Source organism: Sceloporus occidentalis, unplaced genomic scaffold (genome assembly GCF_023333645.1).
Source record: "Sceloporus occidentalis isolate IW3139 unplaced genomic scaffold, rSceOcc1.0.p SCAF_4, whole genome shotgun sequence".
Taxonomy (NCBI): Eukaryota; Metazoa; Chordata; class Lepidosauria; order Squamata; family Phrynosomatidae; genus Sceloporus; species Sceloporus occidentalis.
Window position 1 is genome coordinate 147,867,874 of NW_028316984.1, and position 288,358 is coordinate 148,156,231.

Below are 288,358 nucleotides of genomic sequence, written 5' to 3' on the forward strand. Positions count from 1 at the left end.
TTCATTCGAAATTAAGAGAAATTCCTCCCGTGTGATAAATTCCTTAGAGTTGTTTGAGAAGTCACTAGGGCTTTTGGAATTGCTAATGATTAAGAGAGAGAGAAAGAGACCACTATGGATATAATGTTGTTGTTTTTAATGCCGGGTTTCCCTATAATTTTTATACAGAGGTTTCCTGGCACCTATAATTTTTATGCAGGGGGTCCCTGAGGTTTGACAATTATTTCAAGGGTTCCTTCAGGATAAATAAAAGCGAGAAAGACTGTTCTAGATATTCTGATAAATTGACCAATGCCATTTTTTTTGTCCAGATGTAGCAACGTGAAGATCCAGAAAAAAATCTGGGAACATTTGGGGGAAACATTTCCCCCCTGTATCCCCAAAAAGTTTCTTTTCCTGAAAACATTAGAAAACTGGGGGCAAGAAGGGGGGATAAAATTTATTTGGGTGGGTTTTTTTAGAATTATAAATAAAGTGTGTAACACAAGGTATACATATATTTACTTTCCCCAAACTATTCTGCTCTCTCTGTCCCTCTTATCTCCTTCTCTCAAAGACTTTTATGTAAGATAACATTCAGTATCTGAGTATTGCAACTGTAGCTCTATTTGGAACAAAATTAACATTTTGTAACTATTGTCTGACAGAATTGAACAGTACATATAATATAGCAAAAATGACATATTTTTGGAAAATAAAAATGTACTACTGTATCATATTATGTATATAATACATATGTTTTGTAAAGTAACAATCATTTTCAACATGCAAAGAATGCTGATATCACTTCTCTGCCCCAAATTTTCAGAAAATTATAGTTTTAAAATTTATGAACAATTTACATCTCTATTCAAGGACAGTCACCCATTGCCTCTCCAGATACAGTTTGTGGCAAAAAGGGGTAATTCTCTGATCCTGCAACCCTCCAGCCATTAATGATTTGCAAGAAAACCATGTGACGCTCTAATAAATCAGAAATTCACTGCTGGCCATTTCAGATTTTAGTCTTTTAATCATTTCTGCATATTTCCAGGACTTGTGTGTCCTGCAGTGGATTTGTCTTAAGGTGCCATCCTGACCCTTTGCAGTTGTCCATACCTATGATAGACAATATACTTTCAAATGACTTTTGATAACACTCCTCACTAAAGAATCCTAAGGGGAGTTCTCCTTATGAATTGGTAACAGGAGGAAGACCATAGAAATAAGTGCCTACAATGAAACATGAAGGTTTATCAGACTGAGGTTTTTGGGGATTTTTGCAGCTCAGATCCGGGGTGAGTGCGGGTCCACAATGCGAATTCACGTCATAATGTGAATGTGTTATCAGACGAGATTCCCTTCTATGGGCGCCCCTTCTGTGGTGCTTCTGCAGTGATTCCAAAGTGACCCCTCATTTTGGTAAAATTGGAAAAAAAGGGAATTCACGGAATTCGCTTTCAATCTCACTTCGATTTCACTCCAAATTAGTCTGGTGTGGAAGATCACTCCAATGTCACCCCCCCCTTGGCCCCCTGCGTCCTGCTCCTCCATCCCCCTCCTCCTCCATGCCATCTCGTTCTCTCTGCCACCCATTCCATCATCCCCCCGAGTGCTCCTGCATCTCAATCCTGGCCCCAGTGACTCCCTGCCACAAATCCAATCATCCCTCGAGTGCTCCTGCATCCCGATCCTAGCCCTGGTGATCCCCTGCAACCTATCCCATCATCCCCTGAGTGCTCCTTCATCCCAATGAAGGGTGACAGCTAAGGAGGGAGCAGGGAAAGAGGACAGCATCCAGGGCCCCACTGAGCATGTGCAAGGGTGCCAATTCGAATCGTTGAACCCTCCGATGTGCTAATACAATGTGCACTCACCCTGCTTTGCTTGAATCTGCATCACGTGACTTGCTTGGAACCAAACTGACTCCGCTTCCCCCTCGATTCGGAAGGGCAGTGGAAAGGCAACCAGGTGTGGTAAAACATCACATTTTAATGTGAATTCACATTGCTAGACAGGAGTGACTCCGGATCTGGTGTGGAAAAACATCATGCTTCGCATTGCTAGAACAGGAGTGACTGCAGATCTGAGCTGCAAACCCCCCACATGTGATAAGGGCCATGATGTAATGCATCTGGGATGGTGTTTTTAAAATGAACCTGAGTTGGAGTGATCAGTAAAGTTTTCAGTTTTCCTGACAGTTTCCCAGACCTGTGTGATGAAAGGGTGCAAGCAACTGTAAATTGATGCACACTGTAAAATCTTCACATATACTTTGATGGGGCCTGAAATGGCAGAAACTGACCAAATTCTAGGGGTTGTGGAGATAAACAGTAGGATTTGAGAATTTTCACACTGATATTGGCTGAAAATGTGGGGAGAGGTACAATCTACAAGTGTTCCAGTTTGGCAAGGACAGTCTTGATTAATCTTGTCCTCCCACTTTTTCAGCTGATTTTTAAATGGTCCCATTTCTCTTCCGCCTCCTCCCATTTTCCACTTTTTCCTTCAGTTTGCTGCCATTGCTGCAAACTGAATTTAAAGTGCGAAAGCAGTTTGCATTGTATTAATTCAGCAGTATGGAGAAGAAAGGGGGTGGAAGTGGAATAACATTCTTCCTAGTAGGCTCAAACAAAAGCAAACTGCTGCAGCTACTCCTAACTTGTATGCTCCTCTTCATTAATAACTTAAGGATCCAGTGCTCTTACACACAGGAAGCCACCACATTTTCTCTAGCCTCTCTTCATGTGGAGGAGAAAGGAGCGGTTAAAAACTACAACTGAAAATGCCATATAGGCCAATTTTCTTGCTGTGTGTTGATCTCGTTGTTCCCTGGGTTGCTAACAGTCATTTGCAAAAATAAGGCTGTGGAGAGTTGCATCATAACAACTGCTATAGCTGCCAATTTTAAACACACACATTTTCAGAGGTGTGATTTGTGCTGGTGATGGTTGTGTGTGTGTGTGCCTTCAAATTGCCTATCAATTTATGGTGATCCCATGAATTTTATATGATTTTCTTAAGCAAGAAATACTCAGCCTCTAAGATATAGTCTACAGAACCTGATATTTGTTGGTGCTTTCCCATACAAGTACTAAGTGGAGTTAACCTGGCTCAGATTCCAAGGTCAGACAGGATCTGGTACCTTTTGAGTATTTAGGCAGAATTGGTGATGTTGGTAGGCTAGTCCCAAAAGCTGTAACTATTGTAAGTTAAGTTGTATTATTATTATTATTATTATTATTATTATTATTATTTATATAGTGCTGTAGATTTGCACAGCGCTGTACATAAAACAATAAGTATATAAGTATAAAACAGTAAGTATATAAGAGAAAGAAAGAAGTTGGTAGCATGAGCTTTTGTAGACTTGAGCTGACTTCCTTGGATGCATCAGATGAAGTAGACTTAAGTCTCATGCTGCCAACTTCTTTCTTTCAGTTAGTCTCAAAGGTGCTACAAGATCTACTTCCATACTGATTTTACAGACTAAGGGGATAAACAGACCAACACTAAATGCTGGCATCGGGCTGGAATGAGGGCATGGTGACCACATGCCAGCTGCCCCAACTCCTCCCCAATGCCAGTGTCAGGCTAGATGCCCTACTGCATGCTGGACAGCATCACACTGTTTCTTTGGCAGAGCATTTAGACATTCTGCACCAAAGAATCGGCAAAAAGCTGCCGCCACCATGGCAAGGGTGCCTTTTTGCCACTTTAAAAAGGAGTGGCATTTTGCTGTTTCTTTTTAGAGCAGCAAAGTGTCAGATCAGGCCCATGGCGTGCAGTTGCTGTGGGCCTGATCCTGTGCTGAAAGGGGTGGTGGGACATGGCTCCTTTGGGGCCATCTGTGGAGCCCCCAAGACATTGTACTGTAAGTTAATGGCATTGTATTTAAAGTTAAAAATAATAAAATAAAAGAAGAAACATCATCAGAATAAACTTTCCCATGTATAATTTAACAAGTATAATTTAACATTGCAAAATCAAAAATTCAAAAAAAAACCAAAAACCCTGAGACATTTCATAAATCTTTCAGTAAGACCCGTTTCCCTTTCCTGACCCTGTGAACAACATCACCAGTTGTCCGAACCCAGCAGCTCATCACTTGGGTTTCTGGAAGGAGGTTTCATAAAGCGATCATATTCTGAGACAGTAACCGAACATCTTTCTTTTCTCCTTTTCTCACTTTTCTGTTGGCCTTGGGAACACCTCTTCTACAGTTTGTTCTGCTGGACTGTTGTTTATTGGTGGGGTTGCCAAATTGGCTCTCAGTGAATTCATGCATTTTGTCTTGATTGATCTTCCATAATAAAATTACTTTAAAAAACCCCTAAGTATACACCAGCAGAAGAACAAGCGACTCCAACTTTCTGGATCCTGAAGAACCCCCCCCCCCCCCTTCCAGGGGTGTTTTTGATACAGACATTGAACTGACAGCTCCAAAGGGCAAGATGGCTGCTACCAAAAAATCAAAGCCCACCGCTTGAGGGCCATGTGATCTCTCTCTCTCGCTCTCTCTCTCTCTCTGTCTGACAGCTAGCACCCAGAGTAAAGAAGCAGCTGCCAGTGCAGATGCTGAATATTTAGTTGCGCGTCGGATCCTGTGGTCCCTGGAGTGGAGGCACAGAAGGAGGTGCCAAAGAGCTCAGGCTCTCCTCCTGCCAAAACCATCAGGGCTTGAAGGGGTTGGCTGAGACCCGAAAGGGCGCCTGCCTCGAGCTCTCTAGCAGGGCGAGGGCTGAGAAGAGGAGCGGGAGGGCTCCTCTCTTCCGATGGCCAGCAGCTCCTGCTCTCCGGTGGTTGACTGCTTCCTGCCGTCTGTTTGTAGCAGCACGAGCTTTGCAAGCGCAGCGGCCGAGAGAGATGGGGCCCCCGAGAGCGAGGGGCAGCAGCAGTAGCCCCGGTTCCTCCTGGCCCAGATGGGGAGGAAAAGTCAAGGCGGGCATTGCTTGGGTTCCTTGAGTCGCAGCGCGATGGAGGCTTTTGCTGCTGCTGCTGCTGCTGCTGCTGCTGCTGGATCCAGCCCAGTTCTTGGTTGGTTGAAGAGCCTTGGAGGATCCGTCCGGGGTCCCTGTTAGAAGAGAGCGAGAGAGCGAGGGCGAGAGAGAGGAGGCCATGGGCGACCCCACTGGGAGCTGGGGGGCTCCAGTCAACCTCAGCCAGGGCGGCGCCCACCGGGCTCTGAACGCCTCTTGGGGAGAGCAGCAGCAGCAGCAGCAGCAGCAGCAGCAGCAGGGCTCCCGGGAAGAGCAGAGCTACCGGCATTTCGCCACCGGCGCCCAAGTGGTCATCTTCCTGGGCTCCCTGATAGGTAAGGAGGGGCACCGGCAGCAGGGGGGCAGTCTGTCTCACCCTCTGGGTCTGTGGGGATGCCTTCCACAAAACCAACCCTCTTGTTGTTCTTTGGGCCAGATTTATCCAAAGGAGGCTTGCCATGGCCTCCCTCTGCGGCTGAGAGAGTGTGACTCGACCAAGGTCGCCCAGTGGGTTTTCATGGCCAAGCTGGGAACCCAACCCTTGGTCTCCCAAGTCTCAATCCAATGCTCACACCACTAGGCATCACGATGGCTGAGATTTCTATCTGAATACCATTGTAGTTGCTGCTTGGCACTGGGGCATCTTTCAAACCCCAGAGACAGCTATGTTCAGCCTTATGTGAAGCCATGCTTTCTCCCCCAGCTGGCTTGGCTTTGAGTACCACAAGATAAATTATACGATGGGAATTGTATATAATATAATACAATTGCAATAAAACATTTGGCCATTTAACAAACGCAAACAAAAATCCATCAGTGATACCTTTATTGGCCAACCAAAATGCACAATATACTTGCAACAGGATGACAGGATGACTTCAGCAACAATGGAAGGTAGAGAGCATTATAAGTTAAGAGTCAGAAGAAAATACTGGGGTTTTTATTAAGGGCAAAGAAGATTGGTACTTATGTAAAGTTACAATCATGCAACAAAACAATTAACATGTATATAATGCTATTATGTGTTTTAGTTTATGTGTTTTATATGTTACAAATACATTTTTTTTAAAAAAGTAAATGTGTGCCAGCTTTCCTTGACTCCTGAAATAGGTAGTTTCGTTGTTTGTAAAACTAACACTGAAGGGTAAATTAGTTTCCGTGTACTTATTTTTCAATGGACTCAGGGCCATGGCTTCTTTGATTGAGTCCATTCATCTGTATTGTGGCCTTCCTCTTTTCCTCTTGCCTTATGTCTTGCCAAGCATTATTGGCTTTTGTAGTGAATCATTTCTTCTCTGGATATGTACAAAGAACAACAGTTTAGTCATCTTGGCTTCTAGAGAGAGTTCAGCTTTGATTTGTTCTTGGACCCATAGATTTGTCTTTTTAGCAGTCCACAATATCCATAGAGCTCTCCTCCAGCACCACATTTTAAATGAACTGGTTTTCTTCCTGTCAACTTTCTGCTCTGTCCAGCTTTCACAATCATACATAGAACCTGGAAATGCAATAATTTGGACCATCCTAACATTAGTATTCAATTATCTATCTTTACACTTACGGATGTTGTCTACTTCCTTCATATCAGCCTGTATAAACTGCAATCTGATTTCTTTCCATTCTGTTTAATGCCTGAACCAAGGTATAGAAAATCTTTATGTCATTGTCTGCATTTTCTCTTTTAAAGTTATGTCATTCATTTGTGGTCATCACTTTGGTTTTCTTAATGTTCAGTTGTAAACCTGCCTTTGCACTTTGTTCCTTGACTTCTTCAGTAATCCTTTTAAGTCTTTGCTGTTTTCTCCTAGTGGTATGGTATCATCTGCATAGCAATTGCTGATGTTCATTCCTCCAATTTTCATGCCTCCTTCCTCCCAGTTTAATTCTGCTTCACATATGATATGTTCAGCATACCAGTTAAACAAGATGATAAACTGAAACCTTGCCTAACCCCCTTGCCTACTGGAAACTACTGAGTTCTTGTGACTGTCTCTCGCAACACTGTTGATGGAAGAATCTGAGTGCCAACATTATTGTTTAGCATTGTTCCCACATACTGTAGCTGTGCTCTAGAGAACTTTATGCCCATGAATGCTGCCTGCATGAAGATTTCACCCATTTAAAATGGCACTGACCAATTCTTATGGAGTCAGCCTCTTCCAAATAGTTGATCAAATAATGATCATAGGTGCATGCTATGCAGAAACATGCCACATCCTCACTTGTAGGGCCTAAATTGACTTGCATGTCCTAACTAGAGCAGACCCATAAAATCAAAATAATTTATCTTACTGATTCAGTGGATTTACTCTAGCAAATGTATTTAGGTCCAGGTCTTGGCAGAGTTTGGAATGTTACATTTTGGATTACAGCTCCCAGAGTCCCCCAGCTAGATGTCAACTGACCCAGTCAATACAACACGATTTTTTAGTTTTAAATGAATAATTGGCAAGTACAAGGCACTTGGCAAAGGATTTGTGTATACAGGCTTCCCTATCTGGATCCCCCCCATACATTTCCTCAGTGGAAAGAACTGAAAGATAGGTATATGTGTATATATATGTGTGTGTGTGTGTGTGTGTGTGTAGATATATAGATATGTGTATGTATTTAGATATATGGAACTGACTGCTGAAGAACTCCATAGCTGTACAGTATAAGGTGCTAATTTGTCTTTATCATTGTTTTTACTTATTGCAGAAGAAAAGTTGATGCAAATGTTTGAAACAGTTTCTAGAGTCGTATTGACTGAATGTCAATGAAAATACTACTATCTGGAGTTTCCCCAGAGTTTCTAATTAAAATAAACAGTTTAAATTATGGCAATGTTATCCCAGGTTGTGCTAATTGGTAGTGGTTAAGTTGGATTTTTTTTTAATAATCAGTTTTTCAGATGTGGTTATTTGAATGCCAGACAACTTTGTGATGAGTTTAGCACCTGCTGCTCGTTGATATCTTTTGCTGAAGCCTTTATTCTAACAATAATATCGATAATTAGACAATGACTGGGCTGTCTATGTAAATTGGTATTATTAAAGTTATTTTAATCTTAGCTGAGAAAGTGCTTTTCATATTATTCAGGTTAATTAGCCATAGCAGCCAGCCATAATTTACAAACGCTGAAGTACAGCATCAGAGAGGCTGGATGTTTCCTTTGATATTGCACTGAGTTTCAGATACAGTGGGAAGCAATGAGAAGTAAAGTCTAAGTTGTTGCTGAGGGAAGCCCCTGCATATCTCTTGTAAGGTGCTCACTTGATCCAAAGATGTTGGGAACTGCCCGTTTGACCCAGTAAGTTACATTTGTGCGCCCCAAGTCCAAGTTCTTATTAATAAGTATTTACCTATTTAGAAGGCTAGATTAAGAGGCTGGGGTCCTGGAGCAGTTCCCAAAACACCCCCCCCCCATATACATATGTTTACTATTCTAGGAGTGGTGGCATAGATATTAGATAAATGAATAAACAATACTGAAATGCATACTGCAACAAAAGATCAGCACAAAAATCCTTATATATCTAGGAAAATATCTTGGACATTTTTTTTAAAAAAAGGGCCAGTGGATGTGGATTCTTCACAGCCTCTTGACTGGTTATTTATGCATGTCTTTTGAGGAGTAAGAATGGCTCAAGAGAAAGCAGGTTCAGAGACCATTCAAAACACACATTTTTGCATGTACTAATGTTAATAAATAACCCCCAAGCACTCCTTTGAGGCCATATTTGTCTGTTTCACAAACATCCAACATTGCACAGTGAAGGAAATTGAAGGAAATGACCTGGCAGTCTTGAACACAAAACATCTAGGGATGAGATTGACTCATTCCAGGTAGAAATCATTTTAGTCGTTACTCATTCACCCATTTCCAAAGCAGAAATCCATTTACTCAAGGGGGGGAAAATGCATGCTCGTTAGGACTCTACCACCTTATTCTCTCTCTCTCTCTCTCTCTCTCTCTCTCACACACACACACACACACACACACACATCATCATCATCATCAGAAGATACACAGAAAATGCACAAACCTACCAACTATCTGCAGAAAACATGCACAAGCAAATCCCCCTGCCTTGTTGTTGTTGTTATTACTAATATTGTTCATTTATTTATATCCTGTCTTTTCCCCAGTACTGGGGGTGAAGGTGGTTTACAGAAACTGAAACAAATACTGATTAAAATACCTAAAAAGTCATTATTAAAAACATATAAAGGTTATCTTAAAATGATTTATAGAATTAAAGCCATTTTATCCATTAAGAGATAAAAATCAACCAACCAGATACCATTGTCTGTCTATTGTAATCAGATCCTTAAACCCTTTCGGATCAAGGAAGTTTCACTCTTCAGTGAAAGGACAACAAAGAGGGAGACTTCATAAGAAGGGAGTTCCTTGTCCCCACCAAACGTGTGGGAAGGTAATGGGACTAAGAGATGGCTCTCCTCTGAACACCTTAGAGTCTGGGCAGGCTCATATAGGAAGCTATGGCCCATATTCTCCTACATTTCACAGATAAAAACTGGCACATGTGTGGCCAAGCAACATCAGAATGTGGTCAAGATGGTAAAAGTTATTAATGAGGAAGAAGAACACAGAAGCTAGAAGTGGCTGCAACAGTGTTGCAAAAGGACTTTTAGTGTCTTGAAGGCACTCAAAGTTATCATTTTTGTTTTGCTGAAACAGACTAATACAGGTGCCCCTTAGAAAACTGTTAGAGTGTCACTGACATTTTAGCTACACATATTCATTAGTACCAATTATAGTTTGCGGCTATGATTTTGAATGGATCTGCAAATTTTGTTTTGGGCTAAAAGGCTTGGTTAGATAAAATCAGTATTTGGGTTGTTGGCCATGCTAGTTGGCAATTCTAGGAACTGTAGACCCAAAGGTAAATGTTCAAAAATGACAGAAATGCTCGTGCATATGTACCATGTCCCACAGTTAGGACCAGCAAACCCAATGGGTGTGATAGTCCAATTATCGTTAACGTTAATGTTTGGCCTTGTATATATGAGGCTGCAAGTGTCATCAGTGTGTGACTAACTGGCTTAAGCTGTAATATCTGGTTTAAATTGGCCTCTCGATGTGTTTGCAGGTCAGGGAAGAGAAAATGCTTTTGAGACTTAGAGCTGTTGAAGGCCTTGCTGTCCCACTGGGCATGGAGACATATCTCTCTGCACCTGATTTCCTCCTTTTTTGTATCTGGATATCAGTTTCTCCAACTCTGGTAATATCAAAGTATCCCAAAAATAGGACAGGGAAAGGGGGGTTAATTGCAAATATGAGAGTTTGGAGCTTTCTTTACTGCTTTTATGGACAGTTGTTCTGCATTTACACTAGTCTTCACCAGTAGGCATTAGAATGGTGAGTGGCATAGACTTTTCCAGACTTGTCCAAAGCCTCGGGATTTGGTAGCAGTTGTCCTTGTACTTATTTGTTTCTGTTAACCATACCATGTTTTTAATATCCTGGTATTTTCCCCATAAATCTCCAGTACTAATTGCAACTTTTTATTCCCAGTGTAGGGTGGGTTTTTACTCCCTGTTACAGAAGTTTCTGATACAGGCTGGTGTGAACATCACAAGTGTGCATCCATTTTGTTGATTTGTCTTGCTGTGTTTTTGGGTCCTACTGATTACATTTGTGAATGGGGTATGTCATTTGTCATGGCAATTTTCTGTTGATCTTCATTGCCTCAGTACGTTTGTGATTACCAGATGGCACATTTTCTCTGCGCAGAGTTCAATATAAGGTCTTGTCTTTTTTTCTTTTATATTTAAGTCATAGTGATAAAGCGATACAGCCTTATATCACTTTAGCAAAACACAAGTATCCCATTTCCTCTATAACACTCTATCACTTTAGAAATTCAATTAAAAATTAAATAGATAATTAGAAATGGAAATAATGTGTAAGATGAGGAATATAGATACAGGAGGAGAGCATTGGTGTGATGTGTTGAGTTCATGGTGGAGATGGTGAGGATAAGGAAAACCATAGCCATATCACATCTCAACTCAAGGGCATTGCTAGGGATGTGGGAGTGGATGGTGGGAGGTACCAGGTGACACCCTTAGCAGGGATGACACCACTGCTTCCCAAATATCTGCCTTTTGTCAGAAATGGACTATGGCTTTTGCCTACATCCCTTTAAAATGCCCATGGGATGATGTGGGTGGGATGATGCTCAGTGGGAGGAGAGGCCCCAGGTTTAAAAAAATGAAAAAATAATTTTGTAATTTTAAAAAAATCTTTAAACATTTTAATTTTTTTTAAAAATCAATTATTTAATTGAAGAAAATCACATCTTACCAAAGATTCACTTTAACCACATGAAACTATGTACATGCAAATACATTTCGGCTTTGTGTAGGATATTGTAATTTAAAGGTACAGTTTTAGTTTTGCTAATTGTTTATGGCACAGCTATTACCGTTAAGATCAGCCAATTATGATTTATGAATAACATCAGTACAAAAACCATTACTAAAAATTCTGCATGGTGAGGCATGGGAGGAGGTAAGTTGGGGGGGGGTGACACCATGGGCATGATCAGACAAGGGAAATTGGAAGTATAATCCAATGGCAATCCGGATGCAATCATGCGGCTTAATGTTATTGCGTGATAGACTACCACACGCAATTTCGGGCAATGGGAAGTCAGTCCGAACGCAATCATGGGTTTTCACGTTATTGTGTGAGAGGTGATCACATGCAATTTTGGGCAATGGCAAGCTATTTTCGGGCAATGGGAAGTCAGTTCGAATGCAATTTGAATTCACATAGGAATTTATTACATGGGAGGAATTTCTTTTGATTTCGAATGAAAAGAAAGTCGGGCCAGAACGCATTCACGTGAATTCACTAGTTCAGCAAATTTACGTGGATTCGAATTGCGTTTGAACTGACTCTCCATTGTCCGAAAATAGCTTGCCATTGCCTGAAATTGCGTGTGATCACTTCTCAACACAATAACGTGAAACCCCATGATTGTGTTCGGACTGACTTCCCATTGCTTGAAATTGCTTGTGGTAGTCTAACACGCAATAATGTTAAACCCCATGATTGCGTTCAGATTGCCATTGGATTATACTTCCAATTTCCCTTGTCTGATCATGTCCGTAAATTTGCTGAACTAGCGAATTCATGTGAATGCATTCTGGCCCCACTTTCTTTTCATTCGAAATTAAGAGAAATTCTTCCCATGTGATAAACTCCCATGAGTTACCACACTGGATGACACCAACTCTAGTAATACCACAGCTGCCTCAATTTCACATCAAAGAAGAGAAAAATGTGGTTGAAAAGAAACATGTAGCTTGGGGTAGTGCTAGAATCTGCCCAGCAACAAACCAGCACCCTGTATTTGGTATATCTAGGGGACAACTGCATGCAGGAGTAGAAGCAACTATTATGTAGAATCACAGAGTTGGAGGAGACCACAAGGCTATCCAGTCGGCCCTGACATTTCTGTAACTGTTGGGAGAGTCGGAGGGAGCCCATGGTCTTTGAAATGACGGCAAAGTTTGGCCATACAGATTTGTGATGGAGAGGATGCTTACAAATCATTTCAGTATCAGTATCTGTAAATGAAAGAAATACTGCTCAGTTGAAATCAGTGCATCTTTTAAAACTGAAATATCTAAACTCCTGAGATTGCTTGTTTTTGAAATCAATATTTGCAGAATAATTCTTGTAAAAACGAACATAACATTATCCCAGCCAGGAAGAGGCCACAGGCTTCTGTTTTCTTTGATAAGTTCTTATTTCTCTCTTCTATTGGTAACACCTTTTTGCATGAGTACTTGTATTTTTAGTGAAAAGCTGAATATTGGCATTTTAGGTAGCTGAATATCTTTTTGTTTAAAAAGTCGAATGGATTTTTTCCTGTTTGCATTCCCAAAACCCTCCTCAGGGGTTATTTTGAATCAGAGTTCATGCAGTTTTACACTAGATTCCATTTACTGGACAATTTAAAACAATTTTCAACAAATTTCTGAACTTTAATTTTAAATAGCCCCCGAGGAATGCCTTAGGAGTACACACAGGTCAAAATACATGGGGCTCCCCCCCCTTTTTTTTTTTTTACTTACAAAATAACCATCTATTTGAGCATCAATATGTCTCCAGTTTCTTCTATGGGTTCCACTGGATGCTCCCAGTTTCTGCTTCTTTTGAATATCTTTTGTTAAAATTAAGCAAAGTCGCATCTGTGTAATCTGAAATAAACACCATGGAATTCACAGAAAGTTACCTTTCGATGTCTGTGCATTGGATTCAAAGATATAGCCATGTTAGTCTGTAGAATCAGTACGTAGAGAGATCTTATAACACCTTGAGACTAAGTAGACTAACTAACATTGTCTATAAAACCTCATGCTGCCAACTTCTTTCTATCAGTTAGTCTCAAAGGTGCTACAAGATCTGTCCACATATGCATTAGACTGTTGACATAACCCAGGGTGACCAGACATCCTCCTTTTCCTGGGCATGGCCTACATTTTAATGTTATGTCCAGGGCTCCCGGGAAAACCCCAAAACGTCCTCCATTCAGCCTTCTGACCCCCGGTTCCTTTTTTTCACTGTAGGTCTAGAGGAATTGAAGAGGTACACAGGTGTACCAGAGCTCAAAATGTGAGCACAGCACAGGATGGAGGTGTCTGTGTGTACTGTAAATGGAACTTATGGAAGAAATGGGGGTGAGGGCAAGGGGTGAGAAGAAAGACTTCAAGTACTGTACTGTAAAGTAGAATCATAGAATCATAGAGTTGGAAGAGACCACAAGGGCCATCCAGTCCAACCCCCTGCCATGCAGGAACCCTCAATCAAGCATCCCTGAAGTACAATTTCAAGCCTTTGCTTTGTTCAGAGTTCTACAAGTATATTCTGTCCCAACAAGACATTTTAAGTGCCTCAAAAGAATACATTAGAGTACATAATACAGTAGGTGTAATAATAGCTGTAAATAAACCATATGAAGCAAATTTATCTTTATATGAGTGTTTTTAGCATTTATTTTCTAATGTTCTACTTTTTTCTTGAGTGCCTTACTTATATTTTGCGGTGCTTTTTCCTCCTTTCTGGTTATAACATCTAGTCACCCTGTCATGACCTCTAAATGGGCATGTGAGCATTTGTTAGTTGTTTCTCTGTTATTTTTCTGTATGCGTGTTTTGTATGATAATTTCTTTTTAATAGATCAATGTCAGAAAAGAACTTGGGGCTCCCAGCTTGTAGTTGAGCCTATACTCTGTATTCAGTACTAATATTTTTGTTTGTCCATATAATCAAAGAAAATGTTTTTATACAGTATAGAGAAAAAACTATGCAAATACATTTTATGTATACATTCACTGGAAATAATCTTCTATGTTTTCCGGAAATCAAAAGACTTTGCCCATGGGGAGTGATTCATATACTAACAAGAAGCTTTGTTTGGTGCCCTTTTACAGCATATAGCACACAAACACCGAAGAAAATAAACACCATAGAAATAAATACATACTATGGGGAGAGGGAGATTGTATTACTGCCTCTTTCAGATATCAGAGGTAAGTAAGACATTAGTCCATGAATTATTTGTGACAAGTGTGGGCGTCTGCTAGCAAGTGTGGGATGGTAGTGACTGCTCCCTCAGGGTTCCTCCAGACATCCAGTGTTCCTGATAAACATCAGGCTATCCTGTTCCACTTTTGCATGCTTCAGAGCAATTGTTCCTGCTCTCACATCCAGTCATGCCATAAGTATACCAGATTGTGTTGTCCTGTTTGTTGTTGTTGTGTGCCTTCAAGTCATTTCTAACCCTAAGGTCAACCTATCATGGGGTTTTCTTGGCATGATTTGTTCAGAGGAGGTTTGCCATTGTCTTCTCCTGAGGCTGAGAGAGCGTGACTTGTCCAAGGTCACCCAATGGGTTTCATGGCTGAGACGGTATTCGAACCCTGGTCTCTAGAGTCAGTGTCCAATGTTCAAATCACTACACCATGCTGGCTTTCATAGGTTGTCCTGTAGGAGGTGTGATTCACTGTGGTCTGGGTGGGGTTTATTTTCCTTCCTGCCCTTCCCCATGAGGCATGCCATTAGGGACTGCAAAGGATTCTCACGAGAGATGACCCCTATCTGTATCAGGCTCTCCCAGGACTGGGGGAGAAAAAAGGAATTCCTGCCCAGGGCTTCAGAAGTCACTGTTGGGTCTTAAGACTGTGACAGAAATAGACTGGAGCCTCGTCTGCACTGGCCAGAATAGTTCAGCGGCAGCCTGAACTATCCTGGCACCACCTGCCCCCGTTACCTTGGTCTCTGTTTCTGCACTGCAGTGGCTTTCTGCACAGGCATCTGCCACTGGCATCGGTCATTTGCTTCTGAGGTCAGAGTGAGGTGTCCAGTAATGGTCACATGCTGGACACTTAATTCTGACCCCAGAACAACCAACCCATGGCAGTGATGGATGCACCATCCAGTCCAGTAGGACGCCCATGCAGACAACCACCAAGATCAAGAACAAACTGTAAGTTTTTAAAAATGTTGTTTGGACTGCCCACACCAGTTGTGGGGTTTGGGCCATGCATTGTCCAAATAGGATGATGCCAGAACCAGAGTGTGTGTGGTAGTGGACCTTTTGGTCCTTGCAGACAAGGTTAGGAATAGAAGATATATTTTTTGGATATTCTTCTAGGAACAATTCTCACCATATCCCAAGGCCTTTTGCCAGTTTGATTAAGTCCTCAGACAGGCTTCATCTACACTGCAGAATTAATGCAGCTTGACACTGCTTTAACCGCCATGGCTCAATGCTAGGCAATTCTGGGATTTGAAATTTTGTGACATATTTAGCCTTTTCTGTCAGAGAGCTCCAGTGCCACAAGAAACTGCAAATCCTAGAATTCCATAGCACTGAGCCATGGCAGTTAATGTAGTATCAAACTACATTAATTATGCAGTGCAGATGCAGCCCGTGTCTTCCTGATTTCCCACTTTCATTAAAAAACAAACAAACCTAAGTCTTTAGCCTCAGAAATGAAGCAAAGCATGCAGTTCTATTCTCACATTTTTTTTTGGTCAGCAGCAAACCTGGTCCCATAGTGTCTCAGTGTTTTGGGCCAATGAATTAGGTCTTGAATACCAAGTTTACTCACTGGAAAACAACAGGCAGGTATGCCTAAATTTATGAGAGGGCAAGTATTAGTGCATTGATAGACCTGGTGCCCAGATGTACTAAAAATTATCTACTTATTCTCTGGCACTGTCAGATAACACTGTCTGCTGTTCTATACTTGGTGCAGTTTATGCAAAAATGGGCTGATCACAATATAAAGAGTAAAATGTCCAGGTTGTTGTAGAACCTCAATGCCTGATCAGGTATAGCCGTTTGTCCTGTCCCCTCTTTTTCCTGGAAGACTTTATTGCCATGTTTTACACCAGGAAGGAGGAAGCTTTAGCCTTCCATGTGTTTTGAATGGCAACTTTCACAGTCTCTTCTCATTGACTATGCTGGCTCTACTCTGCAGAGTGTTCACCATGGTTTTCAAGATGAAAGAAGCCATTTTAGAATAGAGGTGGGGTAGGCATGTTTTGGCGCTAGGCCAAATATGCCTCCTGGCCCAACACTATTGTAGCCCCAGAAGTCCACCCACCAGTCCTGCAACATTCCCATTAAGTCAGTTTTGCCCCAATACCATGCAAAAAGCTCTCTCAGTACATGAAAACATATAAAAATACAGTCAGCCCTCTCTAACCAGAGATACTTTATCCACAGCGTCAACCATCCACAGCTTCAAAATATTTTTTAAATGTAAACAGTTCAAATAGCAAATTTTGATTTTGCCGTTTTATATAAGGGATGCCATTTTACTACACCTTTGTATTTAATGGGATTTGAGTATCCACTTTAACTCCTGCAAACACTCCAGAACCCTTACTACATCCAAATACCCTTGTTTTCCTCTTCAGCATCATTTCCTGTGGCCATTTTGAGAAGGCATAAAAATGGAGTTGTTTGAGCTTACTGTGGGATGTGTGTGGAGTGTGGGTGACCCATGAATGGATCTGGGAGAAATTAGGTCCCTGGTCTGTATGCAGTTGTCTGCCACTGTTCTAGAATATTGGACCCTTTTTCATGACAACTCATATGAAATTGATAATGTTAAGAATGGTGATGCCAGGGAAAAACAAGGCCCAATTTATTGTTGTTGACTCAACTTTCCTGTCACAGTAAAAAAATATTTTGCACCTGTAAGTGGCAACAAAGTTTGCTACATCAGTTTAAGTTCCAAGTTGTAAGAAAACAAAAACGTGGAAATTTTTAAAAGATGTGTGCACGTGAACACTTCTACAAGGCATTGTAGCAGTCCATTTCCATCAGTGAATATAATTCTGGGTAACTGAAAACATTTGGGGAGATCTGTGAAATGCAGTGGATGTTATTCAAGGTAGGGGGATGAAAGGAAAGAATTCTGTGCGCTTTCTTGGGTTGCTGTTGCTATGGAAACATCATCCTCATGTGCTTCACAAGAGATGCCTTATCCAGTCATTTATTGCAAGGCACTCTTGAAATGCATTCACACATTATTAGACGGATAACACCATAAAAGAATCCTCACTTGACAGTAAAAAATGAGGAGTGTAATGATGTGTATACAGGAACGATGTGCCACTGTCTAATGTTCTAATAACTATGCACTTTTGGATTAGTAATAGTTAGCATCACAGTGGGGAAAGCTCATTGCATATATTGACTGAGGAATATATTTGCTGGGGTCTTATCTGTTCTTTCAGGAAAAGAAAAGAAATTAGTTACCTAGTGTGATTTTGTGATATGTACCTTTCTAGAAGTACATGAATGGAACATGTAGAAATACCAATGTGACTAACAGAAGGGAGACAAGATAGGTGAAGGTGGGTAAGAAGATGTAATAATTTGGGCTGGTGAAACATGAAGCAGTCATATGGTTTCTAGAGGGTTAGTAGTATATTGGGTAAAAGTCTGATCTGTGAATGGAGAAATCCCCTATTTAAATACTGACTCTAAAGGGGGTTAAGCAGAGGAAATAAACTAGGTTGTTTCCATGCTTGCATTTCCAGAGGAGTTAACATCATTTGTTGTTGTTATTATTATAGGAAATCCAAATGCAATGATGGCCTTTTGATGCTTTCACTGTTAGTTTTCTATCTGAAGGAGGAAAAAGGCCAGTCAACCAGCAGGGTGGGTACATACAAAACACATGGTTGATAAGGAGGCCTGCTTTACATACTACTAGCAGAAAAGAAGTGAACAAGTAAAAGAGCTTTCTTGGAAAAAAGCCTTGCTGTTGTCATGTTCCTGGATCGATAACCTGTTGCTGTGAACTCTGCCTGGACTCTATTACTTTTGCTTCCCCTTTGGGTTGCTGTATCAGACTGACTGCTGACTCGTGAAAGACCTGGACTAGATTAAATGACCATGGCTTTCTATAACACCCTGGGCAAGCATCTCTCCTTGCTTAAAGACACTGAAGCTTGAACTGGGAGTTTGGATAGCATCCCAAGAGCAAAACTGGAGTGGACACAGCCCCTCATTTCAAAGTGGAGATAAACTCCTTCCCTTTCTCTGTGCTCCTTCCAAAGGGAGAAACCAGTGGCTGACAGGCTGATCCACCTTTTGAAGAGGGGTAAGCAAAACACCTTTCCTTTCTCCTCTCTTCTTCCAAAGGCAGAAAGTGATGGCTGGAAGGTTCAGCCACCATTGGAAGGGGCAATTTCTGCCTTTGAAAGGATGGAGGAGAAAGGAAAGGGGGTTATCTTCACTGAGGAGTGAGGGGCTGGTGTGTTTGGCAGGAAAGGTGGTGGTGCAAACTGGGAGATCAAGGTAGATAAGCAGCTTGATAATGCAAAAGTGAAACCTGCAGATGTGGAGGGCAGACTATATTAGTTTACAGAACATTTTACTCGTCTGTTGGGGCTGGCTGAATTAAAACGAAGAGCAGCATTTCTATGCTGGGAAGGATCGAGAATTCTGCCGCTCCTCTTCTTGCCTATTTATCACCTACATTTAGTCCTTGGTCATCCAAGGCTACCAGGTAAGTGCTTAAATATGAGTCTGAAATAAGACGTTGGTGGGAGGCATGCTTGGGGAGGCATGTTACATATAGAACAGCTTCTCACACAACTTGCTGTCCTCCAAATGGTTCTGACTGACTGACAGCTTGTTCATAGGACATGCTGGCCAGGGTTGATGAAGTCCAAAATGTCTGGGGGAGATCAAGTTGGGAAAGACTGGTCGAGGGTCTAGATGGGTTGGGTAAATGAGGAGAGTTCAAGAGCCATTTTTTTTTTGTCCCTAGAACCCTCCAGGAACTGCATAGCTTTTCAAAAATGTCAGAAAATGAAAACAAAACAAAAGCAAAACCAAGTATCCAGAATTTCACTATTGGCTTAGAAAAACTGGTATTATTTGATGTTAAAACAGTGCTTGGGAGCCTGAAACCTGAGTGACATGCCCCTCCTGGAGACATCTAAGACAGTAAATTCTCCCTTTTGTGGGCCAGCAGATGTGTGATCCAGAAAATCTGAACTGCTCATGGGCCAGAAACACAGCCTCAGGACCACATGCTACCCTGGGACCACAGTTTGTCCACTCCTGGCCTAGAATTTGGTAGGAAGTATCTGTTGTGGTTTCAGCATTGTTAACTCCCAACATGGAAGAAGCAATGTACGCCATGAAGTATTAAGGGATGAATCTTGATTTTAACTATTCTCTGTAGACAGATATAGCAATTAAAATAATAAAGCAAATCAGGGTAACCATCCAAATATAGGCTTTGAGTCTTCTTTGTAAGACACATAGGATCACGTACCTTGAACAATTGCTACCATCTTATTCCTAACCCTTCTTTCAGTACAACTGATGGCTATTGAGAGTGACAGAGACAGATATGCAGAATAAAAGAATTCATACAGATCATCCAACATAACTTTGTTTCAGCTGAGCAGAACTGGTGACAGATATTTTTTTTAAGCTAGAACTGTCATGTTTTGTTTTTCACATTAAGTAGCTGTATGCCTCTGAGACTTTACAGTGCTTTCCTGCCCATGGCTATTTTTGTGTGGAAAGTAGTTTCACTGATTTGGAATAGGAGCTTCTTTCAAGGCATGGCTTTTCTTTGGGAGACTTTTAAAATGCCCTCCAAGGCATTTATGTGAACGTTTGTTTGGATCCAGTGAGATTTACTTCCATGGAATATATAAATTAGGATGATGATGCTTGAGTCAGTTGGCCACTTAAGCATATGGTGAATTAATATGTTTCTTATGGCAGGTTTCCCAGCCTGATGCCTTCCAGGTGTGTTGTACAACAACCTTCATCATCTCCAGCCAGGATAGCCAAGGGTGGCTTAGGGTTAAATCAAAAGTTACCTATTATCTTTTTTTGGTTTATATATTTATTTATCACAGCTCTTAATACTAACCTTCCTCTACTGAGGTCAAGATTCTCTTTTTCTCCCTTAGTCCAGTTTTGTTTTGTTTTGTTTTCATTTTCTGGCATTTTTACAATAAACCTGTAAAGGAGGTTTGGCTGAGAATATATTTGGATGGTGATCTGACCAGAAAAGCATGGCAGAAGACACATGGAACAGTTTTTGGTGTTACTATTCTGAGAAATAAGACCTTCCCCTTTAGCACAGCCAAACAAGCCTCACTTGGCAACTGTAGTTCAGCATCTCAATATGCAGGGACCAGAGTCTGTACAAGAAAAGGCACTTTCTCATGTAACCTGAGAACTGCATAGGTCTTTGTAAGCCACCTTGAACCAGACTCAGGCTGTATCTGCACTGGAGAATTAACGCAGTTTGACAGCACATTAATTGCCATGGCTCAATGCTGTGGAATTCTGATAATTGTAGTTTTGTATACATTTAGCCTGATCTATCAGACAACTCTGGCTCCCCAACAAACTACAATTCCCACAATACCATAACATTGAGCCATGGCAGTTAAAGTGGTGTCAAACTGGATTATTTCTGCAATGTGGATGCAGTCTCAGTATTTAATTGGTAACTAGTGGAGATCTTACAGTGCAGGAGTGATATGTGTATGATAAGGGACCTTACGGAATAATTGTGCTACTACATTTTGCACTAGCTGCAGCCTCCAAACCAAGCCTAAGGGTACTACCATGCAGAGCACATTACAAATTTTCCATCTGGAGATTACCGGAGTGCAGATTCATGAGTGAATAGATCTTGACATTCTGTATGCTGTAACTATTGTTTTTATAATGAACTATGGACCAGGCAAATTCAGTTTATCTATCTAAATGATGAATTGTCCCAAGGTAGATTTTCCACTGAAGCAATCAGTTCATTAAAAATATATTAACTGATGAAAAATAATAACTTGAAGCAGGCTGTACTTTAGCAGGATAACAAAGATGTTTATCACACTATACTCTTATAGTGCTACTATTCCACTTTGACTGCTCTAGCTGCCTCCTGTTGCATTCTGGGATTGGCAGAATTCTCTGCCTGAGCATTCTAAATACCCCTCCTTAAAACTGCCAATACCAGAATGCAACAGGAGGCAGCTAGAGCAGTCAAAGTGGAATAGTAGCACTATAAGAGTATAGTGTGATAAACACCAATAAGAATCTTGTTGATTAATAATACTAGGTTTTGGTGTCAAAAATCTCCTTGTTTGTACTTTCAACCAAGCTCTATGTGAAATATGTTTTCCTCATTTTGTTCTTAAATACAATGTAAAAGTCTTAATTCAAAGCCATATGAGAGCAAAGATTGTCTCTTTTATACCATCTTGATTAAACAATTTTTGCTTTTTCCTTGACCAATTTCCCTACTCTTAGCAGGGCACTTTGGGCCATTTTATGCTATTTGAATAGGTTCTGAAACACTGATTATCTGCTAAAACATCCTGAACAATGCAAAGAAAATTAAACTATTATCAGCTAATTTATTACCTGGCAAAGTATGGACTAAAGCCAATGATGACTAAATAGAAGGGCAAGACTACTTTTCTTCTTGTTCTTGGGCATCAGGAAGGAAGGTGTTTATTCACTTCTCTTATCCTTAATTTACCCTCTCAGATGGATTGCCCTGCAGGGTGGGCTATATTATAGCCAAGTCAGCAATGACACAGGAGATCCATGATCAGTATTTTCTGTTATGTAAGTTAAAAGTAGCTATAGGTATACTATATGGCCACTGCACAAGTTCATAGTCTATTTCTGGCCCTATTTTGAACTTTATGAGTTGGGTAGAGATCCAGCTTAACAATTGTACCTACAGATCTCCTGTGGATGCCACAGACAGAACCTTCTTGGTGGTGGCACCCTAGTTATGGAACACTATCCAGAGATGTTTGCCTTATTTATCTTTTCAATGTCAGGCAAGTACTGTATCTTTTTGTTATCTAAAGTTTCTAGATGCAACTGCTCATCCTTTTATTCAAGTTGTATTATGGAGGGAGGGCCTTTTGGCATCTCTATTTGTGTCCATACACATTAGATTTTAATACTTTTATTGTATAATATTACTGTAAATAAGAATATTAAGGACCCCTGGTGGCGCAGTGGGTAAAATGCAGCCACAACATTGTAAATTTGATCCCAGAGGAGGGCTGCAAGGTTGACTCAGTTTTTCATCCTTTTGTAGATCGGTAAAATGAGTACCCAGCTTGTTGGGGGCAGTTAGCTTACACGTCAGGGACGTAGCCAAGGGGGGGGGGGTTCTGGGGGTCCGGACCCCCCCCTTCCATTAGAAAAATGAATGGTGCGTGCTGCTGTGCTGCCGCGCTCAAGCCCCATTATAATGGTGGCACTTAGTCTGGACCCTCCCCCTTCCTAAAATCCTGGCTACATCCCTGTACACGTTGTAAACTGATTAAGAAGCACTAGTTTACTGATAAGCAGTATAGAAATAGAAAGTACTTGCTATTATTATTGCTCTAAGAGTAGGTAAAAAAGTGGAACAACAAAAACCAAGCAGAGACACATACTAAAGCCACTATGTGGATGTTATTCTGTCTTCCTTCCTGCACCATTTTCCCAATCTATGCCTCCTTCAACATTATTTGCCATGTGAGGGATTGGAAGGTAACATATAGATACATATATTGTATCTCTACATTTTCCCTTAGAAGGAGGGCTGGGGAAAAATTTAAATCAGGAAAATAGCATGAGGGGAAGTGTTAGCTTTCCTCTGAGCACCATTGCCTGAATTTGTCCCCTGTGCTAGGGTTGCTGTATTCCAGTCCCTCAAATCTGAGCATCTAATTTGCATATTATGCAAATTAATTATAATAATTAATAATATGCATCGCAGCTTGGCCATGAAATCCACTGGGTGATCTTGGGCAAGTCACACTCTCTCAGCCTCAGGGAAAAGCAATGGTAAACCTCTTCTGGACAAATCTGGCCAAGAAAATCCCATGATAGATTCACCTTAGGGTTACCAGTTGGAAATGACTTAAAGGCACACAACACGAAATAATTATTATATTTACATAATATGCAAATTAGACACCCAGATATGAGAGACTAATCACTAGATTATGGCAACCCAAGTGGGGAGGACAGATTCAGGCAATGGTGCTCAGAGAAATTTGCCTTCTGATTATGCGAATTCAACACATTAATCATTGTAGTTTTTCTACCATTATTAGTACTAGTAACAAGCAAAGAACTCTTTTTTTCTTCTCCCCACTACCCAAGCTAGTTTGAAGAGTGGGAGGCTACCAAACAACTCCAGAGAATAAAGGGATTCCCACTACTCTTTTGAGGCTGTTTGGAAGCAAAGTTCCACTGTGATGCCTAGCCCTGTGCTGAAGCTGTTGACACAATCACCACACTAAATGAGGCCATGACTAATTGTCTCCTTTCCTTTCCCACTTTCTGGGCCTGTTGAGGGAAGAGGGGAGGGAACGAAAGAATAAAATGACAAATGCTATGTGTATGAAGTAGCAACTGGTGCCTGCAGGACAGGATGAGCCAGTGCCAGTCTTCACACGATTTTCTGCTTCATCGCCACTGCCACATTTTAACAAACCCATTGAGCTGCAACAGAGGAAAAATTAGGAGTTTACTGCTTCAACTGGCCCATCCAGCCAGGACTTTTTTAGACCCTTCAATCTGGGATTTTCCAGGTTTTCTGGGGCAAATGTGAACCCTACTCCCTGCCCCTCAGCTATTTTAATTTTTATTATTATCATGGATCTCTGGCACCATTTCTTGTTTTGCTAGTAGAAATTTCAGCCAAATGCAAGTGACTTGAGCAGTGAGGTTCTTGAAGGTACAGATGTTTTGCTCATATGTAATGAAGCACTGCCTTTAGACAGCCGACCTAGTGGGAATTTGCTGCTGCCCATTGCAATCCTGCATTCACTTTTAGGCCCCATTGCCACTGAGCTATAAACTGAATCAAGAATCGGATTATAGGAACATTGTTCCCATTTGAATTTGCGTTCGATCCTTGTTTAAGGAAAATTGTTCCCATTTGAATCCGCGTGCAATCCAACTTTGATCGATTTCTCTAGCTAAAACCCAAATCAGTGGTGGATAACCTGGGTTATCCTGTCACCACTTTTCCAGAGGTTTTCTTTGCAGCTGCCGTGTCATATCCGTGGCAAACTAATGGGAACAACAAGGGTGCTCAAATCGGGGGAGGAACAATGTTCAAGGGGCTGTCCCAGGGGGGTGTCACCAGCTTTGTTCTCTTTCCTGGCATTCCTGGTGCTATTTTCCCCCATTCACGTAGTCTTTCCCCGGTGGTGTGTAAAACTTTTTTTTTTTTAAAGAAGAAAGTTAAACTGGGTTTTTTGGAGAGGTGGGGGAAAGAAAGGAAAGAGGAGAAGGGATATGGAGAAAAGGAGTCTGGCGAAAACTTTTTGTGAGCGGAAAGGAAAAAGAGAAAGAGAAAAAAAAAACCCAAAACCCTGAACGTGGCTCCTGCATCCAGCCTTGTTTCCTTTTTTGAGACAGAAAAGGGGTGTCTGGTTGCTGCATTTTGGGGTGGTTTGAAGAAGAAGGGTCCCCCTGCTCAAGAGGAGACATATGGAGGCCAGGAGCCTCCTCACTCAGGATCTCCTCAGCTTTGTGGGGGCTTACTGGGAAGAAAATGCCTTCCCCCAAATCCTCCTGAGTCAGGAATGCTGGACCTGAGGCTCTTGCTCGCGAGGAACACCATTGGGTTGCAAGTGGGCGCCTCTTTCTGCCTTGGAAAACCCCAAGGCTCCCAACTGTAATAAAAGGGCCTTAGGCTGCCCTAAGCACCCCCCTAAAAATTAATGGGAGGAATGCTAAGAAATTCAACTCCTTTTCTCTTTATGTAACTATCCAACCCCTCAACTTTTTTCTCTTCAAATTCCCCACATAGCCATCCTTCTCTCCCTCTCATTGCAAATAATAATAATAATAATAATAATAATAATAATAAATACTTGAGTGTGTAAAACTTTATTTTTTTTTTTAAAAGAAGAAAGTTAAACTGGGGTTTTTTTGGAGAGGGAAGGGGAAAGAATGGAAAGAGAAGAAGGGATATGGAGAAAGGGAGGCTGGTAAAAACTTTTTGTGAGCGGAAAGGAAAAAGAGAAAGAGAAAAAAAACCCAAAACCCTGAACGTGGCTCCTGCATCCAGCCTTGTTTCCTTTTTTTGAGACAGAAAAGGGATGGCTGGCTGATGTATATTGGGGTGGTTTGAAGAAGAAGGGGGGATAAGAAGAAAAAGTGGGGATTAGACATCACTGTGACAGCTAATCATCTAAGCACTTGATTTACAGCTTAAAAAAAAAAAAAACAATTCCAGAAAGGCAATGGGAAAAACCTGCATCAAAATACAACGGAGAAATATCAATGGGAATGAGAACATGGGTCAAGAAAAACTGAGTCCATTTGCTCCATTTTGTAATGGGAACGATGGACCTGATTCTAATACGACTTGGACACTTGATCTGATCCAGACTCGCAGCGATATACTTCACATTATATGCCCAGTGGGAATGGGGCCTTAATCTGCTAAACAATGGGAATTGTGAATTGTGCCAGGTTCAGGTCTCAGATCAGCTGATCCTTCAGATTTCTGAAGGCTGCCATGGGCCCCTGTCCAACCTTGCCAGGTGTAGAAGAGAATGCCAGAGATCAATCTGCTCAGCATGGCATGTTGACCTTCTGTTCTTCTTTAACCTTTCAGACGTTTTGTTCTCTTTCTGTGCCTCCTCTGTGTAGCAAATTATGTTTAGTGAGCCATACATGTGTAACACAAGATTTTTGCAGAGGCGGTGTGTGGCAGGCAGCAGTCACGAACACTGCATTTTAGTGGTCATTTGGGAATCTTAAATTATAAATACTGCATTGTAAGTGCCATTACAGAAAAAAAGAGTATTCAGAAGAGCAGCAACTAGAATTTTAAAAGTTATGGGTTGGTCTTGTGTCTGAAAACATTGTCCCTTACAATTTTTGAAATACACTTAATTTAATGTTTCTTAGGTTCATAAAAATTTGCTAGAAGCTGATGGTAGATAATAATATTCCAGTTCCTCATTTATTCTAATAAGAAATCTGCCAGTCAGGATGCTATTATTTTCACTTAGAAAATGGAGTTTATAAATGAAGGCAAATGACTGCCTGTATGTAGCACTTCGCCATAAAGAACTGCACCAGTCTGAAGGTTATTGATTATTGCCATGACTTATTGAGATGAATAATTTGTTCTGAAGGTAACCCAAAACTGGTTGGTTGGTGGGACTTTTCTGTAAGATAGTTGCAGATTGTATTGGTTAGTGGCAGTCATTTGCTGAACTGAATGGTGGTTTCATGTGGCTATTCATTGACTAAAAGTTACTTCAGTTCAGCTGTCCATACAAAAGGCAACAGGGTTATATAGACTCTAATGCTTTTGCAGCATTCCCTCCCTTAGAATCATAGAATCGTAGAGTTGGAAGAGACTGCAAGGGCCATCAACCAACTCCTTTTCACTTCCCCATGGGGAATTGTTTCTCAAAACCTCTGGGAGTGGCAGTTCACCTCTTAGATTGCAGCCCCATCCCCATTATATAATATTTTGAAAATCTATTTCTCAAAACCAGAAATTGTTCATTTTCTGGCAGTCAGCACAATCTGGGGGGGGGGGGGGGGCAGTCCTAGAGACAGAAAATTGACCAATAGTCTGCAACAGATCATGGACCCTGTTTTAACTGGTAAATGTTAAAGACACACACTCTGGAGCTGTAAAGACTAGGAACCTAATTTGTTAATATGAAAGCTAGGATACTCTGGAAACATGAGATTCAAGAATCTCATTTTTAACTTTTCATGTATGCCTGATGCATTAGAGCAAACACACAGAATCCTGATTAGAGATGTACATCCTCAGCCATTTTATCTGCAAAGGGAAGGATTAATAGTGGTTATGGATTTCTTCTCACTGTAGGATAAAATAAATATTTCTCTATTGTATTCTTTCCATATTTGAAAGCCCGGAAGTGTTGCAAGGTATTATTGTGTGGAGAAAAACACAGAATTACACAGAAAATGTGTTTCTTGTTCAGACAAACCAGTTCCCCCCCACAACAAGCCCCCCCCACACCAACCATGTTTTTCTCTGCATAATACTGTTCCATAACAACATTTCAGGATGTTTGAATACCAGAAGAAAACTGCAAAAGTCTCACTGCTACATTATTATCCAGGATCAGTGATTCCCAGAATGGGAGGTATACCCCTGTGTGTGCGCGTGCGCGTGTGTGCGTGTGCGTGTGAGTAAAGATTTAGGAGATTGGTAAGGGAAAAGGGGACAGCAAGGGGCCTTCAGTCAGCATACAGAAAATGTGTAGTCTATAAACTGTGAACTGCTCATTGGGTAAGGTGAGTGGGTGCAGAACCTATTTCTTATCACCAGAGCATCTCATTAATGCTACAAGAATGCTGCCAAATGGCCTCTCAGGCATGTAATCCTGTTTTACCCTTTAAATTGAATCTGTTTTTCTGTATGCCAGGGATTGGGAAATGTTGGTCATCCAGAAGTCAGCACAACCAGGAGTGAGGAATGATGAAGTTGGAGTCCAACAGCATTTGGCAACCATATATTCCTGTACATACTTAGGAGATTGTCACAAGTACCTTATCCTGTCATTTTATTATTTATTATTATTAACCTTTATTTATGAAGCGCTGTAAATTTACACAGTGCTGTACATACAATCTTTTTAATTAGATGGTTCCCTGCCCTCAGGCTTACAATCTAAAAAGACATGATACAGAAGGAGAAGGGAGTGGTGGAGGGAAAGGGTAAGAGGTCCAAGCAGTTCCTCTCTACCTCCAAGGCCTGGACCAAGGCAGATGGACTGGAGGGAGGGCTTGGCTTCATAATGGATGGTTAATCTTCTTCCAGGGAAAATACATACTCTCAAGTAGGATAATGCATATACAGTACATAGCAATACAGGAAATGGTTGATAAACAGGCACCAAAAAAAATCAAATAGTAAGCGACAATTATGCAATGCCTGGGAATTTCCCAAGGGGATTCACATTTAATTTCAAATATGGGTCTTACCGCATTGTCCCAAATGCATTCTTGAAAAGGATGTATCCTGTCCTTGAAAAGTCAAGGGATAACCCTGGGTTGCATACGAGCTGCATATGGGAGGATGGAGTAATATCCGTCTTTAAAGTTAAATGTGCATAGATCCCGTCAGGAAAATGACGGGATAAGGCGTGTGCGATAATCTCCTTAATACTGCAAGAGACTGTTCTGGGATGGAGATGAATTTAGGCACTTGTTTTCATAAGGTGTCAGTTGTAAAATGTCAAGCATGCCTATAAAGTCGGAGGGACCATTTGCTGTGGGCAGGCTTTTCTTTGCTCACCACCCCCTCATGATCGTAATGTGTACCCTTGACCTTAGTTTTATAGACTGTTGTACCTGGTTTATAGTAATGCCAGTGAAAATTAATTTATATACAGTATCTCTTTTATGCTTCCCTTCCTTTTCTCCATCATCTGGATTAGTGAGCAATGAATCACCACCTCAAGCTGATCTGGTTTTCCTTTGATTTCTGAGCTTAGTCTTTTCCCAGTGGTTTCATATTCTAAAACATGGAGGGTGTTCATGTATATTCCCCACACCTCATTCCTGCCAATATGGCATAACTGATCTGGTGTAACTGCATCCTATGAATCTTTTTCATGGGGCATGTCTACATGGGCCATTTACACCAGTTTGCTCCCATGTTGCACTGTTCACATAATACCAGGTCAAAGCCCCAATTTGGCTGTGTACTGTTTCCAAATGGGAAGGCCAGTTCCACACCAGATTCAGACCATCCCTCCCTTAAATCAAATTTAAAAACTTACCTTTTGCTTTGGATATTCCAGGAAAATTGTTGCCCCATACACTAGCCCTCCTTCTTCCCTAGTCAACCTTTGATATGAACTCAATATTAAAGGGATGTTTTAGGCATGCAGTCAAAAAGGCAAGTGCATGTAAGTTGTGATGGCAGTGGGTAGCACAGCGGGACATGTGTGTAGACAGCTGCCTGGTGTTGCTCAGAAGTGCCCAGGTAATGAGAGGAGTTTGGGGCAGCGTCAGGACCAGAATACTCCAGGAACAGCCTAGAGTATTCAGGCTAATGTAGACCCACCCAAAGTCTTTGTAATTCCCACACAAGGGTCTTGCCCTAGTGGGGAGCCACAATCAGAGCTTTCTAGAACTGAGTTGAGTTTTGGCTGGAGCCCAGCCCTTGCAGAACATGCACTTATTCCTCAGTGTCAACCATGAAGCATGAAGAGGAATGTTCTCCCTGTTCTTTCAAGAAAAGAATACTCAGTGACTTTCTTCACTTTTCAAAATTACCCATTATGTCCTTGTATCTGAAGCCTAGATTACTATGTTTAGTTACTTGGTATAAGGCATCTGTAATCAGTGGAAGATTTACAGTCATTACCATATGATGTTTGGAGGGAGCAATCCAAAAGACACAGACATAGGGCTGCTGTTTTTCCATGTGTGGGGCAACACCCCCCTACCTATTTGCATGGAAGAAGCACATTTTCCCTACAATGTTCTGTAAGAATGCTCCATGGCCATGGTTCTCAGCAGCCATGGCTTCACTCAGAAAGGGCAAGCACAGCATGTTTAAGTCTGACAGCTGCATAATTTTGTTTAAAGCAATCAGTGTACCAGGCTGTTCTGACACACGAAATGGGGTACTTTCCTAGTAGAAAATAATTGAATGGAATGAATAAATCAAATCTAGTAAGCAATTTCAGAAAGTTATGTCCTTCCTTTGTTAGCATTGGAGAGACCCCTCCTGTTTTGATATGAGAGTTGCAATAAAATACAGATTAATCTGCCATTCTATGACCCTGATGTGGATGCCATTACTATAATCCTTCAGTCACACGTAGGCCAGCACTAGGAGTCGCTTGGGCTCTGTTTTCCCGGACACTCTAAAGGAGGTGAGAAATGCTAACAATGGGCTGACGCCAGAGAGTCAGCAACTCAGGTAGTCATCAGCGCTAATCCCTCTTTCCTTGGAAATGCATGCCCATCACCGACATTCACACCACAATGTTAATGCCTTGGACTTCAAAGTGATCCAAACCCATTTCAAGGAAGGCACCACCATTTGGCCCTTTTCATTATGCTTAATTTTGCCCTAGGGTTGAAATTCACTATAAATATCAGTGCTCTTCCTTTGTTTCCCCAGCGTAATCTAGTAATAGGCAGATATGCTGCCAGTTTTACTCGGCTAGCTCCTCTTTCGCTCACCAATCCCCGTTTGCCTCAGGCCTTTAATTTCTTAATCCTTGTGAGCATGTGTGGTTCTATGTTTTTGTATGATTGTTGACTACCCCTTTGAAAATAAAACTCATTACTTGTTTAGAGCCCTGCCCCTGGAATTCCTTGTGTCTCTGGACTTGATATACACAGGGATTTGGTCCCAAGGCTATGTAGCCCAGCCAGTATATATTGCTACCTTTAAGCTAATTTTAATGCCCCCAAATCTCAAGGGTTACACTTTCCTTCATGTATGACATTTATATTGTACCCTCATCTTTCTTAGTCAGCTTATAGTGCATTTGGATGTTGGTAGCTTCTGTTCATAAATCTGTGTCTGTACATGGTTTAACTGTTGAGAAGAACTTAAATAATTTTGCTTAAAGCAGCTAATTGTGTCAGGGACTGGTACCCTATTTGTGCCCATTGGCTAAAGTTGTTATTTTCTTTCTTGGGAGTTCTCCAGGGACAGATAGATCAATAGCTAGCATAAAACACTTGTTTGAGTACGTCTGCTTTAAATTACAGGAACTACAGTGGTTCCCATAGAATCATAGAACTGTAGAGTTGAAAGAGACCACAAGGGCCATCCAGTCCAACCCCCTGCCATGCAGGAAATCCAAATCAAAGCATCCCCGACAGATGGCCATCCAGCCTCTGTTTGAAGACCTCTAAGGAAGGAGACTCCACTACACTCCGAGGAAGTGTGTTCCACTGTTGAACAGCCTTTACTGTCAGGAAGTTCCTCCTAATGTTGCGGTGGAGTCTCTTTTCCTGGAGTTTGCATCCATTGCTTCGGGTCCTAGTCTCTGAAGCAGCAGAAAACAAGCTTGCTCCCTCCTCAATATGACATCCCTTCAAATATTTAAACAGGGTTATCATATCACCTCTTAACCTTCTCTTCTCCAGGCTAAACATCCCCAGCTCCCTAAGTCGTTCCTCATAGGGCATGGTTTCCAGACCTTTCACCATTTTAGTCGCCCAGTTCTGAGATGTGTAAGAATAGTTGACTTTTGCCATTTATGGTGCCCTGAATGCCATAATAGCAGTGCTTTTGGACAACAACTTTCAGGATATCCCAGCCAGCACTGCCACTGGTCATGTTGCCTGGGTGTTTTGGCACTTGAACGTTGGACATTTCCACATGATTGTTAGGTAGCCTGTTAAAAAACTCTGGATTGGGGCCTGAACTCCTGTAAATCAGAAAATGTTTTATACTCAGTGCTGTGCAGGACAGTGCAAATGATTCTTGTATAGAAATAGTACAGATTTCACCCCACACTGGACCTGGACCATTAATGTAGCTTCTCTTAATCTTTGTGCTCTTATTTGTAATTAGAAAAATGATGCGAAGGCAATGCAAACTCTGGGCAGGTGTGGAGATGTGGGGAGGGCAATGATTTGATTTTGTTGTTGGCATTTGTTCTCCAACATGACATTCTGTTTCCTAGCAACATGAATCAGATGGAAGGTATCTCTTAATCTTTAATAAGATAACAAAATAAAGACCGAGAGGGAAAAGAACAAATAAAAGTAATCTTGAAATAGATTTCAGCTCAGTATAGAATCTAAGCCAACAGATTCTATTAATTGCATTACCTGTGTGTTGTTTCATAATGGCAGTGTGTTGACATGAAATAATCAGATGTACTGCCAGTTCTGAAGGGGGATAAAATGTGTGCCTTGCTTTTGATGCCAGTTTAAATAAGTGAATTGGAATGCAGGCATTTAAATTTTGTGCCAGAAGGAACTGAAATGGTTTTAATTGGCAGTGCTCAGTTAAAACTTTTCTCATTAGAGAGGAAAAGTGTGGAACATCAAGTCATGTATACTTTTTCAAGAGAAATAAAAAACAGGAAGAAGGGTGAGAGGATGTGTGGATTTCATAAATGAGAATGGGGAAAAATATCTGACAAGACCCCCCTCCCTCCCTTTATCAAATATTTTGTTTATACAGTATAGGATATGGGGAATTGCTTTGACAGAATTGGATGAATATGTGATTTAAGTCGGTACTGCTAAGTCTAACTGAATGCAGCTCAGGGGTGGGGAAAATAAGTGTTTTGCCTCCCAAATAAGATTAAATTTTCCTTCAGTCCCCAAATTTCTATTTTGTAGAGTGAGTATTGTAGAGTGAGAAAATCTGTCATATCTAGAACCCCTTGATAACTTTGGCTTTACTTTTTCTTTGAGTTCCTAAACAGTTTTTCTAAATGCTCAACTGAAGTTTTAAGTCACTGCCATGTTAAAAATTTGAGGACAGAAGGAAAATTTCATTGGGAGGGCACAATTTTTATCTGCGGGGAGGAAAATCCCCTCATATACCCTAGTGCAGCTCAGTCAGTTTTCAAAACATGTAAATATGATACATATATTTAGGGCAAGGATAGGCCATGCATATCCTACAAGAAACCCCAGTGCCACTGTTCTGCAAATTTTTCTTATCACCTGTTATTGGAGAATTGCTGGCTGCAGCTGCTGCAACCACCCAAAATCTGCCACCAGAATTACAGCTGCTTCTGCTCTTCTCTTCATTACTTATAGCCTCAGAAAAGTCATATGCACTTTACTTCTGAGGTGTAGGTATAAGTAGAATGACACTCTAGTATCAGTTTTGAGTCACAGCATTGACAATCCAAGCCCAAGAAACCGTCCACAGTTTATCTAGGGAAAGCAGGGAAAGCAAGTGCATTGTTGTTACTATGTTCCTTGAAGTTGTTTCGGACTTATGACAATCCTAACGTGAACCTATCATGGGGTTTTCTTGGCAAATTTCTTCAAAGGGGTTTTGGCATTGCCATTGTCTGAGGCTAAGAGAGAGTGACTTGCCCAAGGCCACCCAGTATGATTCAAGTCAGTGGGGGTATGAACCCTGGTTTCCAGAGACATAGCCCAACACTCAAACCACTACGCCATGCTGGCTCAAGCCAACACATAGGAAATGTATAGCCTCACTTGTTTCATTTTTACATATGAACATGGGAATCTACATTTACTTTTCACCTTGCCTGTAAGACATTTTTCTGCCTGTCTTGATCATTATTTTTTTCATTTGTGAGAAATGTTTTTTCAGTGCTGCCAATATACTTCTGGTCTGAATTCAGGGTGCTAGGAATGACATTTAAAGCTCTAAGCAGCTTGGTACCTCACTTCTTGAAGGAGTGCCTCCCCATATATATGCCTTCCTGAGAGCTGCTGAAAGGCTTTCCTCTGTGTTGCCCCAGGGCAATATGCTGTAGGGGCTTAACCGGGGTGGGGGGGAACAGGTTTCTCACAGTACTTCAGATGTACATTGTTTTAAGCTGTTTTAACCAGTTTCGCTCTTTTTACCTTATTCAGTTGTTCAATATATTTTTAGTCTTTAAAAATCATTTTTCTATTGTGCTGTTTAAATGAACCAGATTGCTTTTATTGCACATTACTCTGAGATCTTTAGACAGAGGGTGAGATATAAATATTTTAATGTTTTTAAAAAATAAATGCAAAAAATATGCATACTCCTTGGCTAAAACATGACAGATGTTGTTTAATTTATTGACCTGTAAAAATGGCAATTTTGATTTCCCCCCCTATTTTTTTATTAATCATCCAAGACTTATAGGCTTGCTTGTGCATGCCTGTATTCACAAAGGGAAATTACACTAGTGTTTGTGCACACTACACCCATTGTACAAATTGTGGAAACCTTGACAAAAGCACATGTTACTTAATTTTTGCACTAGAGGTAAGAAATCTCACAGGGGCTAACAAGTAGATGGCCTCAGTGAGAACTCTTCCAGAAAGAACGCTGCATATGTCTACAGTACAAGGTAGGACAGCAGAATTATACAGCCAGCCCTCCATACCCACAGATTTTTTTACCCATGGATTCGAGCATCCACGGTTTGAAAATATTTTTAAAATACATAAATTCCAAAGAGGAAACCTTGATTTTGCCATCTTATATAAGGGACACTATTTTACTTTGCCTTTGTATATAATGCGACTTGAGCATCCACAGATTTTGGTATCCATGGGCGGTGGTGGTGGTGGTGGTAGTCCTAGGACAAAACTCCAGCAGATACTAAGGCTACACTGTATTTGCCTCACTGCCCAATCTTGTCACAGTATATAGTTCTTTGTTAATGCCTGTGGACGTGGCTAAATTCCCTTTCTGTTTTGATGCATATGCTAAGATTTAAAGAATGCAATACATAATCTTGATTTTTTAAAAAATGCTAGTGATTAAAATATTGGATGAAAGAGAAACGTTTCAGTAAAATTCTTTCTATTCTTTATATTCATCTAGTGGTCAAAGATGTAATTCTCTGTATGTTGAGAATGATGAGTGAATCATAATCAGTATTTTTCAATTTGTGTTTTTGAGAGGGAGAGCATTTATTAAAAACAGTATACACAATCATAGTGCTTATTTGTGCTTCAGCCAAATTGATGTAACCAGTTTTTACAAAAGACTGAGGAGGACTTCAGGTCTTGGGTGCATTAAGAGGGTTTTATTTAGAACAATGTAGAGTACAATCACACATACAAGCTAGCAATTCAAACAGACCCAACATACAGAGCTAACCAAAATGGAAATATGGAAAGGGGATAGCAGAGTTTTAGAAGTTTGCAGTAGAGTGATAACTACCTGTCCAATGAGAAGACCAGGTAGCTGGAAAGCTGGAGTGGCACAGACTGGGAGGTCTGAGGGTTAACATAGAACATACACAGAATGCATGTGTGTATGCAGGCTGGACTATGTGCGCAGGAGTTAGGTTTGGAAACTATATTTATACCTTAAAACTAGCTTCAAGCGATGTGCTATCTGGCCAAATAACAAAGGCTGAATGACTTATCCCAGGAATCGACAATAGGATTCCAGACTGACTGATGGCTTTAATTTTGGTCTAATAAAAACAGGGATTGGATTGGGAAAATCCTGATATAAATGGATGGAGATATTTGGCTGGGGACACAACAGGGAATGGGCAGAGAAATTGGCTTACTGCTTTGGGTGCAAAGAGATCCTTTGTTTCAAGTTCCGAGAGAAAATGCAGTTTACTTGGAGGAACGATGGAGCACTTTAGATTTTATGGTTTTGTTTACCTGGATGTTTACATACCTTGGAGAAATGTTCCCTTTTCCACCTGGGACCCTGACCTAATGGTCCTGAAAGGTCATCAATCTCTCAAAAACATGCTGTCTTCAGATATAAGATATGAAAATATGAGAACCCCAAAATACAGTGCAAGATATGCAGGAGTCAGGGACGTAGCCAAGGGGGGGTTCTTGGGGTCATTGGCACACACTCTGTGAGAACGTGCCCACACCCAAAATGGTGCCGGAAGAGTATGGAGCTGCAAAGCAGTGGTCTGTACCAGGCCTAATCTCATATTTCATGTGTAATTTCCTAGTTGTGGCAGTTGCCTAAGAAATGTCTGCTTACTCAAAGGCATTGTAATGATTGTTAAAAACTATGGCAGTTCAGAAACAAACCCAGATAATCTACTGTAGCTAATGTTATCTAAACATTAGTACACAAGAGGGGAAAGTGTGCAGAAATAAACCTGTATATTCACATCACATACTATCTATCTATTTTCTGAAAATAGAAAAATATTTTCAGTCTGTCAATCAGCTATCAGTCAAAGATATGTGTAACAATTAATGCTATACTTCCTGTAATTATGCTTTGGGTTTCTGAGTAGCTATTGCAGTGGCACTGCTTGAAATGCAACATGTCTATGATTACTCTTTGCTGAACAATCTATTTCTCTTTTGAATAGCATTTCTAAAAAAAGAATGTTCTAAATCCCAGTATATTTGCATTAAAAGAATAAGACTCAATTAGAGTAGGAACCAATTCAAATATGAGCAAGTTCAGTTTATACTAATGCCATGCCATATATATATGCTGTATATACTGAACAAAATATCATGTTAGCTGTTTGGTTTCTCCATCATAAGAGATGCTCAGCTGAATTAATTAATTAATGTAAGATATGTTCGGTTCAATTGATTCGTGAGGCTCTTTTTCTCACTAGTAAGCCCCACATTTCTTTCAACTAGTTGTTTTAGATTAGCAGTGCTAGTTAAAATTTGCCATAATTCTTTAGCAATATTGCTGATACATACTGACAGGAAATAAGGTTGGATCCAGACTTTGCTGTTACTAAATTCTACTGGCCTTTGACTAGTAGAATAAACTCACTGAAGTTAATTGTTTTGATCCTTTGGAGAGTTGAGAGTGGATAGAAAAGCGTAAGAACTATGAAAAGTTTGCTGATTCTATTTCCTATGCTATTTCAGAGCTTCCCTGCAACCCTCCAAAGCAAAGGTCCTGTCTACACTGGCATGGGGCAGCTACTTCCCCCATTGCAAAGGCCCCCTGTTTCAACATTGGGCAACTAATCTCATGCACATCCCACTCAGCCACCTCAGTGGGATGCATTTCAGATAGCAACCCAGTGTCAGAAAGGAGGGCTTTGGGTCTTCCTAGAAGATCTGGAGCAACTGGTGAGTTATTTTAAAGTGTTTTATGGCTGTTATACCCCAGTTCTGCTCCTGAACAAACCTGCTATCACTCAATCTGTTTGCACCAGAACCAGGCTTTAAACCATGTGTCATGCAGTTTCCCTACCAAGAGTATTGGGAGAGGCCATTTTATTTGGCCTGTGCAGACAGGGCCAAACTTTTGGAGTGTGGCTTCAGCATTGTACTAGGATTCTGGGAGACCAGGATTCAGATCCCCACTCAGCCATGGAAACCCACTGGGTGACCTTTGGCACATTATACTCGTTCATCTTAAAAAAGAAGATATTTAATCCTCCTCAGAATAAATATTGCCAAGAAAACCCTTTGATAGGGTCAATATAGGTCAGAGTCAATGTGTAGCCATGGGACAGCAAAGTGACTGTGGGGCAAATTGCCAAATAGCTGCCAATCTTTGCTGCCAAGAGTGTCTATTCAGCCCATTATTGCTAGAAAATGTGTAGTTTGTGTCCATTATCTAAATGACAGTCTGTATAGTCAGAGAACTAAGTACTAAAACTGTCCCTAAACTGTAGATTGCAAGCGTTGTGTAATGTGCCTCCATTACTTAATTTTTTTTTACTTACTACAAATACTGGTTTTTATCTTTTGACATGTATGTTTTAAATTATTTTAATACTGTGAATACTGAAATTCTCTTTTAATGTTGGTAGGTTTTAAAGGTGTATCGTGCCTGTTTTAAACTGTGAGCTGCCTTGAGAGTCCCAGTTCTGGGAAAGAAGCAGGATACTAACAACAATTGCCTGCAAATAGAAAGCTGTCATATTGGAGAAATGATGCCAGTGAAGCCATCTGTATGACATATTCTATGAGCAGAGTGATGTCCTCGCTCATCGCATGGGGGAACATTCAAATATGCAGTCACACAGTATGAAGAGGTTCAGACCAGGAACAATTTTAACACTTCATTGTGCAGATTGCATAACTGGTCAGTCCAGATTGTCTTTAAAACCATCTGTATATTGCAGAAGAACAATTGAGAATAGTGGCTTGCCTAATGCTATTTAAGTTCTTGCTTGTGCAAAGCACAGACTAGTGAGTTCCTATCTGAGCTGCTGTGCTACAGCTAGTATTTCAGCATAGTTTTAAAAGTTAAGAACAAATATGGATTAGGAGCCTTTTCTTGTTTGGGGCAGCTTCACTTGTAATATCCTATTTCTATGATGTTTGATAATGGCAGCATGAAATACAATATCTAGGAACTTCCAGGTACATTGTTGCATTTCTGATGAAAACTAGTTAAACCAAAGAACAAGTTGTGCTGTGGATTATATTTATTCATTTTTTTGTCCTATATATACCCATTGCTCTTAAACACAAGTGCAAATGCAAGAAAAATGGAAACAATTCACAGGTTGATTGGTCTTGATGTGACGTCAGCAAACTAGTGATTACATAGATTTGGAGCAATCTACTGCAACAATTTGTTTCTCAGAAAATAATATATTGTGTTGGAAAAAAGCAAATAAACAGCAGTACTGACAGAAAACCTCTATTTAATTTTTGCGGGGAGAGATCTTGCAGCACATGGAGAGTCCTGAATCTTTTTTCCACACGAAATGGCACTGTGGCTTGTGTGTGTGTGTATGTTGATTTTCAACAGGATGTAGATAATGTCTGCATTGATAACCAGCCAGACACCCTGCCTACTGTTCCTTCTCCAACCTTAATGGTGCTTCTTTTGTTACACCTGCCACATGGAGGCTTCTAGAAATGGTACTCTCTATAGGACATCTGTTCCACGCAGCAAGCCATTTCAAGTCATCAACTCACCATAAAAATTGACCTCCACAGGACACAGCATCTTCACACTGTCATCAAAAACACCTGTAGTAAAGGCTTGTGGTGGAGATAAATTGATAACTGGGAACAGAGCTGTATGACAAAGCTATGGAGACAAAATGGCTCACTGTGTAGAACAGCTATTACATGGAGGTTATTTCGTTTCTTTTAAATATATCTTTTGCATTTGGTGCCTGTGGGTATCCCATTTTGAAAGATGACCTCTTGCCACCTGCACCACTCTGTGGATGCTGCCTTGTCCCACACAGTGGCCAACACAAACATCCCATATGCCTTCCACCAAGGAGAGTTTGCTGCTCCCACCAGGAAGCTTTACTAGATCCACTTATACACTTTGTGTATAAGATTGTTCATCGAGACTTTTATGTTCTAGGGTAAGCATGATTTAGGCGTCCTGTATAGATATAATAAAAATAACTGTAATCTATTTGAATACAATTTATGATGATCATACAATTTATGACAAGGTTCCCCATGTCATTATTGCAAACAAGCTTGTAAAATGTGGGCTAGATAAGGTAACTGTTAACATGGATTTGTAATTGGTTGACTGGCCAAACCCAAAGGGTGCTCAACAATGGCTCCTTTTCATCCTGGAGAGAAGTGACCAGTGGGGTCCCACAGGGCTCTGTCCTGGGCCCAGTGCTATTCAACATCTTTATTAATGACTTTGATGATAGTATTGGGGGCATGGTTAGCAAATTTGCAGATGACACCTAATTAGAAGGAGTAGCTAATACCCCAGAGTACAGGATCAAAATTCAAAATGACACGAATAGGCTAGAATGCTGGGCCAAAGCTAACAAAATGAAATTCAACATGGAGAAATGTAAGGTTGGGGCAGAAAAAAATGAAATGCTCTTCCAACTCTGATTCTATGGCCGGTTACAAACCGGCATTTGAGACGTCCGGAGGACGTCCCATTTTAAAAAAGGGGTGTCTCTTCTAGACGCCCCTGGGCCTAATACGGACTCCGTCCGTACAAGATGGCGCCGGCCCTTCTACATGGCCGGCGCCATCTTTGCGTATCGGACGCTGAGCGTCCGTACGCGTCGCGTCCTTTGTGACGTAGCGAGTGCGCCCCTGGCGCCTCGCTACGTCACAAATGCAACTCTAAAAGAAGCTCCATTTTGGAGCTTCTTTTTCAGTCTGCACGGGAGCCGCGCCGTGTGGAGGCTCCGGCTCCCCCGCGGACTAACCGGCGGCGGCAGACCGCCGCAAAGCGGCAGTTTGTATCCCGCCCAAGAATCTAGGTAAGTTTTAAAAATTCATTTTAACCCTGTTATGCCCCACTTCTGTTGCAGAGCCAGGGTGACCAGGCATCATAACCACAAAGAAGGACAAGGTACCAGAAAAGATAGACCATTCAAGAAAAATATAGGACATTACAAAATAAAAGCTAAAACACTAATATAAATATAAATACACTTCCTATGATTTATTTTTACAGCTGTATTACAAATACTGCATGGTAGTATGTACTCAACTGTATTTTTCTGATGAATTTATCTTTGTTAAAATGCCTTGTTGGGTTACAATATACTGATAGAACTATGAGCAAGACAAATGCTTAATATTGTACTTTATTAACAACAAAACCTAGAATGAATCTACATTTAAATTATTCCTTTCATTTGTCCACTGTGCTGAAATTAAGGGGGGGGGGGGAATTCTTTCAACATGTGCATTGTGTCTTCAAGCAGCCCGTTGCCCCTAAGATGTGGTATTAGTCAATGGGCTTCTTCGTCATGCTTGAAATGGAGGACATTTTAGAATTCCTCTTGGTTGAAATGCAGGGCATGTTCTGGAAAAGAAAGATATCTGGTCACCCTGTGCAGAGCATGATGGACATTGTCAATACTACCCACATCAGGATGATGTACACCAAACAGGATGACTTCAGAATGTGTGTGTGTGTGGGGGGGGGGGGGGCTTGTGGCCTATGCATAAAAAACCCCAAGACAGTAAAGATACTAAAGATGCTAATCGAATCTTCATTTTAGGGAAGAGTTTAGAGAGGGCTGGTGGGAAGAGAAGAGGTGGAAACATCTGCAAGACTATCAGTTTACACCACAGAGGGGTTAGGATAGGTAGATAGGAACGGAGGACACTTTGGGTCACTCAGACTATCTAACTCTATTACTAGTGTCCTCTCTGAGGCATTCGTGACTCTTCAGTGCTAAGCGTTGTTGCACTTCTAACACATTTCATTCTGGTGCTGAGTGAAAACATGGTGTCTTAATTGATTCAATCCAAATTTGCATGTGTGGTTTTAAACTTTCCAGAACTATTTTAATTTTTTGAGTTATTAACTTGTTAAATATCCTTCCATTCTGTTTATTAAAGCTGCCTGATATCCTATGGTATAGGGTGGAAAGTAAACATTTAAATAAATGCATACATAAAAATAAACCCATATGTATGTGTGTGTACAAACCCACGTAGCTAATACCCAATTTATCAGATGACAGTTGTATAATCATGAAATGGCAAGGATAGTGTAGTGGTTAGCAAGTGGGATACTGTCTCAAGTGTTTTGAGATTGCACAAAGAAAGTGAAAGAGAAGGACACAACATTTTCACAAACACCACAAGATTGCTTGTCCAGGATTTTCTTTACTTACTTTTGTGAGTCCCAGAGAAAACAAATGTATTTCAAAGCAACATATCAGTTCTAGCAACTTTCATTTTCAGAATGAGCAACTACTATAAAGTTAATGGATCTTAATTGGTCTTCCAATAGCAAGTCAGCATACAAAACATTAATAAATAATGTTGATTATATTGCTGCTAGGGAAATCTACTAAAACCCATCAACCCTCACTCTCCCTCTCAACTGTGAAGAGTGCAGTTAAGCTCAAAGGTACAAGTAAGTATATCGGGTTGGCAGATGATGACATTGTTCCTACTCTGGCTCCAGTACATCACAAAGCCTAGAAACTTGGGACAATGCAGGAGTGATTTCATTCAGCTGGCAATAGCTCTTCAAGATCTGAAGCTGCTCTTAGTATAAAGCAACCCCCCCTCCAGTATTGTAATATCATGTAAAATACTGAATACCCTAAAGGCAAAGCTAAGAAGTGTCAGCCCTTGTTAGTACGTGGACGCGGAATTGCTAAAGACTACCAGGTACTGTAGGCTATATTTCAGAAGAAGGAACTGGCAAAACCAACTCTGAGTACTATATATACTCGACTATATGTCAAGAAATTTATGCCCCAAAATTGACCCTAAAATCTTGGGTTGGCTTATATACAGGTCAACAACTAGTACTGCTTAGAAAGGTCCTAAAACAAGCCAGTCTGATGCCCCATTCTTGGTGTCTAGAGGCACTATTTCTCTCTCTCTCTCTCTCGTTCTCTCTCTCTCTCTCTCTCTCTCTCTCTCTGTGTGTGTGTGTGTGTGTAAGAGGTTCCCAGTCTAATTTTCAAGATTTCTCTTCCTATGGAAAAAACACCCCAATTAACACCACTTGCTTCCCTTCCCAGACTGATCTGCAAAGCTTCTCTTCCCTTGGAAGAAACTCCCCATTTAACACCACTTGCTTCCCTCCCCAGTCCGATTTGCAAGCCTCCTCTTCCCATGGAAGAAACTCCATGGTTAACACCATTTCCTTCCCTTCTCAATCCAGTATTAAAAGTTCTCCAGCACCTGGGAATTGGTGTTAGGTGGTCTGGAGAGGTCCAGAGAAGGAGAGATGGAAGTGGTATTTTCCCCTTTCCTTCTTTCTTTATAGTCCCCCTAGGTTTTACCCTCGACTTGTCCATTGGTCCTATCAAAATCCATGATTTTGACCCTGAAACCTTCCCTCAACTTATACATGAGGTTGACTTGTATACGTATATATGTATTCCTTGCCTAAGAAAACCCTATAAAATTCATAGGGTCATCATAATGAAGGCATATACAGACATATTGTACTATCAGATTACACAAACAAAGTTTCAAATATAAAAATCAACATTTTTTTCACAATTTATGGCTTTTGAATCAATTATATGTGGCTCTGTACATAATATCTGTGCTAAAATGTGTGGGTTTTTTGGAGAATATCTTTTCTGGACTATGTTTCTGTAAAATGGGATGTCAAACAAGCTACTAGGCAAAATTGTTTTATACTTTATACTGTATTGTGTATTCACTTTATATATTCTGTCTTGTAATTATTTAATTAGCCTCCATTTTGTGCTTTTGTAATGCTAACCATACAGCCTTTAGTCATCAGTTCTGCAAGTGTTTGATATCTAGCACATTCTTAGCTTCTGTACCTCAGCATGCCTTTCACCTCACAGTGTGTTTTCTTTGATTCAGTAACATCCTTTGGAAACCATATTTGCTCCTGGGAAATGCAAAAAGAAAAACAAAGAAATGAAATCCTGTTACAAAAGCAGCATGTAGTCATAGAATCTGACTGGATCTGATTATCTTCTAAGATAACAACTAAAACATGCTTAAATATTTCAAGTTTAGTTAATCTCCATATGAGAAATAAAAGCAAGTAACTTTTAAGGAAACTAAGCAAGATACTGAAAAACAACATGATATATATTTATGAACAAGTTACAATTCTGGTTTTGTTTTTCAATTAGTTTGACATTTTCCCTTTTTTTGAAAAAATGAAATGGATTCCAAATTGGCACCAGTTTTTCATTGGCTGAGTTGGTGTAAAACAGAAATGATTCATCAAATCTGTGATCTAAATGAAAATGATTTTAGTTTCACAACATTATTGTTGCTGTGGTGACTAACTAGTAGCTTGTGTTGTTTGTGCTCCTAAAAAGAACCAAAAAATGATACTAATATGAGAAGATTGTACATTTTTGCAAAACTAGGAAACAGTATCAAAGAAAGTTGATTTAATGTTTCAAAGTGGGCTCAATCCTGCCACTTTAAAAGCACTTTATTACAGTTCTGTGCTTATCTATGTGGAATTAAGACATTGAATGTAGAAGGATTTAATACCTAATAAACATGTGTAGGATTAAATTGCGTTATTTTCATACTGAAGTTACCCAGGCTTCAAAAGACCTGAACTTAGGTGGATCTTGCTCACTTTGGCATTTAAGGTAAGGGGCTGTACAAACAGCCTGCGAAGGGGCGGCTCTATGCCACCCCTGGAAGCACTGGGTTGGGGATGTGGCAACCGCACGCCACGGTGAAAAAAGAAGCCCCAAAAAGAGGCTCCTTTTTGCGCCATAGAGGGGGCATCATAAGCACCACATGTGGTGTTATGCAGCTCAGGCACAGTGCCATTTGGGCACTGTGCGCAAGGGACATCATCATGGCATGCACCATGTAAATGGGTGCGTGCCAAGATGGTGCCTGGGCAGTGCGGTAAGGGCTTTGAGTGTGTGAACAGTCAGTCCTAGTGCAGCCCTAGTTTGCCTGCAGGCCGGCACAAAGTGCCGGTCTGTACAGACTCATAATACTTCTTCTTTTTTTAAGGGAAGAGGTCATCACAGGAGAGAAAACACTAGCTTTGTGGGACACCTGTGCAATGCAGCAAAATTACTGTACACTCGTGTCATGGTTTAACAGAGCATTGGTTTCATATAATACTTTTGCATCCTAAGGTCAGACAGACAGACTGGAAAAACCATTTTTGTTCCTTTCCTTTCCTCCTGCCCCCCTTTTAAAGATTTCTTTCTTTTTTGAAACATTTTCTTTATTCTGGAGAGTATTCCCAGGGAACATCCCAGGAAGGAGGGAAGGAATGAAGAATTTTGAAGACATACTTTAGATGCAAAACCATGAATTGTTGTTGTGCGCCTTCAAGAAGTTTGTGACTTATGGTGACCCTATGGCTATCATGGAGTCTTCTTGTTCAAAGTAGGTTTGCCATTGCCTTCCTGAAACTGAGAGCATGTGATTTGCCCCAAGTTACCCAGTAGATTTCATGGCCAAGTGGGGAATCAAACCCTGGCAGAGTCGTAGTCCATCACTCAAACTCTGGCCATGCTGGCTCTAAAACCATTAGTATGTAGAAATTTTTGAATACTTCCAGAGACATTTTGCCTTTATGGATAATCCCCTAGTCAGTCTTTCGTGTTCTTACATTTGTCAAACTGTTTCACCTTCCTTCTCTCTAAATGTCCTGCTGTTGCAATTAAAATTATTTGGCTCTTGATTGCACTGACATTTCTTGCCTAGTGACTAGCACTGTCAGAGTGAAAACTGGAAATGGTGCCTGTATTTCTTAAGGCTTCTGTAAAACAGGATTTTTCTCTCATTTTCAGTCTGGCAATCCTAGCTGTGACTATTAGTTGATAAGCAATTTCAGATTTTTTTTCCCTTGGAGAGTACATCTTGTAAACAGAATAGCACAAGCAAGCCATATACTAAATGAAATATATGCACTGTGAAATTCTAAAAAGAGATGTGGAGCATATCTCTTTAAACTCCAGACCGATCCATGCCTGTATTAACAAAGTTTATTCTCACACAGTCTTTTTCATCACAAAGTAGAACCATTCTCTTATTATATACGAGGAACTCCTCAGAATGTGAACAATCTTGACATAGTAACTGTAGCATCTCATTTTTACTTAGAGAACCATAGATCTGCAAAATATTTCAGCATACAATTTTTCATTATCACATTGATCTCTAAAATGGTAATGGATAATTTCCAGATGAACATGTTTTTCAAGCAGGTGGCATACATTCCAATATATCACAGATGAAAACCAGAAGGCAGATACCCAAGCAACATCAGAGTGTGGTCAAGATGGCAAAAGTCATACATGAGCAAGAATGGGTCCCCGAGCCACAAGGCAGCCATTGCTGTGGGGAGGGGGTGCTTTGGCCACCATGAGAGAAGACCAGGGGGCTTTGCACTTGACCCATGAGGCCAAGTGAGATCACATGAAGGGGTGATAAAGGAGGCTATTTAAGGGCCAGTTGCCCCCTTCATGTGCCCCTTTTCTTCTGTTGCTTCAGGGTTGGGTAGAATCCCCCCCCCCTTTACCGGGGGGTTTCACTATTCGATACTGTAGTTGTTGGGACTTTGACAATTGCCATGTTGTGGTGCTGGCAAATAGGCTGACACCTAAACCCACACCATGTTGCTCCCCACTTTGTTTGCTCAGCCACAGGCCTCATATGTTCTAGATCAATAAAATGGGCCTTGTTTAATCCCAAATATTGTTCTCTTGTATCATTATTTCATGGTTGGTCAACAATGCACAAGCTAAGAGAGGCTGCAGCATTCTGCTTTTGTCTGAGCCCACTGGAAAGGGCAAGATCCCACCTCTCCTCTCCTATTTCCTCCACCAAGTCAACTATTTGTGAACTTTGAATTCAGATTGCAGCAACTGAAGAAAGCTGAGGACAAAGGATAAAATATGAGGAGAAAGAAACCAGGGCATTTTAAAAGCAGTTGAAAAATCATAGATCAGGACAGTTTTTGCCAAATCAGAAAAAAAGAGAGAGATGGAAAGAGACATACTGTATGTCAACCATAAGTGAATATTATCTTCTATAGAACAAACTCAGTACTACATTGTATCTTACCTTAGTTTCATATTATTTTTGGAATCATGTATTCAATAAATCATGACTGAGGCAACAAAGTTGTGAAGTACACAGATATAAAGAAAATGACAGTTACATGCATAAGCAGAATGAAAATGAGCAAACTAACATATTATAATGGAATGAAAAAAAAGAGTTGATACCAACCATTATGAATGATTTTGACTAATTTCCCCTGTTCCTCTGCTTCACAATGATTATGTACTAGCTGCTGAAAAGAGAGATAACAAGCATTAGAGAACAGGTGAGAAAAACATGGTGTCATGTTCATAATTAGCCACAACAGATTTCTAGTGGATTTGTTTCCTACATTTTCTTAGGGTACATCTACACTGCAGAAATAATGCAGTTTGACATTACTTTAAGTGCTGTAGCTCCATCATGGGGTTTGTAGTTTAATATTCTTTGCCAAAGAGTGATAGTGACTACAACTCCCAGGATTCTGTAAGATGGAACCGTGGCAGTTAAAGCGGTGCCAAATTGTAATATTTCTATAGTGTAGATGCATCCTTAGTCACTCCAAACTTTCATGGTTTTGCTAATTTATTTTTATATGTTCAAGCCATTCAAATATTGCATCTCAGCTCACCAGGAACCCCAAGAGGATCCACAGTTGATGAAAACATTGAAAACAATACATAGATAAAACATTGTTCATATCATCTTTAAAATATTGCTTTAAAATAATTTAAAGATTAAGAAAACAAGCAAAACAGTTTCAAGGTCCAAAGGCCATGTGTAACAATGTCATTTTAGCTGTCCGCCAGAAATTAGAAATTATCTTTATTTAGCACCTCTGCAGCATTTCATTGTTAAGGAAAATAATAATAAATAATAAAAAATTTATTTATATACCGCCCTTCCATAAGATCAGGGCGGTTTACAACAATTAAAATACACAATATTCAATTAAAACCATACCAAAATTACATAAATCATACAATAAAACGAAATCAAAACAAAAAACAAAGACAAAAGCAAAAACAAAAGCAAAAGCCCCCGGGTTAGCCAATCCATTGCCTGTGCGGCGGGGGGGGGGGGCCTATGGGGCCTTAATCGGGGAATGCTATTTGAAACAGGTAGGTTTTCAAATCCCGTTTGAATTGGGCCAGGGAGGTAGCTGAGCGGAGCTCTATGGGCAGCGTATTCCAAAGGGCCGGGGCGGCGATGGAAAAAGACCTCCTAGAGGTGGAGGATAATCTCGCCCCGGGAACCCTAAGTAGTTGCTGCCCAGATGTTCTGAGGGTGCGAGGCGGAATGTATGGGGAGAGGCGGTCCTTCAGGTATCCTGGGCCCAAGCCATTTAGGACTTTGCAACATGGGATATACAGTGACTGAAATAAAACATGTATGTGAGAGTTAGGATGACTCAGCAAAAGCAATTAGGAGCCACACAGGTGTAAATGGTAATGTAATTAACAAGTCCTAAATGCCAAGGACAGAAATGCAAAGTGGATAATTGAACACACCTGAGAATTGTTAAGTGGACAAGGTGAGATGATGAAATCATTAATTATGGGATGAACCAAGAGAACCAATGAAAGTGGATGTACACACCCACTGGGTGGAAACTGACAAGAGTGGGTGGTGTTTTCCAAGGGCTATAATAATGGCTATGAATCCCAATGTATTTTGTGGGTAGTAGTGAGGAGTATTGGAGTTTTGTTGGATAGTTTTGGAGCTGTATATAGTAGAATAAAGTAGATCTTTTATATAAGACTACTGAGTTGTCTGGTGTCTTGGGTGAAGATACAAGAGCCAGCTGGATCCTGAAGAAGTATGAAGACTTCTGTGGAAGCAAGAGTAAGAAGGCTTGGAGAGTTTGTCAGGGTCTTCAGCCTATTCTCTGTAACTCTGCTGCTTTAGAGCAAAGCTTTAACCACCGGCCAAAACTGGTCAGCGCCGGTGCGTAACAAGGTGGTGAGTTTGAGCCAGAGGTGAAAAGCTACAACTCCCATCATCCCTGACATAAACCTGCACCTTACTGAACACCATAAAGCCTCATAGATGTCTTTTAGGGAGGAAGAAGGGGTGTCAAGAACAAAATATAAAATAAAATAATCATACTTTAAGTACGCTTAAAATAATCAGTGAGCCAAAAGAGTTTAATAAATAGTCATATTTGTACTTGCTGCCTACATGAAACCAGCATTGGGCCAAATCAAGCCTTCAAGGAGAGGGCATTCCACAATTGGGATGTGACAGCTGAGAAGGCCTTATCCCACATCCTCACATATTGAATTGACCTGTGGCTGGTGGGACATAGAGGAGGATTCTTCCAGCAGAAATCAGTCTTAGGACTGGTACACATAAGGAGCAGTGCTCCCTAAAGCACTGTATCAAGATCACAAGCTATTTAGGACTGTAAATCTTATTAAAAGAACTTTGAATATCAGACTAATACAGGTCAGCAGAGTATCAAATTTAGCCCACTTTAGTTCCAGTTATACCTGCACTAAGGGGCTGTGCAGACCACCCCTTTTTCAGCCAGATTGGGGTCGTGGCTACCTCACGCCATGGCCCTGATCTGGCCTTTCCAGGTTGCAAAAAGGAGCCACAAAAAGCAGCTCCCTTTTGCGCCCTGAAAAGGGTGTGATAGCCGTGGTGCTGTGGCTATACAGTGTTCCTTCAGCACTGCGTTGTTCGGATGCAGTGCTGGAGGAGCGCTGTGATACTACACATCATGTGGAGTGGCACATGGTGTAATGGTGCCTTGGGAGCGGAGCCGGGACGTGCGGAGTGGAGATGCTATACGCTGCTGACTCTGTCTCCAGGCCAGCCCAAAGTGCCGATCTGCACAGGGCCTTAGTCAAATTAAACTTTTGTTGCAGTACAGTATGGTACTGTATGCCAATGTATAAGATGGATTCTGGCAGGATTCATAATCAGTCCTTAATGCTGTTGCTGGGAAATTCTTTCAGGGTTTGTTGGGGGTGGGAGGGTTGGCCAATACTTTTTATTGGTTTTAACATAAAAAGAAAATGGGGAAAAATGAACAGGATTGTCCAAGACATTTGAAGAGCAAATCAGCTACATGGTTGAATAAACAAATGTGTATAAAAGATCAAGTAACATAACTCTAAATGAGTAGTTTGAGGAACAAATGTCTTTCTCTTTCAGATATTCTTGTAAAGATTATTCAGTAGAAAGAAAATTAGTTTTCCAGATCCATGTATATATGACTAAGTCTACTGACTGCACTGGGAGTCAATTTTTAAAGCCTGTGCCAGTTTTTAATTGCTGTCATTATCATAAGTATACTCGCAGTAGCTATTTGGCTGGTACTGAGGACAGGGATGGAAATAATATTTGAAATATTCACTAGATGGTTGAAAATATATTCTTTAAGTGTTCAGAAACCCTGACGGGAAGAATCCTGGACTGATGAGAATCTTTGCAGTTTGGGAATTATTCTGTACAAAATTTGCATAGAACACAGCCAATTCTGTGCAGGAAACAGCATTTTCTGCATGGAATATAATATTTCAATGCAGAAATATTAATTCCTGCATACATGGTATAAAATATAATCATTTAAAATCTTTTAATACCTGCCTTCAATTAAAACATTTTCCCAGTTTACAGTAACTCATAAAACATCACAATAACTCATAAACCAGTTGATAATGGAAGGAAGCATGGTAAATAACTGGAAAAGAAGTATAAGCTGTGGCCAATTGTGCTTCTCTGCTCGTGAAAAGTTCTTTTATCCAGCACAGCCTTCTGTCATTAGGGGGATATCGCCCACATTTAACAGAGGTTGAAAACTTGGGAAAAGGTCTTTCTGTGACACTAAGGGTCCTTACATACTAAACAATTATAGTGCTATCATTCCACTTGAACTATGAAGGCTGCCTCCTGTTGAATTCTGGGTTTTATAGTTTAGTGTGGCACTGGAGCTCTCTGGCTCAAAATTCTAAAATCACCTCCCTAAACTGCAAATCCCCAAATTCCATGGGAAGTTGCCATGACAGTTAAAATTGTTGCTGCTGCTGTTGTTGTGTGTCTTCAAGTCATTTTTTATGTATGGCAACCCTAAGGCAAACCTATCATGGGGGTTTCTTGGCAAAATTTGTTCAGAGGAGGTTTGCTATTGCCTTCTCCTGAGGCCGAGAGAGTGTGACTTGCCCAAAGTCACCCAGTAGATTTCATGGCTGAGCTGGGAACTGAACCCTTGTCTTCAGAGTCATAGTCCAACATGCAAACCATTCTACTACACTCACTCCAATGTTTAATCAGAGAGTTGTAATGATATGCCATTCAACATTTCACAGATGTAATCTGGAATACATGTGACCAAGCTATATTAGAGTATGGTCAAGATGGCAAAAATTACTAGGAGAGTCTGCAGCAGTTTGCTTTTGCATGAGCGTCCTGGGAAGGGTAGGATTCTGCCCCCTCCTCTCCCTTCCCTTCTGATCAATTTATTCAGTGCAAACTGCTTTTGTCCTTTGAATACAGCTTGCATCAGTTGAAGTAAGATGACGACAAAGAGGGAAAGTGGGAGGAGATAGAAACTGGGATACTTTAAAAGCAGGAAAAAGTGGGATGACAGAGCCTTAATTGGGACTCTCCCTGTTAAATCTGGACAGTTGCAGGGTATGTTATTATGTAGCATATAAGCCCCACTAGACAGCATGAATATTAGCAGTTGGAAAACCTATCTGGGAAAGATTTTCATCACTACATAAAAGACCCTCTCCTCTTTTTATACCTGCCTCACTTCTGATGGTGAAGGCTCCTGGAGAAGAGACTCTGAGGTAGACCTGAACATTAGGATAGTTTTTCATATGCAAGAATTTTATATATATATATATGTGTGTGTGTGTGTGTGTGTGTGTGTGTGTGTGCGCGCGCGCGCGCGTGCACACACACGCGTGCACACGTGCTCCTTTGAGTCATTTAGTGACCCTAAGGTTTTTCTTGGCAAGATTTGTTCAGAGGGAGTTGGCCATTGTCCTTTTTAAAGGCTGAGATTGTGTTAGTTGCCCATTTCTTTAAGAGCAAGCCATAGATTTTCATGATCTAGACAGTCAAAAGTTTCCTTCCATGTAAGTTTGTTGTAGTTGTTGTGTGCCTTCAACACATTCCTGACTTATGGTGACCCTAAGGCAAGCCTATTACAAAGTTTTCATGGCAGATTTCTTCATAGGGGGTTGGTTAGTCATTGCCATCCTCTGAGGCTGAGAGCATGTGATTTGCCTAAGGTCACCCAGTGGGTTTTCATTGCCAAGCAGAAATTTGAGCCCTGGTCTCTACCATATAAATTACTTCCACATATACTATATGTTTAATATTGAACACAATTAGCAATGCTTAAGATTGCAGTTTTATTTGGATAATAGTTTGTCCACTACATATAATGATATGATGATGTAATTTTTTTAAACCAGAGGCTGGGTGGTCATCTGTCAGGAGTGCTTTGATTGTGAATCTTCCATCTCAGTGATTCTAGGTACTTTTGTGGATGAATTTGAGGTGAGCTGCCATTAAGCAGCTTTCTATTTTGCGTGAACAGAAACCTATTACAATGATGTTTGTGAACGTTTAATGCTACATTAAAGGAACATTCTGTGTGGATAACATTATGATAGAAAGAGAAACTTTAAAAGGCAAACAAATTTGGTGAACTTTTGATGTTGATATAGACAGAGTTGAACATTTACTCCAAAAAGCTAGACAAAATGTAGGTGTTGTGCATTATTGAAAATGATTTGCTTTAATGGTAACAGGTAGTAACTCAGATTGCTGCTGGCAGATGAATTTAGCTAGAACAGGGAGAAGTGAAACACACTGAAATTACTGACAAATACTTCCATATTATTTTAAAGAACAGGGTTGCATACATTTTGTTTGTTTGGGGTTGTAGTTTGTAACAGCGTTACATACTGATATAACTCAAGTTATCTTCACCTAAATATTTGAGCGGCTTCTGCAGAGGATAGCCTTTTCATGAACTGTAGACTTTCAACATTTTTTTTTCTCCAGCTGCCTTTTCCATGGCATGTATATTTTGGGCAGTTTATGTCTCACTGAAAAGTAACAACACACAAATAACATCTTGATATTATTGTGTTTCCTGCAGTACAAATATGAGATATTTCTTTATTTCAGATATAGGTGTAAATCAATGTAAACCTTTCACCAGTTAAAATTTCCTGTGATCTAACACAAAAATGCAATTAAAATAAATTAATGTAAATTAAACCATAAGTTATTAAAACAAATCAATGTTAAAAATTTTCTTCTATTAAAATGTGCTTTCATCTGTTCTAAATTGATGTTTTTAAGTGGTTTGTGTTTACTTTTTTGTATTTAAGAATCTGTGAAATCTGATAGTGGTCAGCATCATTAAGCTGAGCTTTGCTGCCACCACTGCACCAGATCCTTAACTACGAACTCATGTAAAGATGCTAAGAATGACCAACCAATATAGGTAGCAATTCTAGACTTGAGGCACCCTGAATAGTCTTCCTAATCTGTCCCTTTGGGATTTTCCATACCTTTTAATAGATGATAATTACCAAATTATCATGGGAAAAAATGGTATGGAAAATCCCAAAGGGCCAGATTAGGAAAATGTACTTTTAGCTGTTCTGTTTTAATGCCCTTTTATTTATTTATTGTATTTCAGAATGCTTTAGCTATATTGTTGTTATGTATGGTGTAAGCCACTTGGAGTACCACGTGGGGGAAAAGTGGCATATTAAATCAATCACTCAATCAGAGATGCAATTAAAATAAGCAAATGTAAAATTTTCCCTATTCTGAGTGAAATTCCTCTCCCAAGGCTTAGTTACCAAGAATCAGAATTTTATACTAAAATATGATATCTATAGTCCTGCTCTTTAGTTTTTGTTCCATCCACCACAGAAATGCAGTTTCTGAAGACTTTCCTGAAATTGAACTTGATCCTTTAGCTAAAAGAGGTTTCCTGCTTCCTGCCTTAGATCTCTTTCACTCAATACATATATAGCTTGTTGAGACCACTTTTTGGTTTCAACCACTTGGGATCTGTAGTTCTGTGAGTTATTTAGAGTGAGGCCAACATGTAGTGGTTTGAGTGTTGGATTAGTGGGCTGAATGCATGTGCTGGCTTCACATTGTCTTGTTTTGATGACACAGATCATTAGCCTGGGCTGGAATTGGGCCTGGATCTGACGGACAGGATGTGGATCCGGTAGATCCAGCCCAATTCAGGGGGACATGGGACCTTAACGTGGGTCAATATGACCTTCCGCAAACCCCATGCAGACCAGATGGCTTGTGCAGCTCGTGTCTTACTCCTCCACTGTGGCTAATAAGAAGCCCCAATCTTACCAAGAATGTCCTATGCAGGGATTGCCATAAATGGTAGTCAACTTGAAGGAACATAACAACAGCAACAATGAGTTACTTAAAATTCTCTGCTGGAGAACTCTAGTATCCAACCCAGCTACCAATCTCAGGATTCTGTAAGATGCAGCCATGGCAGTTAAAGTGGTATCAGCGTTCTATAATTGTGTAATGCAAAAGAGATCTTGGTTTGACAAGGAAGACAACAAAACAAGGAAGATGAGAATACAGAGAAGGAAAGAATAGTATGGAGAACTCACAGACAGTCAAGAGTATGGCCAATGTATGCAGCCACAGTAGTTTGATAACAATTTGGCTTAAATGTCTGTTCCTGGCTTTCATAGAATCATATCCTGGGGTTTGTAGTAGAATTGGTATTTAGAATTCTCTACTAGAGAGTTCTAGTGTACTCTCCTGAACTACAACAATAGAGGTTTCTAGCACAGAATTCTAAGTATCTGAATATATTACTAATCCCAAGATTCCATAGAGTGGAACCACAGTAGTTCAAGTGGTTTTAAACTGCTAAAACGGTATTGTGTGTATACACACTTCCAAAATGTAAAATGTATTTACTTTTTGTGGAACAATCCAGTACCTTTTAATTGTTCACAGCAGCTTATTGTTTTTCATAAAAACAAGCTATTGTATCATTGGGATTTATGACATAGTTATTATTGCTTGGATATGAATGCAAAAAAACAACAACAAAAAACCCCATTCTCTAACCTTCCTTTTGAATTCATTCTGCCGAGGCTGAATCAATATCCTATTCAATCCCTTTTATAAAAATCATCAGTAACAAAGGTGAAATGTAAAATCAAGCCTTCAACTTGTATTTTGTAGTATTTCTCCTTAAAAGGTGAAGGTGAAGGGTGATTTTCTTGAATGGAAAAATGTTATTTTACTTAAAGCAGCTGCCAAAATGGTAACATTTCCCCCCCAAATGCATCAGAGATATGAAGTCATTTCACTAAATATTTTGTCACATACCAAATAGGAATTTGTAAGATAAAACATATTGCACAATTGGTATCAAACTGAACGATGTGCAATATTATCTAATATTAGTCAGTGGTGTTTTGTAATAAGGATTTGTTATAGATGTTTATAGTACAAGATATTTTTTACTTAAACTGTGGCTAATGGTGCAATCCTATACACTTTTACTAGGAATAAGTGCCATTAAAGCACATTAAGATTTATTTCTGGGTAAAGATGCATGTGGTCATGTATCATTTTAGTTTGCGGGAACATCTTGGTAATGCAATTTTCAGTGGGAAAAGTACACTGTTGAATAGGAGGCATTCTCACATTTTATTTGAAGAACTGACCATTACTTTATATACTCTACGTCTAAGAAACATATTCAGGGGTAGCCATACTGGCCATGCAGTAAAATACAACAAAATCCAGTCCACAAAGCAGCAATACCTTTATTGGACCATCGTCAAAGCATAAAATATATAATGTAAACTTGCAAAGCTTCACTTGTTTCTTCATCAGACAAAGATGTTAAAAATTATAGAGGAGAAGAAAGGTGATGATGATAGAGTCATAGACTTATGTTTTGTCTCAGAAATTACTGCTCTCCTGTCAGTTTAGATGGTACTGAAGGATCTCGGTGCAAGCAGAGGGCACTCTCCTTAGCCTTGTAAGGACCAGGGACAAAGGGCAATAAAAGACAGAGAATAAAATTTCACCTCCATTAGCAACAGATAAGTAACTTCTCTTGAGATTCAGCTGTTTCTGTCCTGTGTGAAGCTTACTGCTCCTCTTTTATACACATCAGTATCATTTATACACAGTGTATCATATACATTTTTATAAACTTTTAATGGGTTAATTTTTGTTTCCCTTTATCTATAGGAAACTTTGTGGTTTTGTGGTCGACTTGCAAGATGTCAGTTTTTAAGTCAGTAACAAATCGCTTTATTAAGAACTTGGCCTGCTCTGGGATTTGTGCCTGCCTGGTCTGTGTGCCTTTTGACATTGTCCTCAGTGCTAGTCCACACTGCTGCTGGTGGATCTACACCATGGTCTTCTGTAAGATCATCAAGTTCTTGCACAAGGTCTTCTGCTCTGTCACCATCCTTAGCTTTCCTGCCATTGCTCTGGATAGGTAAGTTATTGGCGTTTCTCATATGCCAATAGTTTTTAACTTTCTGGCAAGTTATGGACACCTTAGGTCCAGACTATTTGAAAGACCATATCTTCCCACATGAACCTGCTAGAACCCTATGGTCTTCAGGAGAAGGCTTTCTCTTGGTCCCTCCACCATCACAGGTTCATTTGGTGAGGGCATCAGAAAGAGCCTTTTCAGTAGCTGCTCACACCCGCCGGAACTCTTTTCCATGTGAGGCTTGGCTGCCCCCCTTCCTATTCTTCTTTTGCTGGCAGGCAAGAACTTTTCTTTTCAAGCAGACTTTTAATAAATAATTGTGTCCAGGAAGGCTTCTTATTTAGGGGATTGCTTTGGTATGTTTTAAACGGGGTTTTTTTAACATAGAATTTTTGAGGATTTTCCATTCTTGACTTGTCATATTAATGTGGTGTTATAATTATGTTTTACAATTGTACAGTTATATTGTTAGTATTGTATTACAGCATCTTTTTGTGAGCCATCTTGTGTCTAGTTTGGGAGAAAGGTGGCATATAAATAAAATAAAATAAAATAAAATAAAATAAAATAAAATAAAATAAAATAAAATGGACTCCTTTCAGAATCTCTAAAAACTATAAATGGAGATTATCACACGGGGTAAGGAGGGATTGCTCTCATACTTACCCCGTCTTTATCGCATCCTCACTTATCCAGTCCTTGTCTCGTCAGTGGCCCTGTCATTGTATTAACACGAGTTTCTGTTAATACAAATTGATGGGGCCATGCCACTTCAGAGGCAGGAAAAGGACGGGATAAGCAAAACGTCGTCTGAAAATCTTATTGCAATCATCACCCTACGCTTACTTGGACTGATACAATATCTTGTTACCATAATTTGATGTAAAGACTCCCCCACCCACCCCAGAAAGACACATTTCAAAAGTAACAGAAAGGAAAATGAAGAGCAAAAAACTTCACAGATCTCCTTGAAGCCCATCAATATACACTGGTTAAAAATTCTTGTAACAGAAGGCCTTTCACTTATCAAACATTATAACGGATACAGGCTTTTTTAAATACTGATTTGTACTGATAGTTTTTTAAATAGTGCATTCCTAAATTTCTTCTGCCTTCTGTTCTGGACATTACTAAACTTAATATTTGTTCAAATTGCTCAGAGCAGCATTTTAACTTTGCTGCCTTTCTGTTTGATCAATTATGTGCAGAGATACTTCTCTAAAATGACCGTGGGATACAATGGTTTTCTTTTTTTAAGGTCTGGGCAACCTAACTCAATCAGCTGTCATTTAGGAACTTATCACATGCATAAATACACCGCCTTACCTCTTCCACATTGAATTCAGGATCCAGGATGCCCCCAGATGATATCAGACCTAAATCGCCACCAATCTAGCCGCGATGCCGCTGCCTGGATGTATCTCAGGTCGAAGCCTTGTTCAGCCAGCACTTTTTTGAAGTCTGAGAGTTTCCAACTTTGAAAAATGGCTGGCTGGGTAAGGCTTTGACCTGGGATGCATTTAGGTGGTGGCATCACGATACACCTGTACGACTGTCTCCCTTGGGAAGAAAACGGAAGTGATTCAACAGCATACAGAAAGGCATGGAGAAAGTTACTACTTTCCGGCTCCATTTCAGCTTTCTTTTCTCATGAGATAAGGCCCTACGGCTGGCGGTGTGGCTGATAACTTGACAGCTATTCTAGGACACTTTGGTAGCTTTTTGGGTTGCAGGATGGTGATGGAGCTGTGCCCAAGTATGAGTGCGCTGAAGGTAAAAGGTTTGTGTAAGGCTAAAAGCATCTCCTCTTTCAAGTTTCTAAATTGTATTAACATAAACAGATGTTACACCAATATATCAAGTCAGGAGCTTTCCAGCCTGAATCTTTGAAATTTATGGAAACTGCTGGCCACTGACTGGCTCATTGTTTGTAACTATACAGTGCACCCACACTGTATGCAGGTGCATTATTATTATTATTTGTATTCCGCTTTTTCACAAAAGAATCAAAGCGGATTCCAACGGTATAAATAAAACATCAAACAACTAAAAATTACAATTTAAAAATTCCAAATCTGACCCCTCCCCCCAATCATAAAAACAGTGATCAACCCCTAAAAAAAGATTAAACATCCAAACATTTAAAACTGCCCAATATGAATCCACTAAAATTTCAGGCAGATTAGCACTAGAAATGAGTCTTCCTCTAGAGAAGGGGGGCATGGGGGCAATGGTATCAATTGGTTTTGATATTGGTATCAATAGAGGGGGAGGCAAGTCTAATGGATCTAACCTAGTCTGGAAAGGCCTGCTGGAAGAGATCTGTCTTAGTAGCCTTTTTAAAGGATTCCAAAGTGGTAATATGGTGGATCTTGTCAGGCAGGTCATTCCAGAGCCTGGAACTATACGCAGCTTCAGGCTTACGCTAAAGCCATGCAAGGAGTAAATGAATGGCACAGGTGCCTGTGGCACACATGCTGCCCTGTGCCACGAGAACACAGCCCATTGTTTGCAATGGGGCGTGAGAATACATGGATTTCCCCTCACGCGAGGGGATCTGGAACAGATCCCCCGCGTAAGGGAAGGGCCTACTGTATAGCATGACACTGACTGTTCAACTATAGACCAAGAATTCCCTAAAGATCCAAAGAAGGGGGAAATGTTTACTTCTGTTATAGTGGTGTCCCACATACCAAGGGAAATGAGAGCTATTCTTATTAATCACATAAAATTAAGAAATAAATACTGTATTGGTTAATCACCATTTTTTAAAAAATGTGATTTTTGTAGTGTAAACACAGCACTTGCCATAGTGACAAAGGGTGAGATTCAACTCCAGTCCATTGGAGAATGTAGATTGTTATTGATATGAAGAGAAAATGAAGTAGTTTTGCTACTGATATTAATAGGATGCATACGTGACGCTACAAGTCCATCTGATTTAAAAAATAGATGCTATGATTTTACAAAAGATGATGCAGTTCGGTTCAGAAATTTCAAAAGCAGAGCATGCCATTCTAAAGAATAAGATTTTATATTTCTTGCATTGGATATTATTTTATTGACAGAAAATCTGGCTGAAAAGTATTAAATATATATAAAATCTAATTTTGGGGATATTTTAAGTAAAGTCCTGAAAACTTTGGCTTTTTCCCATTCAAGCCTTAGATTACTTTAACGGCTTAGGCACTTGTCTACTGTGTATTTAAAGATCTTGTGATAAATAATATTTTTATCTCATATCGTGATATCACCACCAAATCCAGTTATTTGTTAGCCAGATAAATCCACTTGGGGAAGGAAGAGGAGGTATAACAGGTTCCCACTGTAAAATGCATACTGCATTTATTTCTTTATAGTGCATTTATTTATTTCTTACAGACCTTTTCTTTCCTTTTTTCTTGGTAGGTACTATTCAGTGTTATACCCACTGGAAAGAAAGATATCGGATGCCAAATCTCGTGACCTGGTGATTTACATCTGGGCCCATGCAGTGGTGGCCAGCATTCCAGTATTTGCTGTGACTAATGTGTCAGACATTTATGCTATGTCCACCTGTACTGAACCCTGGAGCTATTCCATTGGCCATTTAGTATATGTCATTATTTACAACATTAGCACTGTGATTTTGCCAGTGTCTGTGGTGTTTCTCTTTATGATCCTCATCCGCAGAGCGCTGAGTGCGAGCCAAAAGAAAAAAGTCATCATAGCTGCCTTAAGAACCCCACAAAATACCATTTCTATTCCTTATGCCTCCCAGAGAGAATCTGAACTTCATGCCATGCTGCTCTCCATGGTTATGGTTTTTATCTTCTGCAGTATCCCTTATATGACGTTGGTGATATATCGCACTGTATTTGATGCTTCTGACCCGTCTGTGTATTTGCTTCTCACTGCCATCTGGTTGCCCAAGATATCACTGTTAACCAATCCTCTGCTCTTCCTGACTATCAACAAATCTGTACGGAAGTGTTTAGTAGGGACTATTATGCAGTTACAACGCAGGTACAGCCGAAGAAACATTGTCAGCTCTGGAGCTGCAGTGGATGCCAACCTGGAGCCACATGTCCGTTCTGGTAGTCAGCTGCTGGAGATGTTTCACATTGGGCAACAGCAAATTTTCAAGCCCACAGAGGATGAGGAAGAGAATGAGACAAAATCCATTGGCTCTAACAATTACCAACAGAAAGAAATCCCTACCACTAGTTTACAGGTAGCACATACTTTAGTTCAGAGGCCTGTATCCCAAGCAGTTGCAGACTCTGCTGCACAGGTGGCACCAGCTATGCCAACAGAAGCTGAACTGGCCAATGAAAGGTACTCCATGCAGCTTGGCTTTGGACCCTTCGAGTTGCCTCCACAGTGGATGTCAGAAAATCGGAACAGCAAAAAGCGACTTCTGCCTCCTTTGGGAAATACTCCAGAAGAGCTCATCCAGACCAAGCAGACCAAGTGTAAAGCAGACAGAAAAATTAGTAGGAACAATAAAGTCAGCATCTTCCCCAAGGTGGATTCCTAGTAAGAGGAGGATCTCTATGGGATGAGGCAGGACTGTATTCTCACATATAAGTGATCCTATGGATCTTGTTAGGATGAATTAATCTATTAAAGGCTTAATTCTTCTTGGTGCCAATTTATGTCACACACAAAAAAACCACATTTCTTAGAATCAAATCTTTCTCAACATTTTTTTCATTATGTACAAGGCTAGACTTTGTTTAACCTCCAGTGAAGCATGCTGGGCCCTTCCTGTCCCAAAGGTTGCTTCCCTTCTAAGATCTGTCCCTGTTAAGATCTTTAAGACTGGTTTAACACAGCAAGTCTGTACCATTTTTATATGTAGAGAAACATTATGGTATCTGCTATACAGTTAGAGCTCTGGGGAAAGATAGTCAATAAATATGCAGATCTCTTGCTTGTAGAACCATAATTCTTTTTACATTTACACACAAAGCACTGAACATCTTTTAGGATGCGTAGAAAAACTGCAGGCATCCAGTTGTTGGATTGCTATTCCCATCAGCCCTAGCTAGCATAGCCAGTGACCAAGAGTGCTGGGAATTACATTCAACAACATGTAGAAGGTTATACTTGTTTTAGGAGCACTATAAGACCTGCCAATTTGGAACATCTTCTAGCAGCCAAGATAAAATAAACACAGAACATTTCCATATATCATAATTTAGCAAAATCTCACCCTCCTTTTGTTCCTTTGCTTAGAAGTACCTTAAAAGTATCCTATCCTGGGAAAAAGATGGGGTGTACATTCAATAAATAAAGAATAAATAGGTAGGTAGGTATTTGGAGCTGCTTTTTGCAGTTGAAACACCTGTGGGATAAAAAAAAATGCATGTAAGCCCTAAATACCTTGAATATGAAATACTTTCATCTGAGGGGCTGACGATTTAGTAGGCTCAGTAGAACAAATTTTAACAAAAATTATAGGCAGAGCAATGACTAACCTGAAAATAAAACACATAGGAAGTACATTTTCCTTCCAAAAATGCTACATGATAATAGAAATAGATGTTTTTGTTTTTGATAGTGCAAAATTTAAATGTCATGATCACTATTTGAAAGAGATTCCTTTGAATAACTTTCACACAGTGAACATGAGGCTCTTTCACAGTGTGATCATGACATTTAAACTTTGCTTTATCAAAAACTGCTATCACTGCATTCTCTTCATTATACAGAATATTTCCTGAAAGAGATTTCAATGACCCTTTACAAAATATTTCCTTGGCCTCCCAGATGTTGCACGATCACTTTCTTGGAAAAATGGTACTTTGGTAGTGATCAATATTCTATCTAGCATATAGTGCAGTGAAACAGCGGTCACTGCTCTTCACTGAAACACATTTTGACATCTTCCATAAGGTACATATAACAAAATACTTTTTCCACCACATGTTTAATTTCTTTATGAATAATTTCTAATTTTAACTGAACATTATAAACACTCTTTCAGTTTTTTGGCCTGTAAGTGTTCATCCTGCCTGGTTTGATTTAGGCTTATCTAGGTTTATCTATAAGAAAAGGTAGGGTTTCAAAATCAGTATTTAACTGAGAATTATTACCAGTTGGCTTCCAAGGGTTGCTGTCGCTTTTGATTTGTACTATATACTGAATGAACTGATCCAATGTGGATGTGATTTGCAATCTGAATTTTCTCTTTAAATCAAGGTTGTATGGAAATTATGCAAAACAGAATATGGAAATATGGAGGAAAACCCTTAATAATGTTTACTTTGCTTGAATGATCAGTGTTTTCTAATATTTTAGAAAAGATATTAGCTAGGAAGATGCTGTTTACCTTTTCAAAGACGAAATGAACCTGAAGAAAATATATGGTATAGTTTCTGTCCCGAAAGATGCAGAATTGGATGGTGTTGTGACATTCAGACAAATCACTTACCTGCCATTGTGAGGACAGAGAATAGTTGAACTTCAATAGCAGGGATGAGGAACTTGTGACTCTCCAAATCTTGTTGGACCCAGCTACACCATCAATGGACAAGGGTGATAGGAATTGTGGTCCAGCATCCAGAGGGGCTCAGGTTCCTTTCCTCAGCCTATAGCCTATAAACATGTAGCATATTATAAATACTCCACTTCTAATTAATACATGTAAATTGTTCCTAATTATTTTTTGGTGATCAAGCATCAAGGCATAGCACACTTCACAAATGGAAGTGGGTTACTATAACAAGCATCTTAAGTGTTTCTAGTTGGCTCTAGGATTCAAAGACATAGCCCTGTTAATCTGGATCAATATGTATAGGGATCTTGCAGCACATTTGAGACTAATTGAGAGAAAGAAGTTGTAGCATAAGCTTTCATGGACTTAATCAATCTTCTGATGAAATAAATCTAAGTCCATAGATACATCTACACTGTAGATATAATGCAGTTTGACCCCACTTTAATTGCAATGCCTCTACCCTACAGAACCCTAGGATTTGTAGTCTGGTGAGGCACCAGCATTCTAGCAGAGAGTGCTGTAAAACCACAAATCCTAGGATCCTATGGGATGGCACTACAGCACATAAAGTGGTGTCAAACTGCATTATTTCTACAGTGCAGATGCAGTCTACAAAAGTTTATGCTACCACCTTCTTTCTGTCAGGATATTACCACACCATGGTGCTCTGTCAGTGTCTCTGCACAATTTCTTGATTACAATGGGAGCAATAACACTATGAAAACACTAATTTATGTGTTATCTTTTAATAGTATGATTGTCTTTGCTTTGTGCAGAAAGCTTCTGGTCTTGGTTTTCCACACAATCTACATAACCCCAGCCTCCCCTTTCCCCCTGCTTTATGCATGTGGTTCTTTTTTAAAAAAAAAATCTTCCAAAATCTTACAATTTCCTATGATTTCCTATGATTCAGAAATCTAAAGTTCTGTGTTGTTGTTTAAAATTTTAGTATAGGTGGTTCTGTAGATAGCAACATGCTTTTTTATCCAGCATAAACTTACCCTGTAAAAATCTTCTTCACTAAATTGAAAGCTTTGTGATGCAACAGGAATAGGAGAATGGTTCATGACATGCCCATTAACATGAAGTTGACCTCAGTTTCACTACTGTAGTGCTAAAGCAATAGCACTTGCACATTCATGTGAATGTAGTAATATTGGTAATGATGGGGTTTTTTCGTTAATGAAAAATTACATCATAATAAGAATAGGACAACTGGTTAGCAATGGATGCGTGCTGACTGTCAGCAACTCATCTGAGCCATATAGCCAATGCTGGCATACAACAGAGTATGACTGGCAAATTCAGAAACGTGGTTCTCAGCTCCCAGTTGAGATAACAGCAGCTGGATGTCTTGCAGGAACTGAAAAATGCAGAGGCTTCGGGAACTCTCCAGCAAATGCTGACTCCGGCTCCTGCTGATAAACGACCAGACAAGCCGAGTCTCCCGAAGTGCTATCTTTATTTACAGTGCTACAAATCACCAACGCTATATTACAGATCACACACGAATACCAACTCTCCTACTACAACCCACAATGCAATCACTGGAAGCTCCTGAGCTTATATGGCCTTGAGACCATGTGGTCTCCCAAACTCAGTTACTTCCTGTGCCACAGTGTAAAGTGTCCCACTGTGCAATATAGCTAGATGTTTCATCATCCAGGCACAAGTGCACACAGGCATCAGAGTGTCCTTGAGGCTATGAGCATCAGCTGTGCTTGATCAGCCTTGTCCTTCCAGTGCTGGATGCTCATGGTCACACACACACACATCCAAGCATTTCCCAGTGTGCTGACTTTAACCCCTGACACTGACATCATGCGACAAGGGGAGGAATCACATGTTGTAATTTCACTCCAATTCCATCACTAGTGCCTCATGTGGTAATCTCCCAAGTCTGAAAGATGCTACAAGATTCCTCTGCATACTTTGCTGTAGCTTACCTTCTTCCCTCATATATCATGAATGTGGCTTATTAATTACTGCACTTTAAATCAAACTGGAACTGGGTTTGTTTTTTTCCAGTGATTCATTTGCAACCATTCCCTTTCTGTTCTACAAAGTGGCCACTGCAGTTCACGAAAAAGCACAGCTCTTCATCCTCCCACTTTTGAGTAGCTCTTTGTGCCTGTTGAATCACTGGGTAGGAGCCTGCCTTTTTTACCACTGCACTTTTCCTTTTAAATTGTTTTTGAGAACAAACAACTCTTTGCCATGTTTACAATAAACAACTATATAAGAGCATAATTTTTAAAATGGGGGGGGGGGACCCTCAGCAGTGCTTATGGATCAGAGGTGTTCTTCTTTTAAGCACTTCTGAAGCTTCAGAGGAATCTGGAGATTCTAAGGGATCTACCAGTTATTTCTACATGTTACTGGTTAAAAAACCCCTTTGCAATAAAATATGTAGTTTATTATTACTGTCTCAGCTCTTTTTCTTTGGAAGTTATAATTTACAGCAGATGGTTTTCTATCTACAAAATGCACACCAGTTTGGTATATGAGTAGTAGTGTTACCCTTGCCTCAGTTATCTTCATATTTCAAGACTTTTAATGCATTTGCTTTGACCAAATCATAGTTGAGAACTCAAATAACTAGAAACTTTATTTTTTTATAGCACCGAATCTCTGATGACACAAAGCCCTGTTGCTACAAAAACTTATTTGGGATTAGGCTGTTGGCAATATCAGCGTTCCAGAATCCACCCTCTGTTATGATGTGTAACCTTCTCTTCTAAGTGAAGGCAGCTTTCTAGAGAAAGATTCTCTTCCAACCCATATTTTTCGGTTTTCAGAACAGTCTTAAAGCTAGTATCTACTCTTGGAGCAAACTTTCTTCTCTCTATCTCCAATTTAACTTAACACAAGATAGTATATCTGTAGTTATGACAGGTTAAATTAAAACCAACAACAATGGCCTATATCCAACTAGAGCTGGTCTACTGAATCCATAGGCTCCACATAAATGTTGACTTACCATTTAGCAACTGAAAAGAAAAATCCAACTAGAGTTGATCTACTGAATCTATGGGATTCACATAAATATTGACTTACTATTTATTAACTGAGTCATGGGATCCATTCTAGGTGGCACTAGTGATTGGATTTAGACCAGTATCAGTATTTAGTAGTTTGCCATAATTAGAGCTTGAAGGAGGCTACAAGTATTACCAGGCTTCATTGACATTCCTGTACTTCCCTTATGTTCTTTTATCATTATAATCATCCAAGCCTCTCTCAACTATGCTTTCTGAATCCCATTGCTTGAACCCCCAGAAGTATCATAAACTGAGGTAGACAGCACTATTATATCCCCTCTAGCAGTTTTTACTTTAAAAAAGAATTGTGTAGTCTCTAACCTAGGAAGCTAACTAGTAAGGGAGTTTCCCAAAGACCTTAGATTTTAAAATAAGATCATAGAACAAATTTTAAGCATCTCCAAAATGGAATCTACACCTTCAAAACTGATGTCACAATAAACTTGTTGAAAGTATCAAAGGATTTGATTTTTTCTGAACAGCTTGAACCAGCACAGTGGTGTCATTTTGGGGGTGCGGGGTGAGGGGTGGGGGTTCAGACTGCACCAAGTGGCACCCTACAGGGCGGTGACACCACTGCTCCTCAAACACCTACTTTTTGCCAGAAATTCATCTGCTTCCCTTTAAAATGCTTTAAGAGATGGTGGGAGTGGGATGAAGCTCTGTGGGAGGAGACAAGAGAAGCCCCAGATTTTTTTTAAAATTCAAATTTCAAATTTCAAAATTTTAATTCTTTTTTAAAAAATTGTTGAATTTTTAATTTTTTTAAAAAAAATCTTTAAAACATCACATTTTAATCAAATCTTCACTATACATATGTAAATAGCATTTAGGTTGGTCATATGATATTGTAATTTGAAGGTATCATCCTAATTTTGTTAATTGTTTATGTCACAACTATTAGCATTACAATAGTGGTATATGGGAATGATGACTGACGAGTAACATTAGTGCAAAAAAGCACTGCAAAGCATTCTGTATGGCGTGAAACAGAAGAGGTCAATGGGGGGGGGTGACACCAAGAGTGACCACACCGGGTGACACCAACCCTAGGGGTGCCACTAGACCAGCATATGCAATAGATTCTATGTTTCACTATAATACAAGAAAATCCAAAATCCACAAAACAGCTATACCTTTATTGGCCAACCAAAATGTACCAAATACATCATGCAAACTTTCAAAGTTTCAATGACTTCTTCATCAGGCCAAAAGGTTAAAAGATGTGGACAGTCTCTTGAAACCACCACTAAACACTATACAGAATAAAGAGCATGCAGAAAGGCATGTTTGGTGGATGCATTTCAACATTTTAAATTCTGGGTTTTTTTATCACTGAAAACCAGAGCCTGGAAAAGTTACTTTTTAAAAATACAACCCCCTCTCTGGAACTTTAAACAGTGCCTCTTTTGAGCTCTGTGAAAGATTGAGCATTTACATCTTTCTGGAACACTATAAATTGTTAATCAAATTACCTACAGTGGCCAAAGATAGGGAGTGAGATTACAGAGCCTTTCCGTATATAGTACATGTATACCCAAATGTAAGTCTTCTAGAGTTGTTTTAAAGCATTAGTTGTCTGAACTTGATATACTAGTTTTATATTAGTGGCCTCTGATTCTCCTTCCACTGCTTAAAGAAGTCCGTAACAGGCAATCTCTATGTACTTGAAGGGAAATATTTATTGCTAACAATAACTTCATCAAGCACTGTTTATGAGGGAGTGAATGAGACTGTAGAAATAAAGTTTAGTACCATCAGTATTGGATCTTTCTCAAGTGAACAGCAGAAAATAAGGCTATATTGCTATCAGTTTTGGGAACCTTACCCCAGATAATAGCATGGTTCCAGAGTATCACAACCTTTCCAGTTTGGATTTTTAGGTTAACAGACAATATGGAATGGTAACTAATTCATCACAAATTGCTTAACTCAATAAGCGATTAGCCCAAATAAAGTAGGAAGAGCCTCTGGGAAGTCTTGTTCCCATTAATAATGAAGTAAAATTCAATATTAATGGGAATAAGACTTTCAGAGACTCTTCCTCTGCGGAAGAACCAAAGCAGCTGGAACAAATAATTCCATTTCAAAACTGCTTTGGTTCTCCTGCTGAATTACAATTTTAAATAACACAAGATATTGTGCCAATATTAATGCTAAGCTAATGTCCTCTGCTTTACTGCAGACTCTGGCAAGATATCAAGAACACTAATTCCCTTTTGCTTCATCTGTATTCTGGTCATCTTCATCTAATTCTTCTAGAACCATTTGCAGCAACCAGACATAAGAGGGAAATATCTTTCCTATCTATGACAAACTGATTACCTGGGATTTGTAGTTTGTTGTGGCACCAGAGTTCTCTGAGAGAGAAGGCTAAATATATCACAAAAAGATAAATCCTAGAATTCCATAGCATTAACCAATGGTAGTTAAAAGTGGTGTCAAACTGTACTATTTCTGCTGTGCACATAAGACCTATGTCTGAGTGGGGACTTGAATCCTGGTCTTCTGGACTCCTGGTCTAGTATTCAAACCACTATGCTACTAGAGATGAATTGGATCCTTTACTAGAATGTTATCAACTGAGCAGCCATAAAGAAAGTTCAGGATGGCAAGTCCATTCCTCTCTACCCCAAATAATGGTCTTCACACAGCACTCTTTTTAAAGCCTGGTTTTCCAACCCACCTATATAAAATTGCTGAATTCAGAGTCCCACTATTAGAGTTCACTTTCAGAAATAAATGTCAAGAGTGAGAAATAGCTGTAAAAGCCTTGCCAAGACATTGATGCAAACAACAGCAGTATGATCAGACTAATTGTATATTTCTAAGGTAAGAACGTAACGTCCATGTCATCTGTATGGAACAGAAGTGAATAACAGAGCTCATGTTGGGAGAAATTTCATTTATTTAATTGTCTTCAGGGAGAGGCAGGCTACAGAAACAGCAGAAAAGACTGCACCTGATTTTAAGATCATGTGGAGATTAGCATTAATTATTTCCAATTTACTCTAATTGGCCTTGTATTCTGAAATGACTTCAAAGCATTCTATCTAAAATAAAATCAACTAAGGCAGAAACAGGCTTAGTTATGCATAAAACAATAATGTCAGCAGTCATCAAAAGTTCATGCTCCTTGGTTATAAGCTGTGAGTCAAGCAGACCTCTTTAATCTGGTTTTCCTTACCAAAACAGAGCATGGCACTGGCAGCAGGGGAGGGAGAAGATACAGTATTTCCAGAAAGCATCTATAAAGGCTTATGCTTTATTTTTTATTTATATTACCTTCTAGTATGTTTTCTAGGCTCTAGTGTTCTGCATGAATACCTTAACCTAGCAGATACACAAAACTATATCTTCCCATGGGCATAATTTTAACTTTGCAAACAGACACCCATGTTTGATAATCCTCAGACACTAAAGGCCGATATAGACTGGCATGAAAAGCCAGCTTCTAACTGGTTTGGGGTGTGGCGTATGCACAACGCATGCCCCCATGATGCCCGGAAGCCGGTTCCACGTAACCTGGCTTCCCACATGGCAGCCAGCTTCTGGGCGCTCTGGCGGTGCGACGTTTAGACACAGCACACTGCTGGAGCACCGTAAAGCTGCAGCATGGTGGGAAAATCTAGCTTTTTGTTGGCACAAAAAGGAACAGCAATTTGTCGCTGGTTTTGGGTTCGGCAAAAAGGCGGATTGGGGCTGTGGCATGTGGTTGCTGCAACCCCAATCCAGCTCTCAGGGGCAGCTTCAAACTGCCCTTTGTGGCAGTATAATCCACCCCTAAGACAGTATTTTGATTTATGAGAACTTAATTAAACCCAATTCATTAACTGCTAGATCTGGCCCTCAGGATGCTAGCAATTCCTGCCTAACTCTGAGGAAACAATCACCACTAATAAATGTGTTCCTGAATGCCCCACAGAGATTTTAGTGGTAGCTTGTTAGGAAACTGCTTCACAAGCAGCTCTGTTCATACAACTGCAGTGTGATAATCCTGACTGATTAGGAACTGACATATATGAAACTGTATGGGTTGCTACTAACTAGTACATTAGGATGCCAGGGCATTAAATAAGCAAGTTTGATGTTTTGAAATGCAGTAACAGCAGGGGCTTATCTAGGGGTGTGCATTGAAGGTGCACCACAGTAGGTGACACTCTAAGGAGGGGTGACACTGCTGCTCCCCAAACATCTGCCTTTGGGTGGAAAAGGGCCATAATAACATTTGCTTGCATGGCTTAAAAATATTGGAGCTCAGTGGAAGAGATAGACTAAGTGGGGTGAGGCTCAGTGGGAGAAGAAAGGAGAGTCCCCAGTTTTGTTTTAATTAAAATTTTACATTTTACATTAAAAAAAATCTTTTAAAAAACCACATCTTAACAAAATTTCACTTTAAACACATGAGAGTATGTGCATGTACACCTATTTAGGCTGTGCATATGATATTGTAATTTAAAGGTTTACTTTCAATTTTGCTGGTTGTTTATATCAGATCTCTTGCCATTACCGTCAGTGATATATGGGAATTACGATTTATGAGTAACATAAAACATTGCTAAGAAATTATGTATAGTTTCATATAGGAAGAAATAAATGGCGTGTGTGTGTGATATCAATTCTAGTAATGCCACTGAGTGACAGTGACTTCTGTGCTCCCTAATATAACACACATATAAAGTTTCCAGAAAGTCCAGCCTGACAGAATTTGATTTCAAAAGAGAGAAAAAAGTCATGAAAGGGAAATTAAAAGGAAGAATGAGGTGGTTCAGATTTCTCCAACATACTGTACTTGGGGGTTATTTAAAATCAAAATAATAGAAGCTCAGCTAGAATGGGCTGTATACTATAAATTATGAAAGGGATGCAACAGCTTCCAGAGAATTCCAGTGTGGCTGAAAATCAAGCAAATGTCCTTATCCAAGGAGCCACTGAGTTGCAACAGTTTGAATGTTGGTTTAGGACATTTGGGAGACTAGGGTTTGAATCCCCACTAATGTTTTTGTTGTGGCAACAGAAAATTAATTTCCCGTTTCCACGGGGGAAGTCCCATCTTCCCAATATATCATTTAATAAACGGGTGGTCACTGTGCCCCCCCCCCAATGTTTTGTACAGAAGCTCCCATGATCCTCTTCTATTGGCTGTGCTGGCTAGGGCTGATGGGAGCTGCAGGTCAGTACCATCTGTGTTTTCACTCACCCATGGCTTAGGCCTGTTACAGACTGCCAAAATAAAGCTGCTTCAGGTCTCTTTGGAGGTATGCTATTTAAATGATGCATGCATCCTAAGAATCCGGAAGCTGCACCAAAGCTGCACTCCAGTGCTTAGGAATGGAGTGTGGCTTTGGCGCGACCTCCAGACCCATGCATCATTTAAATTGCATACCTCCAAAGAGACCCAAAGCAGCTTTATTTTGGCAGTCTGTAACAGGCCTTAGTAACGTTCAGTGTGAGGTTGGGGCTACCATACATTTTGTTTCATGGAAGGGAGCTACCAATAAAGAAGCATAGAGACAGGGAAATTTACTATTCAAAGTGACCACCATGTTATCTGTTTCAGTGTAAAAAGTATGGAAGGGAGGCATTGTGACATTTTTAAGACTCAGTGGTTGTTGGTTAAACAAGGGAAAAACATGGATTGCAATCAACTTCAGATTCTCTAATGTGTGACTCATGCAAGATTTAATAAATCAGGTGGGAATTGTGTGGCTCCCCAGATGTTGCTGAACTGCAGCTTCCAGCACACCTTACCCTTGGCCTATGCTGCCTAGGCAGCTGGGAGTTGCAGTCCAATATCTGACCAAGCTGGAGTTGCAAGAGGGAGGGAGAAGCTTAGTCACTACTAATATCAATCTCCATTTCCCATTTTATAGCATGTTAGTACATCTTAGTCAGAAACTAACCACATTAGTGAAAATTACAGATATTTGCAATTACATTTCAAACAGTCTTATGGTTTGATGAAAACAGGACAATAAACCAAAAGGTAAATGCTACCACCTGCTGGATAAAAGGAGAATTGGAGTGGAACTCAATGTACTCAACCCATCTATGGAGTTTATCACACAATGGAGATTGGGAGTTTATCCCGTGAATATCCTAGAAAAATCGCTCAATTACACAAAATGATTTCACACACTGTCGCACAAAACCCACCATTAAAGTGGTCGCAAAGAAGCATTAACGCGCACCTTTTTACGTCCAGGATTTCAGTGACAATGCATTTCCGATATCCCTTTATTTCCGCTATTGCGTGTGATTCTCATTTGCACAATTACTCGTCATTTCTGCTTTATTTGCGGGATGCTTTAAATATGCTTTAATCTCTGTTTGATGCCAAAATTAGCCCCCGTGTGATAAACTCCTATGTGAAGTGCTGTGGAACGAGAACCAGATTTCTTTGCTTCTCAGAAACTTTTAATTTATTCTGAAGATCTTTCATGTCACAAGCTTCTTCAGTGCTCTTTGTTTCTGAATGCAAATACTGCAAACCAGACTTAAAGTTCCAGCTTGCTTTCCAACAAATGTTGTTATGTGCCTTCAAGTCCTTTCTGACTTATGGTGACCCTAAGGCAAACCTTTCATTTGCTCTTTTGTTTTTTTGCAATATCTGTTCAGGGTTTTGGCTTTGGCTTCCTTTCCAACAATAGCAAGGTTTTATTTGTTTATTTATTTTTGCTAAACCTAACCTGGGCAGTAACAGCAGGTCTAAAACTCTCCTTACATCACTCCTGAACGAATATTAAGATCTGTCAAACTGCTGACATACAGTAAACTATTTTCACCCTCTTGGGACCCTATTTCTTATATCCTTTATTATAAATCATCTTGTAGTAAAGAAAATACAAAAGAATGAGCAGAGATCCAAAATTACCAGGTATAAAAGCCAAACCCAGTGGAGCTTTCTGGGCAGGAAAACTCTGGATCTTTCCATTTCAAGATTTTATGCAGGATTTTGATACAACAAAATCCAAGCAGCTTTGATTAGAAATCCTAACCTTTTAGTTGAATCTAATGGTGTGTGTGTGCGCCACCATTCAAGCCAATGGTGCATCAATATAGGACAATTTCCATTTTCATGGGGGGGGGGGGTCCAGAACAGATCCCCAATGAAAACAGAGGGAGAACTATGTATATGTGTGTGTGTACACACATGCACGCACACATAATATCCTGCCTGCATATCTCTCCAGTCACATCCTCTCTTCTAACATACTTTTCTTCTCTATGTAAAGGGGTCTTGTAGCACCTTTGAGACCCACTGAAAGAAAGAAATTGGCAGCAGGAGCTTTCCTAGACTACCCAAGGAAGTAGACTTTACTCTAGGAAAGCTCCTGTTGCCAACTTCTTTCCTTCAGTGAGTCTCAAAGGTGTTACATCTCTCTACATCATCATCATCATCATCATCTCCAAATGCATCTGAGGAAGTAGACTTAGATCTAGTAAAGCTCCTGCTGCCAACTTCTTTCCTTCAGTGAGTCTCAAAGGTGTTACATCTCTCTACATCATCATCATCATCTCCAAATGCATCTGAGGAAGTAGACTTAGATCTAGTAAAGCTCCTGCTGCCAACTTCTTTCCTTCAGTGAGTCTCAAAGGTGTTACATCTCTCTACATCATCATCATCATCTCCAAATGCATCTGAGGAAGTAGACTTAGATCTAGTAAAGCTCCTGCTGCCAACTTCTTTCTTTTCAGGATTCTTTCCCCTGAGTATTTGTATTTGAAGGGCGGGGGAATATTTAAAAATCCCAGCATGCCTTTCGCCGTTGCCAGTGGAAGGGCAGGACTTCATTACGTGGGGCTTAGCGTCACTGACGCCGTGCCCTTCTGCTGGCGCCTCCCGCTGAGCCAATGAACGAGTTCCAGTCTACACGTCTATAAGGCAGCCTTTGCCTGTTTGGGTTATGTATAAGGCGCGCGCATGCGCGAACAGCCCCCGCGTGACGTCCTTTGGCGCAGCCCTCTTTTCAGAAGGTCCGTGAAGCGCTTTAGAACGCTTCCACCCACAAGGGGAGGGGGCACAAAAGTAAGGAAAGTGCGCATGCGTACCAAGGCTCGGAATGGCCAAGGCTTCCAACTTCCGCCCTTAGTTCCTAACTCTAAATGGCCGTATAGTGGGGTTGCCATAGCAACTACCAAGCGTCTCATGGGTGGTTGTTTACGGGCCTTTTTTTGCTCATCCGGCCTCCTTTGGAGGGCTGCGGTCAGAACCTGTGTGAGGTGAGTTAAAATAGGGTTTGATGACAAAAGGCTGCATCCGCGCTGGAGAAATAACCCGGTTTGGTCCCGCTTTAACTGCCCTGGGCTCCATGCTATGGAATTCTGGGAATGGTAGTTGGCTGTGGCACCATCTGGTGCCCAGGGCAGTTAAAGCGGGACCAAACCGGGTTATTTCTCCAGCGCGGATGCAGCGAAAGTGTGCTAAAAAGAAGGGAAATGCAGTTAGGGAATGGCAGTGGAGGAAAACATATCCAGCAGCTCAAGAAATGTGTTTTTCTCTCAAGGAGGGGTGTTAGTTCATCCACATGCTGTTGGACTGCAACTCCCATCTTCATAACCAAAGGCAGAGTAGATGGGAGTTGTAGTTCAGCATCTGGCAATACACACACACACACACACATATTGATCATGGATTTGGTTAATATGTTCTCTCTAGGAATATCTAGGTCCTCCAGTGCAACTCTATGGTCAACTTTAACTAACAGTGGCACTGAAAGCCCTAGAGATTCCTAGAAAGACCACTGCACAGGGCCTTTGTAGCTACTCCAGGGAAGTTCTGTGGCCAGTGTCTGTTGGACGTTGACCACAGAGTTGCGCTGGAGGACCTAGAGATCCCTAGAGAGGTGTCCTCTCAGGGAAAACATGGTGTTTTTGTTATTTATAGTTTCCTCATATTCACGGGGGTCTTGTGCCTCTAACCCTAGCAGATGTGGAGGGATAAGTGTATGTATAGGCTGCAAGGACTGCATATGTGAACAGACATTGTATTATTATAGTGAGTAACCCAACATTAGATGTGTTTACCAGGAAATGGGTCCTCATAAGTCCAGTGGGTTGTTTCTGTGTCTTCAAGGCACACCAGACTTATGGCGACTCTTAAGGCAATGGGTTCATGGGGTTTTCTTGGCAAGTTTCCTCAGAGGGGTCTATTATTCTATGATTCTATGAGAGAGAACATATTAAGTCCGTGAATAATTACTCCCCAAAAGTTAAAGCCGCATATGTGAAGGGTTGACTGTACTTCCATTTTGGTTACCAAATGCATGTCTAGCATGCTGGGGGTAGCTGGTAAAGCAGACATATCTGTTCTCCTCTTTTCTCTCTGTGTTGTGGTTCATGTGTGCTTAATAAGAGATTCTTGCATCTGCTGCGTTTACCTTGCCTTTGAGCATGGATAGGCACACACAACTATAATAGGCCAGCTAGAGCAGAATCCCTTTCTTTCTCAGATCAAGTTTTTATTGCATTGTTTATCACAGACATATTGCTGCAGTTCAAGACTGAAAGTACGTGTTTTACAGCCCTCATTCATCGCCAACAATGTTGAGCCTTAGTTTTTTGTGGGTTTTTTGGGCTATGTGGCCAAGTTCTAGAAGAGTTTCTTCCTGATGTTTTGCCTTCATCTAAATGCCAGCCACAGATGCAGGCAAAACGTCAGGAATAAACTCTTCTAGAACATGCCCACATAGCCCAAGAAACCCACAAATGGCCATGAAAGCCTTCGACTTCACAATGTTGATCCTGCTAAAAAACTTTCAGATAGATAGAATGTGTTAAAGAAGGGCTGGGCAGGCATTAAAAAGATATTTGTAAAGAGAAGCTTCTTTTTCAGAGATTTGTTACCTCAGGTATGCCTGTATTATGTCTTTATTTAAGCACATTTATAATTTGACCTATTTCCAAAGATCTTTAGATGTCACAGAACAAACTTAAAAATCACAATTTAAATCACAACAGAATGATGCAGAGAGAGGTCAGGAAGACCTTTCCCTTTGTATGGTTTCATGAATGATTTCAGATGGGCTGGAGAAGAAGGTGGTTGGGATGAATAGGATTTTGTTGACTAGGCATTGTATTCCTAGACCAAAATTTTCCATTTCAAAATCTACTGTAAAGTTCCAAGGCCTGGCAGTATAGATCTATTTTCATGATCCTGTTTTTTCCCTTGCTAGATTATTCACTTATTTAATAAGTGGTATATAATTAAGCTTTCTTTATCTATTTATTTAAGGCTTTGATGGATATTACACGGGGAAGCCTGGATGAAATTTCAAGGCCAGCATCTAAATCAAGAATCAATCATGGAACCAAAGTTTTAAGTACCTCTTTAGAGGTCTTAACACCAGAGCCAGACCCGTTCAAGGTATTTATTAAACCCACGGTGCTGTCAAGGGTTTGTGCTTTGGGTCCACAAATTATTAGCCATTAATTCTGTATGATTGCTACTAATCCATACTTGTATGAATGACTGGGACAGAGGGAGATCATGTCTTATTTGTGCTATTAGTCTCTCATGCTGATCAAAAAATACTCTTAATGGGACCAAAATAGAAAATAAAATGTCCCAGTTAGGGGGGTTTCTGATGCCAGATATCTTGTTCATAATTGGTCTAGGTGCACTAACTTCTTTCATCTCCTGTTGACACAATGTTTGCAGTTCCATTTATCTCATCTGTGTAAAGCAATAACAGCACCAAGAAAGGTGAGCCTCAACTTGGTACTGCAGAAATGATGATTCATAGAATATAAGATGCTTAATGTATGTTCATGTTTTCCTTGTGAGTCCTTTTATATTAGAATAACTTTCATAACTTGATCTCTCTGTAGTCTTAGGTCAAGATCTTGCATATTTTTTTTTAGTGTAGCAGAAATATGCATTGGCATAGTTCTAAATCTGACAGCTGTGCAACTGATTGAGCAGAGGGTCATGTTGTCTTGAATTCATCCTCTACAAGCCTGTAATAAATGCATCAGATTTTATGTTCTTCCAAAGTGCTATCAAACCCTTCATTTTATCTAGTGGAACTATAATATAGAATATAATAATGGGGTTTGAAATGATAATGAGACAACAGTTTTATACAAGAAGAGTGATAAGCTTGTTGAAACTCTCTCTTTGCACAATCATTTCTAGGTTGACTTTTACAGTGATCACACAGAAGATAAATCAATTTTTTCTCATGTGAATGCAGAGGAATGTGGAGTGATGGAACTGGAAAGCTCACAAGAAATAGCTGAACAAAAAACTAACAGTGGTTTCCAGTTGGTGATACAAGATGAAAATCAGGTTGAAGGTATGAAAGTCTAATGTATGTATAATGCAAGCTCATGTATGTTTACTTAGAAGGAAGTGTGGTATTTGGTCAGATAGGCTGTCTGGTAAATAAGGATTGCATCTATACATAACTATATAAAAGCTGTTTTGAGTTCATGAGAAGTTATGTGAATGCTGAAATAACAAAGTAATTTTCATTGGATAAATTTATATTTTTAAAGTCAGAATTTTCTATTTTGGGATTGCTTCAATAATAATAATAATAATAATAGAGTTTATTTATATACCGCCCAATCACTGGGAATCTGAGCGGTTTACAACAGAGGGATAATAGATGGTTCCCTGCCCTCAGGCTTACAATCTAAAAGACACAACACAAAAGGAGAAGGGAATGGTTGGGGGGGGGGGAGGAGATCAGGTCCAGCATTCCTCTCTCCCTCTGAGGCCTGGACCAAGGCAGGTGAACCGGAAGGAGGGCTCTTCTTCTTCCAGGCAGGCCGGTTGGAGCTGGCCTGCCTCTCTCTCCCTCAAGATGGTGGATGAAGGGAGGGCTTCTCTTCTTCCAGGCAGGCCTGGTGGAGCTAGCCTGCCTCTCTCTCCCTCATTATGACTGTCTTAATGCACAAAGTAATTAAACTAGGGGGCAATTTATTGATGAAGTGAACTTGAGATAAAACCTTCCCACCTTTTTCATGCTCAAACAGTTGGATAAGCTGTTAGTGTCTAGAAGTTGAGTAAATTCACAAAATGAGATAAGTTGTTAGTTAACTGAAAAGCATTTTACTTGTTAAGACTGTACTAAATTTTAATAGATAACTGGACTTGGTTGAAGATAAAGAAACTTAGTGTGACAGGTGGATGAGAAGGAGGTAGGTTTGGGGGGGAATGTATTCAGTGAGGCCTTGCTCCCAAGTAGAAATGAGACAATGTATAGAGAAAGTATTGGATGGAATCTCTGCAGTTACCACTCCTGTTTACATTGTGAGTGAATAGACAAGTAACAAGGGAGAAATAAGAGGCTGAGGGTAACAATGACTAGTAGATGGAGCTTTTTATGAAGCAGAATTCCCATGTTGTACACCTGGATCTAAGTAAGTCCTGAGGATTGGAACCACATCTCATACTAAATTTTCTCTTCAAAAAAAGAATTTTCCAGAATTTTCCCTCCCAGTTCCCCTTGCAGTGCATGCATACTTATACATAAAGTAAGGGGCGATACACACGGGCCCTGAAATGCTGCCCCTCTTTGCTGTGCCATGTTGCTGCAGCAACCAAACAGGGTGGCAACGTGATGCAGCAAAAAAGGAGCCGCCTAGAGCGGTTCCTTTTTGCGGGGCGATAAGGGCTGCAGCCCTTATGACACCACTTCCGCCCAGAGGTGTGTGGGCACTCTGGCACCATTATGTGTGGACAGGGGCGCAGACTTGTGATGTGATGACACTGATATTAGGGCTCGGTGCATATAGATGCTGCACCGTAGTGAGCCCTAATTTTGGTGTCAGGGTGTCACAAAGCACCTGTGTGTACCACCCCTAAGTTTCACTTTTTTTCAGCGGTGATTATTCCTCCGTAACTAGGACAGCTGCCACCATTGTTGTATTCATCACTAGTTGGACTGGTAGGTGGCCTGGTGAACTTGTGTTCATAAATTGTGTATTTATATATGATTCAGTTAATGTGAATTGAACTAAGAGTGCATATAATCACTGGTCAGTATGCTTCATTGCCTGATAATTTAGACCAGTCTTACTCAACCTGCTGATTTAGAAATGTTGATAGTACAGCTTCCAGAAACCTAGCTGGGTAGGAGTTGTAGTTTGAAAACATCTGGAGCACACCACATTGGAAAATACATTATTGGAGAATTATTACTAGCCATTGTGCACAATTGTCAGATATTCTGGAAAATGAATAGTACTGTATAAACAATATTTTGCACAATGATGTGTGTAATCTCTAAGTGATTTTGAAGAATGGAAGGGTTTGTGTCCTGCATATTATCACATACAGGGTTCAAGGTAACACGTGAATGAAACTATGTTTGAAACCACATGTGTTTTGATTGTAATTTAGAGATAATGCATGTTGACTAGGTTCATTTGATATCCTCTGTTTATGCTGTTCAGAAAAGGGGCTGCTAGAGTTCCTTGGACAAAGCATGCAAATATAATACTGTTTGTGTTTTATATATGTTGCCTGCCTTTTTGTTTCCAGGCCTGATCCAAAGTTCTGGTACCCCCATTTAAATACCATAATAACCTGGGTCCTTGAGATTCCTCAAGGTTAATTCTTTTGAAATCATTATTAGATGGCCATCAGGAAGTCTATTTTATATTCCTCATCTGTCTTAAATTTGACATGTGGGCACTGATACAGGCACTGTATCAACTGTGGAATGCCCTTCCTTATATAGACCTAGCTGGTTGTGCCACTCTTTTTCCTTTGCTAGATGATGACAACAGGACTTTTCTGGTGGACTTTCAACAATAATGAAAACTGATTATTTGTAGGTTTGTGCCACTGATGCACATTTTGCTACTTTGGTTTTTTCCCTGGCTGTTTTGTTCGGTTTCTTTTTGCTTTGTTCTTTTTATGGTATATTTTAATGGGTTGATTCTGTTCTGATTCTGCTCTCTCTGTGAAAAAGGTGGAGAAAAACATTTTAATTGTGACTTGTGCTCCAGTTTCCGCAATATTCAGAGGACAAACTAATCATTTTACTTTACTGGAAGGTTATTACCTCTTCTGGTGGAACCTTTAATTGCTGCTCAACATGTAGAAATGAAGTAATTGTTCTCATTATAGCACCTTTGTGATAGGAAAGTTTTACTGATTGAATTCTTGTACATTTAAAAAAAATTAATAAGAAAACAAGAGTACTGTGAGGAAAGGATTTTTCTCAGAGCTTATTAAAAGTTTGGGAAGGCACTAAATGAACCTTATGCACATATGATTGTTAAATGGCTTCTTTATATACTCATCACAGGACTACAAATTGTTATTAACAAACAGTTCCTATGTAGTAATGTTACTTTTATGTTTGGTTCAAATCATAAAGGTACTATTAATTCCATGTTAATTTTCAGAGTATTCTTCAAGCTCAGAGGATTCTGAAAATGACTGTGCTAAAAATCAACTGTCCATTTGCAGCAATGCTCTCCCAAAAGTTAGCTAAATTACAGAATAGTACTTCTATATTTATTATTGAAATAATTTTTTATTCTGCTCTTTGGCTAAATAGACTCTTGGGGTAGCATACAGATCAAGTGCCCAAAAGACAATTCTTGTTCTCAGTTTTACCATCTAAATAACACAACACAAAATGATAAGGGGATGGAAGAGGGAAATGGAAAATGAGCAGACTTTGGGACTAGTTTTAATGTTGCATGGTTATTTTGATGATCACCCGAGATGGAAATTAGCTGATCATCATTCAGAAACAGGGCCCTGTGGGCCTTCCAGAAGTAGCCTAATAAAGTTTGCTGTCTCTGTGCATGGGTGGCTCAGCCTTCTGAATCCTTGCTGGAATCTGCTGTGTCCTCATGCAAATCATGAAAGGTGAGACACTTGCTGTTCCACCAAGCAGCAGATGAGCTTCTTTCTGTTCCTCATTAGGCTATTGGTTCCAAAAGATGTGAAGGGGAAGGAAATGTGCACCCAGCTTGTGAGAACGTCAATGGGTGGAAATGACAAAAACAGTGGTTTATCTTGCTGTGTGCTTCTTCTGATGGATTAGAAACTCCTAATTACTGTATTCCTCTGTATAATTTGGCTTAATTTTGAGATCCTTCCATATACCATTATTTATCCCATACCACATGTAAGTAAGTGGAAGTAAGTATTTGTTTGCCTCATCAAGGACCTACATGAAAGATGTTACCACTTGTATTAGCTCTTACTTCTGTCTTTTAAGATCAAGCTTGACATATACAAATGTAGACATGGAAGATGCTGGAATGAAAACACATTGGTGAAGGAAACTGTTACATTTCTGCAAGAGCTTATCTACACTGCTAGGAAACCCAGTATTCACCCTGTAGCAGCTGTGATCCAGACACACAACATTCTCAGGCAATGCAGGGCTTTTCTCTGAAAATCCAGAGAACAAAGAACTGCTTTTCACCTTGCATTCACCTGGAAAATCTAGATCAGTGGTGAAGGCATGGCCATGTGGCCAGAAATACTCAACAATATAGAACGTGTGATTGTTGTAGGACTGCCTTTTTTTTACTGTTACTCCGATCTCACCATGGTGAATGTGGCATTATCAGAGTTGGTGCAGACTGGGAAACTGTCCTGCAGCTATGGGGTGAGTATGGGGTTTCCGACCGGTGTAGACAAACCCTAACTTAAATAGCTTTGAGAAAGTCAGATACAAGTCCAGTTACAGAGTTTGTAATACCGATAGTAATTAATCCCCACAATAAGGCTTCAGAACACACCTATTTATAAATTAGACCCAAAATAGACATGGTGTGTGGGATCAGTTGTTTTTTATTTTTAATCTTTGTTTATTGACTGGGATCTCTGCAACTTTTGTTTTTTACATTAGCAGAGGGACACATGTTTTAAATAGTGTTTGGTTGCTCTGAGAGTAGGTGTAGTTCAGTCCTCTGTGTCTGCTTAGAAGCAAACCACATTTAGTTTCATGGATTTATTCCCAGGATTACGTACTTATATCCTTAAGTAAAGGATTGCAGTTGTTCTTCTCTTGTGAATTTTCCTCATAGAAGACTTTCACACAGTTGCTGTTAACTATTGGGAAAAAAATGAAGTACAGTATGTGTATCTGTTCCTCCTGCCTCAGAGATGAGCACATTTTTGCACCTTCTTAGAACATAGGTCTGATAGGTTATATTTAAGAAACATATTGACATAGCTTGAATGTTTGAAGCATAGTTAGTATAGCACAGGCACTGAGTGTTGATTTACTTCAGTTTTAATCCCCTCACATTATCACTTGGCTTTGTCATTTTCACATGTAGAAGCACTTGGATGATATAGCCCTGCCTTTGCACTTGTTAATGGTATGTTACAAAAGAGGACTGCAGCTGAATTTTTAAAAGTTATATGGATTAATCATATGAGTTTTAGTAAATTGATTGTTTTAATACAGCAAATAGATGAAAGCAATATCTTTAAAACAAGAAGCTTTTTTTGGGGTGAACACAGCACATATACCATAGCAAGCATCTTCTAAGGGGGAGAATTCATCTTGTGCATAAGAAAAAAAGTGAATGCTTCTTTTAAGTTAGTATTTTCAGTCTATAATTTTCATAAGTATTTGTATTGAAAATAATTTTTGGGAAAAACATTCTACTTGGTTAATCTGGGACATTTCAATTAAATCAGTGGTAGCTTTAATTCTAAGCTCTTTGTTGGACCACTGTCTCTTTCCTTTGTTATTGGATTTTTCATTGTTAAGAAGGTTATTGGAAATGAATATCTTTTTGGATGGGTTATCAGTGCAATACTTATTGGAAGATCGGAACCTGCATATTACCAGGCTAATGGCCAGTTTTCTGGTGGAGGCAACAAGATTATGGCTTAAATTTTAATAACGATCCTGAAGTTTTATTGTAATTGTATGTTGTTGTTGTATACCTAATAAAGGTTGCCTGACTGACTGACTGACTTGATTTATGAGATAGTGAAATGTCAGCAGTTTGAAGTAGCTTAGTTTAAAATATTATTAAGAATATTTGATTGAATTTGATTTTAATAAATACTTCTATATTTAAGTGACAGTCAAGTCTACAAACTCGAATGACTCTAAGGAGAAAGATGTAGACGCCCTCATCTTGAAAGCTATAAAGAAGATGAAAAAGTTGGATGAGATATTGGCAAATAAACAATCTCAAGAAAGAGCCATTAAAAAACAAGGGAGAGAACTAAGAAGAAAACTCTGGGAAGAATTTCAGGTTAGAAACATGAGATTTAATTCCAAAAGAATGCTAAGACCTTAGCATGGTCTCAAACTTTGAATTTCACTCCTATTTAAATTGTCTGTCTTACTAAAGTAAAATACTAGTCTTATTGGGAAAGTCCATAAAGAATGTTAGGTATAAATTCTAATTGTTCTGAAGATGAATAATCTTACACCATGGAACTCTGCAGCTATGGGAATCTCTCTGGTGTGAAACAAACATTTTTGCTAAAACTGTGCCATCAATTGTGTCTATAGAGTTCTTATGGCAAACACACAGACAGATGCAGTATGTCTATGCTTTTCAGTAGTGAGAGCTATTTCTAGGATAGCATTGGTAGCATTCATAGTTATCAAATCACTTGGCTCAAATATGAGGACCTGTGGGTAAAATCAGAAGGAAAGGTAACATTAAAAACCAGGGAAGACTTAATCAAGGATGGGGAAGGCGGCTTAAATATCAATTGGTTTACTTATAGGCAAATTTACAAAAGATTCAAGATGGATGCGAAAATGTATGGCTTTGAACCAGAGATTAAAAATGTGGAACTTGGAAATTTTTTATATTCAGTTAAAGACAAATTAATTGGCAAAATTTATGTGACACTTTTAACCTTAGAAATAGAGGAGGAAATGGTTAAAGATCAGATGATAAAATGGGCTAGATGTATTGGCCATCCAATTATGTTAAACCAATGGGAAAAGTCATGGAAGGATGTTAAGAAGTTAACTCTTTCTCAAAGTATTAGAGAAAACTTCTTTAAGATGATGTATTTTTGGTATCTCTCACCGTACAAAATGGCTATGATTTACAAAACAAAGAAAGAAAACTGTTGGAAGTGTAAAAAGAAAAAGGGAACGTTTTTTCATTGTTGGTGGGAATGCTCCAAAGCAGAAATCTTTTGGAGAATGATTAACAATTCGATCAATTACATAATGGGAACAAAGCTAACTTTAAAACCAGAGTTATATCTATTAGGGATAATGGAGGGGGAAATCAACAAAGAGAATGAAAAGGCAATATTTTATATGATCTCCCTGGCAAGGATATGTTTTGCTCAGAGATGGAAGAGTGAATTAACCCCGTCTAACAAAGAGTGGTTATTAAAATTATATGGGGGAATGGGCATGGATATCTTGATCCAAGCATTGAAGAATGAGTATGAAAAAAAGTTGTTGGACAATTGGAAAAAAGTAATAGTCTTCTTTGAAAAAGAATGGGGTAAAGCAGCAACATATAGTTTAAAATAGAAAATCTTGCCAACCTCTCTTCAGTGGTATCGTAATATATAAGTCTAACATGTAACATGTAATCTTTTTGAAGTAATCAACTCTAGTAAAGGAATAGTAAAGGATAGCCAAGTTCTAACATTAAGATTCTCACTGGTAGGAAGGAAGTCAATTTGTTGTTGTTGTTTAATGTTTGTTCAGTATAATGTGCTACAGGATAGGTGTAGGATAGAAAGGGGGGGTTGTGGTGAGGTGGGTTTTGTTGTTTTTCTAACTGTTAATTGTTGTGTTTGATCTGAGTCTCATGTAAGTTTTTGTATTACTTGTTTATTGATTTACATTAATGTATGTATGTCCTTCATCTCTGTTTTTTATATAATAAAATTAAAAAAAATTAAAAAAATAGTTATCAAATAGTAAAGTGATAATATGTGAATTTGTGTAATAGCTGGACTTCGTTAGATAAGTCAATTTTTATTGTGTTTTCTAGCCAAGTTCAGTATAAAAACAAATAATTACACAAAAATATTTTATCATGTGACCTAAAATTTGTCTAAGTGTGTAGGAATAAAGATTTAATTAAAAAAACTTCTTTTGCTGGTGAAGTTCTTCAAAATCTTAGGTACACCTCTGACCTAGACAGCTTGTTTTCTTATATATTTGTGTGTTTTGTCATTATATAGTCTACAGCATCTCGAAGTTCATCAGGGATTATAGAAGAGGTAGAAAACACCAGCAGATATTTAGCTTTGTCTTCACCATTACCGGAAACACTAGGTAAATATCAGAAATGGGTAACTGTAAACATTTTTCTTTCAAAACCAAAAGAGGTGTCTTAGGTGAACTGACAAACCAGAGGTGGCTTAGGTGGACTGCTACTTCCAAAGTCCTGCAAATCATACCAGCTAGAGTGCAGGGTGAGGCTGGCTTTATTTAGGCTTCTTGATTTGGTAGATCTAAAATAACCACCAAAATTGAAAAGGAGGAAATCTAGGGAAGCTAGCCTAAGTCAGGGGAATGGAGCTGCTTTGGATCCAGTGGATCAAAAGGTATTCCTACACTGCTTTTGGAAAGACTTCTTCTTACAATGCCAAATGCCTTCAGGACTGTTTGGTAGATATATTCTTACATAGGCTGATACAGACGGGCACTTTGTGGCGTGGCGGCGGCGATACTAGGGTTAGGGACCACGCACCAACTGCATGGTCCCTAACCCTAGTACGGAATGGCAGTGTAGCAATGGTGGTGTCCCGTGTACATGGCCATCACCATTATGACGTAAGCGCTGTGCATATGGTCTCAATTGTGGGAGGGACAATCATGGTTTTACCCATTGTTAAACTGTCCCATCCGGTTCAAGCTGACTGTCCCAGTTTCCAGGGAGGGGACGCAGCTTTGCACCAATGGCGGAAACAAGGTGAGTGCTAGGACCCAGGGAATGCCAGAATACATAATACATAATACTGGGTCTGGATTGAGCTCAGGGGCTTCTGGGAGTTGAAGCCCAAAGGGGTAGTTTGCTGGCTGGATTCAAATCCCCACTCAGTCAAGGAAGGCAGATGGAGGAATGAAGGGGTGAACTACATCTCCCAGCATTTGCCCTACATTGGTCATATATTTCGGTCTAACTTTTATCCTACATTTTTTTTTACATTTGTTCCGGTTTGGAGGTAGAGAATTATGGTAGCCCTAGCCGCGCTGTGTCAGCATGGCACCACATGTCACTTACGTCGCGAATGTGCCAGTGGTGCACTGGCACCGTCACTACGCTGCCGTAAAACGTGGTTTGGTGGCTGCAGCTTCCCTCTGGAGGGAAATAGGCTGCTGGCAGGCTGCCCCTTTGGGGCAGTCTGTATCGCACCATAGTTTACCATAGGTGTAACTGGAGAGACAGTGTGTTCTTCTCCTACATCAAACAAGACTTGTCTGTCTTAATCTTTGCTGGTCAGTGGCTCTGGGGCTTAGGACTGCTCTGCAAAATATTACTGTCAATGACAATAATAAAGTATAGCCTAATCCTTCAAGTGCTTGCTCAGAAGAGAGTCCCATTATATTCACTGGGCTCACTTCCAGGTTAGTGTACATAGGATTGTAGCTTAAGCTTCATATAAATTTACAAAGTGGTAATACATCTGAACATTGGTACAAATGGAAAGTGGTTATGAGGTTTTAAAAATCAGGCATAGTCATGGTAACTACTGTAAAACAAGGATCTTTCTAAAATTGATAGCATTCTCTGCAGACAAAGTTACTGGGTGATCTAAAATACTGTATATACTCATGTAAGTCTAGGAGTTTAAGTCAAAAAATGGACCCAAAAAATCTGAGTCTCTGTGACTTATCCATGTGTCAATGTAAGTTCTGTACTTTAACTCTTATTAAAAGAAAGGAAACATCCCTTGGTGAAAGGCAAGAGTATAATCTGTTCTGGAGATATTGTTCCCGCCTCTATTCTCTAATTCATCCAACCTTTAGTGTGAGCAGTTATGCATGCTGAAATTTTCTAAGTTCTTTGGCATTGTTTTCCTTTGCTTATTTTTTAGATCCCTTATTACATGCCCTAAATTTTACCTTTGACTTATCCACAGGTCATATCAACATCCATAATTTTGGCCCCCAAACCTTCTCTCAACATATACATGTGTTTGTTTAAAAGAACAGGCTATTGAGTCCTTTAGGCAACAGAGCATTATGATATTCTTATTCATTGAACTTTTAAAACATCTGATAAAAAATGTTAGCTGACCAGCTTACAAACACATACAAAACATGGAAAAGATAACATACACATTTAAGACCCTTGATTTTATGACATATGATGCATGATTGCTCTCAAGCATGTCCTACTGTGTTCAGTAGGTAATACTCATGAAAGTGAAAGCTTGAAAAGAGAGTCTATAATTCAGCAGTTTCACCCCCCCCCCCCCCGTTAAGGTGAAATTTGTATACCAGTTTATTTGTGAATAATCCTTCTTGATGTAGTTTTGAGTAAATATGTGGAAGGTGGTACTATGTTATTTCTGTTTTTGTTTTTTAAATACTTCCATGATAGCTTTGTGTTGACTTAGACCTTTTTTGTTTAGTCATTCACTTGTTGGACTTCTGAAAATAGTGATTTTAGGTGTGAACAGCATCCGTTTTACATAGTAAGCTTTTCAGACAATAACTTTTAATCTCAGTACATGTGAATCTGAAGTGTTCTTGTTGCAGGGGATTCAGATTCTTTCTGCCAGAAGCACATCTATTATGGGGATCTCACTACCTGTTGTGCCCATTGTTTTGCAAATGTTATATGGAATCTTGTACATGTTTCATAGGCACCTATTGGACAGTGCCAGTGTGAGCAATGTGGTTATAGTATATCCTTGGGCTATTTTGTGATTATTTTGTAATTATTTATTATCTTGTTCTCATTATATGTGGACAGGTGGTTATCATGATAACACTGTTGGTTGAAGTGCATGGCAGTTAGGGGAATCTTGAATTAGTGTATTGTTTAGCTAAAACCTTTGTTTTATATTTGGATTCCTCTATATGAACTGTGTAACAATAGGATAATAAAGCATTTAGGTACAAAGTTATGAGAGAGAAAATTATATTTGTTTGTAAAGTACCTATGCACACATACAAGATAGGCCCTGGCTGCCGTCATGGCAGTTCTTTAAAAAAAATCCATGATTAGCATATGTGTGTATAGGTGCATTATAATAATAATAAATATAATAAAACTTTATACCCCGCCTCTCTGTCAGTGCCAATTGAGGCCTTCAAGATGCTGTTTTTTTAGGCAAGGAATACTCGAAGGGAGTTTCGCCTGTTCCTTCCTCTGAAATATAGCCTGCAGTATCTGGTGTTTGTTGGTGGTCTCCCATCCAAACCAGGGCTGATCGTGGTTAGCTTACAAGATTGGAAGAGATTTGGTGCCTAGGGTATTAAGGTCATACTTCTATTCAAATTAATGTTTGAATGATGTTTTAAAATTAGTTTTGTGGTACTTCCAACTGATGAAAAGCTAGGACGTTACCACTAGATGTCAGTATTTCATAATGAAACATTCTTGTGGAGTCTTAACCGTTGTTTTTTGAATAAGGAGGTATGGTTCGTTTGGGTGTTAATTATATTAAAGATCTCCACCTCTATTTCACAAAAGTACGTTCTGCTGTAATGATCATGTACCTCATCTATATGGGCCAGGAGAACTTGGCATAGTTTACATGATTTACGTATCCTCCTTGCAGGGCTGGCTCTAGGTATTTTGTCACCCTAGGCGAGAAATATTTTTGCACCCCTGTCGCCCGTCATAATTATTTTCACCCCTTGATTTCTGTTGTTTCGTTGGTTAAAGCTAAACATGACATAAAACTTAGATTCCAATCTCTCGTCACAGTATTGAGAATTAGTCAAAAAGCCAATTAGGTGTTTACAGGTTAAAGACTTTTTTATTGCTGAGATATTTGGAATGGAGACTAATGCATACATATTCTTTTTGCAAACTGGAAGCATTATTCATTCTAATGATGTGGAAAAATCTGTATCCCATCCCCATGAATTTATGGGATAGTAGTGGTCCATCTATGACCTCTAAAAACTAAAAATCTTCACCCAAGGGACAGAAAAGGGTGTCACAAGAAAGAAAAGAAAACCAGTAGAGTCACCAGGTGAGAGGACCAGGGCTGCTGCCACACTGCAGAATTAATGCAGTTTGACACCACTTCAGCTGCTCTTGGCTGCCATTGTGACCAGCTGTCCTAACTGCAAAGGAGGACAAGGCACCGCAAAATGTAGGTCTTTCAAGTAAAATGGAGGACATGACTAAGTAAAAGCTGAAACTCCTCATATAAATATAAATTCATGCGTCTTAGTGATGCTCAAAAGGGAGGACATTTTTGGAATTCCTCCTGGACAGAAGAGTGAAATGTAAGATATACCCCAGAAAAAGAGGACATCTGGCCATCCTGCGGGTTCCATGCTATGGAGCCCTGGGATTTGTAGTTTGTTGTGGCTGCTCCTCTGCTCTCTGAGTGAGAAGGCGAATTCTCCTCCAAAAATCCAAATCCCAGGATTCCATAGCATGGAGCCAGGGCAGTTAAAGTGGTATCAAATTGCATTACTTCTGCAGTGTAGCTGCAGCCTATGAAACAAGGATGGGAATGGCTTCAGGGCGAGAAAGAAAAGACACATAGTAGGCACACCATTTACAGCGCTTTAGAAATAAACTATAATAATAATAATAATAATAACAACAACAACAACACCAAGAGTGGGCAAGCCACACTCTCTCAGCCTCAGAGGAAGGCCATGGCAAAGCTTCTCTGAACTCATACTGCCAAGAAAACCCCATGACAGGTTTGCCTCAGGGAAGGGCAGATCTCCTCCTCTTCCAGGACATGTCCTCCGTTCCAGCCCTCTGTCCAGGAGGTTTTCTAAAGCATCCTCCATTTTGAGCATGACTAAGAAGCATGCATTTACATTTCTAGGAGTGTTTTGAGCTTTTCTTGAGTCCTGTCCTCTCTTTTTCTTGAATGTCTTCCATTTTGTGGTGCCTTCTTTTGTGGTGAAGACATTTGGGAAGAAGACCAAGCTTTTAAAGTGGATTGTTGGAGCCAGTGTGGCCTAGTTGTTTGAGCATTGGACTATGACTCGGGGTTCAAATCCCAGCTGGGCCATGGAAACCCACTGGGTGGGGGATCACACTCTCTCAGCCACAGCGGAAGGCCATGGCGAGCCTCCTCTGTACAAACCTTGCCAAGGAAACCCCATGAGAGGGTGGCCAGGATGCAGAAAGGACTTGAGGACACACAGCAACAAACAACAACAACAACAATGGGGTCTAGGAATCAGAGAAAAGGGTGGGTGAGTGGGAAGGGAAGCAAAAGTGGGTGGATAGGGAAGGAATGGGGCCAAAGTCTGGGAAGGAGTTATTGGGGGGGGATGGGGCCATGGAAACCCACTGGGTGGCTTTGGGGGAGTCACACTCTCTCAGCCTCAGAGGAAGGCCATGGCAAGCCTTTCCTGAACAAGTCTCTCTCTTGGCAAGAGAGAGAGGGAGAGGAAGGAAGGAAGGAAGAAAAGAAAGAGGGAGGGGGGAAGGAAGGAAGAAAGGAAGGAAGGAAGGGGAGGGAAGGAGGGACAGGAGGAAAGAAAGAGGGAGGGAGGGAAGAAAGGAAGGAATGGGGAAGATAGGAAAGAAGGAAGGAAGGAAGGCAAGAAGGAAGGGGGAAGAGAGGGAGGGACTGGAGGAAAGAAAGGGAAGGAAGGAAAAGGAGAGAAGGAAGGAAAGAAGGGAAGGAAAGAAGATAGAGGAAGGGAAGGAAGGAGGGAGAAGGGAGGTGCTCTGCACTCCACAACAAACTCCCAACTCCCAGAATTCCATAGCCTTGAGCCAGAAAGAGTTAAAGCAGTGCCAAACCGGGTTAATTCTCCAGTGTGGATGCAGCCCAGGAGTTGCAGAGTGCAGCAAACTTCTTCCCCCTTCCAGCCTCAGCAAGCAGCTCTCTTTTCCAGCTACTCGGAGGCTGGCAGTGCTGCTGGCTGCTCTGCTTGCCTGATTCTATGATCCTCAGGCTAAAGCCACTCTCTCTCTCTCTCTCTCTCTCTCTCTCTCTCTCTGGCGCCCCCTGCAGTTTGGCGCCCTAGGCAGCTGCCTAGTTCGCCTATATGGACAAGCCGGCCTTGCCTTCTTGCCTGAGGCATTGGTTCTGCATACCTCCGATCAAGCCCATTTAGTCTGATTTCAGCAGCAAAGCTTGATTTACTTGAAATAAAAGACTGGAATGCAATTAATGAGATCCTTAATAGGTTAGAATTTAATTTGTCTTGATGTTGTTATACATGAGCTTACCACATTTGTTTGGCAGTTGCAGTGTACATGATTGACTGTGATCTGCATATTCATAAGTGCTGAAGCCTAATATGTTGTTTGTTGATGTGTGCCTTTCAGTCATTTCTGCTTTAAGGCAACTCTAAGGTGAACTATTACAGGGTTTTCTTGGCAAGATTTGTCCAGAGGAGATTTGCCTTCCCCTGAGGCCGAGGGCATGTGATTTGCCCAAGATCAACCAGTGGGTTTTATGGCCGAGCTGGGATTTGAACCCTGGTCTCCAGAGTTTTAGTCCAATACTCAAATCGCTACGCCATGCTGGCTGTCTAGAAGCCTAATATAGAGCTCATCCACAGTGCAGAAATAATCCAGTTTGACAGCACTTTAACTGCCATGGCTCAATGCTAAGAATTTCTGGGAAGTGCAGTTTGTTGCTGCACCAGATTTCCATTTCTTCAGATTTGAAGCAGACAGTGTATGTAGCTCTTAAAGCTTAAAGGTAAAGGTAATGGTAAAGGTTTCCCCTTGACATGAATGTCTGGTCATATCCAACTGTAGAGGGTGGTGCTCATCTCCGTTATGAAGCCAGAGAGCCAGTGTTCTCTGAGGATGACTCTGTTGGTCATGTGGCAGCGTGACTACACTGAATGCTGCTACCTTCTCACCAAAGTGGTACCTATTTATCTACTTGCACTTTTACTTGCTTTCTAACTGCTAAGTTGGCAGAAGCTGGGACGAGAGATGGGAGCTCACTCCATCATGCAGCCCTTGGGCCCTGAACTGCCAACCTTCCAACCTTACAATTGTTAGAATTGTCATCAAGCCGCCATGTCCTATGTAGCTCTTTGCCCTGTTTTAAAATATAAATGTTGAAGAATTATTTAATCATTGGGATTTTTTTTGTTACAGACTCTTCTGCTGTTGAAGAAGATGAAGTTTTTATTAGCGTATTTCACACACAGATCAATTCAGAAAATTATGCATACAGTGGAAGACAAAGCAAGCAAGGTATAACATATATTAATATATTTGTGGTCTCTTGATTCAGTTTAAAAAGAACAATTATAAAATATGAATGCATCCGTCATTAAAATGAGCATGGACTTCTAATCATATTAATGACCTATATGAATGTTTTCTACTAAAAGCTGTATGGATTGAAAACCACCCAAATCTGTTTCCAAATGTGGATTGAATAATTTTTCAGCTACACTCATGTTGCTAACTATTTTGATTCATTCTCAGTAATTACTGTGACTGTGTGGTTGGATTTATGAATGCCCATCAGATAGTAGTTTGGCAATTTACTTAAATTTCTGGTCAATAATTAGGTTTATGGGAGGATCACTTTGGAAGTTTCTTGTAATTAAATTCTCATAAACCTCATAGGACAGAATAAGTTCTGCCCTCCTGCTCCCATTTCTTCCATCCCACTCTTCCTTTTTCTCCTGCAGTAAAGGAAGGATGCACTATTAAGCCTTAATAGAGCTGCATTCAGTTTTGCTGCATCTAGATAGTAGGCAAGTAATAGAAACTTGAAGTCTTAGGGTGAGGAGGCAGTGGTTTGGATCCTGTGATGCGTTAACATAAGGAAGTCCATGGAAGGAATGTTTTTTGTCCTCTCTGCAGTTATTTGTGATCCCTGGATTAAGAGTTGGGGTACCTTCCTGAACAATATGTTAATGGGGCAGTGAGAACTGCTGTGAGAAGGGGAGTTTATTAATCTTCTACAAATTCTATGATATTATAGGGGCCAAAGAATTAAAAAAAATCAGCATGTGTTTTATAGACTATAGCAAAGCATTTGATTGTATAGATCATGAAAAGCTATGGAATGTACTCAAAGACATGAGTGTGCCACTGCATCTCATAGTCGTGATGAGGAATCTGTACTGAGGACAAGAGGCCACCGTCAGAACAGAATTCTGGGAAATAGAGTGGTTCTCAATAGGCAAAGGGGTCAGGCAAGGCTGCATCCTATCATCTTACTTGTTTAACTTATATGCTGAAAACATAATAAAAAAGTAGAATTAGAATCAGAAAAAGGAGAATTGAACCAACATTAACAACCTAAGATATGCAGAGGACACCATAGTATTAGCAGAAGGCATTCAGGAATTGGGACACTTAATAAGGAAGGTCAAAGATGAAAGTGCAAAGCCAGGTCTGATGCTGAACATAAAGAAAACAAAAATAAAGACCACAGAAGAAATATACAAATTGAATCTACACAAATGTAGAGGAAACTGAATTAGTTAAAGAATTCCCATGTCTAGGATCATACACTGACCAGAATGGAGACTTCAGTCAAGAAATAATAAGACTAGGAATGGGAAGGGCAGCTATGAAAGAACCGGAAAAGATACAGAAGAGCAAAGACATACAACTGAGCACTAAAGTCAGAATTGTTCAGGCCATTGTATTCCCAATTATATGTGAGAGCTGGATAGTGAAGGAAGCAGACAGAAAGAAAATCAACTCATTTGAAATGTGGTGCTGGAGAAGAGTACTTAGGATACCATGGACAGCCAAGAAGACAAACAAATGGATTATTGAACAGATCAGACCAGGGCTGTCCTTGGAAGCAAAGATGATCAAGTTGAGATTATCGAACCTTGCCTACATAATGAGAAGGCACGAATCACTAGAAAAACAATAATGCTAGGAAAGGTGGAGGGTGGAAGAAACAGAAGACCACAAACCAGATGGATAGACTCAATCAGGGGGGTTGTGGGCAAGGGCTTGCAGGATCTAGGCAGGGCTGTGGAAGATAGGGATACTTGGAGATGTCTCATCCACGGGGCCATCATGAGTCAGAACCAACTCGAGGGCAGCTAACAACAACAAAGCCCATTATTTCTGAAAATGAAACTCCCAGTTCATACATAATGGGAAACAATTGTTTTCTGTTCTGCAAATGAGCCCTGATGGACTCACGTGCTCCCTTCTCTTCATATGCATGAACACATCAGAACACATCAGAAGCATTCATAATACTGTTCACCAGTTTTGAATGGCAATTATCTATTGTCTCTTAGTGTCTGCAGAGCACATTCTTTCAAGGGAAAGTGTCCTTCAAATCCAAAAGTATTTTATGTAGAAATATACAAACTGCAAAGGCATTGTGTAGTAATGTTTTTCTGTGTTTTCTTAATTGCAGGTTGTTTAAGTGAAAGTAGAACAAGAAGCTCAATGAAGAAAATGGAAAACATTAATAAAAAAAGTGAAGCAAGCTGTAAAAGTTCACCTAATTTTGTTAAAAAGAACATAGAGGTATGCTAATGGTCTACATTGCAAAGCACATGGGTAGGAACTCTCTGTCACATCTCATAATGTTGGTTACTTATTAATTAATAGTGGGTGATTAACTTTGCTACAAAGGTTATCTGGCATATCTTTGATGTTCATTGGAAAAATGTGATTTTAGATTTCTGATTGCTCTTAGATGATCATATTTCGTTGAAGAAAATACTAGAATTTACTCATCTGGCATTAGCACATCTGTATAACAGAATATTCAACTTTAACCCCACTCATTATTATTTTATAATGTGAATCTTCTCTGATGCAGTACTTGCGACTTCTGACAGTTAATGCTGGTGGTGGGGAGTCTTACAAGACGCTTTGTATTTAAAAGTTAAAAAAATAAGAACTGTTTAAAAGGTATGGATGTAGCAATAGCAAGTACATTTCTGTATCGCTTATCAGTGCACTTAAGCACTCCCTAAGCGGTTTACAAAGTAATTATAAGCAGCAAATATCTGGGTACCCAACCATCTGGGTACTCATTTTAGCGACCTTGGAAGGATGCAAGCCTGTGTTGATCTTGAGCCCTCTGCTGGTATTGAACTCGCAATATGGTTTGTGAGTGAGTGGCTGCAATACAGACATTTAACCTGCACCACCAAGGTAGTAGAGATAGTAGAGGATAATACTGCAACAGGACCTATACAGCATTTTTGCAGATTCTAGCACATTAATTATATTATCACCAAGTCTTGTAACAATAAATGACAGAATTTAACTATATGCAGTGAGAAGTGTCTTCTTTTGTCTGTCTTCAGTTGCCCACTATTTAGCTTTGTTCAACTACTTTTTCTTTAGCAAACAATAAGGTTTTGAGCTTATCACTCACATGTTATCCTCACATGTTATAGAGTTGATGCCAATTGCTCCTTCATATGGATGGTATTCCATAGTTGGGACATCACAGCTAACAAAGAACATAATGTATTTGAGACTGAAGAGCTCCCATGATCCTCTTGAGTCAAGGGCAGGCAAAAAGCAGATGCGTTCCCTTGGATATTTGACTTGCAAGCCATTTACAGTGTTAAAGGCAAGCACAATCACCTTGAATGACTCAGAAGTAAATGGGCAGTCACTACAGCTCCTGCTGAAACAATGTATTATGATTCCACTTGAGAATGCCAGTTAGAGTTCTGGCTTCTGTAGCTATGCTTTAGCTGAAACTTTAATGCCATCCTCATATGGAATGCATTATAGTCATCCAGTCAAGAGACTTTCCCTGTCCAGAAACACTGATAGCTGACAAACCAACCAAAATGTGGTGTTATGAGAGAGAGTTATCTGTTCACTTCTGCCATATGATATCCCATGTTGCCATGTTTCTGTTATGCTGGTAAGGATTTGATTACCCAAGACAGGATTGGAGCGATACCTGAACCTAGTTTCTATATATTTGCTGTTTATAATTACTACCAGACTAAAAGCAGCTGGTGAGGGAGATGAAAGTGACAAAAGGGAAAGCCCAGTACTCTTCACCCTGCTATCCTTTTGTGTTAAATTTACACCCATGCTCAAAATCTAGTTACTTCTTGCTTCCAACATGCATACTTTGGCCTTTATCTATTGATTTATGCTGTAGATGGCACACATGGCTTGGGCATCTAACATTGACGATTCCAAACAGCTGTTCCTTGAGTTCTCAGTTAGTTGTCAGACATAACAGCTGTTTTCTTGGGTATGTTATCAGCTTGTATATAATTATCCCCCCTTCAACTAACCTTACTAACTTTAATGGGATTAACAACAATAAAAGAGATTTTAAAAAGAACCTCCAAAATATGGAGAAATATTGTAATGAGGCAAGGAGGTCAGTATTCAGTTATCAATTTTTCAGGCCTTCCAAATTGTTTTCTTTGTTCAGATGGCCAAAGATTCGGCAAACCAAGTGGTTATGCTGGAAGAAGAGAAGAAAAGGCTGACAGAGTTGCTCAAAGATACTGAAGAGGAAACTAGTGAACTTCAAGTCATTGAGGTATGACTAGATTAGTGTATTTTGAGCAAATTGAACCAAAATTCAAGGAGGTCAAAGACAGATGAAATGATAGAGTAATTTGATTGGCAGTTTGCAGTGGAATTAGAAATTACACAACTCTTGTGTGTTCAGGAGAGGATTAGCATGGTAGAGAGAATGAAGTGGATAGGATAACTACCATATATATTCATATAAGTTGACTTCATGTATAAATTGAGGGAAGGTTTTAGGGCCAAAATCATGGATTTTGATATGACTCGTGGGTAAATTGAAGAAGAAGGAAGTGGAGGGTATCATAGAATCATGGAATCATAGAGTTGGAAGAGACGACAAGAGCCATCCAGTCCAACCCCCTGCCATGCAGGAAATCTCAATCAAAGCATACCCGACAGATGGCCATCCAGCCTCTGTTTGAAGACCTCCAAGGAGGGAGACTCCACCACACTCCGAGGGATGTGTTCCACTGTCACAGCTCTTACTGTCAGGAAGTTCCTCCAAATGTTGAGGTGGAATTTCTTTTCCTGTAGCTTGCATCTGTTGTTCCAGGTCCTAGTCCTAGCAGGAGAAAACAAGTTTGCTTCCTCCTCAGTATGACATCCCTTCAAATATTTAAACAGGGCTATCGTATCACCTCTTAACCATCTCTTCTCCAGGCTAAACATCCCCAGCTCCCGAAGTCATTTCTCATAGGGCATGGTTTCCAGATCTTTCACCATTTTAGTTGCCCTCCTTTGGAAATGAGGTTATTTGGTGGTCAGAGAGATCTGGAGGAGGAAGGGGATGGGGTAGAGAAGGTTTTAACATTGGATTATGAAGACAAGGCTGCCCTCTCTCCCCAATTTTATTTGCAATGATTATTGAAATTTTTGCAAATGTTATTAGGAAGGATGAAAATTTGGAGGGAATTGGGATTAGAAAGTTGAATAAGATAAGTTTGTTTGCTGATGATACCCTATTGACAAATAAAGATCCATTAAAAATGAATAGATTTAAAAGACATTTAAAGGAATTTGGGGATATGTCAGTGAAATATATACATTGTTATAAAAACATAAACAGAAAGTAGAATATCTTAGGACAGTATGGGAGGATGATAAACATTCAAGAATGGGGAAACATTTGGAATCAATATCATTAAAAAAATTATCTATACAGATAAAGAAGAATTACTATAAATTAATTTGGAGGTGGTATTTAACACCAGTAAGGTTAAACTATATAAATAAGAATTATTCAAGGATATGTTGGAGTGGTTGTCAAGAAATTTGGTACTTATATTCATATGTGGTGAGGTTGTAGATCTGTAAAGAAATTTTGGCAATTAGTATTTAAAGAGATAAAAGAGATAACAGAAATTGAATTAGAAATATGCCCAAAATGCACCCAGGCTATGAAGGACTTAATTATACATTTATTAACAGCAGCAAGATTAATTATAGCAAAGGAATGGAAAGGCCAGGGAGATCTGCAAATACAAGACTGGTATAAAGAAGTATGGCAAATGGCAATTAATAATAAGTTAACATATGAAATTAAGGTTTGTAAAAAAGGAATAATAAAGAGAAATGATTTTGATGTAATATGGACAATATTTGTACAAAAGGTTCTAGTAAAAGAGGAAGGTGGTTTACCTCCACAGGAAGAAGTACAATTTTGAAGGGTAGAATAACATGAAGATATTAGGCTCTGGTGATGGAGAGCAGTTGATTATAGAGATAAGTTAATTAGTAATAAATTAATAGTATGATACTTTAGTGAAATTATGAATAGTATATGTTGAAGAAAAGATAGAAACAAGAATGAAGATATCAATAATAATTTTATGTGTTAATTGTTGGTTTAATTGCTGTGTAAATCTACAGTGCTATATAAATAGAGTTTAATAATAATTATAATAATAATAAATGGTTTAATATCAATAGGATTTAGATAAGTTAATTAAGAATAGATAAGTAATTTGATTTATAACGTATCGTATATGGAATACTATGTATAAGATACTTTAAAATATTATTTTAAGTATGTTATATTACTATATATATTAAAAAACATTGGATTGGGAAGTGGAGGGAAATGGGGTGTTCAGTAGTCAGGGGAAATCCAAGGAGGAGGAGGCGGAGAAGAAAAAGTTTGAACATTGGATTGGGAAGTGAAGAAAGTGGAGGGAAATAGTGTACTTGGTGGTCAGAGAAATCTGGAGGAGGAGGAGGATAGGGACAGAATGTTTTAACATCGGATTGGGAAGGAAATCACCACACACACACACGCGCGTGCGCCTCAGCAGCTCTTTCAGAAATGACAGCTGAGGCATGGAGAGTGGGGCATCAGGGTTGCTTTTTAAAGGACCCATCTAAACAGTATTAATGTTTATTGTTGTTGTTGTTGACTGCCCTCCAGTCGATCTGGACCCATGGCAACTGTATTGTCTCATATATATGTTGACCCTGGGTTTTAAGGTCAATTTTTGGGCATCGGTATTTCAACTTATAATCAATTATATATGGTAGGTCCAAATGCATCCTGCCATGATCATGTTATGGAGGGTTTATTTCTAATAAAACATTTAGTAGGATGCTATGTTGCAGTTTGCAATCAACAGTAAAGGATAACACAATGCCATCGTACAAAATAAGTCTCGGGTCTGGAAGGAGACTTTCATATGAAGCATGTGCATTTTTATTCACAAGGGAATCCAAGTGATTAACTTCCACAAACATATAAAGGATTATAGCCTTAATGCTTGAGAGAACTGAGGATAGGAACCACATAAATATCCCTATGAAATTATTAAGCATAAAGCCTTAATAATTAAGCCAAGATCCATTGATGTACATTGATATCCAGTACCAACAGAAGCAGGGCTTTCTTCTCCTCTAACATTACCTTCTGTGGAACCAAAATGTTGCTGCAGCCCAGAGTGAGAGAGGTCACTGATTCTGATGGAAGCAGTGGAATCCAGAAAAGTATTCCATTGGCTATTGATTATTGATTGTATGCAAAAGGATTAGCACATGTTTGTTTCATTAAGACATTTAAAATCACTATAGTTTGTCATTAAAAAGTAGCTTGACCCACTTCTCCATTCTTGATTATTTTGAATTTTCTGTTATAATATCTGACAAAGCATATATAATAGAGGCTCTTTTAACTGCAGCATTAATCATCTTTATAAATTAAAAAGTTGCATTACTACTTATTGGTATTCACATTTCTTATGAAACTGTGAAGTCTTTTTAAATTTATTCTAATTAGTACATTAACGTATGTGTGCAAATGGCTCTTCTGTGTGAATAAGGCCTTCTCTTCTTGCTTTGTGCATTACTTCTATCTTCAAGTTCATGGGAAATGATCAAGAATATACATTCAGCCCTTTTGTGTTCAGTTGCTTGGTTCACTGTAATAGCAAATACAGGATTTGACTGCTCTTCTGGTACTCTAAATACCTGTTTCAGTAAAATCAGGAACCACATTGATCAGCATAATGTAAGCTTTCATCATTGCATGCAAATGCATTGCCAGTGAAGACACACACAATATTTCCACAGGTATATGCCAATAGAGGATGTGTCTGTTTTGAATCATTTTTCATATACTGTAATTTGAAAATGTAATATAGACTTTTCAAATATTTAAACAATTTTAAAAGCCTATTACAAGAATATACTTACCATCCAGTTTCCAAAAACTATAGCATCTGAAGAGCTCCATTTGTTTAATATTCAGTGCTGCTAGAAAAGCGAGTTCTGACTTAATCCATTAGGTATGTATTGGCAGCAGAAATAGGTGGTTACTTGTATTTTCACAATCAAATTAAAATCAGCAGAACCGTATCAAACAACTCAAAAGAATATGCAAGTACTAAGCTGATCTAAAGTGGTTAATAGTAAACTTCATTTGTTTTGAAATTTGTGTAGTAATGTTTTGATTTCAGTCATTTGTTCCAGAAAATTATTTTATGAACTTCCTTCTTCCTCTCTCTGTGAGTTTCTTTTTTAAAATAGTCAGTCCTGGCTTGATGAAGGTTTTGATATTTTAATTGTTTTGAATCCGGTCCTGCATTTATTTGCCCCAAGCAGCATCTATATTCTTATAAAAAACATATGGTGATGGTCTTTTGTATTAATTCAGTCATTTTGAGATACATATTACCGTAATTCATTATTCTTTTTTGTAGAAAGACACAACTGGATGGTTAGTACCAGGTGAAGGATATACACCTGAACCAGTGGAATATCGCCACCTTACAGAAATTAATGCTAAACTTGAAGTAGTAACCTCTAATGGAGATTTGGCTGCTGTTCATAATTCCTGTTCAGAAGTCCCTAGTCAGATTTATCAGGTACAGTACAATTTGAAGGGGAATAGTGAACAGTATACTAAAAACAGGCTCTGTGTGTGTGTGTGTGTGTGTGTGTGTCAGGGGCAGGAGCAGGGGCAGGGGCAGGGGCAGGATTGGATTTATATTCATGTTTCCCTACCCCCCAAAACCTAACTATTGATAAATATAGATACACATAAACACCCCTTTAAATCTAAAGCAGATTGATGCAGTAAACAAAATAAATGTATTAATTAGGATATTAGAGGTCTGTGTCAAAAATAGAATATAATACAATAGAATAAGGTAATTTAGCAGTCTAGCAAAAAGATAGCTCCATCACATTGTGGTAGAGACTTGGTGCACACATACATTTTTATAGAATTTCACAGAGTTAATAATCTGTTTGCTAAACTGGATTAAGTAAAAGAAGGCATAGATTTGGCTGAGTACCAGCAAAGGAAGACTGAAGGAAGAACAGGAATATTAAATGTCTGCAGGTGTTAAATGTGGAAGATTTTGTGGATTGAAAAAGAATGAAATCTGGGCTCTAAACATTTACTGTTTCAATAGAGATGTTCATTAACAAGACAAGAATGCCCTGTCTGCTAGTAACTTAAACTGACAAATATATTTACAAGATAGCTGGAGTTAATTCTGAGAAAAGGAAATACAGAAAATTAATGCCTAACCTCTGCTTAGCCTCAAGGAGAAACAGCCTCCTAATTATATGTAAACAATAAATAGCAGAATCAGGACAGGAGTTGAATCAGTCTTGATCAAAATTGTGCTGGAAGCTTCATTCCCAAGGCTGAGGGAGCTGAGTTTTGGTGGGATTGCAGTGTATGGAGACAGCGCTAAGTTGTCACCCTCACCTTACTCTAGCCCCATGGTGATGATACTAAATTTTTGAAATAATCATCTTGGTTATTTTTACTCAATTGATGTATTGTTGATTTTGACCAACAGACCAAACATTTAAAATCAAAAATCCAGGAAAGGAAGAATTTCTGTATGACATTTTTGTTAGGTAGACTAACCAATCTTCTCTCATGACCTCTTAGCAATGTTTAGGGCAAAATCTGGGACATTAAAGTTACTGTTAATCAAATAAGAGCAAGTTGTGTTGCCAGCTGTTTCTTGAAATGGGTGTTGGGTTGTTTTGTTTTGTTTTTTTAGTTGTGTTGAAATTGAGTCATAGCTAATACTTTACATCCATTAAAAGAACATTTCTTGATGTCAAGTGTTTTGTTTTGGTAAGTGTAAAACACAATAATATTTATGTATGAATTCTGACCTAAATGCTACATACATATACAAAAAATATGTGATATAAAAATGATTAATGGAATGTAGTAAATGTACTCTTCTTTTTGAAATGCCTTGAGCACTTTAATAGAAAGCAAGGATATAAAAAATATTCTTAATAAATATATATTGAAAGGACAAGCATAGCTATGGCAATTACTATTTGTGTGCGTAATGTGATCTCATAGGGCTCAGTTGCAGACTTCTTTTTTCCTCCAGTGCATGCTCATCTGTTTGATATGACAATACACCTGGACATTGGGAGGAACCAGACCTTCAGATCCAAGGGGGTTTGGTTCTGGGACCACATGTGCATATGAACAAACATGGATCATCACACCCCATATTACAGCCAGTGCTCTATATCCACAGATTTTTTTATCCACGGAGTCAAGCTTCCACGGTTTGAAAATATTCCAAAAAGATATAAATTCCAAAAAGCAAACCTTTATGTTGTCATTTTATATAAGGGACACCATATTACTATCCATTGTGTTTAATGATACTGTGGATTTTGGTATCCATGGGAGGTCCTGGAACCAAACTCCAGTAGATACCAAGGACCCACTGTATTAAATGGTGGTGATGTGAATTTGTACACTTCAGCATGCTTGCATTCACACCACCACCATTTAATAATATGGGGTGTGATGATCCTCAGTTGATTGAAATCACAGATCTGGAGCCTGTGGATCTGGAGGGTCTATTGTATTTGCATATTTTCCCTGCCTACATCCAAACATCTCTTTGTGTAGTGTGAAATTCTTTTTTGAGCTCTAGAGCATCTGCATAAGGTTTCTGTAACACTTTACATGGTGGTGGGTGGTTTTTTTTTTTTGGTAATTTAAAAGAAGAAAACCAGAGCTTTGAAATAGCTAGGTACAAATGATGGCTTGCTTGCAATCAGTTCCCTTTTCCACTAAGGAAAGTTTTTTTATGTATTTATTGAATTTATATCTGCCTTGCTCCTGCAGTGGAATTCAGGATATGGCTGTAACTTAGCAAAGCATACATTCATTTCTTTTGTGGTATCTGTAGATTTTAGTTACTTTGACAGTTCTGGGCATGTGGCCTGAAAATGGTGCAGGCAGGATGTGACATCGTTCAGGTACTGGCGTGTTATGCCTTACGTTGCCTCTCTGCGCTCTATTTTAGGGGATGATGGGATAGACAGAAGATGGGGTAGACAGAAGGAAAGTGTTTTGTTCCACAAGCCAGTGGATTGTAGCATTTAAGTTATCATTTCATTACTTTCATGAGACAGTAAAGTTAAGAATCATTATTTTATAATTACTGTATAACTGTAATACAATACTTTGTGACACTGGGGCTATAACTGTAAATAACTGCTTTTTTAAAAAAAGTGGCTTTTCAAATTCTGGTTAAAACCAAAAAGAGCAATTGGTTGCTATTAAGACGTCTAAGACAGTATAACTTGAACAAAAGGTTAATAGAAACTACTTGAGTCCTTGACTTTCACACACTGTCATCATTTGGCAGAAAAATAGAGGAACAGTATCAAAGGAAGTTTCCTCATATTATTCCAATGTCTTGGAATATGTCTGAAAGCAAGAGCCTAATTCTGCTATGCTCCCAGGAGCCTGTGGACCTCAAAGTTGTCACTGGTCCAGAACTGATTATTATCCTTCCTGGGCATTGAGCCAGGTCAGTTTTATGGGAAAATGCCTTATTTTTGGAGAGGAGAAGAGATGTTAGTGTAAAAGGCTAATTAGAAAAAATGGTTCTGAGTGAACTTCACAAAGTCAGAATAAGATGTGGAAGTGTTTACAGCACTGTGTTTGGGGTTAGAGCTAAAATGCATCATAGCTCGTGAGTGGATGAATATATTTACGTATTACATAATGCCAAAATGCATTTAAAACATTGCACAGTGAAGTATGCTGCACTATTAGATGCAAATTAACTTTTCTGTTAATTTGGAAGGTAGTAGCAGAGCTAGGGTTGCCATAAGTGAGGACCTCCAAACCGGGACAAATGTAGGACAAATGCAGGACAACATTTTCAAATGTAGGACACATTTTTTAAAAATGGAGGACACGCAAAAAATTGAGGCTTTTTTTAGAAATGTTAATATAAATCCATGTTTCTTAGGCATGATCAAAATGGAGGACATTTTGACATTATTCGTAGACAGATCACGGAAATGTACTTCCTTTTCTGGCCACCCCCCTCTCCCCATTCCAAACAGCACATTTGAGCATTGTACATGGCTTTATTTTAACATTGCCTCTTGCATATTTCAGAGGCTTATTCCACAACCAAACCCTTTGGTCAAGGGACTTTGGTTTTTCTTCATTTTGGCTTGTTTTGTCTGTATTCCTCCCCACTAAATAAAGGAGACATGAAATGGAGTTAATGGGTACAAGTTGTTAAACAAAAAAGTCTTGTGAGACTCTGTAGGCAAGAGGTGCACCATGTTAAGAACTGCATTAAGCACACTTAGGCTGCTGCCACACTGCTTTCACTCTCATCACTCCATCCTATGGAATCCTGGGATTTGTAGTTTGTTGTGGTGCCAAGGCTGGGCTTTGAAATCTCAGGCATAAGAGAGGCAAAAGGCTTGGGCTGCATCTACACTGGAGAAATAATCTGGTTTGAGACCACTTTAACTGTCTTGCCTGAATGCTATGGAATTCTGGGAATGGTGGTTTGTTCCAGCACCACAGCAGAATGGCAGTTAACTCCTGGAAAGCTCTCTGACCAAGATGACCAATGCCCTCACCCCAAAATGTAGGGCACCCAAGCAAAAATATGTAGGACATGGCCAAAAATAAAAGCTAAAAACACCCATGTACTTATAAATCCATGCTTCTTAGCCATGATCCAAATGGAGGACATTTTGAAATTTGACCGAAGAGGACATGTCCTGGAAAAGGAGGAGGATGCCTGGTCACCTTGTCTCTGGTCCAAAACACACTGCAGAAATAAAACAATGCTGGACTGAAATGCCCAGAGTTCCTCACCAAAGCTGCATCCACACTGAGGAAATAATCCAGTTTGAGAGTGACTTAACTGTCCTGGGTTAGTGCTGGGGAATGCTGGGAATTGTAGTACATTGTGGCCCCAGAGCTATCTCTGACACTGAGTCCCATAACCCTCCAAATGTAGTTGAACTGCAGTGCCCAGAATGCCTCCCCAGGTGCAGGAGGAGGAGGAGGGAGGGAGCCAAGGGAAGTGGCCAGGACCACCAGAGGAGCCCCTGCTTTTCCTCATCATCGCAGCCTTCTCACTGCTGGCAAGAGGCTCTGCCCCCAGCCAGGCAACGCCTCCATTCAGTCTCCTTTTGTCAAAAGAGCTCTGGTGCCACAAGAAACTACAATTCCCAGAATCCCATAGCACTGAGCCATGGATGTTTAAGGGGAGGGGGGTCAAACTATTTCTGCAGCCTTTTGCAACCCCAAAGCCTTCTATTATTTACCAGCAACTTGCAAGGCAAAATCTCTTCCTTCCAAGCCCTTGAAAACCAACCCAAGTGGAGGGGGGCTGATTGCTTCTTTCCCATTGGTCAGCTTCGGGAGAAATTTGCATATTACAAGGAAAGGTGTTTAGGGCCTCAAAAACGACCCTGTGATAAAGAATTACAACAATACTGAGTGGTAGACATTTAAAAGATGAGGCATTTAGACTCCCAGGGAAACAGGAACGATTGATGGCCTTTTTTTTCTTTGCTCACTGTAACCTGAAAGTAATGCCTCTTGCAGGGTATATATACCAAGTGGGCTGGCAATAGCTCTGAGTGGCAGATGTCTTTAAGACCTGCTCTCTAGGCTTAAGTCAGGCAGGAAGGCGGGGAGGGTGGCACACAGCCATGGGGAGGGCTGGAGCTGCCTCCAGGGCCTTGCTGGGGGGGGGAGGTCCCGGGGGAGGGGCCAAACCAGGGTGGAACCATGTGGCCCCGCCCCAAACCGGGAAAGTCCCGCCCCCAGGCGGGATATGGCAAGCCTAAGCAGAGCAGCAGGAGCAAGCATATTTGCTAGCATTTCTAAATATTTTTGCAGCATAAACTACAGCTCTGGGAGTGAGATGTTAAGCATTTTTGTGGTTGAGAATTAGTAAGTAGAAATGAATCAACTTAATGAGTAGAGAAATTCATGGTCAGAAGCCAGAGATATAGGTCCAAAATGTACTGCAGAGATAATTCGGTTTGAGACTGCTTTAACTGCCTTGGCTCAGTGCTAAGGAATCCTGGGAATTGTAGTTTATTGTGGCACAAGAGCTGTCTGACCGAGAAGACTAAATGTTCACAGAATTTCCTAGAATTGAGCCAGGGCAGTTAGAGCAGTCTCAAACTGGATTATTTCTACAGTCTGTTTTGGACCATAATCTTATTCTTGCATGTCAAGCATTCAAGTTTTTATTTTTATTAATTTGTATACAGCTGTTTATCTTGACTGTTGTATGGAAGCACCTACAGCCACAGTAGGATCACCTATATTTTCCCCCATCTTCCACTGTTCAAAATTAATTACATTATCTACTGCGGACATGTTGATGCAACAAGAATGAAACTCTGTCTTTCACGTTTCCCTAGTTCTTTTTTACCATCCTCTCAATATCAATGCTGCAAAAAAGTTTCCAGCTAGTCAGAAGATAAGAAAAAGGGGCTGGCCTGGGCTGTTGTAAAAAGACTTTGTGAAAGGATGGAGGTTTCTTTGTCAGAGGCTTTGTGAACTGAGGCATGCCTGCACTAAATTCCACAGCAATAGGGAAATAGCAAAGCAATAAAAAGGAGGCTAAAATAAAAGAAAATTTGACACTTTCTCAAGTTCTGGTATATGTCATTTGTGTAGCCCTACTGTGAACTTTCTAACAATGGCTGCACATAACTATTGTTTCTGGACAACCTGTGAAACAGTGTGCTACTCCAGTTTTCTGTTTCCTGGCAACAGTTATCAAGTGGTGGAGAGAAATACTATCTTATGAATAAGAGCCAATGCATACATTCCAAAGGAATGGAACAGGCAGCCGTTTTGGATATTGTTTGGAGAAGAAAGTGATGAAGAAATATTTAAGATAAATAAAAGAAAAAGAGAAGAATTTATGCAAGTGACTGATACTCCCATCTCTACTTCTTCACAACATTTAAACTAGATACCTTACTGTGAGAGCAAAAAATAAGAATCCTGCTTAAGTAAACATTTGTTTTCAAATATCCTTCTTACTTTACTCATATATTTTTATTTAATATTGTCTATTGACAATAGAATATTTTACTGGGTTAGAGACAATCTGTTGACATTCATCCTCAGAATTCAGCTTTACTGTCAGCCATATTCCCTGTCTCCAGCTTAAATAAGACTTCAGTAAAACTTAAGTAAGTCATTGCTCATGTTAATCTTTTTTCACCCTTACCACCAAGTTCCCAAACTTCTTTTGGTTTGTTTTCCACACTCTCACAATTTGGGCTATAACTGCTATGCAAATACTGGTTTCTTTATGTTGCTCTATAAATCATGGATGAGGAAAGTGTGGCCCAGTGGCCACATGCTGCTCCTGAAACACCAAATGGTTTTCATTTTTCTCCCTGGGAAATATTACCCCCAAAGAGATAATTGCCCCTCGTGGAAGATTCCAAAACCAAGGATTATATCCCCCCCCCCATGTTGTGTTAGTCTGTAATATCAGTACTGCAAGGGATCTTATAGCACCTTTGAGACTAACTGAACGTAAGACTTTGTGAAATAAGCTTTTGTAGACTTGCATCTGAGGAAGTAGATCAAGTGCAAAATCTTATGCTACAACTTTCTTTCAGGGCTGAAACAGCTGGCCCTGAAGGGGCAACTTCACACCGCCCCTTTAAGCGCCGGATTGGGGCTGCGCCAACCACACTCCATGGCCCCAATCCAGCTTTTTGCCAGCTCAAAAAGAGGTGGCAAAATGCTGCCCCTTTTTGAGCTGGCAAAAGGCGCCCTTTTCACTGCTGCTATAGCTTTGTGGTGCACTTGTGGTGTGCGGCGTGGTTAGGTGGGTGGTGTGACACCCGCATGCTGCCCCCAAGCCAGTGGTTACTAAAGGTCTGTTTCGGACTTGTATCTCAAAGGTGCTACAAGATCCCTTTGCATACTGATAATTTAGCTTTCTGTTTGTTTTTTGGGTGTCCCATATGCATCAGGACAGGATATTTTTTTCTCTCATAATAAGTGTGGCAATATTACCTGTCCAGTTGTAAGTAGTTCCTTCAATTCCACACACTTTGTTTTAATGACCAAAAACAGTCAGGCGAAAAATGCCCTGATGAATCTATTGTTTTTCTCCATTGTTCCAGTCAGTGAAAGTATTTGGACTGTCACATGTTCTGTTTGGCAAGCTATGATACAATGAAGCAGGGATTAAGATATACACAAAGGGTGCATCAAACCCCAATTCTGACTCCAAACATGGAATTCTCGTTGATGTCAGAAGATGCCTGCCACTCAGCTAGTGCATGGTTTTTTAAAAAAATTATGTATGGGGGATAATAATAAATGCAACAATAGTGTGGAAGAATTGGAACATGTATCACCAGTATAATCACCATGAGCTTCCTGCTTCCCAAGGGGTGGAAAGTTACCCCTAGGTATTTGAACTGAAAAACCTACTATATTTGATGATTATCTATAAACCAATGAGAGCTCCTTTTTTTTTAACCAAATGCTATTATTTTAGTCTTTTTGGTAATTTACAGAAAAAAAGTCAGGGCTTTCAGAGCTCTTTTAAGACCAACAGGCGTCCTTGAAAGAATAATCGAATTGTCTGCATATAAAAGCAGAGTAATGGTTCTACCTGCTAATTTAAGGGAGTGAAAGTTATCATTTTGGAGCTGGCCCAGCAATGAGTTGATATAAAAATTAAATAATAATGGTGCCAAAATGCATCCTTATTTTAGTCCCTTCTCTGTTTTGATGGCCCTGGTTAAGTGACCCCATGGTGAGCATCTTACTTTCAAGGAGGTCCTCTCATGTAGCATGCAAATTCGAAATCTCCTATTAATTGAGGTTTATTATTATTATTATTATGCTTTATTTATATAGCGCTGTAGATTTGCACAGCACTGTACATACAAACAATAAAATAGATAGGTTTCTAAAATAGATACATTTCCTCCAACCTTTCCCATAAGATGGATCGGGAAATGAAGTCAAAGGCAACTTTAAAATCAATAAAAACAGCGTACAGGGAGGTTACATTTTTGGAAGAGTATTTCTCAATTAGATTATGAAGGATAAAGCATTGATCAATCCAGTAGTTGATCTCCCTTCCCTAAACCCAGCCTGTTCCTCAACTAAGATATTTTCTTGTTCCAACCAATCCAGGAGTTTCCTCTGTAGGTGTCTTGTGTATAGTTTACCATCAGCATCTATAAGATAAATAAAAAAACCACTGTTACTTCAAGTGACTTTCATCAAGTCTAGGTCAGAATGGCTGACTCTTCCCAAAGGTGAATACTCTGAAATACTTGTCATTTTTAAAGCATCTGTTTTTATTTCCATTTAGCTAGAATGAATTTTAGTTTATTCTCATCTTATATGTTCCAAATACTTAGTTTTGTCTGCCAAGGGCTGTGTTTAATGATGATTTCAAAGCAATTCCCAAAATAATATTTCATCATGTGCAAAAATGTAATTATCAACAGCTTAGAATCTGGTGTCTATCATTTGTTACTATATTTGAAGAATATACATATTCAAGATTTGTGTGTATTTAATCCTTAACAAGTGGCTTTAATAAGTTTAAAGGAGGAGTACAGCTTGGCTGCCATATGGATCGAGAATTTTCCCCCATGATTTGGGTTGTTTTTAACTTTGAAAAAATTATCTATGGAAACCTTCTTCCTCTCTGAAATATTGATTTCTTTTAATGCCAGTTTTAATTAAGTAACTATAGTTATTCCTATCTCTCATTTGGCATAATTATCTATTTTATTTAGTTTGGATTCCTCAAAAATTAGCCGAGTAGAGGATTGTTATATGCATGCTAATGGTATGCCTGTATGATGTTGTGGAAGGATGACAGTGTTGTTGGAGGAGGCATCAGCTGTGGTAAAGAATCACCTTTTCTAAAAGCAGTTTGTTAACAGCAAATAGAGGCAGAAGTATAAGGAGGAAATTAATATAACTCTCGTCGAACCTGTTGTAGACTGAGCAGAGGTGTAGCTGTGGTGAGCAGGGGGAGGGCTCCCTCATAATAATCCTTCCTTCCATGAAGTTTTCTTTCAGTCTCCACATTTGCCTCTCTCTCTGTGTATGTGTTCTGTGCCTTCAAGTCATTTCAGACTTATGGTGACCCCAAGGCGATCCTATTATGCATGGGCATAATGGCAAGGTTAGTTCAGAGGAGATTTGCCGTTGCCTTCCTAGATCTCCCCGGCTGAGAGCATGTGATTTGTCTAAGGTCACCCAGTGGGTTTCATGGCTCAGTGGGAATCAAACCCTGGTCTCCAGAGTTGTACTCTAGCACTCAAACCACTATGCCACGCTGGCTCTCTAGAACTCATATATTTGCTGTGCCCATGTTCCCTTGGAAACTTTGCCTGCCTTTTCCTTTGGGTGCCTAAGCTGTATTCCTAAATGCTCAACTGAAATGTTTAGATACTGGAATGCTAGAATTTTGGGGAGTCAGAATTCTTACTGAGGGACAGTTTTGCCCCTCCATAGCTACACTCCTGATCATAGGGCATGCATATTCTCTATTCTATGATAGATTATTTTCTCTGGAGTAAAACAGAAGCCAAGGTAGGTCTACCAGGTGTCTTCTGTTTAAAGGGCAATCCCATCTATTTTAAAGAAGACAAAGGAAGAACAAGGATCTGAAACTTGCCCAGCAGGAGACCAGACAGATCACCTGATTTCAGATCTTTCTTGTGTCAAGTTGTTCATGCAGCAGGCTGTAGTGGGAAGTTGGCATCTAGTTGTTATGCAAGTGGATGCTGCTTTTTGCAACAGTGGTTATTACTTGCACTACTTCACTAGCAGGCCTTTTTGCTGTGTTGGAGTTCATTTGGATCTCAGTTTTGGACACAGCATGTCCCAATATGTATTTTCATTTGAATTATAGTAATAATTTCTAAATTTTTGTGATACTCCGGACAGTGATGTTTTCCCTCTGTTTGGATAATACATAAATTGCCATCCAAACTCATGAATTATTACTACTTCCAATACAGCTTTAGCATTAAGCCAGTGTATCAGTTCTCAGGCTGCCAAGCTGCTCTGTTTCAATCCAAAAAAGAGAGTCTTATGACACTTCAGGCTGGTTTATTTTAGCATAAGATTGTGGACTGTAGTGATGTTGGATATCCTTGGAAACATGCACTGTTCAGTAAAGTTTTACAGTAGGTTGATGCCTGCTTGTTATAAGCATTGTAACAAATGGTGTGGAGCAATAGTTCTCAAACTGTTTACCCTTATGACCCCCTTTAAATCTACATGTGAACATTATGCCCCCCTGCTCAATACAGTATATGGATAAAAATATTTTGTTTGTTTCGTGTGTGTACTTTGGTTCACACATTCATGTATATTCATACAGTATTTTAACATTTTATATGGAAATAATGTTCACATTAGAAGTTTTATTTAAATAAATTCAGTACATAACACAAATGTATATTTTACACATTGTGTCTCACAAACAGCCACACACATATGCCAATGTTCAGTGTACACATTCCATCATGCCCTTTATTCTTTCTTTCACTCATACACATACTCATTTACTCGCTTTTTCACAGTCACACAGAAACATTCATTCTCTTGTCTATATGCAATTATACACAACCGCATGTGTGAATATGTATATGTGTGTGAGAGAGAATTAGCATGTGAGAGAGTTTGAGAATGTGTGTGAATCCATGCCTGTAAGGGAGAGAGACCATGAATTGAGAGTGTGTATTTAAGAATTAACTGGGTAAGAAGGTGTGAGGGAGAGAGCAAGCAAGAGAAAGCATGCAGCTGAATAGATATGTGTGTGTGTGAGAGAGAGGCTTGTGTATGTCACAAAAAGGGATCCTGTATAGCACCTTTTTAGACTGAAAGAATTTGATTTGAAAACAGTTTGATCAACTGAATGAATGAACTGTTTTTAATACAACTGCTTAGAAAAGCTGCATCTTAATGGAGATGCCTTTCTTTATCAGAGGGAAGTAGAAAAGCTACTTTAAAGATGATGGCTGTGTTAAAAGATGACGTATGCTGATATGCATTTTTCTTTACTTTTTTGTTCCTATCTTTGTGCAGGTTTAATTATCAGTTAACTGAATAAAATTTGTACAATGTAGTGACTGTTTCTTAAATGAGATATTAGCCCATTTGTTTCCGGTACGCCTTCTAACTAATCTTTTTTCCCATCTCAATATTATCTGCCTAAAAATAAATTCCCAGTGTTACAGAGAGACTAACAATGCTATCCCGTGCACATTTCTATGGGTTGATATTGTTGTTGTTTTCCTTCAAATCATGCCTGATTTATTGTAACCCTAAGGTGAACCTCTCAGGACACGGTGACTAGCAGTTAAGATGCTGACTCTTGACAACTGCAAGATTGGCAGGTTGGCAGTTCAAGGCCGAATCGCTGTGTGATGGAGTGAACTCCTGTCACTGGTCTCAGTTTCTGCCAAACTAACAGTTCAAAAGCATGTAAAAGTACAAGTAGATAAATAGGTACCACTTTGTTCGGAAGGTAACAGCATTAGTTTCAGTCATGGTGGCCACATTATTATAGAGGTGTCTTTGACAGAGCTGGCTCTTCAGCTTGGTAACAGAGATGAGCATCACCCCCTATGTCGGACATGACTTGACAACCTTGTCAAAGGGAAAACCTTTTTAAGGTGAGCCTATCACAGGATTTTCTTGGCAAGTTTCTTCAGAAGGAGTTTGCCATTTCCATCCTCTGTGGCTAAGAGACTGACTTGCCCAAAGTCATCCAGTTGATTTTCATGACTGAGTGGGGATTTGAAACCTGATCTCCAGTCATAGTCCAGTGCTCAAACCACTACACCACATCCTCCTTACTCCTTTCTCTGTGGGAGTAAGCACAATTAAATATAGTGGGCATTAACTTGTGACTAGATGTGAATAGAGCAATGCTGAAAGTGATTTGAATTTAGACACAGCTTTTTAACTGGCATAGTTCTGAGGACAGACTTGTAGAATTTGGCTTGGGTCCAAAGCTGTCTGCAATCTGTGCTGACTTTACCTTCATTTGGAATTAGCGTTCCATATCCTGTACCATTTTTGATGGCCCTCCAATGTTTAAAATCAGCATTTGGTGAGTATGGCAGGCAGATGCCAATAGGGATTCCTAGGGGAGGGGAAGGCAACAGCCCATTCTGCAAACAAAACATCATTCACAGGTCTTAGTATCCAAGTCTTATCCAAGCCTATTATTAGCACTGAGATGCACAGAACTGGCTAATTAGATAAGCAAGCATTTGTTGTTTCTAGGCAATTGTGGCTGTCTAGAAGCTTCTAAAAAGCACTGTTCTCACTGGCATTACTGTTGATTGAGGCTTTACTGACACTGGTTTCCCCCCTCCCACCCTGCAAAAACATCCTGCAACCAGCAGCTCCTGTTCTGTTGTTCATTAAGTCTAGTTACTTTTAATTCCAGTGGATGTTTTTGCCCTAAAATGTACACTATTTGGAAAAAGAAGTATGCTTTATATCATAAATATGTGGCTTTAATTAACACTTGGATAGTTTTATTTTGGCAAATTTTGAAAAGACCTCTAGTTTCTTATTATGTGTAGCCAGACAGAACCTTTGATCGCTCATATTTGCCAAATATTAACTCAGTTGCTTTAGGCTCAGGATGCAAATGATGTCATGGTAGCAAGTGAGAAGAGTGGAAAGTAAGAAGCTGGACTTTGCCGAAACTTTCATTCCTGTGATGAATAATACTATTCTTTGTCCCCTGTTCCCTTTCATAATCAGATAAAAATAAGTTCATCCTCTCATACTCATAAATTTAAAACAGGTTTGTTCCTCCTCCCCACCCCAACATGGGGGATGAATAGTGCCAAATGCCAAGAATGGTATAGTGGTTCAAAGCCTTTTGTAAAAATTAATCCTTTGCCAAGAATATTGAATACTTTTATGCAAAAAAGTCTAAGGTTTTATTTAAAAATTATTAGTTATTTGTGGGGGTTTTTTGGGCTGTGTGGCCATGTTCTGGAAGAATTTATTCCTGACGTTTCACCTGCATCTGTGGCTGGCAACTTCAGAGAAAGGTAGCATGGAGGTGTGTGGGATATACATACTGTGTGACCCTTGGTTGAGAGGAAGAGTTTTTACATGTTAATCTGTGTGTTGGTCTGTTAATTTGTGTGTTGGTCCTAAATGTTGTTCTCAGTGAAGGACAGGAGAGACCTTCTCATGGCTGCAGGAGTTTACAACATACCATGTAGCTGCGGACAAGTCTACATAGGGACCACCAAATGCAGTGTTCAGAAGTGAATCAAGGAACACGAGAACACTGCAGACTGGGCCAGCCTGAAAAATCAGCAGTAGCAGAACATGTTATAAACAAACCTGGGCATAAAGTGCTGTTTGAAAACACTGAAATTCTGGACCATGCCAACATCTGTTAGGTCAGAATGCACAGGGAAGCCATTGAAATCCACAAACACCTGGACAACTTCAGCAGGAAAGAAGTAACCCTGAAAGTAAACAGTTTGGCTACTAGTCCTAAAAAACACCAAAATCAAGACTCAGCAAATGCAAATGAACACCACCCAGGGGGTTTCCCAGCAGACAATGGATCGCTAATTAAATAGACACGAAACCTCCTCGCATTTCCTCCCACCCTGAGTCCTTACCATTCACCAACAGACTAACACACAGATTAACATATAAAATCACTTCCTCTCAACCAAGGGTCACACAGTACATATACCCCACACACCTCTATGCCACCATTCTCTTTTACCCATGCTAGAACTTGGCCTAAATACCCTAAAGGCACCAGATCAGTTTTTGACATGGAATCTAAACAGAGTCAGCGCTAGTTAGTACTTGTGTATGACTACCAACAAATGCCAGGCTATATTTCAGAGGGAGGAACTGACAAAACCACATCTGAGTATCCCTTGCATAAGAAAACCTTATAGGATTCATGGAGTCACTATAAACTGACAGGTGACTTGAAGGCACATACACACACAGAGTACTTTGGGCAAACTTTGAGTTAAAAGGAGTTTCCCCACAGGTCAGATTTACAATTTAACTATGAATTTCCCCCTCCTCTGCAATAATACACAACACAACTCATTTATATGAACCAGGCTGGTGGTGTTTTACTAACCATATTCTTCAGCCCAACAGTAATTTATTTTCTATCAATGGTATTCTATAATCTGTCTGATACAGACTAATCTGCAGGGGGAACTTTTGGTGTATAGCGGGGCCTACTCCAGTGAAAGGGGATTGGCCAATATGTGCTCTTTTTCTTTTTCTACAATTCAGTGATTCCATTATTATTTGCTTTTGTTAGGAATCTTTGGCTTATGCAAATAGAAATCTGGAAACAATTCCAGGTGAAAAGGTCTTAAGAGACACTAAAGAAGAACGTGATCAGCAAAACCGCCTTAAAGAGATTGAACAGCAGCTGAAAATCTTAGAGGGGACTGTAAGTCTTCCAAACTTTGCTATTTTGTTTAAGTCTATAATAATAGATTCCAAGAATAAGAAATCTCTGTATGTATAGATTAGAACTGAAAAGATTTGTTTGGAGGGTTTTTTGTTTGCCCCCCCCCCCCATCTTATTGTTAACAGAATAGCAAAATTACAGTGCTGATTCTAAATAATTCTCTATGAAGACAGAATATCCTTTCTAATGTGGAGTTCAACATAATGTAAATTATGTTAATCTGAAATGAATGGAGGTGTATAACCCCTTGTAATTTGTAGGCAACACGCAACTTTCCAACTTGGATAGATTGCTAATGTAGCCAAACTGGTCCCACTGTCACACAAGATAGAGAATAATCATATAGAGGAAACCCTGGGGCTTTCACAGTCCCAGCCCCAATTAGGAGACTGGCTGAAATATTGAGAAAGTCAGTTTTTTTTTTAACATCATGGCTTGATTATGCAGGGAGTAAAGTCAGTGGATATACATGTGCCCATATAGATGCTTTGACAAAATGTTCATGAGCCCTGGTTTCCCTCTGGAAATGCTCCTTCATATCCTATTGGACATCTGAAGAATGGAGGAAAAATAAAATTATTCTGTTAGGAATGTTAGTAAATGTTTGTTAGGAAGAATGTTTTCCAAGTGCTTATAGCTGTGGTAGCCCTTAGAGCAAGGGTGGGCAACTACACAGGGGGTAAGGGCTATTTTCCACCTTGCTCCTATCTGCTGGGCTGTGCTGGTGCATTTCAGCGTGCCTGAAGTGGCACAGTATCACTTCTTGCCACTATTTTGGTCAATATTTAACATTTTATTTGTGGTTTGGTGGGTCTTTGGAGGGCCAGCGGAATCAAACCAATGTGTATTTTGGGGACAAAAATATACCCAGAAATTGGGCCTTTAAAAAATTTATTATGGGGACTTTAGTAGCCACACTTAGGAGTCCCAAGGACTAAATGGTCCCACAGACGACACTTTTCCCTCTCCTACTTAAAATAGATTAAAGTAGTAGCATTCTAGACTTGAGACTGGAGCAGGAGAAATGTTGTTCATGCTTTTGACTGCTTTCCTGAGTATACATACTTATTCAACAGTCTCTCACAGTATATTAAATAAATGCAACAGAAGAAGAAGTGTTGTGGGTTCCCAGCCATTCCTCCTCCATTTGAGGAGCCAGAGAACAGAAACACGCTCTTACTTCCACAGGCAACACCTGGTTGCAGAGCCTCTCTTGTATGTCTTGAATCATTTAGTGTAATTGTCTTTATCACCACAGTGTAGCACACGGCTGCAGTGAAGGAGCAGTTGCTGAAATGAATTCACTTCTCCCCTCTGTTGTTTATTTTAGCCATGGTGTAGCATTATGTCTGCATGACGTACTAGAGTGAAATATTTCTTGAAGTACTAGAACAGCAAAGAAAGCAGACTAATGAATCTTGTTCTACAAATGTTTATTTTCTATATGTATTTATATAAATACATTTACTACTCATTGTTTAAAAACACAGTGAAACATTTCTTGAAGCATCATAATAGCAAAAAAACAAACAAATGACTTTTCTCCTATATATATATATATATATATACACACATACACACACACACACACACATATACATACATACACATATACATATGCATATATACACACACATATATATGTATATGTGTGTATGTGTGTGTATATATGTGTGTGTGTGTGTGTGTGTGTATAAATACTGTATATTTACTGCTTATTGTATGAAATACAACCTCAAAGTGGTTCACAAGGTTAAAAACAAACAACAGAAATCAACAGTGAAATCCCTTGAAAGAGAAAACCATCCCACTCTCAAATTAGTGGCAGATCTTCAGTTTATATAGCAACTTAATGCATTTAGCAGTTAAAAGCCATGCCATTGTTGGGACTTCCATTGTTGTAGGGAGGCCATTCCAGAGTGTAAACAGTGAATTACCAACTGTTTGCCAGTTTTGGTTTCTTTAATAGTCCAGTCTTAATTGGATAGTTTTCAAATAATTTCTGACAAATGATCCTTTAACAGTCTTCCAGATGTATGTGCCCTGGGTCCATTTCTGATTCAACACTTTCATCCATGTTTGATGTTTTTGCTTAGAATAATTTCTTTGAAAGCATTCCTGTGGGAAATGTATCAGAACCAGAAGTCCATGTTGATTTTATACAAAATCTTTGTGTTCCTATTAACAGAGTTACTTAAGGAGTGGCAATACTGGACAGAGGGACACTGACTGCAGTTATTATGGAAAACTTTCAAATGCTGGCTTGGCAATAGTTCTACATGATGAAGTAGACTGCAATCTGTGAAAGCTTCTGTTATAATAAAAGTTAGCCTTTTAACATGTGATTTACACATGAAAGAGCAAAACCAATCGTGGTGTTTTGCTAGTATTTTACGCCTAAGTGATTGTCCTTGCCAGTAGAATGACAGAGATAAAATAGCTGATGTCAGTCTTGTAGCTGTAGTTTAAGAAGTCAGTGGGCAAGCAGCTAAACAAAATAAATCCGGGATATGTCATTTCTTTCTGTCACTGACCTTTGCCCCCTTTCCTCCCATTGGTCACTGGCCCTTGCTATTTATGGGAATACAAGCCAGGACAGGGATCTGCTATTTGGTGGCTTAGTCTGCAATAAGCAATGACTGGACTTTGGAATGCACTGGGGCTACTGATTCATTAAAATACAATGAATGTTAACAGGTCAGTTCCGAGGTCTGATTAGTACGAAACAATTTCTTGGAATCTGCTGTGGCATATAAACCTACTGCATACCAGACATTTTTCCTGACTTGAGAGGATGCCCACAAGACCTTATAGGGCTGGAAACTCTTATTAAATGGTAAATGAATAAACCACCTGTACCATTGCATAACCTATGGCTAGGTTGGCATTTCTTTGTATTAAGAAAATTGCTGTAGTGCTTTAGATTCAAGTTTCTGTAAGAGATGACGTGAGGTGTTGGGACTTTTGGACAGGTCCTGTCAATCATTGGGTGGTTTCTCAAAGAGCCTCGTGGCACTTTAAAAACAAACAAACAAAAAGCTTTAATACATAGTAAGATTCTATGGTTTTTGCTGCAACAAACATGCCACTCCTTGACATTTTCTTGAGATTTGTATGGTTACACATTAAAATGGAAATATGTTTGTAATGTTCCTCATTTCACAGTAAGGGTCACTGCCTACTTTCCACAGATGTGCACACATACATTGCTGAAAATTTTATTCCATCCATTGTGTGTAATATTCATTTTGTCTTCAGTAGCTTCCCATGCCCTGTGCTGTTGTGGTTGTGTGCCTTCAAGTCATTTCTGACTTATGGCGACCCTAAGGTGAACCTATCATGGGGTTTTCTTGGCATGATTTGTTCAGAGGAGGTTTGCCATTGCTTTCTCCTGAGACTGAGAGTATGTGTCTTTCCCAAGGTCACCCAGTGGGTCTCATGGCTGAGCAGGGATTCAAATCCTGCTCTACAGAGTCATAATCCAACATTCAAACCACTACACCACGCTGACCCTGTTATACACAGTTAAAATATATCAATTAATTGTACTGAAGATGTGCAAGAAAACCACAGTTGTACAATATCGTGTCAATGGACCAAAATAATTGGTTGCATGCACAAAAATATACTGTGATACTTTTAGTAAGAAATTTATGGTAATACAGAATGCTGTAGATTACATAGTACTATTAATATTCACCTGCTGTCTTCATTGTTCTTGTTCAGTTTCTTTATATAGCTGCAACTGTCTTGGTTCTCTCTACCTGCTTTTTTTCAGAACTGCCCTAGCATGTGGAATGAGGCTATTGAAAGTGGCTTAACACAGAAGAATGACATCTTAGCAGTTCACATTGGCAAAACTTCAAGAATTAATCTCCCAAAGGTCAAAATAGGGACTAAATAGGATAAGAAAATGATGTCAGTCATTGGTAAATAGGTCCATTTGGTGCGTGTGGGACTTCAGTCTATAATAGTAGATCTGGTTTTCTAGCACAGGAAGGGGAAGCACGCAAGCTACTTGTTGCCTTTTAGGGGATCTTCTGCAGCCATCAATGAACCCAGGGACTCCTCAAGACCCTAAAATCTGTCTTGGGATTTGTTATTTTAGCCCAAACCTGTGGGGTTTTTGGCTGAAAAAAATAAACACTCTGGAGATGTGTTTATTTGTTATGTGTTTTGTTTCTAAAGAAGCCCCCCCCCCCAACAAAAGCTGCCTAAGAGCATTTAGACATGGATTCTAGTCACTGCCAGGAGTAGCTCAGTGATCTGGTGGAACAAAATTGATCTGCCAATTTTCAGACATAGGTAGAAAGATGGATCACAGGATTCTGTATTTCTGAAGTAAAAGCTCAACAAAGTACTTAGATATATCCAAAGCCTCTCTGATTCATCCACTGTTACACCCTGGAACTACCTTTTTGGCTTTACCATCAACATGACACCCACTGTGAAACACCCAGTCAAGAAAAAAGACTTCCTACTCCAAAGGCAGTTTCCTTCTGATTCCCACAAAATAGAAATCAGCAGTATCCTGGGATGGTTTGCTGGGAATCATAGGTAGATGATTCTTAGGTAGGTTGTTTCTTTGTAATTGCTTTGGACTGAAAGCCTACATCTTAATTTTGATCAACACACATACATTTTTCATAAGAAAATTGCGCTGTATATAAGATGCCAGTTCTGATGATCAGAAGATCAGAATGGTTGCAGTTTGAGTCCCGAGTGATGCTTGATGGGGTGAGCTTCTGTTACTAGTCCCATCTTCTGCCAGATTAGCAGTTTGAAAGCATGCAAATACAAGTAGATAAATATGTACCACTTTGGTGGGAAGGTAACAGAATTCGGTGCAGTCATGCTGGCCACGTGACCACCAGAGCAGTCCTCAGACAATTCTAGGCCTTTGAGTTAGTGACAGAGATGAGCACCACCCCCTACAGTCGGTTACGACTAGACATTCATGTCAAAGGCAAACCTTTACCTTTTCACCTTTATGGTTAGCAAGCAAAATAGGGCTGTTGGGCAATATATAATGGCAATATTTAAGATGTTCATTATCTATAAAAATTAAAAGGGGAGGTTAAAAGGAGTCTTGTGGTACCTTTAAGAATATCTGTGTATTTCAGCATAAGCTTTTGTGGTCTGTAGATCAAGAAAGTTAATGCTGGGATAAACTGGTCAGTTTTAAAGATCCTTCAAGACTCTTTCATTCCCCTTTTATACCGAATAACCCTGCTGTCTTCATGATGATAATAATTAAAGTTCACTTGCAATAAGAACATTTTTTTTCTAAATATGCTTTTCAGTTTTAAGAATTTTGGTCAAAACTCAGCATGTTTAAACTTATGACTAGCAAGTGATGTTTAGCTATAAATGTATAGATACCGCAATCCCATATACTTATCAGTAAATGCATTACACTGAGTTTGAAATAACTTGGGTTAAGTAAACACTTGTACTTGCTTTGAAAGAGAATTCTTATTGAAAAGTTAGATTTGACTGGAAATAAACAGAGCATGTCTTATTTCTGATTTTCAACCTGATAATTCTCTTCTCTAAAATTGCAATAGCCTCTTTCCACATTCTTTCACTTTTCAATTCCTTGGAAACAGTTGATCCTACCTTTGTCTTGCAAACTGTATTGTCACTAAAGCTTAACAGATCCTTGGCTTTCAAGGGCTTATTGTTGAACATTATTGAAAATAGAATAGAATAGAATATTCAATGAATATTGAAAAGAAGTTTGTGTATAAAGGATAATAATGACAGCGATTTCTAAAACTTGAATTTCTCTGGAAACTCCTATAAATGTTACTCTATGAAAGATACCTGCATTGTACTGCTCTTTAGGTAAAACCATTAGCCCCCGAAATGACTGAACTGATCTTGGCTTGCAGGGTTATATCCATATAGGCTTTGTTTGTTTGTCCATCAAGTGCCATGCCTTCTAAACTAAAACAAGCCAACTATAACTACAACGGATAGGGATTTTTGGAATTTGAGGTGTTTATAACAAGAAGCTGTTAAGTATTTTTATGTCTCATTGTATTCAAGCTCCTTAGAAAGTGGCTTTAGGATTACAGTATAAATTACTTTTCTCCTCTGTTAATGTCCAAGACAGAATATGTAAATGCAGGAACAAATTCTGATGCCTGTGTGGACAACAGATGCCTGACAGACCCAGATGAAGTCTCAGGGTGGAGCCCACTGTAAAAGCTGTTTGTTTTTCCTTTTCCCTGCCATCAAGTAATACTATCCACGTATTTGGCCCTAGAGAGCACACACAATCTAGGCTCCCTTGACCAAAAGGGAAACAATAAACTACTTATGGAGTAGATATACACTGGTGCCTCGGGATACGAAATGATCGGGTAACGAAATTTTCGGGATACGAAAAACGTGGATTGGAAAAAACTGTTTCGGGTTACGAAATGTTTTTCGGGTTACGAAATCCATTTCGGCGCGAAATTCAAATGATGCAAAGTGCAGCTACAGGCTTTCCAGGGATTTCCAGGGCTAACGGAAACCTAAGGGGGCTGGGTTAGGGGTTAGCTTTGGCGCGAATTTTGAATTTCGTTAGCAGCAGTGATTGGCTTGCGAAATCAAGCTGATCAACTGTATTGGCTAACGAAATTGGGGGGGTGGCTTGCCTTGAGATACAAAAGCCGGCTTCCATTGATCTGCTCCTTTGTCTGGCCCTGTGGACTGTGTGAGGAAGAGTTGATATTCTGAGCTCTGACTCTTTGGTTCCACTTGAGGTTCGGACTTTTCCTGGCCTTTGGACTTTTTCTGCCTTTGCCAGGTGTATCTTCGGATCAAGACCGGCCATCAGGAATTTCTCTACAGGTAGGTTGATGGATTTTTACCTTCTTCTTGTGGGGTGGGGTGGGGTGAGACAGTGTGACCATGCTTTTGCTGTGGGGTGCTGGGTTTTTTTTTTTGTTTTTTTTTTTCAAAGTGTGGATTGTGGGTTTTGCTACTGGCATGTTCAGATGTGTGGATTATGGGCTTGGGGTGCTGGCTTGCCTTTTTTGGCTTTTTTTCCTTTTAGGGTGGCATGTTCAGATGTGTGGATTATGGGCTTGACATGCTGGCTTGCCTTTTTTGGCTTTTTTTCCTTTTAGGGTGGCATGTTCAGATGTGTGGATTATGGGCTTGGGGTGCTGGCTTGCCTTTTTTGGCTTTTTTTCCTTTTAGGGTGGCATGTTCAGATGTGTGGATTATGGGCTTGACGTGCTGGCTTGCCTTTTTTGGCTTTTTTTCCTTTTAGGGTGGCATGTTCAGATGTGTGGATTATGGGCTTCACATGCTGGCTTGCCTTTTTTGGCTTTTTTTCCTTTTAGGGTGGCATGTTCAGATGTGTGGATTATGGGCTTCACATGCTGGCTTGCCTTTTTTGGCTTTTTTTCCTTTTAGGGTGGCATGTTCAGATGTGTGGATTATGGGCTTGACATGCTGGCTTGCCTTTTTTGGCTTTTTTTCCTTTTAGGGTGGCATGTTCAGATGTGTGGATTATGGGCTTGACATGCTGGCTTGCCTTTTTTGGCTTTTTTTCCTTTTAGGGTGGCATGTTCAGATGTGTGGATTATGGGCTTGACATGCTGGGTTTTTTTTTTCTGTTTTCAAAGTGTGGAGTGTGGGTTTTGAAACTTTGGCCATGGTCCCATGTGGGCCAGAGAGTCCCACCATAGGGTGGCATTTTCAGATTTTGGGTTTCTGGCCTATGGGCTTGTGTTCTTGTGTGCTTTGGCCATGGCTGTGATGATTTGAGAGTGTGGGGTGGGACTTTTGCAAGTTTGGGCCAGAGAGTGTGACCATGGGGGTGGGGGTGGTTTCCAATTGTGGCTTTTGCTCAGTGCCTGTGCCTTTTGTCCTTTTTAGGCTTGAGCTATGGCTCCCAAGCCAAGCGGTGAGAAAAAGAAGAGGGCTCCCTTGTCCTTGGAGGACAAGAAGGACATCATCGCCAAGCACGAGAGGGGCGTGCGCTTGGTGGACATTGCCAAGGAGTATGGACGAAACCCTTCGACAATTGGCACTGTCCTCAAGCAGAAGGAGGCCATCAGAGCTGTTGTGGCTCCAGCGAAAGGCGTGACGACGATTGCCAAGCAGAGGACACCGAAGCACGAGGAGATGGAGCGCCTGCTTCTCCTCTGGATCAAGGAAAAGGAGCGAGTCAGGGACACTGTGACCACCTCGGTCATCTGCGAGAAGGCCATCACCATTTTCGAAGACCTGGCCAGCAGGGAGGCAGATGAAGGAACTTCTTCGCAGGAGGAGCCAGCCACCCCGGACTTCAAAGCATCACGTGGCTGGTTCGAGAAGTTCAAGAGGAGGACCGGGATCCACTCTGTCGTCCGTCACGGCGAGGCGTCCAGCGCAGACCACCAGGCCGCCGAAGCATTCGTCGTCGAGTTCAAGGCCATGGTGGAGGAGGAAGGCTACGTCCCGCAGCAAGTCTTCAATTGCGACGAGACGGGCCTCTTCTGGAAGAAGATGCCTCGCCGCACCTACATCACCCAGGAGGAGAGGAGACAGCCAGGCCACAAGCCTATGAAGGACCGCTTCACACTTGCGTTGTGTGCCAATGCCAGCGGGGACTGTAAGGTCAAGCCCCTGTTGGTGTACCACTCCGAAAATCCAAGGGCCTTCAAGGCACACAACATCCAGAAGGACAGGTTGCCAGTGATGTGGCGCTCCAATGGCCGCGCATGGGTCACACGCCTCCTTTTCGTCGAGTGGATCAACAGTGTCTTCGCCCCGTCAGTGAAGCGGTACCTGGAGGAAGAAGATTTGCCCTTGAAGTGCCTCCTCCTCTTGGACAATGCTCCTGCGCACCCACATGGCCTGGAGAAGGACATCCTCGCGGAGTTCTCCTTCATCAAGGTCCAGTTTCTGCCACCCAACACGACCTCCCTCTTGCAACCCATGGACCAGCAGGTGATCGCCAACTTCAAGAAGATCTACACCAAGCACATGTTCAAGCGTTGCTTCGATGTGACGGAGAGCACACAGCTGACCCTTCGAGAGTTCTGGAAGCAGCATTTTGATATCGTCGTGTGCTTGAAGATGGTGGACTTGGCCTGGCAGGAGATCACCAGGCGCAACCTGATTGCTGCGTGGAGGAAGCTGTGGCCTGATGCTTCTTCCTTGGAAGGGTCACAGTCCGAGGGTGCTGAGCCAGGTGAAGAGGAAGAGGTGCACGAGATCGTCTCCATCGCAAGGTCCCTGGGACTCGACGTGGACAACGAGGACGTGGAGGAACTCATCGAGGAGCACAACGAGGACCTGACAACAGAGGACCTGAAGGCCTTGGCGGCGATGCAACACTCGGCCGTGGATGAGGACGTGCTCCATTTCGACAGGGGCCAGGAGGAGGAGGCTGCGGGGGCATCTTTGCCAACGGCAGAAATTAAAGACATTTTGCGGCAATTCCACAATGTGTCTTCATATGTGGAGAAGCACCACCCTGAGAAGGTGCTCACCAGCCATGCCATTGCCCATTTTGATAATGTCTGCCTTAGCCATTTTAAGAACCTGCTTAAGGGCCGGCAAAAGCAGACATCCTTGGACCAGTTCTTCACTAGAGAGGGAGAACCGTCATCCAAGAAGGCAAAAGGTGACCCTTAAAAAAAAGGTGACCCTTAAAAAAAACACCAAATTCTTTTTAAAAAAATGGTTAACTTTGTTAAATTGGTGGCATTGGCTAAATTGGCTGAATTGGTTAAATTGCTTGAATTGGATAAATTGGCTGAATTGGTTAAATTGCTTGAATTGGATAAATTGGCTGAAGTGGTTAAATTGCTTGAATTGGCTGAAGTGGTTAAATTGCTTGAATTGGTTTAAATTTGGCTTTTTGGGCTGCCCCTCTCCTCCTCCTCCTCCTCCTGCCTCACTCCGAGATGCCAGGACCAGATGCCAAGACCAGCAAAGATAAGAAAAACACTTTTGTATGGTCATGGGTGTGATGATTTGAGAGTGTGGGGTGTGGGCTGTGAGTTTTGCAAGTCTGGCCTTGATTTGATGTGGGCCAGAGAGTGTGACCATGGGGTTGCATTTTTAGATTTGGGGTTTCTGGCCTTTGAGTTTGGGTTCTGGGGTGGTTTGGTCATGGCTGTGATGATTTGAGAGTGTGGGCTGTGAGTTTTGCATGTTTGGCCTTGATTTGATGCGGGCCAGAGAGTGTGACCATGGGGTTGCTTTTTTAGATTTGGGGTTTCTGGCCTTTGAGTTTGGGTTCTGGGGTGGTTTGGTCATGGCTGTGATGATTTGAGAGTGTGGGCTGTGAGTTTTGCATGTTTGGCCTTGATTTGATGCGGGCCAGAGAGTGTGACCATGGGGTTGCATTTTTAGATTTGGGGTTTCTGGCCTTTGAGTTTGGGTTCTGGGGTGGTTTGGTCATGGCTGTGATGATTTGAGAGTGTGGGATGTGAGTTTTGCATGTTTGGCCTTGATTTGATGTGGGCCAGAGAGTGTGACCATGGGGTTGCATTTTTAGATTTGGGGTTTCTGGCCTTTGAGTTTGGGTTCTGGGGTGGTTTGGTCATGGGTGTGATGATTTGAGAGTGTGGGATGTGAGTTTTGCATGTTTGGCCTTGATTTGATGTGGGCCAGAGAGTGTGACCATGGGGTTGCTTTTTTAGATTTGGGGTTTCTGGCCTTTGAGTTTGGGTTCTGGGGTGGTTTGGTCATGGGTGTGATGATTTGAGAGTGTGGGATGTGAGTTTTGCATGTTTGGCCTTGATTTGATGTGGGCCAGAGAGTGTGACCATGGGGTTGCATTTTTAGATTTGGGGTTTCTGGCCTTTGAGTTTGGGTTCTGGGGTGGTTTGGTCATGGCTGTGATGATTTGAGAGTGTGGGATGTGAGTTTTGCATGTTTGGCCTTGATTTGATGTGGGCCAGAGAGTGTGACCATGGGGTTGCTTTTTTAGATTTGGGGTTGCTTTGGTCATGGCTATGATGATTTGAGAGCTCCTCCTCCTCCTTCTCCTGCCTCACTCTGATGCCAAGACCAGCAAAGATAAGAAAAACACTTTTGTATGGTCATGGGTGTGATGATTTGAGAGTGTGGGCTGTGAGTTTTGCATGTTTGGCCTTGATTTGATGCGGGCCAGAGAGTGTGACCATGGGGTTGCATTTTTAGATTTGGGGTTTCTGGCCTTTGAGTTTGGGTTCTGGGGTGGTTTGGTCATGGCTGTGATGATTTGAGAGTGTGGGATGTGAGTTTTGCATGTTTGGCCTTGATTTGATGTGGGCCAGAGAGTGTGACCATGGGGTTGCATTTTTAGATTTGGGGTTTCTGGCCTTTGAGTTTGGGTTCTGGGGTGGTTTGGTCATGGCTGTGATGATTTGAGAGTGTGGGCTGTGAGTTTTGCATGTTTGGCCTTCATTTGATGTGGGCCATAGAGTGTGACCATGGGGTTGCTTTTTTAGATTTGGGGTTGCTTTGGTCATGGGTGTGATGATTTGAGAGCTCCTCCTCCTCCTCCTGCCTCACTCTGAGATGCCAGAACCATCAAAGATAAGAAAAAAACTTTTTTTCTTTATCCTTTAGAAAGTTTAGAATGGACCTGCCAGTCATTGTTAAGATCCTTAGAAAGTTTAGAATGGACCTGCCAGTCATTGTTAAGATCATTAGAAAGTTTAGAATGGACCTGCCAGTCATTGTTAAGATCATTAGAAAGTTTAGAATGGACCTGCCAGTCATTGTTAAGCTCTTTAGTGCCTCAGGCAACTTGTATTGTAGGGTACTTAGCTTAATAGGCCTCTATTGTGCCTTTGTTTTGACTTGCAGGTTCAGTCTGAGGTCATAGAACGCATTAGTTATTTTCAATGGAAAATGTGTTTCGGGTTACGAAATTTTCGGCTTACGAAAGGAATTGCGGAACGAATTAATTTCGTATCCCGAGGCACCAGTGTAATTTAACCAATCCGCAGACTACAGCTGAAATCCACATCTGCAGAATATGGTCGAGCAACTATATAAAATATTAATCCCTGTTTGAAAAAAGGAAAATAACAGTCTGTAAGATGACGTGCCCAAAGCTATTAAAGCATCCTCACTGGAGACCTCTTAAGCTCAGGTGAGTATACAACAACATGTGTAAACAAAGAACACATAATATATTGCATATCTTTGAATATATATACATAACAATAGAACTATACATAACAATAGATGTGATAAAACAGGCACACATTCTCAGGAATCAATGTATACTAACCTGAGGAGCAAAGATGCTTGAAATGTCTGTCTCTATTTTGTTGCAATCTGCCAGCACAGGTGCTTAGATTAGCTATGTTGCTGCTGACTTTCATTACAAAGCTATTCCCTTCGCTGCCTTCTATGGCTATTCATGTAGTCTGATTATTAAGGTTCTTCCAGGGCACCAGTTTATGCCATGCATATGAAGAAGTAGACTAAGGCTGCATCCGCACTGCAAAAACAATCCAGTTTGACATTGCTTTAACTGCCATGGCTCAATTCTGTGGAATTCTGAGAATTGTGGTTAAATACCTGTACTGCAGCCACTCACTCAAAACCACAAGGTTGTGAGTTCAAGACCAGCAAAAGGGCTCAAGCATGACTCAGGCTTGCACCCTTCCAAGGTCGCTAAAATGAGTACCCAGATGGTTGGGGGCAAATTAGCTTACAGTTGTAAACCACTTAGACACTGCTTAGGCCATATGAAGCGGTATATAAATGAAGCTTGTTTCTTTGTACTTCAGTGAGGCACCAAAGCTCTCTGATGGAGAAGGCTAAATGTCTCACATAAGTACAGTTCCCAGAATTCCAAAGCATTGGGTCATGGCAGTTAAAGTGGTGTTAAACTGGATTATTTCTGTAGTGTGGATGCAGCTCAGGTCTATGCTACACCTTCTTTTGCAAATGACTCTCAAAGGTGCTATATGATCCCTTTGCCTTCACTGGTGTAAGTGGAGAGAGAATGCAGAAGACTACAGAGCCTATACAGATGGGCAGCTCCCCGCCACCTGCAGAAGGAGGCCGCAGCAACTACATGGTGTGGTCTCTGGCAGGAGCAAAAAGAACCCATGTGAATGCTCATTTCTAGTTCAGCCCTAGTTCGCCTGCAGGCCGGCACAAAGTGCCGGTCTGTACAGGCTCATAGAATCATAGACTCGTAGAGTTGGAAGGGACCACAAGGGCCATCCAGTCCAACCCCCTGCAATGCAGGAAATCTCAATCAAAGCATCCTTGACAGATGGCCATCCAGCCTCTGCTTAAAAATCTCCAAAGAAGGAAAGTCCACCACACTCCGAGGAAGTGTGTTCCACTCTCGAGCGGCCCTTACCGTCAGGAAGTTTCTCCTAATGTTGAGGTGGAATCTCTTTTCCTGTAGCTTGCATCCATTGTTTTTGGTCCTGTTCTCTGGAGCAGCAGAAAACAAGCTTGCTCCCTCCTCAATATGACATCCCTTCAAATATTTAAACAGGGCTATCATATCACCGCTTAACCTTCTTTTCTCCAGTCCAGGCTAAACATCCCCAGCTCCCGAAGTCGTACCTCATAGGGCATGGTTTCCAGACCCTTCACCATTTTAGTCGCCCTCCTTTGGGCATGCTCCAGTTTCTCAATGTCTTTTTTGAATTGTGGTGCCCAGAACTGGACACAATATTCCAGGTGGGGCCTGACCAAAGCAGAATACAGTGGCACTATTACTTCTCTTGAGTATAGACACTACACTTTTACTGATGCAGCCTAAAATTGCATTGACCTTTTTAGCTGCCGCATCGCATTGTTGACTCATGTTCAACTTGTGGTCTACTTGGACTCCCAGATCCCTTTCACATGTACTTGCATTCAGCCAGGTGCCCCCCATCCTATATCTGTGCATTTTATTTTTCCATCCTAAATGCAGTACCTTACATTTCTCCGGGTTGAAGTTCATTTTGTTAGCTTTGGCCCAGCTTTCTAGTCTATTCAGGTCATTTTGAATTTTGATCCTGTCTTCTGGAGTATTAGCTATGCCTCCTAATTTGGTGTCATCTGCAAATTTGATGAGTATGCCCCCAATTCTGCCATCCAAGTCATTGATAATGATGTTGAATAACACTGGCCCCAGGACAGAGCCCTCTATAGCCAAAACTTTTTTCAGAGCAGGAGCAATACATTATATTCTATTAACAGGTTAATTTATAGATGCACGCACACCACTGTTGAGCAAGCAAATGAGGTTATAAAAAGGCTTCCAACTTGTATGTTACTTATGCAAAATTAGCACAGAAGTAAAATAATTACACAGATGTCTCTTTCCTATTCCACACTAAAGTTTAAATGGCAACATTTCCTTGTAAAATTATTTCCATTTTTATTAAATATTAAAGATGGTATTTTTGCTGTCTCATGAGCTTTTATAAATAAAACATCATTTGAGTTACTACACATAGGAGTGCAGTGATGTCCCATAGACTTACCAATACAATGCAGTGGCATAGGCCATGAGACCACCGCCTTTAAGTGTAGTACAGTGGCATAGACCATGAAGCCAGAGCCTTCTTTAGATGTCCTAATTAATCCCTAACTGTATTTCTTAGTATTTCCAAGGTCTAAGCCTTTTTCATAATTATTCATCTGATTTTAGGACACATTGCACACATTTATCCAGTTATTTAATTTATACTGCTTACTTTACTGTAGAACATCCCACAGGAGTTCCATGTGATGCATATGAAGATTCCGGAGGTGGGAGGGTGTGTTATGTGAGTCATTCAATGTGCTTTTAGTAAGAAGGCTGTAATAAACACTTTCTTATGTAAGTCTACCCTATGTTTTCTTTTCATGTGGAACCTAGAACCATATGAGGATAAACTTGGTGGTACATTTCTCCTGGAAGTAATTATTGGGATGAAAACCAAGCATTTCACACATACCTTTCTGCCACAAAAAACATGTGACAGAAAGACAAATGTTAACTCCTTGGAATTTATTTTATTCCATTATACTTGAAGCTACTTGCAGTCATATAATGACAAGCCATGGCTTCTTTTTTATTTTTTATGAATATATAGAAATTAAAAAAGAAAACAAATTACATAATTGCCTAAATGACATCCATTGATAACATATATATTGCTTCACATTATTTAAACTTCAATTCCAAATTACATCCTGTTCCAATTATTAACTCCTTGACTTCCCACCCTCCTAGAACTGGTTTCTTGTTATCTTATAATTCCCCTTCCTGTTATCCAGACCTTTCCCTTCTATTTCCTACTACACATTTGTAGCGTTCTTTATATTTATTTAACTTGCTACTTGAGATTTGTAATAATTATTTACATAGCTTATGTACTTCAGATTGTCAGTAAAACAAAGGTAATTTTTCTGATTATTCAACCTTGCAATAATGTGATGTGGAGGTACAAAAACTAAAATAGCAAGAAGCAAATAGTTAAAAACATTTGAGACACTGATATGTTACCCATTGATATATAATATACAATAATATAATATGTTCTATGTATATATGTGTATCTGTTTGTGTGTATAATGGATTATTAATATATAATGCTGAGATATTACTCTATAAATTAAATGTTAGATAGGCTGCACAAGTGTTCTTTCTGCTGTTTCCACTGTTATCTTCAAAATAAAGTACTGGTGTTTGCCCCCAACTTTATTTCCAAAATTTTATCAAATCCTTCCAATCTTCAATATGTCTATTTAATATTTTAACTTTGTTCAATATTATTAATTTATCTAAGTCCACCATATCATAAAGCTTCCCTAGACATTCTTCTGACATCGGTGTTTCTTTTCCTTTCCATTTTTGTGCTAAGTGAATTCTTGTAGAGGTTACCTTATACATCAATATAGTCCAATGCATCTTCCTGTTCAACAAACCATGACTTCTTAGGGGTATAAGCCACCATGAGCCTTAAGGCTTCCATGTTCCCCCTTCTATTTTACCCATGAAGAGATATCTTTAAATAAAGATACTGTTGTTAATTGGGAGCAAGCCATGTTTCCTGTATTTGAACTCAGCAAATAGAGGTTTGTTACTAACTAGAAAAATTAGTTTTAAATAACCAATCCAACCCCCATGTATAATTAGAAGTGAGTGCAAGGCTTTTGCAGTCTCATGTAAACCATGATTTATTAAATCTGAACTCAACTGTTGACTTTTCCTATTATCATCACCAATGAAAAAAGCACTGTGAGTTCACTAAAACTCTTCCCTAAGGATTTGTGGGGGGGAAATGTATTTTTAAACTAAATCATCCAGGCTCAACAATTGTTCTATTCATCTAGATGTTTTTGACTTAGTTAAAAGACTTAGCACACCAGAAAATGTTGTAGAAGTGTAGGCATAGCTGTCTTCTCACATCTATAATCATGTATGAAGTGGATATTCTACATAGAATCCCATATCTTACTCTCCAGCATTTCTGAATTGAAAACTGGGATGCGTGGCTAAGCAACCTCAGAGTGTGGGAAATATGGCAAAAACTATTAATGCCGACGAAAAGACAAGTTAGGAGAGAATGTAGCAGTTTGTTTTTGCCTGCACCTGCTGGGAATAAGTGTCCAACGTCTTCCCTCCTCTCCCCACTGCTGAGTTAAATGAGCACAAAAAAAGGTTCAGCCCTAATACCCCACCTTTTGTCTTAGCTCCCCTAACCTACTTACATTTTAATTATTCAAGTCATTCAATGTTTCTAGTAAATCATGTATTTTTTACCTCCTCCCTTTTGGATTGTCCAAGCTATTTGTGTGTGTTTTGTGTGTGTGTGTGTGTGGGGGGGGGGGGGGGGGTCAACATTGGCCAGAGAAGTAAAAGTTGGGATGAATACTTCTGCAAGGTACTGTATGTTGATGTATGTACATTGCAATGCACCATGCAATGTAGGGGCAGTTGTTTTACGTACTGGAGTAGGATTGTTGTTTTTTTTATAATGTTATGATAAGCATGCTTTTTCCAGCTCTATTTTTGTTTCATTCCACTTGTCTCCTAAAGCTAAAGATTTTACACATGATCCTTTGGTGTAGTGGTTTGAGCATTGGACTATGACTGGAGACCAGGGTTTGAATCCTTACTCAACCATGGTAACCCACTGGGTGACCATGGGCAAGCCACACTTCCTCAGCTTCAAATGGCAAAGACAACCCCCCTCTGAACAAATATTGCCAAGAAGACCCAGTGATAAGTTCACCTTAGGGATTGCCATACATCGGAAATAACTGGAAGGCACACAGGAATAACAACTTTTCCCCTAGTCGTTTCCCCCCTCACAACAGTGCTGTTAGGTGTTTTAGGCAGAGTGATTGTGAGTGGAGAAAAGTGACCATGTGAGCAGCATGGGGAAACTTGCACAGAAAGATCTATTTAAGTGAATAAGTGTCTTGCCATAGGCACATAGAGATAAAGAAACTGAGCAGGTTGCTAGCAGACTAGCTTTATATACCACCTTCCAGAGCCTTCCAGAACAGTCCGGCCAGAGAGAGGAGAAGGAGAGGAGCTGCTTGGCAGCCATTTTGAGACCGTGTGCTTGAGACCGTGTGCTCATTGCTGAAGGGGCGGAGCTTCTGTGAGTCACATCTGTGAGTCACAAGGGGGCGGAGCTAGCAGACTAGCTTTATATACCACCTTCCAGAGCATTCCAGAACAGTCTGGCCAGAGAGAGGAGAAGGAGAGGAGCTGCTTGGCAGCCATTTTGAGACCGTGTGCTTGAGACCGTGTGCTCGTTGCTGAAGGGGCGGAGCTTCTGTGAGTCACATTTGTGAGTCACAAGGGGGCGGAGCTAGCAGACTAGCTTTATATACCACCTTCCAGAGCATTCCAGAACAGTCTGGCCAGAGAGAGGAGAAGGAGAGGAGCTGCTTGGCAGCCATTTTGAGACCGTGTGCTTGAGACCGTGTGCTTGTTGCTGAAGGGGCGGAGCTTCTGTGAGTCACATCTGTGAGTCACAAGGGGACGGAGCTAGCAGACTAGCTTTATATACCACCTTCCAGAGCATCCCAGAACAGTCCGGCCAGAGAGAGGAGAAGGAGAGGAGCTGCTTGGCAGCCATTTTGAGACCGTGTGCTTGAGACCGTGTGCTCGTTGCTGAAGGGGCGGAGCTTCTGTTTTTGTTTTTCTTTAACTCAACAACTCTGCTCAAGTGGCATCAGGTTAGAATCAGATATTGAAACAGAACCTTCCCTTTAAGTGTAAGATAGCAGCCAGTACTTACCTTTAAAGAAGTATTCCCAGTAGATTGACTGTTATATTTATTACTAAAGACTTTGCAGTATGGACAACGAGGGATCTGCCGCAGTCACCTGCAACTCTTGTGGGATGTTTCTTTTCTTGCCTAGAGAAGTGGAGAACTTCACATGCACCAAGTGCAAGTTGGTAGCAGTCTTGGAGGAGAAAGTGCAGCAGCTGGAGTCCAGAGTAGCTACACTTCAGCATATTAGGGAACAAGAGGATTTCCTGGACACAATAGAACTAACCATCTTGGATGAGTACCACGCAGAGGAAGATGCTAGGGTGGAAGAGGTCACTTGCCAAACAGAGGAGGCAGACAGCTGGAGGAATGTCACAAAGAGAAGTAAGCCAAGAAGGAATTGTTCAGGGAGCTTGCAGCTAGAGAATCGATTCGAAGCTCTTTCCCTTATCAAGGAGGATGAAGAAGAGCAGCATGGACAGACTTCAGGGACAGAGCAGGGGAGCCTGAGAGTCCCACCCGAGGGAACAGTCGCTGCTAAGCCTCGGAGGAGGCGTGTGGTCGTAGTGGGGGACTCCTTGCTGAGGGGTACAGAAGTAGGCCTGACAAGATGTCTCGAGAGGTGTGTTGTCTTCCAGGGGCAAAGATCCGTGATGTGACAGAGAGGCTGACAAGACTGGTCAAGCCTGCTGACCAATACCCCTTCCTTTTGGTCCACGTGGGAACTAATGATACTGCAAGACACAGCATTCAGAACATCAAAAGGGATTACGAGGCGCTTGGTAGGAAGCTGAAAGGAATGGATGCACAGGTTGTCATCTCGTCTCTTCTGCCAGTTGAAGGGCATGGTCCAGGAAGGGAGAAGAAAATAGCAGATGTGAACAACTGGCTTCGCAGATGGTGCTGCCGAGAAGGATTTGGATTCTTCGATCATGGGCTGCGGTTCCACGAGGAGGGACTTCTTGCAACAGACGGGTTGCATCTCACGCCAGTTGGAAGAAATGTTTTGCCAACAGTCTCAAGAACTTGATCAGGAGAGCTTTAAACTGAGTTCCGAGGGGAAGGGAGACAATATTAAAGAAGGCGAAAGGGATGGCGAAAATAGTCAAACTGACATAGAGGAAACAAGGCAAACAGTGCAAGGACCCAGCAGTGGGAGGCAAAAAAACTTACACAGGCAGCAAGTAAAAGGGAACCATGGTCTGCGATGTCTCTACACTAATGCACAGAGCATGGGAAATAAGCAAGATGAACTCGAACTCCTAGTACAACAAAGCAAATATGATATAATAGGCATCACTGAAACCTGGTGGGATGAGTCTCATGATTGGAATGTGGAAATAGAGGGGTATAACCTTATTAAGAGAAATAGGCCAAACAGGAAAGGAGGAGGAATAGCACTATATGTCAGAGATATTTACACCAGTGAAGAGATCCTGGACATCAATCATGAAAGCCAGGTGGAGAGCATCTGGATAAGAATCAAAGGGGAGGGAAACAACAAGGGTGTTACGGTGGGAATCTACTACAGACCCCCAAGTCAGACTGAGGAATTGGATGATATCTTTCTAGAACAGATGACCACACAGTCAGAAAAGAGAGATGTAGTAGTGATGGGCGACTTCAACTATCCTGATATTTGCTGGAAGTCAAACTCAGCAAAATCCTCAAGGTCTAGCAAATTCCTCACTTGCCTGGAAGACAATTTCATGGTCCAAAAGGTGGAAGAGGCAACAAGGGGGTCAGCTATTTTAGATCTGATCCTAACCAACAAGGATGACTTGGTTAATGGGGTGCAAGTGGTGGGATCATTAGGTGGAAGTGACCATGTTCTCCTGGAGTTTGTAATACAGTGGAAAGGAGAAGCCAGGCAGAGTCAGACACGCATCCTAGACTTTAGGAGTGCGGATTTCAGTAAACTTAGAGAAGTATTGAGGGCGATTCCATGGTCAGAAATACTAAAAGATAAAGGAGTTCAGGACGGATGGGACTTTCTCAAAAGGGAGATACTGAAGGCACAATTTCAAACAGTTCCAGTGAGAAAGAAAAATGGGAGGTGTCTCAAGAAACCAGGATGGATGACCAAGGAACTTTCAACCGAGCTAAGTTTGAAACGGAACATGTATAAGAAATGGAAAAAGGGGGAAATCACGAAAAAGGAATTCAAAGAAATAGCAGGCATGTGTAGGGGTAAAGTCAGAAAAGCTAAAGCGCAGAATGAACTCAGGCTTGCTAGAGATGTTAAGGCCAATAAAAAGGGCTTTTTTGGATATGTCCGCAGCAAGAGGAAGAAGAAGGAAACGGTAAGGCCACTGCGTGGAGAAGATGGCAAAATGCTAACAGGAGATAGAGAAAAGGCAGAATTACTCAACACCTTCTTTGCCTCAGTCTTCTCAGAAAAGGCAAAGGGTGCTCAACCTGAGGATAATGGAGCAGAGGACAGAATAGGGGAATTTCAGCACAGAATAAGTAAAGAGATAGTAGAGGAACACCTTGTTAATCTAAATGAATTTAAGTCTCCGGGACCAGATGAACTCCATCCAAGGGTATTAAAAGAACTGGCAAAAGTAATATCGGAGCCATTGGCAATCATATTTGAAAACTACTGGAGAACAGGAGAGATCCCAGCAGACTGGAGGAGGGCAAACGTTGTCCCCATCTTCAAAAAGGGGAAAAAAGAGGATCCCAACAATTATCGTCCGGTTAGTCTGACATCAGTTCTAGGAAAGATTCTGGAGCAGATCATTAAACAGAGAGTCTGTGAACATCTAGAAGGCAATGCCATAATCACAAAAAGTCAACATGGGTTTCAGAGAAACAAGTCATGCCAGACAAATCTAATCTCTTTCTTTGATAAAATTACCAGCTTGGTAGATGAAGGGAATGCTGTGGATATAGTATATCTTGATTTCAGTAAGGCCTTTGACAAGGTTTCCCATGACATTCTTGCAAACAAGCTTGTAAAATGTGGGCTAGACAAAGGAACTGTTAAATGGATCTGTAATTGGTTGACCGGCCGAACCCAAAGGGTGCTCAACAATGGCTCCTTTTCATCCTGGAGAGAAGTGACCAGTGGGGTCCCACAGGGCTCTGTCCTGGGCCCAGTGCTATTCAACATCTTTATCAATGACCAGCATGACAGAATTGGGAGCATACTTATCAAATTTGCAGATGACACCAAATTAGGGGGAATAGCTAATACCCCAGAGGACAGGATCAAGATTCAAAATGACCTGAATAGACTAGAAAGCTGGGCCAAAGCTAACAAAATGAAATTCAACACAGAGAAATGTAAGGTATTGCACTTAGGGCGGAAAAATAAAATGCACAGATATAGGATGGGTGACACCTGGCTGAATGAAACTACTTGCGAAAGGGATCTAGGAGTCCAAGTAGACCACAAGTTGAACATGAGTGAACAGTGTGATGCGGCAGCTAAAAAGGCCAATGCTATTTTAGGCTGCATCAATAGAAGTATAGTGTCTAGATCAAGAGAAGTAATAGTGCCACTGTATTGTGCTTTGGTCAGGCCCCACCTAGAATATTGTGTCCAGTTCTGGGCGCCACAATTCAGAAAGGACATTGAGAAACTGGAGCGTGTCCAAAGGAGGGCGACAAAAATGGTGAAGGGTCTGGAAACCATGCTCTATGAGGAACGACTTAGGGAGCTGGGGATGTTTAGCCTGGAGAAAAGAAGGTTAAGAGGTGATATGATAGCCCTGTTTAAATATTTGAAAGGATGTCATATTGAGGAGGGAGCAAGCTTGTTTTCTGCTGCTCCAGAGAACAGGACCCGGAACAATGGATGCAAGCTACAGGAAAAGAGATTCCACCTGAACATTAGGAGGAACTTCCTGACAGTAAGGGCTGTTCGACAGTGGAATGCACTTCCTCGGAGTGTAGTGGAATCTCCTTCCTTGGAGGTCTTTAAACAGAGGCTGGATGGCCATCTGTCAGGGATGCTTTGATTTGGATTTCCTGCATGGCAGGGGGTTGGACTGGATGGCCCTAGTGGTCTCTTCCAACTCTACGATTCTATGAGTCTATGATTCTATGCTTTCAATGTTGTTATGTGCCTCCAAGTCATCACAAGTTTTTCTTGGCAAGTTTCCTCAGAGGGGCTTGCAGTTGCCAGAGTTGTAGTCCTACATTCAAACCATTACACCATGCTGTCTCTCAGCCCATTAATATTCAGCCTATCCCATACACTGAACAGATCAAATTCTCATTGTTCCTAGTGATTTTTATACTGTTTTTGTGATGTGTGTCCTCCAATATTCTGACGGTCAGATGGAACTACCAGACCATAAAATCCTGCCAGCGAGAGAGCTGAAACTAAGGGGAACGCAAGGATTTATTAAGTGATGTGAAACTCTGTTGTTTTGTGCATGTGTTATATAATTGCTGTCTGTGCAAGGCTGTTAAAATACCCCGTTAGTAATAACATGAACATCATGTTATAGCTGCAAAAGGAGATAAAAGAAGTTTCTTAGTCAGCACTTCAACAGTATCACAGCACACGTCAGTTTTATTATTGTGAAGCCTTCAGTTTTGGCAGATGGATTCCATTCTGGGTGTAGTGCTGTAATTACCATATAAATTAAGCAGTTAAATAAGCTTGGTGTAGTCTTCTCCCTTCTGCCAGGAGCCACACTGGCAATTCTGTGCTGTGAAAGAGGGGTAATTCAGGCTAATTATGCTCAGAGGGCCACAGCTTGAAATGCCAGCTCTTTTTCTCCATTCAGAGTGGTCAAAAGTAAATTGAAGCTGTTTGGCTGCAGTGCAAACAGAAGGAGCATTATTTCTGCACAGCACACTCTCCTTAATAATATTCCAAGAATGTGTTTAATCCATCCAGGTTTAATTCATAGCAACTAATTCTATTTCAGTGTACATTCTTACACACTAAATAATAGGTATTATTATTTTAGTCAATTGTAACTAGTTCTTAAATTGGATAGACGTGGGAGAAGTTGCATTTTTCTTCTTCAATAGCTTTAACCCTGATATTTGAATGGATTGATCTTTCTATTGAATGTTGTTGTTTGAGACACAATGGATGATGGACACACTTATTTTATCTTCACTGATTCAAGTCCTGTGAAAAAGTATCAAATTAAATATATTTAGCAATTTACTCTGCCTTTTAAGAGGACTATGCTATGCTGTTCTCTCTCTCTCTCTCTCTCTCTCTCACACACACACACAAGCATTCAACAAACTGTCTTGTTTGGTAAAACAAAATGTGGAAATTTATAGTAAAAAAATGTAATGGATGTCTTCTTTTTAAATTTTGTTTCAACATGCTCCCACTTGAAGCACCTTACAAAAAGTAGATGGTTTGAATGGCAGAAGATTAAAGTTGGTCTAGAAAAGACAAAATGAGCTGTTTTATGTCTCAGTCCTACCACCTTCATAGGAATGTTTGCTAAGGACTTGTGGCTGCTCCAAAGCTCTTCCATAGGAGGCCTGGTTGACCACCTTCCTTTTTATTCAGAGATTTAAACTATGTAGGAGTACTGTGTATGAGAGAATCCACAACATTTAAGCAGAACAGTGGCGGGCAGGTTTTTTTTGTAGATGTCTCACCTTCAGGGTTGCCATGAGTTGAGGTTGACTTGTGGGCAGTTAACAATAAAGTGGGTGTAAGAGTTTACATTATACATCACTATGCCCCTTTCTTCCTAGTTGGTTATAGCAGATCTGAATAGAAACATTTATACCATATCCATTAGTAACAGGCTAAACCTGTGTACAAAACTCAGTGTGCAGTTTTGTGTTTTGATTTTTAACTTTCTTTAATCATATTATTTTCACTAATCCTATAATTTCTAGAACAGAATGTTCATTAATCTCACTCATTTCAGTGTGTCCCTCAAAATGGTATTTGTTTAGTAATAACCTTCTGAAACTTTCATTAAGCATTATAGAACACTGTTTTGATTTTAAAGTGTGAATGTATATGCTATTCTATGGTAGATTATTTTAATGCAGTATTAGTACATACTTTGGAAATAACAAGAGATGAAAATAAATTATTTGGAGGAGGATGGCACGCCATTCAAGGTATTATTTCACGTTAAGGAAGGAAGTCCTAACAATCAGATGAACCACACAGTTTTGCAATCTGATTAATGTGTTTTCATTTTGTAAGCCCCTCATCTTTAGGACTGAAGCAGATTCCTCAGATTTTGGTGCAAAAGGGAATCAAGAGTTAGTTATCAGTATACTGGTAGCACTGGCTCCTCAAACTCTGGCCAGCCACTGCCAGTGACTTCACATATACATATAGGTGAAAGCAACAGAAAGTGTCATGTCAGAATTGTTGTGGTGTGAGTATAATAGCAAAAAATGATAGCAGAGGTTTGAGGAAATTTAACAAAACTTTACTTAACAGAAGTCTCAAAAAACTGAAGCAAACAGAATATGAATAGCACAGTACAAAATCCAGATGCAGCAGCATGCATACATTACCATGAGGGCAGCATGGAAAGCAGGATTCAATGAATGCTCTCCAAGACCCAGTAGATCCACAAGGCAATTATACCTTTCTAATTAGTTAATACAATCACCTGGTCTACTTAGCTCATTACCATGGTCTACACCTGTCTGCTCACTAGATTCTCATCCAGTCACAACTTATTACCTGGACAGGAATCTCTAAGCATGACCTTATCTCCAAAAAGGTAGGAATCTCTAAGCACCACCTTCTCTCCAAGAAGGATCAGAGCAACTCCTGGTCCATTCCAATTCCAGTGAGTTGGTTCGGAAGCGTACCATGCTTAATGATGTAGAAAGCCACTGGGAGACCAGGGGTCTATTCACTCTACACAAATTCAGTGCTATATTCCACTTTATAACTGTCATGGCAACATCCTATGGAATGCTGGGATTTGTAGTTTGGTGAGCCATAAGAGCTCTCTGATTGAGGAGTCTAAATGCCCCTCCCCCAACTGCAGATCCCAGGATTCCATGGGCTATTGCCATGGCAGTCAAAGTGAAGTATAGCAGCATAATTGTGTAATGTGAATAGGCTTCAGCAGAATCAATGTGGAAATGCTCTCCTGTCCAGTTCCTGGAGTTTGTCCCACAGCCAGGTCTGAAATAGAACTGTATAACCAGCTTCCAAGGAACCCCTGCAGCTGGAATGTTAGCACATCCTTTTGTACCTTACCCCAGAATTGAATATTGGGAATTGATTACTAATTATCCAGTCTGTTGAATTTCAGTGATGGCTTTTTCAATGAAAGTCTTACAGCTGTCTTTTTAAGGCATAGTAGAACCCTGTCTTGCTGTAAAGTGACATTGGCTATTCCTTTTTCCCACTTACCCAGTTCTTCTCTTCTGACCCATTTTGTGACCCAAGAAGGGCAAAGATCTAACATTAAATGGTGGTTCTCACAGGATCCTATCCACAACTTAGGCTAGGCCCTTTTTGTGAATAATTTCTCTAGCAAAGATTTATTCTCTCTTTCTGGGAGGATTTGTGGTGTGTGCTCGCTGATGAGTTCTAGTGCAAATTAATTTCTGCCATTGATTGGAGCTTCACCTATGATCTTGAATTAGTTCAGTCTTGATATAAGTTTAATTTTCCATTATTTTAAAGAGTGTTTGTATATTACCTTGGAAATTTTAAAATCAAAATATGGATTTAAGAAAGAATTAATTAATACAATTGAACTGTGTCGTATATCTGAGGCAGATCTACAAACAAATTGTAAATAACTATAAATGTAAGTCATTTCTGTGAGCATTGATTGGGAATTGAGTCAGAGCAGAGCTCTGGTGTCACAACAAAGTACAGTTCCCAGAATTCCATAGTGTTGAGTCATGGCAGTTAAAGTGGTGTCAAATTGGATTATTTCTGTATGTGGATTCAGTCCAAGAGTGGGCAACCTGGGGGGGGGGGCAGGGCCAAACCCACCCACCCCAGATTATTCTAGGCTGCTTCAGAGGAAGGCCAAATACTTCTGTTTTTCTCAGCAGTCCTTCTCAAAAAGGCGTCACTAAGTGACATTTTATCACTTCCTGTTGCCATTTTGAGAAGGACTGCTGAGGAAAACAGAGGTTATGGGTTGATGTGAGGGATGAGGTAGAGTGTTTTTGTATATTTTCACATGTTTGAGGCATTCTGTGTGTCTTTTGGGGCAAAAAAAAATGTCTGAAGGTCATGCTGAGTTTTTGAAAAATTGGAGAGAACATGGGGGACTTTGGGGGACTCATTAGGGGATTCAGGACCACATGTGGTCCATAGGCTACAGTTTGCCCATCCCTGTTGTAAGCCTTATGTAAAGAATATGTGTAAAGTATAGACCTTTTTAAGTTCCTGAAATGTGCTAAGTATTGACATTACATTTTCTTTCTTATATGGATGTGTTTTAAGGATGTGTAAGTTCTTTTAAAATTCAGACATGGCAGGGAAGATGATCGTTTTCTGAAAAGAAAAGAAAAGAATAAGATTTGACAGCTACAACAACAACAACAAATCTTCAGCTGCCCCACTGTATTTCTGTGCCCAGATTAAACTGTTAATTATAAAAAAAGTTAATTATAATGGAACAAGGTCAGCTAGCAAGAATTTTCTTGCAAGAGCTGCTGAATTTTGAAATACAATTCAGTTAATCATTAACACCAAGCTTGCAAATGAATGCCCCCTGCAACGAATAAATTTAGTTCACAGATGCTGGAAGGTGCCATATAAACATTCCCAGTTAAACCTCTGTGCAGTTGCAATAACATTTCTGAACAACTATGCATGTTTCACTTCAAAATATGTGTAGTGAATGCAGATTGCAATGATTAAATCTAGATTAAACACAAACGATTAACACTTGCATGTTAAATGTGCTTGAAAACTTTGCTTCATGAGGATGCTTTCTATCTGGGTGCTTTTTGATAAGTCAACATTGCACCATCTTGATCTGTGAACCTTTAGGTATAATAGTGATCCATGATAATGGCCAGGAAAGAGACAGACAGAAAAAGGACATATATGAGTGTTTTTTGTTTTTGTATTTCTGTCGTGTCCAGAATAAAACTTCTATAATTGCTCCTGTTGGAAGATGAAAAATTTCCGCTGCCATAAAATAAAAGATTAAATAAGAATTAAAGCCCATCCAGATATCTCACATGAATAGAAAATAATATAATTCTGCTCTCAATAAAAAACAAATATTTACTGCTTGAAAATAACGGGGAAATATATTGGAATAGTTTTATCTTGTTTGAAAATAGCACAAAATCTGGGACTCAGAATACCCCAACGCCAAAAAGATCTTAGCTGTATCTTGTATGTTCCAAATCTGTAATTCTAAATTTGATTAAAGAGTAAGCAAATACAAGAATAATACATGTATGTAGTTTGGCACTTGGCCTGGTTTTCTTCAGATGTAGTAGGTTTCTCCCAGAGGACCTGAGTATGCGTAAGGATTGTATGGGGGGAGGCGTTCCCTCAAGTAGTCTGGACCCAGGCTCTTGATTTAGTCTTGAATTTGGATGTTTTTCCAGTTTTATATAAAAGTCATAATTTCACTATCCATTTTATTTAATTGGACTTGACCATCCACAGATTTTTGTATTCACTGGAAATCCTAGAACTAAAGCCCAGAGGACACCAAGGGCCACTTTACTTCCTTGTTATTTAGCCAGCAGAAAAAGTTAGGTTTCCTACTCCGGAAGAAAGGCAGCATATAAATAAAATAAAATAAAATGTTTCTGAATGATATATTCTTTGGGGCTTTTAGACAGGATTACCATGAACAGATACAGTATTAGACATTTAGATAATGCACATTTGCTTTAATGCACTGGGCCTTAATGCACTGCCTTACTTGACCTTAACACACTGCCTCAGTTAACACCTAGCTAGAAGAAAGAGAGTTTACTTATTGGGAGGGAGGGGTTTCCACAGCAGGGACCCTATTTTTCTTTTTAAAGGCCTGTGAAAAATCACACATAAATCACATACTTGAATAGAATTAGGTCACAGATAGAGATAGTTCTGTCTAGACTACTTTCCACACATTTAATTTTCTGATCTGCTCCCGAGCCTGACCTTACCTAAATGTGGCAAAAGTCACAGATTGTATTTATCGGGTGCTCACATTATGTCATTTGTAAAAATATGATGTGATGAAGTATGCTGCCCATGTGCAAATGCCTCTGAGAATCATGGTCTTACTTCACATTTATCAAGACGTATGGGAATGCTTTGAATTTTCTGGTCTTGTCTGTTTTTAATCAGGCTGATAAAAGCACAGTGTGCTATTCTAAATGTCCAGAGAGAGAGAGAAATTGAAAGGTAAGAATGAACTGTTTGACTCTTTTAAACAAATGAAGAGAAAGAATGTAGCTACATAATGCAAAATAAACCAATTAATAATTCAACATAATTGTTTTAGACTTTTAAAATTCATTTTATAGCTTGTACTCTGCCCAAATTGTAATGTCAAAGATATTTTAAAATTATTTACATTTTCGGGGCTTTCTTCCATGATATTTATACTTAGTGGGGAATTGTAGTCCATGGTAATGCTTGAAAGTATATCTGTATAATTCATGTAGCCCCAGATACCAGTTTGTTACATGCACACACCACATTTTTATATGTACATCTAAAATACATAACCTGTGATCAGCCTACATTTTTATTTCTGTGTGGAGTACAAAACAACCTAAGCTTCTTCTCTGAGATATTGTTTTATAAATAATTTTTCTTTTTTTGAAATAGCTGTTTCCTCTTACAGTCTCAGTGGGGAGCCACACAAAACAATATTAGGAAGACAATATAATAATAATAATAATAATAATGATAATAATAATATTTTTTATTTGTATACTGCTTTTCCTTCAGATCAAAGTGGTTCACAACATACAAGCTACATGTCACATGCTATAGCAATACAATACATCAACAGTGACATCAGCAATCTCATACAATTCAACAAAATTACTCAAAAACAATGTACAAAGCAGTCAAAGCCATCAGTTCAGGCTTGTTGCCGCCGGCCTGCCTCTCTCCCCCTCAAGATGATGGTCGGAAGGAGGGCTCTTGTGCTTTGCAGGTGAGGCCTGTTGTTGCTGGCCTGCCTCTCCCCCTCAAGGTGGTGGTCGGAAGGAGGGCTCTTAGTCTCCACACCTGTATTTCTCTAATAAAAGAGGCTCCATTGTTCATTTGCTTAATATGCTTTTTCACCCTCTTTGATAGTTTCTTCACAAACCTAAGCCATGTTAAATTTTAGAAAATATTTTGCTGTTATCAGTCTTCTGCTAGAATATGGCCACATAGCCCAAAAAACCCACAAAAAACTATGGATGCTGGCCATGAAAGCCTTCGACTCTATCTTGCTTTTTGGAATTTTTATATCTTTTGAAAATTTTCATGCTGCGGATGCTTGAATCCATTGATAAAGAATTAGTGGATACTGAGGGCAGACTGTATTTATGAAAGTTGATTTTGCTGTTGTACTACTATTTATTGCTTTAACCAAATCTTTAAACTCTAACAGGCCCAGCCAGATTAGAAACCTACATTTTGTACATAGGGCCCTTGCCAGCAATAGCTCTGGAGGTATGAGGAGTACACTATATCAGATGTGGGACTGGTTACTGAGAAGTAATACCCAGCATAGGTCCCCAGTTCAGGATTTTTTAGTTACTTTCAGGGCAAGGTTGTGCAATGATCAGGCTTGAGCTGTAGAACTCTACCAGACTGTATCATTTAAAACACCACATTTTGGACTGAGTCAGTAGTATTTTTTACCCTTGGGACTCCCCTTTATATCTACATGTGGAAGTCATGCCTTCCCATTTGACCTAGTACATGGACAAAAATATATTGTTTATTTAGTGTGTGTATTTTCACATTGCACATTCATGTATATTCATATTTTAACATTTTATAGGGAAATAACATTCAAATTAGAACAGTTTTATTTAGGTAAATTCAATATTTAACTCAATGCATGTTTAAATTTTACACATTATAAAGTTTGTGAGGAGGAGGAGGAGGGATCAGAACCTTAAGTCTCACACCCCCTAGAGCAACTCTCATACACACCCTGAGGGTCCCACCCCATTATTTGAGAACCACTGGAGAATGTAATTGTACCCTTCCCTACCTTGTTACTAGCACATTAACAAGGGGTGAGCCTAGCTTTTTCCTTGGTGCCGCATGTACGGAGTGTATTTACGGAGGGACCAGTATTTCTTTGCAGCTGCTCTGTCATGCAACATCTTTAAATAGTACTGTTCAGTAAAAGAATTACCACTTTATTTCACCAACTGTATATAAATCTTTTGGCCTTACTGTAAGTATCCTTTAAAAATATTTCTCCCAAGAGTTTTGCAAAGTTTGAACATCTTCTGGAGATAAAATTTTGTCTTTGCCTGTATTTGGTAATCATAAATATGGTCATAAATGTGCCTATGACATGTATAAGTGTGTACACACAGTGGGAAATTTACACAGCATTGCTGTGTTGGTTTCAGCTATTATTCTGAATGAATGAAAGTTTGAGTGGTAAAGAGCTTATTGCTCCACTTAAATAACTCAGTTTGCTTCATCTGAATTCAAACCTAAATCGGGAGGCAGCCGGGTCCTACCACAAGGATTTTGCCACTGAAGTTGCCCCACGAGTACAGGCCGGCTGCAGCTGGGGTCCCAGGCGATCTCTGGCAGCCTTATTTCGAAGCCGGGAGCTTTCTGACTGGGAAAAATAGCTACTGGAGCTCACCTGGGACCTGGGCTGCAGGATTTTCAGTGGCAAAATCCTTGCGGTAGGACCTGACTGCCTCTTAATGAATAATAAATAATAAAATATTTATTTGTATCCTGCCTTTCTCTTTTGAGGATCTAGGCGGGTAACAACAGTCCAATATAACATTTAAAAACAGTAGTAACATGATCCCAGTCACCTAGCCCTCCCTCCTTCTGCTAAAATACAAATAAAACATCATACTATATAATAACAGTAGCAGTATCACATGTTACACCCAGTTGCATAGAGAATGCAGCTAAAATTAGGAGCACAGAAAAATATTTACAGGAGTGGTCATAGGGTAGGTGGGTAGGTGAGCAGTTCAGGTTCTCATTTTGGAGCTTAGTCTGGGAAGACTTGCCGGAAGAAGTCTGCCTTTGGCCCCATTCCCACTGGCTCAGTTAATGTGGGTGGAACTGGGTAGATCCAGATGCCCCTTCCCCGAATTTCTCCGTTAGCGAGTGCCCACTACGATTGAGGGGCATTTTAACCTGAATGCCTTATTGGGTTTAACTTGAGGGCGCCTGCTGTCAATCAAGCAATCATCATAGGTGACGTTTGCAGGGGCATCGGAAGTGTACTCCCCCCTCCTTTTTTTAAAGAGCCATGCACAATGCCCCAAACTGCACACCTTTTGTCAATTTAAAATCTCTTTTGTGTGTGTGGGGGGGCATTTGGGTGAGTGCAGGGTATGATCTGCCCTTGGCCCCATTTTCAACCTCAAAATGCAAGTTAATGCATCATGTATCCCCCACTCCTTGCCACCCCAGATTGCCTCTTAAACATGTAATAATAATAATAATAATAATAATAATAATAAATTCCTCACCTCGGAAATGCTAGAAAAGGATGCAATTGCCTTGCATTCTTTTTTGCTTTTAAAAGCAATTCAGGGCTGCCTCTGAATTCAGTAGCAAAAGCATGTATCATTTGACAGCAAAAAATGTAACATTGATTGTAAGTCTAGCTTTTTGCAACATTTGTAACATTTCCCCTTTGCTGGAAGCAAGCAGATGAAAGTGCACAAGCTGCTAGCGCTGCTCTATCTGCCTTAAGAAAACAAACCATGCGCATATTTGGTCAAAAATAATTTTTAAAAAATATGAAAATGGGGGGAGGTGCCTGATGTGGGCTCCGTTTGTGCCCTGCCTTTGACCTGACCTGACCTGAACTTTTCCCTCCTGCTAGAGGAGCTTTGCCATTGCCTTCCACTGAGGCTGAGAGTGTGTGACCCGTCAGTTCCAACTAAAGTAGACTCATGGAATGAATTGGGAATAAAATGGAAATGCAGTGCAGGCATTCCTGTAGCATCCTCATATAACACTAATAATAATAATAATAATAATCCAGGAGCAACAGGAAAGTAGAACAAGGAGGCACCCAAAAAATAATGCGCATAAATTGTCAAAAAAGGCTGATGTCCCTACATCCCCCAGTTTGGACCCACAGCCCTCCTCCTCCTTCCTTCAGACCCTCTCCTTCCTTGGGGATGCCCATTGACCCTTTTCCCCAGCTCCTTCATCCTCCTCCTCCTCCTGCTCCGTTTTAGAATCCCCTCCATATGGCTCCCTTCCTCCCACGGCCTTTTTCTTCTCCTCCTCCTCCTCCTCCTCCTCCTCCTCCTCCATCATCACTTTCTCCACCCCCCCACCTCTCTCTGTCAGACTTCTGCAGCCCAAAAGTCACCCCTGATTTCTCCCTTTCTCCTCTCACCCTTTGCATCCAGCGATTCCCCTTTTTTCAGCTCTTTCCTCCTCCTCCTCCTCCTCCTCCCCTTCTGATGATGGGAGGGAATGCTCTGACCTCTGCCCGCCCCCTGGCCCTAATCGCTCCCTAATTTGCCCCGAACATGATCGAGGACAAGTTCATATTTCGCGGAACCGGGTCTTTTGAGAAAAGACGGATTTTAGCCCGAATCTGGATACCCCGGGGTAAGGGGCATTTCCTTGTGCAAGCCTCGACATGGATTGTGATAGAATCGGTCCCAATATGAACTTCACGTGCAAGATTCGATTTCAAAACCGATCTAAAAGGTAATGCGAATGGCCCCTTTATTGCCTTTTTAAAGGTCTCTAAAGATGTAATTTAGACCTCCGGCAGGTTGTTCCACATTTTCAGAGCAGCAGCTGAAAAGGTCCTCTGGGAAGTTGCCACCAGCCTGGTTTTCTTCAACTGTAGTAGGTTTCTCCCAGAGGACCTGAGTATGCAGGAAGGATTGTGTGTGGGGAGGCGTTCCCTCAAGTAGTCTGGACCCAGGCTCTTGATTTAGTCTTGAATTCGGATGAAGTAAGATGGGTTGTTTAAGCAGAGCGAAAAGCTCTGTAGTCACTTACAAACCAAAAGTTGCTCAGTGCCAATGCCAGATCCTGAAGGGATGTTATGAGAGCACAATTTTTGATTATAACAGAGATGTGGCTGACTTCGGCTCTTGAAAGGAGGAAGCACAGTTGCAAGAGAAGAACACCTGGTCTTTTGGTGGGGGCTGGGGGATCAATGGAACCAAGGGGTCATTTACACATTGTTGTTTTGGTATGACTATGTAAATAATCTCACTCACGCATTCCGGGTTTCTTATTCACATTATGGAATCACGTCTATGTGCATTTTTGCAAGTTCAAATAAAGAGGGAGTCAATGATGCGAATATATTCAAAGTATGTTCAAGGCATGCAGAGTTTTATCCCGGTTTATCCTGGGTCTCTTCACATCTGTTATTCACACAGCTGGGAATACGAGGGAGTTTTTTATAGAAAAACTCAGAGCAAAAATCTGAGATCAATTATCCTGAGTTAAGGGGGGGGGGGGTTGGCAGTCCCCTCCAAAACTTAATCAGATGCATCCAATGCATATGAATAACAAAGATTCATATTCTACCTGGATTATTTTCACCATCTGGAAGACTCTGAGCAGATGGGGCAAAATAAGTGGCCATAGGCTGCTCCTGGTCTGATCACTCCCCATTCAGCACTGGACTGTGGTGACCAGATTCTGTTATCCTGTTGTCCTGATGCCGGCCACCGCCGCAGTTCGCAATGTGCTACTTTTTGTGCCAGGTTTGGGCAGCTTTGTGCAGCTTCAGCCCAATCCAGGGTGTGTGTGTGTCATCTGAATGCCACGACCCCGGATCAGGCTGAAGCTGGTGCTTTTGGCCTGTCTGCTTTGGGCCAGGGAAGCGTTAGACAGTTGCCACAGGTGATTGATTCAAGCCCCCCAACAATTTCTCAACCCCTCTTTGAAGCCAAGCATTTAGGGAGCAGGAACCACAGAGTCTATCACTATTGCCACCTTTTTTCTTTTTCCTTTTCTCAGTTTCCTTACTACCCTTTATTTTGCTGTTGCCATCATCTTCACCATTAGCATCACCTTCTAATCAAAGGGAGATTTAAACTAAGAATTTGGAATGCTTTATGACCAAAAAGGAAATGCAATACATTGTCAGGATAAAAAAAAAAGGATCGAAGCATTACGCTGAAGAATTACAGAAAAGAAATGAAAGGATTACACTTTCCTTGAGGGAAGATCCTTTTGATGAAGAAAGCAGAGTTCTAGAAAGCGAAGTAGAAGCTATTCTCAAAGCACTTGGGAGAAATAAATTACCAGAAACAGCAGTCATACCAGTAGAGCTGTTTCAAGCTATAGAGATGGAGTCAGTTCATATTCTAAAATCTACTAACAAGGAAAGCAAAAGAATACCCCACAGACTGGAATGACTCAATATATACCCCCCTTTTTGTTTTCCCTTGTAAGCAAAGTAGTGCTCAAGATTTTAGAACAAAGCTTTTACTGTATATATGGAGAAAGAAATGTCAGTTTGCACAAGTTTGGTTCAAAAAAGGAAGAGGTACTAGAGATCACATTGCAAATATGTATTAGCTAATTGAGCACACCAAAGAATTTCAGAAAAAAGCAACCTGTGTTTTATAGATTATAATAAAATATTTGTCATGTAGATATTGAAAACTATGGATTCTCTAAAATGTATGAGCATGCCACAATATTTGATTGTCTTGATGTGTAATGGGAACAAGAAGCCACTGTCAAGACAGAATATAGAGAAAAAGAATGGCTTTCACTTGGAAAGAGTGTCAGGCAAAAGTAGATTTCATCATCCTATCTGTTTAATTTATATTCAGAATATATTAAAGTGGGCATAAACTCAAAAGAAAAGGGTATGAAAGTGGACCATTTCCAAATGGAAAGGGAAATCCAACAATTTAGGATACACACATGACACCATATTACTTGCAGAAAATAGTGAAGATTTGAAGCAACTTCTGATGAAAATTAAGAAAGTTAAGGGGGAAAAGAGGAAAAGCAAAGTTACAGTTGAATCGAAGGCTTTCATAGCCGGCATCCATAGTTTTTTGTGGGTTTTTCGGGCTATGTGGCCATGTTCTAGCATAGTTTCTTTCTGACGATGCTGGCGAAACGTCAGAAAGAAACTCTACTAGAACATGGCCACATTTACAATTACTGTAAATGATCATATTGTGAAAGCTTGAAGAATAACTATAAAGAGAAATCAGTGCATGCTCTCTCTTGCTCCCTTTCTTTTTGGCTGCACAAAATCCCATAAATTAACAAAGAAGATCCATGAGCAGTTTTGGAGTGAGCAGGATTCTATTTTATTGTTGCGGAAAAACACAACTTTCCTGATAATTACTTGTGGTGTTTTTCATCTTCAAGCAGACATTGATTTGTCTCTCAGCTGCCAGTAGTTTGTTATTACTGTGCATTGCAGTTGCACTTTTTGTGTGTCGTGTCTCAATAAACCACTTGTTTTTGTTGCCTGACTGGAATAGCAAAACAGGGGGACTGAAAAGCACCTGGGAAACTACAATATATGAAGTGAAATCTGAATTTGTTTTAATAGCTCATGGGCTGTATAGGTCTCCTGTACCACTTATCAGCTTTACATTTGTTATTTTTCATCCTGGTTAAACAGAAGACAGAGAAAGAGAAAAAATGCATGCAAATACACCTCACAAACTTGATGTTTCAGGTCGTGTCTGCACTACAGATATAATCCAGGTTGACACCACTTTAACTGCCATGGCTCAATGCTATGGAATTCTGGGAACTGTAGTTTTGAGAGACATTTAGACATCTCTGTCAGAGCTCTGGTGCCCACCAAACTACAGATCCCAGAATTGAGCCATGGCAGTTAAAGCGGTGTCAACCTGTATTGTTTTTGCAGTGTGGATGCAGCCTCAAAAGCATTTCATCATCTATAGTTACCACATCTTACCAACTAGGTGCCATGGTGAATTTCATGCCCATTCATTCAGGATAATTTTTAAATCTCCACCCTTGAAGACTTCTTTTTTCTTTAGGCTTATAAAAAAGGGATTGTGAAATAGTTTGAGAACTAGGTTGAGGTTCCCTACCTTTTTGTCATATAAAGTGTGTGTGTGTAAATATATCCTGTGCCCTTAAGGTGGTAGCAGGCTACAAATGGGTGTCTCATATTTTGAGCCTATTCATCTTGAATAGTTTCCCCTAACAATTCTGAAATCTTTCTTAACTTCAGCATATAGTCCTATTAAAATAATCAGTGTTCTTGACATAATGAATTATGACTCTTAAATTACTTTCATCCATCCCTAAGCTGCTGCAATAATGTTGGAGAAATATTATGAACAATTTTCCATAAGATCCCTGTGTTATAAGGGGTTTTCTCTCTCCAAAAATCATGCTAAATCATGCCCACCACTAGTGCACATACATCCAGGAACCTTAGGATTATGGTAGGATACAAATCCAAATAAATAAATGTCTCTTCCTGTCAAACTATTCATAATGTGTATATTCATAATGAAATTTGTGAGCTGCTAGAAACGTGAGTTGTTGTTTTTTAAATTTAAACTATTGAAATAGTAATGCAGACTCTTTCAGCTGTTCCTTCCCCCTCCTTTCAGATTTCACCAGTGGCATTTGAATCTCAAATCTAATATGCATCTGCAGCCCCTTTCATATATATTTTCATATAAAATATCAAAGATGATTAAGAACAATAATCTATACATAAAAAGTAACAATCCAATATGACAAATACACAAAATAAGCAACAATATAATAAAAATAATATATAAAACAGACAAGGGCAGGTAAAAAGTAAAAAAGGAGGACCACTTTAAAATATATTAAGACTAAAATGCAGAGCAGCGAAGGGCAAATGAAGAAAGTGCAATTGCTCTCATTTCCTGATTGTGTATTTTCTATTAGGTACAGTGACATGAAACTTTTAGGAAAGGTGAATTGTATTCTTTCTCAACCTAGGAAGGACTGGGTGCAGTGCCGTCCTGCCCTCCAGTGTCACCCGGTGTGTGGAGGGTGGGGCTTCCGGGGGCATGGCTAAAAAAGTCCACGCTCACCCCTTGTTTTTTCTCACGACAGTAGTGGCTTTCTCATGAAGAGAGTGCTGCTGGCAGCAGGAAGCAGGGCTGAGTACGTTCACCTTCTGCCTCCTCACAGTGGCAGCAGCCTCCTTGTGAGGAAATGGCCACCACCGTGGAGAAGCAGTGTCAGGCATGCTTGACTTTGTCCCTCCTGGAGGCATCAACAACCTCTTTGTGAAGAAACTGCCACTGTTCCGGGGGCAGGGCTAGGCGCACTTGGCCTTCTGCCTCCTCATGATGAAGCAGCTGCTGCTTGGGGAAGCAGGGCCAGGCATGCTCATCCCTTCCTCCCAGTGGGAGGATGGCCTGATCGGGTGTCACCCTTCTTCTGGTGTGTCAGGCAATGTGGGCCGCACCACCTCACACACCTCCTCCCAGTGATGCCACTGGTTAGTTCATATAGCTACCACTGCAGAAGAGAGGCACACAGCCTTGGCCATTTCCAGAAACCAGGCTCTAACTTCGTTTTCCTGAAAGCCAGTTCCTTGACTTTCTGCTGACCTGGAACACCTGTGTCTTGTCTAGATAAGTTCACTTTCTTTGCCCTGATACACATTTTTACTAACTGGCAGAAACCAGTTCAGAACAGACTTTTTAGTTTGTGGTAGAAAAGTGAGAAAGGGTTAGGTGCAGTGGCATCACTAGATGTGGTATCACTCAGTGTGGGGTGGTGATAGCAATGGCAGTGGATGGCCCGGTCCCCTCCCTCCTTCTGCCTTGTCTGCTCAACTGGCCAGACCCAGAAGGATGGCTGGCTGTGTGGACAGGTGAGGCAGTAGATGGCCTGCCCCCTTCTTTCCCTCTGCCTTGCCTGCTTGCCTGGCCAGACCTGAATGGCTAGCTGGATGGGTGGGCAAGCTGGCAGTTGGCCCTATCCCCTTCCCTCTCTCTGCCTTGTCTGCTTGCCCACGAGAGCTGGAAGAACCCAGGTGGCTGGCCAGACAAGTGGGTGAGCCAGCAGATTGGCCTGCCCTCCTCAGGAGGGAAGAAAAGGCAAAGCAAAACCTATGATAGTTTGGCATTGCCTTCCCCTCAGGCTGAAAAGCATGTGATTTGCCCAAGGTCATCCAGTGGGTTTCTGCCTGAGAAAGCTGCCAAGACTGCTGATAATGGATCAAAAACAGCCTAGCAGAGCTTTATGACCAAAACTAGAGGTCTTTATAAATGCAAGAAATAAAGTACAGTATCCAAGTACCAGTTCAGTGACCAATAGAGAAAGGTCAAACAATCCAGGGTTCCAGAAAGGCAGGTTTAGCAAGGCAATTCCAGGTCCAGAGGGTCCAGGTTAGTCAGTAGTTCAAGAGGCAAGGTTTCAGGCCACAAAGTTCAAGGAGTCAGAAAAACATGTTTTCACCAGGAAAATCAGATAATCCCCGACAAAGGAGCTCAGCGACCTGCACCTGTTTATATTTCCAGTTCAAGTGCTTCCCAGTTGCTGAGTGTTTCTCATAAAGCCTTTTGGACCGGCAGAGGCACGCCCTTTCAGACCTTTGCTGTCTAAAGGTAGGTACCTCATTGTCCTGCTTGTCCATATCTTCTGTGCCTGGAATCTCTGCTGGTGGAAGGCTGGACTGCTGAGTTTCTTGGCACAGAACAGGTTCTGCTTGAGCTGGCAGAGCAGAGCTAGGACCTGGCTCATCTTCATGTTCCCTCTCCACCTGGGGCTCAAACTCATCTTCTGAGTCCTCAGCCTGGCTGAGCATGATAGTTTCATGGCCAAGGAGGAATCAAACCCTGGTTTTCAGAGTCATAGTACAACACTCAAACTACTATGCCATGCTGGCCCTCTCATATCTGCACTTACAGAGAAGTAAATCTTAAAGTCCACTGCCTATATGGCTGTGTTCCCACTGTGATTTAAAGTGAATTGCTGATCGGGTTATAGACCATCGTTTCCACTTGAAACCGGTTCTGATCCTACTGTGATTGGTTTCAGTCACGATGAAGTGAGGCAAACGTTAAAAAAACCTTGCTCTTTCCTGACACTAGTTCGTTGGCAGTTCTTTTGAAAAAAATAGATTCTGAAGCATGTTCAACAAGTGGGAACAACAGATCTGAATTGCATCATTCTGGAGGGAAGGGACTAATGGCAGAGGGGTGTTTACCATTCCTCCTGAGTTTTTGGTAGATCCACCATTCCCACCCCCTCAGTACTGCTTTTCTGCTTGTGGTGTGACCTATGGGCACATGATCTTACAAAAAATAATAATGTAAGATTCGATTCATTGATTTTGCAACTATTTGCAATTACTTGGGCGGCAAGCTGGGTGATTGGGATTTCAGTGAGGCAAGTAGAAACCAATGAATCAAATCTATCACTTTAAAAAAAAATCGTTTCTAAGCTGGGCTGCTGCTTACGTCACTGATGACACGCAGATGATTGACATGCATTTTGTGGCACAAACCAGTGCAGATGACAGTCGTGTCAAAAAAGAAGCAATTACAAGGGATAATGAAAAATCTGCTTTCATAGTGGAATCAATTCACCAACACGGAGCAAAGGTGAATCACAAACCGGTTTAAATGTAAGTGGGAATGGGGCCTATAAGTCACAATTCCTAGCTCTGTCTGGATGTGTATGTGTCTAGGTACTTCAAAAAGATGCACTAGTGATAATGTGTGAATAACTACACGAGGCTTTCATGCTTTTGCCTTCATACAAGGGTTTTCCATGCTGGAAAATAAATATATCTGGAATTATTTTTGTTGTGAGCCACAAAATTTTTAAAATGGCATGCTTATCCTGCTTAGGTTGATTGCAGTGAGGAATGCATACATCTGGCAAGCCTTTTTTTTTTTTTTGCAGACATCCTTCTTTCCCCACATCTAAGTCTGTTTCATGCTGCTTCTGTGTGGATTCCTTTTAATGAAAAAAACCAAAACTTTTCTATGCACATTTTTCAAATTTGCACATTTATGGGATACATTTTTGAAAGTCTAGAAATGAATGCAAAATGTGTCTAGTCTGTGTCTGTTTCTGGGTGGTGCAGATCAGGAAACCGACAAAAAATAGAAACCTAGCCACAGATTTCTCATATATCCCTAATTGCAGTCAACAGACATATACCAGTTCAAGGACAACCAGGCCATTTTAAATAGTCTGCAGATAACAGACACTCTAAGAATTAATGGAATTTGTTCCTCCAGATGTCTGTTTTTCATTAAAGAACAAAATATCAATAATAAAAATAAAGCCAAGAGATAATAGGAAAACTAAAGTAATACTGATGGCATGTAAAGTTATTTTATATAATTATAAAATTCTCCCAATTTTAAATGCAATAGAACTGCAAAATAAATCATGTGACTGTTCTTTAACAAAATAAAACACAAACTGTTCACATGTAAAAAGGACCATGTCTCCTGTAGCACTGACTGTTGGGCAGAGAAGATTGGATGGGATATTTGAGGTCATATAGACCAGTGGTTTTTAACTTCTTTTTTAAACCCCCTTTATAAAAATTTGTTGCTGTGGACCAAGGCTCAACTCAAGATTTTAAATCCTAAAGTGTTGGAGAGCAATTATCAACTGTGGGGACTGCCAAGCACAGAAACCAGGGTGGGGAGAAACAAATGTACCATGTTTCAGGGAGAGCATTTTGGCTGTGGAAGTTCAAATCTGGGGGACAGAAGCAGAGAAAATGTGTATGGAGGGGGAGAAAGTCTTCAGAGAAGGCAACGTGGTGGATTTCATCTCAATAAATAAGTGATTTTTTGTTTTTGTTTTTATTTTTGCATTGGATGCTAATTTATACCAAAACAGGAAAAGGAGGAAAGAGACAGGCTGAAGGCAAAAATCTGGGAAAGTAGGACGACGGGAACAGAAGGACAGTTCTAAGGCTCAAAGGAAGGGTCTGTGAAATGAGGGAGAATGGAGAGAGTTTCAGGTGGGAGGGGGAGTCCAACTCTATTCCACCCACAGACCTAATGTGGGGCTAAGTAGGCAAAGGTGGTGAAAAACATCACCCTATTAGGTTCCAATGAAGGGTCTCCACCTTCTCCAGTGTAAGGAGGGAGCCTCTCAGCATGTGCAGTCCTTCTGAGGTGAAATGCACCAGCTTTTCCTTCACGATCAGGGCTGGAGGGGACTGCCTTACACCTCACTAAGACCAGACACAGTGCAAGGTGGGCTTCCCCATCTACCCATTGCTGGGTTCTTCTTCCTTAGCTTTGTGCCTGCCAAAGACTCTGTACCAGGTGAGCAAGGAGAGCAGCAGAATAAGGAATTTTCAGAGGCCATTTCAGAGCCTCCATCTCCTTGGCAATGGCTGCAACAGGAGAGGTTATGTGTCCCAAGTGCTTAGTGGCAGTGGCAGCCTCCTAGGCCTCAGCATGGAGCACAAGGCGGCAGCAGTGGTAGCAGGGGCTGCCAGTGCCTGGGGGGGGGGGAGCAACTCACTGCTACTGCCTTTGTTACCATTGCCTCCTGTTCCTCCTGTGGCACCACCTGCTGCCCTCATGTGCTGGCCATGCCCCACCAACTTCAGCAGACAGTAAGGATGGCAGCAACAGGGGCTCCTTCTCTCCTTGCCATTTGTCTTGCTGCTATGCCACTATCTCCAAAAAGGGAAGTGTCGGAGATGCTTAAAGGAGCCATACATGCATGCTTCTCTCGTCAAGTGCCCACCTACAGCATGGTGAGAGACAAGTGCATTCTTTGCAGGCCCCATGTGGGGGTATCACACCTCCTCAAGGGTCTGTGGACCACAGGTTAAGAACACTAATATAGACTAATCTGGTCAGTGAAAGGCAGCTGCAACATACATGATTACTGACCTTCCAGAATGCCACTCACCTTTCCTGTCAAATGCGGTGCTGTTTGCCCTGGCGAGAGGGTGGAATGGGAGGGATGCAAAGAGGAAAGGAAGCCCCAAGGCAGGCAAGCATGGAGCAACCCTTGTAGACACACACACACACCTCCATCTTTTAGGAATAAAAAATGGAAGCATGCGTAGTGGCTACCATGAGGTGTGTGTGAGTGCTGTGAAATTAGAAAAACCGAAATCTCTTTATTCCCCAGGTAAGAATTGCAGAGAAATTGTGAGGTCAAAGGGAACAAATTACTTGAATGAGAAGGTAAACCAGACTCCTCCGAGCCCTGGTGCTCCTTTGTAAAGCGGAGTGGGTCAACTTGAGACAGCAGCTTTGGGTAGAGGGCAGAATTGCATAATTTGCTGTGGAGAAGATGGCAGCAGGAACCAAAATGAACTCTTTTCAGCTCTTTCCTTCTCACTACGCTCCTCCCATCTGTCCTTCCTTCTTTCTGAAAAGCTGTACAGTTCTGTAAATGGGGTGAGGAAGTGTTTAATTTTGCCAGGCAAGACAACCCGATGAGGGAGCCATCCAGTGGAAGTGCAAGTGGGTGATATAGAAAGGCTATTGGTTCATTTAAATTTGTGTGAACATACATATATCTGCATGCATGCTGGGAAGGAAAAATAAACCTCAGAGCCCCTGTGTATGTGCAATCCAAGATTATTTATTCATTTAACATGTAGACAATGTTTACATGTCCATGTGTATACCAATGTGACTTTGGGTGGGGGAATGTGTGACTCTAAAATAAAATTGAATTCAGATTAAAAAGGAGTAATATGGCATTGACAGGCAAAACCGGGGCTGGATACCGCACACTGAAGCTGAGTTATTTTGCAGGTGTAGATTCAGCCTACAATTGCCCATCCTGGCATTTGTGTCAGATCAAGAAGTACAAGGTAGTGATAAATGCTTGCTGAGATGATACAAATATCTCTTATTTTTTATGCTGTGAACTCACATCTGTATATCTTGGTAGGGAACTTGCATCATTCCAAGTGTTGTTGGACTTTGTCTTTTATACTTGCTGGCTAAGGTTGATGGTAGCTAGAGTCTGGCTACATAGGGGTTTTTACCCTAGATTTACACTTCTTTTTAAACTCGAAGATGAATAGTCTAGTTCCCTCCTCCTGGGAAAATGGTTTATTTTAAGTAAGAGCTGCCTGAACTACTAAGCTTTGACAGGTAAAGCACACATCCCTATTACAATAGCAGGCACAATTTTATTCTTGCATTCTCAACTATTTATTTTTCAGGCATGTTGGAATAAGAATTACCCTTTCTCTAAGAATTCTTTACTTTTCTGCATTTCTCCATGAGTTGCTGATCTGTGCACACCTTGTAATTTACTGTAGTCAGACCAAGGACAATATCATATACATGAATCCTGTCATCTCATCACTTCTAATGCAAAGGTTCATCAATTTCTTGTCCTTTTGAAATATTGCAATATTTGAGTGATTGATTAGTACTTTGGGCTGCCCAGTTTCAAGAACTGACAGAACTATTAAGTTTGTGAAAACAAAGATAATGAGCAGAGCAGCATAAGGAACTAAACCTTTTTCTTTTTTTCACAAGATTGGTTAAACTCATTGAAGGAATAAATGAAAACTTGGGGAGGCAGAATCAAACAAAATTGAACAGTCTTGAATTGTTTTCATTTCTCATTTCCAAATCTTAGCCTTTTGTAAGAAAAAGAATGACAAAACAGCAGCCCACATGCAGTGGCTTTATAATAGTTAAATGAAGACAAAGGAAAGCAAAATCCACAACTCCTAAGCCTCTGTGTGTCAGCCATTCAAATAATTTAGTCCTTAAGTTTGCTGTTTCATAGCCTAAGGAATTATTTTGTGGTCACAATTCCCAGAATGCTTTGTAGAAGGGGGTGTAGTTTGGCGGAACAGAAGCACTTGGTTTATGAGAGGTCAAGGGCAGCGTTAGCATTCAATGTGAATTCCTTCACAAGCTCCGTGAGAATGTTTGCTCCAGGGCTTGAGCAGAGGTATTGGTAAGCTACTGTGGGGAATGTCAGATTGCAGCTGTGCTCAACAAGGTGTGTTTAATTTTTAGGAATTCCATCTGAAAGAAAGAGAATGGAAATTCTTATTTAACTTACAAAAACATTATTGGCAGCCCAATCGTATATATATGTACTTTGAGATAAGTACCATTGGGATAATGAAACTTATTCCCTGATAAGTGTGTTTAAGACTTTGGTTCAAATATTAACTTGAGAGTTTTACAGCTATCTGTTTGATAACCACAAAGCTACAAAAGTCAGTAAAATGGAAAGAAGTAGATGGGGGGGGGGGGAATGCCCTATAGTATGTGACCAATGTTGTACTTTTTGGGGGTGGGGGGGGGAATACCACCTCTGTTACTGGAGACAATATATACAGCCATCTTGACTAGTATATAGATAGCCTTATATTTTTTATCATTTTATCTACTGCCTTTTACATGTCATTGAAATTGGTGGTCTTCAATCCTTTTTGGTAGCACATTCTATTGTTTGAACCGTGTTGTGAGAAGGAGCACTTCCTTTTGTCTGTCCTGAATCTTGAACCATTCACTGAGTGACCCCAGATTCTAATATTAGGAGAGAATTTCAACTTTCTTCATTCAGTGAATCATTTGATACTGCCTATTATGCTCCTTCCTTCCTTGCCTGTTCCTGAAACTCAGTGTTGTATTCTTTCCTCATAGGGAAGTTGCTTCAGCTCCCAGATCATTTGGGTTCCCCCTTTCTGCACCCTTTCTAAATCTGCCGTATCCATTTTGAGATGCAGTGACCAGATTATTTAGTGTATTTCCCACCTTTTTATTAATGTCTGTGTTCTGTGTTTACTCATACATTTTGCCAGGGGGCTGTTTCTGAATGAACAACAACATATTCCTGTGTGTGTCTTCTCAGAAATAAAACCCACTGAGTTCACTTTACAAGTTCCCACTTCTCATAAAACTTCTGACAGGTGAAATAAGGGAGCAATACCTGCTGAAATTCCCTCTCCTAACCATTAAAGGGACAGGACCCATGTCCCTAATTTCACCTGGCGACTTTAGTAGATATAAATAGGATTCTGCTGTAAATGAATAATGTTGGAGTGTAAACCTCACTAGGAGTCTTTTCTTCTTTTATTTTTCTTGTTACCATAATCTGGTGTTTTGTAAATTTGCAATGATGAAAAAGGAAAGGCACACTCCCTTCAAATTTTCACCTGCTTTGAAAAATAGGAAGGATAACATGACTCTTTCTCAAAACATTAAGAGACAACTAATGTATTCAGCATTGTTTCTTAGTTATGGTACAAGTCTGATTATTTCTTTGTTATATTTAATACGTACAGATGAACATAGGTTTCAGTGCCAACAAATGCATTTCTGTGTGCCTTTTTGTGGAACAGAGCTCTTCAAGACAAGATTGCTTTCAGGGTTTGTCGTATTGGCACTTCATGTAAGTGGAAACTGTAGCTGGAACATTTGGGATTATGCTTAGTGAAAGGTACTTTAATCAGCTGCACAGTGGAATGGCTAAGGGACAGGCAAATGGGGTCAGTGAGAAAATCATTGGGATCCCGGACTGTGCACTTGTCCTCTCTGACCTCTCACAACAGAGGTCAGGGCAGGTAACAATTTATTGACTGAATGGGAACAGAAATATCCACCATCACTTTCCCACTACTTCTCATAGTTCAAAAGATAGAACGGCCAAACTGTATCTTTAATCACTTGGTCTGAAGTTTTAAGAGTATTTTTTTAAAGGAACAGATGCTATATGCCGTGTCTAGTCTACTTACTAAGCAGTGAAGAGCTTTGTTTATGGGATCCAACTTGCATAATCCCTTTAAATATTATGGCTTCTACCATGAAGCCTAGTTGTTTGTTTTCTGATCCTGGCATGATAGTAGCTTTCTCACATATTATGATCAGGTCACGATGGTATCTTTTTTATAGTTGACCCTTCATTAGCTTAAAAATCAGTTAAGATTTAGGCTGCATCTGCACTACAGAAATAATTCAGTTTGCCACTGCTTTAACTGCCATGGTTCATTGCTGTGGAATTCTGGAATTTGTGGTTTTGTGAGATACATAGCTCTGGTGCCACAACAAACGACAAATCCACCATTCCATAGCACTGAGCCATGGCAGTTAAAGTGTCAAACTGCATTATTTTTGCAGTGCAGGTGCAGTCTTACATATGCCCTAAGATTTTGGTGTGAAGTGAGCTTAATCTGAGGATTGAAGTGAAAAACCTGTTAGATGTCGGGAGGACTCCCTATCCCGCAGTTTGATCTGTATATGTCTAAAGCAAGCCTGACTCTAGATTTACTACACAGTAGTTGTGAAGTAAAGACTGATAGATACAATAGGCTTCTGTGTAACTGCTGTTTCTGTTGCTTCATGTGTGGACTTTAAAATACACCATCCATCTCTGATTACATCCTAGTGAACCTTTGCTTATGGATTGGAAGACCGTACTTTGCACAAGCTTAGAAAAACTCAAGTTCCTGAGCTAAGTCCTTGCACTGAAGACAGGTTCTTCACTGTGTCAAGTTACAAGAGCCTGAGTTAACTCAGGGCCCATTCAGACTCAGAAATAACTGAGTTTGGAAACTGGGTTATTTCATTCATTTGCCACGATTGAATCTGTCCATGGAATTGATTTGCCACAATTGAATGTCTCCATGGCATTTTATCCTGGATTCACGTTCACATTCGGGAACATGGTAAAATGGCATGGAAAGATTCAACCCTGGCAGTCACAGCAGTGAGGGCGGATGAGGAGAAGGAAGAGGAAGACGAGGGAAAGGTGAGGGAGGCTGATCCAGGGCAGGTGCGGGCGGAAGATGAGGAGGAGGACAAGGGCAAGGAAGGCTGATCCAAGGCAGGTGCAGGGGGGGGGGGAGATGAGGAAGAGGAGGATGAGGGTGAGGAAAGCTGATCCAGGGCAGGGGTGGGAGACAGAGGACGAGGAGAGAGAACAGATGCCGCAGTGAGGGCAAAAGGAAGAGGAGGAAGAGGAAAAGTAGCAATAGCAGGTGGGGGAAAGGAGGAGGAGAAAAGAGGAGGAAGAGAGGAGCTCCAAATTGGATCAACATGTAAGTTCCCATTGGCGGCTCCCACAGCAAACCTAGTTCTTTTAAAAAGAACCTCTGAAATCCCTGTCTTAAAAAAAACCCCAGGGATTTGCACCAGCCCCCCCCCCCCCCCAATTCGGGTCAGGAAAACCTGGTGCACATGTGAACAACCCCCAGGAAAACCCGGCACAAGTGTGCGCAACCCAAATTCACACCAGTTTGGAAACCAGTTTAAAATGCAGTGTGATTAGATCTTCAGATTAAGATCTGATTGTAAATCCATACAAAAGCTCATTTTAGTGTCCTTCTTTCTAATTAGACGATTTAGAAACGTGTTTCATGTTGAAGATTGCACACATTATACATTATTTGTCATAAGAGATATTTAGAGATATTTTAATCATGTAATGTTGTTTTAGACTGTACGCCACTTGGCAGGTTTTTATTCTTATTTCTTATTTTATCTGACCCTTACTATGTAAAGTGCTGTGCAAATTTTACAGCACTCTGTAAATAAATGTTAATAATAATAATAATAATAATAATAATAATATGCATCCTTGTCACACAGGCTGTACAGACTGGCCATAAAGGCCAGCATGGGGGTGGAGTGGGGATGTGGCATACGCACGACACATGCCCTGACTCTGCCCCATGCCAGTGTGACGCTGCACCACACAGCGGGTGGCGCAGTGCCAAAGGAGTTCTGAAAAGCCATGGTGCCAAGGGTATGGCACCCTTTCCGTGATGCAGAAAAGCTAGATCGGGGCACGGCACGTGGTTGTTGTGGCCCTGATCTGGTGAAGAAAGAGGCGGCTGCAGGCACTCCCTTTCCAATGGGAACCATTCTGTTTCTCCATATTCTAATTATAGCCTCTCGTCCTGAGTATAGATTGTACATCAGGACAATCAAATGTATTGGCACGCCCAGCTCTTTAAATGCAATCCATAGTTTTTGTGATCTCTGCAGTCACAGACTTTGTTATAATCTATAAAGCACATGCTGATTTTCTTCTGGAATTCTCTGGTATGCTCCATTATCTATCATATGTTTGAGATTTGATTGCTAGTATTTTTCTCTTCCTGAATCCAGCTTGCATTTCTGGAATTTCTTGTGTCATATATGGCAGAAGCTTTTGCTGTAGAATTTTGAGCATGATCTTGCTTCCATGTGAAATCAATGCAGTGGTCCTATAGTTGCTGCAATCTTTTCTATTTCCTTTTTTTGGGAATAGGGATGTACCGTATTTTCCAGCTTATAAGATGATTTTATACCCTTTTAAATCTTGGCCAAAGTCGGGGGTCATCTTATATGCCGGGTTAAGCCCTGCCTGCTCGGGCTGCACGAAAGCCCTGCAGCCTGGTGCATGCACCCGGCCTGTTCCATGGCCTGGCGCGTTCATCGCTGGCCTCCTCCCGCCATCCAGGCCTCCCAAGGCCTTCTGAAGTTGGCGCGCCTGGCCTGCTGCCACCTTCCCAGGCCTCCACAGAGGCCGCAAGGGAGCCCTGCGGCCCAGCGTGCGCACCCGGCCTGCTCCGTGGCCCGGTGTGTTCACCACCGGCCTCCTCTCACCTTCCAGGCCTTCACAGAGGGCCCCTGAAGCCGGTGCGTGCCTGGCCTGCTCCCAGATTCTCAAGCCTCCGTATTGGAAGAGGGGTAGTCTTATATGGCGAGTATATCCCAAACACTATATTTTGAATGGAAAGGTTTGGGGTCGCCTTATATGCCCAGTCGTCTTATATGCTGGAAAATATGGTATATTGATGGTTTGCTATCTGTAGACCACTGTTTTGTTTTCTATATTTACTCGCAAATTTTAGTTAGAACTAAAATCAATGCAGAAATCCGTACTGGCCAAAATAAAAATGAAGGAACTTTGAGGATTTAAAACGCTTGGGATAAACTTAGTAGCAGTTTAAGAGAGCATGGCATGAGAATATTCATTTTTGGAGAATCCTTGCAAATTTTAAAAATAGTATCAGTGAACCCAAACGTTTTGAAAAAGTAACAAAAAGAATGATTTTTATTCTTGGATTTTCTGAACATCTTTCAACAGTTTGTGCCAAAAAATAAACATTGAGATAGTAGGCACTGACGCCACTTCATATCTAACTGTGGGGGAAATAAAAGCAAACATGTGTAAAGTAGATAAGTGCATTGGCTTTTGGTAATTAAAAACAGCCAAAACCACATCTAAGAATTCTTGGCTTACTGTATTGAAAGTCACAGCCATAGTTAAGCTGTATGCAGTGAAACAAGATTTATATTTTACTCTTATAAAATCTGTTGACCTAGAATGCTAAATAATTAAAGACAGGAGATGGATATCTTTGGATCTAAGTGAGCTGAATCAGAATGTCAAATAGCAGCCATGGCTAAGTGTTTTTCTGCATTCAAACACTGCAAAAGACAGTGGCAGATCTGTCTCTTGAAACTTGGATCTGGTGCAGGTATTGGATGTGGTGCATAGGCATATTAAAACTTTGATTTTAAGAGCAAGTGGGGAACCAAATCTTTCTTGGCTCTACATTTGTTTCTTTTATTAGTGAGTACCTTAGATTGATGCATGCAAGGCATTGAGTTACATTGGAAAACAAAAATAGCTATAACTCCTCCATACATACATCTACACATATAATTTTTGGACATAGTAGATATAAAAGAAAGGACTAACTCAGTCAAAGTTCAGGCGGATAGCTTCAAGCATTTTTATTTATTTATTTTTGGCTAGGCATTTGTAAAGTTTGCTGTTTCCCAAGCTTATCTGCGGTACATAGCTATCTATCTGATGCAATTAACAAATAGAACTGAACAAAACATTTTGGCTTCCCCTTTCTTCAGTTGCTAAAAATGAAATTCATATATATATATATATATATCTATATATATATATATATCAGCCTTGGCAATTCATGCTGCTTTTGTCCTTGGATTGTTCCTCCAGTTATCAGGTACCATCCTGGAGCAGTGTCCTCAAATTTTTGCAGGGCTATCCCTCCCTTTCTGGTTGGGCAACAACCCCGCAAAGCCTATTTCTCGATATTAGATCTACTGTTTGTGTAGTAGCCAGCCATCCAGCAGCATCTATCTCAGTTGCTCTCACCACTGCCTCCTCCTCCTCACATAGCCTTTCATGGGCCAGTACAGCAGTGGCCCAGGCCTGTGCCTTCTTCTTACCTGTGCCAGCCTTACAGCAAAAGGAAAGCCAGCTGGCTGGCTGCTCAGTTACTGCTCCCAGGATGTCTGGGTGCAAATGGAGTAGTGATGAAACAGCCAGCCAAGCAACAATTGAGAAGCTGGTTGAGCTGTAACTGAGAAGCCTCTCATCTGTGCCAACCTTGCAGGAAAGGCCAGTATGGGTGAGAGGCTTCTTGGTTAGTGCTCAACTGGCTGCTTGGTTGCTGCTCCCAAGGTGAGCGAGTGCAAGGAGAGAAGCTTCTTCTTGATGAGGAAGGACTTTCAACTGTTCTACACCAAGGCGAGAGGGACACTCATGAGAACGCTCCTTTTTGCCACTCCTTCTTCCCTGCTGTCACATGTTCTAATTCCTCATCCCCACCAGGGTCCTAAAGGCCATTGGTTCCCATTGTCTTTCTTGTGTGCCAATACTTTGACTGAAGATCCTCCAATCCTCTTTTTTCTTACCACCCCACTGAATCTTTCCACTACCTGCACTATGGAAATCGTTGACCTAGAGCCGTGATGGCAAACCTATGGTACATGCGCCAGAGATGACACACAACACCATTTCTCCTGGTATGTTGCGGGGGGAGGAGGATGAAGAGGTGCACACCTGTTCCTCCTCCTCCTCTCTGGAGGCAGCTGGAGGATGGTGGGGGGGAGGAGGAGGAAGAGGTGTGTGTCTCTTCTTCCTCCTTCCCAACCCTTCCCATCCTCCAGTTGCCTCTCTGGAGGCGACTGGAGGCCGAAATGGTGCATGGAGATGAGGAGGAGGAAGAGGTGTGTGCCTGTTCCTCCCCCTTCCTGGCCCTTTCCGGCCTCTCTGGAGACAGCTGAAGGCTGGGGATGGCACAGGAGGGGGGAGGAGGAAGAGATGTGCGCCTGTTCCTCTTGTTCCCCCACCCCAAAAAGTCCCGCCTCCAGAGGGTAGAGGTCCCAGCCCCAGAGGGCAGAAGTCCTGCCCCCAGCACCAACTAACACCCGGTGCTGGAAGAGGGAGTTTGTGCACTCAGACCCTTAAAGTTTCTTCATCACTGACCTAGAGGATCTCTACCCTCTATATTTGAAGAACTGTGGCAAAGAAGGGTAAAAGGTAAAAACTGGTCACAAGGCTGGGAGGCGGGCAACAGCACTTGGACATGCAGAAGTAGAACTGCTCGCACTTTTTGAATCAGGGTGGCAAGCAGAGAGCAGCAATTTCTTAAATTCTGTTGAAGTTTAACTAATGATCAGATATAATAATGGAATGGCAGCTTATCTGAGGAAAGGATACTTTTGTGTTAGGCTATTAATACTCCAATAGCAGTCCACCAAGGTCCCAGAATTGCTACTTGCTTCACTGAATGCAGAGCAGGAGTACATTGCCAGGGCATTATCAAAGCAGCAGCTTGCTCTGATACCTTAACAGGGAGCAGCAAAAAATCTTGTTTCAAACATAGACTTCATGTACACTGTAGAAACAATGCAATTTGACATCACTTTAACGGCCATGGATGCATGCTACAGAATCCTGGGATTTGTAGGCACCAGCACCAGCACTTTTGGCTAAAACTTTGTAAAACCACAATCCCATGATTCAGAATACTAAAAAAGGTTGTAAAACTATAGATCCCAGCTCCTAGGATGGAGTTATGGCACTTAAATTGATGTCAGACTGCATTATTTCTATAGTTTAGATGCACCCAAAGACAGAAAATCTCAGCAGCAAGGCTAACAACTGTAGTGCAGGAACAAAGAGTGCTGAATCCCTTGGTTATGCATGCATGCACACACATACATACAAAAGAGGCAGAGATCTATGGAAACATATATGCACAGATAGGGAAGACTAAGTAAAATGATTTTAAAAATTGAATCACAAAATCAGACATCTCACAGTAATGAGGCAGACGTGTGGAATAATATGTTTCTATACTTAAAGACACATAAAATCATGCTCAGTAAATCTATTACTATAATTAATAATAATAATAATAATAATAATAATAATAATAATATTTATTTTTTATTCTGCCTCTCTGCACAATGCAACCAGGGCGGCTTTTAAATTTTTTAAATTATATTTAAGAAGAGAGACAACTAGGTGGTTAAACTAGGCTGCTGAACAAGGCAATTATTGGGAAAGAAAACAGAGGTCAAACAGCAATTAAACCCTCACCAATGCTCTTTTCGTGATCTCCTATTAACAGTTAACTGTAGCAAAATAAAGAAAGATATAGGAGATGATAGTTTATATGAGTTCAGTTCTCATAAGCACTGCAGTTAAAGAGTGCTGGTGACATTGCTGTGCATTACAGAAAACCCCAGATCCCCTGCCTACTCCTTTGCAGCACACCTCCTAGTCATTTTGTTACACTATATGGCCATGTTAGGGACACTCTGCTTCGCTTCCTCCCACTGAGTTTTTGCATTCACATCTGTCCAAATTACTTCAAAATGTCATTCTGCTCCAGAACTGAAATGGGCCAATCTGATCCAACCTGGTACAAATCCACGCACTGTTGATTTATTTCAGGGTTTGGCTAAATATATGTTAATATATTTGTTTGGCTAAAAGTCATACAAATATATTAACATACAGGGCTATGCAACTGATTGTTGTTTTTATATATATTGTATGTTTTTATACATAAGTATTTTATATGGCTTGCCATCCTAAAACATGAACATGATTGGGAGAAAAGTGCTTGGAGGTAGACCTGCAGGGAAGTAAGAAACATATGAGAAGCAGATTCTGTATTCCTCACATAACCACTTTTGCTCGTTAATTCAGATGTCCATCTCCTCATACCCAGAATCTGAGTATAAACATGACACGAGATCTGGATTAGAACCACAGTATATCGGGGAAGCAGTGTTAACTCTTCCCTGTGTGTTGTTTTCCTCATGAGAATTGTACCCTGAATCTGCTATTTTCCCAGTGAATAAAAACATTCAGACACCATTCCCCTGTACCATTATAATAAAATCCTTCCATTTATTCTTTTATGTTTAGTGAACCAGCTTTAATTCTTGAGTGGTCCTTTTGCAGCTGGAGTACTGGAAGTGGGTAGAAATCAGGCTGTCTCATGCATGAGAAGAGCTATATGGATAAAAGCCAGTTGTCTGAAATACTTATAACACATATTGGCTTGATGTCAATGCAAAGATGTGGGACAGGATTGCTTTGCCAGTCTTATCATGATAGAGCGAGTCACTGTGTGTATATTCTTCAGACAATAATTATGTAAAACATCCAATTGCTGCCAGTTCTGATATGTAGGATGCCAGACTCCTCTTTCATGAGATTTGTGGCTGCTGACAATATATTTCTTTCAGCGTGGAAGGAGTGGGTTATTTTAGAAGAGATTAAAAGCCACATTTGTGGATTGAGAGTCTGTGTTAAATATCAGTTTAGGGATATGAAAAAGTGGTTTAAACAGCAAAGTAGTTAGAGTGGGTTACTACTTTTCTGAATTAAAGCTGTACAAGAAGAAAAACAGTAGGTCTGCAAGATTTCTCCCTTCCATTTTTCTTACATAAATAATACATTTGTATCTCATTTATTGCATATTGCCAATCAACATGTTTTCAGCAGTTAAGTACAACCAGGGTGAAGGCACTTTGGTGGCACATAAATCTGAAGGCTGGATTTTGAATTCAGTGTGAATTCAGAGTATTTTGAATCCTGCCATATTACTGTTCTGGGTCATTAAAAAGCAACACATTTTAACTTTTGTATGTTGCCTCTCAGATATAGCACTGGAAGGAGTCAGAGTAGAGAGGCCTGAAAAGCTTTAGTCAACAGGATTTGTGCACAGAGCAATTACAACTATACATTCCTATCATAGGATACAGACTCATGCTGATGAGGAATTCAGCTAAGATTTAAAGACCTGCAAGTATAAAAAGACACACAGGAGCAGAAAAATACCTTGCTATTAGCCAATCTCTTCCTTACATAAAGGAAACACTGCAGGAAAAATCATTAGCAAGTATCCAACATGGCTGGCTATGAATGATTTTTTTCACTCTAGTAAAAAATTAGTAGGAATAGTGTGTACATTATCTATTATACTGTGATCTAAAGGAGGTACAGCTTCTTCTTTTTTTCATTTTTAAATGGGAATGTCTTCGAGGCAGTATGAAGTTTATGGCAGATGTGCATGTCTGAGTAAAAATAAATTACTATAATGTCATGATAGAATCAGGTTTGTGCAGTGGTTGGAATGTCAGACAAAGATTGTGGAGACCCAGCTTCATGTTCCTGGGTGACCTTCAGACAACCTCTCTATCAGCCTAACCTTGTGGTGAGGATGAAGTGGATGGTAGAAAATCATGCACATTGCCTTGTGTTCCTTACCCTTGAATTCCTTGCCTTGAATTCCTTAGAAATAAAAGTAGAAAATAAAGGTAGGATATGGCTGTAATAAATAAAGCATTTTTGAGAGAACTAGAATACTTATTCGTAACATAAAGGATCATTATATAAAACCAATGTTGTGTGGTTTGAATGTTGAACTAGGGACTTTGGGACATCAGGATTTGAATCCCCACTCAGCCATGGAAACTCATAGAGTAATAGAAGATAACCTGGTACGAGATGTTAAATGTATTGTTATATATAACTGCTGCCCGCCTGATCTCTGCAAAATATTGGAAATCTGATTCAGTCCCAGCAATAGAGGAATAGGTGACAAAGCTACACGAGTTAGCTATATTAGATACTTTATCAGCATATATAAATAATAATTCATTTCAACAATATGACAAAAAATGGAAAAAGGTTGCAAAATTGTGGGAAGACAAACGCACTCTCTTATAAGAAAATATAGAGTAATTTATTTTGAGGGAGTAATATTTGATTTGTATACAGAAGTAGAGCATATATAACATGGGAAACAGGATTCAGTATGGTATTTATATCAACCAAGTTAAAGAGGTAACAAAAGTTATATTCTGCTTAACAAATAAGATGGAATATGTATCAAGAATAATATTGAATTGTAAACTATTTCTATGTTGAATAAAAAAAGAAAAAAGAAACTCATGGAGTAACCTTAGGCAAGTCACACTCTCACAGCTTAAGAGGAAGGCAGTGGCAAATCTTCACTGAACAAATCCTGCTAAGAAAACTGTATGTTAGAGTCATTATAAGGTGGAGTCAACGTAGAGGCCCATAAAAATAAAAACATGATATCTAATGCTAAGAATTGGTAAAGATCCATACAATATAAGTTCTCCTGCTCAAGTTCTATTAGCAATAGCAAGTATATATTCTGTGGGAGAGGTGGGATACAAATAAAATATTATTATTATTATTATTATTATTATTATTATTATTGAAGTACATTTCTATACCACTTATCAGTGCACTTAAGCACTCACTAAGCAGTTTACAATGTGTAAGCTAATTGTCTCCAACATATTGAGTACTCATTTTAGCTACCTCAGAAGGATGCCAGGCTGAGTCAACCCTGGCTGCTATTGAACTCACAACCTTGTGGTTTGTGAGTGAGTGGCTGCAGTACAGACATTTAACCACTGCACCATCCGGGCTCTTTACCATTTGTTACCATTTATCAAGACATGATTTAAAAAATAATGGCAACATGGCTTTTTGTGCTGTCCAGATAGTGTGATATTTTTCAAAGAGAAAAATAAAAATGGCAAAATAAATTAAGGAATAGCATTGAGGAATAGCAATTTTGCCCTTTTTTAATCTTTTTGAAAATATTGTTTTACAATGGGGACTCTGAGCTTTTGACAGGTGTAAGCCAAGCTGAAGTTCAGTATGTCTGGCTACTAACCTAGCATGGAAATGCAGTGATAAGGAATGCCTAACATGTTGGATTTCTGTTTAACCTGCATTTGTCATAAGCTGTGACAAATCATTTATCTGAATCCAGAAGAGTAGCTTCACACAGATCATAACAATGGAGCTTGCACTAGCACTTTCCTCTCCAAATTCTACCTGTTCCTTTCCCAACATCCTTCTATTCATCCGATCCTGACTCCTTCCAGTAAAGCAGAATTTTGCTGGTCACTCAGAAGTCTGAGTACGAATGCAAAGGGGACCAGTGAAATCAAGCTGAATTGATTTCAGTGGAAGGGCTAAACATGAGCTCAGATCTTTCCTAATGAAACCAAAAGTGTTTGACTGGCTTTTGCACTTCTATAAGACAGTCACACCAGTAACACTCAATTAAGGTGGTAAATTTTAGTGCTGACAAGAGAGAAATTAAAGAATGGGATGGGAGCTTTAGCTGCTGCAGTGTTGCCCCTTAACACCTCAGTACATTTAAAAGTACATTTTCTAATAAAATAACTTATAAATCATAAACTCTGGACATTTGCAGCATGCTTCTACAATCCAGTATTTAAAATTAAAAAATGTACCACAAATGTAATTCTATCTTCTAATTATTTATCCAAATGTCAGCTTGTGCTGATTGCTTCAGCTGATTTACTTTTTGACAAGGACTGTTTGTATAAGGACGCCAACAAGAAATATGAGAAGAAAGGAAACCCCTTAGGGAGGGTCTAAGAAGTTCTTTTACAGCTAAATCTACTGAATAGGCAATTGTGGCGGAGAGAAACTAGTTATAAGAATTACTGGCAAATCCAAAATGTTTTTTTCTTGGCACAAAAATGGCATTACACATGTAAATGGTTCCTTTTGGGGCTCCAACATGACATTGTTTCCACAGCTATCACATTCTTGACAAACTTGATTTTTGCAAATTAAGGGAAGGGCTAGAAATCACATTTAATGCATCATCTTTTTCCGAATAGTAGGGCTGTGACTTTAACAACTGTGAAAAGAATCTTACCTGCTAAAGATGTCAAAGGGACAAGTAACAATTAGGCCAGCTAAAGTTGTGTTGAATACAAACCCTTTCCAGCCTAGGAATATTAAAAATTATTTAGAACTATCTTGCTCTTGTCCTAACTTTGTGCTGGCATAGTGGCTGTGTCCATAGACTGGGGGAATTTGAGATCTGGCATAATTTGGCTCCTTCCTTTGCTCTTCCCTGTCCCTTTTATGGCTGTTTTGCCAGCTGATATAAGAGTGGCTGTGCTAGGAGATCATTATGCTAACTGATCTCTGAGATTAACCTGCAGAAGGAATTTAGCTGGCATGTGGGCACTTCAGCAGGCAGAAAGCTATTTCAGCTGGCTTGAGGCTTTTTCCTGTTCTTCTTTGTGGTCTCTATGCCCCACACATATGGGTCTGTGCCTGTGCAGAGATCACCGATGGATTCTTTCAGAGCTGAGTAGTTTGGCAGGAAATAGCCCGCCCCCACCTCCTATTGCACATGCTCGAGCCCACTAAGCTACCTCCTCTTCAGTTTCTTTCTGTCTGCCAAAAGAATCAATCGCCTCAGATTAGCGCCTACTTCTCAGGATGTTCTGTTGCCCTCACCTGTGATGTCTCCTGTGCTCCTGGTGGTCAGTCCTCCAACTTCTCCATCTGTTGTTCGATACCATGGTACACTTCCAGAATTGGCTCTTCATTCCATCACTCTGACACTGAGGCCTTCCTCTCCGTATTACAGACGTGATCAGTCTCCACATCCCAGGGAGCCATCGGTGTCTTCTTCTCTTTGGGACTGCTGACACCAAGAAAATTCTGCTTATATGTCAGTTTCATACTTAATACCAACATGAAGATCTGTGGAGGGAGCATGCCACATCATACTACTCCTGGTCTCCTCCTTATACCACCAACAGGAAATTCGATCTCCATGTCAGTACTGAAGTCACTCTTGATCTCCACATCAAGAGTGCTGCTCACCTTCACTGTACCAAAGAGGTCATTCTCTGCCTTCTTCATTCCTATGGCAGTCAATCCTTCTGAGAACCCCCCCCCCCCTTCTCCTGCCTCATACAATGGCAACCATCTCTCGCCCACTGCCTTCTCTTCCTGCCGTTTCATAGGCCCCGGTCCCTTCAGTACTGTGCTCAACTTCGACTCTGCAGTCCATACTGCACCTGGCTTCCTCAGTGCCATCTGTACTGAATGCTGTTACTCTGGCAGTGTCTGCTCTGATACCGAGTGTTCTCCTGGTTCAAGGCCTTTCTCATCCAGCACATCTCTGAATTTCTGACCCAATCCATCGATGCTGGGTCCAATGGTTATGATTCTGACTCATCCTCACCTGCTTCACCTTCCCCAGTCATGTTTTTTCCCTCAGCTCCTGTGGACTGGACCCTCCTCTCCATTCGAGGACATGAAGCTGCTCTTTGACATTGTGCTGAGGATGTCCAAAGCAATCAGGATTGAAGTCAAGTCTCCTCCAACCCTGGTAATGGACTCTGCTTTTGAGTTAGTAGGCTCTCATGTTGCTTCCTCTATGCTGCTTCTCCTGCCCTTCCTCTACTCCTACTTTGCATGAGGTCATGAAAAATTCATGGCCAAAACCTCCCTCTCTTTCTCCTGCATTGAAGAAGTTGGAGAACTTGTGAAAATTCAGCCTGAGAGTACGCCTTTCCTATTTACTCATCCACCTCCAAACGCTATTGTGGTGGAAGCAAACCAATCGAAGCCCTTGGGCAGGGGTAGGCAACCTTTTTGAGCCGGGGGGCCGGGTTGGTGTCCCTCAGACAACTGGGGGGGCCGAAGCCGGGGGGTGGAGCTTCCACCCCTGGGGGCGGGGCCACGTGCCGGGGGTGGAGCTTCCACCCCCAGGGGCCAGGCCACCTCCTCTTTGCCGGCCCCTGATGGGGCCCCAGGCCCTGTCAGAGGCCAGGAAAGAGCCGGCGGGGACCGCCAGCGCTGGAGGCCTCCCCGTCTTTGCTGGCCCCTGATGCCAGGGCCCCGCTGCCACCATCGGAGCCCTCCTGGAGGGCCCCTGCGACGGCAACTGGCCTCTCAGGGGCCCGCTGCCGCCGCCGGAGCCCTCCTGGAGGACCCCAGCGAAGGCAACGGGCCTCTGGGAGGCCCGCTGCCGTCGCAGGAGCCCTCCTGGAGTGCCCAAGGGACAGCAACTGGCCTCCCAGGGGCCCGCTGCCGCTGCCCTCCTACAGGGCCCCAGTGACGGCAACTGGCCTTCCAGGGGCCTGCTGCTGTCGCCGGAGCCCTCCCAGAGGGACCTTGCGACGGCAACGGGCCTCCCAGGGGCCCGCTGCCGCCGTCGGAGCCCTGCTAGAGGCCCCAGCGAAGGCAACAGGCCTCCCAGGGGCCTGCTGGCGCTGTCGGGTCCCTCCCGGAGGACCCCAGCAAAGGCAACTGGCCTCTGGGAGGCCCGCTGCCGTCGCAGGAGCCCTCCTGGAGGGCCCCAGCGACGGCAACTGGCCTCCCAGGGGCCTGCTGCCGCCGTCGGAGCCCTCCTGGAGGGCCCAACAATGGCAACTGGCCTCCCAGGGGCCCGCTGCCGCCGTCGGAGCCCTCCTGGAGGCCCCAGCGAAGGCAACGGGCCTCCCAGGGGCCCGCTTCCTCCGTCGGAGCCCTCCTGGAGGACCCCAGCAAAGGCAACGGGCCTCTGGGAGGCCCGCTGCCATCGCAGGAGCCCTCCTGGAGGGACCCTGCGACGGCAACGGGCCTCCCAGGGGCCCGCTGCCGCCGTCAGAGCCCTCCTAGAGGACCCCAGCGAAGGCAACGGGCCTCTGGGAGGCCCGCTGCCATTGCAGGAGCCCTCCTGGAGGACCCCAGCGATGGCAACTGGCCTCCCAGGGGCCCGCTGCCGCCGTCGGAGCCCTTCTGGAGGGCCCAGCGATGGCAACGGGCCTCCCAGGGGCCCGCTGCTGCTGTCGGAGCCCTCCTGGAGGGCCCCAGCGATGGCAGCGGGCCTCCCAGAGGCCCGTTGCGGCTCCTGGAGCCCCGTTTCAGGGCTCCGGAGGCCGCAGTGGGCCTCTTAATGGGCACCACCATTTTGCCCTTCAAAATGGCGGCCGAAGCTGCCGAAATCGGCGGCGGGAGGGACCGGGGGCCGGCGGAAAGGCGCCCGCGGGCCAGATCCGGCCCACGGGCCGGAGGTTGCCGACCCCTGCCCTTGGGGAAGGCCCAAAGAAGGTAGACACCATAATGGTTTTGGGCACAGGCTTTATTCCTTTGCTTCCCTCTCCATCAAGGTCACTAACATGCATGGCTGCCTATCAGAAATTCTTGTGTGACAGAATGGTGGCCTTTGTTCCCAATCTTCCAGATGAACAACGTAATGCCACCATGTCCTTCTATCAAGAAGCTCAAGCATTGGCTGCAAAGCAGATCCATTCTGCTAGGCATGCTGTGTACTGCACGTCTAAGGTACTGTCTAGAGCTATCTGCCATGTGTCACTCGTCCATCGTGAATGGACACTCTTGAACGAAGCCTTCCATCTTATCACACTCCAGTGGGACCAGCTGGTGATAGACTTGTTTGCGACGGACCTCAATACCAAATTTCCACAATTCTGCTCCCAGGCTGGACAAGCCCCAGCAATCCTTGGGAAATGCATTCCTCCTGTTATGGTCACAATGTCCCATCTACGTGTTCCCTCCGTTCCCCCTGGTCTCCAGGATGATAGTGAAGGTAGCAGCAGACAAGGCCAATGCTATACTAATACTTTTTGGCTGAGATGACCTTGGTTTGCACCACTCCTTCAATTGTCCAGTGCATGGTACATGACCCTACCTATTCAACCGGACCTCCTCACACACTCTGGAGGCTAAGTCCTACACCCTGACATCCATATCTCAGACTCTCTACATAGGGGATAGGGTCGTAATGGCCGCTGAATGTCTTTGTGTCCTTTCGGCAGCTAGAAAGGACTCCATGAACAGAGCCTACAACTATAAATGGTGGCAATTTTGTTCCTCCATGGTCATTGTCACTGGTCGTCTCTCAGCTGACGCACTGACCCTTCGAACCAACGGCATTTTCCGATCCTCACCTTCTCACACTCAAAACAGCTTTCTTAGTAGCCATCACCTCTGCCGGGAGGGCTTCTGAACTCACAGCTCTTTGCTGTGATGAACTCTTCCTTGTCTTCCACCAAGACAAAGTGGTCCTCTGACCTGACATCTCCTTCCTACCCTAAAGTGGTCTCCTACTTCCATCTCAATCAGGACATTGTGCTTCTGACTTTCTACCCTAACCCACAATCTCCTCTTGAGAAGTCACTGCACTGCCTCAGTGTTCACTGTGCTTTGGTGTTTTACGCTCAGAGATTGGCTGCATTCTGCTCCTCTCTTTATCTGTCATGGAGGCACCAGAAAAGAATCTGTGACTCCCCCAAAATTCTCAAAATGGATCATTCAGACCATATGTCTGGCTTGTGAAAGGGCCAAATGGTCTATAGCAACGGGCCTGAGGGTCAACTCCAACAGGGCTGTCATATCCTCAACTGCTCTCATAAATGGAGCTTCATTACCTAATCTATGCAAAGCAGCCACTCAGTCACAGCCCTCGACCTTTATTCAGCATTAGCATCTGGACTGCAGATCTAGGGCAGATGTCAGTTTTAGGGTAAGCTTTTCGGTCACCCGTATGTGTGAGGTACAGAGACCATGAAGAAGAAGAACAGGTTGTTTACCTATAACTGTAGCTCTTTCAGTGGTCATCTGTGCCCTCACACAACCCTTACTGCCTCCCCTCTTTTTAAGGTCCCTGTCTTCTGCGGATTCAAAACTGAAGAAGAGGTAGCTTGGCAGGCTCAAGCATGTGTGATAGGTGGTGGGTGCGAAGTATTTCCCACCAAGCTACTTAACTCTGAAAGAATCTGTTGGTGATCTCTGCACAGGCACAGACCCATATGTGTGAGGGCACACATGATCACTAGAAGAACTACAGTTACAGGTAAGCAACCTTTTCTTCTTAAACCCCTATTAAAGAGGGTTAGGCCACTGCTGAAAAGCCCTCCGTGGATTCTCTGTACCTTAATAATTACAGAGCACTATCAAATCTTGCTTTTTTGGTCAAAGTGATCAAGAAGGCAATTGCCTTCCAACTCTAGGCATTCGTGGATGACACATATTTCTTCGACCCATTTGTAACTGGTTTCAGAGCAGGATACAGAGCTAAGTGTTAGCACCTGCATTTTACCACTTTTAAGGGAATATCCAAATAGTATATGACGTGTACAGTTCCTCCATAGCATATATAGTAAAACCATATAGATAAGACCAGGACAGAGGCTGGATGGCCATCTGTCGGGGATGCTTTGATTTAGATTTCCTGCATGGCAAGGGGTTGGACTGGATGGCTCTTGTGGTTTCTTCCAACTCTATGATTCTACAGGGTATTTAAAATGCCTTTTACTGAATGGTACTAGAATGATTAAATGTCCTGCTTGAGAAGATCTACAAGCCTTGCTCACTTTCAGTAGTTAGGTAGTACTTCAGCCCCATCTGTTTGATCTGATCTTCGAATTTTGATGGTTGCTATGCTGGCTCTTATGGCCAATTTTTCAATGATGCCTTTAATATGTTTTATTCTTTTTTTTCTTGATTGTGTGAGTTTTTAAGTTCAAGAACTGCAAGTAGTTCTATGCCTCCTCAAGACTTCATTTGATACCAAACACTGACATTTGTTACTGCAAAAAAAAAAAAAAAAAAAAAAAAAGATTTCTTGGTAGTAAATGATGCAACAGATGCTATACAGTGGAAAAGCAGTCTAGCCCTTTAAGTGATGGAGTCCAGTATTACTTTGCATCCAATGGTAGAACTGGCTCCTAAAAATTCATTCTACCCAGACTGTCCTTTGGCCAGGAGTCCAGTTCCCCATGATTAGCTATGGAGAGCTGCTGGACTGAGGTGCACCTCACCCTAGGGTGAGGTCAGTGGAAGTTGGATTTCCAAAGGATATATAGTGCAGAAGCAAGCAAAGACGAGCAAAGTGCAAAAGTGACTCATCTCCTCCCCTCATAGCTTTGAGAACTATGCAATCAGGTTATAGTAACAAAGGAAAATTCATTCTCCAATTCTGTTCCTGGTCTTCATATCTTCTCCCAGTTTCTCTATGATCTATGATAATCATTGGAATTACCTACAGTTGTCCTAAATAAAAATGGTAGCATTGCCCTACAGTTCCTTCATGTGATTGTGTGGCCAAATTTCTGATTATAGAAACTGTATTTTACACATGTGCTTTTGGGGCTTTGTGAAGCCCATAAAAGGGGAAAGCATTGATCTCATTCTGGCTCAGGGTCTTTTTTCTTTCTTATTTTTTCACCACTGGCACAATGGAAATCATGTCTTCATATTGTCAACAAGATATTTGTGTGTGATTTTGTGAATAGTTGTTTCTTATAAATTCTGTGGATTAGGCTGGTATCAAGTTTACTCATGTATTTTTGAAAGAAATAAAATTAGATGACAGGTGTATTTTCAGTTATGGATCAGACTGAAACCTTTTTGGTTCATTGTCTGGCAGTTTTCCTTCATTTTGGAAGCTGAGCCTCCACTGTTTGGTAGCAGAGATTAATGCTTCTATTTGTTGTTTGGGTTATTGAAGCTATTTTATGAGACTTTGTTTCGAGGTTCATTTTGGCAGGAAGAATTGTTTCCTTGTTTTGTTTTTCCAGCCTGATGTACTGCCTTATCTCTCAGAAGAGCAGCTTAATGCCCTTCTAGAAGCATGTATGCAAAACCCAAGAAGAGAAGACAACCTTGCCCTGACAAAATCTCAGGGATCTTTCCTTGAGAGAATTACTCCCTGTTGTGACCTACTAGAAAACTCCATTCCAGACTCCAGGAATGAAATATTAGATGATGTCCAAAGTGGGACAGTGGTAGAAAACCAAGAGGTGGTTGGAGCCGAACATGAAGATGCAGATTTGATGCATGTGATGGAAACCTCTGACTCTAATCTCAGCAAAATTTTGATGGAATCTCACCTGAGAGAGAAAAAAGAAAATAACCAAGAAACCCAAGAGGAGACAGCACATAATACTAGCTCTGAAGGCTACTACATGTCAAAAGCTCTGAGCACAGACAAGCCAAAGAAACCCTCCTTTCTTGATGAACCTTTTTATTGTATCAGCATGAACAATGAACTATCCACAGATGTCAACATTCCTAGCATACCACTGAAAACTGGAGGAGGTGAGGTTCTTAATAAACCTTTGGAATAAGCTTTTGATTATGGTTTTAAAAGCTGAAGCAGGTTCTCACCAAAGGTATGCACTAATGTATTTTGATTATACTGATGGGGCAAAAGGCCCTTTCATAAGACACAAAAATGATGCCAGAAATAACACAAAATTTCAAAATGTTTCCTGACATTCTTGAACTGACATAAATAGCTGCAAGATTAGTTCTCTTAGAAAAAGTACTAAAATAATGATTGATTATGTCAACTAGCAATAAAGTTGGACATACACACGTGAATTAGGTCTTTAATAATCAGCAAGCATGTTCCTTTTGTTCTTTGTGTCAGTGAAATTGTGCAAAAGGAACCAAAGGTCAACTGAGTGCATCTTTAACACAAAAACTCGAAACCAAAAAACCCCACCCAACCTGAACTGGTAGCATTGCTGAGGAATAATATACAGCTGACAAATATATTTCCACTTATAGTTCCTAGTAAAACATAATTGTCTGGCAGTTTTACTTTATACAGCAACAACAGCAATAGTAATATATAGAACTGAATGCTTTATTCCATTGGTTCTTAACCTTTAAATATTTTTAAAGATCCCCTTTAAATATATTTTTTGCTGCAGACCCCAAGACTTAACTCAAGATTTAAAACCCATACAAACAAACAAATAAATAATTGAACACTGAACCATTAACACATTACACCATTGTCAGAGGTACAGGCGGGGAAGGGAAGACTTTCCCCTTGTTTTTTCATGTTAGTTTGTGGCTGGAGCCAGCCTTCACCTTGGTTCCTGTCACATTGCCACTCTATAGAATGGCATTGCCAAGTGGTAGACTGTGCAGCTGAGTGACAGCAGAGCAGCCATGTGATAGGAACCAAGGCAACAGATGGCTGTCTTGGCTTGAGTGTTGCTGTCAATGTGTTCTGCAGCTAGAGGGGATTGAACTCTACTCCCCAGAAGCAGGGGATCACGAAGCACTGTCCAAAAAGGGACTTGTGCACATGGAAGTCAATAACTCTGCTCCCCGTGCAGCTCCATCTCGGTTTCCTCCTGTCCTGATGAAGAAGACAAAAAAGGGGGTGGGTGGGTTTGAAGTATTTCTGATGGGAGACTGCACAGCTCCCAGCTGGAAAGGAGGGGAGGGAATTATAAAGAGGGAGAGAAGGATAAAGGCAGACTGTCTGGCTGCCAGCTAATCCCACCTCCTCCCCACAGCAAAGTGGCCACATCACTGGCAACACTTAGGTCCAGATAACCAGCCTTTGCCTGGGCTTCTGTCACGTGGGGGAGGATGTTGGGAGGGACCAAACATTAGCCTCACCGTGTCGTTCCAGATAAGACACGGAGCTGGGACGAGCCCTAAATCTGGTTAGGAAGAAACGCACAGCACTGGCCAAAGCGTTCCAGTCCTGGCCACTGAGGCACCTAGTCCAAACAAGAGCTCAGAGTGGTCAAGATGGACAATTTTATTTTGAAAACGCCGAGCATTTGTAGAACTTTTTGCTTACGTAAGCATTTGTAATCGAAATGTTATGCATGAAACCAAAACTCCTCCCTCCTTGCACGTCACCCTTCTGAGAACAGAGTGTGCCTGACTGTTAATACATGTAGCATTGGCTTATTTTGTTCTAATCTCAGGGCCACAAAAGCTGTCACCACTCTTTTAATTGGCTAACTCTGAGTAATAACTTACAGCAGTATTTGAAATATCAGCAACTTAGCAATGACTAACAAATGTAAGAGCAAACAGTTCTATGTCCATTAGGAAACTAACCACAATACAATGAATCCTGCTTGAAATGTAGAATAAAAGATCCTAAAGAAGCATTTCATGCTAACGGGGTAAGTTGAGTAGCCTTCCAGTCTTTGCAGACATCACAAACCCAAGCAGGTTAAGAATCACTGCTTTATTCCAAACATAATTGTCATGCTTTATTTCGAGGACCCAGGTTCAGACTCTGGTAACAGACAGTGAAGCAGAAGGATAGGGGAATGTGCTACAGACAGGGAAGAAGGAGGACAGGACAATAGTGTTATAGTACACAGGAGTCATTAGAGATTCATTCATATATGTATGTTAACCCTAATCCCCTTTGACCTTTTGTGCATCCAGAAAGACTTCTTTTTTCTCTCTTCAAATAGCAACTTCCTATCCTGCAACATTTTTTGAACACAAGATTTAAAGTTGTTTCAGAAGAAAGTACAGTCAGCCCTCCACATCTGAGGCTTTGACTTTTGTGGATTTGATTATTTGCAGTTTTGATTAATATGTTCTCTCTAGGAATCTCTAGGTTCTCCAGGGCAACTCTGCCAGAAGTTGACCATAGAGTTGTGCTGGAAAACCTAGACGTTCCTAAAGAAAACACTTCTCTAGGCATTTGTAGATCTTCCAGCATTATTTTGTGATAAACTTCTGGCAAATGTTGATTATAGAGTTATACTGAAGGACCTGGAGATTCTTGGAGAAGTATTTGCTTAGGTAAAAAAAAGTGTTGTTTTTTCTTATTTGCGGTTTCCCCACATTCACAAGGGTCATTCACCCCTAACCTCAGTGAATGTGGAGGGACTACTGTACATAGAATTCTGGTTAAGGAAGAAAAGTGTCAGAAGCCTGTAGAACTAAGCAGTCTTCAGAGTTTAACTGTTAAATGTAGCCCTCTTAAGTTTAAATTCAGTCTTCTGTTAGGTTATATCTTTATAGAAGATAATAATTGGATAATAATGCAGCATTCTCTATTTAGTGTGTATAACATTTTCACGGCCACCACTCCATCTGTTCAGTGCTGTCCATTGGAAATTTTCCAAATGGTTAAAGGGCCTTAACTTTGATTGTCTGCTATGATTAATTTCCAATGCAATTTACAGATAAATTGGTTCACATCTGTTCTGACATAAATATCATAGTTGGAACACAGTCTGTTCTGATAGTAATTGGGATTCCATCAAATCAAGTTCTTATTGATAGATTTGTGTTTCTTCAACCTATGGACATTGTTGAGATTCTTGGCATTATGAGCTTGATTATGTGTGCTCTGAAACCCTGCCCTTTATGGCTTATTAAATCTGTCACAACAGAACTGGGTCAAGGAGGTGACAAAATCTCTAAAGAAGATGTTAGCCTCCATAAACTAAAACAGCCCCATTTCTAAATAAATGAATCCCATTTCTAAATAAGCTATGGAGAGGCAAAATGAAGGACCTTGATTCCCAAATAAGAATTCTGCTCCTCAGTGAAAGTTTCCCTGAGTTCCCAAATCTCTAGCATCTTAAAACGTCAGAATTATATTCCAGTTACATTCGGCCCTTTGTATATGCAGGGGCTCCATTCTGCCCCCTCACGTATGGCAAAAGACACAGGACTTCAAGTCCCATTCTTTTCAATGGTTGCCCGCTCCCCCCATTGTAACATCTGGGGCTTGCCGTCTGTGTAAACCTAAAGCCGTGGATGGCAAGCCTGCGTATAGGGCATGTGCCCTGTATTGGACTGAAATTTCCTTGGTCACCTTGTTGGATGACTTAACACTAGAGATGGATAGGAACAGGGAAACACATTTTGATTTTATTCTATTTATTGGTAGCTTTTGAATCCATTCATCATGGTTTTTCTAGAGAATAGGTGGTTGAAGATGATACTCAGATATCAAAGTTCTGTCTCATGGGCTGTGGTGTGTGGAGTGGTTTAGGCTTAATTTTGTCCAAGATGTTCTTTACCACCTACATGAAACTTCTTAGTGAAGTCACCCAGAGTTTCAGGTTGGATTCTTATCAGTATGATCATGTTTGTTTACTTATTTCACTTCATTTGATTTATATGCCATCTTTGTCCCTGAAGGGACCCAAGACAGCTCACAGATTAAAAAACAACAACACATTTCAGTAAAATTTGAAACAGTTAAAATATTTATTTATGTATTTATTTGTAGCCCGTTCTTTTTGCAGGACTGGGACTCAGAGCGGCTTCACAGTATTAAAAAAAATAGTACAATAAAATAAAAAGTACATTGAAAAGAATTTTTAAACTGGTCCAACATCGAACATCCCAGCCTGTCCTTATAGTAATTCCCTAAATGCCTGTGTGAACAGGTAGGTCTTCACCTGCCGGCGGAAGGCCATCAAGGAGGGAGCCGTTCTGATCTCCCTGGGCAGGGAGTTCCAGAGTCTAGGGGCAGCCACCGAGAAGGCCCTCTCTCATGTCCCCAAGAACCGTGTTTGTGATGAGGTTGGGAGAGAGAGAAGGGTTTCCCCAGAGGATCTTAGAGTTGGGGCCGGTTCATACCAGGAGAAACGGTCTGCCAAATAGTGTGGACCTTGACCATGTAGGGCTTTGTAGGTAATAACCAGGACCTTGAATTGTGCCCGGAAACAAACTGGCAGCCAATGAAGCTGTTTTTGTCAGGAAATGACATTGGTGTGGCCACTAGGGGGAGCTGTTGTGCAGATAATTTACAGTTCCAGTGGCAGCTAATGTGTCAGCATTCAAACAGTGTACCATTGGAATGTTGACGTAACTGTTAACTGTCAGTTCTCAACTGTCACAGAGAGAGTGAGACATTTGGTGCCTGAGAGTGGGCTGTGTCTGTGACTGAGAGACAGTTGGTGCCTCAGAGAGTGGGCTGTGTCTGTTACTGAGAGGCAGTGATATGGTTATATGTTAATGTGGCTGCCTCAGAGGTTGTGTTATTGTTGGCTGGTGTAAATAGTGTGTATTAGAGACGGATGTCCAATACACTATGTATATCTATATTGCAAATACTGCAAAGGAAGATTAAAACCCTCGTTTAGAGTGAAGACTTGTAAGAGTCGTTATTAGTTGAAGACATCTTCACAGATTCCTTCTTCTTGGCGTCCTGTCAACGTGGTTGAACTCTGCAAGTGGTCGTGGTGGACACTGCGTGTCATTTCCATAGGTCCCAACAAGGGTTATGGGCGCAGTACACAAGCCACAACAGTTTCAACAGGGGCATTGTATGGTTTCTGTAATCTGCCCCTGTTAATAGCCTAGCAGCAGCTCTTTGAACCAGCTGAATTTTCCAAACACTTTTCAAAGGCAGCCCCATGTAAAGCCCATTACAGTAGTCCAAACGGGATGTAACCAAGGCATGTACTACTGTGGCCAAATCCGGCTTCTCAAGGAACGGGCGCAGCTGGCGTACAAGTTTTAAATGTGCGAAAGCACTCCTGGTCACAGCAAAGACCTGGGCCTCCAGGTTCAAAGCTGAGTCCAAGAGTACCCCCAAACTGCGAACCTGTATCTTCAGGGGGAGTGTGACCCCATCTAACACTGGCTGGATCCATATTCCCCGATCTGCCTTCCGACTGACCAGGAGCACCTCTGTCTTGTCTGGATTAAGTTTCAACTTGTTTGTCCTCATCCAGTCCATTACTGAATACAGGCACTGGTTTAGGACCAGGAAGCCTCCTTGGATTGAGGTGGGAAGGAGTAGTAGAATGAACCAATTTATCTGCAAATTGCATTGGAAATTAATTAAAATTATAAAACAGTGGGCCCTTGTTATCTGCTGGGGTTTGGTTCCAGGAATCCCCATGGATAACAAAATCTGTGGATGCTCAAGTCCCATTAAAAATAATGGAAAAGGAAAATGGTGTCTCTAATATAAAATGGAAAATCAAGGTTTGTTATTTGTAATTTATACTTTTAAAAAAATATTTTCAAGCTATGGATGCTTGAATGCGTGGATGAAACATCCGTGGATAAGGAGGGCCAACTATAATATTATCATTGTACAGGAATTATGCTTTGATTCTGACAAAGTGATTTTAAAAAATGCAGGATCTGGGTAACATTTATGATATTAATGGTGTCTCCAGAGTTGTAGTCCCACAGTGAAACCATACCATGTAGTCCAGCACTCAAACCATTATGCTCTTTGACAAAATACATGCAGACTCCTAAACAGATTACTATTCAGTCTAACAAAGGCCCATTCTACATGGGGCTTTGCCACACCCCCAGTACGTCCTAGGGGTTGGCCAAGGACGAAGCATCCAATCAGGCCTCACCCCTAGGACGTACTGGGTACGTCAAAATGGCAGCACCCTATACACATGGGCACCACCATTTTGATGTCGCGGCGCTGTAATTACGCCATTATACTTTTCAGTACAGTAAGCCTAACAGTAATCCTGGGATGCTTTTATTTCTCTGCAGATGAGCTGAAAACTGAAGATGTGCATGAAGAGTAATATGCTTCCAGTTTAACCAGCACCACTAAAATCTATTTCTTCAGTTCTTGAGTTGCATAATTATGGTTATCTCAGAAGTCATAATTCATCTCTGAGCTACGAATATTTATTGTTCTGTAAAAAAATTGTCACATAGGGAATTCTCTTTGTCTTGCTTTCTTGATGCATTTGGCCATCTAAATAAATCATACTTTGTTTATTAGAGTTAATTTCTGAGAATAACTTGCATGCAAAAAGAACTTTGGACATAAACAACACACATGCAGCTGCTCCTGGCGCATCGCTACAAGGAATATACCACTGGCTTTATGTAAGTGAAAATAACTTCCTCTTCACTTCCAAGAAACCAAATATGGAAAGAATTATTTTTACAAAGTCATTTGATCAAGACGGAGGCAAAGATTAGGATCCTAAAAAGTACAGGTGTTTTGTCTTTGAAACTTTTATTTTTTTAAATTAAAACAGAATACAAAAAACACAAACTTGAAAAGTTACAATATAACCTTAGCTCATTAAACATAATATAAAACCACCAATTTGAACTTGTTATGAAAGTCATTAATTCATTGAAGAAAGTTAAAAATTCATGACTACAATATATGCCTTGGAATTGATAAGTCAAATCAGGAAACGATGTCATTTCCTAAGTTCAAATGTTGAGATGATAACAGAGGGGGATATTCTATGTAGAGAATTAGCAAAAGTCAAAAAGGGAAATCATTTCTCCTCTAAAGGAGTATGACATGAAGCAGAGCTGTCAGAGAACTTTTCCATTAATAAAGTGTTCTAGACTCGTTGCCACCAGTTTTCCATAAGCCAACAGCCAGTCTTCTGTGCTATCTTTGAATTCTGTGCTATCTCCAAACAAGTAATAGCAAGAAGGAAACAAATTATATCTTTATGTTTTACGTTCTTACTGTTACTAATAAAGAAAGACAAAAGTAATAACCCAGGACAAAGGACAAGACTGGTTGGTGGTACCTGGCATAAGTGAAAGTACAGAGAGCCAAGATTGATAGATCTTGTATAAAAATGTATCCATACAACCATAACCCCTCTACCACTCGGGAGATATATTACCTCTAATTTTCACTAACTTAACTGGAGTGAGATGCCATTTGTTTATCAATTTCAAAGAGCATTTTTAAGAGAAGCTGATTCGGATTTAAAGGGAGGAGATCTCCAAATTTTTAACCATTCAGCATATGAAACCATGTTTAAGTTGAGTTCCCATCCCCTTTTTGCAAATTGACCATTCCCATTTATATTGTCCATGATTAAATTATAAAATGTACAAGAAAGTCCTTTTAAAATTATTGTGACCTTAACACTTCTCAAACAGCATTAGGGTACAAGGGGGACTTTCAACCCTAACCAGGGCTTTCTAGAATACTATGATTTGGTGTAGCTGCTGCCAGTTGGAACAAAAAGAAGGAAGACATATTAATAAATCCTCTTTTGATTTAGGGTTCCATTTCAAAAATAGATCTTGGACTCTAGAAGAGATGTCCTTTAACACTTGATTTCTCTCTTCTCACAGAGGTCTAGACATGCTAATTTTTGTGTGTTGTTTTGGAAAGATGATTAATAAAAATGGATGAGAAGGGAATAGAGTTTTCAGTAAATTTAACAGCAATGCCATGCACATTTATTAATTTTATGTTAAACAAATAATAAATCTCATTTGCAGAATTTAAAATAAAAATCTAAATTGAAATCTAGTAGCCATTACTATCAATATGATACTATTGAGGTGATGGTAGCAACATACAGATGTGGGCGGGGCCGGCGCAGCAGGTTGCATGGTGGGAAAACAATGGAGGGCACTCCTTTCCACGTGGGAAACAAACTTTCCTCCAGTACCGAATTGCAGCAACAATAACGCCTTTATTGGCAACAAACAAGGTAACAGCCAAACAGGCAAAGAAAAGAAGTGTCCATAAGTTCCCTCTTTAGCAAGTCGCCTGGGGCAAGTCTTCAGTGGGCTCTTCGTCCTGGTTCAAGGCGTGCTCCCCGCCTCTCCTTCCACCCACGTGTTTCTCCAAGGCTTCCCTATCTGCCTTTTCCCAATCTTGGGGTCTTGGGCCTTGTTCCCAGGCTCCTCCCTTTGGGTCCCACCATTCACCCTCGAGACTCCCTTGGTCCCGTCGACGCCAGGCACCTTCTCCGGGATAGGCAAAGTCCCCTTCCACTCGAGGGTCGACCAGCCTAACAGTCTCATGTGGGCCTGGCCTCCGAGGGCTGGCTTTCCCTACCAGAGAGACGGGCCTTCCCACTCTCTGGGGACTTTGAATTACCTTTCCTCCTCTTAACTCGACCGCCTCACCGCGTCCCCCTCTTCCGCGCCTTCTCCCTCTCCCCACGCAAGCTGTCTCCTCCTTCCTTATATTCTCTGGACAGCCCGCCCTCTGCTCCTCTGGCTCCTCCTCCTGGGGTTCTTTCCTCATTTCCTCCACCTGGTCCTCCTTAGCCCTCCCAACTCTCCCAGTCTCTACCTCCACCTTACTACAACAGAACAGCAATATAAAAGGAGAAAAAGACTAGGAATGGGAAAGGCAGCCATGAAAGAACTAGATAAGATCCTAAAGTATAAAGATATACAACTGAACACTAAAGTTAGAATCCTCCAATCAATTGTATTACCTATCCACCACCCTATGTGGATGTGAGAGCTGGGCAGTGAAGAAAACTGATAGGAGGAAAATAACTCATTTTGGATGTGGTGCTGGAGAAGAGTGCTGAAGGTACCATGGATGGACCAAAAGACAAACAAATGGGTCCTAGAACCAAAGAACCCGAACCCTCCCTGGAAGATTATGATGAAATTGAGGCTATCGTATTTCGGCCACATCCCGAGAAGGCATATATCATTAGAAAAGGCAATAATGCTAAGAAAAGTGGAAAGCAGTAGAAAGAGGAAGATCACATGCTAGATGGATAGACTCAATTGGGGAGTTCACAGGCCTGAATTTAGAGGACCTGAGCTTAGCAGTTGATGGCAGGGGGTCTTGGAGATGCCTCATCCACAGGGTGACCATGAGTTGTGGCCAACTTGAGGGCAGATAACAACAAACAATAAGTTATACCTTGTACTCAAAGCATGTCCTCCAATTGTCCCAATTTGAAAAATCCCAATTAATCTTGTATTGTCCAACATTTTAATCTGTTTTTCAAATTTTTCCTTTTTTCTCTCATCCTCCCACTTTACTCCTTTGTTTTCAGCTTGCTTTAATTGCTGCAAACTGAGTTCAAAGTTCAAAAATAGTTTGCACTCAATTAACTCAGTGATGGGAGAGGAAAGGGGGATGAAATCTTGTCCTTCCTGGTAGGCTTAGGCAAAAGCAAACTGTTGCAGCCTCTCCTGTCTTGTGTGCTCTTTCTCATTAATAACTGCTGCCATCTTGACCATGCCCTGGTTTTCATCTGTGAAATGCTGGAGGGTATGTGAGAGTGACAATGTGAGAAGAACACTGTAGCTAAAATGTAAATGATACTTGCTCTAAATTATCTACCCTATTAATATTTGACTCTGTTTGCAGATTTATGGGCACTATCATGAGATGAACCATATGGTAACTGAATACACTGGACAAGGAGTAGTGCTGTATGGGACTAGCCAAGATGCAGACATATTCCACATTGCAGACATATAACATGGTTCCCCTAATGTGTAATGGAAATCACATAGACTGGTTGTGTATCTGATAGGTAGCCAAATCAATTTCTTCAGCATTTGTTTGTGAATCATGTGTCTTCCTGTGGACTTTTCAATTTGAGTTGTATGGGTTATTATTATTATTTTTAAAGTTCTTTGAAATGGTCTCAACCTCTCTGCTTTACAAACCAGAATGGCATAAAGCAACACAATCTAAGAGGAGAAGCCAGGTGAATGAACTGATGGAACAGGTATTAAACTCCAATGGAAATGGAACAGGTTGGAACCTGTGGGTACAGGATGTCCTAAGAGCAGGGAGAGGCTTTGGCAGATCAACAGAAGGGCACATGGCAGTTTGGCCAAGTAAAGGAGAAAAAAGCAGACACATATTTGTCTTGTTTTAATCAGAGAAACAGAAGCCTGGCAGCGATCACCCAAGCAGTGGAATGTGCTGAAGAAGCTGCTGTATAGTGATGTTACTTGTTTAAATATCAACAACTGCAGATCCAAAAGTTGCAAAATATTGTTGGTTTGGATGACAGAATGTACGGATTCTATTCCAATTTCAGTAGCAAAATTTCAGCTCAGTTGTATTAATAATCTCTTACCATGTCTTTTACATGGTAAGAGATTCTTAGTCTTATAAACATGAAGACAGAACCTAGAATGATATTTGGTGGCATTTAGTTGATGAATACAGCACGTGCATGATTATGATAAAGCAGTGATAGATATCTTTATAGCCATTCAATCTTTTCTACTTTCCTCTTTTCTTTGTGATCTTTTATTCTCCTTTTAGCTACAGCAAGACTATATGCAGCATTATACTTTATTTTAAAATTGTGTGCAGGATTGTTGATCAAGAAGAAATAACTATTTTGCATAAATTGCAAGTTTATATCTGGGCATTCATTTTCCTTCACATTTCACCTAGTTAGAGAAGTTAATTTATCTTGATTGATACAGTCTCTATGTAGGACGTTATTCATAAACACAGGATGGTGTACCCTTAGTCACAAAGGTCTTCCACAGTGCAACATGTTCTCATTGACCCAGATCACCACATTAAGTTCCTGTTTTCTGTGTTAGGTCAGAACCCAACTGCTGAAGTAAGCTACTTAGTAAATCAAATATATATGACTTGTTCTGTAACCACTGACCCCTTCTAATCATAATTGTTAGATAAGAAGCCCTATACTGTAAGTCCCCCTGCTTTGATAGGTCATATTCCATTAAGGGATCTCACCTCATCCCACCTACTGAAACACTAATATCCAGTTGAGGGAAACCACCTGGTAGTAGACAGAGGCAATATTGGCATTCCTTTGAGCCCACTGATTATTTATATTTATACTTTTAAAATGATTTTATATCATTTTTAAACCATACTTTTTAAATTAGATGTTAACCAACTTGAGTCCATATATTGGGGAAAAGGCAGGGTATACAGTATGTAGGAAAAGTAAGATTAAGGGGATATCTTCTGCAAAATATGTTATTGTGTAATAAGCTCTTTCATGTTTTACATTTCACTCTTCATGCAGGATGGAGGCTGCTGTGATGGTTATTATTTCTTTCAAAATCTTTCCCCCAAATCTCCACAAGCTTGCAGGTCCATTTTCAAGATTTTCTACCACATCCCATGGACTGTGTGGTATCTTGCAAAATAAGATGTGAAATAAGGACAAAGGGCAGATGTGGCATGCAGCTGCAGAATTATGTCTCTTTAGACCCATTGTCTTTAAATGCATTGGAAAGTCCAGAGTTTTCCAATGCCTTCAATTTCACAGATGCCACTACAGCCTTGTCAGCTCACACCTTACATTTCTAATCTCTAATGGGCAAATGTATGAACCTGTCCCAGCTTATCTCTACATTTCTAATCTCTACTTAGCAAATATCTACCCCCTAATAAACAAATTTATGAGTCAGCCTAAGTGTCAGCTTTTCCTTAAGCTTCCTGACTTGCAAATTTATCTGGAAAACAATCATTGGTTGAGCTACAGTGGAGATCAGTTTTGGCTACTTGGGCATCAGATTATGCAATACAATAATTAAATTCCATTAAATTATCAGTACATTGTGCAGTATTGATTCCATGTTTAAGTGTTCTTGTTAGTTTTAAAGAGCTTCTCTCTCCCTCTGTCTCTCATTCTCTCTTTTATCCTAATTTAGTGATGATAGTCAAATACAGCTCCTTCATGTACTTTGAATTTGCAGTTTATGGGTCATTTATTACTTTTCCTTGTGGGTTCTAAAGTATGCTAATTTACGTTATCATTAGGAGTCCTTTCCCCTTCACAATTATTATTAAAGCAGGGTGAAGGCAGGACTACAAAAGAACACAGGAAGAGTCAGGCTGCATGACGTCAAAGGCTTATCTCATGCAGCATTTTCTTCTAACAGGTGCCTTTGAAAAGCAGAACTATAGAGACAATATTATTTTCCTGGTCATGTTCCCCATCAACCAGTCCTGAGAAGGACACTGCCTATGAAACTGGAAGATATACAGTATAAGACTATCCTACCATATATATGTAGCCCTCATGAATTTATCCAATCCCCCTTTAAAGTCATCCAAGTTGACTGCCATCATGCTGTAGCAAATTCCTTGGCTTATCTGTATTGTGTGAAGAAATACTTCTTTTGGCTATCCTAAATCTTTCACTATTCAGCTTCCTTGGGATGAGCCTAGGTTTGAGTATTCTAAGAGAAGTTTTTTATGTTAACTACATTCTCCACACCATGCATAATTTTATACACCTCTAACATCGAAATTGGAGGAGGTGGGATATAAAGTTGTTGTTGTTATTATTACATGTCCCCCTATTTATTCACCTTTCTTTTGGTGATGCCAAGTGTGATATATTAAGCATAAATTACAGTTGTTCAGAGTTGTATGCCATTCAGTAAAAGTACCAGTGCTGGAATCCTGTTGGTTAGTCCAAGTTGGAGTCTTCAGCTGTTCAATGGTGAGTTGTTATTGTTGTTGAGAGCCTTCAAGTTGTTTCCAATTTATGGCAATCCTAAGGCAAATCTATTATAGGGTTTTCTTGGCAAGTTTCATCAGAGGGGATTTGCCATTGCCATCTTCTCAGATTGAGAGAGTGCAACTTGCCCAGGGTCACCCAGTGAGTTTCCATGGTTGAGCTGGGATGAGAACCATGGTCTTCCAGTGTCCCAGTCAAACACAAAAACTACTACACCATGCTGGCTCTGTAATGGTGAGCCAACACATAGGTAAATCCAATTGAATCAATGGCTCCACTGTAATTGTGATTAATAATAGGATTTAACTTCAAGTCTATCACTTAGGAAAAATGCATGTAAACAGACTTTTCAAGGTAGAAGAGAGATTTCCATTTTTTAAATTATAATTATTATTTCTCTCTCTGACCCTTAGGGCTGGAGAATATGGTCAAGGCCATGAGACTCAGGGTGAGAGCTTGAGATCTGAGAGTGTTAGGTCCAAGTGTACCCTTTCATAATAGGGAGGTTATTCCTGATCTTGATCAGGTGGGTTGCTGACCCACCATTTCTGCACCAATGCCAGTTTCACAGTATTATTTTTATGATGTAGAGGTTGCAACTGTTCACAATATTCGAAATGTGATCACATAGTGGATTTATATAAAAGCACTGTAACAATTGTCACTTTTATGTCCCATTCTTTCCTATTTTGTTCCTGATGCTTAATATGGAATTGGCTTGTTTCACAGTAGCATACCAATAGCATGTACTGTATATGTCTGTCCCTGGTTCAATCCATTAAATGTATCTGAGGAAGTAGACTAAAGTCTACGAAAGCTCATGCTGCCAACTTCTTTATTTCACTTACGGGGTGTTTCCACTTGCGATTTAAAACTAAATACAGTGATTTGTTTTAAAATGACTCAAAATACAGCGAGTGTTATCCCGCTTTTCAAATCACTTTATTTGTACCGTTTCCATTTACGTAACGTTTTATTTTGTTTCGCTGTAATTGACACAGTATCGTTCCCATTCATGGATGAATTGATGTATATTTAAACCGGTTTTGTTACTTTTTTGTTCACATTCCCTTGTTTCGGCTATGAATGTCATGTCAATCAAAGTGATGTCATCATGACGTCACAATACTTTGGAGTAACTTGCATCGATGTAGCCTGTACCTGTGTTTCCACTAAATGACCGTTTTTAATTCGTATTAAATTTCATGTTTTTTTTAAAAAGAGCCAATGAGGAGGCGCTTAAGCTCTTAAGAGTCCTTTAGGTGATCAAGTGCCTAGGCACCTATGAACATTTAAGTTTTTTTTTAAATATTATGCATTTAACACACTTACCTCTTATCGCAAAGACCTCCGCGGACAAAGGGGCAAGGGAGGGAAAGATGGTGGCGGTGACAACAGATGAGGACAAGAAAGGGCGACTCCCCCGAGCCAGCCCATCGCGCTCCGCTCCTACCAATCCTGTGGAACCCGAATCAGATGCCAAAACGTTCCCATTTAAATACAGCGATTCTTATATCGGCACAAGGGATAACCCGGGGTAAAACCTACTATTTTTTTGAGCCAGTTTATAGGCTTCTGATCCGGTTTAAATGTTTGGATTCGAATCAAATTCGAATCGCTGTGGGAACGATAGAGGGTAAATCTAGAACTGTTCTAGAGTTAATTCGGGATTGAGTGAGAACGATACACCCTGGATTCGCTTTGTAAACCGGTGTATAAGCGAGTGGGAACGCCCCCTTAGTCTCAAAGGTGCTATGAGATCTCTCTACATACTGATTCTACAGAATAACACAACTATATCTTTGAATTCTACCACCTTATTGGGACACTTATGACAGCCTCACTACAGAAAGAAGCAATATATTTGTGCATTTTAAAATATTCTGAAATATTTTGTTCCTAATTAGATTGCCTCCCCCATGCCTTTTCTCTGTTTTTCTTTCTTTTTTGCTCCCCTCTTCCTCCTCCTCTTCCCTGCCCCACCTCTGAAATATATAAAATTATATCTCAGAAAAAAAGGGGGAACAGATATAGATTGCCCCTTGCACCTATTCTCCTCTTTAAAGCTGTAAAACCTTATTTTCTTTCCTTTGTTTTGGAGGAAAGTAATCTAAATCCATCAGTCTGAGCGTAACAAGAAGCAAAAGCTCCATGGGTGAGCAGTTTTCACCTTTCTTAACCTTTACATTTTTACCCTTCCAAAATTGCCCTTTTACATCCTTTTATTCCATCACTAGTGCCTTTTCCTGAGTTACCACTGGAGATATAATACAGATAAAATTTTCTTGTGGCACATGATGTGGGTGTGCACAGTGATTATCTCTATTGCTTGGAAGTATTACATCATATTAATTTTGTATTAAAAACATATTTGTTATTTGTCTTTTGTCCCTGCAACCTGGAATTTGACAGACGGTCAAAGAGGTTGGCTCCTACATGCTTTTACTGAAGATTTATACTTAAAGGCTGGAAAAACAAAAGTTTCACCATCCTTTATTCAGTGCTCAGAAGAACTTGTTTCTTTTGGTATGCATGTATCTATATTTTGTAGACAACAATTTAAAATTTGTCATTTTGGACAGCTTATATTTATGTGTATGTCTAGCCGATGTTCATATCCTATTTGCTTCCCCCTTCCTTTTCTTCTTCTCCTTCTCCTTTGTTTGTATTAAAATCCAATCATTTTTTTTAAAATTTATTTATTTATTTATTTAAAATATTTATGTCCTACTCTACAGCTGAAGATCTCAGAGCATCTTACAATAAAATCAATGTAAACAGTAAATAATAATAATTTTAAAATATATATTAAATCAGTTTAAAAACAGTCAAGTTACCACTTCTTTCACATCCTCTTTTATAAAGCTTCAAAAAGTGTGTCTTTCCCATCTTAGAGCAACTGCACTGGGGGAAAAAATGGAAACCAAAATTTCTTAAGCATAATTCACTTTCAACTTTCCTGTACATGTACTCCTCCTGCCTTCCCCCCTCCCTCCCCAAATGTCAACTGATCAGGTCCTCCAAATGTTGCCGCTGTCTGCCTGCTGAATTAGCACATTCTGTGTATGCAAAAAGAGAGAGGGTTCTCTATTCTTTAAGGGGGAAAGTGCACAAGTTCATGGCATAGGAGTCCCATACACTGAACATTATTCTGAGCTCTTGGCTTTGTTCTTGTGCTTTCTTTAAACATTCTACTACCAGAATTGTATTGTGGGTTCTGATTTTTTCATGATCTAGTTGATCCCTCAGATAATTTACCTCTCAGCTTTCACTTATTTTAACTCAATATGTGTTTGCATTACTGAAAGCCTTCTCTGCTTTCTGTTTTGTTATTAGGGGATATGACATTCCCTACAAAGTCTCCAGTGGACAGTGCTTAACTCTTAATTCCCTCAGGTTCTGCAGCGTTAAATATGGTCCCTTTCTCATGACACAAGTATGCATTCTGATTCCACTTTAACTGCCATGAGTACAAACTATGGAATCCTGGGATTGTTATTTGGGGATGTGCTGGAGCTCTCTGGCTGAAAGTTCTAAGTATCTCTCTTGAACCTACAAATCCCAGGATTCCAAATAGTATTGCCAATACAGTTAAACTGGAATTATATTGCTGTGACTGTAGAGTGTGAAATGGCTCTGTGTTTTAAACATTCTGTAAGAAATAATTTATTTTCGTTCTTTCATTGAAAGAATTCTTTGGTTCTTGAAGAGGTTCTGGTTTCCATATACAAAGTTCAGTAGGGCTCACACAGGTTTCCAATTCTAGTTTGGACAGAGCTACCAGCCAGTCATCCAAGAAACGTAGTAGGGCAGTGGACACTTATGTTATGATGCCGCAGGTCCTAATCCCATGCTGCCCGGTATGGCTGCTGCTTGCTACACTGTCTCTCTAACAGGCAATGTGTGTTAATTTAAACAGTAAATTAACAGTAAACTCAGCATGCCAAAAGAAAGCTGAGAGGCAGTGAGAGGAAAGTGGCTTTCTCCTTGCTTCTCTGCATGCTGCCAAAGCACTTCCATTCTTTTCATGAAGGAGATGGTCATAAAAGCATGTCTTGTCACACTGGAAAAATTCATATCTCAAAAGGCATGCTTTTATGACCATCTCCTTCATAAAAAGAATGAAAGTGATACAACACCATGCAGAGGGGCAAGGAGAAACTTGCTTCTCTCTTGCTGCTCTCACCTTTCTTTCATCAACTTCTGTTCCTCCTATGGCTGCCAAAACGTAGATCTCAATGTGGCCAAATAGTATTGGGTCTCTAAACTTTCACGCACTGGCCAGGTTCAGTAGGTACAGCTATTGGCCTGCATAAGCATAATACAGAAGCATTTAAACTTATAAAGACCTAACAACTCAAAGCCCTGGGCATGGCTGGATCAAGTCTCCCACATTCATGGGGAAAAAAAATCTCAAATTCTTTCCATGCTGGTAGAAATTTGCAAATTTTATAAATTTGCAATTTTTAAAAAATAGTTAAATGGCTGAACCACCCCACCCATGCCAGATTCTGTTAGATAGGTGTTAACAAAAATAGAAAACACAAAGGCATCAGTGATACAAGTACAATGGAGCAATGTCAGTATAATATAATAATGCTATTCCTTGTTTTCCTATTACAAATTTTCCTTTTTTTATTATGAGCATAGGAGACATCTCTCTCTTTGTCTCCCACCCAGGGCCAGAACAAAGCAGAACACAATTTTTTAGTACTTTAAGTGATCTTGGAAATTTGGACTTTTTCCAGTGTACAGTAGAGTGTGCAATGTACTTATATTAATAAATCTCCTGAGGGCATAGTAAACATGCACCTCTGAGTCCCAGGCCCAAGCTGGTCAACACAGAGGTTGTATGCAAGTTACAGACTTACTGGTCACTTTCCAGATGCCTGTTTTGTGGGTGCAACACTTACTGTACATTATTCTTGGAGACATAGAGCTTTTGTAGGCACCTTCTGCCCAGAGTAAGAGACATCCTCCCCACACCTCTTAGGTAAGAAATCTCCTACTCAGCACATGCACCACCAGTGAGTGGTGGGCATTTTCATAGTTACCCAATGTGCCAGCCACATCTTTTCCTAGTAGTCTGAGTCTCCCTTATCTGAAATCCCAAAATATTCCAAAATCCAAAACCTTTTTCATGAGTGGCTGAGATAATTACAACTTTTCTTTCTGATGGCTCAATGTACACAAACTTTATTTCATGCCAAAATTATAAAACAAATATATAAAATCACCCTCAAGCTATGTGTGAAAAGTCTATATGAAACTTAAATTTATGTTGTGGTTAGACATCCCCAAGATATCTCATTATGTACATATATGCAAATAAAGGTATTCCAAAATCCAAACATAAGATTTTAAAAAATCCAAAATACCTCTGGTTGCAAGCATTTTGGATAATGGAGATTCAACCTGTAGTCTTTTGCACACTTTTAAAGTATAATATGTTTCCACATAGCATAGCTTTTTCTTTCATTTTATTTTTCCCTCTGCAGTGTGGCTAAGCAAGCAGAAATATATATTTTTTGCATAAATTTTAAGTCACTGCAGCTTGACGTTCCTTTGCCTTAACAATTTACGTAGATAGCTGAGATTACTGTGTTAGCACTTTATACATGAAAGCCATTACTCATGAACCACAAATGTCTGCCAAATGACTTCTTCCTGTTGATCAAGCGCTCTACTTTTGGTTCCTGTTTTCTCAATGTTAAGATCAGCAGTAGACTGATTGAGGAAAGTGCTCAGCAAATCAGTATTTCGTTATGTACCAATTTACCCCTTGTCCCTTCCTCTTTTTACCTGCTAGCTATCATAGAATAATAAAATTAAGGAGTTAGAAGGGGCCTCATAGGCCATCAAGCAACCCCCTGCTCAATACAGGATCTCCAGCTAAAGCATCTCCAGCAGATAGCTACCCAGTCTCTTTTTGAAGACATCCAGAGAAGGAGATCCAATTCCTCTTCAGGCAGTTGGTTCCATGCTGAACTACTGTTACTGTCAAGAAGTTCATTTTCATGTTCAATCAAAATCTACTGTCCTGTAACTTAAAACTATTGGACCTGGTCCTATCTTCTGGGGCATCAAAAACAAACCTGCTCCTTTCTCTTTTTTGACAGCCTTTGAGGTACTGAAAGAGCTCAATCATGACATCCCTCCACTCTTCTCTTCCACTAAGCTGAACATACCCAGCTACTTCAACCTCTCTTCATATGTTTTGTTCTGCATACTTCTTATCATCCAGATGAGGCCTGACCAGAGTAGAGAATAGTGAAACTATTACTTCCCTTAACTTTTTTTTTTTTTTTTTTTTTTTCTTTTTTTTTTTTTTTTTTTTTTTTCTTTTTTTTTTTTTTTTTTTTTTTTTTTCTTTTTTTTTTTTTTTTTTTTTTTTTTTTTTTTTTTTTTTGTTTTTTTCTTTTTTTTTTTTTTTTTTTTTTTTTTTTTTTTTTTTTTTTTTTTTTTTTTCTTTTTTTTTTTTGTTTTTTTTTTTTTTGTTTTTTTTTTTTTTTTTTTTTTTTTTTTTTTTTTTTTTTTCTTTTTTTTTTTTTTTTTCTTTTTTTTTTTTTTTTTTTTTTTTTTCTTTTTTTTTTTTTTTTTTTTTTTTTTTTTCTTTTTTTCCCCAATTCTGGGCATGGGCTGAGACCGGGCTGGGAACGTGTGCTACCTGACAGCTCCATGCCCAGATCATTACCATCCCATCCTTCTCCCGTCCCTGGCTAAAAACGCTTCTTTTCCATCATGGGAACTGTTCCAATCGGGGACAGGATGATAATGATCTGGGCACAGAGCTGTGTGGTAGCACACCTTCCCAGCCCAGTCTCAGCCTGTGCCCAGATCAGGAGAAAGGCGAATGCAATAATTTCCTTAGTGATGACTTTGAATAAACCCAAGATTTACTTAGCAAACAACAGTATTTCTGAAAGTTTCTATATTGACTACTTGCACTTGTTTAATTAAAACTGAGACAGACAGAGAGACATAGTTAATGAATGTGCAGAGATATTTAGCTTGGACCTGGAAGATTTCATATTTGTAGAATCTAATTTTGTAATGGAACTTCAGGATTCACAAACCTGTGTTGCCAAAGACATACACTTAGCATTTAAACAATCCAAGTAACATACTTGCTATCGGTCCAGAAGTCACAATTTTTCTACACAAAAATCTGTGTTTATCCATATTTTCTTCACTTCACCTTAACTCTATATATAAAGCCACGAGAGATTCATTTTGTTGCTGCCATTGTTAAACATTGGGACGTCAGAAATCCTTTGTGGACTTCTGTATATCATTGTCATCCTCTTCTTTCACCCAAGTTTAGAATATGTATAAGGTATAACTGTGGTATATATGTAGGATGGGGTCTGCAAAACTGATGGTTGGATCCTGAGAACAATCTCTTTACTTTGTCATTATACCCTTTGCTGTTTTTGCTTTTGCCCTGTATGTGTACATCTCTGTTTAGTATTTCTTTCAGCGCAGAATGGAATTTTTGGAAGCCAGATGCTAAGAAATTATTCTGGCTCTGGTAGTCTTGAGAACCATGGAATGGCTTTTTGAATTTCCATTGGAGACTTTGTGCTTTTTCGGCAATAGGAATCCAACTTGTATGCTGTGCACCTGCACATTATATTAATAATGTTGCTTCATGAGCCATAGTTTGAATGTGACAAGAAGGTATGAGAGATTTTTTAAAACAATCCTTTATATATTGATCTAGAAGTAACCACCCTAAGTTCATTAAGAACTATTAATGAGTGTGTTTAAGTTTGCAACCTTAGAAAAGAGTCCCATTTGCAATTAACCAAATATATATTACCATAAGATTCGGTTGCCTTACTCATGTCAAGCCTTTTTATTCAGGTGACAAAATAGTACAAGGTTAGAGGATTTCCAGTTGGTTTTTAGTGGATGATGCTTAATGTAGTGGATAAAGTTTAATGTAAAGATTAGGGTTGAGTAGTTCTTAATATTGAGAAATGTGAGGGATGTGCTTATAACAAAGGAGAATTGTGTGGCTAATTTCTAGTAGGAATGCCTGAACCTTGTCTAATAAACTTTTGTCTAATAAACTGGATTCTTGCATGTCGGGGGATCAACATACAGGTTATGCTTACACTTGGTTTCTGTTATTTGTTCATAGTCAGGCTTCAGACTTCCTCTTGGCACACTCAGGCTGGAAAATGTGTTCTTCATATTTATATATTGATTATTTGCACATAGTGTAAGTCATGGTAGTGAAAACATGTAGGAATGTGGCATTAGTTTCCAATTTTTGAACCATTTAGGAATGAAATAGCCCAATGTTTTGGACATCTTGCATACACGTATTTTCTGGATAAAAGGATTACTTTAAGCAGATTTCCCCGAGCTCTGCAGATCTATTCAAACTTATTCTTAAAGGCTTTCTTTAAAATGAGATTTTAAATCTCTGTTCTAATTCATCTTGAGTATCTTAACCTTTTTTTTAAAAAAAATATTGTCTTATTATTTTGATGTTCAGTAACATTTCCCCTCTCCCCCATATGAGGGAACTAATATTCATATGATGACATTTTTGTACTTGTCTTATTTGAGAACTCATGGAATTTGTATAATGTTAATACAGTTCTTAAGACACAGGATTAGTAGGCACATTACTATCTATAATCTCTCAGTTTAATTTGAGTGAGACTGTTATGGAGGTAAAAGGATGTATGAAAAATTAAATACATGTTGGAATCCAGAAACAGGTTCAGGAAATTAGTGGTTAGTTCTTAAGAAATTTAGCCAGAAATTAAAATTTGAAATAAGTTGAGATAGCTCTTTTTTCATTAAGAACACCTAATTTCTTGCTAAGATTTATATGCTATATGAGTTTAGGAGATATTGTTCTTCTTCATCATCATCATTGTTATTGTTTTCTATTGAAGTTCTCTTTCCATAATAGAAAGAGAAATGTGCATGCAAATAGAAATGTTTGCTCTATCCTTTTATTGCATCAGTTTGCAAATGTGTTTTTATCAATTTTGCATGAAAATTCATATGCTACTTTATATGCAGTTACCCCCCAATATATGCATGTTTACAAGAACTTTTACAAGCACGTGATATATGGCATTCAATATTCAGTTTCCCCTACATACAATGAACACAAAATGCATGTGTTGCAGAAGTTTGTATTTATGCACACTCTCGCAACACATGCATTTTGTGTTCATTGTCCCTTAATGTACATTTTTGTACACATTTTTTTTAAAAAATAGGAGAATTTTAGTGCAAAATTTGGTGAAGTGAAAAAACTGAAATGTCATTATGTTTCTCTTCACATATTAGTTTGGAAAAGGCAAACTATGTGGGTTTTTAGTAAAATGCAAACCAAATGAATTCTACCGCCCCAGCCCACATTTTGCATATCTGTCTGGTTAGGGATTCTGTGATGCTTTAAGGTACTGGGGCTTTATATGTTTAACATTATATGCTTACTTGCTAATTAGCTTACTTGCTGTTCACCGCTATGATCTTTGGAATAGTGGTATATAAATAAAACAAATTATTATTATTAATTATTAACATTTTCTTCTAGGAGTAGCTGAAGAAAGCTAATCATTTTGTTCAATGAACAGGCTGCTTTTTGTTTCAAAGTAGACAAAACCTGTGGTTATATTCATTGCACAGATTTTGCCTAAATTCAGTCCTGCACTAAATAAAGTGTGTACATCTAAGTGGGAGGTGGACCTGGGTTTACTGCAGCCATGCATTTCCCTGTAGACATAATTTTACTGCCCAGAGATGACAATTACAGCACTGTTGAAGCAACAGCCTAAATCCTCCACTGTCAAAAGCCTGGCATGGAAGTGTGTTTTAACTGGTGTGAGAGAAGAAAACTGAAAGGGTATGTGTTAGGTTTTCTAAAACAACTGCTAGCAGTGGAAAAGTGGGAATAGAGAGCCAGGTTTTGCTATACTTTCCATAACAACCTCTAGCCGCAATTCCGGTGAATTCGGAGGAAATTTTTTTGCGTAGTATCTAAAAGTGCAGCTCAAGACCTCTATAATGCATGGTTGGAAGAAGGGATAAGAAAAAGGCACATGTGGAGGATTACAATAGAAGAACATATTATTATAGCTAACTGGAAATATTTTGAATCTCCTGTATTTGAGACTGATTTTACTAAATGCCAATGTAATGCTATTTGTTTCCTGGGGAACGTGTGTTCTGTGCTTCTTCTGATGAATGGATGTCTGTGTCCATATATTTGCTTACAGAGTACTGGGGTGTTAAAGAATGTTGGACATGGCCCAACTCTCACTTAAGCTGTCAAACTCACTGGGTGATCTTGGGCCAGTCACCCAAGACTTCACCTTTCCTACCTCTCAGGGTTGTTATGTAGCTACTTATTTATTTCTTGCTTAATTTATATCCTGCCTTTCTTTTGGTGTGCAGCCCAAGGTAGCTTACAAGAAATTGAAACAAAGTATAGCAACAACTGTATTATAAAAAAAATTAAAATTCAACTAAACAATTATATGGAAAGCACAACATTAAAACAATTTAAAAGATGGTTTAAAAGGTAAAAACACACCCACCACTTTAAAACACCCTTTTGTCACATCAGTTAAGATGTGCCTAAATTAAAAAGTCTTTGCCTGCTGGTGGAAAGAGCAGATAGAAAATCTTGGGGGAGGGGGATGGCTGGCCTTTTACCCTAACCCCATAGGAAGCAGTTCCACAACCTGGTTAGTTATATGCCACTTCTACTTCGCTGAAGGAACAGAATCCTTCAAAATATAATGGGTACAGGATAAGAGGTGACCAAGGGTGTATCTACACTGTAGAAGTAACGAAGTTTTACACCACTTTAACTGTTGTGGCTCCATCCTATGGAATCCTAGGATCTGTAATTTTGCAAGGTTTTTAGCTTTCTCTGCCAAAGTGCTGGCACTTCACAAAACTACAAATCCCAGGATTCAGGAGCCATAGCAGTTAAAGTGGTGGCACGCTGCATTGTTTCTACAGTGTAGATGCACCCCTAGACCTCATAATATATGGAAAATAGTCCGTTCTCTGTGGTGCATTAAGTAAGTGTCTTCCAAAGTGACTGTCATGTTTTCAACTTGTAGTAATAATATTAGGAAAAAAAATACTTTCCCTCTTGCTGGCTTTTAGTAGTACCTTTCCTACTTATCAAGTAGCAGATAAATGCTACTCTGTATGATCTAAAGAATCAGTGGCATCACTAGGGGGTGGAAGATGTATAGTAGAAACTGCACCAGGTGACATCTCCAAGGAGAAGGCCCACTCTGGCTCTCTCAGGCGAGGAAGCAAAGACATCAGAGAAAGATGGACAGCGCATGTCCCTTCTGTCCCCTCCCGCTGCATCACTTGCCTGGATGCCAGACTAGCCCCAGCAGCCCTGGGTGGGCATCTGAGTGGGTAACCAGTGGCTGGGGAGGGAGGACAGCTAAGTGAGATGAAGGGAGCGGATAATACATTATCCAATTTATTAATTTTGATTATTTTTCTAGTTTTATCCAATTCCTTTTGAATGCTGTCCCTGGCTTCCAATGTGTTAGACAACCCTCCCAGTTTTGTGTCATTGATATGGATCCCCTCCACCCCGTCTTCTACATCGTTGATAAAAACATTGAAGAGTAACGGCCTTAGGACAGAGCCATGAGGCACTCCATTTGAGATCTCCATCCAGCTATAATCATTGTATAAAGATATAAGATTAGTTTGTCAAGATTTGTTTTTGACAAACCCATGCTGTCTCCTACTGATCACTGCATTGTCATCAATCCCAGGTGGATTATGCCTGTGCTATTGCTGCTTTTTTATTTTATTTTTTTAAAAAAGATAATTGCCTCTCAATTTTAATTAAAGTTGCATGGGCGTGATGCATTTTGAAGAGAGGCAAAGCAATAGTACATTTAGAAATTTGTCCTTAAATTGGAGCTGAGCAGCATGAAGACAATTCACACACACATTTTATTTGGGACATTTCAGCAGTGAGGTACCCTGTGCAGTCCTGGGAGTGTGGGGGTTTGAAAGAAGTTATTTTTTGAACAAAATTGTCTTTTCTAATGAGTCATGTCTCCAAAGCATGACAGTCTCAGTTTAGTCATCTTGGCTTCTAGAAAGAGCTGAGTTTTGCTTTACTCTAAGACCCATTTATTTGTCTTTTTGGCAGTTCAGGGTGTCTTCTCCTCCAGCACATTTCAAATGAGTTGCTTTCTCCACTGTCCAGCTTTCACAACCATACGTAGAAATGGGAAATATAATGGCATGGACAATCTTGACGTTGGTATTCAGTGATATCTCTTTTCACTTCAGGATCTTGTCTAGTTCCTTCATAGCTCCCTTTTCAAGTCCCAGACTTCTGATTTTTTGGCTGCAGTCTCCATTCTGATTAATGACTGACCCAAGGTACAGGAAATCTTTATTTCTTTGTCTTTATTGTCTCTTTTAAAATTAAGCAATTCATCTGTAGTCATTATATTTGTTGACATAATGTTCAATTGTAAACCTGCCTTCCACTTTCTTCCTTCACTTTCTTCAGTCTTTGCTGAAGTATGGTGTGTGATACAAGGTGCATTAAATTTCATATTGGAGGACCATGATCAGAAGCAAGAACTTGCAACAGTAATAATTAGTACCAGTGCAATTGAGTCCATTTTGGGGACTAAATAAAATGCCTCCCAATCTTCTCTCCTCCCCTCCCAGACTTCCTCGGCTCCACACCTACATGGTTTTTCCATGGGGCAAATTCACAGAAATGTCATGGGAGAGAAGTTCACAAACACTTGGTCATGGATGTCCCACATCTTAGCTTGTTTGGCCTCAAGACTGAAGTCCTTTGTAGATTTTCTTGAGGCCCAACAAACTCAATAGAACTGAATTACACTCAAGACATTAAGATTGGGACAGGCCAGAAGGATGAGCAGAAAGTTTACTGAAGATGGAAAACTATAAGGAAGTTCCCCCCCCCCCAAAAAAAAAAAAAAAAAAAAAAAAAAGCCAGAGAAAGGAAAAATAGAAGATACTGGCTAAATAAGAGAAATTTGAAACCACTTGATGGTCATTAAAGGTACTCAAGAATTTCTTGGAGGCATATTTCTACAAGGATTTTGCAACTCAGGTAGTATTCAGAACAATTTGAGTTTTGACATAAATTAAACCTTTTCCTGTATATTATCCTGCCACTTAAACAGTGCGACATTATGCACTTCAGGTACTATCCTGTTGCTGCTAGTGTAATTACGAAGACAAAGACTTTTGTATGCTTTTTTTTCTTAAGATGAAAATGTCAGGGATCTTCTTTCTGTATACCATTTTGCTGTTTCTAGTCAGGATTTTTTTTAAAAAAATCACCAGACTAATGTGAAGTTAGCATTTGGGTATTCAAGTGGCATGTTCAAATTGAATCTTATGTTATTTATGTTATTTGCATAATTAAATATCAATGCAAGTACAAACTTTAGGAACAGGCCTCCTGTTGGTCACAACAGATTGAAACCCAGTATGTTAAAAATAGGAATTGAGATGATTACTTTACCCTATGGCTCTGAAACTTTCTTGTCCAGGTATTTAGTATGCTTTCTTAGTGACATATTTGTCAACAATTTGGACACCTGCATTAGAATGAAGACATTTATATAGCATTCAAAACAGAATTGCAAAAGGGAAAGGAACAAAATGTGTAGGAAGAATGAAAACATGAAACCAGACCCAGAGATTGTAAATATAGATTTCTGTATTTGTTTATTGTTTCTTGTATGCAGGAAACATTTATTGTACAATTTACACAGCTTTAAAGTTGTAAAATGGTTTACATGTGTACAAAATATGCTCATTTTTAGGAAAAAAGTATATACTAATAGCAACAACACTGGGAATGGGAAGCAAACAATTATTCAATTCAGTGTGCAAATCTTTTATAAAAATAGAAACACTACAGCTCTACAGGTAGCATTTCCTGATAAATTATTTAAATAGCATATCTACACAAATAAGAGATTACCTGTTCCAACATTAATGAAAAAATAATTTATACAAAATGCAAGGACTTGTATACAAGATGATGGGGGGAAACCAATCTAGCACAATATCATAAATCATTCTCAGCATTGCTTCAATGCTGTTTTCTTACTTGGGAAAATGTGTTTCTGTAAAAACATTTTTTACTATGTACAGCTTGCTATCTTTTTCTCTCCTACTACAGTAGCTTTAAATTTTGTTGGTATTTAAACTCTTCTTAATCCAAAGGGTTTTTTTTCCTTTTCTCAGTTACACAACAATGAGGTAATATTTGTACATTAAAGTTTCACTTTTGACATTCTTTTTTTCCCAGTAAGAGGAAATTTGTGGATAAACATATGCTGCCCCTTATATACCATGAGCAGTCTTAAACAATGATCCAGAAATCCCACCTGTCAGACACTTCTCTTTGGTGACTAGGGTGTGTGATCTGCAAAAGTCAAATAGTTCTCATCTCCTTTCTTCCTTTAATCTGTAGCCTCCTCAGGCAGGGATTTTATTTCATTGTCTGGCACAATGACCAATAGGCATGCTATAACTGTATAGCACTATCACAAAAGTGAGAAATACAACCATCCACTGAGAATGTATCCTGTGCAAATTCTTTTAAAAGGAGGAATTGTGTAGACTATCAGTGGATTGTGACAAAAACTATCTTGTCTCCTCTCTTAAAAGAGTGGATAGTCTAGAACAGCCAACATTTTAACATCTTTGTGGTTTAAAAATGGAGCTTTAAGTAGCCAACTAGGATACTTTGGCCTAAATAAAACTGCTAGTCCTCATTGGAGTAACCCCACTGAATCGGTGGGATTTACCTAAGGGTTGACTTATCATTCAGCAGTTGACTTAATGGATCTATGCTAGCTGGGGCTAGCAGTTGGATATAGCGCGATGCCAGCTGCTTTGTACAGAGGAAGAAAGACAAATGTATTGAGAACAAAACATAAAGCCTAACCCCCACCCAGCTACTATTTTTCTGTGCCCCACATCGTTTATGAAAAATTTGCTCTTTGTAACTAAAATGTCTTCTACACAGATATCTAGATTCACTATAGAAAAATAAATAACCTGTATTTACAATGTGACAGTCATGGAGACATGTAGCAAAATGATTAAATGGATAGTCTTGACGCATTCTTTCTGTTTCACTCCATAGTCCTTTGTTATGACAGGATAGGTAAAAAATAAATATTTTACATTTTTTTATCTACATTTCCATTTCTACAAAAATCAATGTTTTCAAAATGTCCTTTAAAAAAACACTCCACTGCATTTTGTAGAAAAAAAAGATTTTCTATTTAATTGTGTTCGTCACTTTTTGTGCCTTTGTAACCATAATAAAAGCAAAACAAACATAGTTTCTTGAAGGCCAATACAAGTGCTAAACTGAGATGAAGGTGCTTTTAGGCACCTTAATATTCTTGCTACATCTGTACTAGCTACCTCTCGTATCAAATCTCTGTGTTATCATGCAACGGCACATGTAAACTTGCTTTTCCTATCTGTTCCTCTAAAAACCCTTCCTGACCAAGCTGGCACAATCCAGTGTGCCTATGTTGTTGCTCCTTTTGCCCCACAATATATATGCATATTTAAATGTTTAATGCTGTATGGGGCTAGCCAGCTACTGCAGCTAGTTTTACTATATAATCAAGCATTTCCTATTAACTGAAAAAATGTTAGGCTGTAATCCTATGCACAGTTATGTGGGAATAAGTCCTATTTGAATTCACTGGGACTTGCATCTGAGCAAACATACATAGGATCACATTGTTCAATAGACATGTAACAGTCCCTCCAATTTTTCTGGATATAAACCACCGGAAGCACATTCCCATTTCAAAACGTGAGGCAGGTGCCTTCAGTTTCTGCTATTCTTTCTCTATCCCTCTTCTGTAAGATGAAGTGTACAGTTAATGTTTAAGTAGTCCACAACATGTCATAAAAATGTTCTTACTATAAAAGTGCTACTCCATTGGACCTCCAGTTAAAGAGAGGCAGTGACAATGCCCAACTAGACAAATGTCTTTCTTACAGAAGTGACTATTTGCTCCTCAGGCAAAGGATGTTCTTATTCGTGAAAGAATTTGATTTCTTCTATGCCAACAGAGGTCAGATAGGAAGTGTCCTTTGCCGCTCTCTCTCTCTCTCAAAAGCATTATCTTGAGGCAGGTCATGTATTTTCAGTCTATGAACAGAAGAAAGGAAAGAGCAAAAAGAAATGGTCCCAGGATTTGTGGAAACAAAACATTTTGGAAGGTGCAATATCAGCATTTTGAAATACTTTCTGTGTCAACTGCCTTGTCATCATGGATCTGCAAGAAGAAAGGAAAAACAGCAAATTACCACTTCTGGTTTATTAGTAATTAAACTGCTATCATTAGAAGACATCTTCAGAAGAAGGCATTTGTGTATATTTTTTGTATTCTAACAAGTACAGGTACATAATTCTCTTTCAAAATATGAGATGATACCCAGGAAATTTTATGAAAGTTTGTAACATATGTAAGTGGATTTATAAACCATTGTTCTACACCTATAGGTAAACGAGGTTCAAATATGAAGTGATTACAAATAGGCATCTCAGTAAAGAAGAGAGATGGGGAACACCTGGCTCTTTAGATGTTATTTCTCTGCTGCTCCCATGATTCTTAACAATTGATTTTTACTAATGGGAATTGCAGTCCAAGAACATTTGCAAAGCCACACATTCCTTATCCCTGATATCGAGGATCTAGAAAATGCTATCTCCTTGTCTCAAAGTCTGGTTCCATGGAAGGTGGCTTTAGTTATATATTCCTGTATGGCAGGAAGCTGGAGTAGATGGCCCTTGTTGTCCCTTCAGACTCTACTATGAAAAGCAGAAGAGTCCTGGTGGTGCAGTGGTTAAATGCCTGCACTGCAGCCACTCACTCACAAACTATAAAGTTATGAGTTCAATACCAGCAAAAGGGCTTAAGCTCGACTCAGGCTTGCATCCTTCCGAGGTCGCTAAAATGAGTACCCAGATTGTTGGGGGAAATTAGCTTACAATTTATAAACCACTTAGGGAGTGCTTAAGTGCACTGATAAGCAGTATAGAAATGTACTTGCTATTGCTATCTTTGTTCACACAAGGGGGTGTTCCCTTCCCCTCATTTATAGCCTGAAACACTACCTAAAATTTGCTCCGGAGAATCTGCCAACCTGCAGATCTGTGGGCGTTGAATCAAAGGAATCCATTCCATTAGCAGATACTGTTCTGCTGACAATCCAGTATATTCACACCCCACTTTAAATGAAATCCTGTACTAAACATCACTCTTTCCAAGGTGATGGTTTTCACTACTAAATATTATTTTCTGTACAATCCACCCACACAGAGTGATATAGCCAAAGAGCTCCTACAGATATTTTTTTAAAAACACTTTTGAATTGATAAAACTGAAAATGTAATATATTGGCATAGTATTTTGAGCATAAGGAAGTTGCCATACAAGTTATTTCAAAAGAACAAATTATAATAAGAAATGTGGGTTATTACCTCTACATTCATATTTAAGATCTGAGAAGAACACCATTTCTTGAGAGAAAACAAATAATCCTAACCGACCGCCAGCATAGGTTTTGTCATAAATGGGGCCAGAATCAGCCATGATTTTCTTTCCTTCGTACATTACAACCCTGCAAAGGAAAGTCATTGTAATGAATCTTAAACAAGCTACAATGTTTGTTCTACAAATATGAAATTAGGCATTATCAAAAAGGTGTTAGCTCTTTTAAAGTTGTTTTATTGATACTTACCGAATGTAACCAGTCTTTGGTCTGTGACTGAGACGCCATCTGTAGGCAGTGAAATCTTTCCAGCCTGTGTGACGAGGATCATGCCACAGAGTCCGCACCTGAAAAGTAAATATATGGATGAATTATGTATTAAGAATGTGTACAAGACCTTGAAGTCAACCATATGCTTGGAATGCCATTTGAGACATGTCAAAAGGGGGGAAATGGTATAGCCAGCATCCCTGAGCTTCATGTGGCTCCTGTTTCTCTATGTGAGCTACACTGACTGAATCCTCAGGAAAGAGATTGCCAGGCCTACCTTTAAGTGGACAAGATGTACACTTTCTTATTTTGGGAAAGATGCACAGCAGTGATTTGTGCAGTATAAAAAGGCACAGAAAACATTTCATGAATCTGGTTATTCCTGTTTCTCCAAGATATTAAAACTTAAAATAGCTTGAAATGAATTTATTTATTGAAGAAAGCTGTCAAGGGAATCATTCAAGGAAAAAAACCTTTATAATAGCACTTTCAAAGAACTTATCAGTTCCAGAGGTTCCTAGGTGCTGTCTCATATGGACAGCTATGGTTTGTGAATCAGTGACTTTGGGGGGGGGGGGATAATTTCTGTCATCATGATGGACAGAAAAACTGTTTCTGACTCTATGCACATGTACAGTCTCCTGAACTGAAGCCAATGCAGAAAGCTCAGGGTATGTATAAGGCCCATAAAACTCACAGAATTCATGTGATTTTGCATTTCCGTTTTGTTTAGACATGTTTTTCAAATCAAAATTCTTTCTCACAAAACATCCTTGTGCTTTAGTATAATCCACCCTAGACCTCAGAAACACAGCATAAATTTATTAGCCAAAATACTCTCTTACCTGCCCAGCAGTATTTCCAGTGTGCCACAGTGCATTACGAAGGTGTGTTCCGGGCCCTGTGGTGGAATTCACTACTTTGATAGAAAGTCCTGAATATCCTTGAGCTTTGGTTGGTTCTGTATCCCAATAAGTCTGGGTCACTTGTTTCCACATGACTACATAAAAACGACTGCTGGACTGATATCCAAACACAAAGCCTGCATAGTCATCATCCCTTTCTGTATTAATGAAGAATGTACCACTGAAATCAACAGCATTAAATTCATCAAAACCTGAGAAAAGGAAAGGAAATGTGTTTGTTATCAATCTTGTAGTAATAACAACAATAACAATGATAATGCCAATGTTCTGCCATGCATTAAAAATTCATTATTGGTTAATTTAAGAATAGACCTTTTAATTAAAGTTTTATACAGCTAGTAAACCAATATATATATATATGTGTGTGTGTGTGTGTGTGTGTGTGTGTGTGTGTGTGTGTGTGTGTTTTACTTCCTTTAAATCTGCAGTTATGATATGTCAAAAACTATCCTGAAAGATAGAATAAATGTGTACTCTAGATAATCACAGTTGGGTTTTCCCACTAAAAGATATTGACTGCTTGCAAAAGGATAACTGGTATGAGCAGCTATATTTACATTCTGTTGTAAAAATATGAAGTCTATTACTCTTACACCACAAGGGAAAATGTCTGCTAATGTCATGGTGGGTGTGGGTTGTGATGCTCCACCCGGCTACTTGCTTTTAGAGGGACAAGCTGGCCACAAGGAAGAATGGGGGCCTGGGAACCTGAATTCAAAGGTGAAATAACTACTTGTTAAATTTTATTACACAGCGCTTGCCCAGTGGTGTGAGCTTTCCACTGTACATAGACAAAGGTGAAGCAGAGCTTTGTAGCAAACAGTTACTCATTGCAGAAAGAATATTGTTCTTATTTACACACATATATGGTAAATACACAAAGATCTCAAATTGTCTACTCACCAACTGCAAGTCCAGGATCACAGTTGACAGTCTGAACCAGTTCTTTGCCTTGATGACGAACAACCCAGTTTGGATCATTTTGAGATGTTCCCTTAGGATCCAAGGGAATCATTTGAAATCGACGGAAGTCTGTCTCACTGATATCAACATTCTCTGGGCAGATGTCATCAATGTCTAGAACATTATCTTTGTCAAAGTCATCTTTACATGCATCTCCACGCCCATCACCTGACCAAAAAATAAATAAAAATGAGAGTCAAGAAATGTAAACAGTAATCAAGAAGTGACCACATTTCACATTTCAAATTCCATATGATATTGAAATACGTGTTTCAATTTATATTTCCAGGAATTTTGCTGAGTCCTGGAAACCACCTTTGGTCAGCAGCAATAATGTTTATACAAGTTATGCCAACATTTAAGAACCAAGGTGCAGATTTGGTAATTTCCTTACAAAATCATTTTTCTCTATCCTCATTTGACATTATTTCTCTTTTTAAATAGTGCCCCAGGCCAAGTCTCTCTGCTTGGTCCGAAAAGCCATTAGGTAAGTTTCTCCATCATTTCAGTAAAAAGCCATGTCTTTTAACTTGTGATTGACCACCCCTGTTGAAGTGACTGAGGAAGTCTTTGCATGCATGGAAGTCCTGTGCAAGCACTGTATATCCTGGTTGAAAAAAAAGATCAGCAGATCAGAACAAAAGGCAGTATTTCCCAGTATAGTAAAGCAATATTACTTCAATGCATCGGGGGGGAAAATACGTTGCCCTTAAGTGCTGTATTAAATGTTGTATAGAAATGCTGAAACTGCAAAACAGGCTGGTTACCTATTCTTGCTAGAGAGGATTAAAAAAAAAAGTTGACTAACTACTGCACTGTGTATTAGCAAGTTTAGTCCTAGCTAATTCTTTCTAGTGCAGTTTGACAGTGGATCTTACCATCAGAATCAAGTTGGTCTGGGTTGGCAACCAGTCTGCAATTATCTTTATCATCTGGGATGCCGTCATTATCATCATCATGGTCACAGGCATCACCTTTCCCATCTTTGTCATGGTCAGCCTGATTAGCATTGGGCACATAGGGGCAGTTATCAAGGTTATTTTGATGGCCATCTTCATCAATGTCCTGGTTGCTATCACATTTGTCACCTATACGGTCAGAGTCGGAATCCGTCTGGAAGGCAAATGTAGGAATTTGTTAAAGACATAATTAAAGGCTCCAACGACAACTGAAAAATTGTTACTATTAATTTAGTTTCAGCAGTGGCCTCATTTAGTAGTCTCTTGTTGAATTGCAGCGTTCAGATGGAATTTCTTATTTCAGTATTAAAAGCAACTCCCTACAGGCAATCCTTTGCCCACATGAAACTTTCTCTTCCTCTGAGGTGAATGGAGAAGGTGATGAATGGAGGAGCTTTTTATACATTAAAATACACACAAGTTGAATCCAGATTTAGGCATGTGCAACTGACTGGCAGAGGGGTACCTCCATGCACAGAGGGTTGAAGAACTTCCTGAATGAGTATGTTGTGGTGGAGCTGCAGTCTTTCTGGCAGCCAAGGACAAATCTTGGACCTAATCCAGTGTTTGGAGCTGGTGAGACTTGACTATAGTTAAATGGTGAAAGAAATTGGGCATTGATAAAGCATTAATGCCCATTTTAAAAAGTCACTTGTTGCAGCTTGTTTTGGAATTTCATGAGACACATTACCTAAGCCCCACAAATGTATTCATCAGACCATTAGGACCTGAGAAAATACTGAGTTCATCCTTTTCTTGGCACACACTTCTATGTAAATTCTTTGCCAGAATGCACTAATCTGTTTACTTTTCCAGATAAGATGAAAGTTCCACTTTCTGCTTTTTCTTGCACTTTGTACTTTCCAAGTACAAATGCTGTACAAATGGATGGCAGTAGGTTTTTAAAAAATCTACCTCACTGTTTTGCCATCCTGTATTTTGAAAGTCTATGCTTTGACTTCTACTCCCAGTAAAGATCCAGTGCTGGCATGGTGCCCACAGTGATGAGTCAGAAATATATTAATTTAATGCAGCACTGTAGGTTACATTACTCTTTTAAGATATGTATAGTTCACATGTGTTATCAGGCTATTCACTTTCTGACTTATGATATCTAGATACAAACTATGACAATCAAACTATCCCAGTTTATCTAGTTTTGTGTTACTGTTTGTTGGACTGATGGCATGAGATCATTTCACTGAGAAAATTAGTGAAGCGCATTGAACTGCCAGCTGAAGAGCAAGATTTGTATGCAACTGAAAGTTAGTATTCTCAAACAGGAATACTTAAAATTCATTTATGCCATTTATTTTTTACCCATTACTTTAGAAATCACCCTTTTCTTAAAACAGTCTAACAAAAAGTATGAGGAGACTTTTGATATTTTAAGCGACTATTTAACCTCTGGTGCCCATCTAGATTCTACCAATTTACTGCAGTTTTTCTGGGACCATTCAAGCATTCAAGTTATGCCCCTGAAGCTATTAATCCTACTGCTTTGTAATAACAGGACTGTACAAGTTTTATCCACTGCTGCTATAGAACCCTCAAATTAAATGGGAGGGGCTTGAAAACTCACTTTGTTTGCAGTCCCTAAGCAAGTAAAGCTTTTATATGCACACACATGAACACACTGAGAATGAATTTTGGAATATGCTTTGAACTGTTCTATTAGAGTTGTGATGTAGGTGTTCTGTACAGCTTTAAACTTTGTTCTTAGCAAAACAACTTGCGTGTGCATTTAAAGGAAGTTAAATTCACTGCACTCTTAGCGTCAGGACATGTGTCATAGACAGAACTTCTTGTAAACAAACCTTTGTTACGTTTTATTACTACATATTGGAAATATGAATGTTAGATTACAGTGTCATATGGTTTATGTTGACTTAATCAATCTAATTTAATAAAATGTTAGTTTTTCTGATACTAGAAATTTTCATTTATTTGATCATTAAATTTATATCCCATCTTTTCCCACAAATGTAAGCTTGAGGGTTACAGTTGTACTATTAGTCAACATGTGGGGTGCATTATTATTATTATTATTATTATTATTATTATTATTATTATTTTGCTAACAGAATGCATTCCATCTAAAATGATATCCTTGAATCTTTTATATAATCAGCTGCCTCATTACTCTCTTCTGGGGGAAAAACCCTCAAATGTTTCAGATAATAACAGTTGCATTCTTGAACATGTTGCCAACTAACATATTTTGCAATGTTATGTATGGTAAGAAACAGATATCAGTTAGTAAATATAAGCTCAAATGCAATATTTATAGGCAAAGGCATTAAGCTGACCTGATCAGGATTGTGTTCCATAGGACAGTTGTCACACTGATCACCAACACCATCCAAGTCTGTATCTTTCTGATCAACATTGTACACATACTGACAGTTGTCTCTTTCATTAAGAATGCCTACAAATGCAGATTGAACCATTCAGAATTAGTGACATGAGTAATGTACATCTAAATAATTTTAATGTAGAGTATGACAGTGACTATAAAGAGAAAAGGAAAGTACTAAAAGAAGCACATCTGTCCAGCATGATTTATGACAGCACTGACACTGTAATCATTCAATCCTGTGGTTGCACATTTCTCATTATCATCTACAGCCCCACAAACCAAGTGGATACTCAAACTGAAACACAGCCAAGGATAGCCACCTATGTGCACTAAATAATAACACAATAAGTAGAACCAGTCCTGCTGTGAGGCAAGGTTAGGGCAACAGTCCACCTGGGGTAGCAGATTTTGGGGCATAATTAAGTGATATAGGGCCACTGGGAATTCTTCCTACATAATCTAAATCAAATGAAGAGCAGTGCTTATATTTAAGCTAGCAAATAAATCTATACTTTGTTTTATTACTGGAGTCTATAGATCAAAGGAGATAATATTCATTTCACTGAGAACTCTACAAAATTATATCCTGAATCTTAAGCCACAAGATATTTTTTCAATGGGACAAATGGTATTTCACATTAACAGATGGTTTCTGGCACTATGCAGATGGGTGAAGCAAGTGGATAAGAAAAGAGAAACAAAGCTGTACCATCGCCATCAATATCCACAGCACAGGCATCTCCTTCTCCATTATTATCTGTATCTATCTGGTCAGGATTGTGATTGTAAGGGCAGTTATCACAGCGATCACCAACATCATCCCTATCATAGTCATACTGCTGTGGATTATAAATGAATGGGCAGTTGTCCTGTAGAAGACAGACAAGAAAACTTTTAAAACATGTCTACAAATTTGACTTGTTCACTTTTGGGTTTACACACTGTTATTTGAAAAGATTTATCAGATGAAGAATGAAAAATCCTGTCTTACACTGATGACAAGGGGTGAGATGAGAGTATCTGGTGGTACAGGGGCCATCCCATTCTATGCCCTGCAGAGCATAGAAGGTATGGAGGGTGATTTTTGATCACAGTGGAGTGGAATTAACTACATCAGCCCACCATCTCACTCAATTTGTCTAGAATTTCCTACAGTTTTCAAGCTTGAACATAGCAGATAGCCTTTACCTATATCAAGATGTGATAAGCATAGTCTAAATTTCAGAAAAATGTAAGTAGAAACAAACTTCTGAATATATGAAACAGACCTTGTGAAAATATGGACAAAAAGGAGAGTTCTATTTACTTAGTAGAAGTTACACTTACTCTGTCATCTGGAATATTGTCATTATCATCATCACTGTCACAAGCATCACCAATTCCATCTTTATCATAATCTTCCTGTCCAGAGTTGGGAAGGTTTGGGCAGTTATCCTGCAGCAAAAAGACATTCACAATTATTTTCTAAAAATGGCTATATTTCATTCAGTGAAGAGCATAGGCACAGCCTAACATGGCTGATGATATCAGTGTATTGCGCCATTGGAATTTTCTCAGGTTTGTGGTTTAATTTGTTCTGAAAATTAAACAGCAATAGAAATGGGGAAAAACTGAAGGATAATTGCATTCTTTCTGTAGGAGAATTAAATCAATCAGTATTAAGGTGTGAACCAAATGAAGTTTGTCCCCAGTTTTAAGGGGGACAGTGGTATGAGAGAGAAAATGTAGAAATATACTTACTTTAGTGCAATGGTAAGTAGCATTGGCAACGCAGACAAGGTTCTCATTTGGCCATCCATCTAAATCTGTGTCTTCTCCACAGATATTGCCATTACCAGCATAGCCTGGTTTACATTCACAGCGATACATGGGATCACTGAAGTGCCCAAGGTAAATGCACCGGGCATGCTTGTTGCAGTCATGAGTTCCATCAGTACATGGATTACGTGGTTTGCAGACCTAAGAGACCATACAAAAACAACAAATAATGAATACACATGAAGAAGTGTGTCTGTCCCATAGTCGTTTTTCGTATCTACAGCTTAATTCAAACTAGCAGTTTTTCATGCAGCTGCATGCCTGTGAACACACAGTGAAGAACTCAACAGTGTGACCCAACCCTCAGCATTTTTCCAGGTCTTAAATATATACACCCCATTTAGAGTACCTTTAATCAACAGGCCCATGCACAGAACTCCTACTTTTTCCTCCTGCCATGCACAGATCCAAAAAGACACTGCAGTTTTATAGACAGGGAACCTGGTATCTGGGTAATACCTGCTTGTTTGCTATTGCATTCTCCACTCCTCGGCCAAAGGGCTGCGTTCCAGTAAAACGTGGTGGGCAAGGCAGGCAGTGGTACCCAGGCTCAGTATTCTCACACCTGTGCACTCCACTCAAGACAAAGCAAGCATCTGGAACCTCCTTACACTGGAACAGAAGAGAGGGAAATTACATTACAATAGTTGTAGGTTTACTTATTTTTGTACATTTTTATCCTAAATTCAAAGTAATAAACATAATATATTTATAAATATCATGAACAATTTGAGTTCTTATACCTCATCAACATCTTTGCATTTGACTCCATTTCCATGATAGCCAGCAGGGCAAGCACCACATTTCCAGGAACCATCAGGAAAACTAGTACATGTTGTTCCCGCAAAGCAAGGGTTAGAGAGGCACCCATCTGGGAGGAAAAAAAAATAAAGTTGGGATTCCATAATGTTATTAACGACATGCACAACAATAGCAAGAAAAACAAATCAACAAATATTCTTGAGGATTTTGTGTCAAAGAATTCCCTTGGATCTAATTTTATTTGCACTGAACTGATAGTCTTGGTCAACTCTACCCTAAATTACACCAGTAGGAAATGAGCTCAGTATTGGTTAGCATACTGACAAGATATGTTTGCCTCTCCATTGAGAAAATTAGACATCCGTATCTTCAGGTTCGCCACAATGTTCTGAAGATGATGCAGCAAAGAGAACAAATGCTGTTTTACAGTTCACAGTTGCAATAGATGATTACTTACCAATTGGGCAATCCTGCTTGTTGCAGATCTGGTTGTCAAATGCTTCACCTATACAATCCTTCCCTCCATACTGGGGCTCAGGATTGTTGCAGAGACGGCCACGCTTCTGGACACCCCCTCCACATGTGACTGGACAGGTATCCCATGGTGACCATGGTCCCCAGTTGCCATTGACTAAAGAAAAATGAAAATTAGAAAGTGTAAGCATCCAGAAAACAAAGCACGGATAACCTCTGGTACCCTAATAAGTTATCTACAGTACTATGTAGATAAACTTATAGATGATAAAAACTTTAAAATTCAGGCTAATTGGGGTCCTTCTTGTATTTTTCTTCTTCTGTTCTTTTAAATGATTACCACAGCCAGATGATTTAACAGGAGATGGGATACAAAGCATTCAGTTTTTAATGCTCAACTTACTTGGGCAAGGGCTTTTCTCGCAAGGCATGTTTTCTCTTGCTTCTCCTTCACACTCTTTGCCACCCATCTGAGGAAGAGGAGAGTTGCACAGACGAATTCTAGTAATCACTCCACTTCCACAAGTCACAGAACAGGACGACCAAGGGGACCAATGGCTCCAGGCACCATTCTGTCTGACTGCAAATAGACATACATGTTACTGGTGACAAAGAATCATGCTCTTTATAAGTAATAAGTAGGACACTTCTGATGTAAGCAGTAATACAGAATTGCTAATATTAGATAATATAATTAAAACAGAGAAAGATATGATGATGTGTCACAACTGAAACTGAGAACTACTGTATTATATTTGATTTGATATTTGAAAAATGAACAAAAATTGTATATTACTACTCCTATTGATTTAAGTAGCCCACTATTGTATCAACTCAACGTACTAGGGGAAAAATGCTTTATGATGATGTTGATTTGCAAGCAACCAAACTGTGCTTGTCAGTAACATAAAGCATTAATCAGTTTCTCAACATTATGTTGATTGACCGAACACTGATGACCAAAATAAGTTGCATTTATTTTCTGCATGAAAAAATTGAATTCTTACATCTCTTATCACACTCCTGCATATTGCAGATTCGTGTTTGGACAGAGGAGCCTTCGCAGCGATGGTTGATTCTGTCACAAGAACGTCCTCTCTGCTGGATGCCATTGCCACATGTCGCAGAGCAAGTTGTCCACTCAGACCAAGGAGACCAAATATCTTCTGCAGAATCACTGACTGTAAACAGAAACACTTTATTATTTGTATCATATACCAATAATTCTTCCTTACATATTCTGTGCTGAGATTTGTTTAATTGAATAGCTTAAAACTGTTTCTACACCTGTATTTTTTGTTTGCAACTGTATTGTTGCAACAGTCCATTTCTAAGTAACTGAAACAGCTAGTTACCTGCTATGTGCTTTTCTTTAAGAAAAGAAACAAGCATCAAATGTCTTGGTGATGAAGAGTTGTTTCAGTGGGAAGCATGACAACTAACAAATTTAGGGATAGCTTTCATTGTATTTCAGATAATAAAACAGGTTAGCATAATAACACTTCTTCAGTCTTCTGCTTCCATTTGTTTTGACCTTTGATAACCACCTACATCTCACTTTAATGACTGTTTTAAAAATGCTCAGAAACAGCTTAAAGTTTTTGCAGTTTTCTGTAAGGATTTTCATATAAAAAATAGCCACACATATTTCCACATTTGGGTTGCTGTTGAAATCTTCTGGGGCAGAATTCTGCCTACTAGCATTTTGTTTAGACTTCCCCAAATTCAGAAATGGCTGTCATTTTCAATATTTTAAACCACTTCAAAAGGTGTCAGTGAAGGTAACAGAAAGGTTTTATGAATGGAGGAACTCCCAGGTAATTATGCCAGTTGACCTGCTTATGGTCCTGTACAGCAGCTAGCTTGGCAGAATATCTAATCCAGGCCTGCCTATCTCACATTATGTATTCTGAACAATACAAGCACTCTGTGGTGTTGTCATCTGAACAATAGCCTTTAGAACAAGAAACTTACTCAACTTGCTCTGGAATTCTTAAATTAATTAAGGTCCTTTCACTATCATCTGTTTTGTTGATGTGTTAGGGGAAGGAAATACTTTTCTAAGCTAATTTTAATAGGTGTGGTTCTCTCCCATACTCTGATTAGAGCTAGGAAATTATAACCACCTTTTTAACTGAGAAAAAAAATCAGATGCAACCAAAAGTTCAAATTGTGTGCTGTTAAAAAAAAAAACTACTTTATACAGAATTAGTATGGAAACTGGAATACTCTGGGACAGTGATTAATCATTTATGCAATTCTTTGGCAGTTTGTAATGTAAGCAGTTTTGCCTCATATGGAATATTTAAAGGAATAAATAGATTTAAACTGTATTTTCTGGACATTCCACACTATTAGCAATTTCTCACCTCATGTCTGGTTCTAGTCCATGGGTTTATGGTTATTAATGGAATTTATTTGTATGTTTTTAATGTTGTTTACTTTAGGCCACCCTGAGGCAGAACTGTGTGCTATATGTCTGTAAACTAAATAAACACATAATTTACTATAAATGTACTTCAACATATCCCTTTCATCATTACAGTGCAATTTTTTCATAGCTGATCCCAAACTATTTATAAGATGCCAGCATCCTCATTTTGGAATTTGAGGCTTGTCAGTGCAACACACAAATTTTCCAAAAGCTAATGACCACAGACTTCTACACTAACATGATGGCATTTAGAGTACATTTTAAACAATTTCTAGTTATGAACTGGAATTCATTAGTGTAAAAATGGTTAAGAAGCTTTAATAACTTACGCCAACATCTTGGGCAGCATTCTCCATCAGGAACAGTGGCATTGGAACAAGGCATAAGAGGGCAAGATACTTTATGACAGATAACGACAGAATTCTAAACAGAGAAAGATTATATTAACAATTAATCACAAATCTGACACTTCATCTCAGAACAGAAGAATGCTAGAAGTTTATCAACAATATTTATTGGGATCTAGGGGCAAAGCAGGCCATTGTGACTGCAGTGGAAAGGGCAGAGCCAGCAAATATGTCATTGCTTCTCTCCTCACCAAGTGGGCAGTAGATGTGAGGGTAAATCCAGAACAGGGCTTCTTTCCATTGCCTATCTATGTAATTCCCCCTCCCTTCGGCCTGGTACAGAGTACCCAATTTCTTAAACTGTGGGAAACTAATATTCTTTTCTAATAAACAGAAAAGGTATTGATGCTACTAGTTCTGTAAAATGCTAATGAAAGTGTCAATAGCATCCAGTTTTCCACTAGGGGAAAATGTCTGGTTTTTACTTTGAAATATTATACAATTAAGTGTGCTGTTCCTTCTGTACATAGGTCACATTTCTACATATTATACCACCTAAATGATTGATGGTGATGGAAAATCAAACATCATGGTTTTTTAGGAATCTTTACCTGGCAAGTACATGTAGTGCAGCTGTCAGTGGTCCATTCAGCTGTATTTTGGTACACAACTTGATTATGAAGGCATGCTCCAGGACTTATTTTAAATGGACCACCAACAAATTCCATGAGACCATTCTTAAAGAGAAAAAAAGAGAATAGTTCAGTTAATGCCAATGGATCATGCTTCCAAGTAAATGTCATTACATTGCAACTATAAACCCACTAGAATACATGGGAGTACTGCACAGATAAGAGCCCCAAGACTAGTTCACACATTCAAGCCATTAATTCAGTACTTCCTATCTGTGGGATCATATAGGGTTAACTAGGCTAGGTATACATAGTTACAGCCTACAGCTACCATTTATGTAGCAACAGTAGCTGAAGAAACTAACACTATCATACTAGAAACTACTGCCACAGCCTGGGTCTAGACATAGCCCAGTTTACATTGTTGTTTTAGCTCCAAAATGCTAGCCAATTTGTGGTCAGGGAAGGGAAAAGAAGAATGGGTCCACTTTCTTTCTGTATACAGAAGCTTTTCCTCCTTGTCACCTGAAAATAATTCTTACCCATCACAGGGGAGTGGCAGTTTACAAGTTTGCCTTCTATTATACAATTTGGTCTGTATGCAGAAAATGAGCAGCAGGTCTGTATGTGTCAATGAGGCTTTAGAGGTCAATTGCTCTTCAGTTTCATTACTGTGGCCTGGTAAAGACTGGTGCTATGTGCCGGCCTGGGGCCAATTTTAGGGCTCGAGACAGTGGAGCATCCGCATGCTACCAAGCCCTACTGCGCTGTCCGGTTGCCATTATGGCTCACCCCCATCCACATGGGGGCTGCTATGATGACGTATGTGCGACGCAGCATCCAAACGGCGCCATGCCACACATACATCATCAGTGCACCTGAGGGGGTTCAATGGTGCCCCTCACGCACCCTAAACCCCCCCGCCAAGAGTGGGCTCTTTTTAGAGCTCCCAGAGGCCACGCCGTTTGGTTGCTGTGGCCTCTATGGGGGCAGAAAGGGGCAGCGTCTCGCTGTCTGTCGAGCCCCTGTGTGTTTAATAGCTACTTACCACTTTGTGGACTGAATCTTGAAGTGTTGTAACCAGGGCTCGTAAGCTTTGCAGTTCTACAAACACATTGGTGAGTTCATCACAGGAGAATCCACAGATTGCCTGGATGTCTTTTGTTTTATGGCCAATGTAGTTTGTGCGAATGGCTGGGCGGGAACCATTAATGGGATTGTCCAACTTAATGATGGTCCTAGTAGCTAAAACAGAAAATTCATGCATGTCATGATCATAGGCATACATATGTGTATTATAAAATAGAACCAGAAATCAGATAAAATATATATTTAAGGCAGAAATTTTATAGTATACAGTTTTTCTCAAAGCAAGATTTTTGAAAGGCCAGTGCAGATGGAGAAATATTACAGACTTACAACTCTCACAGCCTTTGTTCCTAAGGATAGTTTCTACTGTGGTTCCAAATACAAAGCGCACATTCTGCAGCATTCCCTGGAAAAGGAAAAAATGCATTAATTAGCAACGTCTGGTTGTTTTAAAAAAATGGAAGCATTGTACTGTAAAAAACTTGCACATTAATATATATCTACACATTTAAAAGCTTGCACTTAATTTCAACATATGTATAACATATGGATCACAGTTTGACAGTAACCAAAATACTTGCTGGCAGAACTATTTTCCCATCTAAACTCTACAGGCATTTTTCTTGAATGGAAACAGAACATAAACTTATAATCTTATTTTTATAAGAAAGCAAATGTACAACCTATGTTGGCCAGAATCCTCTTGTCTTTACACATTTATTCACTTTTTCTTCCTTGTGAACAGTATTACTATATAGAAAATTTCCTAATGACTCAAGGCTCACATCTGAATAATTTTTGCAATTAATAATAGACAAATGTCAACACTCTCTTCCTTTCCCTCATAGACAGTAATTTTTAATGGCAGCCAGGAAAAAGTTGTAGTAAGGCATGTGTGTGCACTCCAGGTTACTTCCTTGAAACAAATTCATGGACCTGCTACAACAAGGCATCTCACCTGAAAGTTGTCATTGAATCCTCCTTTTGCAATGCGGAGTCTGGCACTGCTGGCCAGGTCCCTGGTGAAGATATTCTGGATAGGTATTTCCAATTCAGCATTCACCATTTTTTCACATCCCACATACAGCTGAGCTTGATCTTCTTGGACTAAGAGGGTGATGTTGTTCCACTGTGCATGGGGCAACTCAACATCCTCCACTGACACCAGAGACTGGTTACCCTCCTTGGGAAAGATACTCAAATCCAAGGTTTTAGCCTTGCCATTCAAGACAAGCTTAAAGACATGGCCAGAATTGTCCTTGCGCTCCACAGCCAGCAGGGTGCCAGGGCTCTTCTTCACTGGGCGAAGGTTAGCTAATAGAATGAAGCCCTTTTCAGCTTGGATGGCATAAAGAATGTCTTGGAATTTGTGGTCAGGGATCGCAGGGATACGATTGGCATCATCAATGCGGTAGGCAGGGCTGGAAATCTCTGGTCCCTTCACAGGGTGTACCCCTGCCGCCTTCCGGGCTGCTCCCTTGCGACCAAAGCCAATTAGTTCAAAGAGATCAAAAACACTGTTATCATCTCCAGGCTCTGTCAAGAGAAAGAGAGAGGAATAGAGAAAGAAAATGTATTGGTTATTGTGGACCAGAGGAAACCCTACAGAGAAATTAGGGAATTTTCACACCCCGCATCAATGTTAAGCAAGCTGTTGTTGCTAAATGCATTAAAGTGAATTCTAACTTACGGTGAACTTAACATAGGATTTTCTTGGTAAGACTTGTTCAGAGGAGGCTTGAAGCTGAGAGCCTTGATGACACGAATTTGAACCCTGGTCTCTTTGAATCCTAAATCCAACATTCAACTACTACACACATTGGCTCTAAAACTCACAAAAGGGATAGGATTTGAATGCAGACCACAATGGATCGGCAGACCATTACTCTAACTGCTCTGTCTCTTCATCCCGCATCTTGTTAAGCATATTGGCTGTGAGAAGACAACTAATGCTGTGATACTGGAAGGTTGTGTGTGTGTGTGGGGGGGGGACCTTAAGGAATGTGCTCTGGGCAAGGGAAAGTCAGCCAGTTATGCACGCTCTGAGGTGAAAGGAGGCAGCCAAGCTGGCGCAGCTCTCAGAAGTTACAAGACAATTTTGGATTGGGGGGCGTGAGGCATGCCTTAAGAAATACAAAAAGCTTGCTGAGGCATTTGAGCTTTACCACAGTGGTTCTCAAACAGTGGGGTGCCTAGGGGTGCCTAACAGTTGCTCACAGGAGATGTGAAGACCCTGATCCCTCCTTCTCTTTCCAAGCCTTTTAATGCACAAAATTTACACGGTGAGTTAAATATTGAATTTACTTAAATAAATTGGTTCTAATGTGAACAATGTTATTTACTTCTAAAATGTTAAAACATAAATATATATATGAATATGTGAAGAAAAATATGCACACTAAATAAACCAATTTTTAATTCATATACTACATGGACTTGGAGGGGGTGTCATTTGCGTGTAGATGTAAAGAGGGGGAGGTCCCAAGAGTAAACAAGTTTGAATAGTACTGCTTTACAGGATTCAAAACCTCAGACCTTGGCCTCAGTGCCAGAGCGTCTGTTGAGAATAAAAGAATAACAAGAAGAACTTTGCTCAAAGAATCAGTGTGACATACTGATTTGAGCACTGGACTATGACTCTGGAGACCAGGGTTTGAATTCCTGCTGAGCCATGAAACCCACTAGGTGACCCTAGGCAAGTCACACTCTCTCAGCCTCTGATGGCAATGGCAAACTACCTCTGAAGAAATTCTGCCAAGAAAACCCCATGGAAAGTTTGCTTTGGCAACAGGCAGCATAGCTTAGTGATTTTGAATGTTGGACAACTCTGGAGACCAGAGTTTGATTCCCAGCTCAGCCATGGAAACCCATTGGGTGACCAAATAAAAGCAAAAAACACTCATAGAAATGTCAATTCACACTTCTTAACCATGCCCAAACCAGAGAACATTTTGAAATTCCAGGACACATCCTGGAAAAGGAGGACCTCTCGTCACCCTGCCCATGATAGGGTCACCTTAAGTTGGAAATGACTTGAAGCCATACAGCACACACATACCAGTGATGTATTTGTCTTTTAGTCCAAGTCTTAAGTCAAGTCTCAAGTCTGGGAGCCAACTTTTAACAGAAAAAAGTAATGGGATGTGTTTCTTGAAGAAGAACAGCAAATGAGTGAGATCTTCTCAGCAACCTGTACCTGTTGCACACCAGAGGAACCTTCTAAAACTTTCAAAAGCTTCAGAAGGATTCTTCTGCCTCAAGCCCATTGCTTAACGCATTTGCTGTTCCCTTCTAAGAAATGCACCCTGGTCCCTGGGAGCAGAACTTGCTTGCTGCTCAAAGTGAATGGCACCAGCAAGTCAGTCACTAAAAATATACAAGTCTCAAGTCCAGTTGAGTGTCCAGTGTGTCAAGTCAAGTCACTGAAGCGACGAGTCTGACTTATGTCCAAGTCAGTTGACTCAAGACTACATCACTGACACACACACCTGATTTGGAGTGTTTGTGGCTTGCACAGAGCCCCCAAATGTCAGCCTGAGGTAGAAAGGGGGCACCCCTCTGTTTCTGAACCACAGCTCCGTCCAGTCAGGGAAAAGGAGTCTGGAGGAAGGTCCCAAAGCCAGCCTCACAGAAAGCTGCCTCCCTGTCTCAAAGGGGGCTGTGGTTTTGGGTGGAGAGCCACCACACAGAACCAGCATGCAGCTATCTTCAGCTAAGTGTGCAATCCCAACTGAGGGTAGAGCTGAATCCCAGAGAGACTGGAAATTACTGGGGATTCCCCTTGTTCTGAGAAAGCCAGCATGAGGCAGTGGTCTGAGTGTTGGACTATGACTTGGGAGACCAGGGTCTGATTCCCTGCTCAGCCATGAAACCCATGGAGTGTTTGGATGAGTCACACTCTTTCAGCCTCAGGGGCAGGCAAAGGGAAACCTCCTCTGAACATACCTTGACAAGAAAACCCCCATTATAGATTTTTGCCTTAGGGTTAGCCACAAGTTGGGCTTGACTTGAGGGCACATAACAGCAGCAACAAGCACTGGTCTTATGTATGCTGCAGACATTTGAGGCTGGAGTCCCCCAGCTGCCCCCCCCCCCCCCGCTCAACCCTGGTGGACCAGTTTCACAGAGTCCCCAGCCAGGCGCTCCCATTCCTATTCCTCCAAAACCAGCGCCAAACAGGTGGGCTCTCTTCTCTCAATGCGGGGGGCCTACCACCCCTCCCCAGATCTTGGGGAAGTTACTTTTGGAAACAGCGTGCCCAGACCTCCCAACTGCAAAGGAGGACAAGGCACAGCAAAATGTAGGACCCTCAAGAAACAATAAAACAACAACAACAGAGGACATGACACCACATAAGAGCTAAAACCACTCCTGCATCCACACTGGAGAAATAACCCGGTTTGGCCCCGCTTTAACTCTTTGTCTGGCTCAAGGTAATGGTATACTGGGAGCTGGAGCTCCCAGAATTCCAGCTCCCAGAATTCCATAGCCTTGAGCCAGACAAAGAGTTAAAGTGGGGCCAAACCGGGTTATTTCTCCAGTGTGGATGCAGCCATTAAAACCATGCTTCTTAGTCCTGCTCAGAATGGAGGACCATTTTGGTATTGGACAGCAGCTTCAAATGGAGGGCATGTCCTGGAAAAGGAGGACTCTATTCGGGGACCACAACTCCCACAAATTGTAGGGTTGTAAGAGTTGTGCTCCAAGGCATAGTGGTTTGAGAGCTGGGCTATGACTCCAAGGATCCTGGGTTCGAATCCTCACTGAGCCCTTGGGCAAGTCACACTCTCTCAGCCTGAGGGCAAACCTCCGACCCATCCTTGCCAAGGACACTCCATTTCAGGGTCGCAAGGCGCACCACAACCACAACCACAACCCCCTCCAAGGGCCCCCCATCCTCTTCCCCAGAAAGCAATCCGATTTACCTGGGATCCGGTTGCTCGCGTGGACGCCAAGCATCAGGAGGAGAAAGAGGCCGCCTGGCAACTCCATGGCAGAGATCTCGCCCAAAAGAGGGAGCTGCAGCAACAACGACAAGGACAACCTTCAAACCAGAAAGGAGGGAAAAAGTGATGGACCTGAGGTGGAGGGACGATGATGGATAAACAGAAGGGAAAAGAAAAAGAGGAAGGGAGGAAGGAAGGAAGGAAGGAAAGAAGGAAGAAAGAAAGAAGTATCCCCCCCCCCCAAAAAAAAAGTGGCTGGTAAGGAAGGTTTATCAAGTTGCCACTGGCAAGACGCTGGAGATTCTGTTGCAAAGGGCTCTTGAGAGTGAAGCCTTGCAGCACCTTTGAGACTCCCTGAAAGAAAGACTTTGGCAGCAGGGAGCTTTCGCAGATCTGAAGAAGTAGAACTGAAGTCTAGGAAAGCTCCTGCTGCGGAATGTCTTTCTTTCAGGGAGTCTAGCTTTCGTCAAAAAAGACTTCAGGCAGTTCTACTGCCTCAGAGCCACGAAAGCTCCTGCTGCCCATTTCTTTCTTCCAGTGAGTCTCAAAGGTGCTACAGGATCTCTCTCTACATACTGGTCTCACAGACTAACACGGCTATGTCTTTGAATTTCTACCACGAACTATGGGAGAAGGAAGTTGGTGGCATCAGCTTTCCTAGAGGTCTAGGAAAGCTGATGCCACCAACCTCTTTCTCCCAGCCACTCTCAAAGCGACTCCTTTGCAGACTAAAGTCCTGAGACTAAGCCCACTTCGGTCTCCAAAGCCCTCTGAGAAATAGGCAAGTGTGGCTTCTCCCCTGTGCTTACCTTTCCAAGCAAAAAGGGGAGGCAACCCAAAGTGGCCAAAGCAGAGCAACAGTCTCCTCCTCCAAGGCAAGTGACCAATATCCTTTTTCCCCAGTGGAAGAGCTGCCTCTTTTTCGCAGAGTCCAATACTTTCGGTCCTGGAAGGGTCCGACGAGATTCAAGCAGCCCAAGGGGGACTCAAATGGGGAGAGAAGAAAACAAAAAATAGAGGGAGACGTTGCCCAGTAGTCCTCTGACCCCAGACCCTTTTGGCTCCAGGGGCCGCCGCTGCTGCTGCTGCTGGTGGCGCTTCTTCTTCTGGAGTGGAGAGGAGAGTTGCCTTGGCTTTTAAAGGGTGGCTTGCATTCCTGAAAAGCCCCGCCAGCCAATCAGGAGCCTCCGGGGAGGAAGCGGGTTGGGAGGGGGCCAGTTTACCTCACAACAACACAAAACACACACACACACACACACAGAGAAAGAGAAGCAGACGAAATTGGGGAGGAATGTGGAGATGGATGGATGGCTGGACTGGATGGCGGGAAAGGAAGCGCCTTTCATTGAGGGGAGGTTTTAGTCAGCATGCTGTGTGGGGGGTTGAGTTATTAGCATTAATTTTTATTTATTTATAAATTTATTTCATTTTTTTAGGCCGCCTTTCTCCCAGGAAGGGACCCAAGGCGGCTCACAAGATTGGGGGAAAAAAAAACACGAAAGAAAGAAAGAAAGAGAAAAAGCGTCCAACGTCGGACTCTTCCTTTTCGCAGGACATGTCCTCCCTCCATTCCAGCCTTCTGTCCAAGAGGCATTTTAAAATGTTTTCCAATAATAATAATAATAATAATAATAATTTATTTATATTTCCCGCCTCTTATGAGGCTGGCTAAGAAGAGTGAAATTCCAGGAGGGATTTCAAAAACGTCCTGACTAATATGGACTGGCATTTATTATTATTATTATTATTATTATTATTATTATTAACCTTGGTTTACAGAGTGCTGTAAAGTTTGCACAGCGCTTCTTACATAGTAAGGGTCAAATAAAATAAGAAAAAAGAATAAAAACCTGCCAAGCAGCGCACAATCTAAAACAACAACAAGGTCACACGATTAAAATGTCACTAAAATAATGCTAGCTAGTATACAATAAAAGCAAAGTAAGCAGCAGATTAATAACCGGTAATTTGGAATGTTTCTAGTGTTTTGAGCTTTTCTTTGGTCATGTCCCTCCCTTTTCCCTCAAAAGTCCCACATTTTGTGGTGCCTTGTCCTCAGTTGTGGCGAGGACATCCGGTCACCTTGGGAGAGCAGGGTTCGAATCTTCCTTCAGCCATAGAAACCCACTGGGTGACCCTGGGTGAGTCACACTCTCTCAGCCTCAGAGGTTGGCAGTGGCAAAGGCAAACCTCCTCTTGAAAAAGCTTGCCAAGGAAACCCCATGATGGGCTCACTTTAGGGTCCCCATAGGACTTGAAGGCTCACAACAATAACTATCAATGGGTTGGAAGGCGGAGGGCACCGGTTAAGGTGAACAGTATTTCCCAAAGACTTTGGGTACAGTTTAAGTACTTGAAGGAAGAGAGCTGAGTCACCATCCAACCAAATTGTTGGGTATCCCTGTTTCTGCAGGCCAAAGGAAATGCCGGGCAGCATAAGCATTGAGGAAAGGGGCTTCTGTTTCTTTTGGGCTCCCCAGACACCCCAATTCTCTGCCCAAGAAAAGAAAGGAGGAAGGGAGAGATGGCAGATTTCCCTGGGGTACTTCAGAACCTGGGAAAGTTAAGCCTTTTGGATCATATCTCCCTGAATTCCCAGAAGCTTAGACACACGTGTAAGTTCAACTCCACTAAAGCAAGCAAAGTTTCATAAGTGTTGGTATACCAAGTTCCTATTAATTCACTAGATCCACCCTAGCTGGGACTTTGTTGTTGTGTGCCTTCAAGTCATTTCTGAATGATGGAGATCTCTGTCCTGGGATTTTCTTGGCAAGATTTGTTCAGAGGTGTGCCATTGCCTTCCCCTGAGGATGAGGGCATGTGACTTGCCCAAGGGTTTTAGGGGAGAGCTGGTGATTGAACCCTGGTCTCCAGAGTGGTGGTCCATCTCTCAAACCACTATGCCACAATGGCCCCTAGCTGGGACTAGCAGTTGGATTTAGCCTTCCTCCTTGCAATAAAAAGTGCTAAGCTTTTGTACCTCTCACAGAAGCACAGTAGAAAGGTCCTGCTCTCATCTAGAGGAAATAGTAGCTGACCCCTCTTTCTTCTCCTCCTCCCAGGACAGTGGAGAGGATTTGGCCTGTGATCCTTTCCAAGGTACTCAAAGCCTGGCCTTTCCACTCACTTGCTCCATAGAATCATAGAATCATAGAATCCCTGGCCTGCACATGAGCATTGGAGGCAACAGGAATGGGAATGGTCTCTGCATCCTTGCTGGCTCTGGGCCATCCCCAGTGGCCCCAGTTCTCCTTCCATTCTGCCAACAGACAAGAGAGACAAGCCAGCAGGAGCAGGTGAAGCAAAAAGCGAAGAGTGGGCAGCCACAGGCTGTTCCTCTGGTTCATTTGCTTGGGCATTGGGTTAAGCTATGGCTGGTCCTCGGAAACCCTATTTGTGTTGAGCAGAGGCATTACACAGACAAGCCCAGAGAAGGAGGCAGCCTCCTCCAGAGACTGCTCCATTCACTTTTGCTGGCAAAGTTGGGGAAAAGTGAAGCTTGACCATCTTGGCTGTGGGGGGATTCTGGGAATTCTGACCCAGAAAGTTAGATGCTCTGCTTTATTTCTGCCCACCACATACCTTGAAGTCACTCATTTGCTCTCAATCTTTGGTGATGCAATGTAAAAGGAATAGTGAGCATTGCTTCTGATTCCTCTACTGCCTTCCTCTTTTGGGAGATTCTGAGCTATGCCTGGCTCACACACAGAGCGGAAGAATCAACTGAAGAGTAGCCTGTGAGAATATCTACAGAAGCACATGGCATGGTTATAAGAGCCAGTGTGGTGTAGTGGTTTGAGCATTGGACTATGATACTGGAGATCAGGGTTTGAGTCCTCACTAGACCACAAAAACCCACTGGGTGCCCATAGGCAAGTCACACTCTCTCACCCTCAGAGGATGGCCACCCTCTGAAGAAACTTGCCAAGAAAAAAACCTATGACAGGTATTCTTTAGGGTTGCCATAAGTCAAAAATGGCTTGGAGGCACAACAACAAAAGCTTGGTACCTCTTTCTCTGCAGTGGCTTCATCCTGAGATTTCAAGGCTGGCGAGCTACACAGGATCCTCTGTGGGGGAGCTCTAGTGTTCTAGTAACAGGATTGCCATTGGAGTGCTCCTGCAAAGAATTAGAAGCACTCGACCAAATCTGGGGATCCCAGGCTTTTGTAGGATGAAGCCATGGGAGTTTAAATGGCATCAAACTGGTGAGGGAAGTAGTACAGTTTCCACATGCTTATGAATTCAAAGAAGCTGTGTTAGTCTGTAGAATCATTAGGTCGAGAGATCTTGTAGCACCTTTGAGAATAACCGAAAGAAAGAAGTTGGCAGCCTGAGCTTTCATAGACTTAAATCTACTTCCTCAGATGCTTTAATTGAATCATAGAATCATAGATTTGGAAGAGACCACAAGGGCCATCCAGTCCAACCCCACTGTGCCATGCAGGAACTCACAATCAAATCATCCCCGACAGATGGCCATCCAGCCTCTGCTTAAAGACCTCCAAGGAGGGAGATTCCACCACACTCAAGGAAGTGTGTTCCACCAAATGCATCTGAGGAAGTAGACATAAGCCTAGGAAAGCTCATGCTGCCAACTTCTTTCTTTCAGTGAGTCTCAAGAGTGCTACAAGGTCTCTCTACATAATGCTTCTGAATACAACGGGAGAAGAATCCAAGATGAGTTGAAGCAACAGCCTGGGATTTTCCTCTGCCATGGAATTGGGGAATGTGGAGCAAACAAAAACATTGCTCTCTTCCCTTGCAAGGGTTCCCTTGTTATACTCTTGAGCGCCGCTTGGGGGCGCCATGCGAACTCTTATCCGAAGGGGCCAGGCCTGGGAGGAGAAGCCAGGGAAGCGCCTTCAACCCCCGCATTCCTCCGCCGGGCTTGCCCCGCTCCCTCTCCCTGAACACCGTGAAGTTGAAGGGCAAGCCCCGCTCCCCCTTAGGACTTTCTCTATCTTTTCTGCTGGGCTTTTCCCTGCATTTCCTTGCTCCCCAAAGAATCCCCAACAAGAGGATGCAAAAGCATCACCAGGCAGGCAAGGCGCTTGGTCCTCCTTTTCCAGGGCTGCATCTACACTGGAGAGATAACCCGGTTTGGCACCACTTTAACTCTCTTTGTGGCTCAAAGGCTATGGAATTCTGGGAGTTGGAGTTTGTTGTTGGCCCAGAGCGGAGCGGAGAGAGAGTTAAACCGGTGCCAAACCGGGTTATCTCTCCAGTGTGGATGCAGTTCGTGGATGAACTTGGCAGGAGCCAAGTGACTGGGTCTGTCTGGAATGCCATTCATGCCCTCCTCCTCCTCCTCCTCCTCGTCTGACGCGGAAAGAGGCGGAGGGCCAGCCCTTGGTCCCGTCGGAAGGGAGTCTCAGGCCCTTGGCTTCCCCGCCTTGCAGGTTGAGGCTCAGCAGAGGCAGCAGGGAGATGTGTCTTCTCTGCTTCCTCTCCTTCTTCTTTCCCTTAGAATCGTAGATTTGGAAGAGACCGCAAGGGCCATCCAGTCCAGCCCCATTTTGCCATGCAAGAACTCTCAATCAAAACATCCCCGACAGATGGCCATCCAGCCTCTGTTTAAAGACCTCTAAGGAGGGAGACTCCACTACACTCCTAGGAAGTATGTTCCACTGTCGAACAGCCCTTACTGTCAGGAAGTTCCTCCTAATGTTGAGCTGGAATCTCTTTTTCTGAAGCTTGCATTCATTGTTCCGGGTCCTAGTCTCTGAGGCAGCAGAAAACAAGCTTGCTCCCTCCTCAACATGACATCCCTTCAAGTATTTAAACAGGGCTATCATATCACCCCTTAACCTTCTCTTCTCCAGGCTGAACATCCCCAGCTCCCTGAGTCTTTCCTCATAGGGCATGGTTTCCAGACCCTTCACCATTTGGGTCGCTCTCCTTTGGACACGCCCTTCCTCCCCCTCTTCCTTCTCAGGGCCATGGCTTCTTTGACTGAGTTTATCCATCTGGAATTCAATCTTTCCCTTTCCCTACTTCCTCCTACCTTACCAAGCATTATTGTTTTTCCTAGTGCATCATGTTTTCCCATATACAACAGTCTCGGTTTTGCTCAAGACCCATTGATTTGTCTTTTTAGCAGTCCACAGTCTCCATAGAACTCTTCCCCAACATCGCCTTTCAACTAATCTTCCTATCAGCTTTCTTTGCTGTCCAACTTTCACCACCATGTCTAGAAACTGGAAATATGATGGCATGTATGGATAATCTGAACTTTAGTACTCAAAGGATATACAGTTGACCCTCCTTATCCACGGATTTTTTAATCCACAGATTCAAGCATCCACAGCTTGAAATTTTTTTTTAAAAAAGAAATTCCAAATAGCAAAACATGACATTGTCATTTTATATAAGGGACACCGTTTTGTGATGCCATTGCATTTAATGAGATTTGAGTATCCATGGGCAGGTCATGGACCCAAACCCCAGCAGATAACAAGGGCCTACTGTATCTTGACATTTCAGGATCATTTCTAGTCACTTAATAGTTACCTTTCCAAGTCCTAGTCTTCTTCTGATTTCTTGACTGTCGTCTCCATTCTGATTAATGACTCAGCCAAGAGGCTTTTAGTTACTGTATTAATATCTTTATGGAGTTTATCACACAGGGGCTAATTTTGGCATTAAAGAGAGATTAAAGCACATTTAAAGCATCCTGCAAATGAAGTGAAAATGGCGAGTAATTGTGCAAATGATTATCAAACACAATAGCGCAAATAAAGTGATATCAGAAATGCATTGTTGCTGAAATCCCGAAAGTAAAAAGACACACATTAATGCTTCTTTGTGACCACTTTAAGGGAAGGTCTTGTGTGACGTTGTGTGAAATTGTTTTGCTTAATTACACGATTTTTCCAGGGTATTCATGGGATAAACTCCCAATTTCCTTCATGTGATAAACTTCCTAGAGTTGGAAGAGACCCCCAAGGGGCATCCAGTGGCGTCCCTAGGGTTGGTGGCACCCAGCGCGGGAACTTCTGATGTCACCCCCCCCCATTGACCTCCTCCCATTTCACAACATACAGAATCTTTAGTCACGCTTTTTTGCACTCATGTTACTCATAAATCATAATTCTCATATGCCACTGAATGTAATTCTAATAGTTGTGACACAAATAACTAGCAAAATTAAAATTATACCTCCAAATTACAATATGATACACACAGCATAAATGTAGAATTCAAAGATATAGCTATATTAGTCTCTAGAATCAGTACGTAGAGAGATCTTATAACATCTTTGAGACTCACTGAAAGAAAAAAAATGGCAACATGAGCTTTCATTGCTACAAGATCTCTCTATGTACAGCCTAAATGTGTATGTGTACAATATGATACACACAGCCTAAAGAGGGGTCTCTATTGAGATGCAAATGGACTTTAAATTTCCTGGACTTTGCAAATCTCTCTATTGCCACATGGCCAGGAGGAGGAGGAGCATGTCTACAAAAGATATTTTGTATACCATCTTTACTAAGGACTGAAACAACATGGAGGCATCTGACTAACATCTCCAATTGTGTTTTTTTCTTCTTCTCCTGTTTGGTTTGTAACATCTTGCCTGATAAAGAAGCCCATGGAGCTTTGAAAGCTTGCACCAAGCATACTGTGGATTTTGGATGGCCAATAAAGGTATCATTGATGGATTTTTGCTTGCATTTGTTAAATGGCCAACACAGTCACCACAATGTTTTTTTCTCCTTTCACCTCCCAGTGAGCTTCACCCGACTAGAGGGGTGAGTGGAGGGAAAGTATTCCACCCACTTAGCCATGTATTTCTCTGTAAAAACTGATGTATTGTCCACATTCATAAACTATAGATGCATATATTTCTGTCTTTATGAAGTGTGCTTCCCCATTTCCCCCCATCTTGTTTAGTCCAAAGAAAAAGAAAAACTTTCCAACCCTCAAACAGGGATGGCCTTTATAATAAGGGACACCTGTCAGCCCTATAAGGGCAAGTTTCTGGCCCTCAGATAAGTGATATCCCTTATGATAAAGGACACACAGCAACCTTAGCTCCACTTCTGTTTTAATTGGGGGTCCTTGGCCTCATGGAAAGGTCTCAGAACCAATGAGAAACAATATTTTAATGTTAGTGAATTATCTGAGAATCTCCCTCTTATTTTGAGTGCATTGGAAAATTCTCCCCTTCCAAAAGTGGTAAATGATTAATCTTCCTATGTCAACAGAAGCACTGTCCAGGGAGTTTTGTTACAGGTCCTCTCACACTTGGGATCCCATTTCTTGTTCGCTTTGATTAGTTAATTGAGTGATTAATAAACATAGCAAAGCAAATGCTGACTAGCCCACTATCTTAATTGCAGGGTCAACAAACATCATCATGGGAGGTTTTCAGCTCCAATGAGTGCAAGTTAGAGGGGAAAAAATTGGGATTTTGTTCCCAGATGGTGAATGTTACTGGTCATCCATTAAACAAAAGTTCCTGTTCCAGATGGGTATTCTTCAAAATGCATATATAAAGCTGCCCAGTATGGAAACCAGTATGTCATCTGACATTTCCTACCCCTTCAGCCTTATTTATATTTTACACATATTTTAGGCCTTAAAAAGCTTTACTTTCCTAGTTTAAAACAGGTGGTATTGGGCAGTGGTGGACATGTTTAAATGGCAAATTGAACTGCCCAGAGATGGGGGAGGCATTTGGGGATGAGGGAAACCATTTTGAGGTGAGTGGGTGGCTTGGCAAGGTTTCAGAAAGGCCACAATCGACTCTGGTCTCCATCCCTGTTCTAAAGCTCTCCATCCCTATTCTAAAGGCTTTTAAAGCTGCTACAGCTACCAGTCAAAAGTCCATAATGGTTGTGTGTGTGAAGAAGAGGAGAAGGAGGAGGAAGAAAAAGATGAAGAAGAATAGAAACCAACTTGCTACTTCTAGAATGTCTTGAAAGAGAAGACTAGCAAAACAAACAAACAAGCGATGCCATGTCTATACGTTTGGTGAAAAAGGTTTGACTGGAACACTGCAATGGTAATTCATTTGGATACTAAAGGGAACTAAACTTCCCAATAGGGATGAAAAGAATATTTGAAAATATTCTCCAAAAATGGTCACAAAATATGGCTTTCAGTATTGAGAAACCTTGAAGAGAAGAATCCTGGACTGATGAGAATCTTTGCAGTTTTAGACTTATTCTGTGCAAAATTCACACATGGCTGTTTTGTGCAGAAAACATTATTTTCTTTGTGAAAAATAATATTGTATTTCAATGCAGAAATATTAATTCCTGCACAAAAAATGCTGTCATTCAGGATTTATTCTTCATAAAAATAGCACATAGGTGATTTGCAGTTTCTGCACAGAAAATGGCATTATCTGCATACAAATTAATATTTTTTTTCATTGAAATACCATTTCTATACAGAAAATGCTGTTTCGTGCACAAAACAACCACATGCATTTTTTTTAATTTTTTTTTTTTGCAGAATAAGTCCTGAAATGCAAATAGCCTTTAAAACTGTGGCTTTGAAGGCTTTCTTACAGTGGGAAGAAAATTGCTGAAATAACTTGAAATAACTTCAGCAAGAAATTTAGCAAAGAGTTACATGTCTACATGTCTGAAGTGCACCAGACAGTCTGACTGATTCATGTAGGAGGTATTCATTCTCTTACAGTCTTTACACATAAGAGATTATCCCAAGAAAGCTCTAGGAAATTCTTCCCTTGAGGCCTGAGACAGCAGTACAATTGTATATATTAGTCAAAAGCCAGCCAAAATGACCATCAGTCTTTCAAACAGAAGGCTACTACTGAATGACTAAAAGAAAGATTTAATTTTTTATTATTAAAAAAATCTTTTCTAAGATGTTATAAATATGTTTTAGGTGGTTTTGAACTTTGTTAACCATGTTTTCAATAATGCTGATATTTAATTCATTTTAAACTTTTGTGAAACTTAATGTTTTAACTGTTTTTGGTTTTTAAACCTGTATCCCATTTTGGGAGAAAGGCATTATATAAGTGCCATAAGTAAAATAAATAAATAAAGCTTTTAAGGAAATTATAATGTGCTGTGCTGTCATGGTTTGAGTGTTGGACTATGACTCTGGATATCAGGGTTCATGTAAACCTTGGGCAAGTCATACTCTCTAAGCCTCAGAGGATGGCAATGGTAAAAACCCCACTGAAGAAACCTACCAAGAAACCCCCTGAAAACATCACTTTAGGGTCACCATAAGCTGGAAATGACTTGAAGGCACACAACAAGAGCAACAACAATGCACCAAAGTGTGTAAATTTAAGAACTCTGCACATGGAAGGTGCCACCTGGGTCCCCCAGCTCTCCCTGTTCGACAAGATCCACTGACCCATTGCATACTCTTTTCAGGTGACTGAAAAGCTGCTATAGGGGGAAGGGGGCAGAGAAGTCCATGCTTCCCAGCTCAGTTGCACACACCTAAATTTGGATCCTCACATAGTTGCACACACAAATGAAAGTGAGAGAGAGAGTTATTCTCCCTTTAAAAAGCTTGGATGGTGGGTTAAAATTAATTGGAGGGCTTGGAGACAGTCATGAAATTCAGGAAGCCACAGAAGTGGAGTTTGGTGGTGGCCTATGGCTTGTACTTTCCTTATCCCTTCCTTAGAGCTATAGGGTGGTGTACACCATTGTTTTCTCTCAATTTTCTCTAGGAGTGTAACATCTGGTTTTATGTTCCTGAAGAGCTTAGCCTAAGACCAGGATGAAAACATGCTTAGTTTCAGTTCAGTGCAGTTGCAAAGGCACAATCTAAACAATGCTGCAACGGTAGACAGGTTTATGGTGAAAGAAGAATTTATTTCACTGTGAGGAAGGAAAGACAACTTACAGAGACTAGGGATAGGTTATGTTTTGAACTTCAGACAAGTGGCTCTTAAAATCATACAAGCATTTTTTTTTAAAAAAAGTCTTGATTTTTCAGCATGAAGCATCCAGCTGGACATGTCTGAGAAGGACAAGGTCATTGAACATTGCAATAATATTTATATTGTTCATTGCTGTCTTCCTACTATTAGAGACTGGAATTTCCACCTTCAAACTGCGCCAAATGTATTGAATTCAACTGGGAAACCTACTGATCCATTTAACCACTAAAAACTACCATCTTTCATCAAAATGATTCTAACCTGAAATTCTAGTCAACTCAGCTTCCCTTTTCTTCTTATGAACTTATTTGGAATCCATTCAACACTCCACTTCCTGCATCTTCTGTCTTTGCTTGTAACATATTCTGTACACCAACATCTCAAAGGAGAAAACTGTTTATGATGTTTGATAGAAAAGCACAGTCTCTGGCACAACCTTTTGCTTTATACAGACCTATCTTTCATCTGTCTCTCATCTATCTATGCTATGTGTATGTTTTAATTTACTAAATATCATTAGATCTTTTATTAGGACTTTCATCAAGCCAGATAATTAAAATAAATCAGGAAAACATTTTTCTCCATCATACAGGTTAGAACCTGCATCTATTCCTCTAATTAATCAGTCTGTGTTGTTTTGTATTTAGCAGGGCAGAAACTCAAACTTTTAAAGTGCCATCTTTGCATATTGTCTCCAAATCTTCATTTCCTTGTGGACCTTCCAGGATGGACAAAAGGAAAAGAGCAGCCAGGTGAAGATGATAGTGAATGTGATGTACTTCCTAACTTGTTCTTTTTAGTTTAGACTGGGGAAAGGAGAGGAAGAGATGCTGTTGTTGATACCTTCCCTCAACATGCCACAGTACTGTGCCTAAGTGCCATTGTCAGTGCAAGAGGCAACAGCAATAAGAAGAAAAGCCACAAAAGAGTTGGGGGACAGGAGAAGAATTTCTGTGGAATCTTAGTACTTGATGATGGCTCTCAGCACCAGTGACCTGAAAAAGAACTAGTACAGAATCATAAAATCATAGAATGACAGAGACAGGGAAGGAGGTCTCATGGACCATCAAATCCAATGTCTTGCTAAGTGTAGGATTTCCAGTCAAAGCATCTCCTGCAGGTAGCTGTCCAGCCTCTCTTTGAAGATATCCAGAGAAGGAAACCCCTCCACCTTTCTAGGTAATTGGTTCCATTGGTGAACTGTTTTTGCTGTCAAGATGCTCCTTCTAAAGTTCAATCAAAAGATATTCTCCTGTAACTTTAGACCATTAGACCTAGTCCTACCCTTTGGGACAGCAGAGAATAGTCCAGCCCTGTCCTCTCTATGACAGCCCTTGAGGTATTTAAAGAGTGCAATCATGCCACCCCTCAGTCTTCTTTTCACCAAGCTAAATATGACCAGAAGAAGCTGGTCATACCTCATCATCTTGGTTGCCTTCTCTGAACTTGCTCCAACTTGTCTATATCCTTCTTAAATGAGAAGTAAGTACAAGCAGGTACAGCAAGCATCCATGGCTTGAAAAATATTTTAAAAAACATATCGATTCCAAAAAGCAAACCTTTTCCCATTTTATATAAGGGACACCATTTTACTGTGCTGTTGTATTTAATGGGACTCGAGCATCCATGAATTTTGGTATCCACGGGGGATTGTGGAACCAAACCCCAGTTGATACCAAGAGTCCACTGTATAAATAAAACATCACTACTGGAGTCACAACACTGGGAAATTGCTCCCATCATTACTTCCTCTGCTGTGGAGAATTCTTACTAACTCTGCAGCCAATCTCTTTCTCTACCCCCCTTTCTCTCCTTTCAAGTCACCTGCCATGAATTTCATAGGGTCTTCTTAGGCAAGGAATGCTCATTGGTTTGCCTTTGCCTTCCTCTGAAGGTATATATAGCAGCTGAGATGCCTTGATGATCTCCCACCAAATACAACCAAATACAACCAGGTCTGACCCTGTGTAGCTTCGAAGATCAGATGGAATCTGATGCCTTCAGAATATTTGTGCCTTTTGTCAGAGTGTTTAACAAAGTCTATAATATTTGGGGTTTCAAGGAAAAAGTGCTCTGCACAAATGGCAAAAAGAGAGACTGGTTCTCAAGGATGATTCTGTGTGTGTGTGTGTGTGTGTGTGTGTGTGTGTGTGTGTGTGTTTATCTCACTTAAAATAGTGACACTTTTCATCTGGTGGTGTTGTAAATTGTTTATATTGCATGCTACCCTCGGGATCCTGTGATAAAGGATGGGATCCTCATCACCTTTCAGTCCCAGTGCCTGACTCTCCATGGAGCCCCCATTGCCTGCTGCTCCGATGAAACTTTCAAAAGGCAGGAATGGGGAAGATACCGCATATTAATGTACCTCTTTTGGGATTCTTTGGGGCCAACAGAAATTGAATATAACAGGAACAATTTCACTTTACACCTCAATACATATTTTTAACAACAATGCAACACATTAGATACTTCATTTGAACCCATGCACTGTCCCACAAGCTCCTGGCATCCTAAGAGGTGCCTCCCTCCAGTCCATCTGCCATGGTCCAGATCTCAGAGGGAGAGAAGAACCACTGGACTTGATACCCTTCCTCACCACCATTCCCTTCTCCTTTTATATTATGTCTTTTTAGAGTGTAAGTCTAGGGGGCTATACTGAGAGACTTTAGAGCTGAAGAGTGGGGTATAAATACCATAAATAAATAAATAAATAAATAAATAAATAAATAAATAAATTTATTTATTTGCAGGACTTGACGGCAGCAGGCAGGACCTTTCTGCCTCTGCTTCTTGGTTGTATTGCAAGATATGGAAACCTCCACAGACTCCTCCCCTGTACTAGGCTTTTCTTTTTTTTAAATTTGTAATCTTTATTAATTAGAAAGAAGTCATTGAAAACAAAAACCATATTGTACAAGGATTCATTCTCAATCAAAGACTCTCTTGAAATACAGTTGACATATAACATAATATTATACATTTTTATTATAGTTTAAACGGAAAATAAATTCTTACCACTTAATGCTCTCTATTACATCCCTCCATATTGTAGTAACTATTCTTCATGTTTACTTCTTTGGGATTTCTCTTTTATTTATTCCTTTAGTTCCCTCCCCCTGAAATGTGACTTCTATTCATAATGATATATTACTTACTATTTTATACTTAATTTTTTGGTTTGTTACTCTTTATCATTTTTAAATTCGACTTGTTATGTTCTAGATTTTTAGCTTTCTATCTTTCTAGATTTTTAAATTTCAATATTTTAATAATAATAACAATAATAATAATATTTTCTAAATGTTTCTATTTGTTCTTCCAACAATCACTCAATAGTCTTCATTCCTCTGTTGTCTTATTTATTGACTTATTTTTAATTAAAGCTGTTCATATGTCCATGTTCACCATCTCTTTCATTTTAATTAACCATTCTTCCTCACTTGGCACTTCCTTACTTTTCCAGTATTTTGCGTATAGTATTCTAGCTGATGTTATCATATATAAAATTAATATTTTCTATTTTGTGTCCTCTTCTTTCCCGATGACATGTGTCATGTTCAGTATGTTTATATGCAGTATTTCTATTATTTTCCTGTGAACCTTTTCCCAATATTTTTATGCCTTTTTGCATCTGCACCACACTTGGAAAAAAGATCCCTGTATGTTCTGGCATTTCCAGCACTCCATTTTTCTTGTTTTATACATTTCACAGAGATGTGTAGGGGACAGATACCATCGATGATTCATCTTTAGGAAGTTCTCTTTGAGATCTTGGCAGAGTAATTGTATTTGAATTTTTCATGGTTCTAGGATGATTCTAAACAACCTTCCATGTCCCTCGACACTTCAAGAGGTCAGGGTATATGCAGCACACCAGTATTTCAAGATATGCTCTGTTTCTTTCTGCCCCTTAGCATTTTCACCTAATGTATACCCTTGGGGGAATCCCCTTCCCCTTAAAATGCAATCTGCTTCTCAGTTACCTGAAATCTGAGCTATTAAGAGTTGGCCCTTAAAGGTTTATGCCTCTGTTGAAACTTGTAGTGACAGTCTTGAAAGATGGATAATGGAAGGAATGTTGCAATGAACGTCATGCCAGCTCACCTTAGGCAGGTAGTTGTAGCCAGTACATTTAGCTTATGTAAACAAGGACATAGGGGAGAATCTTGCCCAATTCGCAGTACCACTTTAGCAGGCTAATGTTCTTCTGAATAAGATTCTTAAGTTTCTTATTTTCAGTTGATGTTTGCAGATATACAGGCTTCCCCAAGCCAAAGCATCTATACTGTATTGGAGATACATCTATTGTATCTCTAATTCACCAAACATTTAAAAGGATGACTTTTACTGATGTCAGTAAATTTGGCATTGGAATCCTGGTTTAATGAGCTGGTGGTTCCCTTTCCCCCCTAGCACATATGAAATATTTCACACAATGTGATCTTCTGCATAGATATACAAATGCTGTTTATCCCACCATGAGGAGGCACAGCAAGGCGCAGTGAAACATTTCCATAGAAGGTGCACTGCATCTATAGTACCCTTTTCACTTTTCACTTTCTACTTTGTGAATGTTGGTATGCAAAGGGATCTTGCAGCACCTTTCAGACTAACTGAAAGAGAGAAGTTAGTAGCATGACCTTTGTAGACTTGAGCGTACTTCCTCAGATGCATTTGGAGAAAGTAGACTCAAGTCTACGAGAGCTCATGCTACAAAAATCTCTCTTTCAGTTAGTCTCAAAGGTGCTGCAAAATCCCATTGCATACTGATTTTCCAGGCTAACATGGCTATGCCTTTGAATTCTACCTTTTGTGAATGTGATTATTCTTCTCCCCCCACCATAAGGAGCTTATTTTAATTAACAAATTAACTGTGCGGTTCTATGCATGTCTGCACTAGGCCTAAGTCCCATTGAGCTCAGTAGGGTTTCTTCCTAAACCCCTTTGTCTCAGTGCCACTCCAGGACACTACCTCTCCTACCCACTTAAGTCTCCTGATGAAACACCCACTTACCCTCCCACTCTGTTCCAGTGAGCTGTCTCTTCCATGAAGCTAGGTGCTCTTTCTCTCTCCTTTCCCACCCAAGCTCTTTTTCTTACTTTACTCGGTCATCCAGGTGATGTTTGGTTGGCATCCTGTTAGTAACAAAACTGAAAGTTCAAAAAATATTAGACTTCCTTGGTTTTTGCAGAGAGAAGGGTTCACTACATCCATCACACAACCACAATCCCTGCAGCACTTGCTATTTAGTGACCAGTAGAGAATGGGGTGTGTTGGAGAAGTATCTAGTTATGTCCCTGTAGCCAGATGCACAATGATAAAGGCATATTTCAAGATCTCCTGGAGGTCTTGGAGGATGGCATCAGTGTTGCATGTCTGGCTATAAGAATGGCTTTTTGATTCCCTGTCCTTCATTCTCCACCAGTCATAGAGGGATATTATTATTATTATTATTGGGAAGGTACAGGAGGAAAGTGAGTCCCACAGGAGGGGATAAAGGAGATGTATTTAAGCTCTGCATGGGATAAACTTTTTGATGCATCTTCTGATACAGAATCTTTGCTGTTTATCTCTTTGCACCCAAGTACACATCTTTCCCCCTGTACTTCTGACCCACATGGAGCTTTCTAAAGAAATGAAGTTCCCTCTTCCTTTGCTGATAAGGGCAGTGTGCCATCTAGTCACTGAAGATGGAACTGTAGATGATGATGATGATGATGATGATGATGATGATGACGACGATGATCGTGATTGTTTATTTATATACTGCCATCCATGTACGTGGCACTGGACAAAGAGTTACAGAACAAAACATTTATAACTATTCAGATTGTAAGCCTGAGGGCAGGGAACCGTCTGACTAAAAAAATTTATGTACAGCGCTGTGTAAACTTACAGCGCTTTATAAATAAAGGTTAATAATAATAATAATAATAATAATGTACGTGGCACTGGACAAAGAGTTACAGAACAAAACATTTATAACTATTCAGTAATATAAACTACTAAAATACAATATTAAAATACAGTACAATGGAAAAAAACCCACACAGACATAATGCAAAATAAGACAAAATAGGCAGTACAGGTAATTGAATATACTGCAAATAATTTTTAAAAATTGAATAAACCCAAGGTGCACACTCCATAAAGTCCTCCTTAGTGTGTATGGCATGGTACACACCGGCCTTTTGCGCCATACTGGCACCGATTCTAGGACAACCGCATGGTCCCTAACCCTAGCATGGCACAGCGGTGTAACAAGTGCCATGTGGCATCCACACATTGCCACATAGCACTTACATTGGCACATTTGTGATGTCATTGCAGTGCTGGAAAAGAAACCTGGTTTTTCTGGGTTCTTTTTCCTCTGCAGTGACGGTGTGCCGTTTGGGGGCTGCACTTTCCCTGCAGAGGAAACTAGGCCACTGGCAGGCTGATGTTTCTCAGCAGTCTGTCCCGGGCCTAAGTTAAGTTCGGTTTCTCTTGGTTTCATAGTCTTGAACTGGTACTAGAGACATGGAGAAACATGCACAGACATTCTTTTACTATGTATTGTGTTTTTATAGTTTAAATATGAATGGTGAGGCCAGTAAAGACTAACTCATTTAAGGAGAAGTGGGGTCCCATGGGCATCACTGGAGAGGTGGCTAGCTTATGAATGACTCTGAAAGGGGAATAATCCTAGTCCTTCTGGGTCCTAAATTCTGCCCTGAAGAATGTGCATTTGCTGAAGGAATAATTTTATTTTTTTATTGTGTGCCTTCAGAGCATTTCTGACTCATGGAAACCCTAAGATGGTTTTCTGGCCAAGATTTGTTCAGAGGAGATTTGCCTTTCAGGCTGGGAGCATATGACTTATCCAAGGTCACCCAATGGGTTTCATGACTGAGCTAGGAATCGAACCCTGGTCTCCAAACTCATAGTCCAGTGCTCAAACTACTACACCACACTGGGCTTCATTCCTGCCTTATACCCAAAGCAGTGCCTTTGCTGTTGAAGAGAAACCTTCTTTCTGCAAGGTAATGTGAAAGTTTATGGCCATAGCTAAATTACTGAAAGGGCCCCTTGAGATTTTGAGCTATCCAATTGTAGACCAGCTCCAGACAGTTAATAAAACAGTGCCCACAACCAGTCCCCCCGTTGTATCATTTATGTGGTTTGTTTACATTCTGATTGTCAGTGATATGAATTGCTGCTTTCACCAGTTCCATCCCCTTACTTTATATCACCTAATTAACAGGCATAACATGGAGAATATTGGGCACAATGAGCCATTTCTTCCTTTGATTGAGTCATAGTCAAGTACCAATGGAAATAGACGGCTGGACCAAAAATCTATTCATGCACACAGAGATCTCTTTGTACACCTTCTAAAAGAAAAGGTGTACAAAGAGAAGCACATTTTAATTTCTGCATATAGTAGCTTTCAAATAAGATTTCCATGTATTGACACTGATTTCTAAACTCATAAAGCAATTGCTCCCACGTCTGAAAATTGAATACAGATACTCTAAGTGGAGGTCATTCTCAGTAACCTGTCAAAAGTCTTCTTTCCTGACAGTTTGATTCTCCAAGAACAACACTGGCAGAAATCCCATTGAAACTAATGTGTTTCTTAAGCTAGCTTGAGAAGCACAGCCTGTTTTGGTTAAAGGTAAATGTAACTAGATAGAGGAGGAATTGTGCCTCCACTCTGAAGCTGATTTTTAAGCACAAAATGGACAGTGATGCTGCTACCCTTTTCATTAACTCAAATTGTATTAAATGAATTGTTAACAGAAAATGTCATAGACCAATAGACCACCACTGTTGTCCACACATCTATATGGATATTTTCTTCAGTCCATACTTTGATATTTAGTATTTGGCAATTGACCCACTATGATGCTGTAGACCTAACTAAAATTTCTTTACCTATGAGAGGAAATTTTGAATTTCCCAAACATATTGCTGTCACAAACTGTTCAGTCCTATAGGCTGAGTGATGAGCTCTTTGTAGACTTTGTTTAGAACTACTGCTATAACACAAAGTGAATAGTAGACATCATTTTTAAAGTTTTCATGGCATGGTATAAACATATATCAAAGTACTTTCCCTCATTCTGCTCCAGTCCCTTTGCCTAACTTCATCTGTCCGTTTGTTTTACTATCTTCCACTTTGTGACACACATTGTCTGGCATTCTGTTAGTAACATACACAAGTGTAAGTTCATAAATCTCCTTTTTGGTTGTTGTGGCAGTTGGTGCCTTCATCCATCCTCCCCAGTTACCAAAGCCCCCCCAACTCTCATTTTTTCCTGCCATAAGCCTCCCATCCCCAAATGGCTATTCCATGACTATGGAGTAGTCTACAGTATCTGTATCTGTAGCCAGATACAGAATGACTACATCATCTGCTGAGACTTCTAGAGAATTCTGTTAGATCTTGATTGAAGAGGGCATTAGTTTGCATTTGGCTACTGGACATAGCTAGATGCTTCTTAGATTTTCCTTTTGCTTTCCACTAGTCATGAAATAGCTGTCTAGAGGAACTATAGCAACAAAACTGTGAATCCTGAGGGTGGCGAGTGGGGAGCCATAGCAGAATGCTGCCTGGGGAACTCATACACTATGCTGAGCAATGTAGGACCATTATAATCATCTCTTTCCTAAAGCCTGCTCTGTTAATCTGTTTATATTACCCCATGTCATTTTACAAAGTTTCATCTTCTTTTAATTTTTTACCTCAAAGGCCTGTTTTCTCTCTCTAGGCCAGTCTTCTCCAACATAGTTATCCTACAAATGTGTTGGGCCTCAGCTGTCATCATCCCTGGCCAAAAGACAATTGCAGTCCACCAGATCTGGAGAGCACCAGATTGGTAAAGGCGTCTGTAGAGTCTCTGCTTTCATCCATACACACAGCTTTTAATAGTGTATCTACTCATTTGTTCACACAACCATGGGTTCAAGCAGATGAGTGGCTTGGAGCGGTCTCAGCCATTCCAGCTGCAAGCGAGTCCCAATTGGCATGGGACCATGCAGTGACCAGACATTGTGGTCCTGAGGCCAGATGCTGCTGTGGTCTGGAATGGACTGCCAGCATGGAGCGGATTTTTTCTACTCCTTTTGAGGCTGGGGTTGGGCCATCTTAGGTGGCCTTGGCACGTCTTCTGGCCAATCCAGGGGCATGCATCATCTGCACACCATGTCACCGAAGCAACCCGAAGCCGGCACTTTTTGCCCATCTGTTTTGTGCCCATAATAGTTAAAATGGAGGGGGGGGGATGTAAAATGTAGTATAGAGCTGAGAAAACATTCACCCTCTAGATGTTTTGGATTTTATCTCCCAGAACCTCCAATTGGCATGACCAATGGCAAAAGACTGTGAGAGCAGTTGTCCAAAATATCCAGAAGGGCAAAGGTTCCTCATCTCTGGGATAATGCATGAAATAGACTGAAAATGTGTTAGATGTATATGCATTCAGTTCAAGGTTGCAGCACTAAAGCTGCATATGTAAGACTATTGCATGCACAGATGCATACTAGCTTATGCATTCCATTTTTTTTGGCTGTACAATGTTGTTGTGTTTATTTATTGCATCGGTGTGTGCCATGTAACCCTGATGTTGGGTCACAATTTTTATTGTAATTAAATTTTTAAATTGATGATTCCAAGCATTGTCATTCACATGAGCTAATTCAGGATACCAAAAAGTTGCTTCTTCTTTTCCCTGAAGTTGCTAATATAAGCCTCTCAAGCATAATTTTTTAAAAAATACATCCAGATTGTTTTTAATAGCCTTCTAATGTAATTAAAGCTTCAATGAAAGATTATGAAACAATAACATTTTCAGGATAATTAAACCCAAACTATGTGAACAACAAACACAAAAAGTAGAACAAAGTCAATAAAAGGAAAAAAGATATATGAAAGAAACAGAACTATTGTGTAAAAGCTATGTACAAATTAGGAGAAAAATAAGTCCCCATAGTACAAAATTGTGAGAATGTTAGTATTGTACTATATAGGATATAGGATATTTATGTTATTTAATTATTGTGTTATGTAACTGTGTTTTGTAATACAGAAACAATGCATTCTTTATTTATCTTCCCAATGACCACACTGGCTTGAAATATTGGGAGCTGTATTCCCACACATCTAGAAGCCCAGATTTAAGCTGCTAAGGTTAAGCATACCCTCCAATATTTCCCAGTGGAATTCTGAGACATGTGCATTTAAGTAACACTGGAGTATGGTCAACATGACAAAAGCTATACAAGAGGGAGAAAACATTACTAGGAACCTACTAGGAAAGGCAAGATTCCACCCACTCCTCTCTTTTCCCGCCTGATGAGTTCAATACAAACTACAGCCATTTAGAGATATTAGAGAGTTGGGGGGAAACGAAACTAAAATGTTGCCTATAATCAGTTAACTAACTTCTCAAAAATTGAGAGAGTAAAATGTTAGAAAGGATTTTAAAATGTGTGTCATGCTTTTTATAGTTCCCAAACCTCAGGAGTTCATTGGAGGGGGAGGAGAAATGGATTGATGATCAGCATCAGTATTGCTGATTAGTATCTTCTTGTCACTTAGGCCTGCGTCTTGAAGGTACAACTGTATTATTTGCTGGCCCGGGATGCTGACACTGCAGAAGTGAGCAGAAGTGCTTTACACAGACTTGAAGAAAACAAAACCTTTCCTTTCACTGTTTTTTTGTGGGTTTTTCAGGCTATGGCCATGTTCTGAAAGGGTTTATTCCTGCTTTTTTGCCAGCATCTGTGGCTGGCATATACAGAGAATGCTGGCATGGAACTCTGTGACCCTTGGTTGAGAGGAAGTGATTTACATGTTAATCTCTGTGTTGGTCTGTTGTTGAATGGCAAGGCCTCAGGGTGTCTATTAGTGATCCATTGTCTGCTGGAAAAACCTCTGACCCTGTGAGACCCACGATAGCAAACTTTTACATAAAACATGTTGAAAAGCAAACCCTGGAAACAACACCAAAAAAAAAGTCCACAACATGGTTCCAATATGTGGATGACACTTTCACCATTTGGAGCCATGGAGAAGAAGAGCTGATCATGTTTCTGAACCATTTGAACAACATCCACCTGTTGTTCATTTACATAGCTAAGAGTGTAGTGTTGGTAGTGCTGCTACCACAGGGATTTTGGTGTGCCAGGAGGCTGCCCACCCTGACACCATGGTTGGGCTGGTCCCTGGACAGCTGCAGCCATTTTCACTGCAGCTGTTGCTCTTAAAACCCCAGCCATTATGGAAATATTGGCAGCTGCATAAACAGTCTGTGCTATAATTTCTGTATTGGTCAACTGTATTGGTATTGGTACAACTGCCTGAAAAATACTTTGTTCTTTCTTGATAGTAAGAAATTATAATTACTACCATTCCAATTGGTCCGATAGTGTTTTAGGTTAACAGTAAGTTCAAGAATATGTAACTTTCTTGTCCTCATTTGACTAAAACTGGACTACCTAAAAGGTCATAAAAAACTTCTGTCCCCATTGCTTGAGTGACTACAATGCTGGGTTTTTTAATTTTTATTTTTTTTAAATATTAGTTTCACAACATTCACAATGAATTACATAGCTATTATCTCATTTGGATAATCTGCTTCATGACAGTCGTTATATTAGATATCATTCTGATTTTTTAAAAGAATATAAAGCAAAAATGTCCTGTGAGTTAATGATGGGCCTTGAACCATTGTTAAGTCCTAAACCTGAGGTATCAATGGATTCCATCATTCCACAAAGTTATTATTTGCTCTTTCTCGCCTTGACTATCGATGCAGTGACTGAATTTCATCACTGTTTTTCTCTTAGAGACTGAAGACAACTACAGTTGGTCCTCCATATCCATGGATTCTGCATCCATGGATTCAAATATCCATGACTTGAATATATATATATATATATATATATATATATATATATATATCACCAAGAAATGGAAAAGTGAAGAACTACTATTAATAGAAGACTGGATATTAAAAATAAATGAATCAAGAGAAATGGTCAGTAACACATATGATTAACAATAAATCAATGGAAATATTTGAAATAGAATAGCTCCCAAAATTATACTACTGGGAAGAGAAATGTGGGATAAGAATTGAATTATTAAGATATTAAAATAACTGCCATGGAGAAATAAAAGGTAGCAAGAGATAATAAAAGAAGAAGGAGAAGGAGGAGGAGGAGGAGGAGGAGGAGGAGGAATTCATTAGTAACAATGATGGTCAAACAAGAATTCACCGTAAAGGTGAATTAATAGAAAGCTAAGCTAAAAGCAATAGTGATGCAGAGGAGAGGTTCATAAAGTGGGTCACTATATGTTTATTGAAGAAATTTAGAAGAACAGTGACATAGAACAATTTACATGCGAATGAGCAAAAATAAATAAATAAATAAAAAAAAAAAAAAAAAAAAAAGAGTGAGACCATAATTTGAAAATGGGGAAGTTAAGATAATAGAAAGAAATCCATACAGTAGAACTTTATTAATGGAAGTCTAAAGGAAATGGATGTAGCAACTAAATGTGTCTACTCTGTAAATATATATATTTAATCCAAAAAAAAACAAACACTGAATTTGTCATTTGATATACAGGGCACCATTTTGCTACCTCACTGTATATACTGAGACTTAAGCATCCATGGTGGGAGGGAGGGATCCTGCAACCAAACTCCAGTGGATACCAAGGGCCCACTGTACTTCTGGAAATGAATCTTGAAACTGTGGAAGCTATGTAAATTGTGCAGTTTATATTTGACAACTTAGGGGAAGTCTAATAAGTTGAGATAGAAAGGTTTGCGTATGGGCAGACATCTTATGCCCTTTTAAAAATATTACTTTCTTATTCACATGACAAAGTTCTGCTCCAGTTTGATTCAAATTATGACCGATTACTCCAAATCGTATCCTGACCGTAACTGGAAAAGGATATACACTGTTGGTTTAGAGAAGTAGTTGATTACACAACTGCAGCCTCACTTGTATGAGCTACTTCATGACAGGATATCTCAAATAGAATACTATACCTCAGATTCATAACTACCTAAAATTAGTGTTGATTGGTCAGGGCCAGTTTACAGTGGATCCTTGTTATACGCTGGGGTTTGGTTCCAAGATCCCCCGTGTATAACAAAATCCGTGTATGCTCAAGTCCCATTAAGTATAATGACATAGCAAAATGGTGTCCCTAATAAAAAATGGAACATCAAGGTAAATTTATACTTTTTTGGAACATTTTCAAACCGTGTATGCTTAAATCCGTGTATAAAAAATCTGTGTATAAGAAGGGCCGACTGTACTATAAAAATGATAGAAATGGCAGTTATACAGTATTAAATTTGCAGTATAGCCAATGGTAAAGATGAATGATGGATTAGTATTGTTGTAGGCTATCCATTTCAGAGGAAGGAACTGCCAAAACCACCTCTGAGCATTCCTTGCCTAAGGAAATCTTATGAAATTCATTCAGTTGGAGTCAACAGTTGACTTGAAGGCATACACACACACAAATACTGTTTCTAGAGTGGTGAAAATTGGATTTCTCATCAGCATTGTCAAATGTAGTGGCACTCCCATGACTTTGAGAGCAATCCATAGCTTTTCATATCTATGCAGTCAAAAGCTTTTCTGTGGTCTATAAAGCACACACTGATTTTATTCTGGAATAACCTGGCAAATTAATTATTATTACCTGGAACCTTATGGCTTATCCTAATGTATTCATTTATTATGATTTTTTAAAAAAAGATGTATTGCATCAGGCCTAAAATAATATAGTACTTCCATCAGATACCATTCCTTGTTGGAGCTTTTATGCAATTGTTTTAATAATGCAGGAACCCAATTTACCTTGCTAGGTGCTTATATGTCACAGCACTATCATATATAAGTAAATTCTATTCAGTTCTACCAAAGTAGCTCTGGGGGGATACAGATGGGGAGAAAGGAGCACCGAGACACCGCTCTTTTCTGTCTCACACGGAGGCCACAGCAACCAAATGGCATGGCCATCTGGGAGCCCTAAAAAGAACCAGCTCTTTTTAGGGCGCTGTTGGTCTGGGACTCATACACTATCATGCTTACAATGATCACACATGGTCTTAACCAAGCTGATACATTTCTCACAGTTAAATGGCTAGCATTAATATTGGGCAGGTGACCAGTCCAAATAATTCTTATTATCTTAGACACTTCCACACTAGTTGGCTAGCCTTGGAACTGTGCCCAAGATTATTCCTAAACAATTAGTCAGATTCCTACAAAATATGAAGAAACAAAAGCATATGTGGTTGTTGAGAGTCCCCTGGTTTAAATAAAAAGAGATTCAAGCATGTGAGGAGTAATTGCTGTATTCCAGTAAATGCCTTGTTACATCACAATTATCTTCTGCATTTTTATTACAGGAGTGTAGTCACAAAGTCTTTAACCTGGGGTGAAGGACCTTTGGCTACCAGATGTTTTGACCCACAACCACTATCAGTCCCACATGGCATGGCCAAAGCTAAGAAAGGGTGAGAGTAGGCCACAATATATGGAGAACCAAAGTTTCCCCATTTCCTATTTTAAAAAGAACATTTGATTCAGATGTAAGCTATGCCCTGTCAGTAATTCCTATACAATGTCAGCTGTCTTCGTTAAATTTACTGTACTTGATGTAGTTATTCTTCTGATACTATTGTAAAGCACATGCACTTCCTTTCTTCATCATATGCCCCCCAAAAACTTGGACAAGTAATTCACAAGGCATTTGGCCTAATGGTCTATTTTTTATACATTTCTTTAGGATAAGAAAGATAACAAAGATTCCAGGTCTGGACTCAGTACAGTATATACAATATGTCTTGCTGAATAGTTGAATATTTCTAGATGTTACTGTTTCTAGGAATAGTCATAAACTTGGCATAAATGATTTCTTTGCTTGTTCCAAGTTCTCAGTTTGCTCCACTGTTAAATACATCTTTTTGGTGTTTTTTCTCTAATCTCAGCCATGAGTCCTCTTGCTTCTGCAAATGTGACATACTTATTTGAACATGTCTTCTGTACATTTTTAACTATTAGCTTTAGATAAATTTTTATGTGACAAAGTAATACAACCTCATTATTTTTGGTGCTCTGATTAGGGAGACCTAACCAAATTATTTGAACCAGTTGAAAATCAATGATTAGACTACTATTATATTCACTCAACACTGAAATAACCTTGGAACTTAAAGAAGTTGATCCTCTGCTTTCACAATACTCACTGAAATCAAATAGTGGAAAAGGATGATGGTGATGGTGAGATATCAGTCACAAATGATTTATTATTTACAACATATATCCTGCCCTATATTGTAAGATCTTTAGGTAGCTTAACAATAAAATCTAGATGCATAACTAAAACCCAAATTTCAGTGCCAGGGGGAGGTGGATATTCAAGGCTTTAATGTTGAAAGGGTGTTTTCAGCTATCATTTTTCAGTCAGGTCTGAAAAAAATGTAGATTGATAAAATATTCATTTGACTACCTTCACCTCTGTTTATCTACAAGTCTGCTAACTGCTTATACTGGAAAAGATCCACTGTAGGGTGCAACATGAGCAACCAGTTTGCTGATCGAAGCCGAGGAATGTTAAAATAGTTGGCATGTGGACTGAATTGCAATTAACAGATTGTGCTAAAAAAGTGAGGGGAAATGTTTAAATCCCCAATATCTGGTAAAAACTTTTCTATTGATATGTGCATCTATACGAGCATTTTACTACTGCACCGTTATTTTGTATAATCTTGTCAGAATGCTTGTTTACTGATGCTTGACTTGTTTTTTGTGCCTTTCTCCATTCCTCCCCATATTTATCAGAGAGCAAGTTTAAAGCTTGGAGTGACAGAATCCATGCTGGGAGCTTTTGTACATCTGGCAAGCTGCAAAATAATGGATCACAGCCAACATGTTTATAAAAGACCAAGGCAAGAAAAGTTACAAAGACTATAGAGTTACACTGTAGACTTTGCAGTTCTTTTCTGAGCAACTATTACAGAATATGGAATTTTAAAGCCATGGGTTTTAGTGTTAATCCCTGTGGAGATGGGGAAAGCTTTATAGAAGAGAATAACATACACACAAAATTCCTTTCTCCCCCCTGTCCTTTTGTGACCTCATATGTAACTAGGTTGAAGCATGCCTTGGCCATTTGGTGATAAAAATGACCATTTCTGCTACTGGATTAGTATTATATTTTTAATCCTCTATTTTATATCAATAAATCTATTGAATATTTTTGCTGCTTGTGAGGGATTATGATATGGTGGTGCAAGGAGATACTTTGATAGAATTGGAAAGTAAAGATTTCTGTGGTGAAAATCACTGGACAGGAAAGATAAAGAAAGTTCTGCTATTTGGGATGTGAGTGATAAATTGGCAACTGTAAGTAGCAACAGGCTACAAAAAGAAAGCAAGGAAACCTGTCAAACTGGATATAAAATGTGTGTGTGTGTGTGTGTGTGTGTGTGTGTGAGAGAGAGAGAGAGAGAGAGAGAGAGAGAGAGAGAGAGAGAGAAGATACCCTGGTAGTTGGGAAATGTGAAAGACAATACTGCATCCCTCAAGTACTGTAATTCGAAGCAGAACCTGAATAACAACCAGTTTCAAACCCACCCACCTGCAAACCCATGATCTAGTAGAGAAAGTTTTAGGGTTTTTTAGTAAATTAAACGTACATATATATGTAACTTATATGTAATAAAATATATAAAAATAGCTTTACTTACAAAAATGTGTACTCAAATACATAGTCCAGTAGATGTAAGAGAGAGAAGGGAAGAGAGAGGAAAATATTGCTGCCTGTTAGAGGGATGAGGAAAGAGAGTGGATGTGGAAAAGCAAACAGTCAGGAAGGTACGATAATGAAAACTAACAATTAGTGAGTATGGACATGACAATGTTGCTAACTGGTCAATGTTATAATACATTTAGAATTGTGCAATCTTTTTACATGTACAAAAGCATTTAATGTTGGGCAACAAGCACTACTAAAAGCTAGCTTCTCAAAGGAAAAGCAAATCAAGACTCTTGAAGTCTTTAGAAAAGGAATTTAAAAGTATATATGAAATAGTGTTAAACAAAAACTATTTGCTATGTTTATTTACTTAAGGTAATATTATACCCGTCCTTGAAGAATGCACTTGTTTCAAGGCAGCAATTACAAATCACAGAAGGGATAGACAATAAATAAACACTTTTACAATGATATACACTGAAGGCTTGTGTGTGTGTGTGTGTGTGTGTGTGTGTGTGTGATCTGATATCTGGAGGCCACAGGATTCCTATCTCTGATAAAAGGTTTACTGTATATACTCATGTATAAGTCTAGAAATTTTAACCAAAAAATTGACCCCCAAAACCTGGATCGCCTTATCCATGGGTCAATGTAAATACTGTACTTTAATTTTTATTTAAAAAGCGGGAACCATCCCTTGGTAAAAGGCAAGTGTATAATCTGTTCTGGAAGTGCTGACCCTGCTCTATTTTCTCATCCATCCTGGCTTTAGTGTGATATTTGGAAGTTCTTTGGCATTGTTTTCCTTTGCTTCATCCTTTAGATCCTTTGTTACAGGCCCCTTAGTTTTACCCTCAATTTATCCATGAGTTGTGTCAAAATCCATAGTTTTGGTGGCCAGACATACTCTTGACTTATACATGATGTCAACTTATAGTCGAGTATATACGGTAGTTAGAACATCCAAGACCTGGCCTGCAATTTCCTCTTCTGGGACACTTCCAAGGCATGCCAGAGAGTAAGGCAGGTGTGTCTGTTCCAGAATCCCTGCTTGAGTGTATGACAGCAAACAGCTGCAGTTCACACAGTTGAAACCTGTGGGAGTTTTAGGATAGATGTTAAAGGCTAGGCCCATCTCCTTATTTCTCTTTAAACATCTGTAAGGGAACAGTCCACAGTCACGTTTTGGAACTTCTTTACAGTTTCTTATGGCCTTGAATAGAAACCAAATCTTGGCCTGCATGTTCTCAGCATAATAAAATCTTCTTAAAGCTGCACAGGTTATAATCCAAGTGTTCTCAGGAAGGAAAGAGAAAATCCAAAAATCAGTAAAAGAAGCTGAATGCTCCAATATACTTCCTTCTGTTCTTTTAAAATCCATCACAAAGGTATTGACAGATATCATGATGTCAAGGGTAGTTTCTGGAAAAAGACAAACTAACAGCAGATGTTAGTTTGCTCCTCCCACATGTCCTCTTTCAGAAACAATTTCAAAAACAGAGGATAAAATTGTTTTGACCGTAGTGCATAGTTACTGCAATTGGCACAATAAATACTATTTGAAAATGTTTTTGTTTTGGACTAAATAAGGGAATTTTGTTTTGGTTTCCTTGATGGAGGGAGAAAAAAATGAGTATTTTTGTTATCTTTTTAACATTCCTTCATCTGGGAAAGGTTACTATTGTATAATATTGTTGCCAGCTGCTTTTTGCTACTGTAAAGGTAATGGTGGACCTGGAATTCCAAGTTCGTTCTTTATCTGTTCCTCCTGGGTTAGCCATAAATTCACTTTCTAGCCCTCTGATAGAAATCTGCCAGCCAAGCTAATGATAGCATCTAGTTTTGAATATGAGATTTGTCACTGTATTTTTTTTTTTTTTTTGGTGGGTTTTTCAGGCTATGTGGCCATATTCTAGCAGAGTTTCTTTCTGACGTTTCGCCAGCATCTGTGGCTGGCATCTTCAGATGGCAGCCACAGATGCTGGCGAAACATCAGAAAGAAACTCTGCTAGAATATGGCTACATAGCCTGAAAAACCCACAAAAAACTATGGATGCTGGCCATGAAAGCCTTTGACTTTACATTGTCACTGTATTGATTTTGTGCTGCTTTTTACTATGAAGTGAGAAAGTCCTTTCACAGAAAGCATAAGTTAGGAGCTTATAGCTTGGCATTTTAAATCGGCTGCAGCCAGGACACAGGATGGAGGCGGGGATTATCACACACTAAATCGCTGCCGAATAACCAGCTGCTATCATCCTGGATCCAGGCTATGTTCCATCAGCATTTTTTAGAAGTCGGAAAGCTTTTCACTTGATATTTACTTAGTACTTTTCTGTTATAGCTATTTAAGGATTAGCTAAAATATAGCTAGTATTCTCATGTGATCTGCAATATGTTGTTGTATGCTTTTGCTGAGAGCCAGTGTGATGTAGTGGTTTGAGCATTGGACTTTGACTCTGGAGACCAGGGTTTGAATCCCAGCTTGGCCATGTAAACCCACTGGGTGACCTTGGGCACATCACACTCTCTTAACCTCAGAGGATGGCCATAGCAAATCCCCTCTGAAGAAACTTGCCAGGAAGATCCCATCGGTTGCCTTAGGGTTTCCCTAAGTCAGAAATGATTTGTAGGCATGCAACAAGAACAAGAACAACAATATGCATTTGCAGGATAGATTTTCCAAAACTGCTATAAATTGTGAGGTACATTTTAGATTCCATGCCAGATCACTCAGTTTGAGTGCTGATATCTGGACCAGCATGTTTTTAAATAAACAAATTCACCAGTTCCTTCATTCTTGAACCAAAACCGGGCAGGAGAAGTTTCCTACAAAAGACACTGCCAGTCAAAGTACCCTGTATTGAACTAGATGGACCAATGGTTTGTCTGGCATAAGGCAGCTTCCTAGGTCACATACTTCTAATTACATTCTAGTTGCTGAGGAACAACTGTGGGAGAGAACTATTGCCTTCGTGTACTGCTTTTGAGCTTTGCACTGGTGTCTAAGTGGCCACTGTTGGAAATGGGATGGTGGACTGAATAGAGTTTGGCTTGGATTCAGCAGGGCTTTTCCTTCTTTCTTCAATATAGCTCACAGCTATTAATTAAAAAAATCTGTAATGATGTCATATTAACTGCAAATACAATGTTTTGACCAGCCATATCTTGGAGATCTCACATCTTAGTAAACCTCTTAGTAAAAAAAAATGTAATATTTAAAGACACTTGATACTTTTTAAGCCATAGGCTTGCATAATACTTCTTTTGTTTTGAAAGGTAGATTTAAGAGCACCAAATTTTGGACCTTTGTAATTTCATGGTATTCCAATAGCTCTACATGCTCTATTTACTACTTAGCCTTCTGGGAGGTGATGTAATTTTGAACTGCTTTGGTTTATTGTAGATCTTTGTGTATAACTGACAAGAACCGCTGTGTGTTGACCAGGTTATATGTCCTTTTTCTCATCCAGGTCTGCAGAGGACTTGAAAAGCAAAACAAGAAAATAACATCCTCCAAAAGTGGACAAGGAGGTGAAAGGAGGTCCATGAGTACAGTGACTGAACAAGTTGTTTGCTCAGGTGTTGCTGCTGAAATCATGAAAGATAGATAGAAGGTCAGAAATCCAAAGACCATTAGGAGATTATCACACTGCCTTTCTTCCCAGCTTCAGCTCATGCTGAAACCTTTAAAAAGTTTTTTTTTAAATGGGTGTTATCACATGCGTCTGTGCCCATTCCAGAGACATCGTGTACCAGATCTTGGCATCCCATATCCGATCCATATTTCTCCAGCAGATTTTGAAAGAATAGGAAACTTTCAAAAAGTGCCGGAGAAGGATGGATTGGTACAGGATACAAGATTGCGATGCCTCCAGACTGGGCATGGAGGCATGTGATAACACTTGTTTTAAAAAAAGTTTTCAAAAGTTTCAGCCCGCACTGAGGCTGGGAGGAAAAGCAGAGCCATAATCTCATTTGAGAAGGGGAAAAGGAGGACATTGAAGAGTGGCCATTGGAATAGTTAAGGGAATAAACTTCATCTGAAAAAACTGAGGTGAAAGAGCCACCAGTTTTGAAGAAGGCCAGCTGTAGCTGTCTTCCCATCATTTATACAGTCTGCTGCTCTGTGTATTGATTGCATTCTTAATTCTGGGGCTCTTTCAGAGGTAGTCTGTGTACTAGCCTAAGAGTAAATTTCTGAGTGGTACTGACAGCTTTTCTTTCCAATATCCTAATATGGGATGTGAAGTTATGTTAAGTCACATGGTTCTCAATATTGGCATGTACCACTTCTCAAGGGGAAATACATTCTCCTGATATCCTCCTGACATGTGCAGTTATATTTTGTGGGTGTGGGTGTTTTTGTGACTGACCCTCCACTCCTACTCCTTAGATTCACTGTGTATAGATTTCCTTTGCATTTCCAGATGCAAATGCTTTCCTTCTCATTTTTATTTCATGTTTTACTTTCAGAGCATCCTCTAATATTTGATTCCAATGATTTTTAGCACCTAGTCCATTTAGAAATGGAAGAAATATTTAAAAACACTTTTTTTAAAGGAACATTGCTATTTCATTTTGGTACAATGCAAGCTTTTCTTTACAGTTCCTTGCAGTGATAGTGCTATAATGGCATTATGGCTTTTAATTTTTAAACACAGTTTGGGGAGTGTATATGTCTGTGTGCACACATTTTGCCCTGTGACTTTTTATGCATTCTCTGACCTTGTTTGTTGCATTTTCTTCAAGAGAATATGCTATTGTTTTCTTTTATTAAAGGCAGGAATCATCTCCTCCAACAGAGAGGGCTTCAGGTTATCCCCTTTCTCTATACTGTGCACTGCTTCTGCTTCATATGCTTGTGATAAGTGTGTTTTACAAGGCAGTTACTTGTTTGGGTGGGTAGTTGTTTCTCCTTCTCAATCCACTGGTTGGCTTCTCAGGATATATTATGTCTAAGTGTTAGGCCAGCATATGTGCTTGTTTCTCCTTTTTATATCCTTCTCAATATCACTATGAGATTGGCAAATCCAAGAGGTAATGTATGGTTGGCTCCAGAGACCAGTGAGTTTTATGGCTGAGAAGATCTGGACATATAACCATGAAAACAAATGAAGAGACTGTCATAGGTGGTAAAGCAATGAACAACAGCAACAAAACACTATTTAGAAATAGGACAGACTAAAATTACATGTCCCCGATCGACTTCCCCATGTTGCTTCCTTTCTTCCTTCATGTTGTTGCTGTCATTTGTTGTCAAGGTGACTTTTACTTACAGTGATCATTTGAATGATAGAGCTTCATGAACACTGAAAATCAACACCCCTGTTTGGATCTTGCAAATTTAGGGATGTTTGGTTTCCTTTACTGAATTATGCTATCTATGCCAAGTCTTTTGCTTATTCAAAAATAACACTGTCTCCAAAACATGTCACATGCTCGTATCTGAGAACCTTATGAGAGCCACTGTTATAGTGGTCTAAGTGTTGGATTAGGACTTCCGGAGACCAAGGTTCAAACCCCAACTTGACCTTATCACACTAACGAGAAACGTGATATAAAGTAGATTTAAATTAGAAAAAAAAAACCGCAAATGCGGGAAGTTTGTCACACAACAGTTCACCAGACCAGAAATAATGCAAAAATAAAGTGAACGCAAAGTGGACAAAAACAGCAGCCATGGAAACACATTGGGTGACTTGGATAAGTCACAGAATTTCAGCCTCAGAGGAAGGCAATGGCAAACCTCTTCTTAAATCTTGCTAAGAGAACTCTGGAACAGTGTCACCATAAACTGGAGTTGACTTGAAGGCACATAACAACAACAACAACAACACAAGTTATCCCCACAGGTGTGTGCCTACTTAGAATTTCTCAGTGTTCAGTAAGAAATGGATATAGAATTGTAGTGCAAATGTTTTTGTTTTAGAAAGAGCAGAAGGTAATTTTTTGAGTTTTCTTTTGTGTCACAAATTGATTTGATAACATTCTTACAAATGACACCGAGTGATTATTGACACAGCCCTACAGTTTCAATCAAGTGGGGAGTTCTTATGTTCTGACAGGAGCAATGCAAAGAGAAAGATGGCATGGCATCACAACACTGGAGTTTGAGAAGAATGACTACCACTAGCAATAGATAATCCATCAAACTTCTAGCACAAATCTTTGAAGGGAAGGAATTTTGAAAGGTTTTTTTTTGTTTTGTTTTGTTTTGCCAGTGGCCTGAGAGGCTATCAGCTGTTGTATCTTCTGCATACATACCTATAGTCCTATCACTAGCCTGGTTTCAAAATAGTAATTGCACAAAACAGTGAAAAATCACCTGTCAGCAGAGAAATACGTATTCATGCTAAGTAATAATCTAAGCCTGTACCTTTTTTCACTGTACCTTTAAAGTACAGGGTGATTTTTTTTTAAAAAAAAAACAAACAACACAGCAGAAAACTGTATGTGCCATTCTTTTTTAATTACCTTGTACAGACTGAGCTATATAGACCCTGTAGGTAGCAGGAGGCTAGAATGAGCCACAAGCCTCTTTTGCCAGTTCTGCTAGCTAATCTCAGAGTTCTGCCACCAGAATAGCAATACTGCTCTGCTGGCTGAATTTAGAAGAACCCCAAAACTGGCAGAACAAAATTTGGAGACATAGCTGCATTAGTCTGTAATATCAGAATACAAAGCTTTCTTGTAGTGACTTTGAGACGATGGGTCTGGACAGACTGGCACTTTGTGCCAGCCTGGGCCCGAACTAGAGTTGCTCAGAAACCCTACCGCATACTCCAGATGCCATCTTGGTGCACTCCCATACAGCCAGAGTGCTCCATGATAATGCCCCTCATATGCAGCACCTAAATGGCTCTGAGCATGAGGTGCATCACAAGGGTGCGCCATGGCAGTTATGGTGGCCCTTCTATGGCGCAAAAAGAAGCCCCTTTTGGGGCTTCTTTTTGTGCCATACGCAGGCTGCAGATGTGGTTGCCACGGCCTGCTTCTGGGACAGATTCTGTCAATCTGTCAAGCCCCTAATTGTATAAAAACAGTTGTAGCATAATTTTCATGGATTTAGTCTACTTCCTCAGTTTCATGGACATATAATCAGACTATATAAATAGCCAAATCAAAAAGCTATTCCAGGTCAAATGTCCCACTTCAAAGGTTGACCTCCCTTTCTTCTCTCAAAGGAAGAAGTTTGATACATATCTATAGCCCCTGTGATGCTGTCTGAAGGACTCTAGGATTGCATACTTAAAATATCTTACATGCCAGGTGGTCAGCCCTCTTCTAATACAAACCAGGGAGATTCTCTCTAACAAAACATGTTCAGATTCCACCTCAACATTAGGAACAACTTCCTGACAGTAAGAGCTGTTTGACAGTGGGACACACTCTTGGAGTGTGGTGGAGTCTCCTTCACTGGAGGTTTTTAAAGAGAGGCTGGATGGCTATCTGTCAGGAGGGCTTTGATTGTGAGTTCTTGCATGGCAGGCGGTTAGACTGGATGGCCCTTGGGGATGTCTTCCAACTCTATGATTCTATGATACATGTGGCAGCAAAGAACAAAACACAAGCTGATTTGTGACTCTTACTAGGCAACCAAAAGGAACATGCTTGCTTCAGATTTTCTTACCCAGCTGCAACCTTAGATGAGGAAACACCATGAGCATTCCTTATTATGTAATTATGACAGGAAAGGCAGTGTACAAAACCTTGTAAGGATTTGGCTTCCATGGAAGATATAGTGGTATTTGGGGCCATCTCTATGTCCAAATTTATTTCTCCTTTTTTGCTTATCTGAGGTAGCCATGTGAGACAAACAGCTGGGTTAAATTCCATCCTGCTGTGTCATTGTGACTTGTTTCTCATTTATATCTTGAAAAAGAGTTGTTATAAATAACCTCTGACTTCTGACATTTCTACAAGCTCTTACTGTTCTTGATAAAGGTGCCTTTACCTCCCTTCTTGACTTGCCAAACATAGGTTAGGGATGCTCTGATGGTAAGAATCATCTGCCAGCCAATATCACATAACTTTAAAAGGAACTTGTACCACATTAATGTATTGTTTTGTTCCATGTGTATATTTAGCAAGGTTTTGCATGCCTGTGTAAGCAGATTGCTTCAACTTCTAAATGAAGAAATATTGTTGTGAATGGGGAGGGGCAGGATTCAGGCAATGTAAATGTAGCATATTATTTTAAAATTTAAATGAAAGGAAGAAGATTCCTCTGTGATCAGTTTAAGAAATCTTGATGACATCCTAGGTTGTTCTAGCCATACAGTAAATTCAAGTTGCTAGTTAAAAAACAGGTGTTGCAGTGGCATGGCTGCAGTTGCTAGGACTGTGTGGAGACTTGGAGAGCAACCATACACAAACTATAGTTTTTTGTGGGTTTTTTTGGCTATGTGGCCATGTTCTAGAAGAGTTTATTCCTGATATTTCACCAGCATCTGTGGCTGGCATCTTCAGAGAATACTTGCCTGGAAATGAGTTGGGTATATATATACACATATACATACATATATATGTATGTGTGTGTGTACACACACACACACACACACACACACACACACACACACACACAGTGAGACCCTGGGAATACAGGAGTGATTTACATGTGTATTGTTCTGTTGCTAATGGCAGGCCTCAGGGTAGGAGTGTCTGCAAAGGAGGATTAGGGTCTGCTTGATTAGGGTGTCACTGGATGAATGTGCAAGATTAGGTGTGTGGACAAGGACACAAATTTATAAAAGATACCAAATAATAAAATCTACAGTGCCATCTTAAAAGATACATATTTCCTTATCTTACACAGAAGAGGAATAACACTTTTAAGATAATTCTTCATATAATAATAATAATAATAATAATAATAATATATTTATACCCCGCTCTTCAGCCAAGGGTATCAGAGTGGCTTACAATGAAACATACGTCAAAATAAAGCATGCTTGTTGCATCAGTAATCAGACGTGTGTATATGCATCTGAAACTGAATGCCACCATATAGCATTGTGATCAGGATTATGCCAGGCCCTGCGATTTCAGGACCAAAATCTGGGACCTATGGCTGATGTCACAGTAGATAGGCCCTGGTGAAGTTACAAAGGTAGCCCTTGTTGTTTTGAGGCATGCCACAGAAAGCATCAGCCACAGTTGCATAAAGGATATCATTCAAATACAAAACACCAAGTCTAACAAATGAGGAAAATATACATTAATACACATTTTTCAAGGCAGTGCTCTCACCCTGAGATCCCTCCCCACAGGACTGGAGAAGAAAATCCAGCCTCTGAGAGTCAGGTCCAGGCTCTGACAACTGGAAATTCTACCATCATATCATACCACAATGAATGCATAGTATATATTTGATCTTGGAAGCTAAGCAGGGTCAGACCTTGTGTGTGTGTGTACTTTTAGGTCACCTGTCAACTTATGGCATTCCCATGAATTTTGTAGGTTTTGTTTTTTAAAGGCAATGCCTTAAGCCCCTTTCTCAGACTCAGAGGCAGGTCAAAACAGAAGTATGAGTGGCCTCAAAGCAGACAATCAACAGGATGAAAGAGCAGAGAAAATAGCAATTTACGTGGGCTTCTTAAACTGTGTGTTGTAACAGTGTTGCTGCTGCTGTCCTTGCCACAGAGCCACTGAGTAGAGAGAGTCTTTTTACAGGTTTTCTATACTATTAATGATATACAGAAGGAAGTAAACCTGTGACAATTAGGTGCACACAGGTTGCAAGGTAGTGACTAAGCAAAGAGCCCCTGTTAAAAGGCACTCTAAAACACATCTTAGCCCTTGGGGGAAATGGTTGCCAAGGGGAACAGGCTGCTATGAAGAGGGCATGCATTCCTTTATCTTACCAGGCCCTGAGAACCAGTCACTGCCCCCCTCCTTGCCATACTATAGGACTGAAAGTTCATCACCACCTGTTAGCTGCAAGAAAACCTCTAGACTGAAAAGCTTACAGCTAGTGTTAAATCTCTGCCCTCAGTATTGTCTTTGAAATTTTCCGCTTTCCGTTGCATATCTGAAACATTCTTCATCCACCCTAAAAAAAATAATGTATTCTCTTTGCTTGTGCTATTGTCACTGAAGTGGCTCATGCATGTCCAAGCTGTGTTTTCAATTTTGCCTGTTGAGAACTCTGGATGTCTTTCATATTGTTTGGTTACAGACTTAGGTTTCGGCTGTATGAAATGTTCTTTAAAAATATCCCATGTTTTCTTGAAAATGGTTTTGTCTGTTCCCTTTCATTTCACTTGGGAATAGTTGTGCCATTGAACACAAAAATGTATTTAATATTTCTCTGCATTGTTTTGATCATATTGTTCACCATGAGATGCTATCAGGCTAGGTCTATGCAGCATCTTCTTGCTGGAATAATGTGCCGTCCAACTGTTCTGATCTGACAGCGACAGTCCTGATAATTCCTCAGTCATCCCACTTTTTCAGCTCATCTTAAAATTCTCCAGCTTCTTTCTCCTCCTTCCAATTTCCCTCTATGGCCTCACCTTTCTTCAATTGCTGCAAACTGAGTTCAAAGTACAAAAGTAGGTTGTACTCCATTAACTCAACAGCAGGGAGAAGAGAGGAGGGAGCACAATCTTGCTCTTACCTTCCTAGTGGGTTAAGACAAAAGCAAACTGCTGCAGCTGCTCCTAGCTTATGTGTTAATCACTGATCATTAATTGCTTTTGACATCTTGAACACACTCTTATATTGTTTGGCCACATGTGTCCCAGTTTTCACCTGACTTGACCAGAATTAAACATAGGTGCACTGGAAGACACCAGGTGAGACATGAGTGGTGGCCAACATTAACAGCAGATATTGAGAGATATCTTAGATTAAGAAATCTTCCTTTTATGGGATTTCCAACAGATCCACCTTCAAATGTCTTCTAAAAATTTACTCCCATCTCTACCACAAAATTATCAGGAGAATAAAGTCCAAACATGTGAGCCAAATAAATTGCTGCCTTGTGGCATCTTTCTTTCTTTTTCTCTCTCTCTATACTATTACCACATCAGAGGAACTTTTTGATGCTGGAACAAGTGCCAGCCTTCCAACAAAAAATATCCTGAGGTAAAATCTGAGCACATCAAATAAAATTTCAGTAGCATTTCTATGTCTTTTGACTGTTTTCCAGAAGCAGACAAACATAAAGTTTCTCCCGTCCTGTCAAAGAAGAGCCAAAGTAATTATCTTGGAATTTTGTGACTAGGTCTTCCAGTCTTGTTCTTCAAAAATGCAAGGGAGATAATATGGCATGATGTGGGACAGCAGTTAACCTAATTGCCCATATTGCATTCATTCTGCATTCTACAATGAGCCATGGAGGAGAGGACATATGGTACAATTTTTCTTACCTCATTTTTACCTCTCCATAGGATTTTATCACCTGGAGGAAATTGGGGGTTTAAAAAGGCATTTTCCTGGGACAGTCACACAACTGTGGCAAAGATTTTCTCACAATGTCATGATTAGAGAGGACTTATCATGGGAAGAACCAAGAATGCTCCAGCAACAAATAATTCATGGGGAAATCCCGTGAATGATTTGTTGCTGGAACATCCCTGGTTCTTCCCTAGGATACGTCCTCTTTAAGTGCGATGTGTGGGAAAATCTTTGCTGTGGTTGTGCAATTGTCCCGGGAAAATGCCTTTTTAAACCCCTGATTTTCCCCTGTGTGATAAAATCCATAGTTAATGGGAAGGTAGATCAGGAACACAATGCGGGATGAAAAGAACTTAATCCTTTTTCCTGAATTATGGAGTTGATAGTTTTCATGTCATTCTAAGAATTTAGGCATAGCTTGTATCCATGTCATTTGCTATTTGTTCATATAGATGGGGTGCAATATAACCTTTAAGTATAGTATACCTATTTTTTTGTTTTTAGCAAAGAAGATAATTAATTGATTGATTGATTGATTGACTGTGCTTATATCACATCTTTCTCCCAAAACGGGATCCAAGACAGTTTCTCCCAAGACAAATACAGTTAAAACATGGATTACAAAAGTTAAAAGAGAATTTAATATGTCTTAGTAAAAATATGATTAAAAGTTTTAAACACAAAAAACATGTTTTAAGCCTGCTTTATTTTTCTGCCCTCCCCCACCCATATGTATGTATGTATGGTGGTGGTGGGGGAGGAGGACTGGTTGTTGCTCACCTTCTGTTTGTCCAAGTGTAATTACTATGCTTGTGCAATCCATTATGTTATCTCACATTTCCCAATAATAGTCACAATGACAGATTCGCCTGGGTCTATACATACAGCCCAACCACTGCAGAGGAGATGTTGATGCAACTTATAGCTTTAGACATACAGGCCTCTCCACTGCAGATGTTTATAGGGCAATTATATATATGTTATGTCAATGGTGGGGCTATGTGGTACAGATTTTGAAGATATGAATGAAGCCACAGTTATGGCAAATCTGAAGCAGAACTAGATCACATGGTGATATGGGTGTTCAAAACAGCAACCTTTCTCCATTCTGGTTATGATTATATTAATAGTCAATATTTTCATGTAAAATATACATGAAATAAGGCCATAACAAATGTAATAAATTAACATTACTTTTGCAGCTCCATTTTGAACCAGATGCTGTTGTACAGATGTCTGGAAAGTAACAAAAGATGAACATGCCTGGCTTAAGAACAACACATTGCTGATGATGGAGCTGGGAATAGTAAAAGCTACATCCCTTTATTTGCTGTTTATTTGGTTTAGCACAAATCAGGTATAAATTAAGACAGCCCCTTATGAAATCCTGTATGGTTTCAGCAATTGCTGTATTTTAAAATCATCACCTCGGGAGAAAATGTGGTTTTCATCAGTACAGATGCAAAGAGGTTTATTTCTGAGGAAGGAAGTGTTTAAATTCTAAATGACAATGTTGAATAAAATGGACCTCAGTTACTGGTGCATTCTACTTCTGATCATGAGCCCAGATAAAACATTGCTTTGTAATGCTATAATCCTATCTGGATCCAGTCCCAAATCCCAATACAGTGATGAGTAGATGTTTTAAAAAAATCACAATTAAAAAAAACAAAACCTCACCAAACTAAAGTGCAATATACAGACTTTGGGAAGCTCCCTATAACTTTAAGATGTAAAGAAGAGAAAGGAAGTGAGAAAATACAGAGCAAGAGAGAATGAAAATGGCAGAAAAAGAAGGGCAGAGGACAAAAGAGCAGGAAGCAAAGAGGGAGAAGGCAAAATTAGAGAAAACAAGGGACCGAGTGGCTGAGCAAAAGAGAGTAACCCTATTCAGATGTTACCTCATTTTCTGCAACACAAGACTAGGGGAACATTTTGCCATTGTGGAGAGCATCCATAAAAACAAGTACTTGCCACTTTCCATGTGAAGAACATGACAACTGAGTAAAGTTGCAAAGTGCTTTCCGCTCAGTTGCTTTCCAGCCAGTAAGTAATGCCTGAACAGTGCTATTAAGGCCTGAATAGACAGTTAATCCTAAATATTGATCCTCCAGGTGTTTTGGACTTCCAGAAGCCCCAGCCACCTTGGCCAACAGTCAGGAATTCTGGGAGCTGAAGTCCAAAACCTCTGGAGGCCCTAAGTTTGGGAATCACTGGGCTACTATATAGCATGACAATTTCTCTGCATGCTTTGAGTACTGGCAACACCTGTTGACCCACCCATGGTATGCAGATAACCCTGGGAAATCTCATGATGAAAGAATGTTGTTGTTCAGAAGAAACACAAAGGCCCCAAAGGTGTAGCTATGGGGCAGGGAAGGATGAAAGCATTGCCCCCAGAATAATGGTAACCTCTCGACTTGACTTCTGCAATGCAATCTACATGGGGTTACTCTTGTACTTAGTTCAGAAACTTTAGTTGGTTCAACATATGGCAGCCAGATTGGTTGCCAGAAAATCTAGAGGTGACCACATAACACCTACATTAAAATTGCTTCATTGGCTGCCAATTAGTTTCTGGGAGCAGTACAAGATGTTGGTAATAACCTTTAAAGCCCTCCATGGCTTGGGTCCAGCTTATTTAAGGGAGTGCCTCCTTCCACATAATCCATCCCACACACTCGGGTCCTCTGGGATGAATTTACTGCAGCTAGGAAAGACCAGTTTGGCTGCAGTTATCCAGAGAACCTTTTCGGCTGCTGCTCCAAAATCATGGAATGGCCTGCCAGAGGAGATCTGTCATATTACCACTCTTGATGCCTTTAAGAAGGCTATCAAGATGGATCTCTTCTGGCAGGCCTTCTTGGATTGAATTCCTCCTGCTCATTGATGTAGACCGCCTTCTGTTCATCCCAAATGTCTCTTTCACACCTACCTATTTTAAATCTTAATTAAATTTTAACTTTATTTTAAGCTTATCTATTTTTAAAAAAATAATTAATTTAAATTTTAATTTGATGATTGTCTTTTAGTTAAGGGATAAGGGGATGGAATTTTAGTTTTGTGTGTATTATGCATTTGTTATGTAATTCTGTAAACCACCTTGATCCTTTGGAAAGGCAGTATATGGCCCCATTCCCACTGGCCTATTTACCCTGGATGGAACTGGGCAGATCCGCCCCGCCCCCTCAATCACTCCAGAAGCAAATGCCCACTATAATTTACCTTAGTCGGGGTAATTTAACCCTGAATGCCATTGCAGCTCTTTGCAGAGAGTTCACATTTTCAGGTACCATTTTAAAAGAAGGCTCCTTTGCTGTCAATCAAATTCAGTTCCGCTTTCTTCAAAGGTGACAACCGGTTTGGTGCTTTCCCCCTCCTTTAAAAAAAAAAAAAAAACTGGCAGCAGTGTGTGCATATTTTGTCAAATTTCAAAACCTCCAGGTGTGTGTGTGTGTGTGTGTGTTGTGTGTATTTGGGTCACTACAGATTATGGATCTTCCTCTGCCTCCGTTTTCAATCCCCAAATGCAATCTAATGCCATCTCTGCATCCTCCCTCATACACATACAATAATTGTTAATCTAAATTAATTTAAGTTTTAAGGGGATGTTTAGCCTGGAGAAGAGAAAGTTAAGAGGTGATATGATAGCCCTGTTTAAATACTTAAATGGATGCTATATTGAGGAGGGAGCAAATTTGTTTTCTGCTGCTCCAGAGACTAGGACCCCGAACAATGGATGCAAACTACAGGATAAGAGATTTCACCTCAATATTAGGAGGAACTTACGGAGTGTAGTGGAGTCTCCTTCCTTTGAGGTCTTTAAGCAGAGGCTGATGGCCATCTGTCGGGGATGCTTTGATTGAGAGTCCCTGCATAGCAGGGGGTTGGACTGGATGGCCCTTGTAGTCTCTTCCAACTCTACGATTCTATGATTCTATAAATGAAACTTTCCTTCATTCCCTCAATTTCTGTTATTGCAGAAAATGAGAAATTGGAAATTGTTCACACCAATAAGTCTTGTTATTTGCTGTGTTTGCATTCTCTTCGTAACTTTTCCTTCCCCCTTTTCTTTGGATCCCTGCACTGTATTTCTAAATCAGTGGTTCCCAAAGTGGTGGTACAACCCCCTTGGGGGAGGTGAAAAGATCCAGGGGGTGGTGAGGGGGAAAGGGGGCAGCAGAGAGACCGTTGGTCAAAATATTGTTGTGCAACAAAGACAAGGTATACCAGCAGGATCCTGGTGGGGATAAGGGTTGTACAAAACTTATCTTCAGGGTCCTTAAAACCACAATGCAGCCTTGATAATCATTTCCGGTGGTGGTGTTTCCCGCTCTTTACCTGCCCAATTGAGCTCATCCCCCTTAGCTGGAGTGGGGATTGGGAAACTCTCGCAAGGCTTGGGTGCAGAACATCATTTCTGTGGTTTGGAATGGCACACACACTGGCTGCAACCCCCCTCCACCCCAAACAAGAAGGATTGAGATTCCTTCCTCGCCAGGGAGAAGCTTCTCCCTTTGCATCTTGGGAGTAGCAACTGAGCAGCTGGCTGATCAGTGACTGAGAGGCCTCTTGCCCACACTGACCTTTGCTGGGGAGGTAACATGAGTGAGAGGCTTCTTGGTTGCTGTTCAGCTAACCGCTCAGTTGCTGCTGCCAGAGTGACCAGGTACAAAGAGACCAAAATTGGTAATTTTGAATTTGCAGTAGACCTAATATCAAAAACATGCATGCAGGGAGGCTAGGCACTAGTGTTGTCACCTAGGACAAGAGGGGGAGGTAGGTGGAAAAAGTTTGTGAACCACTGTTCAAAATGCTCAGCTGAAGCTTTAGGTTTCTTCAGTGCTAGAAATTTGAGGACTGAAGGAAAATTTCATCAGCAGCAGAATTCTTAGTGGGGGGGGGGTTGACAATCAATGCTCTATTCCACCCACTCCCATAGCTACACTCCTGGTGTTAGTTCTGCTTTAAGAAACTAATGAATGGGCAAGTGTCATAGGATATATTTAATTTACTCTGGAGCACCCAGAATGGAAAATCTGCACTTGGGAAAATTTGTCTTTCTCATAGCATTATTAAAGCCACACAACTGTCAGAATCTGATAAGTATAGTGTGATGAGATGGATTATTATTATTATTATTATTATTATTTTTTTTAAAAACCTGATTTTAAAAATAATACATGTAAGATTCAGAGGAATGCAAACATTCATTGCGAATAAGTTGCATTATCTTATATAGCATATTTGCAGTGTAATGTAGGAATGTTTTCATTTATTTAAGAAAAGGCTATGCTGTCTTTTGAGTTAAAATTTCTCAAAGTAGCTTGCAAACTAATTCAGTTAAAATAATAAAAATATTAAAAGGAGAAAACAGCATTATGAAAGCAGAAAATAAAAAAAAGATCTCAGATACCCCAAATGTAAAAATTTAAAAGATCACATGCTGGGAGTTTAAAGGACAACAAGCCTGGAATCTAATGTTGACTGCTGAACATGTTTAAGGAGGTTCCATAGTTTGGGCCAGAGCTTGGAAAAATTATTTTTGGGCCTTGTTGGCGAGAAAATTCTGGGAACTGAATTTCCCAAAAGTAAAAGCTCTGGTTTGGGCCCCACTCTAGAAAAGACCTCTTTAAAGACATCATGATGTGAGGGAGTAGAAAAAGTTCTACCAAGATGATCTCAGTTGGGTATGATAGAGGATGGTTCTTTAGATACTCCAGTCTCTCACTGAGGTTCAGCCATGACTTTCCATGCATTTCCTCCTCACATTTTGCTATTATAAAAGTCATTGTGGGTTTCCCCTCAAAAACTACTTTACTACTTTAGCTTTCACCCAAAAGGTCTTTCCCACCCAAGATACCTACACTGGTTGAATATCAGCTCAATTCCCTTCGTAAACATTCATGATGCTTCCTTTTATGACATGCAGCATCACGTCTGCAATGGAGCTGTAATTCTCCAGTAAACACCACCTCCATATAATGAGCTTCTGAAGCCATGGCAACACAAACATACATAAAATCTCATTTACAAGTGAGAAGGGTTCAGAGTATGGTCCGTTACTGAGTTGCATAAATATTAGAGAAATGACTAAATTACCAGAGATAATAGAAACATTCTTTGGAATGTTATTTGTTGATTCATTCATTTATTTTGCAGAAGCAGGTCATGTTTAGCTAGCCATCCTGAACTTTTTACCTTATGGGTTAAGGCACAGAGATATTATAAAATGTAAATATTTATATGCTGCCTTGCTCAAACAAGCCTGCAAAATCTTTTAGAATTTTAAAGTTGAACCCAAAGACCATCAAGCAGGCAACACAAAAGTCTTTACAATGATCATTTTACAGCAGACTGACAAAGTAGTTCCCCATTATTTTCAGTTTGCAGGAGGAGGACTAAGGCTGTGATAGTAGGCCACACTGAGAAGCCATGACAGAGTTGAATTTGAAGTCAGGTCTTAAAACCATGACTTCAATACTCCATTTCGTTGTTCAACACTAAATAGTATTCCACGTTCAAATTCATTGGCTGAGATTAAAAAAAGTAATATGTATATGAGGAAGATACCCATGCATGAATGTGCTAAGAATTTAATTTGCTGTTCTTTCAGCCAAGGAAACAAACCACTGTATAGTTTAAAAAGTGAATTATTCCCTTAGTGCTGGATATCTTCCATCTATATGGATGTGTCAGGGACAGTCCCAGTTAATCCTCTGCCACTCCAATTTTTCAGATGTTTTAAAAACATTCTCTCTCATTCTCCTACTTTTCCCCTTTGTCCTCAGCTTACTCCACTTGCTGCAGAATTCAAAGATATAAGCATGTAAGTCTGTAGAAGCAGTATGTGGAGAGATCTTGTAGCACCTTTGAGACTAATTGAAAGAAAGAAATTGGCACATGAGTTTTCGTAGACTTCAGTGAACTTTGTCAGATGCATTTGGTGTAGCGGAAGCCTGCTGACTTATGGCGACTCCATGAATTTCATAGTTTTCTTAGGCAAGGTATAAAGGTGGTTTTGCCAGTTACTTTCTCTGGAATAGACCCCCCCAGCAGCTGTGTATGAAGTCTAACTATTACCCAAAGCTGGATCTTGCCCCATGCCACTCCTACTCTTCCCTTCCCCCACAGCAGCAACCAGTCACAGAGCTCATACCGAACATCATAAACCCATGTATACTACTCCCACTCCTAGAGATGCATGCCATCAGCATGGCATAGTGTTTTAAGATGGAATGAAATGTCCAAGTGTTGAATCAGTTGCCCCCCATGTGATATCACAAAGTCCTTGATCTTTCTGTTCACTTTCCTCCTCACAATATTAATCCTCCTTGGGTCACTAGGCCCATCCCAGGTGCACAGCTCCAGCAGCTCTGACCAACACAATGTGGTGTTAGGGAAGTGGCTGAAAACAAGCTCAAATCCTTCTTCACTGCCAAAATCAGCTTTTAAACATGAAATACACTTAGTTGTATACAGCTGTATTTTATGTCTAAATATGTCAACCTCATAGAAGGGCCCTCGTTTTTTTGTTGAGCCAACAGGACCCCAAGGTCTTCTGCCAGCCCTTGAAAAGCCTGCAGAAACCTGCAGCATTTACTGCTGCCAGTTGCCTTGATGAATAAAAGATCATTCCGTTAATGAGTTATTAACTGGAAGCCCACCCTAAACTTGACAGCCTATTTGAGAAATGAACCAAAGGTTTTAAACACAGTGCAAACAATCACACACCTCATAGGCATGCGCTTATCCATATAGCGAGCCCTAATGAATTTAAACCTTAGCAGACAAAAATCCTCCAGATGTACTGGCAGGAGCCTGAATGCTGACTGAATATCACTCTTAGCCATAAAGGTGCCTGATCTGTAAGACCTGATCAGTGTCAAAATCCATAGGCATGGTTCTGTCGTGTTGGCCTGATGATATGATGTTATTAGGGATGAAGATATGAGGGCATGGTGCCCCATTCCCACTCACTCATTTGCCCTGGATGGAACTGGGCAGATTCGGATCTCTTCCTCTCGAATCTCTCCAGAAACAAGTGCCCACTATCTTTTAATTTACCCCTCCGAAGTTCACATTTGTGGTACCGGTTTAAAATGAAGGCTCCTTTGCTGTCAATCAAATTCACTTCCACTTTCATCAAAGGTGATGTCTTCTACAGCCATTGGCCAATGGACTGGGTGCTTTCCCCCCTCCTTAAAAAAAAACAACTGGCGGCAGTGTGCTCATATTTTGTCAACTTGTCAAATTTAAAAACCTCCAGGTGTGTGTGTGTGTGTTGTGTGTATGTCATGGCCAGCCAAGAGCAGGTCTCTGAGGATGAGGAGGAGGATGGGGTTCCTCCGGTGCAAGAGGTAATTGAGCTACACCAGGTGCTAATCCTGCCCCAGTGCAAGAGGTAATTGAGGCTGCACCAGGTGTTAATCCTGCTCTGCCAGAGTCCAGCCCTGATCTCCCAGCCCCAGAGGAGGAGGCTCAGCCAGGTCCTAGTGCTGGTGGGATTCCTCTGGTGGTACAGCAGCCTAGTGGGAGGAACCAGGCTTGGAGGTTCCCTCCTTCAGGCAGCGCAGGGCTGAAAGTGCTGGCAGACGCAGATCCCAGAGAATTGCTGCAAGGCAATTAGCTAATCAGCCTCACCTGGTATGGGGAGGGCGTCCCCTATTTAGGAAGCTGAGATACGCCAACTCAATGCTAGAGTTTATTGCATAATCCTTTGGTGTGATTGCTGCCGGCACTGGCTTTGTGTATCCTGACTCTTTGTTGCCTTGACTTTGGAACGGACTGGACTCTTGTTACTTTCTGGGTGCCCTGACCCTGGACTGGACTCTTGTTACCTTCTGGCTGCTCTGACCCTGGACTGGACTGACTATGATGATCTCTGTGTTTCTGACGTTGGCTTTCGGCTTGTTCTCTCTCTCACTCCTGGCAAGGTTTGTGGACTGTTTCAGCTGCTTGCTTTGCTAATTACCATCCTTATCAGTGGTGTTTGTGTGTGCTGGCCGCAGTCCAGGACAGTGTATTTGGGTCACTACAGATTATGGCAACCCTAAAACGACCCCATCCTGGGGTTTTCTTGGCAAGATTGGTTCTGAGGAGAATAGCCGTTGCCTTTTGAAGCCCTTGCCTCCCCCCCATGCATACTCTTCCCATCACAACAATAATAATAATAATAATAATAATAATTCCTCACCCCAGAATGCCATCTTTGCACCATTTGCTTTCCCTCATTGTCACCCCAGAATACACATATATAGCAAAAGCATTCTGTATCAGTTTGCTAAATTGAAAAGGAAACATTCGTAACATTCGCATTGTAGCATTCATATATAAAAAATAATGTAAAAAAAAAGCCTCTTGCAAAGTGAGGTGCCATGCCAGGAGCAAGCAAGCAGAAAGGGAAATGTAGCACAAGCACACACTATGTATCAATAGAACTAATTGCATAATCTGTCAAAAATAAAAAATTACCAAAAAAGAGAGAGAGAGAGAGAGAGAGAGAGAGAGAGAGAGCTGCCTGCGCAAGCGCAGGCATGTTTCGCTCTCTGCCCTCCCTCTGACCATCCCTCCCCTGAACTTGACCCTTCGTCCTGCTCCTGCTCCTCCTCCTCCTCCTCCTTCTTCACACCCCCGGCTCGTACAAGGGCAACATGGGGAGGAAGTTCTCCCGCGACTCCGGCAGCCTTTTCTTTGTACCTTCTCACAGGCAGTGGAGTGAGCAAAGGAAGGGCCCTCTCCTTGGAGCCCTCCCCTCCTTCAGCAGCACCACCGGCAGCAGAGCAAACGGCTGGGGAGGCATCCCCGTTGCGAGCCTCCCCGTGGCATATCCAGCGGCGGTGGCTCCTCCTTTTGCCCCCCCACCAAGCCAGGGCACATAGGCCTGCCCCTGTGCCCACCCCCCCAGCAGTGGCAGCGAGGCCGTGGCTTGGCACCTCCCTTCTCCCAATTCTGCCCTTCATGGCTCCCCTCCTCCTCCTCCTCCTCCACCCGATTCTGTCCTTGGCACCCTTCTCATTCTGCTCCTTCCTCCTCCTCCTCCACCTCCACCCCGATGAAGGGGAATCATGTTCCACCCTCTGCCCTCCCTCTGACCTAAATCCCTCCCCTGAACTTGACCCAATCATGATTGGGGCCAAGTTCATATTTGCCTGACCCAGTTTTTCTGAAAAGATACAGGAGAAACTCTGATTTCAAAAGACCTGCGCCAAGGGGCATTTGCCTCTGAATGGATGTGAAAATCTCGATTTCTCTTGTGGAAGAATCGGGGCCAATATGAACGTCCTGTGGTTAATCCAGTTTCTGAGCCGGGGTAAAAGGTAGTCTGAATGGCTTATGGTAATTTAACACTGTATAGTATGTTGGCTATTGTGAAGGGGATATCAATTACTGGTATGTTAAATCCAACTCTGGGAAACAAATGGAAGGGGAAGACGGTCAGTGGAGGAAAGGAGTTGTAGTTTTATAATAATAATAATAATAATAATTATAATTATTATTTGTATTCCGCCTCTCCCTGTATTGGATCGAAGCAGGTAACAACAAACATAAGAACAATAAAAATAAAACACAACAAACCACAAGTAAAAACATAGCAAAACATATAAAATCCAATTCCCTATCTCCCTCCCACCTTAAAATACCATTGAAAACGACAATTCCCAACTGGAGAGTGAACATTCCGAGGAGGTCAATTTGGGAATGCTTGCCGGAAGAGATCTGTTTTTATTGCCTTCTTAAAGGCCTCCAAAGATGTTATAAAGCGGAGACCCCAATCGTCCTGCCATGGATCTGAGGGATGATCTTCTTAAAAGGAGATGAAATCATAACATAGGATGGGAAGAAGAGAAACATAAAGGGGAGTGATCAGGGTTAGAAAGGGGGGCTGGAGGATGGGAATGTATTTGTGATGGTCCAAGGGGGAACTTTTTCATTTATGACACTGAACCTGGGATGGGCAACTTTCTGTCTTGATATCCAGAATAAATCTCTAGTTTCTACTACTCTATGATGCTATATTGGTTATTGGGAACTGGATCCTCCGATCCTGACAATCAGCTTACCCATGTAGTCAAACATAGTGCAGCACAGCAAGCAAAGTTTAGTGGGTACAGCATCATTAACTGATGCCCCCCTTGGGCATGAGGGGTGGCAAATGACCCTAAATTCCTCTGGGTTATTTTTGTGAACAACACCTAAGAGTTGTGACATTTGCTAGAAGCAGTCCCCTGAACAAGCCAGCAATCTTGCTTGCCTGGCATTTCCTTGCTTATGTAAGCAACCACCATCTCCAGCCTACCACGTGCTGCTCTGAGGATACTGGAATCCATCTTATCCTGGGGCCCATGAAGGGAATATGGAAACCCTCAGAAAATTTTCTATTAGGTATTATTCAGCCACTGTGATTGGGTCACTTGTCAGGAGAAGAGAAAGTGCTGCTGCAGAGACTGAGGTAGGCATCAACTCCCACTCACTGTTGCTTGCTCCCTGACATACCTCATGGACATAACTATGATGGTGTATGTTATGCAATCCTTCTCTTGGATCACAATCTTAGATGTCACTTCTCTATTATTATTATTATTATTATTATTATTGATAATCTAATAGTTTAAACTTTTATCTGTGAACTGTCCTAAGAATTTCTTTTTGATGGGTGGTATAGAAAAATATTGTGGATGAACAAATGAATAAGCAAATAATTTTAATGTAATTTAGAAATGACTGATTTTTTCGAGGGAGGTGGGTGGCACAGAGTTTGCATTGCTAGATAATTTGTTGTTACTGTAGCCAGCAATAGGAAAGTCATGACTGAACTTGCAATCCTTCCCACTGGACTGGAATGTTACCATTTACAGTAACAGAAACCAGTCATTACTTATTCTAGGCAGTATTGACATGGCCCTTCATTTATGTGTTGGACCTCAGCCACCCTGAAAAAACATACATCTTTTGGAAGACTGTAAAATGATCTATGCAGGATTTAAACCAATTCTTGGAAGAGTACTGGAATCAACATGCCTCCAGACAGTGTTTAACATTTCTCATCCAAATTGCACTTTGGAGTCCTTTGCTGGGAGCAACTAAATGGCCCATTATTGATTCTTATCAGCCTATCAAGCAACAGCCTCCAACACGGATTTTCTGGATCTGATTCTTGCTGCACTACCACAAATATTCAAAGTACAGTACTTCACATTTCATAGCAGTTTTGAAATGTACTTCCACTGCCAATTGGAATGTGCTTCCATTGTATCGACTGTATGAGAAAATAAGATAGAAGAAATGGTAGAGCAAATGTACAGTCTCGGAGGATGGCAATGGTAAGCCCTTCAGAACAACCCTTAGCAGGAAATTTAAAGGGACTGCTCTCTGAGGTGCAGGAAATTTGAATCCGAACACCTTCTGATGCTAAGTTCAGGGAAATGGAGGCAGGAGAGGACATACCAACCACATGTATGGAGCCATCTTCTTCAACCTACAATGGGGCTTTGCAGGGAAGCGAAGACCTGTGGGATGGGTATGTCCAGTAGTGTTACTGAGGGAGTGTGGAGCGCACAGGCTGACATCCCAGGAGGGGGCTGTGACACCTGACCAGCCCCCTCACCTCCCTCACACTCCATCCTTTTGACTTCTGAGGGAAAAGAGGAAGAGGAAGAAGAGAGGTTAGTAGGGGAGGGAGAGAGAGAGAGAAGGTGCGGGGGGGGGGCTGGAAAAGTGGAGCTGGTGGGCTCTCTGTCAGGGGGGGGGGTCTGGCTGCATCCCCCACCTCCTAGGCATCTTCTGGGCAGAGGCACTGAGGTGACCGCCCCTCCTTGTCCTCTTCCCAGGGATCCTGCTGGGATGGCCCCACAACCACCCTCCTCTGTCTTTCGGTGGTCTTGACCCAGGAGCAGCCTGGCTGTCATGGGGAAAGAGGCTGCTGAGGAACCTCTGTCAGGCACCCAGACCCCAGGGGCCTTTCCCATCCAGAGTGTGCACCCTCGGAGTCCAGAGTGTGCACCATTGGGCACTTGACAGGGCATCCTATCCCTCCCAAACATGCCATGTGCACCATCTTGTCTCTGGGTGCACTCCACCACCCCCACATGATCCGTCTCCCATGCACTGTTCCCTCTAGCATGCACAGGGGGGTGATGGAGTGGCACATGCGAGGAGTGGCATGGGGAGAGGGAGCATGCACCATCTCGGAAGCCCCCGCAAGTCCTGCCTTGGAAGTCCCATCCCCGCTAGCCCCACCCACTGCATTAGGTGATGGTATGGGAATGCCATTGAGTATGTCCCGCCCCTCAGCACATAAGCCCTCCCTCCATGTTGCTGAATAAAACTCCATGTTCATAACACTTCATGCTTCACACAAACATTCTGGAAAGAGAACCTTTTGCCTTGGGAAAAAATTGGAATTTTGTCCCCCGGCTCAAAAAAGTCTACCACCCTTACTACAGCAAAAATGTTTCTCATACTAAATTCTCTCTTTACAGCTGAGAGATAGGTTGAGCCTCATTTGCTTATATTAGTTTCATTTTTGGCCCAAATCTTTATGCAAACAAACTTGACAGAAAGAAACTGAAGTAATGCAAAACTGTGATGAACATTAATAGCAAAAATAATAAATAAATAAATAAATAAATAAATAAATAAATAAATAAATAAATATGTTGTCAGATAAAGGAGGGCAGTTCCCATATTATCTTTGGCATGTTTTGTTGCCAGGTGAAGTGTTGGATTTATTTTATTATACAGAATTTTGGCCATATAAATACTTCATCCCGATGTCTTAGGAATGACTCTAGCCAGCTCACACGATTGCCTGCCAGTTTCTCTAGCTGAAAGTTATTCAGATCACACAGAAAAGCCATTCTCTGTTCCTTTTTTTGCCTAAAATGTTGTAGAGGTCTAAGCATGCATTCCACAGAAATGTGCTATCTGAACACTGATTTTTAAAACGAAAATAAGAATAGCAATGTAGTGGGGAAGGATTTTGGAACAAGAAGGGGTGAAATTTAAGTACTAAACCCTTTCCACCCTGCTTAATGCTTTTCTGCTTTGCAATGTGTGTGTGGGTGTATGCCTTCAAGTCATTTATTATACTGACCCCAAAGTGAACCTATCATAAGGTTTTCTTGGCAAGAGGAAGTTTGTTCAGAGGAGGTTTGTCATTGCCTTTCCCTGAGGCTGAGAGTATATGACTTGCCCAAGGTCATCCAGTGGGTTTCATGGCTGAATGGGAATCCAGAGTCATTGTCCAATGCTTAAAACACTACACTATGCTGGCGCCTATATTGCAACAGGAATGTGAAAATCTATCATTCTCAATTTTCTTATGTTTCTCTCTTTCCCACCAGAATTTCCTCCTTCTTTATTTCAAATGAGTTATAAGACAGCATTCCTCCTTCCTACACTGAAATTCATATGCTTTTAAAATATTTTTTTCTAAAATGCACTTTTATTTATACATTTGATTAAATGCATACATCCCCCCAGTGACTAAATTGTGTTTGTGCATATTTTGGTCAATTGTATGCATTTCTAGCCATTCGCATTTTAAAATGTGAACACTGGTTTATGTGCGTTTGATGTTAAAAACTTGTTGAATGTTCATTCAAGGTTAATTTCTTCTTGGAAGGTGTAAAAAGACTATTTTATTCACAAATGTTAAATTGAACAAAAGTATTTCCCATTCTACCCCCTCAAGGTGCTCTTCACTCCTCCAGTCCTGTGGGAGAAACACAGCAAGCTCTTTCTTGCCACTCCTCTGCCACCAATCTTTTAAAGTGGTTTTTCTTTTTTCTTTTCTTTAAAAAAAATCTCTAGCTGCATCTACACTGCAGATTTAATGCAGTTTGTCACTGCTTTAACTTCCATAGTTTAATGCTATGGAATTCTGGCATTTGTTTTCTGAGTTTTTTAGCCTTTTCTTTCAGAGAGCTCTGGCGCCACAACAAACTACAAATCCCCGGGTTCCAGAGCATTGAGCCATGGCAGTTAAAGTGGTGTCAATCTGCATTCATTCTGCTGCATGGCAGTGGCATCCCTGCCCCTGGTGTCACCCAGTATGGGTAGCAGGGAGATGGCAGTGACAAGGAGGTGCAGGGATGTGTGCTTGGCTTTCCTCATTACCTCATGAAGAGAATGACGTCATGACCATTGAGGTTTGTGTGTGTGTGTGGGGGGGAGTCTCAGTTTTCTCATTGCCACAACATTGTTCTTCTCATGAGTAGAAAGAGGTCACGACAACAAAGTGCGGGTTGGGGGGGACAGAGCTGGGTGTCACCCCTCTTCTGGGATGACATCCGGTTGGACCGCACCCTCTGCACCCCCATTGCATTGTGGCAGCAGCCTTTAAACTTCTGTTACATGAGCTTCCTTATAAAATGTAATTGCCCCTTAAGAGGAGCTTCCATGTTAACCATAGTTTATGTAAGTTTGGCTCCCTCTTCCTTTCCGCATCAGGTACAGACTTTTGCTACTCACTTTTAAAGCCCTGCATGGGCTGGCCCCTCTTTATTTAACCAATCTTCTCTCTCCCTATATCCCTACTCGCACTCTCCGCTCTGGTAGCCAAAGTCTCCTCTCTCAACCCAGGATTTTCTCTGCCCCGTCCCGGATCTGTCCCTTCTCTCTTGCTGCCCCTCATTCCTGGAACCTTCTTCCTCTGCATGCACGGCTCATCACTTCCCTAACCAGCTTTAAGGCTGAGCTGAAAACCATATTGTTTAGGGAAGCATTCTCAGGGAATTTGTGATTGTCATCTGGCTGTCTGATAATATTTGATGTGATGTGATCTGCTTTTATATTTGATGTTTTTAATATGTCTTTTCTTTTCTACATGGTAATTTTATCTATTCCTCTATTTAATTGTTATTATCTTAGAGTGTATGCCTTGGGCAGGCTTATATATTTACTCCTTAATTTTACCGACTTTGTACAGCACTGTGTAAAATTACAGCGCTCTAGAAATAAAGTTAATAATAATAATAATAATAATAATAATAATGTAAATGTTTATGTGAATCTAATCAGGCGGAAAGAGGGCTATATAGGCATACCTCAGTTAACAAAGGCCTGGTACATACCGCCAGGAAGCAGTGTCCTGGCGGCGATAGTAAGGCTCGGGAGTGTAGACCAACCACATACTACGTGCAGGCAGCGCCATTATTGTGCGGTACCACATGGGGTTGTATGGATGACATGTTCCCACAGTTCCCTAATACTAAGCCAGGGCTGTTAATGTAGTGTCAAATTGTATTGTTCCTGCTGTGTGTTTTGGCTCTAAGTCTATGGATGTTATCACACGGGAGGCTTCCTGTGAGTAAATTGGCATGAAATTGTTAGAAATCGTAAAAGAAGTGTGATTGGAGGCCATCATTTTGTAATAACGGGATCTTCCATTATTGCCAAATGGCGGGTCCATGATGATTTACTTTTTTGTGCGAGCCCTGGCACCTCCATGACAATTTACTCATGGGAGAAGTGCATGCAGTTGTGAACCCCGATCATGCTTCTTTTATGATTACTAACAATTCCATGCTGATTTACTCATGGAGAGTCTCCCTTGTGATAAAGTCCTATAAGCTGGGCCACCAAAATGGAAGCTATAAGAAAAGTGGAGGTCAGTGAAAGCAGGGGTTGAATCATCCCTGGATATATTTTGAAAAAAAAGGTCTTCAATTGGTCACTAGAATGCTCAGTTATTATTATTACTATTATTATTACTTATGCAAGGCTTACCTGACCTAGATGTTCCATTTCACATATGCATATTATTAATTCTGAATAGAAAGTTTGTTCTTCCCTTTTATGCTGTAGGAAAATATCCCTATTATTTCCATATTATTTCTGCTTCTGATACCAAATTTCCTGTTTAAGAACTAATGCTCAGAAACACTTCTACTTTGTTTACTGAGATATACCTGTAGCGGTGTATTTAACTGCAAAATACATGCATAAAGATGTGAATATTCAGTCATAAAACAAGTGAGCTCATGAATATATTGTTATATTATCATATCTTTTTAGGAGAATTCTGCTCTAGGCAATACAATCAGGAGAGATCTTTGGCTAATCACTCTCGAATGGAATGAAGCTGCAACACTGGCTTTAAACAGGAACAGATGGAGAAGATTCTGACTGGCCTCACTGCACCTATTATCTTTCTACTCTATACCAGACATAACAGGATCATGCTGTCTTGGTGTGAGCAGTTTGGGCTGTCATTGTTTTTACTATTCTATAAGCTTATGGTAGGATATAGCCTGATACCAGATGGAGGAAGATAAAGGATGTTCACATTGTCTCATTGAAAGATACAGCAAAGCTGAGGGCCAAACCTAGGCATGAGGAGAGAAAGCTCTGTCCTCCAGACTGTTAAAAATGCCCAGTGCCTTAAAAAAAAGCAGGATTATTGCACCATATGTCAATATCATTCACAATACATTTAAACGCTTCTGAGAATACCATCATGAGCTTGTTCTACAGGTATGGCTGTGAATATGTTAAGAAATCCATCTTGGAATAAACAACTTGCCCACGCTCCCAATGTGCTAGCCCAGTGCCCCTTTTATCGTCTTGATGGGGGAAAGTGGCATTTTCCCATGGCTCTAAGAGCCAGCTGAATTCAGAGCAGATGGCCAATGTGAACTCAAGTGTTTAAACTTCTGTTTCTATCAGTTTCATTATTCAAAGGTCATTTTTGGTAGTACTATAGAAAACTCTATGAAATTAATGGGATCACTGTAAGTCAACAGGCGACTAGAAGTTCAAAGAGAGACAGAAAGAGAGAGAGAGAGAATGGTTTACTTTTGTCTAGTCCATGGGATATCAAAATAAGACTAAATGGTGGTGGGGATCATGATGAAGATCATGATGATGGTGGTGGTGATTTTATATACAGCCATTGTTGAACAAGGTGCTTTACATGTGTATGTATGTGAGTTTATGTTCCTTCAAGTTGCCTGTTCACTTATGCCGACCCCATGAATTTCATAGAGTTTTCTTAGGCAAGGGATACACATGGTTTTTCCAGTTCCTTCCTCTGGAATAGACCCTCAAGCATCTGGTTTCATTGGTCATCTCCCACACAAGCACTGACAATGTTTAACTTCCCAAATTAGACAGGATCTGGTGTCTTTAGGCCCTGACACAGTAGCATAAACTGAAACAAAATATGCCTCTGTCCTGATGAACTTACAATATAAGTTTAGACAATGAAGTTGACAAGGAAAGGAAGGGGATGGAAAGGAGGAAGAGAGAAAGACGAATGTGTACTAATATAAGCCAATATAGGCACATTTTCGCCTGGTACAGATGGGCCATTTGCAGCGATATTAGGGCTTGATATGGCATAGCATCCATATGCCCCAAGCCCTACTATCAGTGCCATTACATCACAAGGCTGTGGCCTCATCCACATGGGGGGCAGCCTCATGATGTAAGGGTGCCTGAGTGCCTAAATGGCTCTGGGTGGAAGAGCCGTCATAGGGCTGCCTTGCAACCCTTATGATGGCGCAAAAAAGGAGCTGCCTAGAGCAGCTCCTTTTAGACAGCGTGGATGCTGCAGCTCAGATGCGGGGAAAAGATGGGCGGCATGGAGCTGTCCATCTATACTATTCCTTTGATGTGTTTCCTCCTGGGAACAAAATGTTTTGCTGTTGCTGCTGCTGCTGCTGCTGCTGCTATTTTATACTTATTACATATTGTTTTTTTCTTTTTAAAAAAAGACTCAAGGCATCTTACAATACTAAAATAAACAAAAGTTTATAACAAAACCAGTAAATCTGTAATGTAATATCACACTTTCTCCCAAGAACAAGAAATCATAAGGAGTACCAATTGCCTAATGTCAAGCTTTTTTTTAACACACACACACAGGTGGGATACAGACCGCCGCTTTGCGGCGGTCTCCCGCCGGTGCCATTTGCTCCGCGAGGGAGCCGCAGCAGCCAAACCGCGCGGCTCCCACGCAGAGCAAAAAAGAAGCTCCATTTCGGAGCTTCTTTTTGCGGCGCCTTTATGACGTCGCGAGGCGCCTGGCACGGACTCGCGACGTCATAGGTGCCGCGACACGTACGGACGCTCAGCGTACGATACGTAAACATGGCGGCCCCCATGTGGAAGGGGCGCCGCCATGTTGTACGTATTCTATACGTACTAGGGTTAGGGGGGTGCGGAAGCACCGCCCCTTCCTAACCCTAGTACGTATAGAAGACGTACTATATGGCGGTCTGTATCCCGCCACAGTTAGCTAATCCTATTGCTTTGAGTCAAAACTTTGTCGAGAAGTTAAAGAGTATACTGAAAAACCACTGAAGAATATTTGTGAACCCAAAACAAAAGAGCTCTACAGCCAGCATTGGGTATATCATTACAAAACATGTAGAATTACAAGCAATGAGAACATTGCTTGTTGTATGTTACAGAGACCACACAATATCCCTGTTGAAACGGCTCTACTGGCTGCCAGTTTGTTTCCAGGCACAATTCAAAGTCCTGGTTATGACCTATGAAGCCCTATATGGCTCAGGTCCAGGCTATTTGGCAGACCATATGTCCCTGTATGAGCTGGCCCATGATCTGAAACCCTCAGAAGAGGCCCTTCTCTTACTCCTACCACCATCATAAGCACGGTTGGTGGCAACACGAGAGAGGACCATCTCAGTGGCTCCACCCAGACTCTGAAACTCCCTTCCCAGTTTGGTCAGAGGGGTCCTCATTTTGTTGTCCTTCTGTCAGCAAGCTAAGACATTTTTAGTTAGACAGGTTTTTAAAACAGAAAGTTTTAAAGAACTGGCTAGGGAATTTGTACTGTTTTAATTGTATTGTTTTAACATGCTTTTATTTAAAAAAATGTTTTAAGTTTTTATTTTAATCCTTAAAAAATACAGAAATACCAACATAAAAATCAATAATTAAGCAAGCTAACTTAACCACAACATCAAGAACACTACACAATACAAAACAATGTTTGCTTTTATCTTTTTTACTGCATTTTATTCTTTTAATGAGTAATGTGTTTTAATATTGTATCAGTTTAACTCTATTTAAATGTCCACTTTTATATATATTTTAATTGTATTTTTTTAAAATTGTAAGCCACTTTGAGTTCCAACTTTGGGGAAAAGGTGGGATATAAATATATATAATAATATAATAACATTTTTCTTCCTTTTGTTTTAAGGTCATATTCATGTAGATGACTACAAAATTCTAATTAACGCAAAGCTTGCTGCATGAAAGGATCTTTGGACTGAGCTCAGGAATGAGCAGGGAGATTTTAGGCCCTTTTAGGAGAAAACAAGAGAGTTTCATAAACAGTTTGAGAAATAGCACTGTAGGGCAGAAGGGTGGGAGACTGTCTGCTATTCAGATACAAAAATCAATAGTAAAAAATGAATTAATGCAAGAAAAGGCAAAGGGTGCTCAACCTGAGGATAATGGAGCAGAGGACAGAATAGGGGAATTTCAGCACAGAATAAGTAAAGAGATAGTAGAGGAATACCTTGTTAATCTAAATGAATTTAAGTCTCCAGGACTAGATAAACTACATCCAAGGGTACTAAAAGAACTGGCAAATGTAATATTGGAGCCATTGGCAATCATATTTGAAAACTCCTGGAAAACAGGAGAAATCCCAGCAGACTGGAGGAGGGCAAACGTTGTTCCCATCTTCAAAAAGGGGAAAAAAGAGGATCCCAACAATTATCGTCCAGTTAATCCTATTGCTTTGAGTCAAAGGCTTTGTCGAGAAGTTAAAGAGTATACTGAAAAGGAAAGATTCTGGATCAGATCATTAAACAGAGAGTCTGTGAACATCTAGAAGGCAATGCCATAATCACAAAATATCAACATGGGCTTCAGAGAAACAAGTCATGCCAAACAAATCTGATCTCTTTCTTTGATAAAATTACCAGCTTGGTAGATGAAGGGAATGCTGTGGATATAGTATATCTTGATTTCAGTAAGGCCTTTGACAAGGTTTCCCATGACATTCTTGCAAACAAGCTTGTAAAATGTGGGCTAGACAAAGTAACTATTAAATGGATCTGTAATTGGTTGACTGGCCAAACCCAAAGGGTGCTTGACAATGGCTCTTTTTCAGCCTGGAGAGAAGTGACCAGTGGGGTCCC

The 288,358-nt window shown here is 40.4% G+C and overlaps 3 protein-coding genes and 1 long non-coding RNA gene across 12 annotated transcripts; 2 read left to right on the plus strand and 2 right to left on the minus strand.

The window, feature by feature from the left end:
- Window positions 1-5,218: 5,218 nt before the first annotated feature.
- Window positions 5,219-61,548, plus strand: GPR176 (G protein-coupled receptor 176). Its single transcript, XM_089523537.1, has 3 exons — window positions 5,219-5,293; window positions 55,796-56,048; window positions 59,457-61,548. Exons 2-3 carry the CDS (start codon window positions 55,828-55,830, stop codon window positions 60,565-60,567), a joined length of 1,332 nt encoding a protein of 443 aa, XP_089379663.1. The 5' UTR covers window positions 5,219-5,293; window positions 55,796-55,827; the 3' UTR covers window positions 60,568-61,548.
- LOC149314839 (uncharacterized) lies at window positions 40,701-62,889 on the minus strand. The gene is made up of 5 exons (XR_016281139.1): window positions 62,467-62,889; window positions 61,275-61,377; window positions 46,739-46,802; window positions 43,327-43,397; window positions 40,701-40,862 (listed from the first exon to the last, which is right to left on the minus strand). It is a non-coding gene; the product is annotated as an uncharacterized LOC149314839 (long non-coding RNA).
- Window positions 62,890-73,604: 10,715 nt separating this feature from the next.
- FSIP1 (fibrous sheath interacting protein 1) lies at window positions 73,605-219,837 on the plus strand. 8 transcript variants are annotated; one of them, XR_016280975.1, is made up of 13 exons: window positions 73,605-73,796; window positions 75,808-75,939; window positions 76,711-76,870; window positions 82,594-82,772; window positions 84,691-84,784; window positions 91,737-91,835; window positions 93,988-94,100; window positions 95,995-96,105; window positions 100,280-100,444; window positions 115,220-115,354; window positions 179,257-179,776; window positions 185,948-186,292; window positions 219,751-219,837. XR_016280975.1 is itself a non-coding variant. In XM_089521980.1 (12 exons), the coding sequence occupies exons 2-11, from the start codon at window positions 75,814-75,816 to the stop codon at window positions 179,803-179,805; spliced, it is 1,731 nt and encodes a 576-aa protein (XP_089378106.1). In that variant the 5' UTR covers window positions 73,605-73,796; window positions 75,808-75,813; the 3' UTR covers window positions 179,806-179,850; window positions 185,948-187,583. The 8 variants fall into 8 exon arrangements, 7 of the variants coding, with proteins under 7 accessions (XP_089378106.1, XP_089378104.1, XP_089378108.1 ...); XM_089521980.1 differs by lacking the exon at window positions 219,751-219,837 and having other exon boundaries at window positions 179,257-179,850; window positions 185,948-187,583; XM_089521978.1 differs by lacking the exon at window positions 219,751-219,837 and having other exon boundaries at window positions 185,948-187,582.
- Window positions 206,348-229,224, minus strand: THBS1 (thrombospondin 1). 2 transcript variants are annotated; one of them, XM_089521977.1, is made up of 22 exons: window positions 228,972-229,224; window positions 228,142-228,235; window positions 224,175-224,752; window positions 223,547-223,622; window positions 223,176-223,372; window positions 222,107-222,232; window positions 221,478-221,571; window positions 219,722-219,895; window positions 219,118-219,294; window positions 218,698-218,871; window positions 218,222-218,349; window positions 217,938-218,090; window positions 217,401-217,619; window positions 216,987-217,094; window positions 216,370-216,529; window positions 215,611-215,729; window positions 213,221-213,455; window positions 212,283-212,510; window positions 211,299-211,570; window positions 210,433-210,530; window positions 210,173-210,312; window positions 206,348-208,964 (listed from the first exon to the last, which is right to left on the minus strand). In XM_089521977.1, the coding sequence occupies exons 2-22, from the start codon at window positions 228,206-228,208 to the stop codon at window positions 208,957-208,959; spliced, it is 3,531 nt and encodes a 1,176-aa protein (XP_089378103.1). In that variant the 5' UTR covers window positions 228,209-228,235; window positions 228,972-229,224; the 3' UTR covers window positions 206,348-208,956. The 2 variants fall into 2 exon arrangements, with proteins under 2 accessions (XP_089378103.1, XP_089378102.1); XM_089521976.1 differs by having other exon boundaries at window positions 228,142-228,260.
- Window positions 229,225-288,358: the final 59,134 nt, after the last annotated feature.

What these genes read in the sequence shown, in the direction of transcription:
- GPR176 (XM_089523537.1), top strand. Translation starts at nt 55,828, where the DNA reads ATGTCAGTTTTTAAGTCAGTAACAAATCGCTTTATTAAGAACTTGGCC. An exon ending in CCTGCCATTGCTCTGGATAG is followed by an intron (nt 56,049 to 59,456) that starts GTAAGTTATTGG and finishes TTTTCTTGGTAG; the next exon opens with GTACTATTCAGTGTTATACC.
- FSIP1 (XM_089521978.1), top strand. Translation starts at nt 75,814, where the DNA reads ATGGATATTACACGGGGAAGCCTGGATGAAATTTCAAGGCCAGCATCT. An exon ending in AACTCTGGGAAGAATTTCAG is followed by an intron (nt 82,773 to 84,690) that starts GTTAGAAACATG and finishes GTCATTATATAG; the next exon opens with TCTACAGCATCTCGAAGTTC. An exon ending in GTGAACTTCAAGTCATTGAG is followed by an intron (nt 96,106 to 100,279) that starts GTATGACTAGAT and finishes TCTTTTTTGTAG; the next exon opens with AAAGACACAACTGGATGGTT.
- THBS1 (XM_089521977.1), bottom strand. Translation starts at nt 228,208, where the DNA reads ATGGAGTTGCCAGGCGGCCTCTTTCTCCTCCTGATGCTTGGCGTCCAC. An exon ending in GCACTACATGTACTTGCCAG is followed by an intron (nt 221,572 to 222,106) that starts GTAAAGATTCCT and finishes TTCTCTGTTTAG; the next exon opens with AATTCTGTCGTTATCTGTCA. An exon ending in AATGCAAAGATGTTGATGAG is followed by an intron (nt 218,091 to 218,221) that starts GTATAAGAACTC and finishes CTTCTGTTCCAG; the next exon opens with TGTAAGGAGGTTCCAGATGC.